General features: G+C 44.8%; 2 protein-coding genes across 2 annotated transcripts in view; one reads left to right on the top strand and one right to left on the bottom strand.

Annotated features, from left to right (window-relative positions):
• kank4 (KN motif and ankyrin repeat domains 4) overlaps positions 1-7,506 on the top strand; it is an 80,336-nt gene extending 72,830 nt beyond the window's left edge. The window contains exons 10-12 of the mRNA XM_080011048.1: positions 1,742-1,884; positions 2,716-2,916; positions 3,815-7,506. Of these exons, the coding sequence (XP_079867174.1) occupies positions 1,742-1,884; positions 2,716-2,916; positions 3,815-3,946 (476 nt within the window). The 3' untranslated portion in view covers positions 3,947-7,506. The remainder of the gene's footprint in view (positions 1-1,741; positions 1,885-2,715; positions 2,917-3,814) is intronic.
• Positions 7,507-30,047: 22,541 nt separating this feature from the next.
• lrp8 (low density lipoprotein receptor-related protein 8, apolipoprotein e receptor) lies at positions 30,048-210,645 on the bottom strand (the record flags this gene model as incomplete). Its single annotated transcript, XM_080010925.1, has 19 exons — positions 30,048-30,086; positions 31,968-32,158; positions 34,397-34,465; positions 40,386-40,585; positions 42,572-42,767; positions 48,029-48,170; positions 53,173-53,312; positions 54,454-54,572; positions 55,050-55,277; positions 59,172-59,343; positions 65,404-65,529; positions 65,840-65,959; positions 69,417-69,539; positions 70,446-70,568; positions 75,429-75,806; positions 103,285-103,413; positions 125,004-125,126; positions 209,307-209,426; positions 210,579-210,645. 19 exons carry the CDS (start codon positions 210,643-210,645, stop codon positions 30,048-30,050), a joined length of 2,805 nt encoding a protein of 934 aa, XP_079867051.1.
• Positions 210,646-273,414: the final 62,769 nt, after the last annotated feature.

The raw sequence follows: 273,414 nt of genomic DNA, 5'->3' as shown, positions 1-273,414 counted from the left end.
TCATTCACGTTGGCACCTTCTCGCTCACATACTGTATACAAGGCAGCCCTGCCTTATGCTTGTCAGGTGATATGAGGTTGCCCTGGTCAACCACATTTGCCATGGTCAACCATCTCGTGCAGACTGGTTGTCCTACTGTCAACCACTTTTCATATCTAAAAATGAAAATAGAGATTGAATTGAAAACGTCATAATCAGGCATTCCAGAAAAGCTTTTTAACATAGCTCAAATTGAATAACCCCAAAATATATTTCTCTTTATAGGAGGTAGAGCTGGTCGTCTAGTAATCTAAAGGTTGCTGGTTCGATCCCAGGCTCCTCCTGCTAGCGTGCTGTAGTGTCCTTGAGCAAGACACTTAACCCCTAAGTGCTCCTGATGGCTGCGTCCGTCGGTGTTTGAATAATTGTCGCTTTGGATAAAAGCGTCTGCTAAATGAAATGTAATGTAATATATTATCTCTTGCCAACCAACAGCTGATGCGTGGTTGCCAAATAAATTGGCAACCACGCATCAGCTGTTGGTTGGCACTTTTGGTAACCACTTCTAAAAGTTAGTGTCAAAGTATCAAGTATTAAAGTATAAAACGGTCCTAAATTGAGTGTTTACACACTTATTAAGTATTTCAAAGCAATTTACAGTCATATTTTGAAATTTGATGTGATTTGATTTACATCCGATACAGTTCCTTGTGAAGGCGATATTCATTATCTGTGTTGACATACATTTGTACTGCCGACACGGCCGGATTTTCTATTAAGTGGCATTAAGTTGTCCTAAAGGTGTGGTGTTTTCTGCACACACACACACACACACACACACACACACACAAGCACACAGTTGAATTGGCAGCTTTTGCAATTTTTGTTTATTTTTATTGTGTTTTATTTGGACTAATATTACTCTCGTTCACTTAGCCGTCCTGGAAGTGGGATCCCTGTTATGTGGTCCTTCTCAAGGTGTCTTCCTTTTCCCACTGGGTTTTTGGGAGCGCTTCCAGGCCCGTTTGAAAGCTGAGGGTTGGGAGTTGCTGCCAAACTATCGTAGCTCCCTGAGATTGTAACTGTGATTGAAGTGACATTCAGCTTATCATCTAGGTCTTGTCTTGACGCTTTTCCCATACTATTTGAGGATAGGTTTTCTATTTTTTTAACCCATGTCTTGTTAAAATGTTGGTTGCTTATCATTTACAACTGTTCATAGCACAAACACTTTACTTTTAAGAAATTTACCACTCTGCCGCAGCTTCTCACTTGTGCGTAAAGTCAAATGAGGCAAAAAATAAAATCCTCTTCGTAACCTGGAAACTCAAATAATATTCACACGTTTAGTGTATTTTTTTGACCAGGATTTAATATGACATTTTAGTAAGAACATGTTTTTTTTAATACAGTAGGTTTCATTGGGAAGCGTAGCCACTTACTGTTTCTAGTCACTTACATCAGTGTGGATGTAGCCGAAAGAGCTGATTTGCAGAAGTCAGTCAATAAAAAGCTGATAAAATGCAGTTTTCATCCTCTTTCTTCGGCACTCTTTGTAATATATAAAGACTGTTTGATGCTGTGAATTAAGTGTTTTTGCGTAGTTTTTATGTTTGCCCCAATGGACCTCATTGGGGAATAATCGTGTACCTTTCGATTAACGGCATATTTATTTGTACCTTGTATTTATTCATTTGCAGCTTATATTTGTAACATTCATACTTTATTTATTCAAATATGTATGTTATGTTTGTGTGTTCAGGTCTGTGTGAGACTGACAACGTGAACAAGGCAGGGTACACCGCCGTGATGCTGGCTGCGCTGACGGCCGCAGAGAGCCCCGACGACCTGGAGGTGGCGCTGCAGCTGCTGAGGCAGGGCAATGTGGATGCACGCTCCAGCCAGGTATACACACACACACACACACACACACACACACACACACACACACACACACACACACACACACACACACACACACACATACACTCACACCAAATGGTCCCATATATACATACATTTACTCACACATAGGGTAGTTTATCAGGCACAAGGATAAAAATTACATTTGCTCAGGCGAATGCGAGTGCAAACAGATGTACACACTCCCACACACATATGTGCACGAATACAGAAAATGCATTTTCATGGACAAACCAACAAGAAATAAACAACAAACAAAAAATTCTTCTTTATACAGCCAGGAATTTTCACAAGACACCAAATGTTAAATTAGTTCAGATACAATTGCGTATAGTATATAATTCCAATATATATATATATATATATATATATATATATAAATATCTATATATATATATATATTTTTTTTTCCAGATTTTATTGAAAACTATATTGCCCATTTTTGCATTTTTTTATAAAAATCTATTTTTTACTGGAGATCTCGTTAATATGATGTTTTTACTGTAGTCTGCAAGTAGGATTAAGGTTTACAAGTTATACATCTGTGCATTATATTACTCTTTTCTGTTGTTACCCATTCTCTCCCCTCTCTCTCCCCTCACACGCACGCACGCACACACACATACATATACTGTATATATATATATTGCCGCTGTCATCTTTCTCTTTCTACCCTCATTTCCCCCCTTTTCCATATTCTTCCATTCCCTCCTTCAATTCCTCTCTCTCTGCCTATACCATCTCTTCTCCACCTCTGTAATATACATATGTATACACACCTACCTTGATCTACACCCCTCTCCCCCTACCCAGGCAGGGCAGACAGCGCTGATGTTGGCGGTGAGCCATGGCCGCGTTGCCATGGTGAAGCTGCTTCTGAGCTGCGGGGCGGACGTGGACGCCCAAGACAGGGATGGCTCCACGGCCCTGATGTGCGCCTGCGAGCATGGGCACACGCACGTCGTCCGTCTGCTGCTGGAGTCCGGACGCTGCCACGCCGGACTCACCGACAAGGTGAGCCTCTGCCTGCTGGCCTTTAATATTATTAGTGTTTAATATTATTTCACCGTGCAGTCAAAACGTATTTCGTGTGGCACATACTCAGATATTAGTCACATTTGTTTAAAGCTTTGAACAATAATGAAAGCCTATTTGCTATTAATGCCCCTGGTGACATACTATATATATATATATATATATATATATATATATATATATATATATATATGTATATATATATATATATATATGTATATGTGTGTGTGTGCGTGTATATCAATAGTAAGCAATTTAGAGATAGATAGATAGATAGATAGATAGATAGATAGATATGGAGATAGATATGGAGATAGATAGACAGATAGATAGATAGATAGATAGACAGATAGATAGATAGATAGATAGATAGATAGGTAGATAGGTAGTTACTTTATTCATCCCCTGAGGAAAATTGCGGTGTTACAGCAGCACACAATAAAACAATAGCCAACTATAATAAAGTAATATGAATCAAAAAAAATGGAAAAAATGAACAAACTAAAAAAATCTGTTGCACATTCCTTTATATGTACAATGAATGTAAATATCATATACTGTACCATCCAATGATGCACCTCAAAACCCAGGCTCATGATCTCCCTCAGTTTGCAAATGACGGCGTTCAAATTCTAATTTTAGACTCTCAGGAAATCTTCCTCTTGAGAAGGTTCTGAGATCAGGAGGCAACTTTAGTGGTGAAAATGCTAAAGACTCCTTCCAAGATTCCGACGCTGCCGCTCTGGTGAGCGGCAGCGTCGTATCAGTGCAGCTGCTGCTGGTACGACGTACTGCTGCTGCCCTCTGGCTCAAACCTGAAACTGCAGATACGGTCATCTTTTATTTTCTGAAAATGTCTTGATTTGCTTCTCCTCAGGACGGTCAGACCGCCCTGTCAGTGGCCACAGGGGCGTCGCACCAGGACATCATGGACCTTCTGAAGGCCCACGCCGAAGCCAGACCCTCCTCCTCCTCCTCCTCCTCCTCCGCCACCGCATACCCCCACTGAATCAGCCCCCGCCTCGTCCAACACTCCGCCGCCCTCTTTTCCCCTCCTTCCTTCCCTCCCTTCTCGGTCACCACCACCTTTCGCTCCATCGCTCACGATGGTTGAAGAAGCGGGAGATGGACGGCGACCGAAACCAGACCAAACCAGTGGAACGTCCAGTCTTCTACTTGACCGAAACCCCCTTCTGGATGGAAATGGAAAATTTGAAAAGAGGGGCGAAGCATGTTCCGTACCACGTTGGACCCCAAAGACCATAACGCCCCATCCGTGCATCTCCGTATATCAGAAGGTGTTACCTTGGGGTGGATTGACATGTGGGAGAAAGAGAGGAATAATGGGGGCTTCAGGGACAAGGACATCAGCACAAGGACGAATACTAAATGCTGCTTCAAAAAAGTTGATAAGCTCTTTGGGCAAAATCTTAAGCACATGATCTACCTTCCAAAAATGATTATACAGAGAAAAAAATATATATGACGTCTTTGATATATATATATATATATCCGTATATCAGTGAATTCATTCTTTTTTTTTAAGGTATTTGGACATAAGCCATTATCGAAATCATAGAATATATAGAATGTTATACAAATACACATGCATACACCCATAAAAAGTGTTTCCTAGGTAACACTATGTTCTGCAGTGTTCGGTGTTTGTGTAAATTTAGCCGTGGGTTTACTTTTCTTTTTTTTTTTCCCCGATGAATATTTCCCATTTATTTTTCTCTTAACGGTGCCACAGTTTTTTTTTTTTTATACGTCCACAAAACAGGTCACGTGTCAGTTTCATTCGACAAAATGAAATACTTATTTGTAGGTAGAGTGTTACCTGGACACTAGAGAAGCAGGTTGTGAGCAGGGATCCAGAACGGAAGGTCGCACAGCTCCCCCTGCTGGCCGCTATGTGCTACTACACCACCGTTACAACACTGTACATCTTCCTCGCTCGCCCTCTCGCACGCTCTTTCTTTCTCCCATTCTCCAGAATTCACACGGGTTCTTAAATGTCACCTCATCACTCTGTGGGAAACAAACGTCCACCGTGAGCAGGTGGACGCATGGCATTTTGGAGGCCTTTGTGAATTCTCTCTCTTTCTCGGTTTCTGTCTCTCCTCCCGTCCAAACGGAATGTACGCTCCGTTGAAGTCCTCATTCTGAATCAGACGCATATTCAGCCGCTATGTAATGCACAATGAACACTAGCCGAGCTGTGATACATTCCAAGAGAAGTTGAGTAACACTAACTTCTGCCATGGACCATGGGCCATGGGCCTTGCCAGGAATTATGCGCATGCATGAGTAGGCACAAGATAAATAGTCTATTTTGCTCCAATTTATTAATTCCATGTTTGCCCTGAGATGTTCGTGAATACTAAATACTAGATTGAAATACTAAATATCATATGCACAATGACAGAAGGTGTACTGTATTATCTTGCAGAGAAACAAGGCGCAATCCATATCTTGTCAATCAGAAAATTAAGAGTTGATTGGCTGTACTTCCTGGTGCTGTGGGGGAGATTTATCCATAAAGAGGCCTCTAACTTATTACTCCCAGAGGCTTTATCTGATCCATAGAATATTCTACTTATAAAGTAGAAAAAAACAACACCAAGGCTGCGTTAACAGAGGGACAAACTGGGGAACATGTAAACACATGAGCTCCGTTTGCTGACGTGCAATCAAACAAAGCTATTCTTGGCAATAACGCTGTATTTACAAGGAATCCAAACTGTAATTGCACAATTTTTTGGCACATCCCCGCTTTTCACAACTGCCTTTATATGAAGCTGGGGAACAAAGATTCCGTGGAGGCTCTCCAACTTCAGAAAGTCATAAAACAGATCGGTGCCAATAGCAATTGATCCTCGGATTCTTGATTATTATTATTTATTTATTTTTTATCGCCACTGTATTTAACATGACTCAAAGGCGACTGAGTCTGGATCGTGAATTTGATTTATTTTTTTTGGGCTCAAGCTTAATGTGATTCCTTAACCTGATTTAGAGGTACAATCGGTAATTTGTCTTTTACACAATGACAAAATGCATCACAAAAGTCATCCCATATAAAATGTATTGGCACTTTCATTCATTCATAAAACTTCCACGTCCACGTCCACAAATCGTCCACATTTAGAGCTGAGTAGCTTCCAATCGTCCTCTCCAACTCTGTTTACAATATTTCATCCCCCCAGAGACACAGATGTAGCCGTCTTTCTGCGAAGCGTCCATTTGACCGCGCCCGCTTGCCGTAGAAAACATCCGACCGATTGCACCTTTAAACAACAAAAATAATGCATCAAATGTGGGTCACATAGTGTTATTTTTATTTTCTCCTGTAATTTCAGACAAATATACAGAGTTTATATACAGTATTGTGAAAAAGTATATATCCAATATTGTCTGACTGTTTGCTCTTAAGATATTTAGTATTTATTCTAAATGCTCTATTTTTTACCGTATATATATATATATATATACATGAAATACATACTGTGGGCTATATGTATGCATGGAATATTATTCCAATGAAGTATGTGGTGTGAGATAGGCGATTCAGGCCAACACCCCCCCACCAGCTAGAATCCTACCCCCCTTTGTGTGAACGTGCACGTAGTCTGGGCTGTGGCCGTATCTGTTGGGGAGGATGTTACTAGTTTATATAACTACGTTATAAATCTCAGTTTGTCACATAAAAAAAAATCTAAATAAAAGTCTAACGAAAGATTTCTATCTATCCATCCATCCATCCAACTCTCTATCCATCTATCTGTCTGTCCGTCTATCTGTCTGTCTGTCCGTCTATTTATATAGATACATAGAAAGACAGATCTGTCTATTAAAAATGCATAGTCTGTACACAAATATAGTGGGTAGTTTTCAAATCCAATTCAAAATATTTGTCAGTCATATCCTGACTGTAGAGGTCAGGAGTGTGACCACAGTGAATTTAATCTATCTCTGTGCTTGCCCCCCCCCCCCCAAAAAAAAATTTGAATGCAGGCACATAGAGACATCTAAATCACATTATAAATCACTGCGGTCACACTCCTGACCTCTACAGTCAGGATGTGTGAGGGGGGTGGGGGGTCTGTGATCTTATTAAAAAAATAGCTGTATACATTTCTTTGTATGCTTTATGCTGTATACTATATCTTACTTCTGAGAAGTCCTTTTTTTTGTTTTGTTTTTAAGTAATAGAGCACACCATTTTTATTTTAAATCTTTTGAACTTTTAGACCCAAAATAGCCCCGTGTCTGCGGTGTGTGACTGATTGTTGTTGGTTAAGTGATTTTTTAGTTTTAATGGGCAAATATATCTGTCTATCTATATAGACAGACAGACAGATAGATAGATAGATGGATAGACAGATAGATAGAAAGGTAGATAGATAGAAAGGTAGATAGGTAGATAGACAGACAGACAGACAGATAGATAGACAGACAGATTGATTGAGAGATATTTTTTTTGATGTGACAAACTGAGATTTTTAACTCAGTTTAACTAGTAACATCCTCCCCATCTGCTCCAGCCACAGCTCAGACTACGTGCACACTCACACGAAGGGGAGTAGGATTCTGGCTGGTGGGGGGGTGGGTGGGGTGGGTCGGTGGGGGCTGTTGCAACACCTGCAATCTGTCGATTGTTTGGGTTCATGTTTGTATGTGAGTGGACAAGGTTAGTGGATTGTGTTGTGTGCCCTTGAACCACGGATCATCTTCCTCAATAACCCCCCCCCCCCGCCATCACCACGGCGCCTACCCCCCAAAAAAATAAACATTTAAGCATTATTGGGGATTTTATGAAACACCCATTAACAATATGTGTTTGAATATCAGAGTCTATATAAATGAAAGTTAAATGCAACAATGATGTAACTGGCTGTAATATTCCTTGTACAATGGGCTTGTCTGTTACAAAACCAGAGAACTACTTCTAAATAAAAAAATATATATATACAGTATATATATATATATATATATATTAACATTTACAACCTGAGGAGTGCCTCATTTATTTTGAAATATTTTTTACAATAATGTTATTGATCAGTGAGAGGAAACCTCCTGTTGGAGGGCCAGATTGGTGATGCAGGACTCTAGAAAAGAGTTGACTCTGCAGGAACGCTTCTCACTTTTTCACTGAGTTAGAACCTGGATTGGCAGATGAAAACATGCATGAGCTGGCTCTCGTCCTCGCCATTCAACACCAACCGAATCAAACTGGAGTCGGAAAAATTGAACGAATCTTTTTACCGAGTGACTTGCAAGAACCGAATCTCAGAAAAGAGTTGAACCTTTCATCACTAGGCCAGAACGACAATTACAGTAAATACAGTATACAGTTAAGGGCCATCGATTACTATAAACAATTAAAGGATAAAAATAATGAAATTACTGTCAATATTAATTATGAAAGAAACAAAATAAAAATGTCCAAGGCAAGGTTCATTTTTTCTTGCAAATTGTTGTTGAATTAATGTCCATTCGGAGTTGTTTTGGTGAAAAATAATTTTCAAAGCTCTAAAATGGAAATGATATTAATGTTTTAAGACATCCATTGATATCGATATTGATATAGACATTTTATTCAGTATTTCATGTCAGTGTAAAGGAACATTTATTCGTGTCCCTCTTCGAAAAGAAGTGATCATCTTTGACTGATGGTTCGGTTTACCTTTAATGTGAATATGTGACAGGTGGGGAGAGCCAGCACTGGCAACCGGAAGGGGACGCAGCTGCAGGAGATTGAGGTAATTCACAGAGTCTTTGAAAGCTGCAGTGGTTTCACCTCATTCTCTCTCTCTCTCTCTCTCTCTCTCTCTCTCTCTCTCTCTCTCTCTCTCTCTCTCTCTCTCTCTCTCTCTCTCTCTCTCTCTCTCTCTCTCTCTCTCCTGACAGCGAGGCCGGGCTTCCATTCCCGACTGCACGGAACGGTGATGAATTACACGTGTCTGAAAAGACAAACATCTTTATTTCTGTTGGAATAAACGCTCAGCTCAGGCTGCTTTTTTGTTCCGCCTGCCTGGGATCCATCTCCTACCCCATGAACGACGAGAGACTTACAATCTTAAATTAGAAAGGACAATTCCCACAAAGTAGAGAGGAATCCTGCCCGGAAGAAGATGGCCAGTAGATGGCAGTCCAAGTCAGAGTGAGGACACGGTCACATCAAGGGCCACTTTTTCTCAGGGGCTGGTGTGTGTGTGTGCGTGTATATGTGCATCAATTCACCTCTGATGAAACTCGATCCTGAGTTTATTACACACAAATTCATGTGAGCACAAGTTTATTGGAATGTGATGTCTTATGGTGTCTCTGTGTGCATTTCTCCTGTCTCCCATAAAACCTTAACTGAGCTTGTAAAAGATTTCCATCCTGTTTCCTTTAAACTCCAGAACAAAAACTATACACACAGGCGGTCTTTCCACGGCATAGTTAGGCATCGCACTGCGCATCACTCACATCCCATAAGTATCTCAATAATTACCATTATTACAATTCCGGGAACGATGGTGCGAGAGGGTTTTCCGAGAGGACGCCGTGTGCGGTGCCATGCCATTGTTCTGATGGCCCATTATTCCGAAACCCCAATGGCCTGAAAAATGTCAAACTACACCGAAAGCCCATTTTTCCGACAGCCCGTTATCCCTGAAACCAAAGCCCATTGCTCCGCAATCCTAACCCTAACCCACCTAATCCATATTCTAACCCAGAAAAAGTAAATGAATAATAAGGAAATATCCTAAACAAATAACATTTATTAAATGACATCCTTTGTCCTCAGATCATTATTATGTGAACCAAGTTATTATTATTATTATTATTATTATTATTATTATTATTATTATTATTATGAAATGTATCCATGAAGAAAGATAAATTACTACTAAATCTACTCTGAGACAAATTTAATACACCTCAGAGTAGATTTAGTAGTAATTTATCTTTCTTCATCTGTCCATTGTTAACACTGAATCTTCCATGTTTCAGAAGCACATGGATAGTTACTATGCAGAATGGACCTTCCTGGCTGCAGCGGTGTGAAGCTGTCGAGAGTGTGACAACGGGCTGTCAGACAAATGGGATTTCGGTCCAATGGGACGTTTTTCAGGCTACTGGGGTTTCGGAATAATTGGCAGTCCCCCCGTGTGCCGCTGAAGTTTTGAAACAGCACAAATGACTGTCGTACAAATAAAGATGTTACAGTTTTACTGAAAGCACCGGAGCAACTCCTATAATCTTCCACTGTTGATGGCATATGGCTTAGTTCTAAGAAAAATTGTTGACAACAACAGTAAATTGTTCCACTCTCTCACTGCTGCTCTTGCTGAAGACAACTGTTGCAGTGCCGAATCGATGACTTGTTTTGAACAGTGCTGACTGTGAGACAATGTGAGATGATTATTTGAAATTCAAAACAATATTGTTAAACACACTGATCACATGGCTTTCACACAGAAACCCACCACCCCTATGACATCTTCTAGGTGCGCAATTACAACACCATCACTCCAGGGGGTCGCCTTCATGCTGAGCCCTGGTCTCCCGACGCTTTAAACACGCACTTGTGTTACCGGCTTTCAAAAGCTCACCTGGGATGGAATCCTCAAGACCTTTAACCCTGAGGTTCTCATCCAACGCCTTATCTCTCTGAGCCGCTGGGTCTTACTAACGTCTCCTCCAATCATTTGATTCAAGGAACGACTTGGATGGAAAAATCAGCACTTGAACCTGTGACTGATTCAGACTTTAGTCTAAAACGCATTTGGGGTCTTGTGTGTATCTGTGTGTGTCTGTTTTAGGACTAGATTTGGAGAATTATGGAGAGCCGTTATACGTAATTTTTTTTATACAATATCAATTAAAATATTTAATAATATCGGATAAAAAAAAAATCGCACATATTAAGTGGTATAATAACGTAAGGCTTTGAAAAAGCCCTTCAAAAGCTCTCTCAGCTCTCAACCCCCAAGTTCTCTTACAGCAACTTATCTCTTTGAGCCACAGAGACTTGCTGGCTGACGTTGTCTCCTCCAGTCATCTGATTTACAGAACAACGGCGTTGATGGCAAAACGTGGATTTGAGCCTGTGACGTAAAACACTGACACGAGGCATCTCAACCCATCAGACCACAGAGTCCTTCTGGAGCCCAGCCAAATCAGTAAGAAAACGGTCCATGAAAGATACAATAACAATATATGCACAATAACATATATAAAAATAAACAACAAACAAGAAGGATAAAAGACTTCAGGGTTTCCTAACTATCCTCAATAAGTGATCACAATTTACATATGATTGAGTTGACAGGAGTGTACAATCTTGAACAAAAAGTCCTCAAAGGGGACCTATTATGCTCCCTTTCAACAAGTTAATATAGCTCTCTGAGGTCCCAACCTTTTTACTGGAAATACCACTCAGATTCTGCATTCTAGCCATTCTAACATGTCTCCAAACCATCCAGTTCCAGGATGCTCTGTGAGCCAATAGGGTTTGAACATGAGTTCCGGGTTTTGTTGTAGATAGTACGTAAATTGTCACTGACTTTACCTTATTGGTCCACCAAATCTGTTTCTGAACAAATTTGAGGCGGGAAAAAGGCAATCCAGTTGCTGAATCTTCACTCATATTAGATCTACGGCCTCATTTAAAAGTTTGTTCCAACTTTCGTGCCGTGTTCCAAGCTTGTGGAGGACAACGCAGGTGGGGATTTTTTGTTTCATTCAATTTGTAAATGTTGGAAAATAAAATAAATAAAATAAAATAAATACATACGTACAGTAAAAACACACTATTTTTATTGTTTTTTTTGGACAAGCGCACAGCGGATCACAGGCTGCAGCCCACAGTCCATCTACTGGACAACACACAACAGAATTATCTTTTAAATACTTACATTTCCATGGTCCCCCGTTTCTTCACCCACAGTTGGTATTAATTCCTCTTTCTTTCAAAAGATTTTTGCTGGTCTGTGAGCACAACAGAGCACTTCCCAGCGGAGCTTGTTATTCTCCAGCTGCGGGTGGAGTGCAGTGACGGATTGGGATTAAAAAACGCCCTGGTATTTGGGACAGAGAGGTCCTATTTTCAAATCCAACACCAGATTTACCAGATAAAACTGCGAGTGCCGAGCACCAGTGTTAAAGTAAAGACTAATCGTTAGGGGAGGAAATCGGATACAAATACTTTAGGTTAATAAAGTATTTCATCTTGTACAAGAGGAGCAGTTTCAGAGTAACAACACAACAGGATGTCACAGAGGAAATGCCAATTCTCACTGGAGAGCTGAGCTTTTTACACAGTCTTCTTGGAGTGGCGAAACTGAGGAGCCGCTGGGATGAAGGTCAACAGATGTCGCCACGCCCCTGCATAGATCATTGATGGGGCAGTTTCGTTGGGCAGTTTCATTGAGAGCGACTATCTATTGAAGTTCCCACATACATCGTACAAGGTTTCACATGAAAGGCACAGCAATAAAATGTCAGCTCTACCTAGTCTTTAGAAGGATAAGCAGAAACATACGTTGTACAAGAGTTCACGTGAAAGGCACAGCAATATATATACATATAAAATTCTTATAACATTCCCCCCTGTTTATGCTTATTCTAAGCATAAACACTAACCACTCAGACCACTCTTTTAAAACATTAATAATACAATTCTTAATCTCTGTGTAATGAGAGGGAAGATGGTGAAAAAATAAAAATCAAAAGTGTCCAACACAGACTGGTCATCCCATCCGGTCCTACATCTGGACCTTTCCCTGCCTAGGTTAGACTTTCCCTAGTGCGATAAACAAAATATAAAACATCAACCCATTTCCCGGATAACATGTAAGTTCATCGTTGAGATAAACAATCTTAATTGGCTGCATACATTATGCCATCAGAGACTTATAACTTACTTTGGAGATTTTCTATAAACTCTTCATAATGCCTAAAACTTGTTATCTAATTAAACTTTGGTGTCACTGTCAGAATTTCCGTGGGTGTGGTTTGTATCAACTTTAGTTTTTGGCCATCAGACTTCCAGTGTCATCATAGAGTCCGGCGATGTTGAGATCGACATCTGAACCTGCAATCTTGAGCGTATCCTTAACAGGGGTTAGATCATTAAAATCCTCCTGATCGGGGTTGATCAGAAATTCATAATTGGCATTTTTACCGTCATTGTTGTCATTATTAGGAACTTGTGTGTACAGCATAGTTTTAGTCATGGCGTTCTCTATGAGTTTTTGATTGTTCCATTAGTCCTTTCTACCAGACCTGCCGATTGTGGATGGTAGCTACAATGATATTTTAATTGTATGCCAAATATTTCTGATAATTTTGATATTACTTGATTTCTAAAATATGGACCGTTGCCGCAATATATAGTTTCTGGAAACCCGAATCTTGGTACTATTATGGTAGCCAGAGCCTTGGCCACCGTGATAGCATTATTAGTTACTGTTGGTATTATTTCTACCCATTTAGAAACCATGTCTATTATTACTAAACAGTACTTCCTACCTTCTGCTATATTTAGTTCTATAAAATCCATGCATATTGTTTGAAACGGATAGGTAGCTGGTGGGAATGCACCTCTCTTTGGTCGTAATCTACCCTGTGCGTTTTGTTTGGAGCATATTAGACATGATGCACAACATTTTTTAGAGTAATTAGGAAATCTGTATGTTTTGAACTGACATTCAACCATACTGACATCCCTCCTGTTGAGACATAGGTATTTTTGAGCCATGGGTATACCCATGGCTCAAAATAGCCGCAAATCTAAAAAGTGATTGGTCTTTCTTTATTTCCAGATTAATTGTCAGTTAGCGTATTTTGCAATTTATTCTAACTTCTTGATGATTTCTTGGCATATTCAACAGTTAATTTGTTAATTCTTTAGACTTACACTTATTATCTAACAGTATGTTGTTGTAATACCCATTTTTATTGTTAATCTCATGTTAAAATTTAGTTTTTTGTTGTTATTCTACATTTTATCTAATGTATTATATTCACTCGGAGGTCAGGTGACGTTTCACCAAAATTGAGCGCAATAGAGATAGAGAGTTTTTCATAATGTTTGCTTATAGCAGAATAATCCAGGCACTTACAGTATATCATGATGAATTCTCCAAATTTACAGAATGTATAGTAGTCTACACAGAGAGGAAAATATTAACTGTTAATTTAAATTCAGTGCAATTCTTTGTTAGACTTAGGCACGTTGCATTATTTTTCCTGGCCTACTGTAATCATAATTTGTTCGGGGTAATAGATTTTCTTTTTGTCTCAAAAATATTAATTTGATGCGCTGAGGCAGACAAATATCCTGATCCTGCAGCCAATAGATATGTACGGGGGTTCACACTTAAAATATATATGTCCTAAATGATCCCCGTGGTGTAATTTTAAACCGTCTGCATTTTCTTCCCGTACAATTGCTTGCTTACAATTGCATGCTCCTTAATCGCAGAGATCTCTCTATCTCCCACTATCAAAGACACACAGGGTTTCTGCTCATACAGGTCTAATCATCATGTCCGTGTTTTCTAGGTTGAGAATTTCTTCTGAATTGCCTTCATCCAAGTCTGCGTCTGTGGGGTGTGCGTGACCCGTTTTTCTCTCTGGCATTCACGGCAGATGCGAGTCATCGTTCGGTCTGGTTCCCCTTTCTACACCTCCTCCTCCACCTCCACCTCCACCTTCACCTCTTCCACCTCACCTCAGATAGGTACTGCCCTGGAGGAGCTGTGGCCTGTGGGCTGAGTCGTGGTGGTTCGGAGGAGGTTGCAGGAACTGGAGTGTAGAGCTTTGGATGAGGAATGAGGAGGGGGAGTGAGGAGGAGGTTCAGGATAGGGAGGAGGATCGGGTCGGGGACCCAGAGGAACGGACTCGTCATCATCCTCGCGTCTCTGTTTTGCTCGGTGGGAGTAAAGAACAGGGTACATGTCAGATACCTTTAGTTTGTCTTTTTGTTGGGCTTGTTTTCTTTCTCTTCCGTTGCCTTTCTTTCCCTTTCTTTCTCCCTCTGTCCTTCCAAAAGAAGTCTTTCCAAGTCTTGCTCTTTAGTTTTATTACCTTCTCTCAATACTTTTTTCTTTTTACCTTCTAGTTGTATTACCTTAACTTTACCTTTAGGCGTTTTCTGTTCAGTGTCCTATACACTTAAAATACGTCTCCGACGTATGTTAAGGTGTCTTGTTTTCTCCGTAGTCCTGGCTCCGTCACTGCTCCACTATCCAGAGGAGCCTGGCTCTGTTGATCAAAACAAACCTTTAACGGTCCGCGGCTGTCTTTAGGAGTCCCAGACTCCCCCCTGCAGGGTTTCAGATCTGATGCACTGGAGAGAAGATGGAGGTATTGGAGCCCCACATTGAGTCCAAATTAACGTTAAAGTTGAACAGCTATAAACTTTGTTCGTGGACGGACTAATTGTTACAGAGGAAATCGGAGACAAATACTTTAGGTAAATAAAGTATTTTATCTTGTACAAGGGGAGCAGTTCCAGTGTAGCAACACAACAGAATGTCACAGAGGAAATGCTCAGTTCTCACTAGAGAGCTAAGCTTTTTATACAGTCTTCTTGGAATGGCGAAACTGAGGAGCCGCTGGGATGAGGGCAACCAGCTATCCTGAGGGAAAGTTCGGAGGGAACCAGTTACTACAAGGTTTGATTAGTCTTAGTATAGCATTGCCCCTATGCCCAGGTTGGATGACCGATTTGTACATCAGCAGTGGCGTAGGTTTAAATTTAAAGTGTGAATCACTTCATTTCCTACAATCTGGTGAATTTTTATGCACTGATGTCTGCCTTTTCTGCATCCATTTATGGTGGAAATGTCTTTATTTATGTAAATTCTATCAAAATGTGTGCCTGCTTGCACAGCACACATCGTGCACGACAGCGCACACACACAGCACCACTGACAGGCTGTGATCGCTGTCACAGCAATCATGTCATTTTGGAACCCACTTCGAATAAGGAGCATCATGGGCAGGTAGGGGCAGGGGCATACATACTGTAAATTATCAATAGCTAGAATGTTTAGAACAATTTGCACAGCAGCCATTGCTGCTGCCATAGCCTTGAGCGCCACAAAGTAATCTACAATGTCATCCACAATGCGCCCTATGTCCTAACTTCTTCGCTTCGTCATTTTCAATTGATAACGTGGACAATCCACTCAGTCTATCCTGTCCCATTGTGCTCCTCAGATAGTTTTTAATTTGTTTTAGTTTGGAGAAGTAGCGCTAGGCTGTTGGGACGGTGACGGGAAGAGTCAGAAACTGTTGAAAAGTAAGTGATGATGACATACAGACCTTTTTGGCAGTTGTTGACAAGGCAGCATGTATTAGACAGCATACATTTGGAGACGATTCACTCGTACCTCTGCATGTTGTAACGTCAACTGTGAGTGTGCAAATAAAACAACCACGCATGCAACACAACATTTAATTAAATTAAATTAATGGTTTTAATTGAGTCATGACGTAAATTGTTGTCAATTTACTACTTACTGTGACCGAAATTCCTATGTGGCATACTGTAGGTATATATACAATTGAGTGCACTGACTGAAGGTATGGTTATGTTTTAAAGGTGACATCGTATCAGTGCTCAAACCAATTATTATGTTAACACATGTTATGGGCCCGCCCCCCATGCCAAGGGGCCGTGCAGTCTACTCGGCCGGGAATTTGGCAGCCCATAGTAGGGCAGCCCTTCTAGCATATGTCCAATTGCCAAATGACCAATCAGTTAATGGCGGAGTTACTCAGATGGGTTTCAAATTCCACTGAGGCCCAATGTGGTAGAAGGGTGGACAAATCTGAACGGCTTGTTGGATCATGTTTTATGGCAGAAAAAAAAACTGACAAGCTTTACTTATTTCAAAGTTTGTGTTTTAGTTGGCCCATCAGAGAGCCAAATGTATGTGCACAAGCACTGAAAAAGTGAGTTATTCATAATCAGTTATATTTGGAATTATATATTTATGAAAAAGAAAAAGTGTTCCAATGTTTTCTATTAAAATAAATATATTTGTATTTACGAACAGGATCAATACAATTTCTAATAGAAGAGTTTGAACACTTTCTGTCCAGTATAGGGATCCCATCAGTGGATCTCGATTCGTGTGTCATGGCGTCTGTTTGGACTCTCTGCTCTCTGCTCTTTTCCTTCCAGACTGGAGTTTCAGTTCAGCCTGCGAGTCACTGCAGCTAGAGTCGCGAACAAAAAGAGCAAATGACTGTTGCTGGAGTGACAGCAAACGACTCCTGCGTCATTTCATATCGTTTTTAAAATAGTATCTAATATATTCATAATATCTTTGTGGTGTGGGGATAGTGTCATTTGAGCAGCCACATCTGTCCTGGGTCTAGGTAATTGGGGACCAAGATCAGTGTGGCTGTAAACCCGTTGCTGGTTGATCGGTTTGACGAGCAACAGGTAAAACCCCCATCCTCACACACACTCAGGAGAGGAGCTCTTGTCATGACATGTGTCCATCTGCTCTGCGGCTTGTTCCACCTAGCCCACCCCCTACAAATAAACTTGTGTGTCTGCAACCCCATCGTCTGTGTCTCTGCCGGAGGGCCCTGAAACTTGGGGTGGTGCGTGGCAGGCCAGACTGCGACAATCTTGTCCCATTGTCTTCTTCTAACTGAGTGAAGAGCGTTTAATTGGTTCAGTTACAATTCTCCTTTCGCTTTGTTCCCTGCCAAGAGCTCTCTCAAAATATTTTTTTGTTTACTAGCCATGGTTACATGGAGAGAGGTGGAGAAGGGCCTCACATTGGTCCTGCCTGGGGCCTCCAAATCACTACGACCGCCCCTGACTACAGAGGATTGTTTGTACTCTATTTAATACCTAATCCTTCATGAGTTAAATGTATTCATGTTGTTTCAATTAAAAATCACCTGTGATCACTCACAGAAGGGATTGTTCAGATGTGTCCTGTCCTCTATATTGAAATGTCATAGATTCTCCCATGTACAGCATATGGGTGGCTGAGGATTATCAAGCCAAAACTTTGATGACATTATGTTTTCGCATGTACATGTTGTTGTGTGGTCCTTTGTTCATTTGTCTCATCCGTGGCGATTTTCTCCCTCTTGGAGTAGTGATGAGTTGTTTAAAGACCAAAACATGGTAAGGGTTGAAACATGGACAAGATAGTTCTCCAAAGAGGGGGGTTGGTGGTGGTTCTGTAGAACAAAAACCTGTGCTCTTGTCATCCTACAGGTCGTCCACAGGACAGAGTTGTTGCAGCAGTTCTTGATGTTTTAAGAATGAATAAAGAGCTGCATTGGTGGTTGAGAACTTGAACTCCCCTTGCAGACGAATGCTGAACTAGATGCAATGGCGCAAATACTCAGTGTTGTATGCCCAGCAGGCTGACAGCACAGGTTTAAAAAAAAAATTATATATATATATTTTCATATGTTCTGAAGCCAAAGTTATATTACTATATATTTATCTCATTCTGTATCACAAAAAATGTAGTTTTCACAACCAACGGTATGATAAAACATAATGTCATCAATTAAATTTTGTGTAAGAGAGCATGCAAATATGATGAATTAGGCAGACAAGGCAATGTGTCAAGGCAATGAAAAATTTGTATTTCTCTGTGGAACATACTGCATGCAATTTCATTATCTACAACACACGCACACACAGCAGATACTGACGCTGCTTAACTGCAGCATAAATGCAAGCTCCCATCTCTCTGTCATGTCGTCTGTGGGCTAATGAGCAACACACACACACACACACACACACACACACACACACACACACACACACACACACACACACACACACACACACAGAACAGGGCCCTGACTTCTCTTCCTAACAAAAACAGGAGTTGCATATAATAAGTCAAAATAATGATTGCTCTCCCCGTCATTGCCCATTTGTAAGCCAGGCTTTCTAGAGATCATGGCAGCAGGAGAGAGGGACGATGGTGTGGCTTAAAAAGTCTAATTCTTACCCTTTCATTGTTCAAAAATCGAACTCCATGCGATCCATTTTTACACGGAAATATTGCTTTCCACATGAGAATAAAAAGAAGTACATTTCTTTACATTTCTTGTAATAGTATCCCATGAAGCTGACAGATTCCTGGATCCATGTACCACAAGCAATAATAATAATGGAGGATGGAATTAGCCAATAGGAGCCCAGCATGTAGTGTGTGTATGCGCCCTCAGATTGAACCCTGAGTGCGATAACGTGCCAGCCCATCATACTTATACCCAGCGTGCACGGTCATATGTGCTGTATATGTGCACAAATAGTAAACACACACACACACACACACACACACACACACACACACACACACACACTCATGCACGCACACACTCATTCCAGCATCTTAAATTGCAAAGCTGTATTTCTAATTCAGGACTGTGAATCTTTGTGTGTGTAACAGTAATCCCAGCAACAAATAGTACACACACACACACACACACACACACACACACACACACACACACACACACACACACACACACACACACACACACACACACACACACACACACACACACACACACACAAATCTGAATTGCAGATTTTTGGGTGGCCTGTCTATGCCTCCCTGTCTGACAGCTCGGTGACAGTGATTACCCGTTCTTGTTACCGTGGAAACTTTTAGCTGTAATTATCTGGTAATGGCAGTCAGCCCCTCGAGTCCTCCTCCCGCCACGTGCCCAAAAACGAGCGCGCGCACACACACACACACACACACACACACACACACACACAAACACACACAGGTATGCAGAGGGTTTGCAGAGTGTCAGTGGTACACGGTAAAACAGAGCAATGTGGCCATGTTGCTCATTCCTCGGGGAGCACCAGGTGCACCAGGTGCTCCCCGTAAGCAGGTGAAGGCAACATTGTTCATAGAAAAGAGTGATGGTTATTCAGTCAATAGAGAGGATAAGGAATGGAGTTGATTATATTTAGTGGGTTCTTTTTCAGACTGTTTGAGATACTTTCGGAAGGGGCCGTTCCTGACAGGAAGAGAGGTGAGATTCTGATCCTCATTCAAGTCAATGGAAAGAATGAGTCTGTACTCACCTTTGGTATTCGGACATCAAGTATGATAAATATCTATTGTCCTCCTATATTTTGTTAATGCAAAGCTATTAAAAACCCATGAGTCAAAAATTCTCGGAATGCTATAAGGCTGACATAAATATAATCAAAAGGTCAACCAAACACGGCGGCATGGAACATTTCCCCATAGCATCAAAAGACCTGGCTCTTTTAGGTGAATATACTGTATGTTTAAATGATTTAACATCCTTATAAATAATAAGAATATTAACCAGTCATGTTTGATTTTCTGAGTAGTTACACAACCGTGTTTTTAGCACTTCAATCGTGACGTGGCCACGACGACACCACAAACGTCAAACTAATGTGACAACCCTCAACATCCCCGTGTCTTTACGGTTTATCCTCTCCTGAACGAAAGTCACTTTTCTGCGCCCATGCAGTGGTTCGACAACAACTTCACCTTATTTTCCCATGAATAAAACGCAGATGACGGTGATCACAGGCAGAATGAAAGGTGTGAAGTTCAGTCTAAGGGGTTTTTAACATCCACTTCTATGGTGTCACCCCTCCGCCTAAACCCTCCCCCTCTCCGCGGCCCTATCCAAAAGTATCTCTCCTCGTGGACTACAAGTTTGGATCGTGGACAACTGATTGGGAGTGATCCTCCGTGCGTCACTCCCTGAGTGGATCCCACCGGTGGGGAGAGGCCAAGAAATGAAGGACGAGCGAGAAGAAGAAGAGAGGGAGAGGAGACAGCGGGAGAGCAAGGGTTGAGAGATGGAATATACTGCGCCCACTCCCCACGCCCCAATTCCAACGCCGCGTTGTGAAACAACAACAAAAAAAAAACAAAAAAAAAAACGATTGGTAATGTTTCCAAATGTTGTTCTCACCCCACGAGCAGCATAATAAACCAAATTCTTTGGACACCGTTGGGCGCAACAGCAGGGACGTGGGGAAAAAAAGCGACAGGAATGACAAACGACTGGCGGAAGTGGGTGAGACGGCCAGAGCGAGGGAGGGGAGAGCCTCCGCTTCTGGAAAGCGGCGCGTGCTCGGCTGTTCACCTCGCCGTGTGCTGACGAGCACCGCGGCTTGGGTGGGGGGGGGAAAAAAAATCATCTTTCATGGACCAAAGAGCCGAGCTGATTAACAGGCCGTTTGACTTTCTCTCCGTTGCTTTACTTACCATTTTGAACAAGATTAGCGCCGCCGGGGGCCTCGGGGCAGCCGGGGACGGAGATACGGTGACCTGGCAGCTCAGGGTTTCGGAAAAGAACGACTTTACGTGGCTCACTTAACTTAAAGAGCGTCTGTTTCCGCCGGCTCCTCTTCTTTTGAGGGGGGAAAAAAAAAACGCCTTGAGAGGGGGCGGGGTTCTGTTCACCGGCCGTGGTCGACCCGACGCCAACACTTGAAATGCTCTCTCTTCCGTCTCACGTCTCATCAACCCACACAGCGTGAATTGCCGTTTCATCCGTTTAAGTCGTTGAGTGGACATGTCTCTGGGCCTAAGAAATTCAACCGATTGGGATTTCTGCATTATGAATTTAAAGGATCAAGACTAGATCCAGGTATTGGTGGCATTTGGAAATGGCTACTATAAACCATGATTTCAGATTTCAGTTCACAGGTATTTGTAGTTTTTGTTTAATAATATTGCTTAAAATAGATAATGAACAACTATAAATTGTGAAATGTGATTTTGAGTGAAGGCCCTCTTTTAGATCAGGCTTTTCTCTCCCTAGGGTGGGACACTGAGTGAGTTGGTTTTTTTTATTTTAATGCAGAAGTGGCAGCTCTAGCCGCAAATATTTTATTAATTTGTTGACAGCTTTAGAGAAGAGATGTGTGACGGCCAGCCCGGCATCCTGATCTCTCAACAAACATTACATACAGCCCATGGAAAACTGAGGGAAACGCAGCGGGAGTACGAGTAGAAAAGGTCAAAAAGTTCTGATGGTGGGAGGGGTTGCAATCAGAAAGTGAGGAAATTAGACTAGAGTTTTGCTCCGCCTCATCCATTCATTGCCTACGACGGAAGACCACGGCATGCATTAATATTCCCGTTGATTTTTTTTTTTTTATGCATTTCATGGACAAAATAATAGTCAGGGAGCTACACATTGTTCTTCTGCAAAAGCAGTAATTCTGTGTGTTTCTATGCACATATGCCCCATTTATTTTAACACATATTTTCATATTTAACAGGTGACCGGGAGATTAATGGCGACCCATCTTCTAATGGCTATGGTACTGGACAATACTGGTAAGCATAATGGTAGAAACAGTTTATTTTAGGGAAAGAAGACTGCACGAAACAACTACCTAAATAACCTGTAACTGCCTACAATTGGTAATACACTGCAGTTTATTTGTATATTAGGCAATAATACTGCATAACGTGTAGTGTGTTTAAATATACTGTGCATGCAGAGTGCAGATTACCTTGTTATGTTATGCCCCCATGCCTATTAGTTTTATCTTCCACTCATTTCAAACAAATTGTGTGATCTGTCTGATCTCGCACCCGTAATGACACCACCTCAACATGAATGTTACGCAGCACATCCACCCCCTCATTCCAGCACGCTGCCCCCCGTCATCAAATCTGCAAAGACACGGATAAGCCATCGGGAAGCTCCGGCTTTATCTCAATCTCGCCAGTGTGACCGCACTGGGGCGTAGGCTTGAATACCCGATGAAGTGCCAACAGGAAAACCTGGAAGAGACGGGCGGTCACGAAACACCCACATCCACAGGAACCTCTACCTGACGTCTCATCAATCCAGTCCCCCCGCTCCAGTCCCCCGCCGGCTGTCAGTCCGTCACTGTCACTGCCCTGGGGATACACCCGTGCACTCACCACCTAAATTTTTCGTTTTTCATCGCTTCCTTTTCCTTTTCTGTGCTTCTTTAATGATCCCTCATTAGGTTCACGGCACCTTTACCAAAAAAAAAAAAAGGTGGGAGGGTTGACGGGGGGCGTGGATGCATACTGAGCAGTAGAGGTGAAACTAGGCGGCAAAAAAACAAAAACATGGGACCCCCTCCTCCAGTTTTTATAAATTTAATATATCAATATATAGAGATATTTATCAACAGTTTGATTTCATAGAAACATGAGTGAGACCATTTGGCATACAGTACAGATAATCCATGTAAGTACAGAAGTGGCTACGTTTATTTTTTTTTGTTTTGTTTATTGTTTTTTTTTTTTAACTCCATTCCCCAACCTACACTTTATTAATCACCAACCCTCCGACTAGCCCTCCCTCCCTCCTGCAGACACACGAAACACACAAAAAAAGAAAAACATATAAGGAGCACAAAACAAGGCACCAATAAATTAAAACCCCTCTTGAGGAAAAAAAAAAAAAAAAAAAAAAAAAAAAAGTGACTACCCGACAGAATTAAATATAGAATAAACACTCTGAATGATCTGTAATGTTCCACTGTTAAGAAGCAAATCAAATGGAAGGACGCGAGCGGGGAAAAAAAATAAAGAAAGAAATAACACTTTGGCAGAGTATTAATTTTTAGTTACAATCAAGTAGTAAATAAATCCAGTGCTCTTGTGTACAAATAAATTCATATATATGGTCGACACTCTTTTTTTTTTTTTCTACCCCCCCCCCCCCCCCCCCAAGGTGTATGTACATCTGTTGCTTGTTTTTTTTTTTTTTTTCTTTTACAGATACGTTTAAAACATTATCAAAAAGGTTTGTCGTATGAAAACGTATTTACAGGTCATGATTCAAAACCATTGGACTGTACCATTGGACCATCACCCCGCTGTCCTCTCCTTAGTACGTACCTCTTTACACAGTGCAGAAGGCTTCTCGAACAGTTTTTTTTTTTTTTTTTTTTGTGCAACTAACAGCGTAAAAATGCCTATGCCATGGCTGTGGAATGCACAGAACCCAGAATGATCTTTTGCAGTCTTTTTGATGTCTAAAAAAGCAACATTTTGAGGAAACGCAGACAGACAACTAAAATTAGTAGTTTTTAGTAGTTTTCTGCTTGTTAATGTACAGCCCCGCTACGACATATTATATTCAGTTCACAAATCCCAGTCCCATATGTCAATATTCAGACCAGCGTGTCCCACATTGGCTATCGCTGAATCATATGCTCTCCACTGCGGCGCTGCAACGTCCTCAAAATGTTCACCCGTTATAAACGTGTTATTACAACCCCCCCCCCCCCCCCACCCCCCAAAAGAAGTTACACTAGATTTGCCCCCCCCGCTCCCTCGTCACAGCATTCATTTGTACAACGACTGTTAGAAGAGGACTGTTGGAGCTCCGACGCCGCCGCGTTTGCTCTTGGGGGTCGGCTCCGAGACGAAGGTGGGGGCAGTTCGGAGAGGAGAGGAGGGAGCGACCACGACAACTCACACAACTGACGGTCTGGAGAACAACCACGCGGTCGCCAAAGGAAAGTCACTGGGTTGGACGAGAGTCTGTGCCTGTGTGTGTGTTTGTGCGGAGGGGTCCTCCACCTGTCCCAAAAATATAGCCATCCAGCCCACGGGCTTTTCTTTCCTGGAAGCGTTTATTGTTTATTTGCTGGTTCTCAGTGGGGATGGGGGTCATAACACTCGGGGTTCTGCGAGTTTCCTCCGGTCTTCCAGTGTTTTTCCGACAGTCTACCCATTCCAAAAGAAGGGATAGCCCTTGCAAAAGCCAACATGCCAATGGCCGAGATGAAGAGAATGAGGTGAAAGAGTGAACGAAGGATCGACGGAACAAATGAAAGCGCACAGACACCAAAGCAATGCCAGCCATAAGACGATAACTTTTACTCCGTACGAAAAAGGAAATCATTTTCATTAGAACCCTAAAGGTAGGTATTGGCGTGTACGCTACGCAACATGCTGCATAAGACCAGCACAAAAAACACAACGGAACAGAACGTACGTGGGAGCTGGCATCGCTTTAGCGCAGTGCAGCGCGCGCGGGACAGGAGGAGCGAGATGTTAATGGAATTAGAAATGACCGAGCGTACGGTTCAAGCAGCGCGGGGCGGATACCCTGGTCGGAAATGACTGAATCGAGGAAAAAAAATAACCGTTTCATAAATGCATAGAGAGAAAACAGAATGAGCAAAAGAATGATTAACAAGAACAGGGAGCACAAAAGAACACTTGATCTAAGGCATGCTGGGTAATTAGGAGCTTTGTGTAAATTACGAGGGATTGGAATAGAATATGGCGGCAAGCTCACGACATGTGACGTCTCCGTGAATCAAAAGGAGAAACCGCTGCAGAATCCGCTGTTAAGCAAAGAAGCGTTAAAGCTAGATGCGTGAATACCCACCTTAGTGATTCATTAGTATCAAAAAGTAAGAGTCTTATATTTTACAAATATATTAAGTGGAGGGTAACGCATCTATGGTATTCACTACGGAGACATTTCCATTGCATATATGTAATGTATAATACCTGATGAAGGTTACTTCATGAATTTTACTTCAAAATGTGATCAGATGCCATCCTGAGCCTATTCCAACGCTTTTAAGGAAATTGAACATGGCTGCCACCCACCTTTGTAATTTCAGTGCCAAATACATAACACAAAACACAATACACAATGTTATATTTGAATTGCCTCAGTTGTACATTGACAACTACATTTCCTTGAAATACATTGAGATTGACATTGTTTCTGTCTTTACAGTGCGGAGCAACTAGTGAATTACACTAAAATGGATAGCGTAAGATAATTAGCAAAATAAAAAACGCAGACCTGGTGCTTTTAATATATCACTCATACACCTATGCACTGAAAAAAGGGCAATCAAACACATGTACGCAAGAAGCCTAATTTCCACGATTACTCCGAGGCCAAAGTGCGACCGAGTGGATTCGCACCGATCGGTCCAGTTGTTCTCGGTTACGGTTTGTGTTTCCATCAGCGGCGGAGCTGGACTCAGCATCAGGAAGTCCCCAAGAAAAACCACAGTGACCACAACAAATGACACGATGTCCCTCCGACACATATATGAGGACCTGCCGTCTTGGCCAGGCACTCTTTCCCAACGGAGGATTTATATTGGTTTGAGTTTCTCGGATATTTTCTTGCTGCCGTGTTCATTTATGTACGTAAGCAGCCGTTACCGCTACGTAGGGAGTATCGTTTTCATTATCAGCTACCCACTATTTGTTTGTTGACGTATCAATAAACAAGTTTCTTTGGAAAAAAAAAAGTTTTCTTTTTTTTTTTCTTTTCAATATTCACAACACGACTGGTGAAAATGGGTGGAAAAAGGGAAAATGCTGTCAAGCTTGTCTCGTAGGAAGTGAGGGGCGAATTCACAAAGAAATGGATTGCGGCCACTAATAGCAACATTATAAGCACGGCCATAAAGTTTTGCTGCTGAGTGCGATTTGCCCTTGTTTTACGTATGATCGCAATTATCCATGTGGCAAAGTAAATAATCTGTGCGTCAGCGGGGAGGTATTAATAGGACTTCCAGAAACGTTTTTTCAGTGTTTGTAATGCCTTTTTTGTACAATAAATTATTTAAAAAATATATATTTTTGGTCCAGCAATTACCACCGGCTCTCTGCAGACTGTAATAATCACTGTGTGTGGCTAGCGTCGCTGTTTTGGACACTTTTTGCAACAAGGCTCATTTGCATAGAAAGGGCCCAATTTTGCACCAAATCTATGCATACAGTACAGTAATACCTCATTTAAACACGTGCAAATAGCAGCGGCGTACAGAGAGGCTATTTGCGTGGCAACGGTGTTAGCGGCGAATTTGACCGTTTGCATTTGACTGGTGCTTTGTGAATTAGACGCTTGCTTTTTCCGTTATTTGCAGCGGTTTAGCGGCCGGAAAAGCCGTGCAATGACTTTGTGAATTCGCCCCTGCGTATTTTGGGGTGTGTACACAAATTGGATCTGATTTCTGTGGACGTGATGACAAACCATCATCGAACACTTCCAGCCTCTGCGCAGAGTGTTTAGTCCCCATCCAGTACCGATACTACACCGAAAATACAGGAACAGGAACGGTTCACAACCGTTCCATGCCAAACTGTGGGACTTGCAGTCGCAGTTCCACTACCAACTGTTGCCAACTGGGCTGAGAACCGCTCGGCCTGACCCTGGAAAAAAGGGCTACAAGGTGAAAACCAAGTAAACCTGGTGGTGGCTGACTGAACAGCAGTGCCTCTGACACGTTCCTTGAAAACGTTTGGAAATAGTGGAGCAGCCAAGCCCTCAAATATGTTCTGAAAGTGCAATGTATGACATACTCTAATGGAGGCAGAGCATCTTTTCAGCCTCTGCCCTCTGTGTTTTGAGAGTCCTTCGGTGGTTACAACCGCTCCTAATGTCGCACAGTGAATTAAGCGAATGATGCCGAAGATATACGAGTTAGTAACTGCAGTCGAGTTTAGAAAGGATGGGATGGTGTTTGCTAATCAACATAGAGTACCGGGTTTCAAGCCAAGTCCTCATAAATCTGCAATGCACTTCATGAGATCATTAGCGCTATTCCACTTGTGTGGTCACCGTGCAAGAATTAGATCTCTTTTAAGAGGTGCATGTTTTTAAAATTCTGAGGGAATTATTCATGTGTCCTTCATGTCCCCGTTTATTGTTGAGCAAATGACTTCGCAATTGGGTGATAATATAACCCAAATTATATCGCTTTTCTCTGTGATGTATCGTATATTACGCCACGTTAAAAAAAATCCTAGATATGTCGGGGTTGAACGGTGAATGACGCCTTAACCAACCTAACAGCCGTAAAAGGAACTCGGCAAGCACCTAATCACTCGTCCGCCACACTTCTGGTAAAACAAAGTTCCAAAGTGAGATTTCGGCAGCTGAAGGGACAGGGCACCATCTCTTGTTGGCCATTATTGATTTCTGCCGCTAATCGCGTTGTCACCTGCATAGACGCGAGACGGCGTGGAAAGGAAACACTACAGGGGAAACATATCGGAAACAATGGCGGGAGGAGCCGCAATTTACCCGTCTGCGGCGCCACTTTCCAAATGGCAACAAATGGTTCGCTGCACAGGCCTACGTTTCGGGCTCCTAGCGGAATAGGAATAGCGCTGCGTCACTGAGCGTGCCGGGGGAAGATTGTGTCACGTTATTGGGACACGAGCGTCAGTGAAAGTCTGTGGGGATAAATGACCCCACATTCATCTTCCGCATTCAGGTTTTCCTGTTCCCATTTCCTGCCTGCCACGTCTCCGTCTCTTTATCTCCCTCTACCTACCGCGGAGTGTGTGCATGTGTGTGTGTGTGCGCGCGTGTGTGTGTGTGTGTGTGTGTGTGTGTGTGTGTGTGTGTGTGTGTGTGTGTGTGTGTGTGTGTGTGTGTGTGTGTGTGTGCGTGTGTGAGCTTCACTCTCTGCCTGAATAGAAAGCTAAACCTCCCTCTATCAATTCTTCTTCTCTGTGGCCGCTGGTTATCCCAGCTGCTCCAACCGAGTGAGATGTTCCCACAGAGAAAAATGGGGAACCGTGATGAATACCTGTCATTAATCAGACATGATGGTTTGTTTGCGTGGACTTGTGCTCAACTTCCCAGGCACCGCCGTGGTTTTCGTATGAATATATGGATAGAGTATATTGTTCGGTGTTCATGCTACACGGGTAGAGTTTCCTGCTTGGCTCTATGTTGTACGGAAGCTCCCTATTTTCTGCCGCTGACTCCCATGGATAGTACAGCATCGGCAAGTAACGTTACTTCTCAGGCTCGATCAGCCAAAACTCGGCCCGCGTCAGATTTGTTCTTCTGAAGAACGGAAGACCCACGCTGCATGTACAGTATAGTTGAAAGAAAAAAAGTCTTCATATAAAACATTTCAAGTATGGTTAAGTGCTTCGATGTTCGTACTCCAAATGAGGACAAAGGACTAATCCAAGTATTAAAACAAAACGTTATTGCTATCCATTAGTATCCATTAAGAAATGAATGAAATGCGAAAGCCAAACATTTTTACTTGTCTGACTACGGAACAAGCGTATGAATGCTAATGTCCTCACGCGCGTTCAACCAGCAGCTCATGAGAAGACCACAGCGTACCTCCGATGCCAGTAGAGAGGATTACTGTCCTAATGCTTTTCGCCCTGTCACACCATCCTCCTCTGTCGCAGTTCTCCACCCACCCAGCCCCACCCGATTCCTATCGCAAATCCCCCTCCAAATATATGTCTACATCCCGAAGGCTTTGATAACTCCATTGCTCTCGGCTGTATTTTTGCTGGCGTCACCTACACATAATCCACAGGGATATAGAAGGCGATGGCCCTTATTTATTTACGAGGGAAAATGCAGTATTTTTCAACCTAAACCTTATTTCTTAATCATTGGGAGTCCACCCGAGTGGACTCCAGATGATTAAACCCACCCGAAAAAAATCCACCCGAGTGGATTTTGACGGCAATCAGTTGATTGATCCCGACTCCCCACGATCAAAAACATATGCTTCAGGTTAAAAAATATAGCTTGTGGTCCTTTAAAATTTGAGGGAGAACATAATGTAACATAACATAAAAAAAAAACACCCACGGGCGTATGGTACCTTAATTAAACCGCGTGTTGCATTCAGTGGGATTGTTCCTTTATGTACAACGGAAAAAAAAAACAACATGCAAATAAATTAAACAACCAACAAACTGTGCTGCTCTGTATTTACAGTGTGTTGACGGCTGTGTGAGGTTAGTTCTCCCAAAAAAGCAGTATGTTATGCACGACCAGCTCTACGGCCGACAGGAAAGTAATAGCAGAGGTGGGGACCGCTACTTCTAACTCGTTCTACAGAGTAGTAGTAGTAGTTAGTGAGTAGTGCTAGTACCCTCAGGAGACATGGGGGGGGGGGGGGGGTAAAAGAGATATAATACATCCCTGTTCCTTGAATAGGAAGAGGCTGTAGTCGCAGGTGGGGTTGGGGGTGAGGTGGGGGTGGATGGGTGGAGGGTGTCCCTCTCCGTGGGCTGGAGGCCGCTGTGAGAATGGGGGTGTGGGGTGGAGGGGTGGAAGTTCCCCCTCAGGGGTAGCCGTCGTCCTCCAGACTGAGCGCCACACGCTGCAAACAGCAGATAAACACAGTTACCACAGAGACCAGCACAGGAAGAGAAGGGAAAAAAAAAAAAATGAAATAAAGGAGAGAGAAAGGAAAGCGCAGAAGACAAAGCAAAGGAAGAGGAGTATAAATAAGGAGAAGGCAGGGAATGAGAGAGAGAAAGGAGCGGGTAGAGGTGCCTGTGACACCCATTCCTCTTTGGTCTCCCTCTCGCGGTCCTTATCTCCCCTCCTCACCTTTACCTTCATCATCCTCCCCCCTTTCCTTTCCGCCACCTGTCTCCCTCTCCTCCATCCCTCCCTCCCTCGTTGGGGATGAAGCGTCTCTGGCCCCGCTGTGAGCGCACCTGATTTCACTCAAGAGAAGAAGACAAAGGGACAGAAAATGGAAGAAGGAAAAAGGAGAGAGAGAGAGAGAGAGAGAGAGAGAGAGAGAGAGAGAGAGAGAGAGAGCGCTTGTAGAGGACAGCGGGAGGAGGAGGGGGTGGTGTGGGAGAACGGAGAGAGGAGGAAGACTACGCCAGAGAAAGAAAGGCATCAGCCAAAAAAAAAAAAAAAAAAAGGAGAGATAACAGCGTAAGGTTTATAAAAGCCTCGCGCTCAACCGGACCCGCTCCCCTGGAGATGGACGCCGCCGTGACCTTGAGTCTTTTCTCATCCGAGCGCGCGCGCGAGCGAGTGTGTGCGTGCGTGCGCTTGCATTTACTGGCTGTCACCGCGCCAAAGTTACCCAGAAGTCTTTGTTTTCATGCTTTCTCCCGGACGCACAAAGAAATCTATGTTGCCATGCCAACGGAAGCAAAGCACTATCCCTACCCCCCGCCAAAACTCATACATGCACACACACACAGAAACACACACACCCCATTGTCTACCCGCTCTCCGCCTGTATCTAAAACAAATAGACTGAAATAATGTTGGCAGGTTACCTCTTACTTTTGCCATTTTGCTGCTTTTTTGCGCAAAGAAAACAGCACCAGGTCAAACCATTGAAAAAAAAAAAAAAACCAAAGGATTTTCTCAATATTATACCCAAAAATTGGAGATATACTGCATATCCAATTTCTTAAGATAAAGGACAGGATTGCCTTTCCTTGAATTGATGCTGTCAATTGGTCAACCCCCAATTTGCTCTCTGGAAAGGCTCCCGTACTTTAAAGTTGGAAACCATCACAGAGATTCCCAGAATGCATCTGTCCCACCTCCGCGGTGTATTGACATCTCAATGAAAGTTATGGAGCTGTACTGAGCGGACGTGCTTTGGCCGGCACCGCTTCTCTGAAACCTCTATACGAGAAGAGGAAGCTCCAGACGAAGGAGATAAATGGGTGATAAACACTGAGGTGACGGCATTAAGAAAAACACGACTGTGTTCTCTTTCTCCACTTTGCCGCTTTTTTAAGCGGAAAGCGATCCTGCCTTTGGCTTGGCCTTAGAAGTTTTGTGCGAAAAGTAAACGATTCTGTCAAAGGCAAAAAAAAAAAAAAAAAAACGTGTCTCCCGGGAACAAAACAAAAGACGAGGAAAAAACACAGAGTACAAAATCGAGGCGATGGAGAATGGGATCATGAGTGGAAGTGGACTTTGATGTGAACGTGGTGGGCCGGCGGTGGACTCGCACGTGGTATGACGTGATATGTGTGAATGGGTTTGTGCGTGCGGTTGTACGCCCGTCTCCGGGCCTGACACGTAGATTGACAAGCTCACGCTTCCTGCACCTCCCCCAAAAAAAGCAATAAGTTCTCCTTCTCCCTCCCTCCCTTCCCTCCTCTCATTTGCTGGCGCTGGAAAGCATGGGCGCCCCCGAGTACCAGTGGGAGTTGCTGTCTGTGATGCCGCCCCCTAGTGGCAGCGCTATGAACGGCTGGGTGTGGCCACCACTCACGGCTGGGTAGACGTGGCCGATGTTGTCGCTGTGGCGGCCGATGTGGATCTCATCCTCGTCGTCTTCCGTGGTCTTGCGGTAGACGGGGTTGTCGAAGTTCATGCTCTTGGTGTTGCGGCGCCGCCAGTTGCGCCACACCAGGTAGCCGCCGGTGCAGAGCAGGCCGATGACCACTGTGGCAAGGATAGGGACTGCATGTGTTTAACACACACACAACGACACACACGGCGGGAGCGTTATAAACACAGCCCAGGGGGACGCGGAGCGGCGCTTTAAGCACACAACACACACACACACACACACACACACACACACGGACGGACACACACGCACGGACGGACACACACACAGAGACACAGACAGAGACACACACGCAAAGACACACTCTCTTTCCAATCTTGCCCACAAACACAATGTCGCTAACAGACACACACACACACACACACACACACACACACACACACACACACACACACACACACACACACACTCACATGTTCTGTTACTAATTCTAACTTGCAGAATATGATCGAAACACGAGCGCACATGCACGCTTCACATGCATCCACGTGCAGAGGAACTCTTGCATGCACACAACCCCCCCGGTACATTAAACACACACACTTCTAGAAGGCAAGGGTTATTTAAGACCAGGAACAGTGAAGAAAAGTATTATTCACAGACGAGTGATAAGTTCCGTTATCCTCTGCGGTACGTGAGGATGACGGGGAGGATGGACAAGGGGAGGAGGGGGGGAGGGAAGGGGGTGAGGGCGGTAGAGATAAGCCTTGTCTGGATCCTCAGGTCCACCCAGGTCTCCCACAGAGCATTACCACATCAGCATGGCTGGCTGGCTGGCTGGCTGGCTGACTGGCTGACTGGCTGGCTGACTGGCTGGCTGACTGGCTGGCTGACTGGCTGGCGTGTGTGTGTGTGTGCGTGTGCGTGTGCTCATTTGTTTGAATGGGTTCGTGAAAAAGGACGAAAGCGAGATAAATAGTCTAACTGATTACGACTTTCTTGGGTGTGTATCAAAGTAAGAGTAAGTGATGTGCATTTACAGTGTGTGTGTGCGTGTGCGTGCGTGCGTGCGTGTGTGTGTGTGATTCTTGCGTCCCACCGCGGGAGCCCCGTCTAATTGCTTTTTTGTTGAATGGCCACTTGAGACCCCTGCGTGACTGGGCCAGAAACCGCAGATCTCCAGAGTGCTCCACTGGTAAAAAATGCAGCTTTTGTCTCGATGAGAGAGGAAAAAAAAAAACCTCCCTCAAATGAAGGAGCAGCGTAACGGCTCAGATTGGGCTAGGTACGGTAAATAGTTGTTTTATTATTTACCGTTTACCGTTTATTCATTTTATTATTATGAGTGTGGCGATGTTGGCACAAATGGGTTTTGGGGTTCGTGGTAAAAACTGTGGTGCATAGATCGGGCATGCGGGGACGCCTGGCTGTAATTAAGGTTCCAGGGCTGCTGCCAGAAGTGACATATCGGGGACTTTGTTGCTGTGATGAATGGAAAAAGGGAAAGAAAGAGGGGAATAGGGAAAGCCTTAATAGTCCCACAGGCCTTTTTAATGAACTGATGTTTCGGTTATCTCCATTCCAAAGCTCCTGTGACTTATCAAAGCCATGAAGGAAATGTAAATTCGCCAGTTAGCAAGGTCATTTGCGGATCAGGTGACAATATGGACCATCTGGCTTCACTTATATTATCCATAAGGTCGATAAATTCACTGTAGTTGTTGAACTGTATTATGAGAGTCCCACATGTGAAGTGTAATTCCTGTAATGACAGGAGTTAAAAGCACAACTATTCACAGAGAGGCTGATGTATTTACATTATAATGTTATTCTACAAACATTTGCTTGCTAATCTACCAGACTTAGCCCCAGTAGGCAATGCACTGGAACATTTCTGTTGTACCCGGAGTTCTACTACGTTGTAAATATGCAAATATCAAGTTAAGGCTTCCGAAAAATCTACGGATCACCTCCTGAAAACAGTCTGTTGAGCTAGAAGGGAGAAACAGCCTGTGTACTATCGAAAACAAAATTGTAGTTTAGGTAGATATCCATAGTCTATAGTCTACTAAAACGGGGAATCATATAAAGTTGGTGAAATTTAGAAGACATGGGACCTTTAAAGTACTAAGGGTTAGGGTAAATGTTAATGCTAAAACTATGTGAGAGAGAGACACACACACACACACACACACACACACACACACACACACACACACACACACACACACACACACACACACACACACACACACACACACACACACACACACACACACACACACACACACACACACACACACACACACCATGCCAGGAGTGCAGGACTGAAGCGGACGGAAGCGGTGGAGGGCGGTGGGAAGCGAGGGGCAGGAAAGGAGATAAGCCAGACAGTTCAGAGTACTCACCGATAGGAATGACGATCCCCAAAACCGCCACCGTGATGTTATTACCCAAGAGGTAGTGCTCGCTCCCCGCTGAGAGAGAGAGAGAGAGAGAGAGAGAGAGAGAGAGAGAGAGAGAGAGAGAGAGAGAGAGAGAGAGAGAGAGAGAGAGAGAAAAAGAGAGATAGAAATTGGGAAGAGGGATTCATCATAGCGTCCAGACACTTATCCATTTATTATTATTATTTTTTGACGCCCGGCGTTAATAAAATGCGGATCCACCCTCCTCAGAACGCCATCTGGACGCAACGCAGTGCATTTTTATATTTATTTATTCGAAGGCAGCCATGATGGCAATCCATCAGAATTTGGACACCGCCGCCTCAAGCAACCGCACATTTTACAGTTCTGGAGTTTTTGTGTCCTTTCTGTTGAGTCAAGATGGCCGTGAGCGCTGAGAGCCAACCTGTGTCATGAGTGATTATCCCTGCAGCTCATCCAACAGTCACTGTGGTTTAGTCGTAGAAACAAAGAATAGGACCAAGAAACACTTTTTTTTTTTTTTTTAATCCCCAACCCCCCTCGTTCTTTTTCGTCCGCCCACCACTCTCCTTCGCCTTTCACCCCCGACATGTCGATGCAGAGCTGCAGATATTACTCCTGCCCTCCCTCCCCCATTAGATGCTGGCTGGCCATTAGCCACAGTGTAATCATCGGGTTATAATGAAGTCTGCTGAGGGAGATTAACACCAGAGATCGCACCACAGGCTCTGCATACTGATAGACACACACACACACACACACACACACACACACACACACACACACACACACACGCGCACAGGCACACTAAAGCTGGTCCAATTTTCTTAACTTAATGGAACTGAACCATTGGGTTGTACAGGTAGTCCTCACTTAACAACCTACCTGTTTAACCACCGTTCACACTTACAACCAGCTCTCTGACCAGTCTGTATTGTACACTGTGTACAATACTGCAGCGTCTCAGTGTCATCAAGCATTTAATGTCATCACCCTTTATATACTATATATATACACTATATACACTATGTATACTATATACACTATACATACTTTATATACTATATACACTATATTCACGATACATACTTTATATACTATATACACTATATTCACTATATATATTATATACACTATATATACTTTATATACTATATACACTGTATACATCTCATCTCATCACCATTCTCAGTACCTGCAGTCCGTCAGTATTCACTACACTAGCGTTCGCAATGGCCACGCCCCCTTACGGTGAAATAACACGGGTCCTCACTTATCAACCAATTCACTTAACAACCTGGTTCCAGGAACGGAGCTCGGTTGTTAAGTGAGGAGTACCTGTATATAAACAGTAGAACCCCACACAGACCCATGCAAATAGTGTGTGTGTGTGTGTGTGTGCGTGCGTGCATGCATGCATGTGGGGGTCTCTGCCTCGAACGCAGCACAAGGGGAGTGAACGTGGTTCTGGTTCCTAAAGCATGAGTGACGTTCCAACGGGCTCCAAGACTCTGAAAGGAGGATTAATAGAATGTCATTAAAGCGGCAGTTTAAGAAAGAGGCCGCCACTAGAAAAAACCCAAGGCAGACGATAGCGGAGCGGCAGAGAGAGAGAGAGAGCGAGAGAGAGGGAGAGAGAGAGAAAGAGAGAGAGAGAGAGAGAGAGAGGGCGATAAAGAGAGGAGAAGAAGGAAGTAATAATGGTGGAACAAAGAGGTAGAAAATACGGAGAAGCGCTGAAAAGGGGTTTCACTTTCAATAAGGCTCTTATTGTTGGGAGGCCACTTCAAAAGAGTTTAAATAATTGGCTGTTTCGCTGACAGACCGAACCACGTGTAGGTGTTTAGAAACAAAGATTGAGAGGAAACAGTTATACACTATATTAAAATATGTGTATATATATATATATATATATATATATATATATATATATATATATATATATATATATATAATACGGATATAAACTGTATATACTCATGTGTAGGGCTGCAAAGTTTTTCATTGGAACAGTGCTGCCTGTGGTGATTGGACGTTGCAGAATTGTTATCAAAATGATTAAAATGATGTCAAATGTCCTATGATTATGATAATATATTCTTCCATGTCATCCCAGTCTTATCTCCTTCCTGGCCGCTCATGGCCTCCTCATATTCCCCTCCTCCACTGGAATGGCGACCTGTGATCATCGGGGAGGGGGGCAACACAGAGCTGGGTGCGGTGGGGTCGTTAAACGGATCCGGACCTGGAAAGGCTTTCGGTCGTCGCACTCTAAACTCAGACTAAACTTTGCGGTCAGCCTTGAACCCGCTGGAGAAACACGAGGAAAAAATGCAGCAGGACAGCCTCTTCACGCCAGGCTGCCAGCCCGTGAAGCCGTGTGCACACCCCGGCTGTTTAGCTTTTCATCGTAGTTCTTCCTTCCCGCGCAACTCCGACGCGCCGGAGCACAGCTCCGCGCACGTGCAGCAGCTGACGCCGGCGGAACCGACAGTCGACAATGATCGCGCCGCTGCGTTTGGGCAAACATTCCCTTCCTCCTGGCCCATTTTCCACACCTGAGAGTGGAGGTAGTTAGCGTGGTGGTTTTCCGACTCCCCTCGTCCCTGTTGAGGCGCCGAGGCTGCCGCGTTCTTCTCCCTCCTCTGCTCCTCTCGGTTCATTCATGACCTCTTTATAGTCTCTCTCACTCTTCCCCCTCCCTCCTCATCTGCCCCTGTCAAAGTTATTTATCTTCACCCCCCCCGCCCCCCCGCCCTCCCTCTCCCTCATCCATCCCCTCCCCAGCTCTTTGCGGGAGCTCTTTCTGCTCCTCTCCTCCCTGAAACCACACTTGCTCTCTCCTGTTTTCAACGATCTCTCCGTTCCTCTCAATGCAAACGAAGAAGAGCATCCGGGGGAAACTTAAACTTATATCGTTGCTATAACAAATGTTTTTGTTTAGGAAAAGAAATATGGAAGAGGAAGATCTGGCTGAGGACAGAACATTAAATAATAAAAAAATAATAATAAAAATTATATATATATATAATAAAATGGTTTATATATATATATATATAAATGGTTTATATATATATATATATATATATATATTAGGGGTGGGACAAAATATCAATACTGGAATACATATGGATACTTCCTCTTGTGATATGTTATCGATATGTTGCCGCCAAATATCAATATTTTCATTACAAAATGGTGCCGCTCTAAACCAGTGGTGTAGCAGGACGTAGTTGAAAAGTGATCCGTACGGATAGCCTCCACGGTTCGACTCGCTTGTGAACCGCGGATTAATTGCTTAATTGCACCATCATAGCGAAAGACAGTTTTACTGCCGCTGTTGCTTTTTAAAGCAATAATTCCATAAATCTCGATGCAGAGCTGCAGGGAAAAGCGGATAGGCACGACAGACGCGTGCAGGGTTCTACTCTGAAGCGCAGTGATTGCTTCACGCTATGTTGCTGCTACTTTCACTACTGACCGGGAATGAGCTGTATATACAGTACAGCCAATGTGGCCTCTATTCGTCCGCCATATTGAAGCGGTCAAGAGCCGCGAGTAAACAGATACAATGTGTATTGGGAGATGCAGACTTCTCTACAAAATCGACTGTAACTGGCCAAACACCACACTACACCAAACGACTTTTCAAGCGACTTCACTGACACATGCAAATTTCCAATGTGAGAATAAAATCACGAGAGTTTTACCTCAGTTGGTGCCTACCTCCTTAAACCCGGTCGTTTGGTGTAAAGTGGTCATGAAACTCGAAGTGCGAGCTGTCTTAAGTCAGTCTTTTTCTCGTCCTGATGTTCTGATAGAATCAAACATGTTTAATTTTATGGGAAGTTTTGAGTCTTGGCTCATGCAAATAGTGAAGTTCAATAACGTGAACATTGTCGACAATCAATAAGCGCGCTCGCTCAAGCACCAAACAGGAAGCAGCAAACCGGATAGAGAGTAAACATGGTGGGGACTCCGGAGAGGCGCAAAAACGACGCTGAGTCCGCAGGTCATGCAATCTGTACCTATTAAAACCTCAAAACTTGAAAGCATTACATAAAAATTAATAAAAATAAAACGTATTATAAACAAATATAGTTAATAAGCGTAATAATTATTGGATCATTATTTAAAAAATACTGACATGCCCTGAATCGAGAAGCCATTTATTACTATTATTATTATTATTATTATTATTATTATCATCACAAAAATATACAAATAATATTAATGGTTTGGCTGTTTTTTCAGAACATGCCACTGCACACACAAAGGCAGCTGTGGCCAAAAGCAGCTTCTGTTTCTGCTCCATTGTTCAGGTTTTCTTCTTGTATTATTAGTATAATTTCCACCAGGAGCAGGATGGGAAATCATCTCAAAATGAATCCAACTCTTGCAAATATTAACCCCTGCAAGATCCCCAGTCTTTGCAAAATCTTATAGCCTGTTACTAAAAACGAATAAAAGGACTTTCCAAAGTCTTCTCAAAGTCTTCTAGTGTATGGTAGGCATAATTATGAATCAATTTTCATGAAATTTGGTTTGTTATTAATGTGATGAATTGAACATGATGCTGGTTACTTATTGGAATTAAATTCAGTTACTGGGCGCGGATCTAATCATATTTTTCATCCACTACCGTGTTTAAAGGAAGAAGGTATCATGCGCGCCTCATATTGCTTTAAGCTTTCATTTAATTGTTTGAATATTTGATATAAAGACGTTATTTAAACATTAAATAAACAAACATGTTTCACCTCAGTTGTCAAACTCTGTGAAACTGCAGGGAATAAATACATTATTCCAGCTTTTTGCCTTTTTGGGGGTATTTTTTTCTTCTTCAGTTACACAGATATCGTGATATATTCGTAGATGAATTTTGTTGCAATGTATGGAGTGTCGCTGTATCGTGATACCATCGTTATCGTGGGTAACGTATCGTTATAGTATCGTGTCCTGAGTTCTCTGCGATTCCCACCAAACCAAAAATAAATTAGTTAATTAAATAAATGACCAAAAATCCTCTAGCGGGCCTCAAACTGAAGTCAGGGAACCCCTGATCTAGATGACCCAAACAGATTTGAATGTCTACAGCTCCCAAAATAGCATTAATTAATCTGTGTTTTGTGTAGATTGCAGTTTCTTTTGCTTTGGTTTGTAAAAGCTATTGATATTGTGGAAATAATAATGACACATAAAGACTATGGAGGTTTATCTTTACATTTATGTCTTGCCTGATAATTTGACAGTATCTACTGTCTGTCATTATCTTCTTTTGTCCAGCGGGAGTTGCAATAATCCAGAAGAAAATCTCATTGCCTGAAAAACGCAGATCCAAATAGTGGGAGGATCGATTCCTTTGTGTTGGACCACTCGGAATTGAGTTCCTGTGTGTGTGTTCTATAGATGCCGTATTGCTTTGGTGACCTTATCTGGTTTTGTAAAGCGCTGCCACCCTCAGATGAGAGAAGGACGGAAACACAGTGTGAACTGCCAGGAGCTGGTTATGTCACAAAGTAAGAAAGAAAGGGAGGCTGTCAGAAAGTGTGGATGTGGTAGAGCGGAGGGTGGAGCAGAATTGTGGTTTGTTAATGTTGACACCGTCACATCCCACTCATGATGGACAGAACCACTGTGTGTGTTTGCGTGTATGTGCAAGAGAGAAAAATGGAATGGAAAAATAATAGAAGCAGCTCCCACTGCTTTAAGGTCATTTGCAATAGTGATTGAATACAACCCAGGCACACAAACGTATATACACACACTCGCACACGCACACACACACACACACACACACACACACACACACACACACACACACACACACACACACACACACACCCCCAGTACCTCTGTGGGACAGGTTGCCGTTGCTCTCTCTCTGGATGGTGTTGGGACCCACAGGGCGGAGCAGGGTCGTGTGTGTGGATGTGGATCTCGCGCCGGCCCCGCTAGTCCGGGTGGAGGCCGTGCTGGTGGAGGGTGGAGTCCGGTGCCACTGGGGCGGAGCGGTGGTGGTGGAGGTAGAGGACGGGGTCGTCGATGTCCGCCTCGTGGTGGGCTCCGCCGTGGAGGTAGAAGTGGAAGGAGTTGTAGTACCGATGGTGGTGGTAGTGGTGGAGGGCGGAGTCGTCGAGGTGGTAGTGGTTGTACTGGTTGAGGTTGGAGCTGTGGTGGTGGTGGTGGTGGGTGATGTTGTTGTGGTGGGTGGTACTGTGGTGGTGGTGGGAGCAGTGGCCATAGTTGTTCTGGTCCTCACTGCTTGGTAAACAGAAAGAAAAACAGGATATCAAAATAAAAAAATAAAACACTTTTTCCCCCCAGAGTTTTTCCAACAAAAAACAAAAACATTTAAAATGTGTTATTTATATAAAACAAAATAAAACAAAACATTTTTTATGAATTATATACTGTATTCAATTTCTTTTTTTTATGTCAAATTTTTTATATTTTCTTATAATTATATTTATACCTGTAAATATAATTATTTATATTTATATTTTATAAATATATATTATTTCTATATTATATTGTAATGGATAGTTCAAGTTTATTTGAATCTTCACATTGAGTATATTTTCAGGATGTGTCAATTAAAAAAAAAAAAAAAAAAAAAAAGGAAATTAATTTTAAACTTTAATAATGGAGTCCTTTGTAAAATATGACGCATACAAGTTTGCAATTTACCGTAGTTATTTCACATGGTTTGTTTGTTTATTTTTTTACTTTTAAAGACTGGAAGTGAGGGTTGTTGTACGTAAAAGTACAGCCAGGCTTCAGACGAGTGTTAAAAACCCTCCAGTCCACAATCACGCAAATACATCGACTCAAATGTCAGGTGTCACGGGGTGCATTTTAGTATGTTCAAACTCAATATATTGCTGTTATTGACGGCTGGAGGCTTCACAGTGCACTTTTATTGCACCAAATGCCAACAGACTGGCCTGTGTGGCATTAACGAGGCTGGAAATAGCATTGAGTAGCACATAACATCTCTCTTTAATGTGTGGAGATAGAAGAGAACACCTTTCCAAACAGCTATTACAACAACTGTGTTTTCTAACTGTGTGTGTGTGTGTGTGTGTGTGTGTGTGTGTGTGTGTGCGCGCGTGAGCGTGTGTCTGTTTTTCCTCTGCCCTCCAGACCCCAAACACATATTTATCTCCTCTTAGTGTGACCAAGTATAACTGTGCAGAGGGGGTTGAAAGTCTGAGTGGCGTTCTAAATCCAGTGAAATCATAAAGATCTGCAGGGATCACTGCTAAGTCTCAAATGCCTCGACCCGCAAGCCCCAGAATAAATAGGTCCAATGGCGGGAGCAGAAGAAGAGCAGTCTTTTGTGTGTCTACTACAGGGAGAGATCCCTCCTATGTCTATAGAAAACCACAACTAGGAACTCGAGGAGGTTTGTTAGTACAGGTAGTCCTCACTTAACAACCTACCTGTTTAACCACCGCTCAGACTTACAACCAGCTCTCTGACCAGTCTGTATTGTACACTGTGTACAATACTGCAGCGTCTCAGTGTCATCAAGCATTTAATCTCATCACCCTTTATATACTATATACACTATAAACACTAGGTATACTATACACACTATATATACTAGGTACACAATATATACTATATATACTATATATATTTGACATTTCACTATTTCACATTTCACAGCATATATGTATGAAAGTATGTATATGTACTGTATGTGACGAATAAACCTCTTGAATATACACACACCATATACACTATATACACTATATATATTATATACACTATGTATACTATATAGACAATATATACTATAGACAATTAACTTAACGGCCTGGTCCTAGGAATGGAACTCGGTTGTTAAGTGAGGAGTACCTGTATTTCTTCTTTGTAGCTAAATTCTTCTATCCAAACAGAAACTCTCTAAATAGAAGGACATACATTATATATGCAGTCAGCCCCTGGCGGCAGTGAATTCCTAATGGCGTGTGTGGATAAAGCTGCACACCGCAAAGCTGAATAGTTTATTGTGAAAAAATGTATGAATAGTTAATAATCTTCTTGTAGAGATGGTTGAAAGGCCAGACTGGGTGCACATCATTTTTGGGCGTGTCGTCCCTTTCCGGGGACCTTCCCTTGGGTGTAAATCTATCCTATCCTACACACTGTTCCATTGTAGTGTGAAAGTCGGGGGGTGGGGGGGACTTGCCTGCGACGCAGCGCCTCATGTCGGGTCCCAGCTCCATGCTGTCGGGACAGGCGCAGGTGTATTTCGGGGAGTGGTTTGTGATCTGGGGGGCTTTCAGGCACAAGTACTCGCAGCCTCCGTTGGGGAGGCCTCCCACGTTGCAGCTGTCTGGTGCTGGAGAGAGAAAGAGAGATACCAAAAAGTTATTATAAATGGATGAATAGGGTATCTATCTATTTATCTACCCATCCATCCTGTTACACAACCCCGCAGACGTACTCGGGAAAACATATTTCGGCAGCGCCAGATTTAGATCAGGTCGCAACCTGTTTGGAGTCCCCCGCTTACAGCTGGGAGGAAAAAAAGAAGAAAAAAAAAAAGTACAAGATGATGTTATCAGAGGAATTTGGGAGATCACTGGCTGCACACGCTCTGTTATAAAAACTTTAATAAGTTTGGGAACGCGTTGGTAAGGGGGGGGAGCACGCAGAAACAGCAACTACTAAAAAGACACAACAAGACACGACAAAAATTCTATAGTTATTGTTATCGCAGTCCTTCATGGAGCTGAACCAGTCCAACTCAGTGGAGTCTGAATCAGATGGAGATAGAATGCGCGCGCTCTCGATATTTAAAGCACCGACCCACCAGTGGAAGGCAGTTCGTACTTCAACAGCCTAAAGGCCTTCATTCCAAAGAAACAACTGCCCGTCGGTGCTGAGGATAGGCCGCTAACTCAAAAGTCTCGAGAGGAGCTTTTGAAGGAGCTGGTTGAGAAGGGAAGGCTGGCAAACAAACTGGCTGCACCCCCTCCCACACCGCCCCCAAAGGGAAGTGCATTCCCAAGTACCTGGGGCCGGATGCGTGGTGCCAAGTGCCTGGCGGAAAATACCAGAATGAAAATCCCCATCATCTGTAGCAGTGCAACATTCGTCTTTTGGCTAAATTATGCCAGGAAATTATTTTTTCTTCTGAAAGGTATGCAGGAGTTATGCACATCTTTCTGTTGTTTTCTTTTACCCTCACCCAGGACTGGCTGACAGAAACAGTTTGCACTTTCTATGATAAATCTGCTCTGTTTGGAGACAAAGATATAAATTTTTATTAAGTCGAAAAATCAAATAAAATAGATAAAGTTTAAATAAACTTGGAAAATTAAATTGAGGTTATGGCCGCACGGGTGACGACAAAGTTCCTTAGCTCTCAGGGAAGTGAGTTCTTATACATTCAGAAATTCCAACACAATATACCAGATAAATGCATGATTACTTAACAATGAATGTTTATTTAAAATAAGAGAGTTCCATAATATGGTAAACAGGTTGAGCTGGAGAAATGAAGTTAAAGTGAGTTAAAACACAAGCACACATCAGGGGGATTAAAAAGTGTCTGCTAGGAAAAGAGCGAGAGATTGACTGCGAGGGATTGTATGTAAATGCACTCTAAGGTGCAACTACTGTACGTATTGTAAAACTGAATAGTAAAACGAAGAGATTATTGCCGCGCCACGCTGACATCACTTCGCCATGCTGTACCGGAGTTCCGGCCTCGCCTTCCGGATCACCGTATCGGCCCCGATCAGTCGTTCGCCTTTGTTGCCCGATCGGCTCGGGATTCCCTGCGGGCCGTCTCGTCCAGAACGGCGGGGAGGGTCACGGACCTTTCCGTATTTTCGGGTCCTGGTACGGTGAGGCGCGGCGAGCGTGCTCAGCAGGAGTTCTCCCAGGCTTGGCATGTAGTGGTTTGGCGGCGTGTCATAGGCTTTTGGGGATCCGGTGCGTTTGTTCAACGCAGGAAAAGTGACTCGGTCCAAAGCGGTTATTCGAGAGGGACAGATCTGTGATTCTTCAACCAGATTTGTACGGGGGTAAAAAGGAGGACAGGCTTTAAATGTACGATGCGTACCTGAGGGGCTCGGAAAACATGGTTTCAAAAGAAACAAAGAGGAAGACGGGCGGCGTGCCATCCTGCCAGGTAGATGGAAGGGAGGTCCCTTCAGGTAACAGTCATGGTCCTGAGAGGGCGAGATCCTTGGGAACAAGCGAACTGACGCGCGGTGGTGTTCCAGGGTTTTCATGCAGTCCGAGGGAACGACTTCCAGAGATGACTTCATTTGACAGCCATTGGTCGGCGTAGTGGTTCTGAGACTTTCTGTAGATCCGCCGCAGAGAAAGGCTGTTCCCCTTTCTTCTTCCTATCGCGTTCTTATTTTCTCCCGCAATTCTACTTCGTATTCTTTCAATCCTTCAACCTTTAATATCAGTATTCATTTTGTGTTTGTCAGACAAATCTTCAAAATAAAAGAATACAAAACCGCATAGATCTCTGAATCGCATAGATCTCTGAAATGCAAGAAGGTAACATTAACATAACACTACATAGGCAAGTAAATCTTTGGAATGCAAAAACAAACAATAGCAAATGCAAGAGGATGAATGGTTTGTGTAAGGTTGAAATGTTGGCTTGGGGTAGCACCAACAATGGCCGCTAGAGGGCGTCCAAGCAAATATAAGGTTAGTTTAATACACATTTATCATACTTTGTTATTATACATTTTCCAAAGTCAGGAGTGGTATCGTTCTTTGCACAATCACTGAATGAAAAATATTATAGTGGTTACACATAACTTGGGACATTTATTCCAGCCCAATCCCACTGTTAGGGAAACAGAGTTCAGGTCATGTAAATCCAACGAACCCTAATCTAACCCTAACCCTAACCCTGACCTAGAGATCCCTGACTCAGTCCCTCCTGCTGTGCCTCTTGCTGTTCACTACAGGGGAAAGTCCACAGACAAAGACAGAGATGGCTGTGTCTGCTTTTCTAATCCGTCTCAACTGTTAATTGGCATGATCTTGCCAAAATCATTGTCTTACTCTGGGTGTCAGAGGGAGTGGAGCATAATTTAATAATAATTATCCCTCAAAGTCCAGGCGGCCTCTCGTTACAGTAAATAAGTGTCCTTTTTGCAAAGGCCTACAACAACTACACCAAACTATACTAAAACCTCTCTAGAATAGTGTGTTGATAGATGATATGATGATATCAGCTGACAGCCCGGATATTTGGGCTTTTGTTTACTTTCTGAAAGGAAGTTTTGGTTGGGCAGAGATTGAAAAAAGCCTTTTCTGATGTAGTTTATATCCTGTTAATCTGGTTCTGTAGTACCTACATGGTTCCTGACACTTGGACCACAATCTCACAACTGCTAAACAGCTCCCTCAAGGCATAACAGGTTGAGCCCAATGTGCAGAGAATCCTCAAAAGGTGGCGCCACACAAAACTAGTTTGTAATTTAAAACGTGGAACTCATGATGCAACAGGAGATGAGGAGGCGATAGAGAGAGAGAGAGAGAGAGAGAGAGAGAGAGAGACCACATTACAAGTGTACTGTATGTGCACAGATGTGTGTGTTCCCACATAGGTGTGTGTGTGCACATAGATATGTATGTGTATGTAGGTATTTAGATAAGTGTGTGTGCATAGATGTGTGTGTTACATTTTTGCATGACTTGAAAGCAAACTCACATTCTCTCACATGCTCTCTCGCTCGCTCGCTGGCACGCACGCACGCACGCACGCACGCGCACACGCACACGCACACGCACACACACACACACACACACACACACACACCAAGCTCCCCATTTTGAGAGAGAAGGGAGAAGGGAGAACACTGTGTTCCGAGGATCTTTCAAAGAGCTGTAATCCGCACGGAGCCCATGCTCCCCTCCAGTCCACCTCCCTTTGGGCTGGGAGCGATTAAAAAAAGGAAAATCAGAGGCGTGTGACGCCCCAAAACCCAGGCGTCGAAAGCAGAGCCGGATGAGTCAAAAAAAAGAAAGCGAGATTAAAATATTAAATAAATGAAAGCTGCAAGCAGCGATGACCGGGTCCTCGAAGTGCAAGTATCGATGGGACCCGAAATATGGGCTAGGAGGTGTCCGTTAAAGTACAGAGCATGAAAATGACTAGGTCTCTTGTAGACACTCTCCAAGTTTAAAGACTTTCTGTTGGGTTTCGTTCATGGCGGCAATATAATTATTGACTTCCTGACCGACTTCCTTCCACTGCTGTTCCTTTAGAGCTTGTCCAACATATCCTCACTTAACCCGGCGACGGGATGTTGGTTGTTTTGCTGGCAATTTAGAGAGAACAGGTTCACTTCTGCAATTCCCTGTGTATTTTTTTTAATGAGAGAAGTCAATTATCATTATCATTATTTTATCATCTGCTGGAGCCAACACCAGACTCAAGGCCTTTCTCAATCTGCGTTCTTGTCTGTACTTGTGTTCTGGTGGACTTGTTAAACGTCATCAGTCGCAGCCCAAGTACTGTTCCAATTCAAAGTATGCAGCAAGCCAAGTCCAGTCCAAATGCCCGGATGTGGACTTGCTCCGCCCATTTTATGGAGGATGCATCGGTGGTGACTTGTGTGGACTTGGGACAGCCAAGTATCCCACAATGCATATCGCACCAAGCGGTGGTAATGGCAATGGTCCCCGGGAGTCTGTACTCCCGAGTCGAACTTGCCAAGTCTGAACTTCCAAGTCCGCACTTCGTGTATTTGGTATTGAGAAACGACCATAGACAAGTACAAGCTCTGGCGCAGGAAACAAAATACACCCACACACACACCCACACACACCCACACACACATACACACGCGGTTGGTATATGGATGTTGTTACACACGCTGGGAATTTACATATAACTTTACATACACAAACTTATAACATAATACTTCAACGCAGCCATCAATAACGATTTGATTTAAAAGCTCAGTGTAATAACTGATATAGACAGTGAAGCAGCTTGCCACCCAATAATAATAATAATTATGCGCAATGCTGAAATTGTCATTCAGCACTGAGTCTGCCCGGCAGCACGATTTTACACCACATTACAATGATGTCTGTGTTAAGATTGCTAAGATTTTGAAAAAAATATACACCTTGTATTTGATTTGTATTTGACTATTTTATATATGGGATTATTATCCATTGATAGCAGAATAGCACGTTTCTGGACATTGCCTGGAATTTCTATACGTTCTGTAACGCTGTCTTTCTGTAGTATTCCATTAATCCAAGGCATGCCCTGTCTTGGCATAACCGGGCAGTGACATGAAGGCTTCCTCCGCCTGCAGTACCTCACCTGCCCATCAGGCGTCCTCAGCATACCCTCCTGGCTTCCTGTTTCCTATTAACCAAATGTTCCTCATGAGTTTTATTCCCTTCCTGCAGGGACTTGTTGCTAGTTTGTCAGCCTTGTACTATACCACACTGTGTAGGTCCTGCCTCTTAATAAGCCAAAATAATAAGTAAAGTAAATAAGTGAAGTCTACTTGTTTGCACATCACCGCTTTGGACACTCCCCTTGCCTCCTACTTTTGAGTCTTCCCAGTAACACCTGGCGTAACCCTGCAGATGTACCTTTGGGCTGCCTCTGCTCGTGGAACACCACCAGGTCCAGGGGGTTGTTGAGGTGTTCGGCCACCTTGGCCACGTCGTGCCCAGTCAGGCGGTTGGCGCTGTATATGGCCCCGTCCTCCAAGTCCGTCCAGTACACGCGGTCCTGGCAAAGGAAGAGAAATGGGAGCGAGAAGGAGAGTACATCGAAAAATATGAGTCAATGCCAAGTCATGTGGGAAAATCCAAAAACACAAAATAACTGTAATGCACTTGACATTGAACCTTCTTGAAACAGGAGGTTGATGCCAGGGAGGACATTTTATTTGAAAAAAAGTCTCCCTAAAAGATACAGTTTCAGGTTTGATTAAAGCAAAGCTATTATGTAAAACTCACTTTTTCAGTGCTTGTGCACCTACATTTGGGTCTCCTATGGGCCTACTAACACACAAACTGTGAAATAAGACAACCCAGTCATTTTTTTTGTGGCCAACCTTTGATAGAAAACATGTCCTGAAACATGCCATTCAGAGTTTTGATCCCTTCGTACATCACATTAATACCAACTGTCTGTGAAAAAATTGCAGATGATGGAAATGTAAGAATTAAAAAAAATAAATAATAAAGTAAAAATAAAAAAGTATACGGTAGTTAGACTGTGGGCTGGGGTGCGCGATCCGCTGTGCGTTTCTCCAAACAAAACTAATAAAAATAGTGTGTATTTATTGCAGATGTATTTATTTATTTTACTTTATTTTATTTTCTGACGTTAACATGAAACAAGAAATCCCTGCATCCGAGAGACCCGGTGCAGCGTCCCCAACAAGCTTGGAGCACGGCAACGAAAGTCGGAAAACAAACTTTTAAATGAGGCCTTGTAGATCTAATAGGAGTGACGATTGAGCAACTGGATTGCTTATTTCTCGCCTCGAAACTTTTCAGAAAAACATTTTAGCGGACTGACAAGATGAAATCAGTGAACGCTTACGTGCTTCACGGCTACAACGGAACCTGGAACTCATGCTCAAATCCCATTGGCTCACGGAACTAGGGGCCTCAGGAGGGTGGCTCCACCCATAAAGAACACCCCGTTCGAAACAGGATGCTATCGAACCATATTAGAATGCATAATCTCAGTGGCATTTTAAGAAAAAAAGTTGGGACCTCGGAGACCTCTATTAACTTGTTGAAACGGAGCATAACAGGTCCCCTTTAAATAATATAATAAGCATTGCCTTATGGCCACAAGAAAGTTTAAATCAATTTAATTATACCCGCTTCCTTGCATTTTTAGCACCTAGTCAACACATTCAAGCTGCTACCTAACATCCTGGGGCGGCTAAACTACGAAGAGTTCATTATTCATGTTATTGTAACCGAACAGCTAAGCCAATAGGTTAATTTGAAACTATAATGGTACAGTGGAAATCATCAATCTGTTAAAGGCCAACGCTTTCTACAGAATAAGTTGGGCCACCAATTTCAATCTTCTTGCAACCCCCGTCCTAATCAGAAAGCCTAAAGTAATGAGCCGCAACGGTCACCGGAGGTAGCTGCATAGACTCACAACTTACAAATTCTCTTCCATCAGGAAGTCTATTTAAACAATGAATATCCATTTTGAAGGCCTGTGGGAGTGACCTCTAACGTCGAAATCCTGGACAATCTAAATTGGCTTTTTATTGTGTCGGGAAATAACACCCGTTTAGCATTTGGCATTGATGCATGAGCAAAGCCTTTGCAATGACGTCTGTAGAAACAAAACCTTGGAGGTGACACTCGCTGAGCCCACGTGTCCAACTTGTGTAACTGTGTTTGTGCAAATGCGAAGAATTATGAGGTGCGATGCACTGAAGAAATGCCCATCTTTCATTCCCCCTTCTTTTCCATCATCATTGCGGTTCACACTGACTGGGTGGCTATTGTGTTTCCGCGGCGACCTCAGAGCCATCCACTATCCACAGGCAGACGCAAACTCATACTGACTTATGTATTTTATACATTCGACAGAAATGCAACATTGTTTACAGTTTTCCGAGGTTCCTAAAGGTCAGAAAACTGGGAACCAATATTCGGTTGGAATATGCAAGTTCCTTTGTGGTCGCATCCGCATCGTCTTATCAGTGGAACCGCCATCTCTCCATCTCGCCGGCCCCCGTTACTCAAACTCAGACAACCTTTACCCCTGTGACAAGTGCGAAATCATAAAAGACAAATGGCAGACACGGTGATTAAACACAAAAAAAAAAAAAAAATCCAATCTCTCTTCCTGCCTTTGTGTCAGTCTCTCTCTGGGTGTGTCACCATTTCTCACTCCATCTCTCTCTCTCATCCTGCCATCTCCCCACGTTTCTCTCCACTGTCAAGATCTGCCACTCACTTTTTTTTTCTTTTCTATCCCTCAGTTCCTTTGAAAGGCTTTGTCGCGCTGCCGGTCAGAGCTCCTCGATCTAACTTTCAAGGTGAGGCTTTCATGTGTGGAGCTCCAGACGCGCACGCACGCACGCACGCACGCACGCACGCACGCACGCACGCACGCACGCACGCACGCACGCACGCACGCACGCACGCACGCACGCACGCACGCACGCACGCACGCACGCACGCACACGCACACACACACACACACACACACACACACACACACACACACACACACACACACACCGTTGCCTCAGAGGTCTCAATGGGAGAATTCTCTCGGGCTTTGCAACTCATATCTGTCTGTGCTTGTCAATCGGACGACAGCTCTCTGAAAGGATGCAAAGCGCTTTCAAGATGAAGGAAAATGGCCACTTGAACTTGTCCAGAGCTGTGCCACCAGACACTCTTAACAGTAACAGCAACATTAAAGTGTTTTGTCTGTGAGTGATTTTCAGCAGTAATATTTTTATCTACATGTATTTGCTGTGAAAGGAACTCGAGCTGTTGTTTATCCTGCAGTTGTGCCGTCATGGTGAAAATGGCTGAAAGCAGAATGCAACATCTACTAAGTGGTCTCTAAACAAGTGGTTCTCAACGTATGGTCCGGGACATTTTCGGGGGCCCCATCAAAATGATTTACAGTTAAAATGCATCATTATTTACCCATTTGAGAATGAAGAATAAAATCACCTAACTGTAGTATAGACAGGTGTGGAAGTCTGGACTAAATCATATCTTACAATACGAAATGAGGTCCCATGCCTCAGATTGATCCCAGAGACAAAATCTGATCAAATGGTGTCTGTGGCCGACTGCACATCAAATTGAGGGCCCTTGATAAGAATAAAAAAAAGGTCATTGCTCTAAACGTTGACGTTGTGTTCTCCTTCCCTCTTGTCTTTGCTCTCATTGTCATTCCAGTATCATCTCGGAATATTTATTCTCCTTTTGTGCCGGCCGTTTTCTCTTCTTTCGCTCTTTATTTCACTTTTATCCGCCCTGCGTCCCAGCGCGGTATTCCCTCCAGTAAAATAGTGCGAGAAAAACAGATTGTTATCCGTGTGACGCTATCATCCACCCTTCCTGAGAGCTCGCTGTACCAGCAGGGGGCTGGACAGAGCTGAAAATCTAGTTCAGAGATAAGAAAAGAAAACAACCCCTAACTTAAAAGCTACTGTATTTAACACCAGTCAACATTTACCAACCTCCGCTGGACAATTAAATTGTTTCTTTTTTTAATATTATTATTATTATTTTATTTTGAGATTTTCTTTCTTCGTGCAAAAATCGACTTTAGGGCAAACTGTTTAACATGCTCGCCAACAGACTTGGAATTACACTTATCTGCGCAGCAAAAGTAACTGTTGGGATGTGCCCAAAGGTTCACAGCAGAGAATAACAAGGAAGCGTCTAACATTTCTCACTCCCGCATCCGACACAAGTATAAAAAAATAAACAATTGCAGTGCACATTGAGCTTGGATGCCTTAACTCGTTGCCAGTTTTAATGACGCGTAGCTCGTGGAGCTCGTTCTGGTAGGCGACGCCGGCTCATCACTCCCATATTTCAAAGCTCCCGAAGTACGTCTATATTTGCACAAACATTGCACGGGAGTGATGAGAAGAATCGCCCAGACGCCAAGACGCGGTCATTCTAAGAGTTGCCTGCCAGAAATAATATTTCTGTAGCACGTGACCGCTAGTACAGAAAGAGTCAAACCAACACTTACTCAATACTTCAGTCATTTCTGCTGAGTAAACCGTGGTGAATCTTCAATAATTAATTAGCATAAGCCCTTTTTTTTTTTTTTCATTACTGTCCTTAAAAAGTATTTTTTGGATAGCTACCAGAACTACTGACTCTGACTTTCTGACTCTCTCACACACACACACACACACACACACACACACACACACACACACACACACACACACACACACACACACACACACACACACACACACACACACACACACACACACACACACAGAGTTGGACATGATGGATTTCCTCTGAAAGTTTCCTCTTGCTTCCCTCAGTGCGTGTGCGTGTGTGCGTGTGTGTGTGTGTGTGTGTGTGTGTGTGTGTGTGTGTGCTCGCGCGCAAGTCTGGTAGATGAATGGACAAAGTGCTCCCTACTGATCACCACCAACCCCCCCCCCCCCAGCCTCTCTCCTCTCTTTCTCTCTATAATTCTCTCCGTTGTTCCAGTGTCACCTGCCGCCTGCACCCTCTTTCACCACATCACCCCCCTTTTAGAGTTCCATGCATTTCATTACATGAAATTCGATAATATGAATCATTATTTCACTTAAAGACTGTTTGCCTCGGGGAAAAAAAAATCCAATCCCGTCCTCCCTCTTTGTTTTTCCATACCTCTACCCTCATCATTTCACTTCAATTTGTTTCTCCCTCCTGGAAATACGAGCCAGAATTATAGTCAGTAGACCACCGGGTTTAAGATAGAACAAGATATGGTGTAAATTATGATTTTTCCTTTTTAAAGTTTTCGTCTTTTTGTTTTCTTTGAAATTTGCCAGAAATAGGCCGTGCCATGACTTACACTTGTGTAACGGAAGCCAATTCCTGATTTTCACATTCACCGGACCAGATGACCTCGAGACACCTACCCCACCCCTTGCCATTTTTTTTCCGTTCCCTCCCTCATTTCCCTCCTTCATCCCGCAACACACCTCCATCCACAAAATACCCATATTTCCGGAATATCACCCTTCTCCACCTACCTCGAAGACAGTGAGGGCGAAGGGGTGTCCCAGGTGGTGCTCGGAGGACAGCAGCACCCTGCGGTTGTCCCCGTTCAGGTCCACGCTGGACAGCAGGTGCAGCTTGGAGTCCACCCAGTACAGACGCCTGTTGGACAGATCTGAGAGAGAGAGAGAGAGAGCGAGAGAGTGAGAGAGCGAGAGAGAGAGAGCGAGAGAGAGAGAGAGAGAGAGAGAGAGAGAGAATAGGGAGAAAGAAAAGAGGGATGGGAGGATCGAGGGAGTTTTTTTGAGAAGCCGGTGAGCGGCAGTGAGAGCGGTGGGTGGTGTGTGATATGGGGGGGGCAAGGGAGAGAATGAAAGTGAGAGTGAAAGAGAGAGAGAGAGAGAATGCGTAAGGGACGGAGGGAAAGAGAGAGGTCATTTGAAGAGGCGAAGGTCCCAGGGTGACAGGGGTATGAGTGTAATGGGCCAGCATTTACGGCATCAATCTTCTGCGACACGACAGCTGAGGCTCACAAGTCTAAAAAAAGCAAACCGTAAATGCGACAGAAGCGGCCGACGAAAATAAGTAAGAGAAAAAAAAACAAGAAAGAAAAAACCCCTGTCGACATGCCCTTGAACAAGTTGATTAGCATGGCTAAGCGAATTTCCATAAGGGCAGATTGTAATTCGAAAAATGCCCAAAAATATCTGGTTCAAAGGCGAGAGGTTGATTGTGCAACAGTAGGAAGGTGAGCGAAGCAATCAAATCTCAACGTGCCAATTGATGAAGGTGCCGCAAAGTCGTTCATTTTATTCACAACTTCACCTCTGCGGGCCACGACAATCAGCGCTGTGACTGTCGGCGCACTGAGTGACACTTTAATGAAAAATGACCCCCCCTGTCTCACTTGCACACGCCCTCCATCCCCACTCTCCCAAAGAGCTAGAAATGTGGCTCGGCCAGTTACTTTTATTTCCTCAGCTTGGAAAAATAAAAACAAAACAATTATGAAATTATAAAAAAAAATAATAATAATGAAAGTAGGCTAGAAACCTCAATTCCATATATTTTTTTGTCTATCTTACCCTGTACCTGTTATATCTTCAAAACAACATAGACCTTGTTTTTATGTTGATAGTTTTACTTTTCATAACGCATGGAGCTAGGCTAGTTGATCCCCTCTGCAACCTTGCATTGACCTAACACAGATAGCATTTAGACCCTTGGTGTCTCGATACTGGACCCCACAAGGGTGAAATTGGTATCGATCTTCTATTATTCGTCGTCGAATTTCCCCAAAGACAGGCATTTCTTACCCAAAGTGATCCCGTTGGGCCACTCGATGCGTTCCGAGACCAGAACTTGCCGATCCACTCCGTTCATGCCGGCCTTTTCTATCTTGGCCCGATCCCCCCAGTCTGACCAGTACATGAACCTGGGGAAGAAAGTGCAGACCAGTTTATCCTACAGGTTGAGTGTTTGGTCGTACCGTACCACAGTATTCAATGTACTGTCACGTATACCCCCCAAGAGAAAATCATACTGTCTATCTTTCTCCTTCCTCTTTCTAATATACCTTCTTTTTCAATTTTCATTCAATCATCTTTCTATTATTTCTCCAAATATTGCCACTTCTTAAGCAAGCCCCGCAGACTTTACTGATGGAGAGGTGTGCCTTTGTGGTTATCGGTTGTGTGTGTGTGTGTGTGTGTCGGTGTGTATGTGTGTCAGAGAGATGGCTAGATTACATTTACATAGATTTCATGCTAATGTAGATTTGCAATATTGCAGAAATGATTTCTCGAGGGGGAGTAAACACAGACAGAGAGAGACCACTATCCGGAGAAAAAAATGATTGCAGTTGTTAAAATAGGGTTGGGGTAAAGTGAGCGGTGCACCACCCTCCGCTCACCCGAGGCGTGGGTCCACAGCTATGGCCCGCGGCTCGCTCAGCTCCGTGGTCACCAGCACCTTCCTTTTCCTGCCGTCTCCCGTGGCGACAGAGATGCTCTTATTGCCTGAGTCCGTCCAGTAAATGTTCTTGTGGACCCAGTCGACAGCCAGACCCTCGGGGGAGCGCAGCGCCGAGTCGATCAGGGTCACCTGCTGCGTCGAGTCGTTGGCCTTGTTGATGTACGCGCTGCGGGGGGGGGGGGGGGGTTGTATTAGCCTTTTCACCCTATGCGCTGATGGTCCTATTTTTCCAAGTTCCTATGCTCCCAAGGTTCTATGCTCCCCAAGGCCCTCTGCCCCAAAGGTCCTATGTTCCCAAGGTCCTATGTTCCCAAGGTCTTAAGTTCCAGAGGTCCTATGTTCCAGAGGTCCTATGTTCCAGAGGTCCTATGTTCCCAAAGTCTGATGTTCCCAAGGTCCTATGCTCCCAAGGTCCTATGTTCCCAAGGTCCTATGTTCCCAAGGTCCTATGCTCCCAAGGTCCTATGCTCCCAAGGTCCTATGCTCCCAAGGTCCTACGTTCCCAAGGTCCTATGTTCCCAAGGTCCTATGTTCCCAAGGTCCTATGTTCCCAAAGTCCTATGCTCCCAAAGTCCTATGTTCCCACGGTCCTATGCTCCCACGGTCCTATGTTCCCACGGTCTTATATTCCCAAGGTCCTACGTTCCCAAGGTCCTATGTTCCCAAGGTCCTATGTTCCCAAGGTCCTATGCTCCCACGGTCCTATGTTCCCACGGTCTTATATTCCCAAGGTCCTACGTTCCCAAGGTCCTATGTTCCCAAGGTCCTATGTTCCCAAGGTCCTATGTTCCCAAGGTCCTACGTTCCCAAAGTCCTATGTTTCCAAGGTCCTATGCTCCCAAGGTGCTATGTTCCCAAGGTTCTATGCTCCCAAGGTCCTATGTTCTCAAGGTCCTATGCTCCCAAAAGGCCCATGTTCCCTCAATACAATATTCCCTCAACATAAAATCCGAGTAGAACTGAAGCTGAGCCCGAATGGCTCCAGATGAGAAGCAACATCAACAACACACAGTTGTGGACCAAAAAAAACCCCCCAAACTTATTTAACACCTTCTGTTGTTAATGCTCCTCATGTCAAATGAAGAGGAGTGCACATCCACCAATGTCACCCGAGTTAGACCGTGTGTGTGTGTGTGTGTGTGTGTGTGTGTGTGTGTGTGTGTGTAGAGGGGTGTGTGTCGCCGTCAGGGTGACCCTAACCTGGCACATCTCTAACAGCCGCAGTCGCCACGTTTTAGGCGGCGCCCGCCGCCGAGGGAGAACGAGCCTCGCTCCTTTCATCAGCCTCCAAACAAAGCAGGCGGAACCCTCCGTTCTCCCTCTCCCTCTCTTTTTCTTTTTTCATCTGCGGCTCCCCCCTCTCTCTTTCACATTTCCCTTCATCTTCCCCGTCGCTCCTCGACGCACGCCTCTCCGCTCAACCCCCCCCCCCGATGTGCGTTCCCGTGCGAGGCCCGTCCCTGGCCCCGTCCCCCCATCTCCCCGGCCCGCCCCTCTCCCCCGCTTCCGGAAGCGTCCTGCGGGCGACGCCGCTTTCTCTGTGTTCCGCCCTCACTTGACACCCGCCTTGCGTCCGGCGAGGTGGCGGGAGGAGAGAAAGGCGGAGGGGCGGAGGGAGGGAGGCGGCGCTGTGAACGAGCGAGGCAATTGGCGAGGTTCAAAGGACGAGACGGAGACGGATGAGTGGAGCGCAATCCGCCAGCAGATTGTCTGGTTAATTGGCTGTGCAACTCCTTGCCATGGCAGATGATCATTGTGTATGTATATAATAAGTGTGTGTGTGTGTGTTTATCTGTGGTTTTAAAGCCTTTGCGCATCGAACACGGATTTTTCGGGCGGTGTATTTTTTCCCCCCACCAAAAACGGTGTTCTTTAAACGCCCGATCTTATTTCTCCCGGAATCCCACGTGAGGTCAACCTTTTATTTTGTGAAACATGCAGATGATCTATGGGCGCGTCATCCCCTCGCTACGTCATATTGACCGGTTTGCCACACAAAGATTTGCCGAATTAACTTGGCAACTCAGGATCGGCGTCCGTGGATTCGGCGCGTGAAATCCTCGCATCACATTTCACGTCGCACTCGGTTTGCGTCGGCGTCTAGTGTCGCAGCTCCTCCGCGCGCACATCAATTTCTTTAACCCTGCTTTGATATCTGGAGACACCTTTCCGCTTCAAGGTGAAACTTTGAATGTAGAATTTGACTCGATTTAATTTTAAGAATTTCATAAAAAGATTCATAATTTTCAAAAACATTTTGACGTATTATTGTTAATAAATTAATATAACATTAATCATTATTATTATTATTATTAATAATAATAATAATAATAATAATAATAATAATAATAATAATAATAATATATATATATATATACACAACATATATCATTATAATATACAGTCTATCACTTTTCTAATTCATTTTTTGTCAGCAGCCTGTGCATCCAATTAGATATAAATGATATTTAGTCACATATATTATGATGAATTATGTGTTACTCAGTTGAATTTTGTGAATTCTGTTCATCAAACAATGTTATCGAGAGTATTTGGTCGCGGGTCCGCACTGTGTATTTCTATTAATCCTTGATGTGCTTGTATAGACAGTTTCAGGACGCCGGTGTTCCAGACGTGGCTGGAAATAGGGAAGGAGACAGAGACGGATGAGCCCAAGACAAGCGAGCAGATTGTGCCATTAATTGGCCATGTTATTGTTTGCCACAAACATCTCCATTATGGGCTGAAGTTAGTGCGCCATCGACCCGTGCCGAGCTAATCACAATTAATTAGGCCACAAAACAACCACCGGCACAACCAGAGCGAGAGAAGAGAGTTTTGTAACGAGAAAGCTGAGAAACTTAATCAAAGTTGAGGAACCACTCTGCAGGGAAGTACGTTTGTTGGACGGCAGGAGGCGATACATTTACCGTGACGTAATGACGTTTTTGAAACAAGTGTGAGGGAGGGGCGGCGGAGCGAGCCGCCGCCTCTGAGTGAGGCCCCGGCGACAACGGAGACGGAGTCGAGTGGACCGGCGAAACGGTGGAGTGGAAAGGTGGATGGGGGCGGAGATGGAGCCCCCGATAAATAGAAATGAGAACAGTTTGGTGCTTGACGTCGAGTGGCGGCAGGAAGGGCGGGGCGGCTTGCGACGAGGCCCGAGGGTGCCACGGGAAAAGCAGACCCTCCATGGATGTCGGAATGTGCTGCACGAAACCGGGCACAGCACGCCAGATTGAAACCAATTTTGAGTAAGAAGCAAAATGAGATGTGGATCAGCCTCCTAGATTTAAATAGGTTGTGACGAGCGCAGGGATAATAACAAGTTATTTGTGAACAGAATGACCTTCCCATCATACAATGTAAACAGTAGAAATGCGAGAAAGCATATATGAGTGTCTGTGTCTGTGTGTGTGTCTGTCTTACTACATTTATGAGGACCGGTCTCCAAACTGACTAATTGACTAAATTCACCAGAAACATGGGACCTCATTTACCAGGTGTATTTACTTGTACCAGTACAAAAAAGTGTGTGTGTGTGTGTGGTGTGTGTGTGCGCATGAGAGCATGTGTGTGTCTGGCGGTGTTTTTCTCTTCCAAAGAAAACTTTGTCACTGAGACTGAATTTATTTGTCCTTCCTCTGCCCGGAGCCCAAGTGTGTGTGTGTGTGTGTGTGTGTGTGTGTGTGTGTGTGTGTGTGTGTGTGTGTGCGCGCGTGTTTGTGGGTGTGTGTGTGTGTGTGTGTATTCACCTGTGCACATATTTGTGTGTGTGTGCATGTGTCAATGAGTGATGGCGGTGATTACCGAGGCAGTGAAATTAGGGAACATATGGCTAAACCGCAGCAATAGACCGCCCCTCCCACTACCTGCCACCAGGGGGACGCACACACAGATACCGAACGTGTGTGTGTTTGTGTGTGTGAAGGACGAACACCTTGTCCTTCCGTCAGACAGATGACTGCATCCCACAACCATAAGGAGAGGGCGACAGACGGACAGACAGTGTGTGTGTGTGTGTGTGTGTGTGTGTGTGTGTGTGTGTGTGTGCTCCTACCTGTAGATCTTGCGGTGGAACAGGTCGCACCAGAACATCTTGTTGGTGGCCACGTCCACGTCCAGCGCCACGGCATTCTTCAGCGTGGGTACCACCTGCGAGTACTCGCTCTTCAGCAGGTCGATGCGGCGGATCTCGTGGCGGTTGGTGAACAACAGGTACGGACTCTTCCCTGGAGGGGCGGGGCGGGGGGAGGGGGGGAAGGTTTTGTTCGGCGAGATTTTATTTTCGAGAAAAGTTTCATTTCCCGCGTTCCGCTCACCAAATCTATTCACACGCTTCTCCACCAGACTCACAAGAGTGAACAGGTCTCCATCGGACACATTTGTAGATACTGAGATGGCAATTTAAAGTTTAATGATTGTCAAATTACGGTCCGACTCCCGTGCAGCCACTATCATCGCAATGCTTCATAATTGGGAAGGAATATGAGACGTATTCTCAAACATTGTCACATGACGCACATAGAATTACGCCGGCTACACTCTGATGGGTCTGATCGCCTGACAAACTCGTCAAAAACAGATGGTGTGTAGTGAAATACCTCGTACATATATGAAGGTAAAACTTGTTCTACGCAAATACTGTATAGTTTAATATATTTTTTACTATCTATTTTACTAAGAAGGCCTTACAAACGCCCCTCGCCTCCCCACCATTCCTGTCTGCGGGGGAATGCATTTTTGATGCTGTTTACATGAATTAATAATCCTCACGGAGCCTTTAATTTAAAAGGGGAACGTGTCGCTCCCGACGCGTCCCGGTGTTCCACTCGGCGTAACAGCTGTTCCTTGTTTCTTTCCCGTTCGTCTGGCGTCACGCCACACACGTGCGCCCCGTACGCATCGCCGTGCGTCTCTAGCCAGGGACGCCGCTGCGGAGGGCGAGGCACGGCTTTTGTGAAGGAATAAAAAATTGATCGAGACGCAGTGGTCTGGACGGCGCGGCTGCCTGCAGATTCACAGTGCACAGGTAAACACACGGCTCCGGCTGCCATGTTGGTCTATTTATAGCGTAGCCGACAGGTGATGAACTCGGTGTTGTATCACTCTGAAGGGGGTTCACTACACGGCTTCTTACCAAATAAATGAATACGTCGACGCGGAATATTGATTTGAAATGGTTTTATGACTAGAATGCCTCGTTTAAGAGCTTCCTCTAAGAAAAATACTATTAATAACCAACGTAGTCCCCTAAATATGAAATATATGGGGAGCGCAGCGCTATATAGATATAATATATAATATATATTCTATATATATTATATATTATATGTATATATATATATTCATGTTTAATTGGACATTTACATCAATCATGAAATGAGATGTACAGCACGGAACGTTGGGGATGTTGTAGTCCACCATGTACAGTATACATCTGTACAAATGTTGAGTTTATATCACGTAACTTGCGTTTGACGGAAAGTTTGTTCGAGACCTATAGCGCCCCCTCCTATAGCGTCCCTCTGCTTGTTTCCAAATCTGAACGACGATCTGAAGGAGGCAAAGCTGTGGCCGGAGTCAAAGTCAGAGTCACGACACGCACGCATGCACGCACGCACGCTTGACGCACACACAGACACACACACACACACACACACACACACACACACACACGCACACACACACACACACACACACACACTCTCACAGGACCATGCCTGGATGGGTTTTCTCAGCCCTGGGTGCTACTACGAAAAATATTATATTTGAGGAAGCTTTTGGGATCCAATCATTCCCCACTGACTACCGGGCTCGTAACCATCAATTTCACCCGCAGAGAGAGAGCGAGAGACCACAGAATGACAGACAGGAGGCAAATAATTCAGAGGTTTATGCAGCGACCGTATAAAATGAAAATAACACGGCGGAAATTAATAGAATAGAATAGATGGGGATGATATACTGTAGATGATTGACAGCGGAGGAAAGGAGGAAATTAAGAAAGAAAGAAAGGAGAAAGAAACCCAGAGAATGGCAGCGTTATCAAAATGTCATCGATGCCTCGTTGCTCTTTTGGAACACGCTGTATGCGAAGCGATGTGTCAGCACTGAGTTAACGTCCTGAAGGAAACTGGACGTAATCTCTCCCCGCTGGACGTCTCTGCAGCTAATAAGCAGAAAAAAAAACAAAAAAAACCCCACTTTACAGATATATGTTTTAATCTGAAGCCCTGTCGGCAATTAAGATAAAGCCCTGAGATGATAAGAGAAGGCACAGGGCAGGCGGGAGGAGCAGGGTTATTGATTTGAATTTCAAGCATTTGTTTTTCATCTTCCTGGGAACAAACCAGGGCAAGCAGAGCAAAGCAGTTGCACGTGTTTTTCCGTCTTTTTATATCACGTCTTTTACAATAACAGAGTCAACTCTCAATTATTTTGGTCGTGTTGCCGCGTGTGAAAGAAGCAGTAAATGCCGGGCCAAATAAATGATGCTGCTGGAGCGGGTCATTAAAAGCAAAGCGGCAACAGGAGAACAGAGAGAACTGATAGAAATAACGGTGACATGTCAGCGGTGAGATATGTCAGCGCTGTCATGCCCCGCCCCCCAAAAAAAGTAGAATAGGTAAAAAAATAAAAATAAAAAAAGACACAGGGAAGAAGTTTTGTGGCCACTGTTTTAAACCAGGTTGAAATGCGTGTGCTCAAACTGTCAAGCGCTTGGCACGTGGTGGTGGTGGTGGTGGTGGGGTCTGATGAAGGAGGGCAGGAACCACGGAGCAGGAGGTGGAGGATGGCAAAAAAAAAAAAAAAAAAGGTGGTGAAGAGAGTAGAGGCGAGAGGTTGATGGGCGGGTGCTTTAACAAAAAAAGCGGTGTCATTGTCACAGTGGGAAGGAACAGCTAATGTGCACGATACCTGCGCTGTTTTCTACATGAGGGCAGGCCATAAAAAAAAAAAAAAAAAAAAAAGATAAGACTTTATTATTCCCTGGGGGGAAATTGAGGTGTCGCAGTTGACAGAACGGTGTCATTCAAAAAATAAATAAATATAAAAGAGCTTATCCTGCAGGAAGGAGGTGATTATCGACGGTTCACGTGGGATGAGACTTTTCCAGTTGAGCTGTGACTCCGGGGTGTTTGTGTCTTCATCACATAACACAATTGTATTACCCACAATGCACCAAGAAAATCTGTTGCATGGGGTTTTTATTAGAACATTTTAATGACAGTCAACGCTCTTTATGGAAGTGTGAAGTCTAACGGTAATGCTTGCATCGTATTAACCCAAAACAAAATGCTGTGTCCTCAGTTGAAGTAAAAACGCGTGCATTTCGCCCGGACTTTGAATGAGCGTGCATGTTCATTAAACTATCTTTTTTTTTTTTTTTTTTGGTCAAAATCAGAATGAAATACAATGAAAATCAATCATGATAAACATAAATGAATACAAATATATACATTTATATTTGTATATTTATATAGTTATACATATATAAATTATTTATTAATCTTATTATTGTTATAATTATTATATATATATATATATATATATATATATATATATATATATATATATATATATATATATATATATAATAACAGCTATTAATGTAAACATATATATAATAATAACAACATAAAAAAAGTCCTGCATTTGCCTTTCAGCCTTTGTTTGTATTGGAGTCAGAGTCACACACACACACACACACACACACACACACACACACACACACACACACACACACACACACACACACACACACACACACACACACACACACACACACACACACACACACTTTTGTACTGGTATCCAAGTGAGGTCCAAGTAAATACACCTGGCAAGCGAGGACCCATGTTTCTGGTGAACTTAGTCAATTAGTCAGTTTGGAGACCGGTCCTCATAAATACACACACACACACACACACACACACACACACACACACACACACACACACACACACACACACACACACACACACACACACACACACACACACACACACACACACACACACACACTTGGTGAGCGCCATAAAAAGGCCTAAACAATGGAGGCAAATCATTCATCAGGTCAATCACTCAGGTTTGTTACGTTGGTACAAAGCACCAACGTAACAAATCGAAAGCACATATTGAAAAAATAAACAAAACCCATATGCACAAACCGACCACTTACGATAACAGCGACTTAAAAGTACAAACCCGGCGCTACTCGCTTCTCCGAGGGGAAGCAGGACTTGGTTTTAACAAGCGACTCCGGATTGCGGCTGGCGGGAACGAGGCTCCGTGGGAGGGGCGGCAGGGCGTGCCAACACCGGGCTTTCCGCTGAGCCTCGGGTTCCTCGCTCCCCGGCTTCAAACAAAGCGGACCATGTTTCCTGGCGGCGCGGCGCTAACAAGTGGAAAGCTCGGCGCTCGAACGCACAATTACTGGGACTCGCTAATACAGATGAAGAGCAAATCAGTCGCATCGTGGGTTTTTTGGGGAGCTTGTTTGTTTTTCTTTTCCCTATTGTGTCCGCCCGTGAAGCCGCGCTTCCAGGAATAGCAACGCTACAGTATTTAAAGCCTGGCTGCATCAACGTTGTTACTTTGTCACCCTATGATCAGTCATCGGGCAGTTGTGCGGTGTGAGAGTAAGTTTAGCTTCATTAAATCCACATTACCTAAGCCTGGCCAAGCCTCGCGTCCTGGTATTTATGGCTCCGTCCCGTTCCCCCGACACGCCATGAATAAGACCCGACATGAATAATAATCTGTGTCTTCACCGGCCGCTGGACTGTCACAAACACCACTGACGTAGCCATGCATCACATCTCCAACACTTCAGCAGGCCATTCTTTAAAGTGCATCCAGCTATCTATCCATCTATCCATCTACCTATCTGCCTATCTGTCTATCCATCCATCCATCCTCTACTTCCACCCCTCTAATAAACAAAGCTTATGACGAGCACTCTTTGGCCGCCTCTAGCTAATAATGATTTCCACGGCGAGATGCGAAGCAATCAATGAGGTTTTTTTCCACACCACTTAGCTTAAGAGTGAGTGGCCACCGCTCGGTTTAACCTCTGTCATTACCGCGCAAGCTAACCCCGTAATGACTCAATGACTGAATCTAACACAAATCACGGTCATAAAAAAAAAAATAATAATACCTTTACAGCTTTCCACCTGGCAGAAAACACAAGTGAAAGAGCCCATTACGGGGTTCTTTCTTTGGAAAAATGTGAGGCCAAGTAGTTCCATTACCTCTAGAACCACTCTGTGGAGCCAGTAGTTCAAAATACCTTTTTGTTCAGTGTAGTCGATGCCTTGAGGTCTTTGAGAAGGCTCCGCGATTCAATAGGTCTTCTATAATGTTCAGTAATGTGTGAACTACAATCATTTAGTGAGGCCACGCTCCACCCAGCTTTCATCTATCTCCCTGTTTAGTATTACAAGCTCACAAAGACGGGGTGCAAAATCATTTTGAGGGTCCTCCTTTACCCACGCAGTTTCTGTAGCAACCCCCGAGGTATGCAGCACTCGTTGGTTCAGACCCAATGTCCTTGATGAATTAACCAAAATGAAATATTTTTCTCAGATGTCTGCAGCCCTCGCTTGGGGAGCAGGAGCTTGATTTCCATTCATACACATGCGTGTAGCTCCAGCGCCGTGGCAACAGGTAGCAAGGACCCCGGCTTTGTCCTGCGGTGACCCGACACATCTCTCTCTCTCTCTCTCTCTCTCTCTCTCTCTCGCTTTCTATCGTTCCCTCTTTTCCACCAAGTTCCCTTCCGCTAACTCTCTGGGGAGCTGACTGCTAACTTTTCATTAGCGGGGGCTGCGAGTAGAGATGGCAAATATTTACTTTTACACAGATTGCTACAGCAGGTCTGCATACAAAGCATGCAGCGCTGCTCTCAGGGCTACGGTGCATGTTTGTGCACGTATGTGTGTGTGTGTGTGTGTGTGTGTGAGCGTGTATGCATGTATGTGTGTGTGCATGTGTGTGTAGGTGTGTGTGCGTGTGTGTGCATGTGTGTGTACATGGATGTGTGTGTGTGTGCATGTGTGTGTATGTGTGCATGTGCATGTATGTGAGTGTGTGTGGCATGACATTTGTTCTTTCTGCCTTTGACCACATATGTAAACGTCAGTCTATGAGAATGTGATTAGCTTTTGTCTACTTTCCAGACGTGCATTCACGAATGTGTGTGTGTGTGTGTGTGTGTGTGTGTGTGTGTGTGTGTGTGTGTGTGTGTGTCTGTGTGTGTGTGTGTGTACGTGGACGCTCCTCACCGACAGCCTTGCAGGTCTTGGAGGCGGGGTCCATCTCAAAGCCCTCGTAGCATTCACACTTGAAGTCACCTTTGTAGTTGATACAGATCTGACTGCAGGCGTCTGGGTTCTCACATTCGTCTATGTCTGAGGACGGACAAAGAGAGGGATGAAGGGAGGGAGAGAGAGAGAGAGAGAGAGAGAGAGAGAGAGATAGAGGGAGGGAGAACAAAGGTATAGATTACCGTGAATAAGCTATGGAGACACAAGGTCATACATTGAGCGACACACACACTATTTAAGTGATAACATAACAACACACACACACACACACACACACACATTGTTTTCAGCCAATTTACCTCAATAACTGCATGCACGCGCTCACACACACATTTGGTGGAATATCTGACGTTTGGTGTTAAAAACAAAATCCCTGAGGGAGGACTTTCTTTACCTCCGCATGTCCTTTTGTTCAGCAGTTTAAAGCCGGAGGGACAGTCGCACTCGTAGCTGATTCTCTGGTCCCTGCAGATGTGGGAGCAGCCACCATTGTTGTCGGTGCACTCATTCACACCTGTGAATGAAGGAGGATGGAGGTAAAGAGGAAGGGGGTGGAAGAGAAGGATGTAAAAGAGGAGAAGAGAGAGAGAGAGAGAGAGAGAGAGCGGAGTTGAATATTGATGAAAACAACGAGGCAGAGATCAAGCGAGGCGAGGGTGTATTTCTGCTTCTGAAATCTCAAATTTCAGGATTGGCCCCACAGTGAGCACTCAGAAGTAATCTCGGGGCCCAACGTTGACGTTTGCCCAGTTGCCCTGGGGAAACCAGATTTGTCAACAGTCTTGTGCAATCCGGTTGCCCCGTTGATGACCACGTTTCATATCTGGGGAAAAAATAATAAGCATGCAACCACTTAGTCCGTCTTGGCAACCAACAGCCAATGCATGGTTGCCAAGTTGGCTGCCACTTCTGAAAGTTAGTATCGGGCCCTGAATTCCGTTACTACTTTTATTCTACCACTTGTTTATAGTCTTGTGAGGGTGTGTGTGTGTGTGTGTGTGTGTGTGTGTGTGTGTGTGTGTGTGTGTGCGTGTATATATACATGTGTGTCTGTATTTTTGTTCTACCCAGTGTGTGTCTGTTGGTGCGTGTACGTATGTGTACATGCACAGGCTTAGTAAGTGAGTGATGGAGTGAGAGTGAGGCTGACACTTGTGCACGGTGCACCTGTGTGTGTGTGTGTGCGTGTGTGTATGTGTGTGTGTACATGCGACGAACCCCACAGGCAGAGTTTCAGCTAAGTCCACTTGGAACCGATCTATTATACACAGCAGGAGGCCGACCATATGTGCCAGGTGCCACTCTCCTCTCCTCTCCCATCCCTTCCTCTGCTCCTCTCTTCCCTTGTCTGTCCTCTCCTCTCTTCTTCATTGTTACTGAGAAGCCCCTTTCCTTGCTCATCCCCTGCTAATCCCCCCCATTTATTCTCCAGATTTTTTTCCCCTTTTATCGTCACCACTCTCGCTCTCTTTCGACCCATCTCTATCTCTCTCTCTCTCTCTCTCTCTCGCTCGCTATCTCTCTTTTATTCTTGCCCTTCCTTTCTTTATCCCTCTGTCTTTCAGCTCTCCCCGGGGGGGGTTGGGAGAGAGATTGACGCAGAAAGCTAAAGCTGGCACTTCATTACCGGTTTACATTAAAGATTTAAGCCTGCAGGGCTACAGGTACTGCTGTGACAGAAGGAGAGAGATTAAGAAATCTAAAGAACAATACAGAGAGAGAGAGAGAGAGAGAGAGAGAGAGAGAGAGAGAGAGAGATTGATTTGGAGACTACAAGCATATTAAAAGGGTTTTCCTTTGTACTTTTGAGGTAGCGGGCATATTCTAAATAAACAACAGTTTATTCAGATTCCAACAGAACAAGTAGTATTATAAAATCAACTTGATGTGCTGGAGTAAAGAACTTCAGCAAATGAATACCACTGGAATATGGAAGAATAGAAATAGCAGCCCAATTATTATTAATACAGCCATTTATCTGATCATTTTGCACAAGCTTTATCAATACTTCAGGCTCAAATCACCAACTGTACAGTTTACAGGTAGCACCGCCAGTTGTAAATAAATAAGCAAATCAAACACATTGAAATAAATGATCAAAGTAAATACAAATTGATGTTTTAATCACAGTGACTCTCCAGGATAGTAACAGGTTTGACCCTAATGGAACATAATAATAATAATAATAACAACAATAACAATAATAATAATAATGAATAAATAAATAAAACAAACATAAACCATTATATGTATATTGTAGTTATATAATAATAATAATAATAACAATTGTAATAATAATAATAATAATAACTGTAATAATAATAATAATAATACATACATAATGGAGTATTTTCTTAGGAGTCATTTTGAGCTAAAACCTTCTGGAGTGTTCTGGAGCTGAGCGATGGCCATATTGTAAAGTTCCCGTCACCCTGGATGAAATACTCTTTCCTCTCCTGCGACGATTTAGGCATACCCGTAGCAAACAGCCATGGCCTTTAAGACCCCCTTGTCCTAGGCACCATGTGCTACCGTGTTAGTAGTAAATGGACACAGCTTAGTGTTAACGGGTCAAAGAAGAACATTTGGAATGGTCCACCGCCTCGTTTTTTGCTCCTTGTGAGTCCTTTATATAACATGTATATGAATGTGCCTTGCGAGCCGAAATGACTAGCCCACTTGCGATTGTGGAACGCTTCCACAAATTATTTAATACGGCTCATAGTTTATTACCCCGCCTAGAAGATGTCATTACACGACTATGACAGTTATAACAATAGTTAACAATTTACAGTAAAACCCTTCACTAGATTTATTTCAAATAGCCAGTGCCGATCACCCAATGCTGATGACACTTGATCATTTTACCGAGAGTGTCGGATTGGAAGGATTTCATTTGGATATTGCGTACATCTGTTCTCCACTTTCAATCAAAGTATCGTGAAATGCCTCCACCACGCCTCCCAACTGCAGACTGTATTACTGTTCCGCTCTGAGATCCGTGACTGAGTGGTAATTAACCGGAGCATTGCAAGGTAATGTGTGAGGTGCCTTGTGGGTAATGTAGTCCCCTCACGTCTCTCTGGCTAAGAGAGAGAGAGCGAGAGAGAGAGAGAAGAAGAAGAAGAAGAAGAAGAAGAAGAAGAAGAAGAAGAAGAAGAAGAAGAAGAAGAAGAAGAGCACCAGAGGGCAGAGCCGCTCGGCTCTTTGATCCTTACGAGACGGATGAGAATCCCACTGATTTAGGAAGCCTTGATCAAATGAAGCTGCTTTTTTATTACTAAGTGGACTGACCACAGCTGACAAGTGTGTGTGTGTGTGTGTGTGTGTGTGTGTGTGTGTGTGTGTTGTACGAGTTTCTGTTTTTGTGTGATTACCACATGAAAGGGAATGTGTGTATATCAGTGGTACTCATACTGTGTGTGTGTGTGTGTGTGTGTGTGTGTGTGTGTGTGTGTGTACGCAGATCTGTGTTTGCCCGAGGTACTGAAAGACCTCATCTGCGTATATAAACTGTATATGTTCTAATATTGAAGATGCAGTGTGTGTGTGTGTGTGTGTGTGTGTGTGTGTGTGTCTGTGTGTGTGTGTGTGTGTGTCTCTGTATGTGCATGTTATGCATAATTCAACAAGTTATGTTTTGACTGTTGGTATGCGAAAGACAGAGTGTGTGTGTGTGTGTGTGTGTGTGTGTGTGTGTGTGTGTATGTGTGTGTGTGTGTGTTAGAGAGAGAGAGAGAGAGAGAGTGCGAGAGCGGTCCTCTGCGTATATAAACTGTATATGTTTTAGTATTCTAATAAGAATTAGTGTGTGTGTGTGTGTGTGTGTGTGTGTGTGTGTGTGTGTGTGTGTGTGTGTGCGCGTATAATGCATAATTCAATGAGTTATGTTTTGACTGTTGGAATGAGAAAGACAGAGTGTATGTGTGTGTGTGTGTGTGTTAGAGAGAGAGAGCGAGAGCGGTCCTCACCGCACTCCTTCATGGGTTCATCAGACCCGTCGCTGCAGTCCTTCACGATGTTGCACACCTTGCCGCTGTCTATACACTCGCCGTTCTTACAGCGGAACTTTCGGGGGCCGTCGCACTTGGTGGCTGTAACATCATCATAACACACACAGACACACAGACACAGACACACACACACACACACTGAATTTAAGTGATAACATAGCAACACACACACAGACAGATTGTTTTCAGCCAATTTCCCTCAATAACAGGGAACAATTAACTTCCCCCCCACAGCGCATCACAGAAAGCGGGATGAAGCGCCGCCGGCACGGTCCATTAGCCACAGCACATGCACACAGAGAAGTGGAGCGTCCAAAATGGCCGCATCTAAAGATTGGTTCGGCTCCCGAGCTCGGTGGCGAGGGGCGAGGAACTCATTTAGCGCAACAGCTGGTGTGCCCAAACCGGGTTGGACCGACAGCATTTTGGCCGCGCCCGCCCACACAGACACGCACGCACGCACGCACGCACGCACAGACATACACACACACGCACACACACGCACACACACACAGATAGAGAAGAAACTTAAATACTGAAATAGAACATACAGTCATCCTCCCTTTCATTGGTCTTTTCCCCTCTTCCTTTTCTTTTCTCTTTGGTGTACTTCCTTCATTTCTCCCTTGCAACCTTCCTTCCTCCTTTCCCACCTGACTTTCTCCCGCCCTGACTTCCGTCCTCCCTTCCTTGTTTCCTTCCTACTTTGTGCCCCACCCCCATCCTTTCCTCTTCGCTTCCTCTTTGATTCCTTCCACCATTCCCGCCATACTCCCCCCCTTCCTTTATGTCCTTCATTCAACATTTCCTTCCTTTGTAAATTGATCCTCCCTTCCTTGGTTCCTACGTTGTATACTTCTGTTCTCCCTGCCGTCCTGCCCTCACTTGTCCATTTCTATCTTGCTCCATTCCTTCCTTCTTTCATTATTTCCTTCTTCCTCCCTCCCTCTATACATTAAAGTGTCCATCCCTCCTTTGCTCTCTTACTGTTGACGCAGCCGGCTTCGTCGCTGTAGTCGGGGCATTCGTGGACCTTGTTGCACTGCTTGGTACCGTGGATGCAGGAGCCGTCGCCGCACTGGAACTCGTCCGGCCGACAGGTCAGCAAGGCTGGAGGACAGACACGCACGCGCACACGCACGTGCACACACACACACACACACACACACGCGCACACGCACACACAAATTTTTCAATTGACTGGTTTGTCAGTTGATCTTCAATACCTGCATAGATGAAGGCACTTTAAACTGCAAAGACTACAACATTGCATTACAAAGGTAAAATGCACGCTCCAAACCGTCCAATATTACATTTCATAGAAAAGAAAAACTCTTTCAAACCCACACACACGTACACCTTTTTCACAGGGGTTTTTCAAAGTAATTTTCAGAGTAATTTTTTCTGCTGTGGCAGAATCGCAGTTGGAATCTCCGGAGATAGAGGAAGTGAAATTATGTGCTGAACATCTTTCTGTGTGTGTGTGTGTGTGTGTGTGTGTCTGTGTGTGTGTGTGTGTGTGTGTGTGTGTCTGTGAAAAAGACTTGTGTGACTACAAAAGAGCCTATGTAAATCTGACATTCACGCTAAATACTCGCCGCGCAATGTTCTTGTTGTTTCTACCGATCATAACCCCTCTTTTTTGTGGTCACGAGTGTGTGTGGGTGTTTCTGCTTGGGCGTTTCACTTGGAGTGTGTGTGTGTGTGTGTGTGTGTGTGTGTGTGTGTGTGTGTGTGTTCCAATCCAACAGTAATTCGTCATACACAAGTGTGGCCGGCTTTGAAAAGTCCCCTCTGGAAATGAAAAACCGGACGGCATTCACTCAATGTCGGAGGAAAGCGCACGTCCAGAACCCAGTGTGTGTTGAAGTGAGTTCCAACATAGTTCTGGGTGTGTAAATGTGTGTGCGTGTGTGTGACTCCAGATTTCCATTCCACCACCTCAACACGTGTACATTACATCTGTCTGTGGATGGGTGGGCGTGTGTTTACGTGCGTGTTGCCCTAACAGAGCAGGGCAGCTTTATTTTAGTCATTTGTCTTTTTAACTGGCTGTTTAATAATTCATGATTCGCGTTTGGAGCCAAGAGCGGAGAGAGACAGCGACATGATCAATGGCTACCGGGCGCACGCACACTGGTGCACGGTATCAGGGGAGGTGGCCTTTGAAAACATAACAACATAACAACACAAATACACACACACACACACACACACACACACACACACACACACACACACACACACACACACACACACACACACACACACACACACACACACACACACACACACACACACACACACACACACAATATTTTTGCAGTATGGAAATACCGCCCCGTCCCTCCGTACACGGGACCACGGGGAGCGACGGCCAGAGCAGCAGAGCGCACGGACAATGCTCATTCACTACGCGGATGGTCTGATGATTAAGTTGCGGCTCCAGGTTATTACTTGCATGACTAACAGGCTTGGGCGATATCCCAAATTTAATATTGCGATGCAGTCCCAGCCAAATATCGCAATACACAATAATATCGTCACTGCACGTTTTTGGTTTCATTCAATTACAATGAATACATCTCCAATGAAAAACACTATTCGTTTTCTTTGGCGAAACGGTGAGCCTTGGATGCCGGATCACAGAGAACGGATCATTTTTCATGCCACTCCAACTAGGAAGTTGCACGTGGGTGTCCAGGTAACGTGCGTTCGGAAAGGATCTCCCGTTCACCAGGTGAACAGTGACGGGCACCAAGCAACGCGCGAGTGAGGAAATGTATGCGTAGAATAAAAAATATATATAATAATTACTTATTTTGGGATTCTCAGCGAGAGAAATACGACATGTGGCGTGTGAGCGTGTGAACTGGTTGATATGTGTGAGTCTCACGGTCAAAGTGTGACACGTCGCAACAGTTATTACAAAAAGATCTACATTTTTTATAATATAATTTTGGTAATGTAAGTCATAACCTGGAGGCGCAACTTAATCACCGGACCACGCCACGCGCGCCACCACGTCCAAATCCTCCATCTGCTTCCTCGCTGCTGCAGCGCAAACGTCCACATACTTCCTCTGCGTGCGCGCAATGAATGAGCTTTGTCCGTGCGCTCTGCTGCTCACAGTATCAAATATCACCCTCCATAGAGCATAAAGTTTCCGTCTCTGTCCCCCCATCACGATATTCTGGCGGGACTGCATCACAATATAAAATTTAAGCCTAACACACACACACACACGCACACGTACGTACACACACACACACACACACACACACACACACACACACACACACACACACACACACACACACACACACACACACACACACACACACACACACACACACACACACACACACAATGCATCCTCAATAATAGAATCAGTCGGTGGATGAAGACATAATCCTGTACCATCAGAGAATGTGCTGATTGTATCAGCTGAATGATTGGAATCTGAGCTCAGCTAATTATGATAAATCCAAAGGATGAAAAGCAATACCGCCTCACTGCCATCTGCAGTGTGTGTGTGTGCGTGCGTGCGTGCGTGCGTGCGTGCGTGCGTGCCAGCATGGATATGATTTGACCATTTCTCATTTACATTAAGCTCCTGTCATCTCACCTCCCCTTGATCATTTGTCTCTGCATATCTGTGGAAGAGCCTGCATGGGCTTTATTGAGACAGATGTCTCAAATTGAGATGAGTGGGATAATAATCAGTGACGTGCACGCCCAGTGTGTGTGTGTATGCATTTTACTATGCTTGTGAGTACTGGTCTCCGAAATACGCAAATACGAAGTGTGATATTCCAGAGAAAACGGCCTCTACCGGCTCCGTGATGATGTGGTGTCGTTCGCACACGATTCCAATCTTTTGGGTGAAAAGGGGGATTTGTTCGCTCGCAACTGAGTGAGAGCTCAACTGAACTAAAGGATGAAGTGACCGTTTCAGGAAGTCATTTAGTTCAGTTTGTTTGCCCAAAGAATTCTTATCGCCGGTAGATGCCGTTTTTCTCTGGAATATCATAATTAAATTGCTTCAATAAAAACCGTGGATTGGTGTAAAAGTTGTTTTTTCGATTAATTAATTGCATATATTTATATTGTAATATATTTCAGATAAATCGGTACATCCAAGGGGGCTCACTTCCCCAATGCGGCTTTCACTTTGGGTTTTTCGTTAATGCCGTGTTCGTATTTGCAAGTAAATTTGAAATGTGTGCTTGCCATGATGTAGGAGGAGAGAACAAAATGAAAGGCATAGAATGAGTGGTTGTTTGACACCACCCACCAACACAAACACTTACACACAACACACACATAAAAACAAACACACACACACAAACAAACGCACAAACAGATACAGAAACACTCTCTCACACACACACACACACACACACACACACACACACACACACACACACACACACACACACACACACACACACACACACACACACACACACACACACACACACACACACAGAGAAAAACAAAAAAACATATACAGAAACACCAACACATGCACACAACCAGAAACACACACACACAAACATAGAAACACACACACACGCAAAGAGGCACAAACACAGATACACACGTACAGAAAAACCCCAACACAGATACAGAAACAGCAACACACACACAAAAAGAAGCACAAACACCAACACACATACAGAAACACACACACACACACACAAACAGAAAGGCTGAATAAACGTGTTAATAATAAACGCTGCACAGTAACACAGGGCTCTGGTGTCACTTGCAGAATCATGGAGAAAGATCACCACAAGGTGGAGGTGGAGGTGGAGACACATTCAGTGGTTTGAGGAGGAAACGTTAGTCTGTGGAAGGACCTGCCGTGGTGACACTGTCGCTTCCACCCCACTTTTTACAGGAGGGAATGGGGGGCGGGTTTGCTTTTTTCCTGTTACCTCAACCATCTAGGACTGCGATGACTCCAGACACGTGTTGCTATTGTGCTGTCCTGTGCATGGACGTGAAGTACAGTTGTTTTGTGTCTTTCTTTGCGTCGTGGCGCTTTCATTTTTGCATGTTCGCACATCAGACACACTCTTGCACATGGTGCCTGCTGTCATCTCCCCGAGTGCTATGTGGGAGTGCAAAGGAGAGAACAGATTGGGGTCTCGCTCGACAAGGACCCCCACACACACACGCACACGCACACACACACACACACACACAGACACAAACTCCTAGCACACACTTGGGCTTGGAGGGCTCTCCACCTGCTTCTAGAGATCGCACTGTCGCATGGCAAAACACTTCTGCGCTACACTAGTTGATTACCATGGCAACAACAGCACGTACGGATCTTCCTTCACTCATCAGCGGAGAGTCTAGTCTTTTATGTACATGCTTTAGCAGCATAAACTCATATCCTTATCCACTGGCAAATTGTATTTAAAATAAAAAAAACCTGATATATTCAAGCACGTGAATTAAGAGCTGAGCTCAGCGCCTTGAAGGCATTCCACTAATATGCAGAAAAACAGGGCGGAGTTGGAAAAGAGTCTGGTTTGGCACACAAACAATTAACTGATTCATGCAACTTTGCATTTAAAACTCAGTTTCTGATTCCGATCCAACAACAGCTTTCAACACCACCACAACGCAGCCGCACGTCCAAACATATTTGCATACCGTTCGGTCACTTCATTTGTAATTCAAACACACTTGGGTTGACCCCATCCAGCCGTCCATTACCTGATTATCCATGAACCCATCAATCGACTCAGCGATCCATTCACCCATCCATCCATCAACCCACTAACTCAACCATCCATCAATCAATCAACTCACCAAGCCATCCATCCATCCATCCCTTCCTCCCTCCTTCCCTTGTTCCATCCACCCACCAATTCACCCATCTATCCATCCATCCTCCTCCCACCCCATTTCACCCCTCACTCCACACACATCCAAGCAGTTGGAACTCACGGCAGTTGGCCTCGTCCGACTTGTCAGCGCAGTCTGCCTCTCCATCACACTTCCAGTTGAGATGGATGCAGTTGCCGTTGCCGCACTGGAACTCGCCCAAGGAGCAGCGCGGCTTCTGGGGCTCGGTGTGGCGGCTGCAGCGCTCCATGGACTCGTCGGACTTGTCCTTGCAGTCCGGCTCGCCGTCGCAGCTCCACAGCGCCGGGATGCAATCGGAGTTGTTGCAGCGGAACTCGTGCTGGCCACAGGTGACGAGCGGCGCGCACTTCTCCTCGTCGCTGCCGTCGCCGCAGTCGTCGTCGCCGTCGCACATGAAGACGGGCGCCACGCACTTGCCGTTGCGGCACTGGAAGTCCTTGGCGGGGCAAGCCTTGGCGTCTGCGGAGACAGGAGGTCGAGAGGTGAGCAAATAAATGAAGAAAAGAGGAGGGTTTGGGTCGGTAGGGTTTAAATGTTCAATTGGAACAGGTTTTATAGGGTAAAAGTGGCATTTGTGAATGCCTAGTTATGATGCTGGGCCCACGTAGAAAAATTGGAAATAAGTCAACAGTTAACTTAGGGTTGATTAAGCATGCATCATTCGAAGGGTGGGAGTTCATGTAGGTGGGCGTAGATGAGAGAGAGTTTGAGTCTAGGGTGGAGACAGTTAAACCCACAGCTGCAGCTATAGAAAGTTCTTGAGGGAAACTGCCATCGGAGATGAATCGAACTACACAGAGAGAGCGGAAGCAAAGAGAGTGCCAAACCACACAGCTCATGAACACAACATTATCTCCCGCTATACGACTCTAAGGTGAAAAACTTTGAAGGCCCGGAAACTGGAAAGGGTGCGAGAGACAGAGAATTCGACGTAAATTCCCTTTACGCTGAGTTTCAGCGCTGGTAGTTACACATTCAATTCTTGACAGTGTGTGTTCTCACTCTGGCAAAGAACTTTGACAACATTGACATTTGCGTTACTTTTCTCTTTAGCGCCAGAAATTGCAGAGACAACTCTGGCATGTGGAGGAAAATGGTATATAAAAAAACAAAAACAAAATGGTGCACAGTAAATATTAAAGCAGGGAATAGATAGACAGAGAACAGCAATACTTGTCAGGCGTGCACACACCGCGTTCATTCACTTATGTAAGCTACACATACCATCTTCATATCATTGGCAAAGTTCCCTTCAGACTGTAATGCATTTGTATATTTGCTCAATGGACAAGGATGGGGGACATGATTTGCAGGCCATGCAATATTAATCATGAGTTTGAGTGTATCCGCTCAGCGGAAGAGTTGTGTGTCAGGGCAGGCATCCAAAGAGCAGGTGTCCCCCTCTGGGCATGAAGCCCACGGGTCTGACGCTCAAGCCACCTGACAGTGTTGGAGACAGTTGCAACTGTGTGTGTGTACGTTAAACCGTCATTGATTTCTCCATCTCGCAGAGCAGATTGGCCGGGGTGGGGGTGGGGGTTTCTGTCTGGATGTAGCTTCTCCTCAAAAGGTTAACCGCTTTATCTACAGTTGGCTGGCCATTCGTCTTTAACAGGGTTAGTTCTGCGTAATGGATGACAGCCCGGACAGAGATGGTTGAGATGCTCGAAAACGGATTGGCTCCCGATGAAAAAATTGGCCACTTCGATGGATTCAAAATCTGCGCCACCAAAACCACACCTGAGTAGGGGTTTTCAGGCGGAAACCAAGATGGCGGAAAAATGATCACAAAACACCTCGAACTCACTTGATTTCCATTGGAATGTCTATGTGAGAGATGAGGAAAGGGCTCGTTGATGTTTGTTTCTTTCTTTTTTTATCATTGTCCCAAGTGAAACGTTTTTCAAATCCAATCGGGTGTATAATTACACTCATTTGTGCATTCCGTTTTTGAAAAAGACACGTTTTTTTTTTGTTCATCCCTCTGCTCTGAGCTGTCTAACCCCTCCACCTCTTCTCTTTTTAAACACCCACACGCCGCACCAACAGGACTCATTATGATAATAGCCATTTGGGCTTCCCGGTAGCTATTACTGCTCACAGGCTGATCATCCCCACTCAGATCTTCTAATTTAATTAGCCTGAACATATAAACAACATAAACTCTACCAGGCTCAGGTGGTTTGCAGGGTATGCTGGGTGAGCAGACAGCAGTGAATGGAAAAAAGAATCACTGCAAATAGAGAAAATGTGTTGTGAAATAATAAAAGTATTTTTTGTTTTACTAGTGGGTGATAATAATGCCTTGTTAGTATAGAATAACTGGCTGTGATTGTTTTCCCTCTCCACTCTGTCTAGCCAAGCACACTGTGGGTATTACACTTTCAATCATTAGGTACAAGCCAAAGAAAGTCAGTAAAGCCTCTAACTGGAGATCAGTCTTTGGTCGTTTCAAATTACAATGATATTTCCTCGGCTAAACCCTTTTTGTGGGTTATCCTGCATTATGAAAATAGACTAAACCGATGAACGAGGGATGTAGGGTAATTTTCTTTTGGTCGATTTTGTTGGCCTTCTTGCCGAGAATAAAGGAAATATCCAGCTTTAGGGACCCATTATCCAATGCACAACCCTCATTTTCTCTGTTCCCCGAGCTGCCAGCAACTTGCTCGTGTCAAAGGTGTCTGATGATGTAACTGAGTCAGACTTTTAATTTAAATCATTAATCCACAGGATAGTGTTACTAATTACAATATTAAACAGGTAATCTATATCTGATTACACCTCACCTTGTCCTTGCCCACCTTGCGGATGGGCTTGTTTAACCCGGGGGTCAATGCGTTCTATCGACACAGCGCCAGACTTTCCCCCAGGCAGCTAATAGATGGAGCGGGGAGCGTTGTCCTTGTCTTGGAGAAGGACGATTCAACTCCCAGACGCAGTTCAAAGAGTCTGGCACGCGGCAGCAGTACTACGTAGGTTTTCAATCACAGAGAATACGAGGGACATGGACTAAATTACAACAAAATTCTGGTAATTAGCAGGGTTGCACGGGTCCCATTATATTCAGACCCAGTGGGAGTACTGAGTACTCGCTCTTGGGTACTTAACAATACTGTGTGCTGAGTAAGATAATAACACTAAGACAGCTTTGAAGACCCTGTGTTTATCATTATCAGTAATTGATTTGTTTACCACAAATATACCAGATATACCATGGAATTGTTGAGTGTGACAAATAAAGTATGAAACTCAATGCGATGAAATCACGGTACATTGGCTACATCTGATTGACATGTCTGACCAGAGAATGTCGTCAATAGAAATGCATTCACAGGATTTCGGTCGGCGTAAAAAGATCACTGGTGGGCCAAACCTAGTTTTTGTTGAGTATTCATGAAGTTATGCACACTCATATGCTGCTATGAGTGTGTTTCACTCACTGTAGGTCAGAAAAGCAGATAACTGGAAGACTGCAAGACGGGAAGATTTGTTTCCTTTCCTACATACTCATGGACACAGGAAGGCCACGTTTGCATTTGTACTGGTCTAGTTAGCAAAACTTTGAAAGGAAATACCTTTGCACACACCGTTTTACCGTGTTCAAAAGTAAAACAATGCAATAAGATTACTAGTTAGAATATTTAGAGGGTAAGCAGGAATCTATAACCGATTTTCCCCAACCTGTAATATAAGATATGGAGCTCTACTTGCTCTACAGAGAAGCAGAGGAGACTGAGGAGGTGGACATGCACTTGTGCACACAGCAGTCTAACCCCTCTCCAACGTTCAGTCAGGCTTAATGTTTCTGGAGCGTGGAATCCAATCAGGATCTGGTCATGTCATCCAGTCAGCCATGCGCACGCGCACACACACACACACACACACACACACACAAACATTGCGTGGAGGTGACATTTCAGCTCCAACAGCATCAAATGGAAGTCATACTATACCCTCTACACAGCATTGGGTGTAAAATGATACATGAATGTACTGACATACAGCGCTCTCTAAAATGTCTTCTCTAAAACGTGACATTTAGCAGACACAGACAGCAACAGACACCTGAAGGCATTTTAAACACAGAATTTGGTTAATGGCCCTTACAACAGACAAACAATTGGCTCATCTACTCTACAGAATATCAATATGTACACATCGTGGTGCACGCAGGGGCGTAGGGAAACGCCTGCATTAAGCAGAATGTTTTGTGTTGTCAGACATCCATGGCTAATCGCATAACAAATCACCATCTATATTCATGATAATTGAAAAAGTGGATAAACAACATTTATATTTTCCAGAGGAGAGGCAGATATGCAGATAAAAAAAAAGACCAACAAAAATCCATTACAGATCCAGTACGAGTCACATGTTTTTTGAGAGTGTTTTAAACACGGGTGTGCTACAAGAAAAAAACATACATTAAGAAATTATTATTTATTATTATTTATTACTGTGTATTAGATAAGGTTAGATAAGGTATTAGGTATAAGGTAATATATTTCTGGAAAAGCTGGAGGTCTGACTTACGGCTCAGCTTACACCCTAAACTATTAAAAGGGGACCTATTATGGAAAACTGACTTTTTCGGTACTTGTGCACATACATTTGGGTCTCCGATGGGCCTGATAACACACAAACTGTGAAATAAGACAACCCAGTCAGCTTCTTTTGTTTGCTTTTTTCAGTTTTTCTGCATCGGTCATTTGTGACCCCGTCCTACATCACATCACATGGGGCCTCAGTAGAATCAGTACCTCTACTGTAGAAAACTCTCCGAGTGACGCCACCGCCGGCTGGAGAATAACAAGTGTTGCCGGGAACTGTTGGCTTACAGACCAGCACAAATAGGTTAATAGAAAGAGGAATGAATACTAAGTGTCCGTGAAAAAAACTGAAGGCGAGGGAAATGTATTATAAAAAAAGCAATGTTTCTGAATAAATAAATAAATAAAAAATAACAAAAGGTTGACTGTAGGCTGTGCCGCGCGATCCGCTGTGCATTCCTCCAAACAAAACCAATAAAAACGGTGTGTTTTCGTCGTAGATGTATTTATTTGATTTTATTTTCCGACGTTGACGAATTGAATGAAACTAAAAATCCTGGCGCGGGGTGTCTCCCACAAGCTTGGAGCACAGCAACGAAAGTCAAAACAAACTTTTAAATGAGGCTTTGCAGATCCAATATGAGTGAAGATTTGACAACTGGTTTGCTTATTTTTTATCTCAAATGTATAAGATAAGGTGAAATCGGTGACGTTCACAGACAAAGCACGACAAAACCAAGAGTAAAGCTCAAACCCCATTGGCACACAGAACCCAGAACCACCCACCGAGACGGAGCGTCCTGGAACAGGATGGTTTAGAGGCATGTCAGAATGGCAAGAATGCATAATCTCACCATCGTTTCAGCAGAAACCTTCAAATACATGTTTTGGGGACCTCAGAGACCTACAGTAACTTCTTGAGAAGGAGCTTGATAGATCCCCTTTAACTTTCAACCCACCAGGGTGCTCTGCACTCTGGATTCTGATCAAGCCAGAAACTTGCAACGCCATTTGAATCTATTTTTTTCTTGTAGTCCTACACAGGTGAAACCAGGTGACCGAGGAAATCACATTCTCCAATATTATGTCCGATGCCGCACACTTCAACAAAACAAACAAAAGAAAGCGACAAAATGTCTCCTGCAGGTACAGCATTGCATGTACAGAGTCTCCCCTTAAACGATTTTAATCCCGTGTACCAATTTGCCGTTGCGTGAGGCACCATTAGCCATCAACGTCGTTAAAAAAACAGTTATGTGTCATCGGCGAAGAGCGAGCGTGCCAGAGGGGGCGCCGTTTGTGCGGCCGCAAACGAGGCAGATCTTTGAGGTGCGGGCGAAGGAATGTCAGCGAAAAGAGAGAGGGGAGAGAGCGAGAGAGAGAGCGAGAGAGAGAGCGTGAGAGAGAGAGAGAGAGGAAGAAAGAAAGAAAGAAAGAGGGGAAGGGAAAAGCGGGTTGTGGAGAGAAAGACGCTTTCAGATACGAGTGTGCACATTGTGAACTTCTGACAGGCGGACCAGTGGGGCTCCAGTGTGTGTGTGTCTGTGTGTGTGTGTGTAGACAACCTGACAGACAGACGGTCTCTCTCCAGATGCCTCACAGAGTGTTTATCACTGCTTTGGATACATTAGGCTTTTGAAGGCTAGATACCATGAGAGCTGGAGACTAGATACCATGAAGGCGGGCACACACACACACACACACACACACACACACACACACACACACACACACACACACACACACACACACACACACACACACACACACACACACACACACACACACACACACACACACACACACACACACAGGCTGGCCATGAGCTGCCAGTTCTTGGATGTGCAAACGGAGAGAAGCGTGAGGATGCAGAATAGATTCATCACAACCCGACAACACACAGGCTGCTCTGAAGCAGCCGAGCCCACGCAATCAACAGCATCTGTTTCAATTTCAAATACTCTCTCTTGGGTTGAGAAAATAAATTTAATATACAAATATATTTACTATATATAAATACACACACAGTATATACATAGATAGATAGATAGATGGATATGGAGATATGGAGATAGATAGATAGATAGATAGATAGATAACATTTCTCAGTGCTAACAAGATTATTTTACTTTATTATATATTCATAGAAATCGCTGCAAAAATACCTATAATGCAAATAATGGTTTAGAGTGAAGAACAAAGTGAAGAAATGCTTTTGGCTGGTGGTGGAGCGCGGCATAATGAGATCTAGGTGCATTAGAGAGCTTTCCTTTCAACACTGAAACACATCTGTGTGTAAATCCCACACATTGTCGCTTTAGTATCACTTTAAAAGCTTCCAACCCTCCCGCCCCAAACCCTTCCTTCTCCTCCTACGGCGAAGTGTATGAACTGCGATTAATTGAACAAAATCCCCGGACTCCAACTGCATGACAATGATGTGGTGGAGCAGCTCTGCTCTGTCCTGTCACGTTCCACCTGAGAGCTCCTACGGCCGATAAGTGGTTTTTAACGCGATGATGAGTGCTAAGTAGGTAGGCTCATGCACATATACAGTGCTAGATTAAAATAAATGTGTGTTCCCTTTCTGCAATGCAGTGGTTCTCCGATATTTAAGGGAGTTATAGAGACAGAAACAAAGACGTCATCATCTAAATGTGGGCTATCATCAGGAAAATGGGTCAGGTGATGTGTGTGCTGAATCACTAACGGGCTACAACTGGATTTTATACCAGTACGGTCCTTTAAGGAATGTAATTGGTAAAGTTATTACCATTTAATGTCATTTCAAAACTGCCTTAAAGCAGCTGAAGCAGTCAAAGGCAGGCTTTTGGGGGATTGACACATACACAAACTTAGTACCAATTCTAGATTCCATAACTGAAACCGTAACTTGTCAAAAAAGACCTCCCATCCGAAATTTCCATGGGCGCCGCTCATTATCTGCAACAGATTTCTAACTGGACGAAATGTTTTTTATCTGAAGAAACAGAGAGATAATGATTGAAATGAGGGTGAAATACAATCAAATGTCAAATGAGTATGAAAACAATGGCGCAAAATGAGACTCCAGTTGGTGCCGGTGCAGCGGAGCCTCGGGGACGCCTCGGTGGAGTGGCAGTGCAGATAATCCCCATCCCCAATACGGACTTTGCTGCCTAGTATAGTATCAGTAAATTAAAAGGAAATCTAAGGCAGCGGTTCCCAACGTGGGGTCCAGGGACTCTTGAGGGCCCTTCAAGAGGTTCCAGGGGGTCCCAGACAAGATGATTAATACTTGAACTTCACTATTATTCCATTTACAAGTTATGGAAATTTGGACTAAAGCATTCCTAACAATAACAATGTTCTCAGATTGGGGTTCCAGAGAATCTTATCAAATGGGGTCCGTGTCCTAGTGCGTATGAATGGTTGAGAATTTAGTTTGAGAATTAATATACTATGAGTCTGATAGACTGTTGATGTGTACATTTATATGTGCTGTGGCTTTGTTTGTCTTTCTCCATGCAAACCGCGTGTTTGTCAACAGCATCTATCTCGTTGACGGCTTTAATTGATGCAGTGAAATGAAGGTTTGACCCGTTAGATGCGGACGGGAGCAGGAGAGGAACAAGAAAGCGCTCTGGGAAAGTCCCATCAATATTCCCTTTGTCTACTTTTGCTCATGCCCACCAGGAAAATAAAAAAAATATTGTGTTTCTTTTTGTTACGCTCACTGACTCAGAATAGATGTGAACCCATAAGCGCAACACAAAAACAATAAGTTTAGAAGTCAAAGTCCACAAGGTTTACTCCAAAAAACAGGCAGGGGTCAAAACCAGGAGATCAGTCAGAGAACGCAAACTTATCCGTCAGGGAACAGGCAGAGAATCAGAGTCCAGGGAAACAGGGAGACGGGACGGAAGGTACAGAAAACAGGTAGTAGTGCGGGAAAACGCAGCGTAATGCAAGAGACAATCTGGCAGAGAACAAAGGGAAGTGGACTGGTATTTATACTGAGGGGCCAACAAGGAAATGAGCTGCAGACGGGGGAAACCAGGTGAAGGGAAGGCAGTGACAGCAAAGCAAAAGGGAGTGGGCGGATCTGAAATGACATGGCATGAGGAAATGACCAGATGAAAATAAAACATGAAGACAAATATAAATAAATACTGGGAAATCAGGGAGGATTCATGACACTTTTAATAAATGACAAGGACTGCCTTGTAATTTAGGATCTCCACAATAAATGGTGAACCCCCACCCAGTATCAAATCATATATCTCGTATCATTTTACACGGCTCAATCAGGATGGCATCCCCATATGTATGTATTGGTGTGCTCAAGCTCACAAATCAGTGATTGCAGCTTCTCCGCCCAGCTAAAGGCTGTATTCCTTCCCTTCGGTATAAACACATTTCTGTAAGTATTACCATGGGATTTAGTCCTTAGTCTGTATTATTCAGGGCCCTGGGGGGTAAACTGCTTTCCATATAGCCATGAAATTGTGGGATTTTACCTCATTTACACCTGGTAAGGACGTGGGATCTGAGTTTAGGTGTCATCTCGGCAATGAAAAATAAATGTCAATTAGCGCACATCATGAACACACAGAGTGCGGTTTGAAAGTAAGTGGATCCGATCGACCATCTCCAGAGGGAGACAGCCATCACCAATTAGAAGTAATTACCATCCAGTTTGTTTTCATATGTGATTAGGCATCCAAACGGCAGTCATTTGGCACTTGCTTCTCTTTGAAATTTCTAAAGTTGCCTTTAACAGAAAAAAAACTGATCCTTCACCTATCTAGCCCTATCTAGACTGACGGGTACTTAGGAGAAGATCTGGAAGTCCGCAAAAGAGACTCTCACACACTGTCTGATCAGGCAATTAAAATGTGTTAACCAGATGAAGCAACGTTTCAGTAAAAGGACTTTCATCAGCCAAAAATATATATTCAAAATGTGGCCCATGAAGGTCCTTTGACCGAAACATCGCTTCAGCAAACAAACACATTTTAAATGCAAGTTTACACAGTGTTCAGGAGTCTCTTCTTTCAAGTTTGCCCTTGCCAAAAAAACGTGGCTTATGGCAGCACCCAGTCTAGACCCAGCCAAAATGTCCATTCTTGATTGATGTCGATCTCGTTTCAGGTTCCACGTCAAAATAAATGCTCCTTGAAAGAACACATTTTTCCATCTCTTTAAAAGTAATTGTTACTGCGAGTGATGAATGAAAAAAACGGGCGGTCAATCGGAATATTTACTCACGAAAACTTTAAGAGTGTAAAAATTGTAATTTTATTATAGTCTTGTTTGTGTGGTGAGGACATTGGTATTTACTGAGCAATTTACAGTTACAGTCACACGTTGGTCTTTAACAATATGTATTGTATAGGATCTATCGATATAGAACAAGTGATAGTACCATAATTACGCCAATAGTCGTGCAATACAGCGATACGTTTGGCCGCTGACTCCCGTGGGAGTTCTATGGGATACCTTTTGGAAGGCCAACACAGAAAAATACGTCTACCTCCTTTTTAGGTTATAATTTAGGTTCGGCTTTTAGGTTTTAGGTGAGGTCCTTTTTAGGTTCCTGACTGCATTGCTGTTTATTAGACATACAGGATTTATATATAGAATATATATCAAATAAATCCATTTAAAAGGAGCGTGCCTGTCTCCCTCTCCTCTCCATTTTGCACTGTAGTCTTTTTTTTGTTGCGAGTGATTTTGTTTTCCCTTTTAGATACGATTCTGGGTCCCCTCCACGTGATTTTGTGTGGGAGGCCGGGGAAAGGGGGGGTGGAAGGAGGGAGGAGAGGAGCGAAAAGGAGAGTACAAAGTAGATAATGAGAGAGGGGAGCGGAACACGAGACAATGTTCTCCACCGCCACCGTTAGTGGGTTGCGCAGGGCGGAGGGGGGTGGGTGGGAAGCGGTCCACCGACATTTCTAAAAAAACGAGCGCCAACGCCTCCGGAGAAACAGGGGGAAAGTGTTTGTGTACGTCGGTGCTCCATTACCTTCCGCCCACACACAGACACGAAGGATGCTGGGAAGGGATTAGAAATGACGACGGGAGCTAATGGAGGGAGGTGGAATGATGAACACTGTGTCTTCACTCTGTGTTTGTGTGAGTGTATGTGTGTGTGCATGTGTGTGTGTGTGTGTGTGTGAGTGTATATGTGTGTGTGTGTGTGTGGGGGGGGGGGTGTTGGAAGGCTGTCCATAAGAGCTTCCAAGGTGCCACTGATCAGTCATCCAATCTGTCTTTGGTGTTGCTTTTCCTGACGGCGTTTCTTTGCGCACCAGAACCGAGCGAGCGTTCCGTCAGGTGACGCGTCTGGCACGCTGAGATGTAGGTCTCCACGCTCCAGGACTGCACGCCGCCGGCATGAGCTGCAAGAGGGAACTGAAAGGCTGGGAGAGAAAGCTTCGACAAGTGCAGGGGGGATGCTCCAAAATAATGTTTTCATGCTTTTAGATCGAGGCTTTTACCTGCGTGCCTACGTGGGAAACCCTGTGTCCAGGACCTCCCTAAAAAAAATAGAAAGGTCTGAAAAAGCTATGAAAGGTCCACTTATCATTGCTTTACGCGCAACGGCAATCCAACTCAAGTCCGGTCACTCAAGTCGGTAAACTCCATAGTTGGACATGGACAACGGACACTGGGAGTCTCTCTGGGAAACCCGGTGTGCTCTACACCGAGGCGGACGAGATCTCCAGGGTGGACACGTCCAGGTCCGACAAGTGCAGGCCAGGGCAGATGAGCTTGTGAGGAACAGGGGTACAAACGTGTATTTAAGTTCCGTCTTTCTTTCTTTATTTGTTACCTCAAGGCAGAAACTGAGCAAGGGCTCCCACCGGCAGATGTTTTTTTCTAGCGACCAGCGGCCGCCAGAAGGTGGTGCCCTAGGCGCCCGCCTATATGGCCTTTGCCTTTAGCCAGCCCCGAAACACAGAGATTCAGGGATGGATTCACAAAAGGATTGTGCGGCTTTTGCAGCCACCAAACCGGCACATAACAGACGTTAGGCAGAGATCTTGGTGCATTAGACATAGATTTGGTGCAAAATGCAAATGAGAGTTGTTGTAAATGGCATCCAATTCACAAACGCCGGCACTAATGGACACACGCAATTAGAGCGATGCTATTACCGTCTGTAGAGGCTTTGGTGGAAATTGCGGACAAAAACAAAGGCAGCGGTGCTGATCTGCTCCCTGCGTGATCAGAGCATATATATTTGTCAAGGTAAACATTGGGATATGTTAATTGCGTGACACGCAATTGAGATTTTGCGATTAGACGTGCGGGGAGAACCCCAACAGGGTCTGACTGCAAAATCCCTGTTGTTAGGTGTTCCCCATCGGTGATCTCCCCGTGCATTCCTCCTGCTTACGCGGGTCATCTTAGTGATCATAACCTCATGTGACCACACCGAAATTAAACAAGTGCTCTCTCTCTCTCTCTCTCTCTCTCTCTCTCTCTCTCTCTCTCTCTCTCTCTCTCTCTCTCTCTCTCTCTCTCTCTCTCTCTCTCTCTCTCTCTCTCTCTCTCTCTCTCTCTCTCTCTCTCTCTCTCTCTCTCTCTCTCTCTCTCTCTCTCTCTCTCTCTCTCTCTCTCTCTCTCTCTAAATGTAGGTGGACTCCTATTTACTTATTTTAGTAAATTTACTTACTTTATTATTATTTCTTATTTACTGTACCCCACCTGACAAGAAAAATTATGTGTCTGTGTATTTGTGTGTTTGTGTGTGTGTATAATGAAAGGGACATGTGGATTTGTGTGTTTACAGTACATGTACAAGTATATATATTTTATGTGACAGCTTATGTTTAAAGTACACTGTACAATCGTTTCTCTTTGAACGGGCAAAGGAGTATTAATACCAAGATAAAGTATATTAATATTCACCTCTGAAACTAACAGTTTAGAACCAGAGCAGACATGATTGCATGAATTCTATTGCTGTACATTACATCGAGGTATGGTTTGGTTGTGGATTAAAGTGGCTCGACACTGACTGGTGTACTTTGATTTGAGACTTTCAAAAACTTTTGACGACTTTAGTTCCAGTACTCGTGTTCACCAGTAATCGTATCCAAATGTCTCTTTCCAGTACCACCCAGGGAGTTGAACCCTGGCTTTAAGCGCCCTTAAATTTCAATGTATGGTGACATAACGTACAAACTATAGGCACAAAGAGATTGTTTTGCCATTGCCTGCATCTATGACTAGATATATGGAAACGTCTGGGAGGATCGGTTCAGACTCAAAACACACTTGAACTTTTACCCACACCAACACACCGACTAACAGACAGGACACAATGTTTAGTGAACCTCCGATCTTCCGACTGTGAAAAAATAAAACAACAGACAGTGTTTCAACACACAGAGGCAACGCCCTGCGCCTCCTCTGCCCCGCTACAAAACACCCACCAACACATCCCCAGTGGGGTATCGATCCAACGGGCCGACCGCTGTAATGCAACCCTGCACGGCCGACTGATCTGGAAAGGGCAACAGGTCCCCGGGGTCTCTCTCTCTCTCTGTCTCTCTCTCTCTCTTTCTTAACCCAGTTTTCAGCCAGACACAGTGGACTCTCAATGCTATATGCTCTATACCAGGGGTCTCAAACTCAACTTACCCGGGGGCCGCTGGAGGCAGAGTCTGGGTGAGGCTGGGCCGCATCAAGTATTCCACAAAAAAAGGGTTTCAAGTATTCCAAAAAAATGTACAACTGATCCAGTCTTTTCAATCTTTATTCATAACAGTTCAGAACATGTAGGTTCTTCAGAACGTGGGCTTCTCTTACCTACTCCTTGCTGCCAGAGACCTGGCACCGCTTCCTCTTAAACAGCTGAGCCACATTTGGCTTGAGGGAGGAAGCAGTTGAGACCCTCAGTACGGCTTGAAGATGCTCGTCAGTAAGTTTGGACGTGTACTTTGACTTATTAAAGTTCATGGTGGAGAAGAGCTTTTAACACAGATATGTCCATGTTACTCCACCTGTCTTGATCCTTAACATCCAGTGCATCGTCTCATGTTTTATATCTTTTAATTTCTTGCTCTTTTTGATTCAATTGTTCTTGGTAAATTATTTTTCTTTTGCGATCACACATATCTGTCCTTTATCCTTCTCTTTATTTCTCTTGCAATAATAATCTATAACTTCTTCTTCATAATATTAAGGTTCTAACCACCATTTGGCTTTTGTTCTTGCTGCCCATCTCATGCTATTTGCTATCCATGTAACTCTTTTCCCTTTCCTATTGCAACACTCTGCTGTCTTTATTAGGTCACTGATTACCCTTGTTGAGTCCGCTCACTTCCTATGTCCTCTGTACCTTGCACTGGGTGACAGGATGTATTTTCCTTCCACTTGGTGTCACACCGGAATCACGTTTCAACCAAGTGACTAACGTTGCTAATTCGCATTGGCTAACTTGTCAACAAACACCACCGGAAGCTCTTACGAGCCTGAGCCCATAAGTGAAAAAATATGAAACGCCCGGGGCAACGACTCGTGCAACGACTCGGCAAAAAGGTGCGTGTGAGAAAAACACTAAACTTTGATGTCAAGTAGGGGGCCACAAAATATCGTCCCGCGGGCCTCAATTGGCCCGCGGGCCGCGAGTTTGAGGCCCATGCTCTATACCGACTAAAATATTGGCACTTATTATTTTTATTGCTCTTGTGAAAGTGGTTCATTTTAAATCCTACCTTTCCTTTAGAGCGCTAAACATGTTCAGCACCATTATCATTGGTGCATATAAAAGGGAAATTAACATGTTATATAGGTTGTATATACTGTAGACCAGGGGTCGGGAACCTATGGCTCGCGAGCCAATTATGGCTCTTTCGATGATGGCAAATGGCTCGGCTGACATTTTTTAAACACGATCATTTCAAAGTAAACCTTAAAACAGAAATTAGTTTTTATCCAAATTTCATTGGATAAAGCGGAGCGACACGGGTCGTTGTAAGGTCAAGAAATAAACTCCTCCTTTTCGTCAGGTAGCCATTAGCCAGCTCATTGATCTGATTCTAACCCTTGGGACGGAAAAGATGGCGGAAAGAATAAAAGATGAGGACTATCGTCGCCGAGTGGACAGGTGAATTTGCCTTTGGGGAAAGAGCAGGATCTGCGGTATGTTTAATATGCAATGATAAAATTGCATCGATGAAACGTTCAAATGTAAAGCGGCACTTCGATACCCACCATGCTTCATTTGCATCCAAATATCCAGCAGGGGACAGCAGGGCAAAGGCTGGCGAAGAGCTAAAGCGGAGAGTACAAACCAGTCAGCAGCAACTTTGTGGATGGACCAAGCAAGGTGACGGGAATTCGGCTAGCTTTGCTGGTGCTTTGGCAATAGTCAAGAATGGAAAGCCGTCCACAGGTGGCGAGTATGCCAAAATATTCATGCTTGATGTGGCCAATGAACTGTTTGATGACTTCTCCAATAAAGACAAGATAATCAAACGAATAAAAGACATGCCTCTGTCAGCAAGAGCTGTTCACGCTCGTGGAGGAAATGCAAATTAAGGACATAAAAGCAGGGACATGCTTTTCTCTCGCTTTAGATGAGTCAACAGACGTGAGCCATGTATCTCAGTTTAGTATAATTGCGAGGTACGCTGCAGGTGACACACTGCGTTTGTCACCTGCGCTTTGTGTTGCTGTCTTGCCAATGAAGGGATCAACAAGAGGAGAGGATTTCATCTTTCATGGAGTTTGCTGAAGAAAAGAAATCCAGCAATGGATAAACTTATTTCTGTGTGTCCTGATGGTGCACCCTGCATGTTGGGGAAGAACAAAGGGTTTGTAGCGCTTCTTCGTGAACATGGAAAGAGAGCGATCCTAGGTTTCGCTTGCATTCTGCACCAGGAGGCGCTTTGTGCGCCAACGTGTGGCGAGCAGCTTGGTGAGGTGATGTTGCTGGTCATTCGAGTGGTCAACTTCATTGTTGCCCGAGCTTTAAATGGTCGCCAGTTCAATGCAAGGTATTGGAAATACAGTCTTATCCCTTCAACAAGCAGCGTTTGCATTTGAAAGCAAGCTGGAACTCTCGATCAGGGACATTGAAACAGGTTGTCTTCTGCACTTTGAAACACTGCGACAATTTAGAGATGCGTGCGTAGCAAGTGACCCCACTCAGCATTTTGATCTCCAGCAGCTAGCTGGCTTTACGTCCAATCTCCTGGAGCCATTCAAACGGCGTTTTTGGAGAATTTCGCGAGCGCGATGGTCTTTTTAAATTCATCACTCCTCCACACGAGTGTGCGGCGGACAATGCCGACCTGACACGCATCCCCTGGGTCTGCATCAGAGACTTTGAGCTGGAAGTTGCTGAGCTGAAGGCGTCAGACATGGGGGTGAGCGGGTTCAAGTCACTGAATGGAGAGCTGGAAAGACTTGCGCGACAGCGATCAGAGCTGTCAAGTGAACACAAGTGGACAGAAATGAAAAAACTTCAACCTGAAGACCAGGTGATTCTTAAAACTTGGAACGAGCTTACCGTCACATAGCACACAATGCGGCGTGTGAGTATTGCCGTATTGAGCATGTTTGGCGCTACATACGCATGTGAGCAGTCTTTCTGGCATCTGAGAAACATTAAGAGCAACCTACGCTCACGCTGAACTGATGGAAGCCTCAACGCAGCATGAAGCTGAAGCTCACTACGTATGAAGCAGACTACAAGGCCACCAGCAAAACCATGCAGCACCACAAGTCACAATAATGGTAAGACGTATTTCATTTATTATTGCTTATCTACAGTATAACAACAAAATTATTATGAAGAATAAAGATATTTATTATATATAACGCTTTTAGTGCTCAGAGACGTGTTATACTTAAAAAAATGCATGTCTGACCTAAAAAATGCACGCACAAAGTTGCATTCAATTTAATTAAATATTATATAGCTCACAAGGAAATACATTTAGAAATATTTGGCTTTTATAGCTCTCCCAACCAAAAAGGTTCCCAACCCCTGCTGTAAACCTTTGTAGCTATATGTTATGCTGATATCATCTGAGTACGGTTGACCTTTACTGTTAAGTTTGTATTTTTAAACTTGAGTTATATATTGTATAGAGGAATTAACTATTGTATTAATATGATTTATTTCTGCACGACAAAAGAATTGTAAAGATTGGAGGTTTTCCAGCGCGGGGGAAATCGTTTTACCTGATTAGGTGAGAGCTTGACCTCACCAGGGATCCTCACTGAGCCACACAAATAGGCTCCACTACCTTACTGTACTATTATGTAGTATACTGTACCGCATACTGTGTCACTGTTCAGGGTTGTTCGTGATGCCGTATTGCTGCGCCGAACTGTTGTATACTGTGCTGTATTATCCCACAAAAACAACCTCACTTTATTCACATGCCACTTTAATTCACATGCCACTTTAATGCACATATCTGTATATACATAATTGCATATTCCATATACATAAGCATATTCCCTCTATCTATTCCATTTTATTTCATTTTATTTTATTCTATTGTATTTTATTTTATTCTATATATTTTTATTTTATTCTATAAGTATTCGACTTACTGTATTACGTTTCAGGAGTCAGTTAGTTGGTCTTTTCGAAAGAAATTTTTTCCTAGGACATATTGTGTGTTATCACCGGGTGCGTTGCATTACATTTCACTGCATATATGTATGAAAGTAAGTATATGTAAGTGACGAATAAACCTCTTGAATCTTGAGCTTGAAGGAATGCATCCTTATCAAGCCAGCCGAAGCCGAAGCCGTGCCATTCTTCCAAAATGACAATCCAAAATGGCATCAAATTGGATCATTTTCATGCCAATGTGATTTAGAATATATATTTAAATGACAAATCTCTCCATTTAAAGAAGAGGTGTTTAAGTAATAGGCGTGTATGGCACGAGGACCACTTCTTGGTTCTGGTGAACCGATGAAAAAATAAATCCGCCCAATTCTGTTGACAAAAAATATTCTTAATTTCTGTGACATCTAAATACTTAGAATTATCATATAACGCAAAATACAATTTCAAATTCATTTCATCACACGCAGATCTCAATGACTCCTAATATTGCATTCCAGCGTGCAGGGGGGTGGAAAGAAGAGACAGTGCATTATGAGTCATTTTTGTTTTTCTATAGTGGTGGAAGCTCTGACTGTTTTTCAAAGTGCGGGGAAGAGCCGTTCCCTCCGGACCTCCCTCTGGGAGGGAATGCATCAAAGGAGGGAATGCAGAGAAACAGGAAGAAGCAACAGGAGATGAGGAAGTGATGGGAGGAGAAGAGAGAGAGAGAGACAGAGAGAGAGAGAGAGAGAGAGAGAGAGCGAGAGAGAGAGAGAGAGAGAGAGAGAGAGAGAGAGAGAAATATAAAGGGGTTTTACTGGCCGGTCAGTTTAACACAGAAGTTTGGGAGAAAGTGAAACAGAGAATTAAAGAAGTAAAAGAAGGAGGGAAAATCTCTTCTTTCTATCACTTAACAATGATAATCACTTGATTGATATCCTAATGCAGCTTTGATACACACACATACACACACACACGCACGCATGCACGCACACACACACACAGGCACAGATCTACATACACAAATACAATTTTAGGAAAGAAGAAAACAGAACTTCAGAGCTCTGCATTTGCCAATGTGTGTGTGTGAGTAAATATGTGTGTGTATAAGCAAACAAGCAGTCATGTGTGCGTGTGCTTACACACACACACACACACACACACACACACACACGTAAACAAAGTACCTTGTTTACAGAAATCGTTTTTGTATTGATAGGAGAGGCTCAAATACAAAGGATGGTGTTTTCCTGGAAAGCTGTACACAACCACACAAACAAAGACGGTTTCCTACTTAAAAATGCAAGTCTGAGTTAACACTCTTTGACTCTTAATAGGAACGTCTCTGCAGACAAACAACAAAACACGCACACACGCGCAGACATCCGCACATCCACACACACACACACACACACACACACACACACACACACACACACACACACACACACACACACACACACACACACACACACACACACACACACACACACACACACACACACACACACACACACACACACACACAGGCATTTGTTATCAGAAGCACAAAATGCCAGTGGGCGGGGGGGGGGGGATAAACGACTCTGTGTTCCTCATTATCATGAATTAAAGACAGATAAACTTTCTTCCCCTGTTTTAAGCATAATAAAGAGCCCGTCCTTCCTGACTCCATGTTTAATTCAACATATGGATATGCTCAATTAGCAGCCTAATTAATGTGAGCGCCACTCTGATTTGGGGGCCTCCCGTGGGGGAGTGGGGAGCAGAGAGAGAGAGAGAGAGAGAGAGAGAGAGAGAGAGAGAGAGAGAGAGAGAGGGAGGGGTGGAGGTGGAGCACTGGGTGAAGGCACTGGGGAGACGGGTGGGATTAGGGGGGTTACAAAGAGGAAGGGAGGAGCAGATTTAAGAAGAGCTGTAGGTGGAAGGCCAGCATCTTAGAATCTGTGTCTGTGTCTGTGTGTGTGCGTGTGTGTGTGTGTGCGTGTGTGTGTGTGTGTGTGTGTATGTGTGTGTGCATGTGTTTTACTTTACTTATAAGGACCAGTTTCCGATTATTATTTTTTTTTTGGTTTACAAATGCACCAGGAGCAGGTCCACATTTACCAAGTGTATTTTCTCGGACCTCACTTTGATACCAGTGAAATACTTGTGCAAAAAGCCATCAAAGCACGCCGGACGAAAGCACACACATGTAACACGTGGTAGCCCACCTTTCCCAACTTATTGTGTATTTCTGTGCTGGTGTGTGCATTCATGTGCCAACGAATGTGTGTGTGAGTTTGTGCACATGTGAGCACCGGTGAGCGCGCACATGCTCGTGCTCATATACCATACATTCTGTGCAGAGCTGTTTTTTTCCCCCCGCCCATTCTTGATGGAAAAATTTGTCGGCGGAGCCTCTGGGTGTTGCATGAAATCATCTCATAAAATCTTTATCTTTTCTTTTTTTCGCCTCACACATATTCGGGTCCCAGAGCCTGTAAGCAGATTTCCCGCAGGTTTTTTTTCTGAGCAGGATATCGACGCGGGTGTAAATCGCATGCTCCTAATGTGGAAACGTCGGTTTAAACCAGCCAGGCTTCAGGGCGCTGACAGGCATATTGATGCTTGTCCTGTTATACCCCCCTGAGTGTGTGAGAGTGTGTGTGTGTGTGTGTGTGTGTGTGTGTGTGTGTGTGTAAGTGTGTGTGTGAGAGAGAGTAACTAAAACTCCAGGGGTGCTCAATACATAAAACAAGTTGAACAGAAACAGATTTGTATTGTTTTTACCGGTATTTTTTTTGTTTGCTTTGTTTCATGTTTTGAGTTTTTGTACAGTGATATATACTGTACGCTTTTACTGTGGAAAATACAACCTCTCATCTTAAGCCTCTATCACTGAGGAAGTCATTCACTATAGAACTTATGGAACTATATAGAACCTGTAAGTTCTATATAGTCCTTCAAGTGCTATACTTTTTAGAAAAAGTTCTATCTTACATAGAACCTTGTGTGTTCATACAGTATATTGTTCATACAAGGATGTAAAGCTAGACACCATCAATTTAGTACTTCTTGAGTTTATAATCAAATAAATTGAATTCATGTTTTGTCAGATAGAGACAAAATGATATACCATGTAATTCAAATGACTTCTATGTCGAACATGAACGCATATTGTTTCATGCTATTACTCTGCTAATCACAGACTATTGACTGGAGAGAAGAGGAACAAATGCTCTAATTTGGCACCAAACACAAATTCACACAATTGTGATTCAGAGCCAAATATTACACATTTGAGCATTTTCGTTTCGTAAATATTTTCTGAGGTAATTCTTTCTGGCTGAGGACATTTGCTACTAGAGACGTGTCTTTCTCTTTTTCATTGAATTTTTTGGAAATGACGTCTGCGGTTCTCCACGCCGGAAACAATATTGAGGGAGAGAGAATCCTTCAGCATTTAGAGGAAACCCCTCGCACGCACGCACGCACACACGCACGCACACACACACGCACACGCACACACACACATACACACACACACACACACACACTATGGCTATGCATACCATACAAACACTTTTTTCATTGACCGTGACACACACGCACACACACACACAACACTCATACATGCATAGCCGGGAATCAATTATCACCAAGATCACTGTGAAATGTTCCCCTGTGCTACGAAACGTCTTATCTTCCACTTCAATGAGGAATATGTGAAGACGAAAGGCCCGGCGGAGAACGCAGACGACGCAATTGCCCCCTCCGCCCCCAAAGTGTCAATACTGAGAAATTGAAAGAGAATGAAATGGCGGGTTCACGTTCCTGTGACGGACAGGTGAAATGCAGGATATGTGATGAGAGAAAAGGAGAGGAGCTGCGGCTGGGGGCTGAGAACGAGAGCGAGAGAGAGCGAGATGGAGATCAACGAGAGAAAAAGCCGACAGCGGAGCTAATGGAAGGACGCGAGGGAAGGGACGATCAAGTATTGCAGGTAAGTATGAGGGTGAGCAGCATGTGTTTGGCATGTGGCAGAGGTCCGCATTAGCTAGAGACAGGGCAGGTTATAAACTAGATGACTCTATAAAGTGTTATTTTAAACAGTTTCCTTTCCGTCAGATATCACGGTGTGGCAGCGTCCGACCAATCACGTTTGTCGATATAGAAAATAAGCCTCCCCCCCTCCCCCGAAGGACAGGGTGCGCTTGCGCTTTGAAATTGCTATATGCATAGTGTTTCTTTATTTACTTTTAAAACAGGACGGGACGGGACTAATGTTATTTTGAACATGCAATAAAAAGTATTATACGTCTACATGCCTTGATGATGTCATTCTCTACATCCACTGCTTACCAATTGTTTTTAAGCTCAATAAACACAGATAATATTTCCCGGACAAGTTGACCGGCACCAATTTGTTCTAACGGAAACTCTGGCTGGAATACATGTAGCCATTACGTTTTCCCACAGAATTTGGACGGGTGAGTACAAGCATCCTTTTGGACTTCTCTCTCCGGTTGGGTTCATCTACAACAGGTGCTGTATGTGTAGCAGCATGAAGTATGAAGGTAAGTGTTTGGCTCAACAGTAGGCTGGGCGTTATAAACCCCATAAATCCAGATTTAAGACTTTTTATTGATTTTTAAGGCCTAATAATAATTGTAAAACTGAATTTAAGACATTTAAGAGAGTCATCCCTCTGGTCAGTACCCAAAGAGATGGCAGAACTGTCTCAACATGAAATAACATTAAATCAATCCACAACAAGAAGCAGAAACCACAAAACCATAATCAACAACAGAATGATGATAAATGTCACTGCCGTGCCATTATTGTGTTGTGTTTTCTGTGTGAGTTGGCAGGAGCATAGCAATAAACCGGAAACGGACAGCAACACTATCGTGGCCATTCCCATCTTAGTATTTCCCATCTTAGCATTTCCAATCATAGCGTTCCCTGGCTTAGCATTTCCTAGCTTAGCATTTCCTAGCTTAGCATTTCCTTGCTGCGCGCTCTGTATGTGGCCAGTGCTGCTTCTGCCGCCGGTTTTACCCGGGGGTCAAAAATGGAGAAAGACAGAGGGGGACGGAGAGGAACAGGGAAAGAGAAGGAGAAACAGAGAGCGAGAGAGACAAGGCCGGGAGCCAGAGAAAGCGAAAGAAAATGGAGAGAGTTGTTTTTGGATCCATACCCATTAGAAAATGCTCGGTGGCCGCTGGGCTTACAGGACTATATCAGCGGCCGCACTTGTTGTCATTAGTGGCTGCGAACTGCCTAATGCGAGCACACGCCGTGCAACAATAACTCACGGCAGATAGAGATAAATGAGGGGTCATGAACAGACGGATGGAGAGAGAAAGCGAAGGAGAAGGGGGTGCGGAAAGGAGTGAGAAACGGAGTCAGAGGGAGTAAAGGGTAAGGATGAAGAAAAGTGGAGTGGAGGACTAAGTGACTGTGGACGCGACGAAGCACCTTTCAATTTGATCCTAGTCTCCACTAGGAATGACTGTAATTCTAAAAGTGGTCATGTAAACAACATTGTGCCATTTAAGTAAGTCATCGAACGAAGGTCAGAATCCCATTTTAAGGTTTCAGTTATTTTCTGATCTTTCTTTCCCTTGTGGGATTGTTCACTCTCTCACATAATCATTGCACATTGCGTCGCACAGACTTCAATTCAAACTGCGATCCTGTACGTCAAACATGTCTATATAACTCCACATTCTAACTAGCCTTAGGGTCAATTCAATACTAGAATGAGAGTAAAGACCAACAGTGTCAAAAAGGTGTCCAGACATTCAGGGGGGGGTTACAACTTATTCAAGGGTAAGAACGGGTATGACTTGTCAAGACCCGTAGGCATGATCCAAACATCCCGGACACAATTAAAAGGGGCCAAAAAGTTCATCAATGCTTTCAAATTTCAGGATTCCTGAGTACATACAGTTCCAAAGATAAATGTGCTTTCCACCTCTGACAAAGGGAAGTGCAAGATGACACAAACTCCTCACTTTTCACTTATGAGTCAAATTCAAAGTCCCTGTAAAGTGAATTCAGTGATCTGTTTCTAAACACACTATAGATGTTAGAAAGTAACTGCTGAAAACATGTGAAAAAACTGAACGATGTAGTACTGAATTGTGGCGTTAGACGCTGAAACTGTTTCTCACCGTTTTTGTGGTCCACTAAATCCTGACTCAATGACATAGAACGGTCATACTCAGCGTGGCCGCGCCCCTAAAACTATACAACAACAACAGTCAGTGGTGAAATAAGCTAAGCTCACAGCCCAGAGTTTGGGATAAAACGCTGTCTTGGGGATAAACACCTGGAGTAAAAGGCATCTTCAGGAAGACCGTGAACTCATGCCATGGATGCCCGGAAACCAAAAAGAACCGTCCCCCTGGTTTGACCGCACGGGGTTTGGTTACGTTAGCATTAGCTGCATGCTAGCAGGCCACAGAGCCCAAACCTGGCCTGCGAAGGAGCCAGCAGGGGCCAGTGGAGAGCGGGGAGCCCCGCAGTCAGATAGCCACGCTTTGAGGTGAGCAACCATACACACAACATTCAAACAGCACAACATTCAAACATGGACGTTATTCCAATGTAAAAAATGATATATTATTACACAGGTAACGTGATTGGGCGTGGTTTCAGCGTCTTCAGCGGACACGCCCCCCCCAGCTTTTCAGAGCAGAGGGAACTGCCTTTTTTTTCTCCATGATTTAGAAACCTAATTTGATATACTTGGCGATTTTTTGTAACCATTCAAATTTAGCTGAGTGGTTAATAACACATTTATTCTGTGCTGTAACAAGCTCAGCACAAACATTTCCTTTTGCGTTACAGGGACTTTAAAGCACATATGAACAGCTGGGTTCCTATGTTTCACCAATTTAAGTGCTGTGTTAAGTGATGTGAGGAATGTCGCATAGAGAAAGAGAGAAGTGGGCTTTGTGTGCCTGTCAAATCTTATTCAAATTCAAATTGCTGACTTCCGTCAAAGCTGTGCTGAAACAATTGGCCTTCCGCAATGGTTTGCAGAGCAAAAGGACAGCAGTCCACAGGTGTGAATTGGAGTGGAGTCGGATTTCGAGCAGTCAACGAGGCACATTTTCAATTGCACGTGTAAATGTACTGCAGTTAAAGCTTTTCCATATTCTGTCTGGATTGGAACCTCGTGGAAATGCCAGGTGTAGGTATTTACATACACATGCTCACACTCAGCTGAAACTCCTGCATCTCAGCTCCGCTTGATTTTCAATATTCTTAGTGCATAATGCTGTTAAAGGGCAAATGTTTGACCCATATTATTTTCTAAAATGCCTTGGTGTGTGTGTATTGAAATCATCAACATTATAGCCCACATGTCACCACATGAAAATAAGTTTAACTTTGAGGCAACTAAAAAAAAAAATGAAGCTGCAACACTTAGTCGTATTAGGTTGATGTTGACAGAAATAAAAGCGGTCTGACATATAACGCTCTCTCTATTTGAGTTTTTAAAACAACAACAGCCAACTAACAAAGTTCAAAAGAGTAGGTGTGCCATTCACAAAAACTGCACAATGATTATTATTGAATGTGTCACAAATGTTGACGGTATAGCACAGGGGTCGGCAACCTTTACTATCAAATGAGCCCTTTTTGGGTAAAAAAATAAAAAAATAAAAAAATAAAAATCTGTCTGGAGCCACAAAACAGCCTGTAGCCTTATAATGAAGGTAACACAGCCTATTAAGTCTAAATTAGACTATCAACATTAGAAAGCAGTCAAGTGCAAATGAGAGGCAGCACACTGAAGAGATGTCTCAGGTGATTTGGCTGGAAGCTCCTGCTGGCAGGAGCAGTGGCTGAGGTTTTGTTTGAACACTGGGGGGCACATTAAGCGGGGGGTCTGGGCTGCCTCCCTCGTAACATTTTGAGTGTGAAGCACTTCATTTCCTGCATTCTGTCCAATTGTTATCCACCAATGTGTGCCTTTGCTGCATCAATTTATGTTGCAAATGTCCTTATGTTCTTATAATTCCTAAAAGTACATTTGCCCTGCTTTCCGCAGCAGTTCCGAAATCGCTCTCCTTCCATCATCCCCGCCCGGATACTTTTCAGCAAATGCATTGTGTATGTTCTGGAAATGTCTTTCAATATGAACCTTTTTTGTTTGCCAATTTCTCGCCGCCTATCAACATAGCGGTAAGCCAGCGGTGTTGGCGGTGAAAGCAAACAAATCGGTCCGCGCACTTTTCAATTCTTTATTTTCCTCCGAGACATTTCTTTTTGGGGATTTGTAACGCATAGCTACTGTATTGCCCGCAAATGAGTTCCGAATATGAGGAGAGCTCGTTCCTGGAGAGTAAGTGCTGCTGCAATCCAGTATCTACTCCCAGCGGTCTGCTTTCCCATTGGCTGGAACGTCTGCACGTGCGCCAATAAGGGGACGAATACTCGATTTTGATTGGTTGCTCGACAGGAGGACCCGCCTCGTCACGTTCCTGTGGCGTGCTTACAAAGCAGCTGCATTCCATCAAAGCTGGAACTCGGAAAACTTAAACCTACTGATGCACAATTTAGTTCACTGAAATGTTTATTTTTTTTTTATAGGCTATGCTTTTTTACAGGCTACACATTTTTACAGTTGAAGAATGTAAGAATCACTTTGGGCCTAAAACAATGATACGTTTCAATTAAAATGTTGAAAAATTACCATTATTCATTTCCATATAATTTTTTGTCAAAGCCACAGGGAGCCACACGGGAGGGGCTAAAGAGCCACATGTGGCTCGGGAGCCGCAGGTTGCCGACCCCTGGTATAGGACAACATGGACAAACGTTACGGTGGCTCAGTGGTTGCAATTCGATGCTCACAGACAAGGATGTATGGACAGTGGATACATGTCACAAACACAGCCTCAAAAATGACCACAGACTGGAATCAGAGCCTCTGTGATGCAGCCTCAACAAAAACTACACATTGTGAACTTCACAAAGCTGCAACGTGTGGCAAGGAAACCATTCAGAAACTGATTGTATCGAGGGAATGAACTGACCCCTGAGCAGTGGAAAAGGTAATGTGGTCTGATGAGTCTTCTTTCAACCGAGACAGGTTTACTGTATGTTTGGGGAAAAACCAAGTCCCACCATGTTCCCCCACCATGTTTAAGAGTGGCCAACAGTTGTTGGTTGAAAGCATCAACCAACAACCAACCAACAAAATCTGTTGGCCACTCTTAAACATCATGGGGGATCCATCATGGTATAGCCAATGGTACAGCCAACAACATATAGGAGTCATTAGTCATTGGGTCCAATAATTACTCTGCATGGTCCTACAATGGCCAAGGGCTATGAGGCCATTTTACAAGACCAGGTGCACCCTGTGGTGCAAATTGTTCCCTTACGATGTTTCCCTATTCCAGGATGCCAATGCCCTCCCACACACTTCAGATTACTAGACGACTCGCTCTACCTCCTGAGCTACTGCCACACTAAAGATTATAATGGGAAGTTCTGGAGCTAAGAAAGTGTACAGCAGAATTCTAACCTCCGTCATCCTTCAAAGATCGGCTTCTCCTCTTGAAGAATGGTGCAATATCCACTACACTCAGTTCCGGATTGTACGACACCATTGCAAGAAGAATTGCATCCATTCTGAAGGCAAAACGTAGACCTTCTTGTTATTAGCTCCTTGATATTAGTATATTGCTCTGTGATTCTGTTATTTTATCCGCCCTCTGTAAGTAGTCATTGGTTCCATTAATAATTAACTACTTAATTTCAATTCATTAACAATATGTAGTTCTGGTCCAGCATGTACGAGACCTACGATACTGTAATTCACTGTGTATGAGTGTGTCTTTGGAAAGTCGTTCAGTAGAGCGACAGTTTGTGGGTTTGTGTAACTGTGTCTTGTGCAGGTTACTAGGGGCATGACTGTGCTGTTTCCTTGCATAGGAATATTGTACATCACACCTTAAAAGATAGTTTTCCCCACAACAAAAATAAGGCTGTCCCACTTCTCCCACTCTGCAAAGACTAGGTAGCTTTTTTTCACCCATCCCTTTTCTGACTCAACAGGCACCAGAAACTGATCAAGGATCATGCTTTTGGGTTGGGAAATCAGATCGATTCTGATGATGTTCTGTAGCAAAACCATAAACTGAAGAAGAAAAAAATAACAAAATGAAAACTTTTGCTTGTGCAGCTAAACATAGCCAGCCAGCTTCATCTTGGACCAGATCTTGGCTGAATCTCATAATGTGTTTCTGTGACAATCCCAAGGACAGGAAGTGAACCTCTCGCCCACAGCCAATGGTGTAACGATGGCCTATTTCCAGATTCATTTCACTGCTTTATTTCCACCACGGATCCCTCAAGCCATCTAGGAAAAGAAAAACAGCTGTTTTCATAAATAAAGTTTCCAATCTGTTTTAACATTTCACTTTTATTTCTTCACTACCTCAAAAGCTGTTGTGGTGTTTTGGGAAAGGTTTTGGGTTATTTCCCTTCCCTCTGCCTCCATCATAAAATCACAAAGCCACTTTCCCTCAAGAGGGTTCCTTCGTCTTTCTGGTGTTTCTACTCCATCTGCTTTGAAAAAAGTTGAATAACAAGCAACATATTCTACCAGTTGATACCTGACAATGCTGTTTTGTTTAAACTTTTCTTTTTTGGGGGGTGGGGGCAACACAGAGTACGGGTGGTGTGTGAAAGGGGAGATAACGGCATGGAGTGCTACAATCTCAAAAGCGCATTAACTATTCTTTCTTCCCCTCTATCACCTCCCGCCACTTCCCCCCCCCCCCATCCCTCGGGGAGGGCGACTCACCAGCGGCGCACTGGTCTTCGTCCGCCCCATTCTCGCAGTCCTTCTGGCCGTCGCATCGCCACGACAACGACAGGCACTTGCTGGTCGTCCCACCGCAGTCAAACTTCTCCGGCGGGCAGGTCTGACGGCCTGGTGATGGGGTGAAGAGTGGAGGGGTGTCGGGGAAAGACGTAAGAAAGAGGGATGTGGTAGAAACGGGAGGGGAGATATTCAAGAGCAACGGTGTAGGGAATAAGGGAAGCAGGGGGTTGGAGTTGAAAGAGGGGTGGTGGGGTGAGAGTGGGAGAAAAAAGAGGCAGAGAAAGGGGAATGACAAGGAAGAGACAGTCAGTCAATGAAGCAGTTTGATAACTCAGTTATCTTGTTGCTGGCATCGATTCTCCCTCAAAGGCCCGCAATTACACCAGACACACAGAGGAAGACGCACACACACACACACACACACACACACACACACACACACACACACACACACACACACACACACACACACACACACACACACACACACACACACACACACACACACACACACACACACACAGAACTGGATGTAAGCTTAAGCGTTAACATTACTGCGATAACATGGAATAAGGACTGAAATACACAGTACAGTAGTAGAAACAAATAAATTCAATCATTTATTTTCAAAACTATTTGTAGCCACATTGCATGCACCTCATGTTTTGCTTTTTTCCAGGAACACGAGTGAAAAACAATGACAATCTAAGGCTTACATACCCACACCCACACACACACACACACACACACACACAAACACCGGAAACACACACAAACACACACACACACACACACACACACCGGACACACTGGGGAATCTGATGTGCAGACGTCCATTAGTGCTGAGGATTCTGTTGCTGTATGTAGCGCCCGCAGGCTGTGTGTGTGTGTGTGTGTGTGTGTGTGTGTGTGTGTCAAGAAAAACCACAGTGGTACAAAACATCGCATGTGTTGGACCACAGTCACTTCCTTCTGCGAAACACAACACTCACATATGCACATGCACACACACACACACACACACACCCACCCACCACCGGGGACAATATTACCCAAGATTACATTACAGCGCTGTGTCAAACTCGACTCAATCAATTATACAGTACATATTTGACCACCAGCACTGCTGCTTGGCAACCAGCCCAAGTGTGTATGTGTGTGTATGTGTGTGTACGTGTGTGCGTGTGTGTGTGTATGTGTGTGTGTGTGCATATGTGAGTGCGCGTATGTTACAACCGCAGATCAATAGTACCTTAGGGATTCGCTCATTTCGCTTATTTTTTTTCTTGCTCCTTTTTCATTTCATTTTTAGCACTCCGGCATAAATCACGGCCATTTCCGAAGCTGCCCCCATCCTGTCAGGGGGCCTCGCTGGATGTGGTTGCCTGTTGTGGGGGCGAGTAAACCTTGGTGGCCAGGTTTTACTTTTGAAAAACCAAAAAACAAACACAGCTTTTTTAATTTGTCTATTTTGTCCTGGGGGTTTTGGCTCGTGATGGTGAGATTACTCTGCTGCCTTTAATAGACCTCTCCCCTCCTACCCTCCATCCAGCCACTCAACCAGGCTCCATCTTTTGGTTAATTGTCTCTCTCTCTCTCCCCCCCTCTCTCCCTCTCTCCCTCTCTCTCTCTCCCTCCCTCCCCCTCCCTCCCTTTCTTTCTATTTTCTGTGAGAGTTTCAGTCTCACGTGAGTCGATTTCCAATGGGCTCCCACCTTCAATGAGTTTTCTCCGGGCCTTTAAAAATCATAGAGAACGGGGCCCTCGCTTACTGTAAATCCCCTTCAGAGCCAGAGTGTTAGCACCGCATCAGCACAATCTGGATCTCACTGCGCCAGAGACGGAATGTGCTTTTCCCGGTCAATGCAATGATGCGCGTCTGCATCCAGATGGCAGGTGTGTGTGGGTGTGTGCTTGTGTTTCTGTGCTGCGAGAAGGTGGATTTGCCGTCTGATAGTGCGGCAGATCTGCTATTACTTTAATATGATTTTAAACATGAGCGCATGGGCCCTGTGTGAGTTGGTTTTTGATGCATGCGTGCGATACCCAGCCAACAGAACTTTGACTTATTACCACCACTATGGCAGCTCCCCTTCTCTGCATGTCAGTATGAATCTGAATGTACCGTATGTCTGGGCGCAGGAGAAGCTGCCCCGCTGCTCCAGTGCGCCAAGAGACTGAGTGACAGTTAGGCTAAAAGGACCTAATTGGTCTGACTGGCCATTTGGGACATTGTAGTGGGGAGGAATCATGGATCGTATGGAGATGTCTTGGACAGAAACGCATATAGTGTCTCCATAACCAAAATAACGCCCGTAGAGGACTATGATCAAATAATGCCAAGGTGGTCAAAAGCTTTGTGCTCCCTCCATGCGAACACTTCTACGTCCTGTTTTCCCATGTGACCCCATTCAGTAGTGAAAACCGGGATCACATTCCTCAAAATCAAATGCTTCCAAATGGGGATTTCCAAAATGAGAAATGGAACAACAGAGCAAAGTCTACTCTGTTCATAACGGGTAACGATGGCAGTAAATTAACAGGACATTGCTTGTGAATGATGAAACACGCAACGCTCAGTGAGGATTCCAATGATTTGACGAAGCCTGCAAAGTCCATCCAAGCTTTTCGGGTGGACATCAAACAAATCATTTCAGTACATCCAAAGACTCATTTTACTAACTACGATAAAAAATGTAACTCCAGAATGATTCTCATTAGTGGTCGAACGATATGGCAATTTTTCAACAGCTGATGACGATATTTAGAGATCAGGGCAGATGGCTGATATGTAATGAACTGGACAAACTTTAGCTCGTCTTTTATTATCACACACGCACACACACACACACACACACACACACACACACACACACCCCAACACATGCATTATGTGCAGCTACGGCCGACACACACACACGCAGATGGAGGGTGTGAAATGTATTTTCTGAATTTTTTCCATCAAGGCTTGTCCTTCCTCCAGGATGCAGGCCAGGAGCGGTGGGCAGCTCACAGTACAGCACCAACTTCAACATTTATCGCTGGTCAGAATATTTGTTGTGCATGTTTTTCATGGGGTTGCTTATGATGTTATATGGAGGAAACCCTGTGTGAGCACGGGGAGAACATGCAAACTCCAGAAATGCCCCCAATCAGGAGATAACCTCTGGAGTGCGTGGCCAACAGCGCCCCAGGCGGGAATCGAACCCAGGACCTCGTTGTTGTGAGGCAGCATTGCGATGCATTGTGCCACTGTTATATGAACATGTATTTAACACTAACGTTATTGTCTGCATTGTCTCTGCAGTTCACTTATTTAAAAAAAATAATGTGTCAGATAAATAAATGTCTACAGATAAACAAAAAACGAAAGTTGAAAAAATGTATGAATGAAAAATAAATATGAAATAATTATAAATGATAAAGAAACAAAATAATAATAAACTGCATCATACAGTATTAACATCTGGTCGGGAAATTGAGACAGGCTTCCCGTTACAGAAGTACGGGATTTATTAAGTATTTATTAAGTATTTACACAAAACAAAATTAATTCCCATAGCAACGGAAAGCAAGGGGAGACGGTGTGATGCGGCATGGGACAGACTGGAATGCACGCATGGCACATCGCTGTCTGGAGGAGGAAAAAAACAACTCCATTCCAATTCTCTGAGTTGGGTTTACGTTTTGCCTAAAGGGCAAAGTATTTCCAAACAGCACTCCTGCTGTTTTCTTTCAAAACCGGTCAACGAGGTTCTGCACCATAACAAACCGGAGCGAATGAGACTAGTGACCAGAAGAAGACGGGGGCGATGTGGCCGCTGCAGCGGTGTGTGTGACTCGTTGCTGGAGTGAAGAGAGAGCGAGGAAGCAACTGCTGCCGGTATATCGATAGTGTGGAAAATAAATATTGAATTTGTATCGGAAAAAAAACAATATTTTTGCACTCGTCACTAGTCTGCAGACATTTATTGTTTATCGACCTCGTGAGTGCTGACATCAGCTGATGCCAATTGTCTCGTGGTGGCCGACCGATTAATCGGTCGACCACCAGTCCTCGTATTTGCAGCATTGCAATGTGCTTATGGTCCTCCATATCTAAACGTGTGAGCCCTCCTCATCTTACTCACTGTGTGAATTAGATGGCCATTGAGGCATCGTAGAATATCCGAAACATCCACACATTTCGGATTTTTAAGTCCCCTGAGACTGGGCACATCGTCAGGCAGACGAATAAGGATGCTTTACAATTGAAAACAGCTTGTATTTTGTACTTGTAATTTACCCGGCGGATCATTGTATTTTGCCTTTGATTTTATTAGTTGTTCACCAGCACCAAAACGATGACTATACAGTCTCTTTCAGACTTTACTTTAAGTCTGTACTTTACTCTGTAGCGAGTTAGATAGCAGTCCCCCCCCCCTCTGTCCTCCCTCGGGAAGTGTTGGCAGGTTTGATGACGGGATAATCGGCGATATGTAGGAGACTTTGGCAGAAATCTTGCAGACATCCGGGGCCAAGAGCGATATTTGAGCCGCTACCCTTCAACTACCAGGTCAAAGAGAGGAAAACAGAAACACTTCAAAGTTTGCATCTCTAGAGAGTGCACGACATTCAACACAAGCAACACAGACTATTGGATGGATCACGGCGAGTCCTCTTCTCGGCTAGAAGGACCGAGGTTCACAGCAAAATTCACACTCCAGACCTTACTCTGTCTGAATAATTCATGAACCTCCAGGGGAAAAGGAGTTAAGCACCAGCCAGTTAGCAGCAGGCTGGCTTTGTCGCTGCCAGAGCTACCAGTAAAAAACCCGGGAATTGATGCGGAGCTGATAATTGGTCAGTTCTAAGAGAATGCGCTGCGGACGAGGCAGAAGCTAAATGGAAAGAACGTGTTCTCTGTGAATTGAGGTAAATCTAGCAACGCAGGTAGCCATTTTGTGCAGTAAAACACAAGCTGCTCCCCGTAACCATGGCGATAAGTGGCACACGGCCCTCCAGGCTTCATTAGATAGGGGGCCTTGTGCTCTCGTTGTTCACGCTATTCATTTCACACTGAACCTTGGTTTGCAGTAATCTGCACCTCCGCAGGTGAGGCTTTCTGCCCAGCGTGACTCCCTATTAACGAGGGGCGAGGGTTGGCGAACAGATGCATTCTGGGAGGCTTTGCTCTACCTTTAAAGGATGGGATCAAACACGAGAGACACAGAAACTCATCTACTTGGCCAGGATGTCTGGAGGTCATCGCCAGCATTGAGCTAGAATCAATATACATGCACGTACACATAACATCCACATAATCTACTCCATACCAGGGTTATTGTGCCTTTTTTCTTTTGTTTTGAGTTTTATATAATTTCCAATCCTCATTTGAAATTCAGTGTAGTTTTGTATGGTTTTCAATGTGGTTTTGTTTTTTTTGATTATTTTACAAATAGAGATATTTGTATATCAATTTATACTGTATATCGAATATCCAATTTCAGTTTCATGAATAAATTCAATGTGTTTGAGGGACACATTGAATGATAAGGGGCTGGATTTTCTTTGTGTGCGATCTTTGGAGAGGACTGAACAGTGAAAAGATCCTCGGAACGGTCAAAAGGAGGAAGGTACTTCGCCTGACTGGACGTGAGAGAGCAGGAACTAATTGGATTCATTGAATCGTTAAAGGAGGTCAATCCCACCGCAAAATTATATTGAGCAAAATTATGGAAAACATTTAAAATCAGATACATTTTTAAGTTCTCTGAGAATCTGAGAAATCTGAGCATCACAACGGGTATAACATTGTGTTGACGTCTCCTGAGTGTGTCTATTTGTTGAGAAGTACCAAGTAGGGTGGAGCGGCTGAGGGGTCTCATATGCTAATGAAATGACGATTAACGATTCCTAATTTTCCCTCCACAATGAGGGAGGAGAGGGGTGTGTTACAGCGCGGACTCCAGCTCCTCCTTCAGCGTTTTTGCCAGGCATCAACGCAAGCCTTCCAAACCATTGATTTGCATGGCTAATCACCCCGCAGGCAAATGCGAAGGCAATTTATTCATTAGGTACAACAGCTAGAGACTCTCACACGTCTTTAAGTTCCTGTCTGTCATGCTCTGACACAACATCATAACAATGGTAGGTGGGCGGGTGGGGGGACAGGCTCTCTGATTTATGGCTACATGACGAATCTGTGGCGGTGGTGGTAGGGGTTACATAAGAGTTATGCTTCTCCGACACGGATGGATCGAGGCGCAGGAATTCAAAAGTGCTCAAGGTATTATTGTGGCTCAGATGGCGCCGGCGCTCATTGACAATGCATCCCACGTTCACACCTATTATGCACAGCAGCTAGAAAACCTGTCTCGGCCATTATGAATTCCCAGATTGCTGTGCATTCCAATGGGCCATTAATGTACTCACAGGCCTCCAGCAGTATCCTCCTGTACACCGAGGTTTGTGGTATTCACAGTGGAAAGTGTAAATTAATGTCGAGGCACCTGTACTACAGACTTAGCACTTTGACGACGTAATAACTGAATAATAACTAATAACTGCCGGATTGGATTAGTCTTTGTAAAAGCACCGAAAACAGGGAGTTATGGAAAATTAATCAATTGTGAGAACGCTCAATTTGGTCCAACGAAGATTGCCAGCGACCAATCTTCAATCTTCAACCAGGAAACCTTATTTTCCTGAAGGCCGTGAGGCTAGGCGGGCGAAAAACAAGTAACGAAGGGTTTAGATGCGTCCTCTTTATGCTTTATCAGATCATCAATTAGGTCTCAAATAATAGGCGGTCCATAACTGGACGATGGCCTGTGAAATAGTGTGATTAAATTGAGATTTTCCGCCTGGAGGGCGTATCATAAACGTTCACGTCTACATACTAAAGTTGTTAAGTTTTATCGCAGGGCCAGTCCGCGTCATAAAAACGCGGCAACGGCCTCGTCTCAGTCAGTACGAAACCATGGCCCGAGATTTCCTGTTGGGTCAGTTTGCGGTTACGATGACCACTTAGACCCTTGGATTTAATAACCTGATATAAAGTTGGTTAGCAGTCGAATACTTCCCTTTTTGGCTTCTAAAGGCCTCAGATGGCCTCAGCTCCATATTAAGAGACTTCCACAAGTCAGACTAGATCATCATATCTTGACACGATCTGAACAAAAAATCTGACCTTGTCGATTTCACGTTGGGGCGTTGGGTAACTCTGGTTGTCGCTGGTTTCTTCCAGCATACAATATCACAATAGAGAGCATAATATATGACTCATCTTCAATGACTTCTGATTCCCGATTCCCCATATCTATTAGATTTGGTCTATGTCGGGCACATTTTGTGCACAGTATTCAGGGGAGACTAATGAGGTGATGAAACATTTTTATGCCGACTTACAAATACCTGCTGGCGCATGAGAAAATTTACAAATAGTTGAGGGAAAGAGAAAAGGGAGGACAATACAGAAAGGGATAGAGAAGGCAAAGGAAGAAAGAAGAGAGAGAACAAGGACAAAAAGGAGGCAGACGGGGAGCGAGAGGCGGGGGGAGGAGGGGAGGTCAGAGGAGGGTCAGAGAATGGAGAGTATCAATTAGGGGGGCCGGCCGGGTCAAAGACCATTAGAGGAAAGGTACTGTGAGCAAACTGAGACAAAATAGTCAGATAGGGAAAAAAGGGAAATAAAAAGATACACAATGGGTTGGAGACGGAGCAATTTAGGCTGCCTGTCACCTCGGGGCTGACTAACAGACACACAGAGGGGTACATGCGTACATGATTCATGGTTGAGTCGGACATACACACTGACGATTTGTCATACTTCTAACACACTGACCCACAGAGCTCTGGGCAAGGAGTCCACTTGCATCTCGTAGCTCTATGATGATCTAATGCGTTTTCCCCACTGACGGTCAGGAAGCGTGCACGTGCACGCATGCGTGCCGATGCAGGCGAGAAACTATACAGGTCAACAGGCTCACAGGCTGCATAAAATTGAACGAAATGCTCTCCTTGGCGCAACCCCGTGCGCAGAAACAGAAAATGCACCAAGAGCGGTGTGGGCTATGAATCCGAAGTCATGCCACAGTCCGTTCTGACACGGAGCCAGGGTTGGAGCTTTGTGTTGGCTGAGGCGTTTTGGAAGCGGTAGCCCGCCATGAATACATTCTGCCGATTTCAAAACCCGCAATTACCTCCAAATAGGTTGAAGGCTTGTAGTGAGTGCTCTGCTAATCTCTTTGGAGAATTGCGCCGCATGAAGTATGAATGAAATGCTTTTCTTTCAGACCAGATGTAACCATTAGAAAGAATAAGAATAGATGTGAGAAGACAAAAGACAAGAGTCCAGGGACCCCCAGGAAAGATAGCATATACATCAATGATTCATCCCAGAGCACGGACATACGAGTCAGCTAATTACCCGCCTTGTTAGCACTTTGCAAGTCTGATGGTCGATCAGGTTGGGTTATATCGCCATGGCGACAATAAACCTCCCTCCAAGTGGCGGTGTTATTTTGAAAGATTAGGTTCACAAATGCTATATGTGTGCGTGTGAGTTCTGGAAATGTACGCACCCTGGATTCATATTTCACCGACAGACATTTTGAAATCTATTCACCTCCTTGGACAGCGTCTGGAGGGTCTGCTTTATATATTTTTTCACCTCTCCATCATTGTGGTTTATTTTTTCTTGTTCTGCCCATTCAAATAAAGATAAAAAGGAAATCTACGCAATTTTTTTTTTGTTTCACATTTGAGTTAATCAAATTGTCAGACAAACGCTGCGCTCTGGGAAGTTTAAGGAAGTAAGCCAGCCCTTCATTGTCTGAACTTCTATTCGATGGTATCCAAGTAAATCCTCCAAATCTCGATTTGCAAATTAAGCTGTAGCGAAGTCGACCCATTCAGAGGAAACCATTTATGTTGTTTTCTCAAAAACAAGGCTATAGTTTAATATGCTTGAATTTTCACGCACACAATGAAGAGACATCCAGACATTCTACCCCAGTATGCTGTGTGAATGTTTTGGCAATATCGTACCTGTATGTCAGAATAAAAATAAGAATAAAGGAATAATTCTCCTTCTTCTTCCCCAAATCCGTGCAAATCAAAGAATAATTTAGGCTGAATGTTGATAGATACATATATATACGTCTTAATTTGTTTTGATTTTGCTTTTCTTGAGTGTTTAAAATGCATTATTTAAAAGGAAACTTGTATTGCATAAAGTGAATTTATGTTGAAAGATAATCTCTCTCAGTGATGCCAACAACCATATAGGCCCCTGTGTAATGTGTGTTTCGGTGCACAAGCATGTTTACGTGTGTGTGTGTGTGTGTGTGTCTGTGTGCGGTGGGGGGGTGTATCTGGGTATCCCCACATTATCATTTTCAGACTGGTGGTGCATGGCATTTCATGATCGCTGAATAAAGATTCACTTGAATAAATAAATGTTTAAAAAAATATGTCAAACGCCTGGAGGTGGCGTAGCGTTTAATAATTATTTCCAGTGATTTGATATTTCATTTGTCCCAGTAACCCTTAATGATGTCGCTGACATCACACGTCTGACATAACTTGGCCTCCCTTCGGCGGCCGTCTTGATCACACCAAAGCTTAAAGATGGCAGCGTCTTAACGAGCCCAGGCATCTTCATCATCCCGATTGCGATCTCGCAGCCCGTGGCACGGGAGGAAAAAAATATAAAATATCTGCGTCTGACGCCAGCTCGAGATTTCCCCTGAAATATGTGAGCAGATCCTGACATTTCCACTGCAGGGGTGGGTGGTAACAAAACCAGAAACCCGCCATCTGTCTCCCCAACGGGGAGGGAGCTCTGCTCGCGGAAGAGTCGGGCCTCGAGAAAATCCCGGGTCTGACGTAGGAAGCCTTGAGAATAATGCCGGTTTGTCCTTCCCTTTCCTGGATGCTGCGCGGCCTGTAAATGTAATGTAAATCCGCGGATGAATCTATGAATATCATACCCATATTTCAGTGACACGCCCGGTGCTTTATTTGGCCGCTTTGCAACATCACCGATCCTACCACACCGTCCAAAATGAATATTCATCCTCGACCACTCCTGCGGACCCAAAGGGTGCAGATTACAGTGTTCCTGCCTGGCGGTGCTTCAGGTGGGTATCGGGGCTTAGCAGGTTCGACCCCCTCGGCCGGCGCTGGCTGTCCGCTTAATGGAGTTTGGGGCTGAGGGGGGGAGGGGGTAAGATCTGCCAAGCCGATCTGCTTTGCATGTCGGGATAGCGCCTCCTCGTCCTTCAGATGTGAAATCCAATCGAAGGGAAAGGGCGTACGCGCCTTATATGAGATTACATTTTAAATGGAGGGTTAGTGTTGATTAGTGGCTTTTATTGGAACACTGATGTCCAATTAGTGAGGCCTTTCGAGGGAGGAAAGGGGAGGGAACAAAGTCGCGGGGAAGGAAAAAACAAAAAAACGGTGGATTTGCAAACAAAACAGGAAAAGAAAGGTGAGTCAGGGGGAAGGAGAACGGAGGAGAAAGAGAGAGAGAGAGAGAGAGGTTGGGGGAGGACTGTAGGAATATTAAATGAAGGCAGTGATATAAGGAAGAAGCAAGTCGATGTGGAAGGGAGCTCATCAGAGGATGGGACGGGAACAGGAAGATAAAGTCTGACTGAAGATAAACTCTGAGCTGGTACTTACAGTACCCACCAGCCCAGAAAATGTGCCGCTTATGTTTCAAATACAAACATATATTTTTTGGCTATTTTTCTGTTGATATAATGATGATTACCGTGGGAACCAATGATAGTCGACAATCACGTCAAAGATGAATATCTTTGACGTGATCTGTGGTTCCTCCAGAAGAGAGGGATGACCTCTACACGACCTCCGCTCTACCTCTACACTATTTTTGTCAATATGTTGAGGAAACACACCTCTTTATTTCAGAAAGAGGATACCAGTAAATGCTGACACAAAGTGCGAGACAAAATTGAAATTAGACTTCCCTTACTTTCCCTCTCACTCTCTGCCTACCTCACCAAACCACGCTTCCTCTGTCTCTGTCCCTCGCTCTCTCCGGGGGCTGTGTGGAGAGAGCGGGGGAATGTTAAATCCGGAGCCATTAGCCTGGTCAAGACCGTGGCTCTGTTAGTGCCACGGGGTGGGGAAGAAATACAGCGCGACACCAACACTTTCACAGGAAATCGCCACTTTCTCCAACAGCCTCCAGTTAATGCTTGTTTAGTGGACAATACGGCAGGCATTAAAATACTCTCACCAGCTTGTGGCACTTTCCAAATAATGGATGGCGAGTGGGGGAGAGAGAGAAAGTGAGAGAGAGGGGGAAGCAAGCCTCTTTTTTTGGTATCCTTGAAGAGTGACGCTATACTTGACAGGCTGATTCAGAGCACCCAGAGCCCTCATCCGCAGTGATGGGTTTTCAGCAGCTCTGTCAGAAAACAGGCACACTACACTGTTCAGCGACACTGTAAACATGGACATACATTTCCATGCAACAACCAACCTTTCAACAAATATGTCTGAGCTGTTGCACAGAAAGGTTGAGCTTGGAAGTAGTTAAGTAGTTAAATATTCATGCACACATTATGAGGTCATACTCCGCTGCTATGACTTTTTAAAGAACTCCCGAAGACACTACGAGCGAGTGTGAGACCGGTTCAAAATCACACCTCTGTGTTTTCCAGAGAGACATTTTCTGTCTCCAAATGTCCCATTTTTATGCATTTTGTGCACAAAGTGCTAAACGTGCGTCAACAAACGCGGACAGTGTCGGTATTGCAAATCAAGGGAGCTTAAATCATGCAAAAAGAAAGCGAGATGTCAGATCGAGGTAGCCCAAGGCGCTGCTCTGCAGATCTGAACGGGGACGTAGGAAAGACAGAAGCTGAAGGGACGAGGGAGGAAAACTGCAAAAGCCTGTTTCATCTGAGTTGGTTTATTATTATTTTTTACAAACTTTTGGAGGTGACATTTTACACTTCCTTTTCCATTTTTTTATAATTTATTAAGGCTGTCCTGAGGCGCACGCACACACGTCCTCACAAACACACACGCACACACACACACACACACACACACACACACACACACACACACACACACACACACACACACACACACACACACACACACACACACACACACACACACACACACACACACACACACACTACAACAGCAAGAAAGAGTTCACTGTTAGCCTGATCGGCAGAGAGGAGGGAGCAATGCGGAATGGTGAGGATGTCCGTGCATGTGTATGTGTGTGTGTGTTGTGTGTGTGTGTGTGTGTGTGTGTGTGTGTGTGTGTATGTGAGTGGGTGGATGAACACGGATATACTGTGACCTGTGACCTTACTCCATAGAACTAAAGATCACATTAGGCCGCTCTCCGTAAATAAGCATGGCTGAGCTTGGCATAACTTTGGCCTCTCCTATAGTATAAATATGTCTTAAATGTATTTGCACAGAAGATAAAGGATGCACAAACTCAACTCAATCGCAACTTAAGATAGAATTACACTCCCTCCTTAGCCTGTAGGTCGTCTCGTAGCTCTCACACATTATACAATAGGAATTGATAAGGGAATCGATGAAAATAATCGAAAATGCCTCGGAATCGGTTCAGTCAGATGACACCCAGCCCTAACAAAGGCAGCAGTTAAGAAGCTCAATGACGGTATTTCCCGAGAGGATCCCAGGGTCAGTGCTTCTACATAGGATTTCCATCTTTGACTCAGAGGAGACACCGCAGGAGTCATGACTCTCCATCGCCACGGTCCGACAGTGATTACGGAGGAGCGTGATGATCTCAAACAAGAATCAAGGATCAAAGAAATTGAAACGGAATGTGGAGTTGTTTCGTTGACGCAAGCTCCTTTGAGGTTTTTCTAATACGCCGCCACAACAAAGAGGGGCGGCGGGGCTGTCGTCGGAGAGGGGATACAGAGCGCCGGCTATCAGAGGTGCGTAGCTCTGCAATTAAATTTAGATCTCTGTTTCACAGCGTCTGCTGCGCTGCCACTCTGCATTGCGATCGTCGACATGAACAGCTTCACTCAAACCAAAACTCAGGAAGGAGCTCAGACGCCACAGCTGGTTGTGGTTCTGTACAGGAAGGAGCATGGAGCTCGCTTGCTTGTGTGCACAAGCACTTGTGCACTTTTTGAATTTCTTTGTATGTATATATGTATGATTGTGTGCATCGGACCGGACATGCGTGTGCCGTTGGCTGGCGGGGTCACTGACTTCCTAGCAAAGTACAAGAAAGAGAGAGTAACATAGAGAGAGGGAGAGAGAGTAAGGCCACATGGGAAATTACGCTCTCGCCGCCGCCGCCTGGAGCATGAAATTGAAGCCGTCCGATACCGCAACTCTGCAGATCCTTCCCCCACATATTCCAAAATAATTAACTAGAAGAACCTCTCCCGGCTCGGCGCTGAAACACGCCGGCCCGTCTATTGTCTCTGCTCACACGGACCTCGGCTGAAAAGCCAAAGCCAAAGTGAAAAAGCAGAGGGAAAACCGGGGGATAGGAAAGGAGGGATGAGGCCAGGGTGAAAGGATGAAGGGGAGAGAAAAAACACCCAAGAGTCAGTGTGCGAGTCTTTAGAACTCTGGTTGACTCTGGTTGACTCTGGTTGTCAGTGACTCCAAATTTTCGTCCAAAACAAACAGTAGGGTGGTAGAAGAAGAAAAAAAAAAATTGAGGCAAGTTTAAGAACAAGAATTATGCCAAGCAGGATTCTGGACTGAACAAATCCAAAACAGCGGCTGCATAAAAACTACGGTTTAAAGTAAAGAGTCGATTTTTCTTCTGAAGAGATGGGTTTTAGTATTTTTTCCATTTTTTATCATAATGTCCGCCAAAAAACATCGGCAGTTATCTCTTACGGCCGCGATACACTCGTGGACATAAAAACTTCCCTAAACGAACAACTTTGGGACTTTTTATCTGTGGAAGTAGAGTGGCCGACTGAAATTCTACGCGCGAACACGCTCAACAACAACAACAACAACAAAAATGGAGCCGCTGTTCTACGAGCGGGCCCACGGAGGAAGCACCGTGGTAAACAAGGCGGCATTCGGGTCAGAATGAGGACGCAACCTTACCGTCCACCTCTGCGAAGCATCCTTCTTGGCGAAGGTTCAGTCTCTGGAGAACAAGATGGATGAACTTCGAGCGGGGATTAAATTCCAATGAGACACGAGGAACTGTTGCGTCCTCTGCCTGACGGAGACATGGTTGAACCCATGGTTGTCCTTCTCCGTGTTCCATGGCGACGGATCGGGGGAGTCGGGTAAATCCAAAGGTGGAGACGTCTGCCTCATGGTAAACAAGCGCTGGTGTAACCCTAACAACACCAAGTCTCTCTCCTGCTCCTGCTCGCCAAACCTGAAACAGCTGACAATCTTATGCTGTCCATTTTATCTCCCCAGGGAATTCAACACGGTCATCATTACAGCCGTTTATATCCCACTGCAAGCGGACACCGACACAGCACTGTTGGACCTGTATGATGTGTTGTGCGGATTTCAAAACAAACATCCCGACGCGGCTGTGGTGGTGACTGGGGACTTTAACAAAGCGAACCTTAAAAAAGTTCTGCCTAATTTTCACCAACACATCACCTGTGCCACCAGGGGAGATAGAACTTTGGACCATTGTTACACAAGAACAGATACAAGACCGTCTCGCTCCCTGCTTTCGGGAAATCTGACCACGCCATGATCTCGCTGGTTCCCATTTACAGGCCTCTGAGAGCTTGTGGTGATGAGGGAAGTGAAGCGGTGGACGGACCAATCAGAGGCTGCGCTTCAGGACGCACTTGCTGACGCAGACTGGGACATGTTCCAATCAAGTTCAAGTGACGTCAGCGAGTTTACGGACGTGGCGGTGAGCTTTGTGGCTACGTTGGCGGACAGCATCGTTCCCACTTTGAAAGTTCAGATATTTCAAAACCAGAAACCGTGGGTTGAAAAATCCATCCGCTGCATTCTGAATGCTCGCACGGCCGCTTAGAACGACCGTCTTGTATCCGGTAATATGGACAATTACAAAGCGGCGTCTTACAATCTGCGGAGGGCGGTGAAGGACGCTAAACGGACGTACAGGGAGACAGTGGAGCTACAGATGGAGCAGGGGGACACAATACGCTTGTGGGAGGGGCTGCGGACGATAACAAACTACAAGAGCAGCTCCTCCCCAGCCACGAGTGTGGACGCCTCCCTAGCCAACGAACTGAACTCCTTTTATGCACGGTTTGAGTCTGGCAACAGCTGGGGGTGAAGGCGCACTCTCAGTGTCCGTGCATGACGTCAGGAAGGCTCTGATGCGGGTGAACACCAAAGCTGTGGGCCCAGATGGCATATCTCTGGGCGAGTACTGAAGACCTGTGCTAACTAGCTCCGGTGTTCACTACAATATTCAACATTCAACAATGACTACCGTCCGGTGGCCCTCACCTCGGTGGTCATGAAGTGTTTCGAGAGGCTGATTAAGGATTATATCTGCGCCTCCCTTCCCCACAACTTGGACCCGCTGCAGTTCGCGTACCGGCAGAATAGATCCACGGATGACGCGGTCTCCCAGGTACTGCACACCACGCTCACGCACCTGGATGACCGGAAGGGGGCCTATATGAGAATGCTGTTCATCGATTACAGTTCAGCTTTCAACACCATAGTCCCCACCAGACTGGCTGTCAAGCTGAAGGAGCTTGGACTGAGCACTCCGCTGTGTGCCTGGATCCTGGACCTCCTCACAGCCCGGCCCCAGGTGGTTAGGGTGGAGAACCACATGTCCAGCTCCCTCACCCTGAATACAGGATCCCCCCAGGGCTATATCCTCAGCCCCCTATTGTACTCCCTGTACACACATGACTGTGTGGCAAGGTCCAGCTCCAACACCATCATCAAGTTGGCTGACGACACCGTTGTCGTGGACCTGATCACTGACTGCGAGGAGGTGGCTGACCTGTCACTCTAGTGCCAGGACAATAGCCTACACCTGAACGACAGCAAAACTAAGGAGCTGATTGTGGACTTCAGGCAAGGATTACAATCGAGGTCGCACACGCCCTTGGTGATCCACATCACAGCGGATTTAACATGGTCTTTACAGACACTCTGGTGAGAAAGATGAGGCAGCCTCTTTACCACCTCAGGCAGCTGAGGAAATTCCGGGTCTTAGTGAGGATCCTCAAGTCCTTCTACTGTGGAGCAGTGGAGAGCATCCTGACAGGCAACATCACTGCCTGGTTTGGGAACTGTACTGCTCAGGACAGGCGGGCCCTGTAGAGGGTGGTGCGTTCAGCTGAACGTACCACTGGAACTACACTCCCCTCCCTGCAGGACTTATACACCAGGAGGTGTAGTAGCAGAGCCAGCAGGATCATAAAGGATCCTCACCACCCCAACAATGGACTGTTCCAGCTGCTGCGGTCGGGCAAGCGCCTCCACAGTCACACAGCGAGGACAGAGAGACTGAGACAGAGTTTTTTCCCGCAAGCCATAACAACTGTCAATGCTGACCTCACCAGGGGTCCTCACTGAGCCACACACATTGGCTCCACTACCTTCTGTACTGTATGTAGCATACTGTACCGCATACTGTGTCACTGTTCTGGGTTGTTCGGTGTTACCGTATTGCTGTGCTTTACTGTTGTATACTGTGCTGTATTATCCCACAAACACTACCTCACTTTATTCACATGCCACTTTAATGCACATATCTGTATTTACATAATTGCCTAATTGCATAATTGTCTATCCCATATACGTAAAGCCTATTCCCTTTATCTATTCCATTTTATTTTATTTTATGTTATTTCATTTTATTCTATATATATTTATTTTATTCTATAAGTATTCAACTTACTGTATTACGTTTTAGGAATCAGGTAGTTGGTCTAGTAGAAAGACATTTTCTTAGGTAGCTACTGTGTTCAGTCTAGAACATATTGTGTGTAATCACCGGGTGCGTTGCATTACATTTCACTGCATATACTGTATGTATGAAAGTATGTACTGTATATGTATGTGACGAATAAACCTCTTGAATCTTGATTCTTGAATCTAATAAAATAATGAAAGACCAGTGAGGAATCGAGGAAAAACACTCTTGGTTGTGTTTTATTTGACTATATTCACATTTCTCGGAGGCTTATATCTTCATGGCCTTTTCGACAGATTGAGATTTCCACTCCTCTTCTCTACCGTGTTGCTGTTCTTTTGTTGTTTTCTTATTATGTTACAGAATGAGTTGAGACTCCTTCACAGTCTCTACCTCTTGTCCTGTCCTTGCCCTCCCACTTGAGCGGGAGAATACTTTTTCAGACACTGATTACCTTACCTGTGTGAAGATGCCGCGTTATAAATATAAAATTACCGCCTGAATAATGCAAAACCCCCTAAGTACTCCAAATGGATTTGCGCTATTTTTCGAGTCTGGAAAGCATCGTTTGTGAGAGCCAGAGTGCTCGGATGTGCAGTGGGTCGGCTGCTCGGGGTTCGATATTCTCTGGGTGTGTGAGGAGGTGGAGGACGCCCTCGAAGAGGGTGCATCTTGAGCGTGGGTGTGTGTGCACATAGCGATGGAAGATGAGTAATACTTGGGAGAATCCGAGCACCTCCTGCTAATCAGCACTGATTAGCAATGTGCGCGGCCTGTGGTGCGTGACTGCGAACGGCGGACACGTGGCGTTGTAGCACATGGTACTTCAACAGAAAGCCAGGGTACTCCACCGTATGTCCGCCAATGTGCTCGTGAATAAACACTCTGCATTAAGAGTGTTCAGCGATGAAATATGCCTGAATAAACATCAGTGTAACAGCAGATACGCCATACGAATATGAATATTGAATTATTTCATGGGAAAGGCCCTCGCAGTTCACCGTCTCATAGATTACTTGGCTCAGCAACAAACAAGATATTTTTAGCCTGTATAATCCAATAGGCTAAAAATATTCAATTAATTGAATATTAAATGTGCAGTTAGAAATATCATGGAAAGGCCAAATTACATGTTAAAATAGGAGCCCTTCTTTGTTATCACCTTCACAATTCTTGTATCCATTGAACTTGTGAGTTTTTAGAGAGTTTCTGCTTGAATTTCGTTGCAGGATGTCAGAACAGCCTCCCAGCGCTGCTGATTTGATGCCAACTGCCTCCCACCCTCATAGATCTTTTGCTTGAGGATGCTCCAAAGGTTCTAAAACGGGTTGAGGTCAGGGGAGGATGGGGGCCACACCATGAGTTTCTCTCCTTTTATGCCCATAGCAGACAAGAACACAGAGGTATTCTTTGCAGCATGAGATGGTGCATTGTCAGGCATGAAGAGGATTTTGCTACGGAAGGCACCGTTCTTCTTTTGTACCATGGAAAAACGTGGTCAGTCACAAACTCTATATACTTTGCTGAGGTCATTTTCACACCTTCAGGGACCCTAAAGGGGCCTCCCAGCTCTCTCCCCATGATTCTGGCCCAAAACATGACTCCCCGCCACCTCCTTGCTGACGTCGCAGCATTGTTGGGACATGGTGGCCACCCACCAACTGGATGGTGCAGATGGATGGAGTAGTGGATGGGTTGCACAGCACTCATCAGTAAACAAGACTGTTTGAAAATGAGTCTTCATGTATTTCTGGGCCCACTGCAACCGTTTTTGCTTGTGAGCATTGGTTGGGGGGGGCCAATAGTAGGTTTATGCACAACTGCAAGGAACTGGAGGATCCTACACCTTGAGCTTCGCGGGACTCAAGAGGCACCAGCAGCTTCAAATACCTGTTTGCTGCTTTGTGATGGCATTTTAGCAGCTGCTCTCTAAATCAGATGAATTAGTCTGGCAGAAACCTTCCTCATTATGCCTTTATCTGCACCAACCCGTCTGTGCTCTGAATCAGCCACAAATCTCTTCACAGTACAGTGATCACGCTTACGTTTTTGTGAAAGATCTAATGTTTTCATACCCTGTCTGTCTGTCTGTCTGTCGGTCGGTCTGTCGGTCGATCTTTCTAACAGGATTTCAATATGTGCTTTCTGGCCACTGTTAAAATATCTCCAATCCCTGGCCTGGTGTTATCTGAATGGCATTCGAAATTCTAAAAAGTAAAGTGTAACAAATACAAAGGAAAGTTCCCTGTTGGTTATTTATAGAGGACCTGCCGACTGGCCATCTAAAGCATCAGGCGGGTCAAATGAAAATATTCGGCACAATTTAATTTTAATTAACTCATCCCTTATTTGTTTGTTTCGACTTTCACGATACAACTAGTGGTAAGCAGGAGTTTGGTGACACACACACACACACACACACACACACACACACACACACACACACACACACACACACACACACACACACACACACACACACACACACACACACACACACACACAAGTCTGATTGAGTGTTTTTTCCCAGAATCCCCTCTAGGCCCTGTTTCATTTTCAGATATGTAATTACAGGGATCTCCTGATGAGCTTGTGTGTGTGTGTGTGTGTGTGTGTGTGTGTGTGTGTGTGTGTGTGTGTGTGTGTGTGTGTGTGTGTGTGTGTGTGTGATTGTTGTGTGGGTGTGTACTCTATGTGTGTGAACGTGTTTGGTCAGAGACATCGGAGGGCCCAAAGTTAATCAGCCCTTGACCGGATGTGTCTGGGATCAACCCATTGATTCCTTCGCAGCTAAATCAATCCAATCCAACGCACATCTCAAACTGAACTGGGAAGGGGAGAACATCAGGCCCTAATGGGGGAATGGCAGGGGTAGATAGAGGGAGGGAGAGGACTATGGAGTGAAAAGGAACTAGTGAAGGGTGGGGAAGACATGAAGTAGAAACTGACGGCGAAACAATGGAGTAAGGTGTGATCGCCGGGCCATTCAAGGTGGAAATAGGTCAGTCATCAGCATCTTGTGATTTACTTTGTAGGCTAAATAAATGTTTATGAGGAGATACAAACCTACAGTAAGAGGTTTCAAATAATCTTAAAATAAAGCTAAGAATATAGTATATAGATATATATACTGTAAACACAGACTGGGCTCAAAAGGATTAATGCGTGGCTAACAAACCCGGGGAAGCTCTCTGGGCGTCTGATTTTTCTGACCTTGATTGGACATAATGAGATTTAGCCATGAGTCCCGTAATCTGAGAGGATGCCTCCAAGATTCACAAAGTGATGAATGCTAAAAACACAGATGCACCGTCCTAGCCTCACACACACACACACACACACACACACACACACACACACACACACACACACACACACACACACACACACACACACACACACACACTCTCACAGACGTATAAAAACCTCGTCCTCGGCCTACCCCAATCAGACATAGCACTTTCCCCCTCTTCAAAGGCTCCTTTGATCATTTCTTTGAGAACCGTCGTCGTGAAAATTGCCGATAGCTCTGTCCTGTCATGACAGCTATGTGGAAAGTTCTCGGCAACAAGACTGACCGCTTCGATTGCCACTCCCAGCGTCTCCCCTTCAGAGGCTTCATTGCAATGTTCGACACTGCATTTGATACGGTTTCAAAAGCCAATTAACGTAAGTGTTTTATTTTAATATTCCCCCGGCTTTGGGATTTCTAAAGAGGGCAGAAATAGCCCAGGTTGGTGAGATGGCAGCTGACAGCGGAGAGGTCACCTCATATTCTCCTGAGCCTGAGATGGTCATTGTTATAGTTACCATTAAATGTATGCATCATGACTCAATATCAGGATAAACTGAGATACCATTAATACAAACAAAACTGCAATTTCACTGCCATAAGGTGAGATTCTTCGAAAACCTGATCAGTATGCGTTATGTTACAATACAATGAGACAATATTACTGGATTATAATATATTACAATAGTGTAATACAACCTCACTGACAGGGGCTCGAACCCAAAAAACTCTTATTATGTGTAAGAAATAATCATACAACATAACAACGAATCAACACAGTATTGAAAGAATCGCAATTCTCAAGTTTTTCAAATATTTCCTCACACTCCCCGGAGAAATAATGACAGATTTTCGCGAACGCCAAGGTAAGTCGCATCAAAATCCAAAGCCGTTTCGTGCATCATGGGAAATCAATCGGCGGCCGTTTCCTAAAAACAAAGATTTGGTGTTTTGAGCTTTTCAGCTAAAACACCCCTTCCTCAATCAAGCCTACGTCTTTGCACACCTACCTGGATGTTTAACTAAGGGCGTAACATACCACCCCCTCAACCTCCCGTCGTGCCCTCTTCCTTTTCAAAATCTGCCTTTTGCCACGATCACAAAACCTCAACAAAACCTTTGAGCTGTTATCAACCGCTGCTCTGATGCCATGACGTAACCTTTCTTAAACACTTGTAAACAAAAATGTAATTTTTGAATCTTGACATAACCTGATTAAAATGATACTTAATTCCTTTTTATTATAAACCCCTTTTATTTTTTATATTCAACTATAAAAGTGTCATTTTATGAGTCATCCTTCAACATTCCCAAAGTTGTTCTGGATCTTTTGCCATTACAATCCTCTCTTGTCCATCCATGCCTTCAACTCTGACTTATCTACGGGTGAATTGTCTCTGTGTGTGTGTGTGTGTGTGTGTGTGTGTGTGTGTGTGTGTGTGTGTGTGTGTGTGTGTGTGTGTGTGTGTGTGTGTGTGTGTGTGTGTGTGTGTGTGTGTGTGTGCCAGTACGGCCACTTACTGCATGTGGCTTCGGCCTCGTCCGAACCGTCCGCGCACTCCAGTTCTCCGTCGCAGCGCCACCTGAAGGGCACGCACTGTCCGTTCTTACAGGTGAAGTCTGTGGTGGCGCAGGTTCTCTTTGCTGTTTTACCAAAGACAGAAAAAGAAACACGTCATAAATAAATGACCTTTAATATGCATCATAGGAAGTTAACACCTGCAGATTTCACATATATGTTATAAAAGCTGTCACTATAATATATAATGCAGGGCTGCAGATATTCCTCTATTACCCCGTTCTATTTGCTTTATTATTTTTAACATTCAAATATATTAAAATTTTCAATGCTAAAATGTAGAACTGGGGGGGCGTCACACACAGTTCTGCATCTCCGCAGCTCTGATCAGAGCAATCTTTTCTCCAAACAAAGCAAATCAAAATTCTAGATGTTTTTCATTTACTCCGTTTCCTGCTGTTGTTCTGCTGTGGAGCAGATCGCAGATAGCTCCTGAAAAAAAATCCCACCCACGTTCTCCCAACCACCGGTGGCCAGACCGACACAGTCCGCAAGCCAGTGGTTGGGAACCTCTGCGCTGGAGAACATGCCGTTGGTAAGGGTTGGACATTCTGGTCAAAGGTGCACTCTCCCTTGTCACAGTGAAACACTGGAGGATGGAGACTTATATGTTATATATATTGTATTGAACTGTATTGCTCATCAGATGTGAATTATTTTTCTGACATTAGCCAAAACATCGATAATCAATTATTTATTTATTAAAAAAGAAATGCACAATGGAATGGCAATTTCAGCATTCATGTTAATAAAAAAAAAATACTCTAATGCTATTTGAATTTTGTTCCTGCCACCCTATAATAAATTATTACTTTACATAATGCATTTAATTTTAGCAATTATAACACGATGCTATTATCCAATTTCCAGGGGAATTGTAAACCAACGGTAGAAATGCTGCAATGGTCTACCCCAAATGTTATGTTCCATGTCAATCAATGGCACTCCTTCATATGGGACATGTAGTATTACACCACCACACGCCTGTACTATGATAGTGGCATAAAATGAACAAAAAAGACGATAAAATCATCGCAATTAAGATTTATAGGACAATAACTAATCAACTAAAATGTAACCGTCAACTCTAGACGAGCTTTCTGGTCCGATCTGGCCTTGCTTTGTGGTGGTGCGATCCAATACATTGCAGAGAGTTTGGCCGGGCTTTGGACCAGGCGGCACAGTGAAGACGTAGATATACAAACATCCTATGGACCAAAATAATGTACGATGCATTTTAATCTTACAAAAAGCCTCTTTTGGAACCCACTCCACAGCGGAGCCGCTATCTTTATGCCGCCCAGCCCGTCCTCGTTTTTTGGGAGGCACGGTCAGGAAAATTCTAAGCTGCTGTGCTGAGTCAAACTCCAGGCAAGGGGAAAATTGAAGTACTTAAGTTTGTCATGGCGCAAATTAAAAAGGAGGGGGAACGGGAGTCCTCTCCTTGACAGCAAAACCAACCCAACAAGAAAAAGCACTTTGCTCGTACGTGAGCCATGCCTCGCCTCCCCATGATGGAGAGAGAGACAGGGTATGTGTGCGTGGATACTAGTCAGTTACTGACAACGCAACGTTCCATTTCCCTTCATTTGAACTCACTGCTGAAGCACCCGTCTGTCTGTTTGTTAGCGGCGGCTGGGAATGTAGGCTAGCGGGCTCAACGCCGTAGCCAGCCAGCACCGGGCCACTGTACGGCCCTAAATAAATGATTGCTGAAGTTTAGTGCTCAAGAAGTCACGCTTCTATTACTGTGCTATAACATCCAGAGTCAGGACTCGCTTTGAGGGTCTTGGCCGGGCTGTCGGGATGGATTGAATGCGGCAAGTCATCAATGAAGAAATGACAATTCAAGCCTTGAAAAATGACAGGACAAATCCTAAGGGTGGACTCTTCCGAGGCAAAAACAACCGTTGCCCATAATAAGAGGTTTAGCCACTGACCTCCGTTTTAATTCAAAGTCCTGGTTATGCTGGCGTTAAAAGTGGAAATCCATACGATCACGGTTGATCGTACACACGTACACACACATATATATGTGTGTGTACGTGTGTGTGTGGAAGATTTAGTATGGTAGGTGCAATCAACTAGGAACTCTGGGCACAGTTATGAACAATAAATCTTAATTAATCTTAATCATGACCAGCGAACAGAAAATAGATCATAAAAGGAATGGGATTGAAACAGGGTTTGCGCAAACCGCATTTATTCCGTTGATCACAGGCAGAGAGGAGGGAGATAAGAGTGGGACGAAGGTAAACAACCACAAAGAAAGGACGAAGAGAATATGGAATTGGAAAAGAAAGAGACGGCGATAAGTCTCGCGTAATGGAATTACCGCTCCGCGGGGAGCCGACAAATCCCCCTCGCTACAGCACCTACCGACGCCTTAGCGGCTCTCCTCCCTTTCTCTCCCTGCGTCTCCCCTTATCCTACCCTCCACCCTCCGTCCATCACCGACACCCAACCCGCACACGCACACACACACACACACACACACAGCGGTGTTCAACAAAGCAACCCTCTTCAGCAGCGCCCTGAGCTCCGTCAGACATACATATGTAAGAACCCAGACTCTCAGCTCCCAAAATTTCAGTCCCTGCGGTTGCTGTTAAAGTTGCTGTGTTAATATTAAACACCAGAAATTAAACCTTTATATTCGCAGATGGGACAGAACTAGTCTTTCTGCTTGACAAAACGTACCCCCACTAGTCTCTGCGTGGTTAGGGTAACAGCAGTCACTTTGCTCCTATTCAATGTTGCACGGCCAGGGCGCCGGGCGCTGGTCAATGCATTCCTCTTGGAGAGAATTTGACTTTAATTGAATTAGGGATGCAAAATAGCCTTCCATAGGCTTAGCGCTTATCACACTCCAAAAGGATTAATTACAACAGAAGAGCCGACAACAAGCCACAACCATTAAATTCCCACAACCTCTTCTTGCCCCCACTTTCTCCTCTCTCCGCTCCCCGTATCTCAAGGTCAAGGTTCCAATTTCTAGGGGTCAAACAGCGTCGTCCACTGCCCTCTGTCCATTGCGCATCCAAACAATATGTGTGTGTGCGCTTTTTTTAATTAGAGCCGGGATGATTGTGTCACACTTCATACCAAAGAAAGATCAACAATCTGTTCCTTTTTCATTTTCCACGAGAACGAAGGGATACCTAGGGAACCACAGGGCTTCCAACCATATCAAACTATCCAATCTAATCTATGAAGGAAGAAATCTCCCTGTCGGAAGTCTGTCTGACTGTCCGTCTATATGTATATTGATGTCGATTAACTCGTCAACCGTTCATCTTATCTACTTCACTATTATTATAGTATTTTATTTTTTATTTTTAAATTAAATTTTATTATTATAGTATTGCTGGGAACCCAAGGCCGTGCAGCGTCAAATTTGGTGTCATATATAAATATATTCATACAGTACATGATGAAATAAACATTTAAATTAGCCGTTATTATTCCAGCATTTCAGGTACGGGAAGCAGGAATAAGAACGGTTCTGGGAAAGGCAGGCGCTCCAAAACTCGCGCTGGAGTTTGGAGTCCCCTGTGAACGCCTCGCATCAAGGAGCAGCTGTCGTCCGCGGGAGCGGCGTGTTGGTTTATGTTTTACTTCCTTTCTAAGTTCCTCTGGAAGACGCCCAAAAAGAACACACGCACCACACACACACACGCACGCACGCACCACACACACGCACGCACGCACGCACGCACGCACGCACACACGCACACACGCACACACGCACACACACACACACACACACACACACACACACACACACACACACTAAGGTCCAGACTGAAAGAGCCAGAGAGATAGAGGAAAGAGAAGAAAGAAGGCACAATCTAGAAATACACAAGCATGCCCTTGGTGTTGGGGTGGGGCGAGCAGGGACGACGATGGCGACGACACACACATGTTTACACATCAGAAATTCAAAAATATGTTGGAACCCACACTCTCACACACACACACACACACACACACACACACACACACACTCATATATTGAATACATATCCACCCCCCCCCCCGCCGTCAAGATTTGCTGATGCACCCGAAAGCAGCCATTATTATCTGCATTCCGAGGCACCTGAAGCCTGTCAAATATGAGCTCCATCCATATGGAACAGCCTTAACCTGCTCTGGATGGGGTGAATATGGAAAAATAAACACACACACACACACACACACACACACACACACACACACACACACACACACACACACACACACACACACACACACACACACACACACACACACACACACACACACACACACACACGTAGAAGAGTAGTTCAGAATTTACCACACACAGAGCTACAGATCCAGGCTCCACCATCTCCAAGTGTGGATGGATGCTACAAATATTCATATGACTTGTGTCTTTGGCACTTCTAAGCTCATAGAAAACTAGCGTGCTAATTTATTTACCACATTCACATCGCGCGGTTACAAATTCAGCGGGCGCACTGAGAATTTGGTGCATTAATATGTCATATCCGTCACAGAAGTCAACGTTTTTCTTGAGCCTGTGTTGAAAAGATGGCGACGGAATGCGGATGATCAGCGCTGATAACGCCGTATGATTCCTGACAGCCTCTAACGGCCTCCTGATGTCATGCTCTTAAGGTCCCTATGATTACTGATTGACTTAGCTGACCTCCCTGTGTACACACACACACACACACCAACACACACCAACACACACACACACACACACACACACACACAGACACACACAGACAGAGCTCAGGGTAGACAACACCGAAGGTAGGGATGCCAGGGAGCGCCCAGAGAACAGGTGAAGGTCAGCGCACTTCCCTGAATCATTCAATTTCCACACTACATTATACGACATGCGCACATTCACGGACACAGCGCTGCCACACAGCCACACGACACACAAGCAAACAGCGTAAGGCATACGGGAATGAAATAACCCAGCGCTATGATACCAGCCACAGGAACACTGTCGCTCTGGTCACAATTGAAGTTGATTAGCTCCAAAAACGGTGCTTGAGTCTGATTATTTACACTGCTCTAATTAGAGACAGAGACACCTTTTACCCTCCAAATGAAGTAGTGTGTGCACTGTAGTTAGGGCTGGGAATCTCTACACCAGAATTCCATTTAATTTGCATTCAGGCCACAATGATGCGACAATGAGATGATTTGTATTGCATCCTGATTTTTGATTTCCGATGTAAGTCAACAGATACTTTTCACCTGTGCTCTGGTGACCTCGGTGTTGCGGGTGGGGAGGCTGTCTGCCGCCCTCTGTTCTGTGGTCTGGGGCCCTGGGGGTGGACGCTGGCTCACCTGCGGGGCCCCCACGCCGGTTCAGGTGGGGTGTCGTCGGTCGGCATGGGAACTGGCTCCAGGCCTGCGGTCTGTGCCTGGCACCCGCAGCCTGGGTTTTGTGCCTGCGGCTTTGTCTTGTGCCTGCATGTGGAGGTGGGTTGTATGTGTGCACCTCAGGGGTGCAGGGTCTCCTTATGCGCTCTGGGACTGGTTTGTGCTCTTCTGGGCCGGGCATGGGTGTTGCACCGCGGGCTTCCGGCTTCTCTGGGGGGGGGTCTTCTGTGGCTGCAGAGCAGGGCGCTTGGGGCTTTCCTGCGGCCGTGGAGTGTCTGTACGGTTGCGGACTGCTTCTTGGAGACACTACGATATAATACCGACCTTATACTCCAGAACCAATTGGACTAGTCCCGTACACTCACCGGTGGACACTTCACACAGACACACACACATAGAGGCGGTCTCATCACAGGCACACATACACCACCAGAACCTGCTTTGAACACACCCCCAACACCCTCCTGTTTACATCCCTCTCCTAGATGTGGAACTCGGATTTTCAACGGCGGCGTAGGGGTGCAAATATTTGGGAGAACTCAAAGACGCTAGAATTTGGCAAACCTTGTTTTCTTATGCCCCCAAGTTCTCTGGGATTCCCATCCTTGGTGAAGTTTATGAAGAGAGGGGGCCTCAGCCAGGTTAACGTATAGCAAACTCAGATATGACCATAAATTTAAATGTATTTCCAGTAGACAACCTAAGTGGAAAAGTTCAGAGATGACCACCACAGTATCAATGGACCAAAGAAAATACCAGAAGCAAGTTTTGTCGATTTCGCCATTAAAGTTAAAGCATTACACTTGTGAAAAAAACCTCAAAATATTGTCCTTCATAAATAAAGATCGAGTCCATCCTCAGTGAGAATAGTACTCATAACAGAAAGCCTGTCGAGTGTATGTATTTATGCGCGTGTCTGTGTGGGAAAGTGGAAGATTAGAATTGCAAGAAAGCATGGGAGGGAGGGAAATGAAAGAAAAGGGGGAGAGAGAACCAGTGAAGAGGAGTAGGGAAGGGGCGGTGGCGGCGGTGGTGAACGAGAGGAAGAGAGGAAATGGATGGTCCTCCATGCGGCGGTGCAGGGCCATAGGGCTGAAGAAGGCAACATGTCAGCGGAGCGCCAGAGGCCATTAATCAGAGCCAAGGCTCTCCGGTACAACCACCACCACCACCACCCAAGGAGTGGAGGGTAATCTAAAATCACTGTGAGTATGTGTGTGTGTGTGTGTGCGCGCGTGCGTACGTGTGTGTAAGATACAGTAGAGTAGCCCATTACAATATGGGTCTCCTGAGGATTAGAAGGGGGAGCACGGAGCATCCCTGTTAACTCCAACAGCAGCACAGCGCTGAGGACGCTCCAGGCAGCGACTCGGCGAGACGGACAGATCAAATGTCCCACGCTGCGCTACAACGAGCCACTGGATACATGCCTCTACTCCGCCCTCCCCACCTGGCGGAGGGTAACGCAGCGTCGGGGTGAGAGTAGCTATCAGTAGCTATTGCTCACGATCCCTCAAGAGGTTGTTGTATTTGAGGCAGTTTCGCCTGCCACACACCACCAGAGTGGCGTTTTCAGGGCCCTCCCACATGGAGACACAGGCGATGGGGTTGAAAAGTACCAGTTTTACTTGAGAATTGGCAGGAGGGAACAAGCCCAGAGCAGATGGAAAACATGCCATGACAGGGCTTCTCTCCCTTGTGTGTGTGGGTCTGGGGGTTTTACCTGTTGCTCGTTGATTGCTCTATCGAGCAACAGGCCTACAGCCACCCTGGTCCCGGGCCCAATTACCTAGACAAAAGACAGGTGTGGCTGCTTAAACCACACCACCCCCACACCACCGGGCCACCAAATGGATGGCATTTTGTTTCTCCAACAACCTGGGCAAAGGACTGGGCTAAAAAAAACTTAAATACTCCTATTCAATTTGATTCAGTTCCATTGTTTTCTTTCTTTTGTTTTCAAATCAAATCATACTTTGTGGTATCAAATCATGTATGAAATGTCAAAATTAGGATTCAGAATAGAATCGTGACCTTTGGTATCAAAATCAAAATAGAATCGTGACATCCTGGCCAATACTTAGCGCCAGAGGTTGTTATATTGTAGGAAAGGCAATCATGGATGGTGACTTGATTTTGTTGGGCGCACCGTCAGTCGGCTTGGTTGAAAAAAAAAAATCAATACTTGTATATGAATTCAGTTGTTTTCTTTTTTTGTTTCCAAATCAATTTGTGAATTGAATTGAAAATTGTATTATCGATACTTGGTGGTATACTGAGGTGATGCTATACTCAAGATGGAAGCAATTCTTCCTCATTACATAAAATTATATACTGATATACACCGATCAGCCACAACATTTAAACCACCACTACCCTCGTGCCGCCAAAACATCTCTGACCCATCCAGGCATGGACTCCACAAGACCTCTGAAGAAGACTTGGGCAGATTTACGATTAAATCGTCTATCAGCAATCGACTCCATTGATTGCGATTGACACTGATGACAGACAATTTTTTTGATCCGCCAGGAGAAATCCGAGCATTGAAATGGTGTAAGTGCAGTTTACCGTGTTCTGAAACTGCAGCAGACAGTGAGAGAGGGAGGGAGGGAGGGGGAGATAGGGAGAGGGAGGGAGGGGGAGGGAGGGGGCGAGAGGGAGAGAGAGGGAGAGAGAGGGAGGGAGGGGCGGAGGCTCAGGCCCTTTCCGCTCAGAGCTGTTAGTAACAACTGGTGATCCGATCTCCCTTCCCCGCTCTACAGTCCCGTGCAGAGACACTTTAAGAGGGGCAGGTGCTCAAAAGAAAGAAAAGGCACATGGACCCGCAGCTCCGGTTCTAGGCATTTTGCCGCTCTGGGCAAACGGAGAAGCACGGTGGAGCGCTGATCACGGGTGCGCTGAGGACACGTTCCTCATGAATATGCATATCTTGCCCAGACAATCCGCTGCCTCGATGCCCATTCACACAGAAAACGTGGCTGATAAAAAGCATGGGGTCGATGGAGCATCAAGGGGCAAAGGCCCCCCCCACACGTGCCTGCCACTCCATATGCAAATCTTGTGATTATAATATAGCAATACATAATATAACCACAAAGAAAAAGGTTGAGATTCATTTTGTTTCCTTAGTTTCTTACTCGAAAATGAAAAACATAAACCGAACTCAGAGAGTGGGAGCAGAGGTTAATTTTCGTTGTCCTCCAGGCAGCAGTGCATGCCAGCTCCCATGCCTGTGGATTTATTTTAGATCTTTGTATTTTCATTTGTTTCCTACATGTATGAAGCAAACTTTTTCAACACAACTGAGTTAAGGGACTGTTCCAAAAGAACCTGTTGCTTTCCTTTGCTCTGGTTTTTGTGTAAATACAACGTGTAAATAAGAAATCCTGCACTTCTGGAACGGGGAGACCACATTTGCTACATTAAAGTACGTCCACCTCCCCCTAGATCAAATTGTATGTTGGCGATATCCAATAAATCCCAGCGATCGGTGATTGGAATTTTGCACGATCGCCCAAGCCTACTCTGAAGGTGTCCTGTGGTATCTGGCACCAATACGTTAGCAGCAGTTATTTAAAGTCCAGTAAGTTGCCAGGTGGGGCCTCCGTGGATCGGGCTTGTTGTTACAGCACATCTCACAGATGCTCCAGCAGATTGGACCTATCCCTGGCCATCCACAGATGTAGAAGAAAATGTGAGTCATCAGACCAGGCTGACGAATCACTGATACTCTGATACTCATATTCCCATTTTGGGCGCTTTCACCGGTTGACAGGGGTCAGCATTGACACTCTGACGCGGCTACGCAGCCCCATACGCAGCAAGCTGTGATGCACTGTGCGTTCTGACACCCTTCTATCACAGCAGCATTAACTTTAGCAGCAATTTGTGCTACAGTAGTTTTTTTTGGGGGTTTGGATCCAGACAAGCTAGCCTGTCCCCACACGCATCAATCAGCCCACGGGCGCCCATGACCCTGTTGCCGGTTCACTGGTTGTGCTTCCTTGGACCACTTTTGGTCGGTACTAACCACTGCATACCGGGAACACCCCACAAGACCTGCCGTTTTGGAGATGCTCTGAATTTGTCTCTTGTCAAAGTCGCTCAGATCCTTACGCTTGCTCATTTTTCCTGCTTCCAACACATCAACTTCAAGAACTGACTGTTCACTTGCTGCATAATATATCCCACCCCTTGACAGGTTGCTTTGGAACAATATGCTTAATGTCATTCACTTCATCTGTCAGTGGTTTTAAAGTTGTGGCTGATCAGTGTATATAATATATTGATAGTATTTCACCAATATCGGACTGAATCGATATTGAATCGAATTGTGAGATCCTTTTCAATACCCAGAGGTTGCTATATTGTATTAGTAAAGGCAAAAAAAATAGGTGACATTTTGTTTAAAATAATGATTCATTCCCTGAGGAATGATCTTGATCATTGAAGGTCTAAACCGATGACCTAAACCTGAAATTGAGTTTAATATTTACTTATTTTTATTCAATTCATTTTACATGTTTGCTTATTTTTCTTATTACTATGTGATGGCCTTCTCAATCCAAATGAATTGAGTTGCATGTTTTGTATGAAAGGTGCTATACAAACAAAGGTTGTTTTTATTAGTAGTAGGTTGTTTTTAGTGAGACAGAAGGCAATGGGAATGACTGGATGAATAAGTGAGTGAGTCAGTCTGCTTCAGTTCTGTTTTCTCTTCCACTTTACATACGTAGAGGGAACAATTTTCAATGTGAAAGAGGAAACAAAGTATATTAGTAGTTCTTAATCCATTACTTTTTCAGTTATTTGAAATTTTTTTAGCGAGTAAGCCACCCGGTTCGCTTGTGGGAACACAAACACCTTCTATTTAATCTGGCGTACGAGGCGGAGTGGAGCAGAACAAAGCCGCACCTAAAAAAACAACAGCATAAAAAAGCCACATCAAGCAGCAGCCATATTTATCTCAGCGTGCCAAGAGCGTCTTCAAAAGAAGGTCGGCTGCAAAAAGCATTAACACTGCCAAGGTGCTTTGTGGGAGCTGCACTTGTCAGTGCCTACTCAAACAGCTACTTTGCATAGGTTAATCTGACGCTACTCCATTCCTTCAAAATATATTGAACTCAGTGACTCAGGGGCGAATTCCCAAGGAATGGACTGCGGCCACTAAAAGCACTATGAATCAATTGTGCCCACTAGAGCTGAACAATTTGGGAAAATAATATAATTTTACACCAATATTGCCATTGCGATTTAGTTGTGTTTCAGCAGAAATGCATATTTTTTATAAAAATGTTGCGTACATACATCCACATAATGTCCACATCTCTGCTCCGTGTGCTCGGGGACAGCTTTATGCTCATTAAATTAGACGCTTTTTGCGTGGCAGTGCAGTTAGTGGTGCCTATCACCGTTTGCGGGTGCTTTGAGAATTAGATGATGGCTTTTTGTCTTATTTGCACAGGTTTAGCAGCTGCAAAAGCTGCACAATGCTTTTGTGAATTGACACCTCAGTGTCCAATGACTCCTGTGGTTATTTGCCATTATTGAAAGTCACATTTAAAATGGCGCCAGCCGTCTTTTACATTGTTACCGTTGGGTATAAAGTGTATACGTACAGACTTTATTTCCGACTACAGTTCTTACTATGTCGAATGCACCACCTCCAAGAATTAGCACAGACTTTTAGTTTAGTTCTCGACCTGGGGTCCAGGGCCCCCTAGGGGGTCCTTCAAGAAGTTCCAGGAGGTCCTCAGCAAAATGATTAAGTTCAACTTCACTGTTATTTAATGTATAAGATGTCAGCACTGTTAGAGAATGTACAATAATGATTGTTTGGATCATTTCTTCACTGTTAACTCCTTAAACATAGTAATAGCTACTGTATGGCAGTTTGGATTAAATCATATCTAACGACAACAATCTTCTCAGATTGAGGTCGCAGAGACTAAACCGTGTCAAATTGGGTCGGTGGGCGTGATGCGAATCAGATTGATGGTCGTTGATGTGATGAGAATCACCGTTTTATGTGATAAGATCGAGGAAATTATTTGACATGAATGATTTGAATGGTACAATGATTGGCTGATATGGATAAGAACGGCTCCTTTGAAACAAAATGAAATATTACCGGCTCAAAACCACCGATTATAGTCGCAGGGAAGACACTCAAGGAGGACGTTTTTTGCCCCCCCCCCCATGTTTTTAACCATCGCAAATGAGCCCATCTGGCGGCTGAGCACCTCACTGCAGCAAGGAAAGGAGAGAGAGAAGAACTAAACCTCCGCAGTCGTGTCATCCATGGCTTTCCTCCACCAGAACCGTCCCGACGCCATCAGAGCCCGAGATCTTTCCCCCCCGACCATCACATGCCGGGCTCCCCATCCGCGCTGCGCCTCGTTTAAGTGGGACATTACAGCGCCGCAAAGGAGCTTAGCACCGGAAGGGAACAAACGCTCCGAGAAAAGGGTGAGAGAGCGAGAGAGAGAGAGAGAGAGAGAGCTTCTCGCGGTGAATCAGACACATGTCACATACTGCATAACCAGCCGGAACTACTCGTCTGCAGATCAATTATTTATCTTTGCGCCGTCGTTTTGTTTTGGCTCCTTCTTGCCGCCATCTTCCTCTCTCTCTCGCTGACACTGTCCGCTATCCTATCCGTCACTATATCGTTCTCTCTCTCTCTCTCTCTCTCTCTCCCTCCCCCCCGTTGCCTTCTCTTCTGATTTGACTACCGCGTTTGTCAATCACATGCTTGAGCGGCAGAGGTGGAAGCTGCGCCTTTCTATCGGCCGAAGATTGACGGGGCTGCCGCCGGACTCGTGATGCGGGGCCCGCAGTGAGCTGTGATCGTGTTAGGGGCCGCCCCAAAGCGACGCTTCGGTGGCTTTCAGCCGCTCACACACTCACTCTGTCACAGACACACACACATGAGATATCCACTCAGCCGCGCGCGCGCGCGCACACACACACACACACACACACACACACACACACACACACACACACACACACACACACACACACACACACACACACACACACACACACACACACACACACACACACACACACACACACACACACACGATTCTTTTTTTCCAAATTAAAATAACAAAGTGTATCCCCAACAATTGTCCCACCTCAGCACCAGCAGCACATCCCACTCCTCTCCACACCAACACGCTCTGCCCCTGCACTTCTTCCTCACTTTTCCTCCGGCTCTGGTACTCTCCTCCCTTTTTTCGCTTCTGTCTTGTTTGTTTTTTGTTTTTTTCCCCCTTTGGTTTTGTCTTGTTTTGTATTGTTGATGCTCCGCGCCTGGAGGCTTCACGTGGTGTGTGTGTGTGTGTGTGTGTGTGTGTGTGTGTGTGTGTGTGTGTGTGTGTGTGTGTGTGCGGCTGAGTGGATATCTCATCATCGAGAGATCAGAGAGCAGCGGCTTTGTACGCCACGTCACGTTAGCTTCAGAGCCGGTTAATTAACGAGGCCTGACACAAAGGGCCATCGTGAGAGCGTGGATTGGGGGGGGGGGTCTGGGGGGAAGGGGGCGGCAGAACTTTTTTTTTGTCGTCGTGGTTGTTTTTGTTGTTCTTGCTTTCTTTTCAGCTTATCTGTCCGTCCGTCGGATGAAGATGCGTTTAGGCAGCCGAGCGCTCGGTGAAGCCATGCGGTTCTGACAGCCGCACGCTTGTGAGCCCCTCTGTCACCCCACCCGGATCCTGGGCGCACACGGTTGCAAGACAAAAAAAAAAATGCTTGTTACAAAACGATTTCAACCGCACCGGGAGGATGGAGTGTGAGCGTGAAAAAAAGCTGACTAATCAGCTAAAAATAGGTGATTGATACCTTTCCCAATGCCAGGAGAAACGCAGTTTTTTTCTGGTGTGCCATGTTCGACGTCACAAACACGCTGGAAAAGGGGCGTGTCATGGTTCCAGTTTGATTGGGAACAACACAGTAGCAGACAGCAACTTTAAAACAAACAACGACATAAACGACGTAAAACTCGGTTTAAAAAAAAAAAAAAAAAAAAATATATATATATATATATTTTACACCGTTCAATAGAATCAGATCGTTCGTGAACCCAACACTACAATCGAAGCAGCATGGAGTATCCAGGCGGGATACTCCATGCTCGGCGCACACACCGATCCTTCGGCGGCGGGAGGGGGGGACGCTGCTCTGGTTGGGAACTGGCTGGTCGCTCAGAGCCCGGCGTGGAGCGTGGGGGTTCTCGCTGTGCGCCCACATTTCATGGTCCCCCATGTGGGAAAAATGTCAATAACTTCAGAATTGATTTTTATCAAAAAAAATCAGTAAATGGGATGTGAAATGATGAATGAATGACACACGGATATTCCTGTCTATTTACGCGCCAACGTCCGGAACTTCAACTCGCGTAGCATCGGGCCGGAAAAGGGGCCAAAATCAGCAGGTCGACCGGGGCGTCCTGTTCACATCAGGGCCGATCGGAGGTGGAGCCGATAAAAACCTGTGTCTTTTGCCGGGTCATTTGACCTGGGACTGAAACCCGGGTTTTTCCTTTCCCACTGATGACAAATGCCGGATGTTAGCAGGTGTTACTGGGCTTTTGGCGCAGTGGGAAATGGGTCTGAGGGTATATACAGTACGTCACAGCCAGTGAAGGTGGAACTCCAAAGAAGGGCATATTCAGTATGTCACAGCCAAGGTGAAGCTTCGCCTTTGCGCTATCTGTGGTGAGGAATAAGGTACGGAGAAAAAGTTGTGACGACAATAGATCTAGGTGGTTTATGACAGCATAGGATTATATCCTCTGTCGTTAAAAAAGACATAGAACTAGTGTTTGACATAGCTCATTTTCCAGGTGAAGCTCAAGCGTAGATGTCATCTTCAAGTCGCACTGTTTGAAATTAAAACCGAAATTGTCCATTCATCTCTGTGAGGCTCTCTAGGGGGCATGGCCAAAGAGTTTCGCCCCGTTCTCTGTTACAGAGAAGTGTAGGAATCGGCTTGATGGACCACATAACAGCTCGAGGGGTATCGTTTCTGGCAATTTAAATGCTGGTGAAAATGGGCGGTGTGCCCCTTTAAGGTGTGGGGGCGTTAAAGACAGGACTCAAAAAAGGCGACCAAATCTCAACACGGTTCACAAGACGAGCAATCATGCTTCCTTCAATACATCGATTCCACACTCACAGTCATCATTTATTTTTGAGGATTAATATATCCTCATATCTTATCGGAGCCGGCACTGCCAAATGTAACCGTGTCTTCACTCTCGTTCTGCCTCTTTGCAACTGACAGACTGCATTCTTTCTTCTTTTTTTTTCCCCACAACAAATCTTTTGAGTGAGCCCGCTCTCCATCATCATTCTCAAGTGAAAGGTGGAGGAAGAACTATTCGACTGGAAAGCTCTTCAGGCTGAGCGTTCCTTATATTCCATACATTGGCTCTCATTTATAGACGTTATCTCGCAGTGTGGAGCGGGCTTCTTTTGTCGCTTGTTGCCATAAAGTTGCTAATGCGTGAAATTCTATTACCGACCACACCCCTATTTTCAGTTTTCATTTTGGGAGAAAGGGAAGCTGTGAAATTGGCTGGAGATGGCCTTTCACTTACAATAAATAAATAAAGATCTCAGATTGGAGACTCGAGACAATAAGCCCAAATGAGAAAGTGCCCCAACACGAAACAAGACAGCCTCCACTCCAGGACTAATGAGGTTTGAGAGCCTGATGGCATTTTAACAGGTGTGTGTGTGTGTGTGTGTGTGTGTGTGTGTGTGTGTGTGTGTATGTGTGTCATGGTATTCTTATTATGAGAGTGCGCTCAGGGCATTTGAGTCTAGATGAGGTCATATCCCTCTGTTTCACCACCTCTCATTAGAAGTGACATATGCACAGAGAAGACTCTCTGCTCTCCCACTGCCAACTCCATCACACACACACACACACACACACACACACACACACACACACACACACACACACACACACACACACACACACACACACACACACACACACACACACACACACACACACACACACACACACACACACACACACACACACACACACACATTCAAAGTCCCCGTCAGACCATCTGGTTGACTGAACCACTCAGACTTGACCTGTATTGATTTATTAAACATTCAGAGACTGATACCAGCCAAGAGGCACATGTACACACACACACACACACACACACACACACACACACACACACACACACACACACACACACACACACACACACACACACACACACACACACACACACACACACACACACACACACACACACACTTCAGCCAACTCCCCATCCCCCACGATCTTAGAACCCCCGACCCCCCATCTCTCCAGACAACCAGAGACTGTCATCGTTTTAATGATATCATATCAATCTGCGGGTCAACCCCCCCCAACATGCACGCACTCACGCACGCACACACACCCCCCATAATCCCTCTGGGACCATGAGACCACGAAACCCTGGTCATCGTGTATGTGGGGGCGTGAGTAGAGCAGGGACCTCTGTTATACACTCATAACTAACGCACACATCCATTTACACAAACACACGCCCCAAATATAAAGCAGAATGGAGGGCTGTCCCCTCCATCAATCTGCATACAAAGGGTGGTTTTGTGTGTGTGTGCGTGTGTGTGTGTGTGTCTGTGGTATTATTGGTTCATATCTAATGAGTACATTTTTCGGCAGGGTGGTAGCTGCTCAATCCGATACACCAAGCCAACTAATGGAAGCGGGCAAGCCTTATAATGGCCTAACTATTCAGAGAAGATTAATTACATTAATCAGTTTCATTTTTTATCAAAACCGAATCGGCGGGTGATTAATAACCTGGATAATTACCTCCATTTAACATTTTTCGCCAGTCGGACACAGTCACACGATTCTCATCCCCAAAATTCGCCATGCGCGTGATGGCGGGGCTGAGCCGACACGCCACCGGAAAAAAAAAAAGATAAATAAATAAATTGGCCGACTCCCGTTCGGTAATTACTCTCTCAGTCAGCCTCTGACTGACTGACAGGGGCGAGGGGGGCGGGGGAGTTACCCTGACAAAGACAGGGAAAAAGAAAGGGGGAGCGGGGAAAAGAAAGACGCTTCCTACGAGCAAACAACGCTCCCGCTGGCTGCATAAATTGACGCTCGCTGTGCGCCTTGTGTTCCGACTCCCCCCGCGAGCCCCCGCTCCCACCGTCGCAATCCCAGCCCCTGGAGTCGCCCAGTTTGGCCAGTCCACATGACAAATTTACCGCTGGGTTTATTATTACCCCTCTGTCACCACCACCAACACCGGGGGGGAAAAAATAATAATAATAAAATAAAATAAAATAAAAATCTGCCCTCATGGAGGAAGCAGCGGTGTGAGGGAAAGGGGGGCGGTCTATCAAAGCCTGGCCCCGGCATCTCCAGACTAAAGAAGAGCACAAAATCCCGAATCCTTTTTTTTTTTTTTTTTTCCTGCCGCCGGAAAAGAAAAGAAAAAAAAATTCAATTACAAATGGCGGCCATTTGGGAAGCAAAGCGGAGCACAAAGGTCACCGATATGCGCTTGCACATGTGCACTTGATTCAATCTGCGTACTGCGCATGCGTGTGTCCTGTTCAGAGGAGAGAGAGAGTTGGGAGAAAACGAGGTTTGCCAAGGTTAAAAAAAGAAAAAAGAAAAAGAAAAAGAAAGGCAGAAAGAAAGAAACAGAGAGGGAAGAAATTTGAGCTTGCCGGTTTGCATTGCCGGGAGTTTTCAGAGGCGGCGGCTGCAGAATGTGATTATTTCTCGGTGACAGATTGACCCCGCCTCTGTTCGTGTTGCGCTGCGGCGTTGGCCACAAAAAAGAAGAAGAAAAAAAAAAAAAGAGGCGTCTTTTGTCTCCGCTGCCACGCTTATTCCTTTTTTACGCTCCTTATCCTCTCCTCTCCTCCGCCTTGCTGTCACACTCTGTGTCTCCAACGCACGCATGCTCGCCCACCCCCTTTTTTCCTTTGGGAAACAGTCAAGTGTCCCCATCCCTTTGTTTCCTTTGTTTGTCATAACTGATTAGAAAATGTAATAATATTAAAAAAAATCCACCTTTTGACAACAACTCTCAACTGGGGTGAGGCTGATGGTGCCGATGTGGGAAAAAAAAAAGCCTATAAATTCAAGGATGAACAGACAGGTACCTTCTATGTGTGTTTAATAGTGTGTGAGCATACTGTATACCAGTGTTTGTGCTGTATGTGTTCTGGAAAAAACAAATAAAAAACAACAAACAACCTACAGTCCTTGTTTGCTGTAGCCGCAGAGGCGAAGCGAGTTCCCCGGTCTTCAGAATGCCACAGAGCCCCGACTAGAATCTCCCTGGCACTCTGCATTAAAGGTTTTGTTTACCGCCAGTCTTGCCTTGGGGAAAAATAATTGGACACCGAACCTAAGACAGCCAATTTTGTTAAGTGCAGTTCAACCGCGCGCCAGAGGCAAATGTTCAAGGGATGAGAGATGCCTTTAGAGCGGCCCCTCCAAATCCAATCCAAATCCGTTGCTTAATTTTACAAGTTCATTGTCTTCCTCTTTTTTGTCCCCGTACATACCCAATTCGCACACTTGAAATACTTTTGGAGAGGCTGCCAACTTAACGTAACAGCCTTTCCAAAATTCTGGGCGAGGATTGCTTTATGTGGGGACCACTGTTGGTGGCGGCCGCCGCCGTCGCCACCGCCGCCGCCACCGCCGCCGCCACCGGGCTCTGCCACTCGTGGCCCAGGCAGCTTGAGCCCCTCTGTCAAAGCAATCATTTTTCCTCAGCTAATCCCTCTTAGGCCTGCTCGTCCCATCATCAGCCACTGTATGGATAAAATTACACAATTACTAAGCCCTTTTCATTGTCCCACAAAGCCTCTGATTTGGGGACATTAGGGAGCGAGGAGAAAGGAGGGAGAGAGGAGGCCAATTGACGCAGCTTTCACCCCCCCCCCCCCCTCCCCCCGCTTATGAATCATCAATCCACTGCACAGCAGACCAATGTCTGGCATGTCCGTCTGGGGGACCCTTCTGACATCTCAACCAGGGATCTCACGGTTTGAAATTTCACACTACGGTACGGTATCTCCCAAAATACTGCGGTATATGGTACTCCACGGTATTTATTTTTCCCCTTTCATTTCCTATATAATATACAGAAAAATACTTAAAAATAATAAAACTATCATTAACAAAAAAATAAAAATAAAAATAAATAAACACATGGTAATGAACGCGGCGCAGCACGGGATGCCGCTTGTCAGGGCTCTCAAGTTCAAGGCAAAATAAGCGGTAGAACTGCCTTACACAAATATTCTACGACACGGTTCTTCACGCTATTTGCGTGCGCATGGGAGCAAGTGTAAACAAAGATGGTGGAATATGGCGCTTGGGGAAATTACTCATTGAATGGATTATTACAACATTTGGCCATCTGCTACCCCGCAGCGGCAACATAAGGTGAGGTGAATTCAAGTTTACATCTTGAAATTTTGCAAAATACCTTATTTCCTAAAATAGTGACCAGGGCCTTTATTTACCTCAACTGCAGAGGGTACCAGGCCTTTATCGGATGCAGGCTTGTATTAGAGGCAGGCTTTTATATCTAATTCCCTCTGTTTAATAAGTATATTTGATCATATTTTTGTATGAATTTTAAATCAAACTTCTGTCTCGGTGCCGCGCCATGCGAACACATGGTGAAAAAAGAGAGAGCTAGTAGCTACACTAAAAGTCACACTTGCGGTGGTAGCTGACAGGAAATTACAGTTTTACGACTTTCCGCCTTGAATGCACCACTTCGTGCTTGGAGCGCTGGAGAGGGAGAGCGCTCAGAGCGGGGCATTTGCGGGGCACAGTAGGAAATGGAGTAAATTAAATACATCTACAATAAAATCACAATGTTTTTATTTGCTCCGTTTGGGAGCAGAGCCCCGCACCAGAACAGCGCCGCAGCTCCGATCGGGTTTTCCCCTCGGCCTGTATTTGAGGCAGTTTTTTTGTTTGTGTACTGTAGACCACTCCCCAGGCATTTATTCGAGGCCTGTTTTTTATTTAACTACCAGCTTATATTTGAGGAAATATGGTAAATTTATACCGTGGGTCATGGTATCACAGGTAAAGGCTTACGGTTCACAACCGTGGTTGTTTGATACCGCGGTACACCTTAAAACGGTATACCATTACATTCCCAAACTCAACTTTGAATTACAGTAAGTAAAAACCCGAGGACGCACCAACACCATTTTTTGCTCTGTGTGTGTGTTTGCCTGAATTACTTCGCTGAATGTCACAGAGTTGCACATACTCGCTGTGGGGGATTTGGCAGGACATTGAATCTTTTAATTTGATGGGGTATCGAGAGAATAGCTTTAGCCAACTGCCACTAAACCTTACCTAACCTTTCAGCAGGACGATATAGGGAGTTTTATTAATAAGGCACTGGCAAACGCCCTGTCCCCTGAACCCCTAAATCATCCGCAAAAACAGGTTGCAAAAGTGCCCAGCGAGGAACCAGGATCTAGATGAGTGTGTCTGTGTCTTCAATGACCCAGAGTTACCTCTCACCGTGCATTTTTTTTTTTTTTCCTCCTTTTTTCTTAAATCAGCGTGGGTATTGGAGGCAAGCTTGTGGAGTAACTGTGTTCCACTTCCTCCGCCCGCATGCTTCCCAGTCGCCGAGGTGTATCCAGGGATACCTCGGGCCCCTGGAATACAAATACAACATCTCCTTCCCCAATTACCCCGCCTCTCCCGTTCCCCGTCCAATCTGTCTTCTGTCCTCTCACACTGTCTCTGACCCACCCCCCTCAGCCCCCGCCCCCGCCCCCATCAACTTGTCTCCCAGTGTGTCAACAACCAGGGACGGAGGGAGGGACAGTGAAGCATTTTGTTCACTGTCTGGAGGTGGCGGACCAAATGAAAAGGAAAGCCCGCGCTTCGCCATTTTCTCCCAGAGCTCTAGCTTTTTAAGAGGAGGAAAGCCAGACGCCACCTAGACACCGCCGACACTGAGGTGGACAGCCGTGAAGCCGCAGCCTGGCGCTCTTAACAACATGCTTTTGACACGTGTACCGTCTTGATTTTGATGATGTTTGATGAACACGCCTGGCAACGTCTACGAACCAGAACCTGAATCCCTCCACTACGATGTGTTTGTGCATACCGGGTGGACCTCCGCTACCGTCTTCATGTCCCTCTGACTATCTGTATCTCCGTCCGCCTGTCATCTCCGTTGGCTCCGGGAGTGTTTTTGGAAGAGATCTGGAGGAGTTGGTGAGAGCACTCGCAGCAGGTTGCTTGCGGTCACAGGACACGCCGGTGTCCATAGCTGTCGGGCCAAAGCGACCGGGAAGACGTGCCAGGGGGAAGGGAAGGGGTGTCGGTGAGCTTGGCCTTTCTCGTGGCGGCGGACAAAGCTCACCTCTTCAGCGTCCTCCAGAGATGCAAATCCCTCCTCATCAAAGTTTCACACTCGGCTTCCAGCGAACAAAACGGAAGCGCTGGCCCCGAGCCATCAACAGCGGTCCGTCCTCCGTTCATCCTTTTTCTCCGATTTTGACCTTCAGTTCTCAAGGCACCAAGCAAGCTGAATACAACACATGTACAAAGAAAGCTGTGCGCACACACGCAAACCCACGCACATGCTCTTTTCTCTCTCTCTCTCTCCCTCGCTCTCTCTCTCTCTCTCTGTTTGATCCTATATTCCCCAGGGTCTGAGATCTGTGCCAAATTACACTGGGCAGCAGCCATCAAAGGCATCTCCAGCCACAGGGCTGTCTAGATCAGTCCTATGCCCAATACTCCTACAGGTTCAGCGTACAGAGTGCATGTGTGTCTTGGTGTGTTTGCTCTCCACCATTTATTTTTGCCACCAGCCAAAGGAGGTTATGAAGGCCTGAACTCTGTGGCTTATTGGATAAGAGCAGAGCTTTAGCCGTCCTGCCAGGAGTCTCCAACGCCTCTTTTCAGGATATTCAGATAGACACATTAACATTTTTGGAAAGTTCCACTGTAAGTGTGTATGCGCGTACACGCAGGGGGGCGGAGACCACCCAAAGCTCCTGGCTGGCTGTTGAGCTGGTCTTAGTTTTTTACTCACCCCTTTTCTTCCCTGGATGAAGGAGGGAAATAAGCACAAAAGGACACTTGCTTCACACTCTTTTAAGAAACCCTTCATTTTTGCTTATGAAAACTGCAATTTACCTGCAATTTACCTGTTGGTTAGGCCTGTGCAAATCACTCCCCTGCTGATTATCATAATCTCTCTCCCTCTGCGCCTGAATCAGCAGGCTCCATTGATGGCTACGCTGAAATCTGCCCACGCATACCTTACATGATTGGGGCTTTAGAGACTGTTGGATCCTGTGCGAGCGAGGAGGGTAATGGGAAGCGGCACCTACATGCTTCGACTTGGTTGCTGACTCCTACACACACAAATATTCAAGGCATCACAATTCCTGAAGTACTATAGCCACATGGTGAACGAGCCCAGGTAATGCCATTGTCACAACAGTGGAATAGTAAGTGAAATCAAACTGTAACTTTGTCCGATATTTTGTTTACAAAGAGCGGAAACGAATCAGGCTGACACACACACACGTCACACAAGTCACACAAGTCACACATGTCACACACACACGTGCGCAATACACATTAGAGACTATGTTGTCTGGCTAGGTGCTTCTTGTCTGGACCTTTTCGTTACAGCATTAACACAGGACCAGTCGGGGGTTATGACTTAAATCAAATGTGTCATAATAAACCTCTCATTCTCCTGTCAGTGATCTCAATTGATAATGGGCAGGAGCAACGCTGGAGCAACCATTTATCATATGCTGTCGGTCTATTCTCCCCCCACCCAGGATTTTTAATGGACATTCAAGCCCGGGTGTTTAGTATTCAGAGGACGCCGCGCGAGCAGAGGATGCGAGGAAGTTCTCTCTCTCGGGCAGAGGGGCAAGGGGGGAGGGACAACGGGGGCTTGTCTACCATGTAAACAAAGCTTTAAAGGTCCCATCTAAAAAAAAAAACCTGAAAAAAAAAAAGCCCATTCACAGTTAAAGCGCCGCGTCCAGGACATCCAGGAGCAAAAGGAAAAATTTCCCTTCTGATGTCTGAAAATATCTTGTCTTTTCACCCGTGAGATGTGTGTTTGAGCTGATGACGGTTCAACCCATTGCCAGCAGATGACTTAAGGCTTTGCACCTCATTTAGAAGGTGCTTTATCCGGTAACAACCGAAGGTGATCTCCGTGTGAGTGGAGGACAGAGATACTGCGAGATTCACATCAACTGAATTTGCTTTTGGAAAAGTCCACTTTAGTTGCTGCGAGACAATACGGCTGTTTTTTTGGGGTTTTTTTTCGGAAGCTAAACACACGTTTTCTTTCGAAACAAATCAGCCTGCTATGAAACTAATTGAATGGTTAAGTGTCTTGGAAGGTAGCTCCAAATGAACTATCGGAAATCAGAAGCCAGTACAGCTGAATCTGTATCGCTCCATTCTTTACTTTCTTGCAAATAAGGTTTTTTCGGACGCTTTATTCTCAGTCTCTGCATTTGTCTCCACCCTCCCCCTCCCTCCAGATGTCCATCCCGTCGCCTCCTCTTCCCCCAATACTGCGGGAGGAAATCTTGTTTCGCTGGACAATGTCACTTGTATTGCTTAGCTAGGGCCTTTCAGCCCTGACAGATAAGGGGGCCCATAGGAGGCGACTAGTGCAGACTGGAGCAAGAGTGTGAGCTCTGGCCCCTTTATCCCTCCCGAGGAATAATTTACAGCTGTGCCACAGCTGATTTCCCTCACTACAACCAAAGGCACTCAGAGAGCGGCCATAGCTCTTGCGCTCACGAGCAGAGAGAGCGACATACGATCACACACAAAGGAGTTTGGAGCGAGCTACCGTGAGGCGCGGAGAGGTCTGAATTATTGAACATTTGTTATAAAGGAAGGAGAGAATGTGGCCATACTGGAGGAACGGGGGGGCCAGTGATAAAGTCCTGACGTGCTTGGGCTTTTGCACACATTTGCGAAACAAATTTATTTGCATTTGTGTAATTCCAACGAAAAGGTCGTACGAAGTGCGAGTCGCCGTATCGTCATTGTCCGTGGTTGCCGCGATGCATTCGACACCCCACTGGCGAATTCTTTTTTTTTTGTGTGTTCTTCCCCCACGCCGAAAATGAGGAGCTGAATCAACGGAGGTGGAATACTGTATGCGTGCCTGCGTTTTCCCATTGCCTTCCCCGCTGGTTTTGGGGGAAAAGGGGAGATTGGCTTTGACATCTGCCCCGGCGTGCATTGTCCTCTGCTTCATTTGTGCGAGGCCTAATAATGCCTTGACCTTTCAGGCAGCCCACTGGCTCAATTGCATCAGAAAAAAAAAATGCTTTAGTGAAAAGGCAATTACCCTCTTGGTGGCATCGGCACCGCTGTTTAGGCGGTGCCCACAGCAGCGCTGCAAGCGCACAACAACCGACAACAGCGGCACTGAGGCATAAACCGAGCAGGGGAATTATACACAGAGGAGAAAGAGGGAATCCAATTGTCCGCCACTAATGACATCTATGTGTGGACGGGTTGAGCGGCTCGTGTCCCCTGCACCGTTCAAAAATGTTTTATTATTATGTTTCGAAGCCATCGATATGTGTTGGAAAGAACCTTTTCATAAAACCGTACCCCCGGGGGACCTTTCTCTCTGACTTTATTAAAGGAGCAGTGTGTAAGACTTAGCGGCATCTAGTGGTGAGGTTGCAGATTGCAACCGACTGAATACCCCCACCCTCCCCGTCCAAGCATGTACAACCTACCGTGGCCGCGAATCTCGTAAATACGGAGCGTTAGATGAGATGTAGGCCGCACTCGACACTGTGCACGCAAAATAGTCCCACCCTCAGGCAATCATACGGAGACGCTAATTAGAAAATATTTATAGCTCTGTTTGTTGTGGCGATGACGCCGCCAGTTTGGCAAAATGAATAAGCTCACGCTTTGTGTTGTAGACGGTGATGTCTATATATAAACTTTAAATCCTCTTTCTGTCTGTGGGGGACTTTAAGACCACCGCCATGTTCTTCACTTTTTTCTGACTACGGGGCTTTTGGACAACAAGCCCATCCAGTCAGCTGGATAAAAGACATCCACCAAGTCAAAAGTTGTGGTTGAGTCGTCGCTACATGTCTGTTACTGTCGCTTTCCATGAGCAAAGCTAGGGTAGCGTTGGGGAGAATACCGTTTATCTGTCGCTGATTGCCTGGGTGTCGTTGAGGCGTGTTTAAACACAAATTTAGAAAACACCTTACTTTGCGTGATGTAGATGAGGCGGAGAAGGAGGGGGAAGTGCTTCAACGCGGAAACCATGGCAACACCGTGATGTCAGACTGGGGGTGAATATTTGAGCGCGTGCACACGCACGCACGCACGCACGCACGCACTTAGCACGCACGCACGCACTTACACCTTTCCATGGAACAATCCCTCTTCCCTATTCCTGGGAAAAAGCTTATGGATCTTAATTGTATTACTGCTAGGGGGGCAGGGCCAGAGGGAGCTCTCAAACCCAGAGAAGGCAGAGAACAGAAATGGAATTTTGATTTAAAAGTGGAGGCTTAAACACCCTGGCTAGAACTCTCAAGGTGATGTCTCTCTTCCCTCCCTCCTTCACCTCCTCTCTTGCTCTTTTCCCTCGTGGTCTATTTTGCTTCCCCCCTTTCCGTCCCTCGCTCTCGATCGTTCTCTCTCTCTCCCGATGAAAGTGACATATCAGTTATAGGTTCTCAGTGGGGATGGAAGGGCGGCTGGTTTTTGTGAGGATATTCAATTCCATTCAATTGAGCTACATTGTCGATACAGAAAATAAGACAATAAATGATCAATTAAAAAATGATGATGACAAAGGTGAACCTTTTCCCACAGCACAGGGCCGCAGCATTATAGCAACTGGAGGCCTTTAAATGGGTCTCCCAGCACGCTGGGACGCTTTCCTCCCCACCCGACAATGGGTGGGAACTATAGGCTTGAACTCACAGATTAATGTGGACTTTCTGACTAATGCTGCCCCCACCCCCATGTCTCATTTTGTGCCCGGCATGGGCCCTAAACTCCGTAAAAGCCTCCTCCCCATCATTTTGATCAAGAGACAAACCCTGACCCACACGCACGCACACGCACACACACAACCTTAACACCAAGACGTAAGGGATGTAGCCTCAAATACAAGACCTTGCCATAAAGGGCCACTAATGGCCGGCTCCGAACAAAAAGTCAGCAGCCCAACTTATATCCCGCCCTTCCCCCAAAAGGCACCCACCCCCAGAGTCGTCTCTATTCTCTCCGGTCCAAAAGACTTTTTCTAGATCAGTGCTCCTCAGGGGGGTGAGGTCAGAAGCCAAAAGGATAATGGAATTAGGATTCTTTTAAGTCACATTTTGGGTCGCAGGCCTAAAGAGTTTAAGAACCTCTGCGTTCTTGGTTGATCTTGGCATTCCGCATTCATAAACTGACGCACTCCACGTTTATAAATCGACGCTAAAAGCTTTGAACCTCCCTCCCCCGCAAGCTTCCAGTTGTCACGTTTCGACACATTAATACAGCATGAAATGATCTTGCTGATCTTGGCACAGTTCATTGAGGCTGGATTATTGATGACAAAAGAGGGCGTTGTGGCTTGTTTTCAGCTTCTCTTACCTGTATAAGCGCTCTGACAGTATACCTTCCTGACTCGTACTTTCTACCTCCAAAATACGCCACAGAAGGACGTGACGTTGTTGTCGTAATTTATTTACATCCTATTCGTTATGCAAGACAAAACGCAACAAAAGAATAATGTGAAATATATGAAAGCGTATAGAACTCAACTCACCCCTTACCAGGTACAACAGGTGAAGACCCATTCTGTCAAATGAATATTTAAATAATAAAATAAATAGTATCCCTTCAAGTATGTCTAAAAATGTCTCTAAAAGAAGGTCTGTGAAAAGAAGAAGGGAACGGGAGGCACACGGGGCTGCACTTTGGCGATGCAGCGAGACAACACTAAAAAGTGTTTGTAATTGGGGTTCAATAGATCAGGAACTATCCAATTATCTACTGATCAGAGGAGAGCAGCGGAGGGCCAGGGGTATTTGCACAGCAGGAGAGAGGGGGAGATAATGAATCCCTCTATCTTTTTCTTCCCAATGATCTTAAATGATGATGATAACAACAAAAAATGGGCGCGGCATAGAGAAAGTGAAAAGGACAAGGGGAGGAAGCTAGAGTCCCTACTGGAGCTGGGAGACGCCCCCTCATGCTCCGACCTCCCGATGGATGGATGGATGGATGCGGTAACGTAGGACGGACTGCAGGACACGGAAGGGACGAGAAGACTAGAAGAGGACCCAAAAGGCACGAGCCGCGGCGCAGAACGGGACGACAGGCGGGAGAAAGCTATTTGAGAGAGCGAGCGAGACGTGAATTTGGGTGGTGAGAGTTTGAGAAACCACTTAAACCCAAAGAAAAGTATTTAAAAAAAAACATCCTGGAAAAAAGGAAAGCAGAGGAGAGATGGAGGATTTTGGATTCTGAACAACCAACAGTGAGGCTCTTATTTGGTTGTGGGAGAGGTATTAATGACCAAACACGGAGATAGGCAAGGTTCCTCCACAGTGCCGCGAGACAAATGATCTCATTACTCCGGATAGAAACTGGGCGAGTTAGTGCTGCTCATCCAAGGAAAGTGGCGAGTAATATAACGCCGCACGATGTAAAATCCCTTTTTAAGCCATTCAAACTTTTGATTGAAAGTGCTGGTCTAGGCATTATCAATATGGACGTTTTGACAACATTCAACCAAATCATCTAATTGTCCCCAAAATGTCAACAGTGTCCCTCCACTCAAGAACTGATGTATTGACATTTTGACACAGTTCATTCTTTCTGAATTGTGAATAGCTGCCATAGTTTGACTCCACCAAAGACAGCACTTTTATCATCAACGGACACGTTACCAAGAGGCTCGGCTTGGACGCAGGCCGCACTGAATAATTACTCAGGTAAGCCTCTGTCAAAGCAACTGTCAGCCAAACTGTAAAGCTGCCAGAGCTTGTCGCCATGTCCATCACGCTGTTGGATGGAGTGGCACAACTTTTATGAAAGTTTATCGGGGGTAAAAACAAAACTGCTAAACCGCTGAACGGATTTTGTGGTCCTGATTGTTTTTGGCGGGCCTAAATCAGGGATCTCCCCTCACACTATATAAGAGCAGAGCGCATTCGTCAGCGGTTCCCCCCGCTCCATCATCGGTCGCTACAGCCGACACTAGTTTGCTGTCCAGCTACTGCGTGGCGCCAGAATGTACACAACAGCTCGGTCTCCTTATTTACATTTCTGGTCCGTTCCAAGCGCGGTGGCTCCCCCAGCAATGTGGGCCCCCTGGGCACCCAGGGAGCGGGGCTCTGAGTGGGGCTCTCTCCGGGCGCACAGGGAGCCGGAACAGGTGTCGCTGTCTGGGAGCGCACGGGTCCGGGGGAGCCACCACGCTCCTCCGCAACAAAACAGGAATTGCCCCATTTTGTCATGTTCTATTTTTTTATCTCAGAACAAAATCAAAACACCAATTGTGTATTTGTATACGTATGGATTGGATTAGTGTTCTTTGACACTTGAGAGAGGCTGCACCTCTCCTGCATTTGGGCGTGGTTTCAGCTTCTTCAGAAGACACGCCCCCAGCGTCCCAGAGTAGAGAGTACCGTCCTTTTTTTCAGGATTTTGAAACTAAATTTAAAATACTTGCCGATTTTTTTTAATCATTCAAATTTGGCTGGGTGGTTAATAACACATTTTTCCTATGGTGTGACAAGAACAGAACTCAGAACACATTTATTTTTGCTTTACAGGGACTTAATGAAAAAGTTAAACTAAAAGTGTGTACCTCTAGAATGTGGGTTATATTTTCACAAATTACTAATTAATTCTCAGCATCATCATTACTTTCTCAATGGAAAATAATACAGATTTCCACCACTGGAGACGATTTAATTTCCTGTCCCAATCAAGCCCTGAGTTACTGTATATATTTAAAGGATTACTTGAAAATGACTTATAGCATACTCTTCAGAATTGGCATAAAACTAAGTTTCAGACAATATTTATGAAAATACGCTATGGAGTAGACTAAATGATATTGAGGTGACATCAGGACAAGTTTTGCCTCTGGAAGACCACTTTGCTGGTAATAAGATATTATTCACATGTGAACACAAATTGCATCATTCTCTGCAGCAAACCAAATAACTGAAATTGCTTTTGTGCACTTCCGTAAATAACATAATTTAAAAAACGCTAGCTTTCAAAAGCCTGTGGCATTTCAGATAACATACCAAACAAGCCACAGTACACCCAGCATCTAATTCTTAAGCTTTCTGGAGTTAAAAGACAGAGCTTTAGGCGAGAGGTGTCGATTTAGCAGCATCATAAGCTCTTTTTAACACCAACCCTTTGAGAGCTAGACACAAATAAGTCCCTTGAAGCCAAAATGAATCACCGCTCCGAACCTCCTGTTGATTATATAAAGTCACGAGCGCAGGCTTCATGGATGATCACCCTCAGGCCAAATGGAAGTTGAGACCAGGGAGGTTTACCAGGTCAAGGAAAAAGCACGACACCCCTGACATGGTGCCACAACTATGGCATTCTGCAAAGGCAACCCACACTGGCACCGGTACTGACAAGACCGACCTCTACGGCAACCCGGAAAGGACATGTGCAAGCTTGGAAAGCCAAACTATAGATAAACAATGTTAAATGTGAATTTGTTTAAGTTAATCTCAGTGTATCTCATTATAAGATCTTGTGTTTACCAGAAATAACATTTTCATCTCCCTCCATTTCGAGACAAATTCTTGGGATTTCTGAAACGCTGGAATAACCACTCAATAACAATAAGGTTGCCCCAACCTTTACAGACCTTGTCTGTTGAGAAAAGTGCCAAACGGTTTCCAACTGTTACAGTGATTCTTTGATCAGACCTTGGAAGTCATTCAACGCACAGTTGTCTGTCATTCCAACTAACCCTTCAAGGCTGACAGCTGGCCCTTTGATGCCGAAACATGGCCTCTGGCAAATATATAGGGATACGGGCACGCTACTAAATTATCCAAAATCGACTTTTTTTTTGTTATGCTCTTTCATCATCCACAAAAATAGACAAGCAAGGTGAGGAAGGGATGTTCAAAAGAGTTTTGAACCTCTGATATAATGTTCAATTGATTTAGAATTGGCTTCAAAAGGAATACCAGTAAGAAAAAAATGTGGGTCCCCCCCCCCCCCCGCCCACCCTTCCTTACTGTTTGGTTTTGAGGATCCAACAGAATCATTTATACTACTTCAGTGGGCAAACATAGAGCAAACAACACCCTTGATATCGCTTAAACGCCTCCTGGTCCACAATGGAATGGAAAAGCAACAAAAAGAAACGCAATATCCCTGAAAAGAAAGGAAAAACAGGTTGCACTCTGCAGAGTGTTTTAATGAAGAGGTGGAGAAGAAAGGAAGCAATTCATTTATTGAATTGCAGACCGTACACAATGGGATCCTTCTTATTTTTTAAATTTATATGACCTCTTTGCAGAGTGTGCAATCAGTGGCGCGGGAGATACATCTCCATAGAGGTTGGCTGTCGGAGCAGCAGAAATCCCATGGAGCCACGTTGGAAGACGGGGGAGATCCAGTCTCCCCAATGCCCTTTTCTCCCTCCCAGGCCTTTCAGAAGATCAAAGGATCCCTTGTTGCAAATTTATGCAAACAAAAGCCTTTTTAATAAGCTCATCACATCCCACCGCCGGTTAGTTAAAACCACCCTCTTTAGCTGCCTAATGTCCCCATCTCATTACCAACTGATACTTCCTGTATCGGCGGCAGGCGGCTTACGGAGATCACCTCCATTGATCCGTCTTAGCGGTGGTTTGCGGTCGGCACTTGAGAGGAGCAGGAGGGGAAGAGCAGCGAGGTGTAGATCAGAGAGATGGGACAGAGAGAGAGACAGAGAGAGAGAGAGAGAGAGAGAGAGAGAGAGAGAGAGAGAGAGAGAGAGAGAGAGAGGGAAAGAGATGTGCCTTTCGTTTGCGATGACAGCAGAGAAATCTCATTTCACGTCTCGCTGCAGTGTTTGCACAACCGGATCGGCAGGGCCGCGTCCCGGAGCAAAGGAGCCTCCCTCCGGTGCCAACAGGTCCAACTTTTCCAGGTCTGGGCACAACTGTTCAGGTGCCTCGAGATAAGAGAGGCTTTGGTTCACGGGGATGAGAATGCAGCAGGGACAAAGGATTATGGGACACATGCTCCTCGTACCCGCTTATTTGGTTGCTAATGGCTTATCGATTGCTGCAGCAACCCGGAAGTGTCTCCATCTATAGCGCTGGGGTACGCCGGATAGACCTGCTCACCAGAGCCTGGACAGCGTTGTTCTTTCCACTCAATCCTACTGGACCGGGAATCAATACAGCCATCCTAAACCATCTGTATTTCTTCATACATCTGTTCTTGGACTCTGAGTTCCTTTTTAATACCCTCCCACCCCTGCACGCACACGCACACACACACACACACACACACACACACACACACACACACACACACACACACACACACAGTGTACTGCCTACTAGGGCAGGCCTTTTAGAATGTCAGTCTCTGTCAAAGAGTGTCGAAGGGATGGTGCAGTAAAAAAGCACCAACAGGCCCAAACCATTAAGCTGCACTGGTTTGCTGTCCTGGTTGTCTTCAGTCAAAATAAGTAGTCATTGCACCAGACGGAGCCATACAAGTGACATCAAAGCGAAGCTTCGTCGTTGTTCAAAATGACACCTTGTCGTTATCGTTCCTGCTCTTTTATTATTTCATAAGGAGAACACGTCCACAAAGTGTGCAAGAGCGCAGAAAGGATACACACAAGAAAATGTGCCTGCTGGTTTGTACGCGTGGCACCATGACCAAACCATTACATCACCAACAAACCCTCAGGTGCCACTTATTATGCTCCTTTTCAACAAGTTAATATAGGTCTCTGAGGTCCCCAAAACATGTTTTTTGTAGTTTTCCGCTGAGAGTACCACGCAGGTTATGCGTTCTAGCCATTCTAACATGCCTCTAAACCATCCAGTACCAACACGGGCTGTTTCTGTGTGAGTCGCTTTAAACGTAAATGAGCGGCCAGGCCCCTAGTTCTGTGAGCCAATGGGGTTTGAGCTTTACTCCGGGTTCCGTTGTATTTAGTGCGTAAACTTTCACTGATTTCACCTCATCAGGCCAGCAAAATGCTTCTGAACAAATCGGAGGAGACTCATGTTAGATCTGCAAGGCCTCGTTTAAAAGTTTGTTACGACTTTCGTTGGCGATACCGCACCGGGGGATTTTTGGTTTGATGGAAGCGTCGTAAAACCAAATAAAATGAAAACATCGACAACAAATACACACTTTTTTTCTTGGGTCATTTTTGGAAGAACGCACAGCAGATTGCGCATGCTTTTTTTTGGAAGAAACAACCTGCACAGTTATTAATGAAATACTTACATTTTCCTCGCGTGCAGTTTTGTTACGGAAAGTTGGTATTAATTCATCTTTCTTTTAAAATATTTATGCTACTCTCTGCAGCCAACAGACTACTTCCCATGCTTAGCTCTTAGCTCAGAGTTACACCGATGGGGGACAGGTTCTAATTCTACTGGATGTTTTCCGAAACAGACAGCTCAGAACAAACTGACTGGGTTTGGAGACCCAAACGTATGTGCACAAGCACTGAAAAAGTGAGGTTTTTTTACAATAGGTCCCCTTTAAGACTAGATTTATCTTTAATACCAGATTTCAGCCAAAGTTTGCTCCTGATCTGATATTCAGATAATTTCACATCCCCTGTCGTGCGAAACAAATGTCTGGGTCCTCTCCTGGAATTGCCTGTTGGATGGCTTTATAAACGAATGGCTGTACATTTTGTGTCCGAATCCAAGCATTACAGGTAAACAATTGCCAATTAATCCGTAGGCTTATAATGCAGAGCCACAACCATTACAACCTAATGCTGCAAATACACAGGCAAACACAGTTCTTCAAACATGAGCCACTAGGATGTTCAAGCTGCTGTTTCAGTGGTGCTTCAGTGGCTTTAGTACCCTCTCATTGTGCTCATCTAGTGGGTGCTTTGAAGTGGTGGACCAATATGGGTTTTTCAATGGCTGATGCAGATGCCAATATTTAGAGAGCAGGGTGGCTGATGGCTGGTATACATCATGCCGATATCATGTTATTTTTTGCATCCGATAAAATACAACAATTTAACAATAATAACAAATGCGACACAAAATTGCTGAACTTAAATGAACATTGATTTAACACTAATGTTATTGTCTGCATTGTTGTGGGTATCTGTTTATATCGGCACACATAAAAAAATGTATCAACCAAATAAATGTCCAAGCAAGCTGCACAAAGGGAAAATAAAAACCAACTTCAAGTATTTGTTGTTATTTATTCCTCCTTTTGTGGCAGTTAAAACATGTTTATTTTTGCCATCCTCTGCGCTGGAATTCCAGCTGAACGTTATGTAGCTAGAAAGCGAGGGGCCGACTCTACTGCGCATGTCCGAGTTTTGCGCTGCAGTGACGGAGCCGGTAGATGCAGTTTTCTCTGGAATATCCCACTTAAATGGCTTAAATAAAAACAGTGGATTGAGATAAAAGTTTTTTCTATTTATTAATTGCTTGGAGGCTGTTCAGTGCTTGTAGTGAGGAAGCAGATGGAGGATTTGGACACGGTGGACTTGCATGGCACAGTTGGTCTGGTGATGAAGTTGCGGCGGCAGGTTATTACTTGTATAAATTCTTATATATAATAACAGACACTAAATAACTAAGTTTAATATATTTTATTGCAGTCAACATATTGTCAGGAGTGAGATTAGGGTGGAGACTTCTTTCCTGAGAAGTAGGCCTTTCCTGATGTCTGATCAAATCACACTTGATAGCAAGGGACTAAATCTGGACACACGCATTACCCTGGTACACGCCGACAACATGCAGAAACCACTTTCACTTTATTCAGAATCAGCAGTAAGGTATTTGCTTGAACAGCACCACAGAACGGCTCCTCTGCGTCCTTTGCATGCAAAACCACAGTATGCCCAGACTGTGGAAATTCGCTAGGGCGGCATAAAGTTCATCTTCCATGCCTTTATCAGACACAAGTTGTGTAGGCATCCACACACACACACACACACACACACGAACACACACACACACACACACACACACACACACACACACACACACACACACACACACACACACACACACACACACACACACACACACACACACACACACACACACACACACACACACACGTATAGACACACCATACATACACTTTATTTTCTAAGTGAGTTTGGCCAGTTACAATGGGATTCCTGAAGGCTTCAATTTGCACAGTGACTGGAGCCAGGAACCCAGCTAGAGAGCCCAATCTGTGTGTGAGCAGATTAATGTGTGTGTGTGTGTGTGTGTGTGTGTGTGGGGGGGGGGGTGTATTAGAAGGGGCTGTGTGTATGTGTGTGTGTGTGTGTGTGTGTGTGTGTGTGTGTGTAGATGCCTTCTGTTCTTGCTAATGCTAGGCAGGGGATGGATGGGAGCCCACCATAGCAGCTTCTCCTCCCAATGGGCGTGCGTGCACACACATACACACACATGCACTACACTCCACCGCCACTGCCTTTCCCCAACATGCTCCTGTAATGTTCTGTTCTCTCTCTCTCTCTCTCTCTCTCTCTCGCCATCTTTTCCATCTCCATTTAATAATGCCGCCTGAACGCCGCCTGAACGCCGCCTGTTCCCGACTAGAGCCCAGCGCTGATCTGAAGGCCATTTCCCACCCTATTCACAGCTGCAATTACAATCTACAACTGCACATCAAATATGCATGCATTTCAATTGGATCTTGGCAGGGTGACAAGACACTTATTTCATTGTCTTTTTTCACCCACCCCCAGTGGTGCAGCAGGGGTGACCACCTTTCACGTATCGGATACAATAGTCCAACCAATGTCTAGCTGCGTGTTGGGGCTTCTTCGAGAAAACCCTTTTCAAATGATTGGCCTTTTCACACAGGCGGTTTCACAGAGGTTTCTTTTGTTTATGTCAAAAGGGATTCAGTTAACACATTAACAAAAAGCATTTCCCATTTTTCCTGCCTTATTCCTGGAACAGTAACAGACAGACACAGAACAAATAAAAGGCCTGCCTCAAATACAGACCGGGGGAAGAACTCATCGTAGCTGGCTAGCTGTGGAGTGCTGCACCGGAACCGCTCCATCAGAACGAGCTTTTCTCCAGACAGAGCAAACAAAATTGTGTGTTTTCACTGTAGATGTAGATTTCACTTACTCTGTTTTCGACTGCTGCGTAGCAGATCACAGATCGATTGGTGCAAATGCCTCGCTCTGGGTACTCTCACTCTTCAGCACTCCAAAGTAGGAAGTGGTGCGTTCAAGGGAAACTTGTAAAATTGTAATTCCCTGTTGGCTACCACCACAAGCGTGACTTCTAGTGTAACTACTCGCGCTCTCCTTTTTTGCCATATATGTGTTCGCATGGCACGGCACCCAGACAGAAGTTTGATTTAAAATTCATACTAAAATATGATCAAATATACTTATTAAACAGAGGGAATTAAATATGACAGTCTGCCTCGAATATAAGCCTGCTTCCAATAAAGGCCTGGTACCTGGTGTTGAGGTAAATAAAGGACCCGATCACTATTTGAGGAAAAACAGTACTGTACAAAATGGTAATCTCAAACAATTGTGATCAGGTCCATTATGTAGTATCTCGGACGGCTCTACCAGGGGGGGTCAGGTTAGCGAAGGCATTCTATAGCATAACATAACGGAAGCCCTGTCTCCCATTTTAATGGGAAACTCCATCAATGAGAGGCAGAAGTGTTTAGGGGCTGCGCGCCGCCGAGAACTAATCTCACTCAGTCCCAGTGCCTCATTAAAGGATTTTTCACTGTTTCTCTCAATCCCTTGTTCATTCGTCATTCGCCAACCACAGAGAATGATAATCTCCCTACATCTGTAATAGGATGATCTGGAGGTGGTATGTCAATTATTTCAAAGGTGAAGAGATTAAATGTGTAATCCAAGGGCCCTGTTCCATTCGTTTGCCACAGTGCATTATGGGGTAATTTCACATTGGTGTGGTCTTGCACCCGATAGCCCAAGAACCAGCCGGTGAAATTGGAAAGCATGGTTCTACTGTCTGGTAATAGTCGCAACCGCATTCCCCACAGCCCGACTTTTGTACTTTGCTTTGACACCAATCGATGGTTTTAAAAGGTCTTCAGACTGAGACGGAAAAGGAGTTTGATTCATTTTTTTCTGTGGTGTGATTTCGCTAAATACCACGGCAACAACACGGATGAAATGCTTTCACAAAGATGGAAATGGCTGCATGCACGGCTGCATCAACCCCCGAACACACGCACATACATATGTAGGTAACATGAACAAGAAGAAAACACACACCTCGTGCCATTCCTATTAAAAGAAATAAGGCATCGCAACACATTTCGGCTAGCAGCCGCTCAGATTAAGGTCAACATATCGGTGTGTATTACAGTCGTAGTATGTTTGTGTGTGTGTGTGTGTGTGTGTGTGTGTGTGTGTGTGTGTGTGTGTGTGAGCCGTAGTTAGTAGGCCACTGGGTCCCTGGGGACAAGCAGGAGTCATTGGTATCGTCATAACTCATTTGACACAAATACACCTCGGTCCGGGCTCAGTCAAATCAACTTGGACACAATAGACCAGGCTGCACAGCTCCACAAAACCAGTCAGCGCTTCGTCATTTGCCACTCGTCCTCTTTTTGTTCCCAGTTGAGGCTCACGCGGGGCACGAGCTCAGTTTCTTCTATGACTTAGTCATAGTTTTGGGATTGCCCCGAAGAATTACTTCGATTGGGGGATGACTTCCGATAAATCTTTGTAAGGCAAGACGTGAAAACGACGAGAGGAAAAGGGGGGATGAGTAAAGACACACTGGGAGAAAGAGAGAGAGAGAGAGAGAGAGAGAGAGAGAGAGAGAAGCAGACAAACAGCAAAATACCAACCAACAGAAGGCACTGAACTCTCTATGCCCAGGAGGGCGGATGGCGGGAGAGCGAGCTGCTTCGACCTTGCCTCAGCAGCGGGGCGTCCATCAGCAGAGATCCCTCTCAGGTGTGTGTGTGTGTGTGTGTGTGTGTGTGTGTGTGTGTGTGTGTGTGTGTGTGTGTGTGTGTGTGGTTGTGTCTCAGCGTGCGTCAGCCTAGAGTCACAACAAACCCCCCTCTCAGTGATATTCCACGCAGAGGGGAGACGCCCGGCCAAGTGCCGGTGGCAAACTGAGCAGCTCTGCGCCTGGTATCCCAAGGTGCACCACTGCACTGCCAGTACACCAGCCAGCCCCAACCACCGGCCCTCCCCCACCCTCCCCCGACTAAACCCTCATTAGCTCTCCTAAATACCACCCTACGCCCCGAGGAGGGCTGCGCAACGCATGGTGTTTGAAGATACGCTGGTATGACTTTTGCAATACTGTCAGGTTTGTAGGATTCCACAGCTTTAACACCATAACACATGACCGGAATAAACCGAAGAATCGCATCTCGTACAGCTGTAGCGTCCGTAATCGTAACGTGCACACTTCTTCTTAAAAAGCCCTTAATTGAGGCTTCAGTTTAAGCTTTTATTTAAGCCTTCGTTTAACGGCAAATATTCAATCCCTATCTGTCTTCGCCGACTCAAAGCCGAGGCAGCGTGTTCCTCCTTTGGGTTTTGATATTTGAATAATAATAATAAATAAACAATTTTAAAGGTGAAATTCGCATTTGAAATCTAGATATTGCAGCATCCATTACATTGATAACATCAATACGAATATGTTATAACTTGATCCCATTGGGAACAGGCGGGAACCTTCGGTCTTTTACGATCTTTGTCTGTCCCATCCTAGACGTCTCCCTTTATCGCCCGCCGCCTATCTTTATTATTGCTGCGATGATTTTACTACCACCCTCATCTGGATATAGGAGATGATAAGCAGGAGGAGGGGGGCGAAGAAAAAAAGGCATAAAAAGAAAAAAAAAAAGAATACAGTAATATACACGTCTCCGTCGCAGGTAGAAATGAACAAAGACAATGTTATCTGTCAGGGAAAGGGATGAGGTGTCAGCAGCGCTTTACGGGCCACCAAGGGAACGAGCAGTGACAGCAATATATGCACTCTGTGTTTATGAGTGTCTGGGATAAGCGGGGGGGAGAGAGGAGGGAGGAGTAGAGGGGAAGAAGAGATGATTAGAGATACAATCAGCAAAGGCGGGAGATCTACAGGCGTGGCGTATTGCAGGTACGCTCACCAAATCCAATTTGTATCGTATCAAGTTCGGAAGACGATAAAGCTTCCTCATTTCCACCCCCTATTTTTTATTTTACTGTACGCCTCACCGACACCTCCGCTTGCAGTCAAAGCCTCCAGGTGGGGAACAAAGGGACGAACAGAGAGAGAGAGAGAGAGAGAGAGAGAGAGAGAGAGAGAGAGAGAGGGAAGGAGGGGGAGAGACAAAGTCGAGCGAGGCGGCTCTGATCTTTCCTGCTCTCGATTTGGCCGTGGAGATTACAGCTAATAACCCCCCCCCCCCCCCTCCCGAAAAACCCATCTCAGCTTGATAGGCAGGCGAAGAGAAGTGAACGGCGGAGCGGAGGAGAGATGCGGAATATGAAGCCCAAAAGACCTCCCCCTAAACTAGCGGCAAAGTTTCAGGAGGCAGACGTGGAAAGTTCTAGGAAACAATGGAACTTGTATTTTGTAAATTAAATTAAATAGGAAAAACTTTATTAATTACTTTTATTACTACATAGCTGAATTGAGATTTAAATGTAAATACATATTTTAATAAATTATGTAATGAATACAATAATCATTGTTAATCTGGTGACTAACCCGACAAAAATGTTGTCCACGACTAGTTGACTGCTGCCAACAGTGCCGACTAGTGGTTATAGTAGTCGGCTAGTCGACTAGTTGACTTGTTGGTGAAACCCCTAACACACACACACACACACACACACACACACACACACACACACACACACACACACACACACACACACACACACACACACACACACACACACACACACACACACACACACACACACACACACACACACACACACGGATGCAGGCAGGCGTGGCGGCATTTCCAAAGGAGCCTGCTCGGCGCGCCGCTCAGCCTAAGGGAAATCTTATCTTTACTCTAGTGGAAATGAAAGCTTGTATAAACATATTCCTCATTACGTCGCAGGGGCTTGCCGGCTAAAATATTCAGATATTATGCAAGAGAACGCTTTAGGCAGGCACAAGCCTTCCCCTTATGCTAATTCAATATCATTAAACATCATCAATAATGCAGTTACCTGCCGTTTGTATTACCGCAAATTTCATAATCGCCGTGAATGAAGGTGAATAATGCACTGGCCATGCATTGTGGAATGTTTATGTGTTTCATAAAAGACAAAAATACATCAAATTAAAACCTCGGGAAGAAAGTAACACAGGGATATACAGAAAGTTATTTTTGCAAATGACTTTGTTATGTTTCCAAACAAAAAACTGCAAAATTTTCGTTGGAAGATTCATGTTTTTTTTTTTGTTTTCTTCAATTGTTTGAATTAGTTCCCAAATCGGCAGCGAACACCATTTTATCTGTTCTACAAGGAACTAAGGAAAATGTCAAAATGGTGACTCAGCGCGGCGTATAATAAGTTTATTGCTTACAGCGTACAATTGGGTCTATGGTGTGCATGTGGAGGCGGGTTTATGTTTGTGAGCCCAACTCAAACGATGCACAGTAAATAAAGATAATTTAAAAGTAATACTAAGAGTCGTGACTCAGAAAATGGCTGTTCCGTAAAGAGGATATTAAGGCTAAAAAAACAATCTGAACCATGGTCATATTCTGCAACTCTGTGTCATTAAAAATGGAAAATTGTAAAAGCGGCCAGTAATGTGAAGTCACGTCCTGGCTGAATGCCACCGCTACCTTTGAGGAACCTTTCCCTTGAACCGGTGGCTTGTACGGAGAGTTGTAGGGATTAAGACCCGTTCGTCACTTGTCTGTGGCGCCTACGCACTAATCCTGTTTTTATTAAAGGGCGAATATAAAATGAAACCGTCTGATAAAGGTCTAAACCCTTGTGTTGGCACAGGGTTTCATGACTGTGATTTGTGTGTGTGTGTGTGTGTGTGTGTGTGTGTCTGTCTGTCTGTCTGTCTGTCTGTCTGCACGGTTGAGTGTGTTTTGATCCATAGACGTCACACTAGGTGTTTTGAGGATAGGAGCCACTTTTACGGGATTCTCACATGCATAAAATGGTCCCTCATAGGACTGCCAGGTGAGGTATAGAGACCAGACTGAATGATCTATTCAGCTTTGTGCCCATTTCCCGGGCCTTTGCTTTGCTACTGTCTGTCTACTGACTGACTGACTTAGTAGTATTGCTTTTCCTCGAGCCACAGTGTTACCCACACAACGTGCACTTTTAAAGCGATTTGAGTAGGAGTGCATTGGTGATTAAACAGTGTGCAATCACCAGCCAAACATGTAGGAGTGTGAGCTCCTGCTGTCTACTGAATTATACATGATGAAAACCTAACCAACCTTGAATCCATCGGACACATCCTGATGTAGGGGAACATGTAATAGGCTTCCTTCAGTCACCGTCGTAATATGGCATGTGTGTGTGTGTGTGTGTATGAGCTTCAGATGTGCACACACACACACACACACACACACACACACACACACACACACACACACACACACACACACACACACACACACACACACACACACACACACACACACACACACACACACACACACACACACACCAGCGTTTCCGTTATTCAGTTCTATCCGTTTTTTTGACCGTTGAAGTCAGACATATTTAAATCAGAGTTTCCGTTAGAAAAAAAATTGGTGGCGGTCAACGAGTCCTGGAAGATATCAATTTCCCGGACAGATGGGAGAGATTCTGGTCAAATGTTATCTGTGTTTATTGAGCTTCAAGGCATATAGATGTTCTATATTTTTTATTGTATATTAAAAATAAAAGTTCTGTCAGTAAATGCCATTTTAAAAAATAAATAAATAAAAAGGACAAATATTACTACTTGAAATCAAATAATTTCCTTTTTCTTTTTTTTTTTTTACCTGTGCTGTCGGCATGCTGGGCATACAACACAGAGTATTCGTGCCATTGCATCTGTGGACTTTGGCCGGCACCAATTTTAAAACGGAAACTCTGACACACACACACACACACACACGCACGCACGCATGTACGCACGCATGTACGCAAGCACACACACACTTTTACAAGAGCAGCACAGGTACGACTGTAGATGTGGCTTCGCATTGGCCACAAATTTCAAAATGTGTGTGCTGGATGCGCCTGTGTGTGGGAGGTGGAAGCACATGTGTGTGTGAATCTGTGTGTGTGTGTGTGTGTGTGTGTGTGTGTGGCCAGGGGAGGGCTTTGTGTTTTCCTTCAATAGCATTCACCTCTCAGCTCTGGTGAGTTGGTATTGGGGTCAGTGCCCTCGTAGGCCTCCGTCCTTGGCCAAAGTAATGGGGGGGTGGAGTTGTAGGAGAAAGGATAGCATAATGTAGAGACAGATATAATGCGAAAAACAAAAATGGGATCTGGGGAGAACTGGAGGGAGAGGCGAATAAGTGAGCAAAAAAGGGAGGGAGAGAAAGAGCGAGAGAAGAGAGCCTTCCATTACTGTGTGTGCCAGAGTCATTGAGGCCCGGCCATTGACCGGTGGGACTGCCCGCCTCTTCAGCCTTTGCAGTCCCTTGTCTCCTGAGCCCTGGGAAAAGCCACCAGCTTGGAAGAAGCTCTACTGCCGGATGAAAAACAAGACTCTGTATACGCAGAATTTTCAAATAAGTCGGACAAAAGCAAAAAGATGGGCGATTTCTTTTTGTTTCCCCAAATAACACACCTCAGATCTATTCATTTAGTCAGACTATCAGATGGGGTGGTATGGACGGGCAATTGCGAGCTCCCAGAGACGTGGAAAAATTTAATTAGAAATGGAGGATCATTGTGTGTGTATGTGTGTGTGTATATGTGTGTGTGGAGTAGGATGACAGCTGACGTTGCAGAGTAAAAAAAAATCTGCTCAATTTCAAACGGCTGGAAGAAGCACCTAAACAGGCCGCCGCAATAAAAGGGTGGAAAAAAAAAACAACAAAAAAAAAAATCCATGATGTACAAAGCAAAAGTAATGAAACTACGAAGCGATGACTCATCACTGTCAGGTCCAGAGTGTAAAAAAAAAAAACAAAAAAAAAAAGGTTGAGGTGTAGGTGGGAAGGAATGATAATTTTTTAAACGCTGAGTGGTGAAAGCAACAATCAGGCTGGAACACTGTGATGAGACTGTGGCAGTTTCTCCTACCACGCGCCACCCAGGAGGTGTTTTCGGGGCCCTCGGGCACAGAGACACAGAAGACGATGTTGTAGACACACCGGTTTATTGTAGAGAGTGGGCCGGCTGGAAATCAGCCGGGAGCAGATGGAACATGTCAAGACAGGGCTCCTACCCTGAAATGTGTGTGCGGGGATGGGGGTTTTACCTGCTGCTCATTAGACCAACCAGCGAGCTACAGGTATGCAGCCACTCTGATCCCAATCATCTAGATCCAGGTCAGGTGTAGCTGCTCAACCGGACCATCCCCGCACCACAGAGACGATAACCACGCCGGTATGAAAGGTCATGGAGAGGTTTGCGGTTACTACGCACCCAGAGTCTGGGGAGATCCTGAGTTGAGCTTGAGTTGACTTTGGCGAAATGTTATCAATGATTTAAGATAAATAAACTGCCAAACATACACACGCAGTTGAAGCGCAGGATGAAAGGATTGTTTTGAGCGATCTTGTTCTATTTAACCCTGCAGAAGAATAGAAAACGGACCTCAGCCAAGGAGTCAATTGCTGATGCCGTAGGGATAACGAAGGACTCATCGACAGTCATACTTTCCATTCCAAGTTCCAAGTTTCCATTCAAACTCAGTAAAAGAAATATTACTGTTACACCCCTAGTGCACACAATCCTTTTTTCTTTTTTTTTTTTTTAAACTAAGAAAATCACATCAACAACCACAAAAAAATAAGACAATAAGCTACTTTCAGGATCAGGTATTGATTGGGGATGCACCAATCATGCCTTTTCATGGCCGATTCGGATTGCCGATTTTTGCCATTATTATAATTTTTTTTTCAAACAACAGACAAGAAAGAAAGAATACATGAATAAGATGTTTATTTTTTCTCTAACTCAGGCCGAACCGGCCCGAAACAAACAAATATCTGTAACCATGTGAAATTAGAGGCAACAACTGCATATTAAAGCACAGCGAGCAAAACAAAGATGCCACGTACATGTAGCATCAGCAGTTGTTTTTGTTTTAAATTATATATTTTTTATATATCTTTTTTGTATACTTTATTTAACCCTCTGGGGGAAATTTGTTCACTGCATTTACCATTGCTAGTGTTTCCAATGCAGCTCGTGTGCATGGAGCGCAGTGGTGTCGGGGGGCGGTGTGGGTGGTACGGACCGACCAGATGACAGGGCAGCGATGCCAAAATGTCTGTCTTTAAAATATTGGTGCAGTGTTTCATCAGAAATGTATTATTTTGTATAAAAATGTTGCGCGCATTCTTCCACATACATCCTCTTTGTGCTCGCAAGTCAATGAGCCCTGTCCATGCGCCGCTCCGTACTTGGCTCCGTCCGTTGCTCCCCGCCAGTGTTTCGGCAGCCTGCTACTTTACATTCACTCACAATTTATTACAAATTTATTTACAAGTCGTAGGTTCAAAAATTAGTTCAACATACATTGGTTTTCAATTCAGCTTGAATCTACTTCTAAACTACTTGTTCATGTTTGGTGCTCCCGAGCGTGGGTTTGTGAAATGTGGGTTTGTGAAGTCCTTTGAGACTGTTGTGATTAAGGACCTGTGGCAGTTTTGCGTATCACACGCCACCCACGTGGCGTTTTCAGGGCCCTCCGGCACAGAAACACAGAAGACGGGGGTAGTAAATACCAGTTCATTGTAGAGAGAAGCTCGGTGGAATTAGCCCAGGAGCAGATAGACATGTGTCATCACAGGGCTCCTCTCCTGAGTGTGTGCGGGGATGGGGGTTTTACCTGCTGCGCTTGACCAACCAACGAGCGACAGGTATGCAGCCACTCTGATCCCAATCACCTAGATCCAGGTCAGGTGTGGCTGCTCAAACCAGACCATCCCCACACCACAGGGCCATATAAATCAACTTGACATGACTGATGGAGAAAAAAAAAAAGCCAAAATAAATCAAACAAACCAAAAAAAAAAAAACAGCCAAAATAAACAAATTACCGTCCATTGAGTGTTAGCAGAAAAAAATTAGCGGTTCCGATCGATGGCTGGTCAACCGTTGCATCTCTAGTAATCGATGCAAAAACTGTACTACTTCAATGATTTAAGAGCATTCAGAACTCGCTGGCTCAACACAAAAGTCTATTCCACGAGAGGTGTTGGTGCATTTTCTCTCCTCTCTATGTGCTGTACGTGGAGGGGGCGGGCGTCGGGAGCCTTCCTGTGGCAAACACTTGCACAAGGTGTTGAAGAAGCGCTCTCCTCCGGCACCTGTTATGTACGTGTGTGTGTGTGTGTGTGTGTGTGTGTGTGTTTTTGTGTGTGGGAAGTAGGGATGATATGGTATGCAGTATGTTATCAAACGGTTCAGTACGCCTCCCACGGTTCAATACGCACACGTGTACCGCGGGTATTACGATATTACGTCATTTTCCTTTAATTTCCAAAAGTTGCTTGTTGCGCTGCAGACTACCTGCACGTTGTACATTGAAATCCACAGAACATATCTGGAGCCAGAACCTATCAGAATTTCCATCGGAGCCCAGCGCTCTGTATTCCCTGGTACCTATCAATGTATCTCTGTATCATCTCTGTATGCAAATACGAGCTGGAGGAAGTAGAAAAAAAACTGCTCTGTGTCAATGGCAAGCGCTAGAGAGACAGAGAGAAGCAAATTTGAAGAGGCTCCGCCGTCTTTCGCAGGGCTAAGAAGACCGTAAACAAAGTACAGTCTGCAAGCATTGCTTTGAAACTGTCGGCTGCGCGAGTGGAAACACTTTGAACATGATGTGTCGTTTACATCGCCGTCACCTGACCGCATCCCTTGCAGGAGCAAGGAGAGTCCACGCATAAGAGGAAAAACAACCATCTCTCGCTGCTGCCTTCTCCAATTTGCGACAAATTCAGGAAAACATAAAGGAATAAAGAAAGCAGTGGAAGCCTGATGTTTTTTTTTACCGCGTTACATTTTCCCCTCCCGCACGTATTTTAGCAGCAACGCAATTCCCGAACTGTATAAAACATCACAGAGAGAAATTTAAAACCAATTGAAACAGACACCCTATCTGGCTCCGTCCGCTGATAGTTGGACCTCCAGAGCAACTCAGAACTACCTCACTAGGACCGCTCACTATGTACTGGATTGGGAGATGAAGAGCTATGTGTCGCGGACCCGTCCCCTGTATGAGAGTCAAACAAGCGCACAGTTAGGTCTAGAACCAATGAATGCTGTGACTGAGTGGAAGTTAGAGAGACCAAATATCACAATCCCAGTCACTACAGATAACGCACAAACCATTGTGATGCCATCCGTGAAGCTGACGGGTTTGGGCCACACATTGGATGCTTTGCACACACCCTGAACCTCGCAGCCAAGAGGGCAGTCTCTCTCAATACAGTGTCCTGCCTCCTGGGGAAGGTCAGAAGAGTGGTGGGGAGGTTCTTTTTTTCGCAGAAGCACCGCTCAGCAAGTTTTGACAGTCAAGCAAGAGATGCTAGACATACCAAAGCACAAATCATCCATGATGTCACAACCCGCTGGAATACCATACATGACATGCTGGGACGTTGGGTTGAACAGCAACTGGCCATCTACTCTGCTGTATTGGACAAGGCTGTGGAGAAGTCGGTCAAAGACGGTCAAAGCCATGCTGACTGACAGTGAACTGACACTGGCAGAAGAACTCATTCACTCAACCCCCTCAAAACAATGACAACTCTCCTGAGCAGTCAAACAAGTCCCACCTTATCAATGATTCTCCCTCTTAACACATTGATTCTCAAATCCATGGCACCAGGTACTGAGGACAGTGCAACCATCAGGGTGCAACAACCTATATAACTTGGATGATGTCATAAAGCTGCGGCTCCTAAAACAAATTAAATTACGACAGTGATCCAACTCGAACGACGAGAAGACTTCTGAAACATCCAAGTTCTAACGAGACCTCAACCATGTTTGTGCATACCGTACATATTCGGATTAGGGGTATTGCGCTGCAGGCTGGGCCTCTTATAAAAAAAATAATAACAACAACAACAACAACAACATGTTTGCCATTTTTCTTGCAGTCTCAATCAGTGCAAGCAGGGCCATCCATAGAGGAAGAAAGTACATCCTCATTATGCCCTCCTCAAAGCAGATTGCCTACATGTGGATGCTGATATTTTTGTGTGGTGAAAAAATAAACTGTCAAATTTCACCCATGTTGCAAAACGTGCACAACAGTGCCTCGCTGACCCGAAAATCTCTGTTGCAAGTGAAATTGTTCTTAACCGCTGTGGATATTGTAAATGCAAGCCATTATCGTCATGCTTCAGAGAGTGTTGAACTGCTTGTTTTTAGGGAAGCTCCTCAACATAAAGCAATAGATATCTCAAATAGGGAACCAATTTGATGTGGCAGTTGTACCCTTTGTTATTGTTACATTTAATATTGCCTAATGCCTATACAAGCATGTAAGCTAGGCACTTTTAATAAAATAAAATAGCCTTCATCTTAAATGAAAAAAAAACACAAATTTTTGTTATTTCAGGGAACGCACGCGTTTATAAGACGCACAGCAGAGCACAGTACACGATGGGCGGCCACTGGGCCTCGGTACAGGTTGCACCATTGGTAGTTAAGCCACTGCCACTTGCAAAAATACATGAAGCCATGCCTGAATAACCGAAGATCCTAAAAATTACCACATCAGATAGTGTGGGCTAAGCTCTGTTCTCCTGTGAAACAGGAAGATTACGTTGTCTGTGGTGCAGCAGAAAGGACAGAGAGGTCATTCCAGGTGTGTCATCTGCCATTACAGTATTACAGTGACAAAGAGTCCGGCTTGGTCTCAAACTGACAGCGCTCTTTAATGTGTCGATAAACAGCCAGTCGCCGAATTGTGATGTCCTACCACCACGCAACTATCTATTAAACAGCCAGGAGTACACTGTGTCAACGTCTATAAGCCCAAAGACATTAACTGGCCAATGTTCTCGCTCTGCCACCTCTGTAATGGCTGTCTGCTCAGCAAACCACACCAAGGCTTAAAGGTTCGGGAGTCATGTTTGTGTGATATAATACTTTGTTCACACTGGTGTAGTGTCGTTTAATGACAAGTTCAACGAGAGCAAGTTCACCAGAAGCTGGGCTGTACGCTGTCTTCACAAAGTCCTTCATACTTCCCATACCAGTTTGGACCGTTATAAGCCTTTTCTGGCTTTGTTTGGCCTACTTCACTGCCGATACTGAACAATGTGATTGATGGGAAATTGTTCAAATACCTCATAGTAGCCTTGCCAATGTATGCAAAGACATTCAAGGGACAATTCTATAGAACAATGTGAGAGGCAACAATATGGCTATGTGATGTCTACCGTACGCTTTCCCGTTCTGGGAGGCTTTATAAGTATAGCTGGTGTTTTGTCATTATTTGCGTCTCAATAAAGATGTACTTGGTCGGTATATGCAATGTGTTTGTATGTGCCCACAAACACACTTTGGCATATGTGTCTCTTGTGTGAATGGGAGCACTTCTAGATGCTGGCAAGCTTGCGTGCAAGCGTTTGTGTGCACGCCATTTGGCGGCCTGAAGGCTTCAGAGAATGACTCTTTGACCCAAGCAGACAGACATTATCGAGACATTATTTACACGCTAATAGCCCCCTGACCTGCACCCTCTCAGCTAATTTAACAGGCACATTACTGTTAAATGTTTTTTCCCTACTACAATTTGGAGGAAAGAATATATTTTGTCACTGATGCCTATTAAAGCTACGGTGTAGTATTCTACAGCTTTGTGGGGTATCCAAAACACCCAATAGGTGTAGAATTATCCACGCGTGGCGCAGCACAGGAAGCGTGGGGCTTTTTTTGTTTTGTTCAATTAGAAAAGGGAGTAAATCAAATACATCAACAGGAAAAACACACCATTTTCATTTGCTTTGTTCAGAGAAAAGATTGCTCTGATCGATCTGATTTCCACGGAGCTGTTACACTGCTCTGATCACGGTGGTTGGAAAACCTTTTCTCTAGTCCAATGATGTCCATGCACTCTGGGCTGTGTTAGGTGAGGGGGCATGCTTAGTATGGCTCCAGTGCGTCATCAAGCCACCATTTAAGACCCGCCCAAAAGACTTAAAAACTGTTTAACGGTCGAACTCCACAATTCTGTACTACATAGTTCACATGTTTTCAGCAATGATTTATAACATGTATAATATGATTAGAAACAAATCACTGAATTGAGAGTGTGTTTTTACACTCAGCTCGCTGCTGATATGACCTTTGATTCGCCAACATTAACTTTGTAATAACTGGCTTCACTATCATTGGCTCCCAGTTTTCCTGAGATTTTTTGACTAGTGAGTAACAAAATGTATTGGAGTAAAAGTATTGGTTTTTTTGGGGCTAAATGTAGCAAAGTTAAAGTAAAAGACGACAAAAATATGATAACTCGAGTAAAGATACTCCCAAAAAAAAGTACAGTAAGTTTTTTTACTTTGTTACTTTACAACACTGCCTATACTACAAACCAATTATGCTATTGAAAAAAAGTTTTGCAGAAAGGAGAGAAGGTTAGAGGTTGAACGAATAACTGAGTTATCCAAAAAAAAAAGGGACAATGAGAGAGCAAAAGGTAGAGGGGTGTGAATTGAGTCCATCGCTGAAGGAGCAAAAAGGAGATCAGACAATCAGACAAGGCAGGAAAGGGGACCAGAAGGTCAGCCCACCAATTAGATCCGCAGCGGCGGTGTTTGACGCTAACTCCAACACTTCATGGAGGCTCGGTCGGAGTCACTTTAAGAGCAGTGGGTTTGGGGGTAAGACTGTCTTCTGTAAAGCAGATCAAATATTAGATTAAAAAAAAATTATATTCTGACAGATTATCACTTTAATGCTTCTCCACGTCTTCTACAACAGAATGGCAACATTCAAGGCAAGTTCAAACTTGGATTTCCTTCATAATTTGATTGCAAAGTTTTTTGTAACTGGCTAGTTTTGCGCTGGTGGTGCCGCCGTCTTTAGCTTTGGAGCTTTTCCCATTAAAAAGCTGATTGCGTGCTCTGTCTTCCTTTGTAATAATGCTGTCTCTGACTGAGCCTCATGCTGCATGCGCTCTCTGTTCAGACAGGAAGGATAAGGCTAAAAGGGTCTGGATATAAGAGGCAGTGCACAGGAGCACAGAGGTGGAGGAGCACACAGATAGATAATTTACACTCTGCTTCGCTCTATCACTACAGCATAGCATCATACCCTCCCGCTCGGCTCGGCGATAAGTCATTATGGCAGACTGCACTCTTGTAATTAGGGCAGGGCGAGGAGAGGAAACCACCGCGATCTGGATTTTTCATGTTTTCTGGGGGGTAAAAAAGCGTGGGCTTAGCTCCATAGTGCTCTTCCATTTGTTTGAACTGTATATTTGATGAACACGGAAATGTTTGTACTCTACACTGCTCTGATCCTGCCAAGGCGGCATTAACGTGGCCTCCATATTCAGAGCCGCTGGGTCCTTTCCATGCCTAAATTGCAGATTTGCACGTTGTTATCAATCTCACATGTCAGCTGCACTGACCTGTCCCTACCGCTGGATAGAGGTTATGGTTATCGAACATTCTGACATAATCATCAGTGAGGTTAAGTTTGCTATTACGCTGCGGTTGTTATAACCTTAACCCTGCTTAATCTCATCCATTAGGCATATCAAGTGAACATAGTGGTTCTTGCAGACCAGAGGGATATAACAGCAGCAGATGTTGAGGTCGCCGACAAAAAAAAGAGAGAATACATTACATACTGTTATGACCCCACATACTGTCGAGAGCAGGGGATGTCCCCATAACATCTGTAATAGCAATCCTCCCGTATAGCACAGCTGTGAGCGGCGCTGGGTGTGTGTGTGTGTGTGTGTGTGTGTGTGTGTGTGTGTGTGTGTGTGTGTGTGAGAGAGTGAAAGACAGGCTCAGCGTGAGTCTCCTTGAGCCCCTCGAGTCAGTGGTGGTGTTGCGGGCACGGGGGCATGCGACAGCTGGTGCGATGACATTTTCACAGCGAGACGCAGAACAGCGTGTCATTTGGAAAAACAAGAGCAGGCACTCCTCCGATAAAATGAAGAAAAGAAAAAAAAAATATATATATACACAGTAGATATATACACATGCAGTATATCGTAATTCTCTATCAAATCTAAATTAGACAGGATGGAGAAAGACAGAAACAGAGAAGGAGAGAGAGATACAAAGTACTTTGCCATCTTGCAAGAGAGGCCATTTACAGTAATACTTGACAATGTGAGCGTTCGTAATGTGTGCGGAAAGAGTTGGTCTCATTTGGAGCAACAGTTGTGCCTTAGCCGGCACATTCCACCATATAAAATTGTCATTTCTGCAACAATTCAGCTTGTTTTATTCCAATGATATGCCGCTTTTGGGTAGGATTTTATTGGCGGCACTCTACATGGCCCACAGCGCACGTTACACAAAGTACACCGGAGAGTGACATTTCTATCCAGCCCCGCTCTAGACGGCGACGCAGTCCCTGTGATGTCGTTGCCATGGATGGGTGACCTGAGATTCGGCGGCCGCCCACACACCCTGACGTCAGGGTTTGTGTGTGTGTGTGCGTGCGTGTGCGTGTGCGTGTGTGTGGGTGTGGGTGTGCGTGTGCGTGTGCGTGTGCGGGCGGCGTTTTATTCCATCCGACCCCGCGCGAGAGGAGATGTACGAATGTGATATGAAACCGCCCGGCCAGATGACGGGACAAAAAGGAACGAAGCTCACAATAGGCCAGCTGTTATCTCTCCCGTTCTGTCGCTATCTTTCTGTCACTCTCATTTCCCTCGGCTGTAAGAGTGGATTTCGTGCCCAGTCTGGAGCATGACGACGAGCCAGGCGAATTAAAATATGATCAACAGTTGTGACCTTGGGAGGAGGAGAAGGAAGAAGCACACAATAAAAGAGCTTAAGAAGGCTTTCTATGAATTCTACGAAACAAACGTAACAAGAAACTGCGTACCGCTACGGAAACTATGAACATGTGTAAGAGCAGTGCCGGGAAAGATGAGAAAAGGTGACTCCAATTTAGATTGGTGTGGTTGGGTGACATCCTTCCATATATCCATCCATCTTCTAGAATCACTGCTCCAGGTCAGAGTCGCTAAGGACACACAGCAGAGTATCAGCACAACTCTGAGGTCCTTCTGGGTCACTGATCACCTCAGCCTAATAATGGACAGTGAGCCCAGCCACCATGTGGATCACATAATTACGGTCACTGCCCAAGCTGGTGGCCGTAAGAGAGGGCATGAACGTTTATTGAGTACTAAACGTAGTTATGCCTTCGGCTTAATTCCCTCTTTGCCACCACGGTGTGATACAACAGCCACACCATAGTAGCAGCTGCTCCAATCTGAAGGTCAATCTGAAGGTCTTGGCCTTTCCCTCACTCATGAATAAGGTACAGCACTTTCAGCACCTTCAGCTTCCCGAAGAGGCAAGATGAAAAATAGTTGTCTGGTGCAATAGCCGTCGGGCAAGTGGCTCTAGGCATTTTTGACAATCTCTCATTGGTTGGCTGTCATCATTTACTGATGTCATCATTCAGTCATCCATTCAGCGTTCCTCTGAGTCACTCCTTTGGTGAGAGAATGTCATTATAAGGCGTCATAGTCAAATTTGGGAATTATGAAAGAGAGAGCAAACAGCACACAAAACATGGACCAACATGAATCCAAGGATTTCACATAATTGGCCTCATTGTCTTCGTGAATGTCATTTGCATATAAATACTTCAATTTCCTTGTGTCCTTTCTTATGTATGGGATAGGCATACATTGTGATGTGTAACAATGTGCAACAGCCACATTGGGGGAATATTTGGAGAAGGGGTTTGAATTACACTGAATAACAGAAGGCTTGCTCAGGGAGGTGCTTACAAATGGTATTATAAGTCGAGATATTTTGGTGTGAACACAATGACTCTCTTTTTCTGTACACAAACCAGTTTTATGAATGACGGCCCAGGTGTGTGTGATGTTATGTGAGCCTGCCTGTGTCTCTCAAACTCTATGGCTGACCGTTCAACGAGTATAACTTTTGCTTGAGACCATTTTAATGGCAGATCTCACCGATTAAAGAGGACTCACAATATTGACTCAGGCGCTTCGTGATGGGTTTGTGGATCCTCTTTTTTTATACAGAGAAAGTGAAGTGATGTGATGGTGTGGTACATGAAGGTGACACTTCCAGAAGACAGTCTTGCAACCACCGTGAGATTTTTAAATACATCAATACAAAGCTATGCCCGCAACAGCAAGCCAGGGCTCGACAGTAAAGGTTGCCTACGGCAACCAGATTTAGGCAATTGGCAACCGGCTCCGTGGCTCCGACCTCATCTGGTGGAGAGCTACTTTTAAATGGAAAGATGCAAATTCAGATGCAGGACCTCAATTACTCAAAATATTAGCAAATGCCTGGTTACCAGCCTGGCAACCACTTTTAAAAGTTAGTGTTGAGTCCTGAAAGCTGCCATTTACATTAGTGTATTTGTTGACTTTTAATGTGTGCCACATCCAGGCAGGAGTACCACTGTGCATCTAGCCAGCGGGTTGTTAAGAATTAGAGTTCAAGCTTTAATGATCCATTTAATGACCCGAGGTCCTAAACGCACCATAAACTGGCTTTTCTCTCTCCATTTTCATCTTGGATGAGAACATTTGTTTTTTGGAACAGGCAGAGAGCCGATGGTGACCGACCAGAAGAGAGCGTCAGGCCTGTATGTTTAGCAACACAAGAGGAGAGCAGACTCCAACCTTGACCGATCTGCCCAGAGCAGAGAGCAGCAGAGAGACAGAGGAGGCTGTTCGACGGCAGGTGAGCCGAGATAATTACTGGTAATTTATCAGATGGTGCTTATATTGTGATTTCTTGTTCTACATTGAGATGGAGCTTCATGTGGTTTTGTCAAAGCCATGGAATATTGTTAACTGCCTTGTCCTTGAAGTGAAACACATCTTCACAGAAACAGCACGTTTCCGACACCAAGGAGCTGCATTTTGGCGCTGGTGGACAAAAAGTGGGGACGAAACAGTTCACTGTTCTGGAAAGACTATAATTGATTGAGTGTAAATTCAACTGCGCTTGGTGAAAGGGCCAAATCAGCGCCGACTTTCACTCCACAAACAATTGTTGGAAGCACAAACACGGGCAGAAGAAATACCGCGTCTGTCTTCATGCATCTGTCTTCATGGTGGTGTCTCCAACACCACCATGAAGACAGACGCGGGCACACAAAACCAAAACCAACACATGCAAAAATGCCAACACAGCCACAAATCTATAATCCTTGAACTCGGGTGTCCGAGGAACGACACCAAGACGTAACAAGCAGGAGTGACCTTTGTTCTAAGCCCTGGAGGCTAGAGAGTACGTGGTGTGTGGAGATGGAGCCATAAATCTAGTGTGCTATGGCACCATTTTATATTATCATTGCGGGAAGAAGGTGTGGAGAGGAGAGGCCGAGGAGTGCTCGGGGCAAGAGGAGAGAAACAAGTAAGAAAGAGGTTAAGACTTCTTGGGCGAGACGATAAAAAAGAAGTGAGTCAGGCATAATAAAAAGAGGTCAGAATCCATCCATGGAATCATCAAAATGTATGAGTGCGACAGGAAGGGATGGCTTGAGTCAAGGGCAGTGGGGGATGAAGGGTAGGAAGGAGAGCACACCTTTGAAGGACATTGTCAACAATATGCTTTACTCTACACTTTCATTAAGCATTGATTTTCTTGTTTTTGTTTGCTGTATTCATTGTGGACCTCAGACCTCTTTGACTCCAACCGAATCCCAACAAGGTGGGAATATCAGATCAAAAAAATGTATATATCACACAGATCTATCATTATGAGCATCATCATCAGCTTCATGTCCCCGCTCCCTACTTTAGAGATCAGCTCTCTGCAGTCCGCAGATGACTGGCCTGGTTGTTGTTTGATCAGCACTGAACCCTAATCCCGCCCTTAAGACGGGGCGAGAGAGTGAGAGTGAGAGAGAAGGAGAGAGAGCGCTAGACACCACACGGATACAAGTGTGTGAAAACCATAGGACACCCCATGATTAGTGGGTGAGTTTTAATCTTCACTGACTGATTCCCTGTGATTAAAGTTAAGGGTGTGTGTGTGTGTGTGTGTGTGTGTGTGTGTGTGTGTGTGTGTGTGTGTAGATTATAATAACCATGGTTAATCAGATTCATGCAGCCAACACGTCACTTAATCTGTCATCGTGGGACCCGTTATTGTAATGTTATAATCCCGTAAAAACCAACAGCCAGGAGCACATATCATACATGTATTGTAATATATTCTGCTATAGTTTGAGGGTTTATACGATCGACATCATCCATTTGAATAAACTCATTATCAATTGAGTTGATAACTGAGTTGAGAAACATAAAATGATCTTCTGTTCCCACTGATACAGACATTACCACATAAGTCACTCAATTTTTGCCCTATTTTGTATGTGTCCATTCAATTTGAAAAGGGCGGCACTATTACTATATTACTATAAGCTCCATCTGCATGATGCACTGTGCAACACGTTCTCCTCCACCACCCATCATGTTGTCTCAGAGCCTTGTCTCATTTCCCCTCATCTCCCCTTCGCTTGTCCTCACACACCACCCTCCCTCCGCCTCCCGCAGCCGTCTCCTGTGAGTTAACCAGGCGGAGGCCGCACGTGGGGGGGGAAGCGCCTACTTTTTGCTGACGCATGGAAAACACATTACTCGGAAGATTAGCTAGCTGGGGGGGGGGGGGGGGGGGGAGTGCTAGGTAGCTCACCGGTCCCAGTGGGGGTGTGTGCGCTAACCAAACATGACAAAGAGCGCAGAGGGCCCGAGGACGATCAAGGCTGGGGGCTAAACGCTGTTTAAAGCGAACCCTGCTCCCCAAGACTATCGCTGAGGGCGAAACGTCTGGAGACCTGCCCCTGACAGACAAGCAAGTACATGCATCTGTACATGCATATATACACACACCGGCAGGTAACCGTGTGCGCTACAACCGTCGAAAAAATATTTGAAGCGTCCACGGGTATTCCAAGATGTCATCAGCGATTTAAAACGTGTTACCAAGGTAACTCAAGGGCGGCGGGAGATGCCTTCGAGGTGCGCTGTGACATTTGACGATTTCACGAGGGGATGCTTCACAGAGAGACCGTACCATATTGCAACAAATCATTTTCCCAACCCCGGTTCACAGCCTCAAAAATGCGAGCGAGGACCATTCTTCCTCGGAACCAAAGTGAGCAGCGAGCCGTCAGAGCCATCAGAGCACAACCGTACGCACCCATTCATCATTGTGGGAGCAGGACTTGGGACGCGGAGCACAATGGCAATTGGGTCCCGGCTCGGCCTGTTTTAGCATGGAGAGGAGGGCAGGCGTCATTAGGGGGCTGGGGTTTGTCTGGGCCGATAAGGGTCGCGGCGGGGGACACGCGCCACATCGATCCTCCACAACGAGCATTGCCGGACGCACCGGAGCCCCAGTGCAGATTACGACTTAATGAAAACCGAATCAGACGAGAAACTGTTTGAGAGAGAGAGAGAGAGAGAACGAGTGAGAGTAGGAAGCAGTGAGTGAATGAGTGAGCAAGCGTGTGTGTGTGTGTGCGTGTGTGCGTGTGTGCGTGCGTGTGTGCGTGTGTGCGCATGTACCTACTAGAGACGAAAAATTTGGCTCCTCTTTGAGACTTGGTTCTTGACGATTCACTCGTCAGAAGATTTGTCAAACATGGCGAGCGAGGGAGGACGTCCGGTGAAAGGGTGGGTTCGGCTCTCGAATGCAAAGCATGTGAGGGAATGTCAGTCACATTCAGTATGAATTATGCCAAACGCCTCAACCTCTTTTTCCAAACCGAAACCTAAGGAGCTCGTCGGCGCAGTGCTGGGCTGCGTGAGGCGCGTGCGTGACTCGCGGCTTGCGGCTCCTCTCGTGCCGCTCGCAAAATTCAGATGCGGATTCGGTGAGAATCTGTGCGCCTCTCCTCTCTTTTGGCTGGTAACTGACTCCTTCAGCTGGAGTGATTCCCTGACTGCTGAGCCATTTAAAAGACGTGTTCGCTGCAAACGACTTGTTCGCTATGAGCAAGTTATTTGCATGTCTCGCCTCACTAGTGCCCACGCAAAACAGCCAGAGGAGATAAGAGGGATGGCATAGAGTCACAGGAGGAGTCACAGTGCGTACAGCGAGTACCACGGTGGCAGGACGAGGCGGGCTGGACGATTTCTGTTTGTTTGGGACAGAGAGCGCCTCCTTATGGGGAGCGGTTGGCGAGCGCTATGCGTGCGTTATCTCTCGCAGCTCGCAGACAGCGGCGGCCGACAGCGGCCAGGAGTCACAGAGCGGCGTCGCCGGCCAAACAGCTAATGGCCTTGTTGGCTGGATCTCCCTCAAACACGCAGAACGCAGCGTCCAACCTGGTGCCACTCACACCTCTGCCAGCCTGGCACCCAGAGAGAGCTGGTGTGGGGGAGAAGGGCGGAGGAGGTGGAGAGCGAGAGAGTGAGAGAGTTAACACTTTTGTTGTTATCGCATAATAAGTTGAGAGGCAGCTGTGTGTGTGTGCGCGCGTGTGTGTGTGTGTGTGTGTGTGTGCTCGTACGACACAAAATTTTGCAAACGAGGCCCCATATGCTGCATTTAGTTGTGCGTCGCTTTGTTCCGTCACTTTATCTCCTTTAGCCAAACTAACAAATATACCAACATGGCTTGATGCTGCGGCATGACCCTGTTTCTTCAAATTGCTTTACATTTGTTATTCTTATCATCATGATTGTTGTTTCTCGCCATTTCGGGCGGGGGGGGGGGGGGTTGGTGGATAGCCTAGACAACTAATTTATTTATCTATTTTAGGGATGAGAACGCACTCTAACACTGTTTTCTAATGAAAGGCATAATTTGGATTACGTTCACGGTCAATGGAGGTCACCGGTCATTAAATAACGGCTCGCACGGTCTGCTGGGTTCTGCGGTGGCAGATGGGTGTGAGAGAGAGAGGAGAGGGGTGGGGGGATACAAGGTTGAGGGGGTGAGTTAAAACCTCAGTGTCGGCTGATCATAATTGACAGGATTTTTGCCCACACACACACACACACACACACACACACACACACACACACACACACACACACACACACACACACACACACACACACACACACACACACACACACACACACACACACACACACACACACACACACGAAAGCTCAGCGAGATGCTGTCCGATGTGATACACGGACACAGCCAGGAACACGTGCACTGACAAACCCGATAGATTCACAAACAAAATGAGCAGAATGCAATGTGTGTGTGTGTGTGTGTGTGTGTGTGGTATACATGAATGCATTAAATCTGCTTAAGTTTGCATGTTCAGAGTGTGAACATTGCTACCTTTGCGTTTAAAATGTGTTTATGCATGCGAGTTGATGTGTTCTTTCACAGACATCTGTACTTCATCTGGAGCTGTGTGTGTGTGTGTGTGTGTGTGTGTGTGTGTGTGTGTGTGTGTGTGTCTCTCTCTCTCTCTCTGTGTGTACATGTGTGAACTCTGTTGCTACGCTACATTTCATTGATTCAGACAAAGCCAGGGACTCAGCTGCATGCTATGCCCCTGCATTGCTTTACTGTGTTCACACACACACACACACACACACACACTCACACACACAGCACACACACACACACACACACACACACACACACACACACACACACACACACACACACATAATCATCCATTTCCCCTACCTCAGCATGACGGCGTGTGTCAGTGTGTGTGTTAGTGTGTGTGTGTGCGCACGTGTTACTAGCACTCTCACCCCATGCGACAGATGGGCCTCAACAGTAGCAGGTCACATGGGGAGGAAAGCGGAAAGTTGCTTTTTGGACGCACTCACCTTCACACCTCCAAAAGAATGTTGGTGTTGGTGTGGTGGTGGTGGTGGTGGGGGACACGGGACACTAGTAGAACCCGTCCTTGTCCCCAAAAAGTGGGCTTTAAACTAAATCAAAGCAAATGAGGACGAGCAGCAGGGCTAGAGCGGCGAAGGAGGGCCTCGGCAAAACACACTTTAAATGAGATGTAAATTGCTTAGGCAAATATGGCTTTGAACGAAAGCACCAAGGCAATAAAGTGTTGAATTAGCGCTGAATCTGAATCATGAACTGAATTGTAAATTTGCACAGGGCCGGAGTAGTGAGGGGAAACAGATGGAGGCGCAGAAGGTACGATGGGGGACAAATGGACACCTAGCGTGTGTGTGTGTGTGTGTGTGTGTGTGTGTGTGTGTGTGTGTGCGTATTCACTGACTCCCCCGTGCTCCGGCAGTGATATCTTAGTCCTTGTGAACGCCAGTGCCGACTATCTGTCAGTGCAGTCGACTGGAATAACGGTGGCGACACATCTCTTTTGATAAAGTGTCAGGGCGGAGCTCACCGCGCAGCAGCGTGGGAGAGGAGTGCGGAAAAGTGAAAACAACGGGTGGAGACGGTAAAAAATATATAAATTAGCAAGTCGTTAAAGAATGGCAATAAAGGGATGTTTAGTGGGTGGAGCGGGTGGGTGCAAGAGCATCCCAGCCTCTCAGTTTAGCAGTTATTACATCTTATCACACTGTTATCACACAATGGAGCTCATTTGGCCCCACTCCACCTAGTTGCAGGATGACGTCACAGCTCTCCTGCACCTCCACCTCCCTCAGTTCTTCCATAAAGTGTATCTCACCTACAACACTGACACCGGAACTTCACGTCCGTCTCGCCGCGTCGCTACGCGCTCCTTCATCTCCGCACTCCTCCGCGCCTCCCTTGCTCCCTTTCCCCTCTGCTTTTTATTTAAGAAGCCCTGCTCTCCTCCAACCCTCTCCATGACTTACTGTAACTGTTCGTCACTTCACAACCTCTTTCTTCCTTCCTCCTTTTCTACCGCTCCCTCCCTAATAAGGAGGAGCAGAAGGAGAAAGGAGAAGTGAATCTGGGTCACAGGAGGCCGTGCATCCCAAGTACTTCCTTCTGTTTGGGATGGAACACACACACACACACACACACACACACACACACACACACACACACACACACACACACACACACACACACACACACACACACACACACACACACACACACACACACACACACACACACACAGCTGTGCTATGTGGGAGGATATCCATTACAGATGTTATGTAATGGACACGAACCATCGCTCATTTCTCTCCCAAAAAACACTCACCAAACACTATTGTTGAGACACGCACTCACTCGCTCACTCACTCACTCACTCACTCACTCACTCACTCACTCACTCACTCTGGTGTCGCTCATCTGGCTCTCTGATCTGCAGTTCTCGTTCAGAAAGCAGCAGGTGCGCCGTACACACTGCAACACACACTGCAACACACATCGGAGTGTCCTGCCCCACGCCTACGCACCATGTTTCGCTCTCCCTCTCCCCCCTTCCCTGTGATCCTCTCCATCTCTCTCTTGCTCGCTCCCTCGCTCTCCCCCCCCCCCCTCTCTCTCCCTCTCCCTCCTCATCACCCTCGCTCCCTTCCTCTCCCACAATTCAATTCAACGAGGCTTTAATGACATGAACAAATAAAATACTGCCAAATCAGGTGAACAACAGATCAGAAAGATAATAATAGTAATAATAATAATAATAATAATAATAATAAATTATTATTGCTAGTTAATAGTGTCCATTTTATTTTAGTCACAAAAGTTTAGTTGATGAAATGTCTCTAAATGACATGCAGTGTTTAATCCGTTGGAATGGAACAGTGATGTTGGGTATGTCTACACGGATTGATTTCCTTCCACAGACACCGTGAAGCAGGACTCTGTGGACTACAGGTAGGAGGCAGCCACCTGCTAAGATAAAGTCGTAGCATGAAACAACGGTATCGGCTTGTATTAGTTATTCTGCATGTCACCAGGACTCGGAAAACTCACATCACCGTGTCATTACGTGAGCTGATGCTGCGTTCAATTGAAACTCTGAAAATTGAGATGCGTTTTATTAGTAATGCTGATGTAAAGAGGAACGACAGCATGAACTGATGTTTCTGTTTCTATGGGAACAGAAAAATTTGTAATTGGTGCCTATACTAAATCCTGTGTACTTCTGCAGCTATACTGTATTTATTATTATAATTATTATTATTATTATATATAATTGGTAACATGGTAACAATATAATTGATTCATCCTATTCTATATTCTCATATGAAAGCAGAAGTTCTGGGAGACAAAATCATGTATTAAATTTAATCCCTTATTCAGAAGCTGAACTACATTTGTAAAATGAATGTCAATGATATGATAAGGGCATATTTCTCTGTCTCCGAACAGTTTGCTCCCATTTAAGGAAAACGCTTCTATTGTTCATCTGTTCTTTTTCTCACTCTTTCTCCTTCGTTCATCCTGCTTTCTCTCCTTCTCTCCCTCCCCCTTCAGCGGGCTCCCATGTTGGCGTTAAAAATAGCATCTCCCTTTTACACATGACATAATGAGTAAGCTCCAACCTGGGCTGACCACCCACGCACGCACGCACGCACACACACACGCACACACGCACACACGCACACACTTCTGGTTTAAATTTAAAATGTATAAAGCAAAGAAAAGGGAGGAAAAAGGAGCAGGGCCGGGGTTGGGGGGGTTAAGGAGGGGAAGAAAGAGAGATAACAGGTGTGAGCAGAAGAGGAAATGAGAGCAGGAGAGAAGGAGGAGTCTAGATAAAGCCTTCAAAGAGGGACAGAGAGCGGGAGAGAGAATTTTGAATAAAAAAAATACTTTTGTTGAAATTTGAATATTTTATTTTCATGTTTACAGAAACAAAGAACCCCAAAAAATGTTGCTTTAGCTGCATAAGCAAAGCACGCCACTTGAATATGAAAACGAAAATATTTCCATTTCTTCTTTTCCATTCCTTTCAAATAAATAAATAAATACTATATATATATATATATATATATATATATATATATATATATATATAAAATAAACAAAACATCTATAAATAATTACACATATACAGTACAATGGACAAATTATTATTATTATTATTATTATACTTTAAAAGTAAAAAAATCAAAATTATAATATAATATATGTATATAACATTGATAATAATAAATTAATAAATTAACAAATAAATATAAATAAATTAAATGAATAAGTAATCATGAGAGAAGTATGAATCAAATGATTTCCTCATTCCGTGTCGCTCTGATTTATGAGGAAGTATAAAAAACAAAAAATAGAGGCCTGATCTCCATCACCGTTTTCCCTCGTGCAAATCCTGAATATGGAAACACTTTACATTGTCCCGCTCGCATTCCACCGTGGGATTTAAACCACTTTAACCATGCGGGCAAAACATCTGGCGTAGTCGGCAATAAACAAAATAATAACAGTCACCACTCTGTGAGGGAAATAAATAATTAACACTTCATTAGCTGCTTTGTTCCGGGAAAGTGAAAATGAACACGCGACGTTTCATCAATACCAATGTTTCCTTGGAGACGTCGAAGGGCTGGGTTTTTCTCGGTCTTACCAAAATCAGGGTCACACACACACACACACACACACACACACCTTTCTACAATTACGAGCGTCATGAAAAACCATAAAAGTGTCCGATGTGTCGACACACCAAGAACAACCTCAATAACAAGCAACCACACACACGCACGCACACGCACGCTCACACACACGCACGCTCACACACACGCACACACCGTATATAAACCAATGCTCATTACCACCCATCTCTCCCTCCGTCTCTTTCTCCTCTCTCTCCCTCCCTTCCTCCCCATCCTTCCTTGTACGTCCTAGCCATGATTCCATTAGTCCGGACATCCGGGGTCGGCGAGGTGAGCGCTGAACGGCGGGGCCTCTTCCATTACTGGCTGTGGGGGTCACACACGCTACAGTCCTTCACAGAGAAAACTAATGACCACGTCTGGGGGCCCATGCTCTCAGCGCAAGCACGCACGCACGCACGCACACACACACACGCGCACACACACACACACACACACACACACACACACACACACACGGATTGGAAATTCCAAAATTACGCCATTCGGTGCACATTGTTGCATCAGTGTGCAATCAAGAAGTAGCATCCTGATTGTGTGTGTGTATGTGTGTGTGTGTGTGTGTGTGTGTGTGTGTGTGTGTGTGTGTGTGTGTGTGCGCGCGCGTGACGCTTACGGCACATGTACTCCTAAGTTGAGAAATTTAGGAGCGCATAAAGAACTTTAGGGGCGCAATGAAAATGAAACAAACAATGTGTTTTTCCTTGATAAAGGGATATGAGGAGATATTTACAAGCAAAATGGTTTTATTTATTTGAACGCAAAAAGTACACTAGGTTTTTAATTACTTCTGCTTCAAAAATTATTATGTAATATTTATAATTCAAACGAGCGGCCGGCCGATTAATCCCATGTTTGCGCAAAAAATGTCTGCAGACTAATGTTGGCAAAAATATAGATTTATTTCTACACATATTACACCTTATAGATATACTGGTGCAAGCTGCTTCCTCGCGCTCTCTTCTCACCCACAGCGAGTCACACATGCGCTGCTGCGATTCTGGTTTCCCTGTGTTTTTATTTTGAATCTATTTATTTTAGTGTGTTTCCTAACTTGTATGAAACAACATTTTTAAACACAACACGGTTCTCTTTAGTTTAGTTTAAAGAAGGGAACAGAGCAGCAGTGTGACACACAGCGGAGCACAGATCACGGGCACCATAATGCGCACCATGCCGGGCGCCCCGATCGGGATGGTGACGACGCTTATTTTATTTTTATCGTTCATAATTATTTATTTTTCATTCATACGTTTTTTTTCGAAGTTTTTTTCCGGATATTGGTTTAGTTGATACATTTTTTATGTAAAATAAGTGCACTGCAGACTGTACAATACAATTTGTGTGAAATAACTGGTCATTTAAGTTCTGCAATTTTGTGTCAAATTTATTATTATTATAATTAAATTCTTGTATTTTATCAGATTAAATAAAAAAATCACAACAACATGATTTCAGCATTATACGCTACTCACAAAAAGTTAGGGATATTCGTCTTTCGGGTGAAATTTCAGGATGAACCTAAAATGCACAATAACCTTTACAGATGAACTTAATTTGACCTCCTCTAAACTTTTGAATGCACATGTCCAACTGTTAAATGTTTCAGTACTTTTTGCACAACTTGCTGTTCTCTAACAAGGAGCTGAACGGCAAAATTCACAACAGGTATTTGATCCATGAATCGACCAATACATTTCCTGGTTCAATGAGAATTGGTATTTAAACAGTCCTCTTCATCATGCTGTTCACATTTTGACATCGTGAGACCAAGACGACACCTAACAGCTGATCAACAGGACCTCGTCATTGTGAGGCTTCAAACAGGATGTTCTCAGAGGGAAGTGGCCACTGAGCTTAGAGTTTCATAGAGTGTCATCAGCAACTTGCTACAGAGATACAGAGACTGGAAGGGTCACAGAAAGGCATAGAAGTGGACGTCCTTTGGCCACATCCACACTGATGAGCGCTTCATTGTGAACAGTGCCCTGCGGAACCGGATGACGATGCCACTCAACTCCAGGCACATTTAAGGGAGGTGAGAGGCACCCAAGTGTCACGTCAGACCATTCGAAACCGTTGACATCAGCGTGGTCTGCGTGCTAGACGACCTGCAAGGCTACCTGACCACACCACCAGGCACAGGCATCATCGTCCTGCATGAGCCAGGGAGCTTTTACGCTGGACGAGGGACCAGTGGCCTCAGTGCTGTTCTCTGATGAAAGTCGATTCACGTTGAGTAGAAATGATGACCGCCAACGATGTTGGAGACGTCAAGGAGAGCGCTATGCATCAGCCACTGTTGTCACCAGACGAGCCTTTGGTGGTGGTGGTGTTACAGTGTGGGCAGGTGTGTCTAGTCAATACAGAAGTGCCCTACACTTTGTGAATGGTACAGTGACAAGCCCATACTACCTGAATAACATCATTAATCCAGTCATTGTGCCCCTGCATGAACAACACAGGCCTAAGTTCATCTTCATGGACGACAATGCTCCAGCTCATGGAGGTGGCATCATTAGGGAACGGCTGCTGGAGACTGGGGCACCTCAAATGGAGTGGCCTGCACTTTCTCCAGACCTGAATCCCATAGAAAACCAATGGGAGTGGCCGTGTAGAGGCTCGTAACTCTGTGCCCCAGAACCTCAATGACGTGAGGGCCGCCCTTCAAGAAGAGTGGGGTTCCATGCCTCAGCAGACAATAAGTCGACTTGTGAACAGCAAGAAACATTGACATTTTTTGTTGTGGTAAACCCACCACTGTTGTTGGCTTTTATTTCAATAAATTATTTGAGATGAGGAAATCACCATTGCATGCTTCCACTTAAATGCCCTACTTTTATGATATAATATCACTGTAGCATGAACTTTTTACATTTTCCATAAATTCCACCCGAAAGCCAAATATCCCTAAGTTTTTGTGAGTAGTGTATATCGGCCATCAGACACCCTGCTCTCTAAAAATTGACATCGGCCATTGAAAAACCCATAAGTCGACCAACAGTTTTAACTGCTTTAAACTGTATGAACAGTATACTGTATAATAAAGTAGTTCTTCTTAGTTCTAAATGCCAAAAAAAAAAGTCTGCTCAGTCGGTTTAGACAGGATATCACAAAAACAGTCTTGCTTATTTTACTAATGAATTGATTTAATAATTAATACAATAAGAAGCAACCAGGCGGCTTTAAAACAATATAATAGATATAGAAATTCATAAAGCTTAAATTCTAAAGATTTGACAATTGATGTTGCCTATAAAAAAGATTGGAGCCTGCATGTCCCAGACGAGGGTGTGGCTATTCACAAGGTTCATTTTTGGCAAAGAGATGATTATCCGCCACCAGTAACTGGATTTAATTCCACCAAGAAACCAGTATCATGTTCAATTTCTCACGTTTATAACAAAACCAAATTTCATGAAAATCTGTTCAGAATAAATTGAGTTACAGTCGATTTTGCAGAAGTCTGCATCTCTCAATACACATTGTACTTTTTTACGAGTGCATCTCCCAATATGGTGGACGAGCAGACGCATAGTAGCGACATACAGCAGCAGCCAGTGAAGTATTTACTGTATGATTGCTGCTATTGGTTACCACGTGACTTGTCTTTACAGTATGTTGTACTGTGCTGCTGCTGCTTTACGAAATGTGGGGAATGAGCTGTGGATACGATGCAGCTGTATCAGGGGGAAACAGTATTCATCAGCTGATAAATATCCCATTGGTACATCCCTGCTGTAGTTGTGATTACCACTTTGTTGCAAAAATGGCTGCTTGGGCTGATTTTTGTCATACTTTTTATTCGCACATGTGCTCTGAAATACATTTTAGAGTTCACACACCTCTATTTTTGGTTGCAAATGTGAATGAAACGCTCACGCTGTGGAGCTGTTGTAGTCGGGCTAAATAAAAACCTCCATATGAGGATACAGTAAATGAAGCCCAGGTGTGTATGTGTTTGCATGTGTAATTGAAGAGCTCTCGACAACTAATCAACAACTAGAGGGTTCAGCCTGACTCTCTACACGCACACAAATGTATATATGGGGCGCACACACACACACACACACACACACACACACACACACACACACACACACACACACACACACACACACACACACACACACACACACACACACACACACACACACACACACACACACACACAAATGTAACATGCAGTGTGACACACATACAGTATGTAAACACACAAGCGCGATAAACAAGAAACTAGAGCACGCCATCAAAGTCAACAACCCTACTGACATGCACATCTACATTAGTGAGAGAGAGAGAGGGAGAGAGAGACATTCGCACACACACACACACTCACACACACTCGCAGATGCTAACAACAAAAGCTCAGTACAATTGTCGGCACATGTGACCTACATGTATCACTGATTTTAACATAAAACATGCATCATCACACTCCCACGGTTACACCATAGTCAAGCAGATGGACGCGCGCACACACACACACACACACACACACACACACACACACGCACGCACGCACGCACGCACGCGCACGCACACGCACGGTTGGGCGTCCAAGGCGTCCATTCCAATCGCAGATTGCCGGGGGCAGCGATCTGCGATATATGATTTTATCGGGGGCGCACACGCATGCATAGAACGTAATGTCACGTAGCAAATGTGGTCTCCCCGTTCCAGAAGTGCAGGATTAATTATTTATAAGTAAAGTATTTACACAAAAACATCCAGTTTTTAGTAATAGTATACAACGGGGAGACTTGTGGGGACGCACAGGTTATTTTGGAACACTACGGGGTAAGGTCTTAGACAGTCCCTTAACTCGGTTGTGTATAAAAATGTTTCATACATGTAGGAAACAAATCAAAATAAATAGATGTAAAATAAAAACACAGGTACAGGAGCTGGCGTGCACTGCTGTCTGGAGGAGAAACAAAAAAACCTCTTGCCCTTCTTATCATTTTTTTTTATTTCAAATGAATGGTGTCAAGGTAGCAGATTGTCTGGGCAGGATATATTCATGAGGACCTCCTCATGAACCTCACACCTTGTCGCACCTGCGATGTGCGCACAGCGGCACTGCTGTGCTGCTCCCTTTTCCCTAGAGCGGCAAATTTATCCTGGCTGATTGAAAAAAAACTAAAAACGGGCGTCATCACTGTCAATGCCGACAGAAGATTCAATCGTAAATCAGGCCAAGCCCAACACACACACAGACGCACACACCATCATGTGTTTCGCTGGCACAATAACATTAGCCTTTTTTTGTTGTTTTATGGATTTATAAAAACATTTTAAAGGGGACCTATTATAAAAAACTCACTTTTTCAGTGCTTGTGCACATACGTTTGGGTCTCTGATTGTCCTACAAACACACAAACTGTGAAATAAGAAAACCCAGTCAGTTTGTTGTGAGCTGTCTGTTTCAGAAAACATGTCCTAAAATGAGCCGTTCAGCTTTGTGTCTCAGTACAACGTAGGACTGAGACACATTAAAATTAGACCCGCCCCCCTCCCCCCCATCTGAGTAACACCACCCACGGCTGGAGCGCAACCCGACCCACGACCATCGAGGCTCAGAGCTAATCATGGGAAGCCCTCTGTTGGCTGCAGAGACCAGCACAAATCTTGTAAAAGAAAGAGGAATTAGAATTGTGCTCAAACCCCATTGGCGCACTGGGGAGGCTGGCTCCTCCCACTGAAACAGCCCGTTTCCAGACAGAGTGGACTGGACGCATGTGACAATGGCTCAAATGCATAATCTGAGTGGTATTTTCAGCCAAAGAAAACTTGGTGAAAAGGAGCATAATAGGTCCGCTTCAAAGATGTATTTGCCAAAGGTCCCTGCAGCAACCTCTGCAACAAAGGCACGCACACACACACACACACACACACACGCACACACACACACACACACACACAGACCTTATAAAGCAACTATCATCTGGGGTCTCAGAGAGAAAAGCATTAATCGCATTAAAAAATAAGAAATACACATAGACACAGACTCAGACACACACACACACACACACACACACACACAGAGAGAGACACACACACACACACACACACACACACACCCCCCTCGACTGTGTGTAGTATGTATTTGACTAAGTGGAGTATGATCTCGCTGTTCATTTGAATCAGCTGGACTGCTGGAGCTGTTCTACTGTTCGTCCTCTTGAGACGTGGTTCAAATTAGGGATGTTAAAATGTGTAGACTAATCGATTGACTGTCAACGGTTTCTCCATGTCGACAGTAAAATCAAAAATATATTTTTTAGTTTATTTCCTAACAGAGGTTCGCTTTCTCAGAATTCTTGATAACGAATTCCAAGGGGGGCCAATCAGAGATTTTCTTATTGTGAGCGCAATATCAGCTGTCTCCTGCCCCATAATTCACGCACATCGTACATACTGTATGAGCCGCGTAGCAAAATGAGGTTTCATTTCAGACGCCACTTTGTCATCATCCCGCTCTGTCAGACTGCCATCACGTGTGGGTAAAAGCATGTGGTTCTTTAGCGTTTTATAGCTGAATACCGAATTCTTCATGATTGATTAATTTATTTATTTTGGCCAACACTCCCAAATGCACGTGAAGTTAATTCGGCAAAATGGTTTCATTTTCAGACATCAACTAATTTAATTATTTCAATAATAACAGTTGATTGCTTTGAATGTTTGAACATCCATCTCCGCCCCGCGCAATTGTGGTGCTGAACACAGCGCAGACAAACAGTGCAAAAAGAAAATCCACATCTGATGGCATGGTTTGAATTACGAGGGAGATTGGGAGTGGTCTGACCCCCCCTTATTAAGACTTAACCGGTCGGGGGGGGGGCTATAATCCTAAACATTACAATATATTTCCCATATTCATGCCTGGAAGAATCTTGTAAATCTCCTAAGGTGGATCATACCATTACGCTAAGCATCGCGCTCCGCAGTGGAGGCCGCGATCCTGAGCTCAGATCAGAGCTTTTTCCGAATAAAGCAATTTCCAAAAGTGTGTTTTTATCATCGTTGATTTATTTATTTTCCTCCGTTTTCTAATTGAATGAAACAAAAGAGACCCCCCCCCCCCCCAACTCGCAAAAAGCCGCGTCCTTAACATCCCGAGTGATAATTTGATGCTTTAAGGCGAGAAAGACGCCAAAACACAAATCAACAGCGAGAACGGTATAAAAGTGACGGCTACCGCTTCGACGGCCGCCACCGCTCCCGCGTTTTGCCCCGTCTCAACCCGGACCGATCCTCCCCATTCGCTTGATTCCCTGCACGTTTTCTCTTCCCCCTCTCTCCCTGTTCAGCCATCGTTAAGGCAACAGGAAGGCCAGGGAGCAGATCCCCACGCGCCTCGTCTCATTCGCCCCAAGCCTCCCGCGCCTTTCGCTCTCCCTTTCTTCCCCTCTCCTCCCCGCCGCCCTCCTCTCTTCCCGACAAAAACTTTCCGCGCCGAGTGATTTCTCGGGTGGGAAAAGGGGGTGCGCTGGGCACGTTTGGTTTTTTTTTTTTCCCCCTCCTGTTATGGATTCCCCCAATAGGTCCGAGCGTCTCTTAATTAGGAACGGATCAATCTGCATCTCGGATGGAAAACGATCCGCGGGCCCTCTGAAGCTCGGGGAAATACACAGCAGCGCAAAAGAATTTTGGTGCACGGACACCCCCATCGCTCTCTTTACACTTCCCACATCCCGGGGTAGGGGAGAATCTTTTGCGCACCTAACAAATTGGATTATGGGTAAACGAGGTCCGGGGCCCTTCTTTTGACCGGGAGACGTCGTGCCATTTTCAGTATTCATGACTTTGAGAAGACACTGGAAGTGAATAGAATTAATCAAGCGAGCTGTGAGAAGTCTTAATTACAGGAGGGACCCCAGACTCTCTCGGAGCCTTGTCGAGCCCGCTCGCTGCTGCCAGAACAAAAAAGGCAAAACGCAATAAAAAACGAAAGTGACTCACTAACATTGGGCTTTAAACTTGTGTGGCATGATGGCAAACGGAGGGGTGAGGATTGGAATGCCATGTTTTAAGGGGTTTGTAGGGGGCTTAGTAATAATAAAGGGGGGGGTGGTTTCGTTGGGAATATGGTGGTAGTATCGTACCATAGACGTTATGGAGCCTGAGAGAGATGTGCTGGGAGACTTTGTCTTCCTGCCACTTCTCCCCTTTTTCTTCAGAAGGATCAATACCAGTCCACCATGAAGAAAGACCCTTACACCCAGTTTATATTGCTTCTTCTCTTTTAGATGCGTCATCCCTGTCTCGGTGCAAAGAACTGCTTCAAAAGCGATTTAACTCACATTGATAAAAAACATTGAAATATTTACTGTGGTTTGCCACTGAGGCACCGATCGTATGCGCTGTGTGAGGTTGGAGCGCTTTGAAGGCCTCTCACACTCCAAAATCAGAGGAACAAAGTCATTATGTCTCAGGTGACTGATGAAGGACTCGTCGATGCCGCTTTTTCAATGCCTATAACTCTCATGTCATACTGATCCCACGTGTTTGTTTAAATGCCATTTCACTGCCATCAGCCTCGCATCGAGCGGATATCCGATACGACTGTATCAGTATTGATACGTCCCCTATTCATCCATCCCATGGCTGGTCTTTCTGCCTGCTCTCTCTGAGATGGGATATAGAACGAGTAGATATGACCTAAAACTGAGCTAAATAAGAATAACGACAATCACTGGATCTCCAAAATGGAGTGTAAACCATGACTGCACAAGATGAATTACATTTTCTTTAACCTAGCAAAGGGAAATCCAAATCTTAAGGGGCACATTTACTTTCCCAAAACCCAACCGTCTCAATTGGACACTTTGAGTGTGAGTGAAACGTTGCCTTTTTTAACTAGCGTGGGGGGACAGCGGGAGCACCTGCGCCCGGTTCTCATCTAAGAGTAGAAACTTATGAGCAACGAGGCATTTAAGAAGCACAGCTGTGCCGTGGCAGATGGGCATTCCCTGACCCACTGGCCTTCTCCGCTAACTGGCATAACAGGGTTGGGAAATCCGTTTTGATCTAATCACAGAGCTACGCAGGGATGGCCTTTCTGAACGATACTAACCCCAAACCCGGGACAGGTTTGGGGTTAGTATCCAAAACAAACGATAACTCAATAGGTGTACGTTGCAATAACCACGTAGAGCCTTCTATTGGATAGAGTAGGAGAGTAGAAGAAGAAGAATCTTTAATTATCACGCAACAGACCACACTACAACACATGCACACACACACACACACACACACACACACACACACGCACATGCTTTTGGATGGTGGCCGGTGAAATGAGGCCTCTGCATTTTCCAAATCCTGGCTTGTCCGTCCTCCGGGGGCGCAGCCAGGAGCAGTGGGCAGCATTCGTCGACGATGATTGGTGCATGTTTTTGGTGGGGGTCCTTACTGATGTTAGGTGGAGGAAACCCCATGTGAGCACGGGGAGAACATGCAAACTCCACACAGAAGGGCTCCTATTTGGGAGATAACCCGCCGGAGCACGGTGCCAACAGCGCCCCAGGCGGGAATCGAACCCAGGACCTTCTTGCTGTGAGGCAGCAGTGCAATGCACTGGGAGGTGGAGGGTGCAGATAGGAAATAAAAAATAATAAAGCGCACGAGGAAGCGTCTGGACGATAGTGTCACCACTATCACTTAAAAGTTGCTATTACTCACGAGCGCATCCCCAGCCAACGTTAAGGAACTTAGTGTAGGAGAGGTAAATGCAATGAGTTCATATGGCTTGTGCACGTGATCATGGCTGCCTATGACGCTGTATTTGCTTTTCTAAATCACTGTTTGCTCGGATGCCTGGATGTGTTTGTGTGTGTGTGTGTGTGTGTGTATGTGTGTAGGATTCATTACTGAAACCAATCTGAAGTCGTTTAGTCCTCATTCAGCTGGGTAAACAGACATCCCTACAGTGAGGGCTTCCAAAGTTATTCTTTAGGCTCAGATTAACATAACGCTTCATTTCCCCTGAATACACCTCAGAGACTATACGATCCCCGAGTCTGCAGACAAACATGGGCTCTGGCGGTGAGGGAAATGGCCTCCGGTCCCCATTGTTGCTATGGAAACGGCATGCAAACTAATTAACAGAAAGGATAATGAAAAATAAACAAATACGTGTCGGGAAAACACAATCTAAACAGCAAAAAAAATAATAATTCAAATTCTTCCCACAAATTTAGAGTCAAACTAGGACTGCACCCGTTTCCAGGTGCATGCAGATAAAAGAAAGAAAGAGCGAGAGAGAGAGAGAGAGAGAGAGAGCGAGAGAGCGAGAAGATGAGGGGGCTCATGGAGTCCGTTGAGAAGCACAGACCTTCTCTAGCACGGCGTCTGATGCCACATAGGGGGCGAGAAACAAAGGTGACCGAGGGGGAGAGAGAGAGAGCCAGAGAGAGAGAGAAACTTCCAAGAAAAATTATTGCCAGGAGACGAGACTTCAAATAAAAGAGAGGGACATTACGCTCTGCTCTTTCTATCGCTAACCAAGCATCTGGTGAACGTCTGACTCATTAGACGGAGATAACCCTCGACCTCTTGAATTTCAACGTTTGCAAAAAATAATAATAATTAAAAAAGCCGGAAAGCTCATCAGATCAGTCAAATCAGTCGAATGTGACCTGGATGGATTGATGCTGCTCTGGCGACTGTTCCAAGAGGCTTTTTTTTGTCTGAACACAGTTCACATAATCCAGATTCTGCCCCAAACCGACAGTTTGGGGGGTTTCGGGTGTGATGTTTGGGTATGATGTGTTGAAAATGCATCCCTTTGGTTCAATTTCCTCCCTTTTCGACGTCTCAAACGTTGGGATTGTCGTTGCGGCCTGAACCAGAGTTTAAAGCGTAGTATTGGCGGTATTTCCACGAAGCATTAGCTCTAGTAGTGCATTGAAGAGTGTGTGTGTGTGTGTGTGTGTGTGTGTGTGTGTGTGTGTGTGTGTGTGTGTGTGTGTGTGTGTGATGTAACAAGTGCATACATAATGTGATGTGCTATTTTCTCTGGATACAGGTATTACTGAGCACTCATTACCCAAAGGGTGCCACTTTGTTGCCCTGGTGTCCTCCCCACCTCTTCTTCCACCACCGCATGGTTCCTCACTCACCACCCCCCGGGGGCGCAGAAAAAGCCTCGCTCCCGCACTCCGGAAGGGGATGGAGAGTGTGTTTATGTGTGAGGGAGAGATAGGGAGGGAGAGAGTGTAGGGAATCTACGTAAACAACTTCATTCAGTCGAAGGACAAAAACAGAGAGAGGCAGCGGGAGAGGGGCGGCAGAGAAAAGGAAATGGAATCAGCGAATTGGAGGCAGAGGAAGGGGAGCCCAGCAGAAAATCAAAACAGGGAGGGAGAACAGGTGATGGCAGAGACACACCAGAAGACTTTCAAAGGACAGCCTCGCACATTTAAAGACTCCCCCCCCATCCAAATAACGCACACACTAGAGGATTTAAGGATAGGTCAAACCAACAGACAGCCGACAGGACCACCCTCTTAAGAACCCTTAAGACAAGAGATTTCATAAGGATTCTCTGAAGATCCTTTTTAAATTTGAGACTGGAAATCCTAAAATCCTTTGGTGTATACGAGGCATAAGATGCATATTTTGATGCTGAAGAGGTTCATGTCTGGGACAAATTGGGACTTCATGGAACAATGTTACCTGCTCTTCTCAGTCCCTCCCTCTTTTTATCTGGACAGTGCATAATATATATATATATATATATATATATATATGTATATAATAGATCTTTTTTCAGCTTGTTAGCAGAAAATTCATTATTTTTGGAATACATATAAAATATATAATATAATATATATAAAATATTTTCAATAATAAATGTTTAAATTATGAACTTTTTTAAATAATGAACTCAAATAACAGTAACACAAGTGATAATTATCCTGAAAAACACTGGCACTCTGTCCAGTGTCCTTTATAGCATAGTACACACACGTTTATTGAACAAATCTAAAATGAAAATAGAAAAAACATAAAATAAATTTTAAATAAATGAATTTAAAGGGGACCTGGGTCCGGTGGATAGGAGCTAAGCTAAGAGCTAAGCATGGGAACTGCTCTGTTGTTAACTGCACAGACTGGCACAAATCTTTTCATGGAAAAAGGAATCAACGCCAACTGTCATCAAATAATTGTGTATTGTCCGTAACGTTGATCTGCTTCGCGGATCGCGCAATCTCTGAACTTATTTTAAATGAGGCCTTGCAGATCTGATAGGAGTGAAGACTAAGCAACTGCATTGCTTATTTCTCGCCTCAAATTTGTTCAGAGGCTGAATTTGGTGGACGGAAAATGTGAAATCAAGTACAGTTTGAATCAGATACAGTTTACAGACTAAATACAATGAAACCCAGAAGTGAAGCTCAAACCCCATTGGCTCACAGAACCCGGAAGTGGGGGGCAGACGGGGTAGCTTTAAGACATTGGATTGCGGGTAGTGTAGGATCCCTGTTGGCGCGCGGCTATAGGAGAATGACGGAGAGATGGCTGATGAGAGCTGGCACACTTGCTGCATGTTATTACTTTATCCTAAAAGTCAGAAGGTGGCTGTCTAGTATCAGTCCTCAAATGCAAGTCCAAAGAGCATTGCCTCACATTGTCTCTGTAGAAGGATATCACTAGTTGTTGGACGTTCCCAACAAAAAGGTTCCGTTCAAACGGACTAAACACTGCACGTGAAAGTCCTTGGGAACATTTCATCAACTTTATCAACCTTTGGGACTTAAATAAAGGCCGTTTCTCTGGAGCTGCAAGCAAACTCAATGTGTGAAGACACAAACACAGAATAATTTTTTAAATGACTTGGGGTTGAGTAAGGAATGTGAAAATTTTAATTTTAGGCTAAAACCCCGGCACAGATGAATATAATGTTGAAGAAGGCCGCAATCTCCGCTAGCTTTCAATCACCACTGACAATCCTTTAATGGATATTTAATACTCTCCAAGATTACATCTCCTCTAAAATTAAATGTCCACAGACAAATATTGACTAATGCTGGTATAACCATTGGAAGGATATAACCGCTATCGTAAATTTCAACCAAACCGCCTCAAATATCGGCCGATATTATCAGCCTACCAATATATCTGTCGGGCACTAGTTTTGACATGAATTCACTTTAGATTTGATCAGTTTGAGAAATGAAATTCATGACATCGTGATGTTATCCATTTCATTGTATTATCACTAGTTTATCCTTTTTACTCTGCTTCATAGTCAAAACTCACTCTTGTATATATAATAATAACAATAACAATAATAATAATGATAATAATAATAGACTTATGAACTAGTGGACTAGACATATGTTCCAAATTCAATAATTTGTTTATTAATTAACATTGAAATTTTTACATTCCGGCATACACAAGCCAAATACCGGATTTACAGCTTTGTCTATAAAATATGCAATTTCTAAAGTTAAGACAGAGCAATCTGTAGTGATGAGCATTCCCTGCTGGCAACTGATGTCGTTTTTGGAGTGAAAGATCTGAGTTTACACACATTCTAAGACCTTTCCTTTTTTTTTTTTTTTTTAACAACTTCAAGGCTTCCTTCCATCTGCTTTCTCACACCGAGTGCCATCCATGGAAAAACTAATTTCACCCTTTTTGAAAACACGCACGCCTTTGCAAAACAAAACACACACATACACACAGTTGGATTCATTAATGCAAAAACAGAGACATAAACACTTGTATCCACTTAGTCAGTATCATACGTGTGAGCACATGAATGAGACACACACACACACACACACAGGAATGCCTTTGCAAAACAAAAACACACACATTCACACAGATTGATGCATTAATGCAAAGCACACACACACACACTTGCATCTACTTAGTTTGTATCATACGTGCGAGCACATGAATGAGAGAGACACACACACACACACACACACACACACACGCACACACACGCACACACGTCCTCCAGCACCATGGCTGGGCTTATACGGCCACCCGCCATAACTCGCTTTGGGGGACACGCCATCAGAACTCTAACTTCTGCTTTCAGCAAACCGATTTCCCGCTTCGCTGTCAAGGTTGGTAGGGAAATTTCCGGTTTGATTTGACAAGGGAGTGAGAGAGAGAGAGATGGGCTCTGACGGAGGAGAGGAACCAACGCACCTCCGTCACAGACTGCCAAGCCGAGACAGAGACATAAGCTATATACAGCACAGACACTGGAAGAGAGAGAGTGACACATGATGGGAGGAGAGAAGTAGAAACAAGACATCCAAAAGTAGAGGTAGAGTAGAGAGGAGAACTTGTGGAAAGAGAGAGACAAGAGAGATAGAAAGAGAGATGTAGCAATAGGAGAGTATATGGAAACGCCTCAAAGTCTTCTACCACACTTTGTAAACTCCAGGAAAATAACAATTTTAAAAAATGAAATAAAATTTTCCGGCGCAACTTTTGAGGCGCAGCGCTGGAGGGCCCTATCTCTGCACGTCACCCACCCACGGCAGACAGGTATTAACGGCCATGTTTTATTCATCAGCGCCGGTCGTCAACGTTCGGCGCGGTACGCCCGCTCCGCATGTGTACAGGGCGACGGAGCGCGGTGGTGAAAAACAGGATTACAGCAAACGTAAATAACAAAATGGAGGCACATGAAGATATTCAGTTAATCTGAGGCTGAGGGTATCATGGCGTTAATCCTTACGCCATGATACCCTGTCTGACACAGAGAGGGGATCAAAGACAACAAATGAGGAACACACGCCCACGCACGCACACACACACACACACACACACGCAAACAGACACACACACACACACACACACACACACACACACACACACACACACACACACACACATCCATTGGGAAATAGGATTGCAGTGTTATTGGACTCTGACTTTGAACAATAAGTGACTTTTGCGGCGAATCAGGCTGGCCCAGCGCTGAGCTGCCATGACAGTAAACAAAAACCAGGTAATCTGCAGAAAAGGCATGGAGTTAACACGCCCTCTGTCGCTTGAGCAGCGGGATGCCAGAAAGGAGGAGAGATAAAGACATTCAAGCGAAAGGGAGTGGAGAGCAAGCACAGAGTAAGTTCATAGGAAAACAGGGATGCAAACTGCAGAAGACTCCCCAAACTTCTCATTCTAGAACAGGGGTGCCCACACTTTTTCGGCTTGCGAGCTACTTTTAAAATGACCAGGTCAAAATGATCTACCTGCATTAAAAGATGCAAAATATATTTATTTATATATATATACTGAGTATACTGTTGGGAGCAGCCAAAAGAAGAAGAAGATACTGAGTATACTTTATATATACAATATATGTTGGCGTACCTTGCATCACTGCATGAACCCTCACGGCACAAAACAATAAAATACATTTATGGTCACTGCCTTACTCTGATGACTTGCACTGAATGGAGTCGGCCGGGGTTGCATAGTCCGGACAGTAGCTGCTGGTAGCCAGCCTCAGGCAGGCTTCCAAATGATCCTCCGTCATGGTGGAATGGTATTCGGACTTAATAATCTTCGATTGGCTGGAGTAAAGCAAAGTCTTGAAATCGTTTGTCAAAGTCTGACAGACGGTTTTCAATCTGCTCTGTGTACCGCACACTGTCAAGTTGCGCACATGCCTTCCCTTGGGTCTCCAGCTCTGATGCGAGGTTTTGAAAGTTCCCCAAATCATGGCGCTGCAGCTTTGAGGACAGAAGTTGCATTTTTCGTTTTAAGGCATTAACTGAACTGATTATGCTGACCACGGTTTCAGATCAGTTAAAAATACCAAGTCCAGCAGCCACTGATCGTCATTAAGTTGCTTGTATTCTGCATTTTTTCTGAAAAGGAGAAACTCCTTTATCTCCGGATGCAAAATGCTCGCCAAATGGAGGATAGATGATAAAAAAAATAATAATAATCCCAATCTACCTGCACTACCTTGCTGTTTTCACCTCTCTGCCGCTCCTTATGAATATTGTTTTGTCTCTTATTGTCCCTCGTTGATGGATCCAGAGATCATCTATTATTTGAGTATTATTTCTATCTCTCTCTCTTTTGCCTTTCACCTTGATGGATTGTTTGCAATGTGTCCCTTATAGTCAAAATTTATTAATTTTCCTGCTCATGAGACGCCTCGCTGTCCCTGCAGCTCTCCCACCCCGTTGCTCTTCTTCACTCTTGCTCTGCTTACCCGTCGCTCTGCCTCCCCATGCCTCTCCCTCACCATTGCTCTGCCTCCCCATCCCTGCTCTTCCCCCTTTGCTCTACCTGCCACTGCACCTCCCCTGTCGCTCTGCCTCTCCATCACTAGACCTGCTTGCTGGTCTGCCTCCCCATTGCTCTGCCGGCCCGTCGCTCTGACTCCCTATTCCTCTGCTTTCCCGTCGCTCAACCCAACCATGGCTGCACCTCCTCGTCCCTCTACCTCCGCACACCTTTCCACCTAGAAGGATAGTTTGCAACGTGTCCCTTATAGTCAAAATAAATTAAATGTTCCTACTTGTGAGACCTCATTGTCACTCTACTTCCCTGCAGCTCTCCCACCATTGCTCTACCTGCCTGTCTCTCTGCCTCCCCATTGCTCTGCCTGCCCATCCCTCTCCTTCCCCATCCCTCTACCAAACCGCCACTGCATCACTCTACCTCCCTCGTACTATACCACATAACTCTACATCCCTCTCACACCCTTATTTCCCTGTTGCGCTACCCCCGTCACTCTGCCTCCATGTTGTGCCAAATACCCGTCGCTGTTATGCTCACTGACTCAGAACGGATGTGAACCGATAAGCACGACACAAAAACAGTCTGGTAAGAAGTCCAAGTCCACAAGGTTTATTCCAAAAAACAGGGGTCAAAACCAGGAGATCAGTTAGAGAAGGAAAAAGTATCCGGCATGGAACAGGCAGAGAATCAGAGTCCAGGGAATCAGGCAGAGAATCAGACTGCAGGGAATACGGCAGAGGTTGGGACGGAAGGTACAGGAAACAGTTAGTCGTGCGGGGCAGCTCAGCGTAATGCAAGAGACAATCTGGCAGAGAACAAAGGGAAGTGGACTGGTATTTATACTGAGGGGCCAACAAGGAAATGAGCTGCAGACGGGGGAAACCAGGTGAAGGGAAGGCAGTGACAGCAAAGCAAAAGGGAGTGGGCGGATCTGAAATGACATGGGGGTGAGTGACATGGCATGAGGAAATGACCAGCTGAAAATAAAACATGAAGACATATATAAATAAATACTGGGAAATCAGGGAGGATTCATGACAGTCACTCTACCTCCTTTGTCTGTCAAGACAACACTTTTCCAGTGCAGAGCAGGTGTGGTAGGCACCAAGGGATTAAAATGAAACAAAATAAAACAATGAAAACATTGCTAAGCAAACGGGCGGGCGATCCCAAAATCTTGATAAGACACAAGATAATTTTTTTTTATATAAACAAAATACCTGACCGTAGGGAATTGACACTTCTCACAGTTTGTCCACGTTTTCATTATTTTTGTACATCAAAACTCTTAATGCAGCTTGAAGTAAGCCGATGCTATTTTTCTCCAGTACCCTCATCCCCCACTGTTACTTTTCCCTGCATAGCTAACATTCTGCTCATTCTCTCGCTCTCTTCACACCCTCTGCATCCCTCTCTAGCGTTCTCTGCTTCCTCCACTTCTATACCGTTGCCCGACAGTAAAGTGTCCAACACTCAAACTCGAACATAACTCTACAGACGTTGGCACCTCATTATATACAATACCCCCGCCCCCTCCATCCTATACTACCTATTAAGGCAGAGGGAGAGACAGAGACAGAGCGAGAGGGAGGAGAGGTGGGGAGGGGAGGAAGGGCAAGAAGCACGAGAAGGTTTGTAGAAAGCATCATTCGTTTGATAAACAGGCGCTCGTTTTTAGAGGGAGCCGGATCCCCGGGGGATGGATGCAGGAGGGAAAGAGGGAGAGAGAGACTGCAGACACACAAACATACACACACACACACAGGAAGAGCATCCACGGGGAGACTCTCGTTCTTTCTCCCTCCGCCCTTGTCCCGACAAGCGCACCACACACACACACACACACACACACACACCTTGCAATGCAGATTTTTTTTTACCCGCTGCGCACGCATACAGTAATTGGATTAAAAGTATGCAGATGGACGGTGCAATCCCTTAGCCTATCTCCTTCTCTCTCCACACACACACACACACACACACACACACACACACACACACACACACACACACACACACACACACACACACACACACACACACACACACACACACACACACACACACACACACACACACACACACAGTCTGCAGTTCTTTTCAGTGGGATCCCTTGATTTCACAGTCAAAACAAGGTCATTGTTCTTGTGGCCCACATCCCCACAGCATAGTGAGAATGGAGGGAACCGGAGCAGTAGTAAGGCAAACAGGACAGACAGACTGCAAGGCTGGGAGAAAGAAAGACGGGCAGACATATGGACAGAAGTCAAAAGAAGGTGAGGAGAGAGAACAGAAAGTAAAAAATGAGATGAGAATAGAGAGAGAGAGAGAGAGAGAGACCGAGTAAAACAGAATGCCTCAAGGTAGCACTGACCTCAACTAAAATTACCTCATCGCCGCTTTGCACCACTACACCTATTACTCTCCACCTCTCCTGCATACATACTCAGGGCACATTTTAACTTTACCCACAAAACTGCTTATTATTCTTTTTAAGGTGAGGTGTCGAGGACCTTCCCATGCCTGGATGTGGCGCATGAAGATCTGCCCGGTCACACGCCGGTCGTAAGGATTGAGAACACAGCAAACGACATAATAACATCATTCAACAACTAGCAACTAGGGCTGTCACAATCATGATATTTTAGTTGATGATTACTTGTTCTACGAATAATTCTCGTCTTTTTTGTTCATTTTATGCTCTTACATGCTATTACTCTGACAGTGGCATTAATGAAACATAAAAATGCAATGTACCTATTGAAGAACAGCCATTTATTGGCATTGAAGATTGGAACATAGACCTTTGGGTAGGCAGTTAACTGTCCTCAACCTCGATGCAAACGCACCTAAGTTCACACATGTACGAGCATTGTTTTAAAATCCCCTTAAATTTGTATGGGAGATGTGATTGTGGAATCTCTTCTGGATTTTACAAAAAGACTGCGATCCACTCTCATAATTGCGATCTTGCAGTTACGTAGTAATTGTGATACAACACAGTGTCAGGTGTGAATACCATGCAGCTTGCTAGATGCACAATAATGACGGTTTCAACAAACCTTCTCGTGCTTCTTGCCCTCCCCTCCCTCTCTCTCTCTCTCCCCCTCTCACCCCAAATGTGAAACTCAAAGAAACGCGTGTGTGTGCTGGTCAGCAGGTGACCGTAATGTGTTTTTGTGAGCCTGATCCATTTGCCTGAGGCACCTCCCTGCAGTCTCTCATTACAGTCTGTGAGAGAAAGAGAGAGGGAGAGAGTGAGAAATACCCTGGCCTGAAGACACACACACACACACACACACACACACACACACACACACACACACACACACACACACACACACACACACACACACACAGAGTGGGGGCGTGAAATGTGTTGTGATATCTCCTCTTTGAGGAACCTTTCTCAGACGCTCCCGTTCTCAGAACTGCTTAGACCCATTGTCCACACACACCCACACACACCACCTTCAGAATTGGAGGGTACAGATTCGATCTTTGTTGCTCCTTTTAAAAGCACCACGTACGTCCTCACAAGTAATCACATTCTAAGATGACTGAGCTGATAGATACCACATGTTTGCATTTTAACAGGCCAGTGCAAATTCTGCAATTACGAGGAAAAAAGATCCTGAACGGAAAAGAAAGAAAGAAACCAACAGAAAGACCAATTGTAGTAGAGATAAGCAACAATGTGCCATGGAGTTTGAAAAGTATGCAGGCTTCCAATCCAACCGGTCGCTACACATTATTTCAGAAATTCGCTCAAAATGTCATGTACTGATCAGCTGGATTGAAGACCTCGGTATTGCACGGAGCATGGTTGCTGATCCTCGATTTAAACGGCCGTGCGCGATGTAGGAGACGTATGAGCCAGAGATATGAGATGATTTTTGCAGCTGCACTTTGGATTAGTCCTATTTAAATCCAGTTAAAGCTGCTGTACAAAATGATAAAGCTTTTATTATCGTTTCCACAACTGACAAAAATAATATATATAGGTCAGGCAGGGAAGGGGAGAGCCGCCACGCTGCCCGCACATGCACTCGTGCGCGTCAGCAAATATACGCGTTCGCTACATATAAATCACACACGCGCAGACACACATACGCTCTTCCGTCTCCCGGGGCAACGGGAGAGGTATCCACGGCGAGGCTCGTTTGTGAATGAACGTGGACGAAGGAGAGGTGGAGTGAAGCAGGAGAAGAGGAGTAGAAGAGGAGGAGGAGGAGGAGGAGGAGGGAGAAGAGACGGAGAACAAAAGACAAACCAATCCCGCAAGACTTATTCTAATATAGCTGCCCAAGCGAGGACACCATTTGGGTAATCCCTGTGCATCCATATGTGAGCGTGCATGTGCGTGTGCGTGTGTGTGTAAGAATAGGCTGTGCAACGGCAATGCAAAAATGACACAAAGGGGCACTGTGGCTAACTCACAACACAGGTAGCAGGTACCTTTGTTATATCCGTGTAAGACGATGCATTTAGTCGGACAACAGGGAATTCATATTACAGGCTAATCAAAATGTTTCTGTGATTCAATGTTGCCATCACCACACTGATTCAAGGTTGCTATCACCACGCTTGGTTCCAAGTTACGATGAACATGGTGTTGTGCTACCTCACGATGTGTTATCACGGGGCCGCGTCATTTTAAAAAGGGTCCCTTTTTCCTCATTATGTACTGAATCGTTTCTCTTTGTTTACGCTGATTTGGCTGGCGTTGCATCGCATTGATTTTGCGTTTCATCGAATGGGTCCAGAGCCCTTGGGATGCCTCCCCTCTCATCTTTTGTGTTGTCGAGTCCTGGGCTTTCCTCAACCTCTCTCTGACTCCCTTTTATGACCCTCCGTTGGCCCCTCTGTTCTCCTGCCACAACCTCTCCTTCCGTCGGTTCCTTCTGCTCCCTCTGCCTCCCCCCTTCACCTCCTCCTCCCTCCTGCTCCTCTCTGAAGAGCTAAGCTATACAAGGCTTTTGGGAGGGGGCACGGTAGCAGTGTTGGCATCTGCTCGAAAGAGGTTGGCGCGCTGCCAACCAGTGGGCATCACACCGGCATCTGCAGCAGAGTCATGCCGTTGGATTTATCTCCAACCAACCTGTCAGCTGATGCCCCTTGTGGGGGCAGAAGACGAGTGGGCAAATGCCTTTTTTTTGCCGTTCCTGCTGCCTGAGGATGAGGGGAGGGCTTTAAAAAGCGTGGGGAAATAAAGGTCCCTCTCTGGGAGCTCCAATGGTAAATCCGACCAAATGACCCATCTCGCACAAACAGGGACCGAAGCTGAGGTTTCCAGGAAAGAATAGAGCGAGGTCAGGTGTGATGCCAGGCTAGGAGGGCAGAAGGCATATGAGGAGCAAATAAAAGATTTGACGAAGCATAGAGTGGGAGCAGGGAGGAGAGGGCGAGAGAGAGCGAGACTATGGAGTGTGTATGTGTAAGAAAAACAAAGGAGGAATGCATAATCCAGTCAAGAAGAACCGGAGATCTTGACAAATCACACAAGGTCGGGTAAGGAATCAGCAGGGGTTTTTTTAGGTGTCACTGTCACCTCATAGCATGGACTTTTTCCACAGACGCAAAAAGAAAGTCGGAAAATGAACCTCACCCGTCAGGATGGATGTTTCCTCGAAGGAACAATGCCTTCTAGACCAAATCATCGACAATAGGTCCAAAATTACCAATCAGTTCCTCCAGTCAAAGAAACACACTCGAAGACTCCCGAGACATCCGGGGCCCCCAGTGCAGAGGTATTATAAGTCAAGAATACCATGACAGTGGCTGAATCAATTGCCCACTAATGTAGCCGTTCAAGCAATTAGCACTGTGACAAATTCATAAGTGATCCTTGCTTGGTTGTTTTATTCACACTGATTTAACATGGATGGATTTAATAGCTGTTCAAGTCTGCAGCGGTGGTCTTTCCCATTCAGTTACAAAGGACTAAATCAAATTACCACTGCACTTGCCTACATTATTGGTATGATTGAAACAATACAAACATTGTGTTTCAAATCATTAACTCTCTATATATAAGTGAGATAGTTATTGGGAACAACTGGTCAAGTCAACCCTTGATCCACCAGAGATTCCAAAAAGTAACTCTACCTACGCAAAGCGAGGGCATGCTGTCGTCTTTCATCGGGCTGCACACTTCCAGCAATTTCATGACAATATCTTGTTCAAAGCCTCATAAGCTCATGATAAATTCAAATCAAAGAGGAGGCACGATACTTTTAGCCATGACGCGAAAAAGGTACTAATTGGGTGTCAAATGAACTGAAAATGTATTTTCTGAAGGACTCAGCCACAAGCTCTGAGCTGCTCCAGAAGGAAATATTAAGAAGGAAAGAGGGAAATTCTTCTGGCCATGTGACCTGAGCAATGATCTCATAAGATGCAGTGGAGCTCCACGTGCTGCCCCGTTTTGCCACCGAAAACAAAAGGCGGCTCTGGATCGCAGGTACTTACGGCAGTTGTCCTCGTCGCTGTTATCTGAGCAATCGTCGTCATCGTCGCATCTCCACAGGGTCGGGATGCACCGCCCGTTGCTGCACTGAAACTGTCCGGTTTCACACTCCGTGTCAGTGCCTGCGTGTGCAAGAAAAGAAAATTGTCAGCTTGAAAGTCTCGTGTGAACGTAACATATTGCCGGATTCTTTTGTGTCTTCTCGGTGTTCTGCAGGGGAAATGGCCATTAAAAGTAACCTGAAGCATGTTAGACGGCAAGTTGTTACCACATGGACAAATGTTACTACATTCGTAGAAAACGTTTGTTACGTGTATTTATTGTACCATTATATAACAGATCATAGTTCATCATCAGATCATAATTGTTGCAGTGGGGTATGGTTGGAGCCACACGGTGACCATTCATGGATTAGGGGATTTGTAAAAATCAAATAAGAAGGAGCTGATCCAGCTCTTTAAAAACACATTAAAACTGTGACGTTCCCGAGAAAATAAAAGTGTCCTCTCTCTTTTTGCAAGATAACCTAACACACTGCACGTTTAATTTGCATCTTCTGTGTTCTGCAGGGCAGACGGTCGTTAAGAGCAATACAGTAGCGTGTTTGGACTGCAAGTCGTTACTTCATAGACACATGGATGTTGCTTCATTGTTACTACATCTTTGTTTTATGATCACATGATTTCGTGATTCCATCAATGAATCATCAATCCGTGTCTTTGTTTTTCACCGATCAATTGCTGTGATGCATGGGGTACGGGCAGAGCCACAGGAGGGACCGTTCTGTCCCAACTTCCAAGTAGGTTGATAAAGGGCTGTGAGATCAAAATGAGAGGAAAATACTGCCACTATAAATAAATGAAAGCATGCCACCTTTGTCTCTGGGATGAACTGTCTCGGAGTCCGAGTCTGTCCATCCACCTGCTCCCGCTGCCCTCGGTTTATTGCAGCGGTTGGAATGAAAAACACTGGGATCTGCTAAAGTGTCACCACTACGATCGAACAGCCGAGAGGGGAAACCCAAACACGTTAAAACGCCAAGGCGCGGTATTCCAAGCAGCTCAGCTGGTTTAAAGCACTTGTCAGACGGTGCGCTCCATTCCTTATCCTGCGTTTTGTCGTTTTCACGGGGAGTGAGCGCTGCGACCGTGATATGAGCCACAGACTTGTGGGTGACGTGACGACATCGTCATTTTTGGGGGGCATTTATTGAGGCAGCACGACTTTTTCTCTTTTGTATGTGTGTGCGCGTGCGTGTCCGTATCGTGTCCTACCTTGGGCGGCGTGGAGCTCCGTCACCAACAAATGCAACAGCACAATCTTCCCGACGTCCGTCCACATGTTTAGATCCCGCCGTGTTCACCGCGCTCAGGCGACTGAGAGGAAACCGAGCCGGACGGCGGCTGCCTCCGTTCCGTGTGCGAGCGTGTGTGCGCGTCTGGCGGCGTGTGCGAGTGTGTGACGAAGCCGGCCCCCACAGCTCGGCAGGCGGCGGCGGTTTGAATCGCGCTGACGCTTCATTGGCGGGATGAAGCCTGCGGTGCTGTCGTCTTTAAACTGAAAAAAAATAAATAATTTTATATATATATATATATATATATATATATATATATGTATATATATATATATGTTTGTTTGTTTGTTTGTTTATCTATTTATTTATTTGTTTTTATATATAATAAAAAATATAATATTTCCATGCGGTGAAAATGAAAAAATATATGTAATGAATATTCAATAAAAGACTTGAAAAAAAAACATACATTATATTTAATATTTCATTTGTAGCGTGATAACATTCTTTCAATAAATAATAACATCATAATGCTGTCGTCAGAATATAAATATGATTAATGAATCCTATTAAATATTTCATCATGTGTATTATTTTTTTTTTTTTGTTCACTCGTATTGGGGGAGACAAAAAAAAATAACTGCGGTATATAAGCGTTGCTCTCCGAGGCCCCGCCCACTTTGCGCCGAGGAGTCCCAACGGCTCCGTCTTCAACTTCCGGTTGCCGGCTGCTCGTGGAGCTGGTCTCGCTGATGTCAGTGAACTGTGAACGGCTGTCGTGAGAACGGAACACGACCGCCCGGCTCACTTCCCCTTGTGGCCTCCCAGCGGGCACCCGCCAACCAACGGGCGTCAGCCCTGAGTTACAGTCGAAAGCCGGGGCGATGTTGGGCCTGGAACGTCGAGGACCTTGTTGCGCCCTCTCAACCAGCTGCAATGCGGCGACGGCGTCTGTTGAATCATCTTGGCCCTCTGTTCAGTTGTTGGTTGAAGGAGAGACGATATCGATTCGTTTCTCAAAAAGTCACATTTTACCGGGACGCAAAATGTCATCTACAATGCCATTTCATGTTTCATAAATGTCCTAAATATGGAACGATATAGGCTGTGTGCTGCCAACAGAAGCTCCAGGAAAGCATCATGGGAGCAGTTCTTTACGTGAATGTAAAATTAGAAATTGCGCCTGAACGCACATGCCCGAGTACCCGGGCGCACGGCTTCGACTACCCCGAAGGCACAACGTGCACCGGGACTTGCGGTGCCCGAGGTGAACGAGCTGACAAAATAAATGCGAGGCTTCACGCAAACTACATACTGTGTAAGTACTTGTATTACCGTATCTCAATAAAGCGAAACCAGAAATTGGCACCGTTAGTTTAGCCAAAACATTTTGGGAAGCCTGACCCATCAGACCAGGCACCTTCCTCCATTGCTCCATGGTCCGATTCTGATACTCAGATGCCCATTGTAGACGCTTTTGGCGCTGGACAGGGGTCGGAATGGACTCTCTGACCGGTCTGCGGCTACGCAGCAGTTTTCCTCCTTCCAGCACATCAACCTCAAGAACGGACGGTTCACTTGCGGCCCGCGCCTCGGCAGGTGCCATTGGAACCAGATGAGCAATGTTATTCACTTCGCCTGTCAGTGGTTTTAATGTTGTGGCTGAGCTGTGTATATCAAACCCTTGTTGGATTTTCACCCTTTCCTAAGTGATGATAACTATCTTTCTTTTTAATACTTGTTTTATTAACAGGGGTCCACCATATGGAACCTCTTCCTACAACCAGAGAGGAAAAGTGAACAGGTAAGTTTACTACATAAACCACTAATGTGATTTGTTAATGTTTATCGTTAATTTAAATCAAATCTCAATACAAGCTGCATGTAAATCAACTTAATTTTACATTGCAGTAATTTAACGAGTACTTAAACCACCATGGATTCCGATTATTAGCCAAAATGGAGCGTAACAAAGGCAAAAATGTATGCTTTAGCGACATCCGACTCAAATGATGGTGGACGGGAGGGATCTCTTGCACATGAGGGTTCCAACACTTTGGTACGCGAGGGATCTGACATGTCTGCACTCAAGGGGTGTTCTACACACATCGTCTTACACGAGTGTTTTGCTGCTTCGGAGGACAGACTGAAGAATGCTGAACAGAGGGCGTGAAAATAAATAAATAATAAAAAACATATATATTTTTTAGTCTAATCTGTTTCATGTAAACAATATATCTATATACATTTATTATTGAATCGGAGACCACAAAGTAATACAATTACTGCTCTCAAAAACTTGGTAGGTAGACTTAGTTACTTAGTTGTTATTGTTTGTCAGCTTAAGTGTAATGCCTGTGTAAGTCATATCTGCAGACACAGCTGTCAGACTGACGCGCCATATTCAAGGTTTTCGGAGAAGAAAATTATATTCATTCAATTCAATAAGCGGCCGTTCGCCCATGGGATGGTACGGGTCAGTGTTGAAGGGCTCTAGGGCGCTATATCATGCATTCGGTGAAATAACTTTCGAACATGGATCGAGGCATGAATAATGACTGTGTCTCGCTGTATAAATTGAGAAAACAAACAACAATCTTGCCCCTGTTGTGCATTATTCATTCAAGAGACTGTGAGTCAAACATCAAAGGCAGACACAGGTGCACGAGGAAGGACAAGGCCACGCTTCTCGTCCACGTGACCGGCTGCACACTTTTGTTCTAGATTTTTCCCCGGAACAGGAAATTAATCTGATATATATTCAGATTACTACTTAATTTACAATTTACACGCACATTCAGGGCTGGGTGATATTTACAAAATCAAATAACACAAGATTTTCAGAGAAATCCCTTGATATTGGTCATTTGACAATATTATGGGGATGACGACTGGTGCTTTCAAGATATTTACACACAAGAAACAATCATTAATAATGCAAGTAGGGAGAGGCATTGATGAGAACAGCTAGAACATTTATGAAGTTCAGAAAATTGCATTATTTTATTGTAGTGCAGCCTTAAAGACAACATTTAACTGTATCGTGACAAAACAATAACCAAGATCCCAGACAATATCTAGTCTCATGTCATGATGTTGATATTATGACAGTATATCACCCAGCTATACTATACTTCACAATGATGAGTACTTCTCTAGAGCAGGCATCTGTTTTTTGCACCATAGAGTTGCACCATATCAAATATGGTGCTTAAAAAACAGTTCATAAATATGTCAAGAATGTTTGTTTAGTATGTAAGAATAACACAAGAACATCCAGTCCTCTCCATAATTCAACACCTATGTATATCTATTGTTTGTTCAGCGACACAGTTTTAACTTTTATGACTTGGCCATGTGTGGTGCACCCACTAGCCTTCTATTAGCTCAAGGCTGGGTATGAATTGGAGCAGAAGGACAAGACTGCAGTTTTACATATACATCCCCGGTGGAGAGGTGCCAGCAGCAGTCAACTGGAAAATAAATCGCAAAACTATGTCAATGGAAAAAAAAAAGACTAAATGGTCTGGGTGCATATAAATCTTGGCATCTCTAAATCACATGCGTTAGTGTTGCTTGGACTCTTCCCAGGTTTTAACGGCAGCCAAGTTGCCTATTTGCAACGGGGGGAAACATCAACCAATGAGTGTGAGGTTTAGAGGCAGCCATCTTTAAACACTACGTTCTTTACTATCCTAGTCGTATATTGTTTTCGTTTTCGTCTACAGAACAGTATGGCGATTTAAATTACGTGTCACATTTTTATATTTTCTTATTTACGTGTGCTTTTACAAAATTATTTTACCATTATTTTATCCTTTCAGTCATCAGTAGGTAGAGAAAAAAAGCCAGACTTTTCATTCTTAAAGGATAAGTATTTGCTGGCATTTCTTTCAGTGCAGGAAATGGAATATATGAAGCACGCTGGTGTTAGTTTAGAATTTGATCTAAATTTTTCTTTTTTGCCTTAAAGGAGAAATATTATCAAAAAACACACTTTTTCAGTGCTTGAGGATTCATATTAGGGCTCATAGCAGGCCAATTAGTCCAATGTTTTGTTTTTATCCATTCTTAAGTGCTTTTAGCTGTGTGTTTTTGGTCATTATCCTGTTGGAGGACCAACGACCTAGGACTTAAACAGACCTTTCTGACACTTGGCAGTACGTTTCGCTCCAGAATGCCTTGATAGTCTTGAGATTTCTTTGTGCCCTGCACAGATTCAAGGCGCCTCGTGCCAGATGCAGCAAAGCAGCCTCAAAACATAACCAAGCCTCCTCCATGTTTCACTGTAGGTATGGTGTTCTTTTCTTTGAAAGCTTCATTTTTTCATCTGTGATCCGTGAGCTGATGTGACTTGCCAAAAAGCTCCAGTGTTGACTCATCTGTCCAAAGGACATTCTCCCAGAAGCATTGTGGCTTGTCAATATGCATTTTAGCATATTCCAGTCTGGCTTTTTTATGTATTTCTTTCAAAAGTGGAGTCCTCCTGGGTCTTCTTCCATGGAGCCCACTATCACTAAAAAAGCGACGGATGGTGCGATCAGACACTGATGTACCTTGATATTGTAGTTCAGCTTGTACTCCTTTTGAAGTTGTCCCTGGCTCTTTTTCTATCATTCTTACTATCCTTCTGTTCAATCTGGGGTCGATTTTCCTCTTGCAGCAGTGTCCAAGGATGTTGGCTACAGCCCCATGGACCTTAAACTTCTAAATAATATTTTCAACTGTAGTCACAGGAACATCAAGCTGCTTGGAGATGGTCTTATAGCCTTTACCTTTAACATGCTCGTCTATAATTTTCTTTCTGATCTCCTTTGCTTTCTTTGGTCCATGTTCAGCGTGGTGCAGACAATAATACCAAACAGCAGAGTGACTACTTTTCTCCATTTAAATAGGCTGAATGAGTGATTATAAGATTAAAGACATGTGATACCAATTAAAGAAAACAGTTAGTTTGAAATATCACTATAATCCAATTATTTCTAATCTTTTTAGAAATATAATTGATTTAAGAATATAATTGATCTCTTTAGCAATAATTTATCTCTTTTCACAGTTTCTTTGCTTCACTATGACATACAAAAGGTATGCAGGTGTACATGAGAGAACTGCTTTTAATTTCATCACTTTTCAGGAGGAACTGATGGGCCTACTGAACACTCAAACTGTGAAGTCTGACAACCCAGTCAGTTTTTTGTGAACAGCCTTTGTCAGAAAACATGTGATTCAACAAGCCGTTCAGATTTGCAATCGCTTCCTACGTCACTCGACCCACATTTGAATTAGAACCACCCCTATCTGAGTAACTCCACCCACGGCTGAAGAAGAACGAGATTACTGTAGCTTTGTTACTACAGTTCTGTGAAGGAACAGTGGAGGAACAGTTCCCTTAGGGGCTACACTCCTAATGGTTAACATCCAACCGCGTAAGCGGATTGCTGATAATTTATTCATACACTCGCTTCAGCTAATCAGGATGGAGCAGCATCGCTATATGAGCCAAGCTAATCGTCTCCAGAAACCAATTCAGCAAGACATATGAGGGTCCAGTGAACTCTCATTATATATCAGGAGACCCCGCCCCTTAGATGTTATGCTCCTAATAGTATACCAGGGGTGGAGACCCCCGATACTACGCCTCAAGTGTATAACGGTCCAGGGCGAAGGCTGAAGCAGCCAAAGCCGACAGTGAACGCAATCCACGCACCTAGGCATCTGACCTCGAGACTCGACCTAGACACACGCCCTGTGTGGGAAACTCTCCAGTAAGCTAGATCTCTGTTCGGAGATTGTGGCACAACTAGCAACATAGTCCATTGCGCACCAGGTTTAACCAGAGCCCTCCAAACCGTTATTGGGTCCTGTGCATGTGCAGGAGGCCCATTAGCACTACCGCGTGGGTTGCGGCCAGCAGCTCCATGATGTTCAGTGCTGTCACTAAGTGGCCCATCCAAACACGCCCGAGGACAGACATGATGTCAGTCGGGCCCTTATTTGCATGGTTTCTAACTGCAATCCCAGAAAGGTCCCCTGCTGGCTTAGTATGGTAGTGCTCTTCTCCCAGTTCATCGGAAACCTGTGAGATGAGCGGTCACGAGCCTGATGTGAGTGACTGCTAGTTCCATGGAGGGAGCTAGGATGAGGGGGTTGTTGAGATATGTCAGGATCCTGACACCTTGACGACGCAGTGGGAAAACACACACGAAGTGAGCTTGTAGCCTGTAACTCTGCTGTACTCTACCCGCTGAAAGGTGAAATGGAGGAATCTCCTGTGTTTCAGTGCTATCGGGACCTGGAAGTAGGCATCCTTTAGGTCAATTCTTCCACAGAAATCTCCCTTGTGGACTGCCCGCAGCAACACCTTCATGGTGAGCATGCGAAATGGGCAAGTCGCTATGTGGCAGTTCAGTGTGCATAGATTCAGGATTGCAAGCACACCCTCTCATATGCTTCAGAACAAGGAAGTAGTTAGAGTAAAACCCTCTGTTCCAAAATTCCGTGGGCACCACTGTCATGGCTCCCTTGCTGAGGAGAACTGCTATTTCTGCGTTCATAGCTGCAGCTTTCTCTGGTGACGTCATCACCGTCCACACCACGCCCTGGAAGGGCTACCGGGTGCGTGCGCATCTCTGTGGAGTGCAATGCAGCCGCAGCCATGGTGTGTAACCACGCCCAGGCCCCAGCCAGATTCTGCCTCTGTCCCAATTCGCGCCGCAGCATGTCTTGTGAGGTGACGTGCGTGAACAGCCCCCACTACTATCGCCTCCTTGTGTGATACTGTAATTGTTTTGGATCAAGGAGTTCTGGGGACTTCCTGACGGGAACTGGTAACTGGGGAGCTCCCCCAAGAACCAAACCTTAAAGGGCTTTTTTTCTCTTTGCATTCACACTGCCAGTTGTAAACTCTGAAGTGACGTCAGCCAATAGGGTTTCAGCATGGGTTCTGGGTTCAGTGTTGTATTTAATCCGTAAACTTCACTTATTTTACCTTTGCGGTCCACCAAAATCTGTTTCGGAACAAATTTGATGCAAGAAATAAGTAATCCAGTTGCTGAATCTTCACTCATATTAGATCTATAAGGCCTAATTTAAAAGTTGTTTGTTCCGGCTTATGTAAGGCAAGGGCACTCCAACACTGCCGGAGTAACAGTCACTATATAAAATAAATACATTGACAATAAAACCACAATTTTTATTGGTTTTTATTTTTATTGGTTATTTTTTTATTACCGCCCAGTGTACGTGGGCTGGTCCCCGCCCGGAGCGATGTGACTCAACCGGGCTGCACTGAGGACAGTCTGCCCCGGTTGAGGGTTACGTGGGGGGCGAGGATCTGGATGGGAAAAGTGACACGCAGTAAGTAGTCCACTGCCCCAGGAAGTGGCGAGGTCGGGCGTAGGGGGGCTGTTTTTTTTTTTTTAATGAAAGTGTTAATGTTTTTGAAAATAAACTGAGTGTAAATAAAAACAGCTGTACACATGTTTTTAAATATGGTGGTTGCGGTTGCTGCATTGGCTCATGTGTTCCACCAATTAACGTACACTGACGTTTGGACCAATAGCCTTGCAATTACGTCGCTGAAGGTTCGTCTTGTGCCAGTTAGTACTTGCCCTGAAGTAGGAGCTAAAAAAGTCCCTCAAAACAGTGTTTTAAGATCTACAATTGGTCCTAGTTCCTGCAAATGTCCACTACAAATGTATATGGGATAGGCTATTTATATATACAGATATGTGCAGTGTTGAGCATAATACGTCCCCTGTAAGGTTCTCCAGCTTCTGAAATGGTGTTCATTCTTCATTCATTGCCCAGAACAAACACATACACCCAAGCAAGGCATTCATCTTTGCCTTCAGGCCTAACAGACGATTACTTCTCACCTCTTTAGTGCTCATTCTCTTCCACCACACTCTCACTTGTGTATCGCGCCCCTTTGCTCATTTTCTTTGGTCTTCTCTTTCTTTCTTATTTTTTTCTCGCAACTCTTCCATTTTAACCTTTCCCTCGATTGGCTCGCTTTCATTTTATATCTTAATCTGTTTCATTCCTACTCTCTCCCACTCTGGCCGATGTTGCCGAGTCGAGATAAATAGTGCTGTCTGAAGAAGACAGCAGAGCCTCTGGTCAGCAAATCGTGTGTGTGTGTGTGTGTGTGTGTGTGTGTGTGTGTGCACATGCTCTCTTTTTGGAGTGGCAGTGCAGACGGTGGAGGCAGAGGAGTCATCTGCCTGCTGCTGGCCCCGAAAAAGCATAGGCAAAGTGTGGCCGGTGGCTGGCCCCTTGCCCGTCATCCACCTGGCCCGCTGTGGGGACCAACGACGGATGAGATCACAACATTGCTGCATCATCGCTGACATCGCAGCATAGGCAGGTCATGGCTCAGAGGGGGGTTCTTTTAATATCCATTTTTTATGCTGATTATTTGCTGATGACCCCTTAGCATCTTAAAATTGTGCACCTGTGCTGCATTACTGACTGTGTGTGATGCAGTCACATTCGCAGCTTCGTCCAAACGGGCCCAAAATCGAATTAAAAGATGAAATACCATTTTTGCATAAACCTTTCTTAGCATGCGGTACATAAGATGAATGATTGGCCGTCAACGACAAAAAGACTGATTGTTCAGATTACACACAATCAAATGCAATCTAACCTGTTATCGCTCAAACCCAGATTGGATTGAGAGCATTAGTAAATTTGCATTCCAAATTCTCCAAATATGTATGAGCCAGGCAGGACAAACATGTGACAGCCGAGGCATTTGTGGCAATTTGAAAAATACCATTTGAAGTTTATCCCCTCCATTCGTTCGTGTCCAGGCTACAGAATGACATGCTGCTGTGAGGCGACATGCGCCTGAGCCACACACAATCCCCGAGGCTGTTTGTATGTCAACTATTTAAACTCAAATGATGACTATCAAGTGCACTGTTTTTAATCATTAACTAATCAACCCTAGGAAATCATTTATTTAATATTGTTGATCATTTATTAGGAGCTACGAACATGCGCCATTATGCTACCAATATTTTACCATAAAAGGCATGAGAGGTAGCCTTACCAAGCCAACTAATCTATTAATATCGACATAAAAGGGAAAATATTTTAAACCAATATTTGGTCACCTATCACATACATAGGAATGTAGGGTTATCACATACATAGAGATGTACATATATGTTACAACGCTACATCTTTCCACTGATGCAGTGAACAAAAGGGGGTAACTATTTAACATACTCTAATAATAATAACATACATAAGATAGTTGGCACATAGTAATAATTCATGTTATAATTTATAATTTCTTCCTCATGAAAAGCAAACAAATAAGAACAGAAACAATCTCATTTTGCAAGGTGGTGGCAGTGACCACAGACCACAGGCCTATTTCATGGGGGGGGTTGCATAACAAATTTTTGTAATATAACCAACATTTGTAAGTTGCCAGTAATGCCAGGATACTCAAAACAGCAGCTAAATGTTATCTATGTGAACCCTCTTCCTACTGTATATTCTGTAATTGTCTCTTTTTTCCATCTTACCATTTCTCTATTGCTTTTTGGTGATGCTGACTGTCACTTTTCAGCTCCGCTAAGCAGACTGCACAGGGATTGGAGTTAGTTATGTTTTATGCAGTGTTTTGGGATATTGCCTTACCCCAGACAACCTGCAGTTGAATATGGGGCATCCAGCATCCATGCAGATTGGAATTTGATTAGATCATCATGATGGAAAAGCGACTTCAGTGGTGATATCATTATACGTGTATACATACACACAGTGCACAACCCATTATTTCTCTCTGTAGAGTTTGACATCATCTGTGGGTATTCCTTATTACAGCACAAACCACTGGCATTGGTGGAGACCAAAAAAAAACAACCAACAACCTCAGCATTACCACACTGACACTGGGAGCCACATCTTATCACATAAACCCTTTGCATAATTCAAAGGCAGAAATATTTCTCATGCCCTAGTAATCTGGTTAAATATTTTGGGATTACATTGCCTCAACTCCACACTAGTAAGGGGATCAGCAGCCTACCAGTGAAATGCCCTCTGTTGTGTGGTACAAAGGGTATCTCAGTGGTCCATGTATTAACTGTGCGGATTATCTCCCGTTGGCTTTAGCACCCGACGCAGTCAATGGCACAGGCGGACAGCCCGTGGGGAGCACTGGGACGTTTCCCGGTGGCCTGAGGGTCGTTCTGGCCTGCTGTGAACAGTCTACATTTTTTTCTCCTTTATTTGACAGGGAAGTGGGGAGAGAGATGGGATGACATGTAGCTCGGATTTAAACCTGTTGCCAACTGCGGGCGGGGACACTGCGGCGTGACTCTCACCGTCTACCTGCTAACCGAACATTTTAGACAAGTCGCCCGGTGAAATGGACGGTCGGAGGAAAAGGAAAGGTGGGGCTGAGAGGGAGAGAAGGGCTGAGAGGGCTAGTTGGAATAAGCCCAGGAGAAGATGGACATGTGTCATGACAAGGCTCCTCTCCTGAGTGGGTGTGTGGATGGGGGTTTTACCTGCTGCTCATTCGACAAACCAACGAGCATTAGCCACTCTAATCCTGGGCCACAATTTCCTAGACCAAGGACAGGTGTGGCTTCTCAAACCACACCATCCCCACACCACAGCTTGATCCTATGAAGATAATCATTTGAACATTTGAGCTAATTCTGTATCTCATTCTCTTTTTAAAAAGTGTAAGCTAATTGTTTTCTGTGTATATCCTTGTTGAGCTACACAGCCACAACATTAAAACCACTGACAGGTGAAGTGAATAACATTGCTCATCTCCTTCTAATGGCACCCGTCAAGGGGTGGGATATATTAGGCAGCAAGTTAACAGTCAGTTCTTGAAGTTGATGTGTTGAAAGCAGGAAAAATGGGCAAGCGTAAGGATCTGAGCTAAGGTTGCCGTGGATACCGGTGTAACACAATGAAATCGGGCATACACCGATAACATTACTTGCCCACCACCCACCATGGTTATGCTTTATTTTAATAGAAATACAACCGAAATAAAAACATCGGGGTTTTTTTTTGTTAATTTTCACGTATCAGTGATGACGTTCATCAATGAAAAATTTATTTTGATGTGTAAAACACTAAGCGTGTTATCAATACTTAGTGGGACACTACAAAAGTGAAAGTGAAAGCGTCTGCTTGTGTAAAGCTGTAGCCATTTTTACCGGCTCCTCTGCCCCGTGGACTCCAGTCTATTCAGTCAGGGGCCAAGTATTCAAAGCATTGTAAGACAAGAAATATGGTAGTTAGAAGGGATGCGACTGAATGAAATTTTCATGGTATGATAATTTTACTACTCAATATCATGATTTTCGGTATATCATGGTATCAGCTTTTATGTCTCTCTCTCTCTCTCTCTCTCTCTCTCTCTATTCAATAAAGTCAGTGAGCCAATGTCATGTAGTAGGTGCATATCATTTATTGAATATAATCAGGAAAAAAAGAAAAAATTTATATTTATTTCCCTATTTGTATCTATATTGTTGTCTTAAGGACCAGTATGATATGTAATGGCAGTTATATCTTGTTAAAGAGTAAAAGAAAGTGTGTGTGTGTGTGTGTGTGTGTGTGTGTGTGTGTGTGTGTGTGTGTGTGTGTGTGTGTGTGTGTGTGTGTGTGTGTGTGTGTGTGTGTGTGTGTGTGTGTGTGTGTGTGCGCGCGTGTTAGTGTTTTAGGTATATAATAAAATCACTTTGGTTCACTTGGTATAATTTACAATAACAAAAGAAAACGCCCAAAAATAAGAACGTATGTTTTCCACCATTTTGCCCTTCCTGCTCTCGTAGCGGCGTTCCGCCAACTCAGCTGACTGACGTGCTACATGCTAAGCTAGCAGCTGGAGCCGGACACACACCTCAACAACAGCGGCCCGCTGCCCAGCTCCTGTCGGCCGAACAAAGCTCGGACTGCGGGTGTAGTTTTATTCCGGTGCTCTTTTCATTTTTTTTCATGGTTGAAAAAAAAATTCCCCACATGAAAATAGCTTTTGTCACATTATTTACTACCATGGTATTACACTATGTTTATGATAGTACCATTTCATTTTTGAATATCACGGTATGCTGTAGTAGTTAGCCACGTAGAATCCCATTCAATTGTTAGCGTTTAACTGTTGATATAGAGATAGTAAATCCCCATCCCACACCACTTCAAATGCATAGATTGAACAAACAAACAAACGGCTCTTTCCCCTTGGTGCCGTTTCCTATCTTGTGCCTGAGACAATTTCAGGTTCTAGGCTCTTTGATTCAAATGCCTTCCTTCCCCCAGCTGTCTGTCTGCCTTTGACCGCAGTTTTGCTCCCTCGCCCTCTCCGCCATCAGCATTCCAACAATATAAGCTGCTCCACCGGGCCCCAACTTACACATTAGGGCGAAGAAGTGGCGGCGGCATTGCTTATTCAGAGTGGCCCCTCTCTGTTGGATGGAGATAGAGCAGAGCAGGGCAGGAAGGAGCGTAGAGGGAAAGGCACCGGAGGGGGAGAAAGAGCGAGAAACTGTAATAAAATAAGGAATGAGCGAGTGGGGGAGAGAAGGGAGGGAGGGCGGGGGGGGCACTAAGGGGAGAAGAGAGGTAGAGGCGAAAGGTGGACGAGGCATCTCGTTAAAGAGACGACAACCTTCTGCACCCTCTCTTTCAACAGCTCAATCACTTGCTTCTTTGGGGGAAAGGGAGAGAGGAAGAAACACAGCGATGGAGAGGGAGGTACAGAGAGAGGTCAGATCATCAGGCTTTCTGGGATTGGAGGGCCGCAGCAGGGGGGGTTAACCGGGAAGATCTGACCCCAAGACGGGAACTAGGTGGTCGCAGTGCTGAAAGAGCGAGAAAGGATAGGGGAGAAAAGGTGGAATGGATTGGGAGGAAGCAGAGGTGGAGAGAGGAGAGCTGAGCAGAGCAAGGGAAAAGATTAACAAAGATTGATTCTAACATCCCCCAACATGTCAAACACATCTTTATTAAGTCTTAATCTTGGAAGTACAACAGCCTGATCCGGAGACCCGTGTTCAGGGGAAGCAAGCCGCATTATAACCAGACCAGTTATTTTTCCCAACTCGGGAGAATCACGTTTGGAAACACGAACAACTCACTAACAGGATGTTTTCTTAGTTATGCATTTTATCTTTTACCAAATTGTTGATAAAGCACAGGCACTACATACTGGATTGTACCCCCGCCCCAAATTGTATTTTTTAACATAGAGCAGCTAGGTAAAAACTTTATATACTATAGTTTGTCTTGCACAGAAGCATAGTGTTTTCTTATAAGGTGAGCAGTTGTACAAGACCCTAGTGCGACCTTCCTTGCTTCAGGATTCAGAAGGAATTCTATAGACCTGCACTTGTTCTTAAAGGTTGCTGTTGTGTTCTTCTAGAGGCTGTCCCACCCCTCAATCCTATGCAAAACCCTCCATCAACAGCAACATTACCACCTAAGCCTCTTTGCAAGCAAACTCTTAACAGCTTTACATGGAACTGCCGCTCTAGAGTGCGAGTCACAGTTACTTTAAAGGGGAGTAATTATGCTCCTTTTTGCGTTAATAAGTTAATATAGGCCTCTGAAGGTCCCCAAAACATGTTTTCATATTGTTTTCTGAAAATACCACTCAGATTATGCATTCAAGCCATTCTAACATGCGTCTAATCCACCCTGTCTGAAAATGGGTTGTTCAGTGGGTGGAGCTATCCTCATGAGGCCCCTAGTCCTGTGAGCCAATGGGATTTGAGCATGGCTTCCGAGTTTTGTTCTATTTATTCCATAACTTTCACTTATTTCACCTTATCATTCCACCAAAATCTGTTTCTGGTGGGGGGCGGCTGTTGGCCTTTTGCTTCTGCTGCACAGCTTGTCTGCGGCGGGCGCCCTGGGTGCTGGGGGTGGTAAGGTCCTGTATATCTGCCAGCCTGCCTGCATCGGGGGGGTAAAATCGAGGTGCCCCCTGCTGAGCACACGCTGCTACGTGTATGGGCACTTGGCGCTCACGCTGGGTGGGGCGTCTAGTTGGCTGTGGTGGGGCGGGCCTCCCGCTTGCACGGGGGCGTCGGTCTGTCGCCGTGGGGCCAGGATCCGGACCTGTTGTCCGTGCCTTGCACCTGCGGCCCGGGTTCTGTGCCTGTGGCTGCGTCTTGTGCAGGCACCTGGGGATTGGTTGTGTGCACCCCTGGGGTGTGGGGTGTCCTCATGCTCCCTGGGACAGCATAATGCTTCTCGGGGCTGGGCGTGGGGGTTGCTCCAAGGCCCTCTGGCTCTCTGGGGTCTGGGGGTCTTCTACCACTTCTACCTCCACACCTGCTTCGAGTGCACCCCAGCACCCTCCTGGTTGCATCTCTCTCCTTTCCTCCTTCATTACTGCCATAACTATGACAGGAAGAAGCCATGTGACCAGTTGTCCAGTTTTCCTTTTCCTAAAGAATGACACACACTGACTAATTTTCATGTGTACAAGTGCAGCACTGTTGCTCTCCATTTTTGAAATAGGATGCCTTGACTTATTATGCTCCAGTTTTCTGTTTAATCCTGTTAATTGTGTTCACAGAATACTTTTTACATAATGAAAACCTGTTTTCCTTAATGGCTTTTTGGAATCTTGAGATTGTTTTTAATTTCTGCTGTGACAATGGTGGGATATTTGAGATCATCTGTATACTTGAGAGCCCATGACCCCACCTGTTATTCCCCTCTGTGGACGACTTTGCCACTGATAATGAACAACAGAATGAAGATTGCATTTATATCCCCACTGCCAGCATCAGTATGATGAGTGACAAAAAAGAAACTGATGATGAGAGGCTTGAGAGACTGCTGGTGGACATGGATCCCATTAGCAAGGACTGTGGACCAAGGACTGTTTATACCATGAGAGCTACAGGCTAAACCATCCTTTCCTGCTTGTAGGAGGTTAGCAGGATGAACTGCTCACCTGGATGAACCCAGGGGTGCCTGTATTAGGACCTGGGTGAGAAAAGAGATCCGAACAAGGCACACTCAAGAAATAGCGGTCAGAGGGACGATTTCTGAGCTTTCACCAAGAGCCAGGGGTTGTTGTCCAATGGTGAGTCCATCTATTTACTTTACCTCTGTATTCCTGTTCAGAGTCACCAGGGAAATCAGAGAACCTGCCTGAAACATATGTGGGAGAACTGGGAGGACACAAACAGGGCCTATGAAAACATCTGGGCCTCATCTCTGGTGCTTCAGTGGTTAGGCCAGCGTAGCCACCCTATCACTGGGCCACAGACAACGACTTCACTTAACTTAGATATAAGAACATTGATTACATGAATATTAGAGCTAGGATTACCTTACTAAACCAACAGATTTCTGTCAAACCTTTTTTTCATGAAAATGTAGTTTGAGTCAAAGACAAATGATTTACTGATGTTCTTCACTCTTATAATGAAATTAATAGAATTTAGAGATTTCAACAGGCATCATGCTTGTAAATAACGTTATTCAATGCATTATAGTGCAGAGCAGATGGAGGTGGGGAGAGCGTTTCTACCCTTTTTATTGTCTACACATCCATACATGTCCGTACCAGATGTAGAAGTAGAATTATGTTATTAGCTTACATATGGTTAAGGTTTTGCTGTTTTAAGTTTTTAAAGATTTATGTACAAATATCGGGTACACAATGAGGACCTAAAATAGCAGTCTCAAGTCTCAGTGAGGGGATGAAAAGAATGACACCATGGGGTATACTGGCACTGGAACCCAAATGCAGACACGGGAGGCAGACAGAGGTTTTAACAGAGTTTACTACAAGCTGGGCAATAGTACAGGTGAATCCAGGAAGAATCGGCAGACAGGCAGGCAGAGAAAGCTAGTGGTAAACAAACGGGAGCTGGACAGACTGGTAACACAGGAATACCTGATCAGGAACCAGGGGATCCGGTAACAAGGGATCATGTAACACAGGCTCAGGACGCGGTTCAGGAAACACAAGATCAGGAAACACAAGATCAGGAAACTGATAGCAACCAGAACAGGGAGGCTAGAAGCGTGGTCAGTAGTCAAAGGCGATCTGGTATGGGGACCCAGCATCGCTCCTCCAGACCATATACCTCCCAGTCCACCAAATACTGCAGGCTATGGCCTCCGTGGGGGACATCCAGGAGGTGATGAAAGGTATAGGCAGGATGGTCATGAAACAGAGGCGGCTATGTAGCCATAGAGGCATTGAAAAGGGGACATACCAGTGGCCACGCTGGGCTGGATATTGTCAGCGTATTCAACCCAGGGGAGTTGTGTGGACCAGAAAGATGTGTTGTTGGAAGCCAGGCAGCGCATTGTACCCTCAAGCTCCTGTTCGGCCCTCTCCACTTGGCCTTTAGTCTGGAGGTGGTACTCAGACGACAGACTGACAGTGGCCCCAATAGCGGAACAGAATGCCCTCCAAACAGCTGAGGTGAACTGGTGAACCCGGTCGGAAACCAGGTCACGGGGGACGCCATGGATCCAGAAGACCTCATTCACCAAGAGGTTGGCTTTCTGCATGGCAGAGGGTAATTTGGGCAATGGCAGAAAATAGGAGAATTTACTGAATCAGTCTATTACAGTAAGAATGACCGTTACCATTGGAAGGTGGTAGATCGGTGACAAAATCCAGTCCCAGGTGGGACCAGAGACACAGAGGGATGGAGGAGACCAGAGCTTGGTTTGGTGGAAGTCTTGTTCTGGCCACAGACAGTACGGGCAGAAACAAGGGTTTGTGTCCTCCTCCATAAATGGCCACCAGAACTGTCTATGGAGAAATACCAATGTGGGAGATGGGAAGGAGACAGGTAAGTCTAGAGCAGCAATTCCCAACCTATGGGCCGCAGCCCACAGGGCGTGTGGTAGGGAAACTGTCACAAGGATGTTGTAATTGAACTATAATTTATGTGAAATACTGTAGAAGCCAGTAGCCACATGTGTTATGTGCCTTCATCCACTGGAAAAAAGAGGTAGTAATGTTGGTGAGTTCAGATGAAGTGTAGGCTCTGGGGATGACCTGGTAGTGTCTATACAGACATCTTAGTGCAATCAAGTCTCAGTGAGGGGATGAAAAGAATGACACTGCCATGAGGTATACTTGCACTGGAACCCAAATGCAGACATGGGAGGCAGACAGTAGTTTTAACAGAGTTTACTACAGGCTGGGGAATTGTACAGGTGAATCCATGAAGAACCGGCAGACAGGCAGGCAGAAAGAAGCTGGTGGCAAACATGATGGAGCTGTACCGATTGGTAGATCCAGAATAAGTAACACAGGAACACATGATCAGGAAACAGAGGATCAGGTAACACAGGATCATGTAACACGGGCCCAGAACGCGGTATCAGAAAACACGAGATCCGGAAACACAAGATGGTGGCAGGTTGGTACAGTGATTCCCAACCTATGAGCCTATGATGGTATTGCAAGTAGGCCACAAAAACATGGGCAAAAGACATCAGTTTTATATTTAAAAAAAAAAAATATATATATATATATATATATATTAATTACAAAAACGTTTTTCAATGTAAAAAAAAATAATTTCATGGTTATTTTTTCTTTAAAACCTTCAAAAATGCATCATAACTGATAGATAGGAACTTATGGTAGGGCCTACTACGTTCGTTGATCGATCTACCAAGCGGGACTACGATCAACATGCATCTGTACATTTTTGAACTTGAGGTGATAATTAAAATGGATAGCATCAGGCACACTGAAAAGGAAAGAACCCATTGGTACATCATCCACAAGCAATGTCCCACCTGTCAAACAAAAATGAAAGGTTAGGGAGAAAGTATGACACTGAATATTTAGCATTGGGATTTTTTTGGACAGGCATGGAAGACGAACCGTTACCTCTGTGCGTGGTGTTTTCCAAGATTTTATCAAACGAAGCTTTGAAGCCATGTAAACTGCATCATCACCTTGAGACAAAACACCAACAATACATGTCTAAGCCGCTTGAATTTTTGATAATAAACTCAAGGAGAATCAGGGCAAGAAGAAAGTAATTAAGACGTCATGTATGGGCACCGAGAATGCAAAGGCAGCAGAAGCATCCTATCGGGTCGCCCGACTCATAGCCAAGGCTGGTATGCCGCATACATTCGGGGAGCATTTAATTTTTCCTGCCACAAAAGAGATAGTGGGGGTGATGTTGGGAGAGAAAGCATTCAAGCCAATCAACCTCATCTCATTGTCTGATAACTCAGTCAAACGCAGGATTGACGATATGGCAGAGAATGTGTCAGAACAGCTGATAACAAGCGTACGAGAGAATGGTTTTTATGCCCTTTGATGAATGGACAGACATCACAAATCTGTCAAACCTGCTTGACTATGTAAGGTATGAAAACAATGGAGAGATAAAAGAAGAGTTCCTGTTTTACAAATCTTTACCGGCACATTAAACTGCTGAGGCCATTTTTGACATTCTGAATGTGGTCATAGTTTCAAACAGGATCGATGGGATGCTGGGCCAGCACAGTGCAGTCATCACCTGGGTGAAAGCTATGGCTCCACTAGCAGCATCTGTCCACTGCATTATAAACAGAGAAGCGCTGGCTATAAAAAAATGCCTGCAGATCTAAAGGCTGTTCTAGGTGAGACGGTCCAAGCAGTCAACTTCATCAAAAGCTGCCCACTGCAATCTTGTTTATTTTGTGTTTTATGTGACGCCGTCCAGTGGCTCTCAAGGGGGGAAAGTACTGATGCAACTTTTTGAATTGGGTGAGGGTGATGAGGGTGAGGTGAGGTGAGGGTGTTATTTCTCGACACAAAGTTTGAACTCGCACATCGCTTCAGTGATTTTGAGCGGCTGGTTAAATTGGGATGTATGTGGGCCAGGCGAGTTGACCAGTCAAACTTTGACTCGTTTGAGAATCTGTCTGATTTTTCGACAATGTAAGAAATGCAGCTTCCCGTCCTCAAACGTGCATCGCTTGAATCAGAATCAGAATCAGAATAGTCTTTATTGCCAAGTAAGTTTACACAAACAAGGAATTTGTATTGGTGTTCGGTGCATACATGAAGCATAAATGTAAAAGATAAAAAATACATAAGCATATGTAAAATAAGGCTGTCTTTTATTTTATTTTTTTATTTCTTTTAAATAAACTGTACAGTTGTGCAGGACTATGCAAATGTTCAGTATAACGTGTAACAGTATGTGCAATGTTCACGGATAAAGTCCAGAGAATGAGGAATGTGCGTTAATGTAACGCATAGACATACTCATTCAGTTTAAGGCGTAGTGGGGGGGGGGCTTGTTGATGAGGCCAGTTGCAGAGGGGAACAAACTGTTCTTGTGGCGAGAGGTTTTGTCCTTGTTGGACCCCAGCCTCCTGCCAGAGGAAAGTGATTCAAACAGTTTGTGTCCGGGATGGAAGGGGTAAGCCACAATCTTACTTGCACACCTCAGGGTCCTTGAGGCATACAGGCCCTGGAGAGATGGCAGATTGCAGCCAATCACCTTCTCAGCAGAACGAATGACACGCTGCAGACTCCACAGAGTCAACTGGGGAGTCACACAGGGTGATGGGGGTGAGTGGGGCAGCGTTCTTCTTGAAGTCCACAACAATCTCCACTGTCTTTACAGCATGAGCTCCAGGTTGTTCTGGCTGCACCAAGTCACCAGATGGTCAAGCTCCCCCCTGTAGGCAGACTCATCCGCACCAGTGATGAGGCCAATGAGGGTGGTGTCATATGCAAATTTCAAGAGCTTGACAGACTGGTGGCTGGAAGTGCAGCTATTGGTGTACAGGGAGAAGAGCAGAGACGAAAATAACGCAGCCTTGAGGGGAACCGGTGCTGATGGTCCGGGAGTCAGATAAGTATTTTCCCAGCTTCATGTGCTGCTTCCTGTCAGACAGGAAGTCCTTGATCCACCTGCAGGTGGAGTCAGGCACGCTCAACTGGGAGAGCTTGTCCTGCAGAAGAGGCAGGATGGTTGTGTTAAAGGCAGAGCTGAAATCCACAAACAGAATCCTGGCATAGGTTCCTGAGGAGTCCAGGTACTGGAGGATGAAGTGGAGAGCCAAGTTTACTGCATCGTCTACAGACTTGTTGGCTCTGTAGGCGAACTGCAGGGGGTCCAGGAGAGGGTCTGTGATGGATTTGAGGTGGGAAAGCACAAGGCGTTCAAAAGACTTCATCACCACAGAGGTTAGGGCGACAGGTCTGTAATCATTAAGTCCTGTAGTCCTTGGCTTCTTTGGGACTGGGATTATGGTGGTGCATTTAAAATAGGCTGATACATGGCATGTCTCCAGTAAGGTGTTGAAAATGTCTGTGAACACCGGAGACAGCCGATCAGCACAGTGCTTCAGGGTGGATGGAGAGACAGAGTCTGGTCCGGCTACTTTGCGGGGGTTCTGCCTCTTGAAGAGCCTGTTTACGTCCCTCTCCAGGATCAAAAGAGTCGTCACTGTGTTGAGGGGTGGGCGGGGTCGCTCTGAGTTGAGTAGGTGTGAAGAGGGCCAGTCTTCTGCTGTGGTGGGGTAGGTGGAGCTGGAAGGCTGGGGCTGGTTGAAGGTGTCACAGGGGATGGTGTCAGGACTGTCCTATTTCTTTTCAAAGTGACAGAAGTTTAGGTCGTTGGCCAGGCGTGACTTGTTCAAGGAGTGAGGTGTTTTTGGTTTGAGATTCGTGATTTGTCTGAACCCTTTCTAGACGGAGGCAGTGTCATTGGCCGAAACCTGGTGTTGGAGTCTCTTTGAGTACAGTCATTTAGCTACTCGCACCTATTTGTTAAACCTGTACTTAGCCACTTTAAACATGTCTCTGTCCCCACTCCTAAACACCTCTTTCTTCTCTTACCTTAGCTTTTACATTTACATTTACATTTAGTTATTTAGCAGACGCTTTTATCCAAAGCGACTTACAAGGGAGAATAACATTCAGCTACATTGCGACAGAGATTAGTGTAATAACAACATTGGTATAACAATAAATACTGCAAGGTGGTGCTAAGTAATTGTAGATTAGGACAGGAGGTACTCACTGAAGAGCTGGGTCTTCAGGTGCTTCTTAAAGACAGAGAGGGAGGTCCCCGCTCTGGTCAGTTTTGGCAGCTCGTTCCACCAACGTGGAACTACAAATGAGAATAGCCTGGATTGCCGTGGCTGTATGGCCGGCAGAGCCAGGCGACGCTCATTTGACGAGCGCAGCATCCGGGGGGCAACATGTGCTCTTACAAGAGCACTTAAGTAGGTGGGAGCATTCCCAGCAATCACTCTGTAGGCCAGCATAAGAGACTTGAACTTGATGCGGGCGGCTACAGGTAACCAGTGGAGCTCGATGAGCAGCGGAGTGACATGTGCCCTCTTTGGCTGGTTGAACACCAGTCGCGCCGCCGCATTCTGTATCATCTGAAGTGGCTTCACCGCACAGGCCGGCAAGCCTGTTAAGAGGGCGTTGCAGTAGTCGAGACGGGACATCACCAAGGTTTGTACCAGCAGTTGAGTGGCATATTGGGTCAGGTACGGCCTGACTTTTCGGATGTTGAGTAGTGCGAAGCGGCAGGACCGGGAGACGGCGGCAACATGGTCCGAGAATGTCAGTTGGTCATCAATAATGACACCAAGATTCCTTGCAGCCTTGGTAGGAACAGAGATAGAGAGTCGATTTTAATATCAATGTTGTGATAAATACCTTGTTTGGCCGGGAAGACCAGCAGTTCCGTTTTCGCCAGATTTAGTTGAAGATGATAATCCTTCATCCATGTGGATATGTCAGCGAGACAATCCGAGATCCGCGTCGAGACAGTAGGGTCGTCGGGCGGGAAGGACAGATAGAGTTGAGTATCATCCGCATAGCAGTGATATGAAAAGCCATGTGAGCGGATGATCGGGCCCAGTGAGGTGGTGTATATGGCAAAGAGGAGGGGTCCTAGCACCGAGCCTTGGGGCACCCCTGTGGTGAGGTTGTGAGGCACAGACAGCTGGCCTCGCCATGTCACACTGAACGAGCGCCCAGTAAGGTAAGATTCGATTCTTAGCTGTCTGAGTTTAGCTGTGAACCAGAGCTTGTCATTGTTATAACTCACCCTTGTACGTGATGGTACACATTTCTCCTCACAGAAGCTGATGTATGATGTCACAGCCTCTGTGTACTCATCCACACTTTTGGGAGGAGTCCTGAAGATCCTCCACAACTTCACTGGTCTACTTCTTAGATGTCCTCACCACGTCCTCACCAGGTTTACACAGCTTTAATTTCTGCCTGTATGCAGGAATCAGGTGGACCATGACATGGTCAGAGTGTACCAAAGCAGCTCGGGGGACGGCGTGATAGGCACTGCTCTATCTGGTCCAAAGTATTCTCTTCTCTGGTGGGACATTTAATAAACTGTTTATATTTGGGGAGTTCATGGCTGAGGTTTCCTTTGTTAAAGTCGCCTAGAACCCGCGGGTTTGTCCGTTCCACATACCATATCTGGTTGGCCAATGTACAGGACGCACAGCGCATGCTGTGCGTCCTGCACGTTGGCCTGCACATTGGCCTGCACATTGTCCTGCACATTGGCTTGCAGTGGTATGTGAACACCGACCAGTATGAATGAAACAAACTCACGGGGAGAATAGAAGGGTTTGCAGTTAATGAACGAAGATTCCAGGTCAGGAGAACAGTGCTGTAGGATCACTGTCACGTCATTACACCAGCTACTGGACATGATCAGACTGGGAGCAGGAGAAAATCAGGATGTTGTCAGACAAAGACAAACCGATACAGCATGTCCCGCAGGACATCACTAACAAGGGCCTGGAAGACAGCCAGGGCGTTGGTGAAGCCAGAGGGCATAACAACATACTCTTAGTGGCCAAGGGATGTGTTGAAAGCTGTCTTCTATTCATCTTCCTTATGCATCTGGACCAGGTGATGGGTGTTACAGAGGTTGAGCGTGGTGAAGATGGAGGCCCCCTGGATATAGTCAAAAGCTGAGTTTAAGAGCGGCAGAGGATACTTGTTTCTTACTGTGAGATTTAATCCGTGGTACTCGATGCGGGGGCGGAGAATCTTGTACTTCTTAGTCACAAAGAAGAATCCAGCTCCAAGCGGCGAGGCGAGGCACTCCTTGATATACCTCTCCATTGCCTCCCGCTCAGGCCTGGGAACGTTGCAGAGGGCAGAGGTGATCCAGGAAGCAGCTTGATGGCACAGTCATTTGGCCTATGCGGAGGCAGAAACAGTGCTTGCTGCTTTTTAAACACCTCCTGCAGGCGGGGCTTCAGGGCTGGGAACAGAGCTTGAAACAGAGGGGGGCAAAGCAGACTCTAGGCAATTGGCATGGCAAAAGGAACTCAAGCTTGTGATGGTTCCCGTAGTTCAGTCAATGTGTGGGTTGTGGATCTCAAGCCATGGGTGACCCAGAATGATAGACACTGTATGTGAGGTGACTCTAGAACATTGAAACTTATCTCCTTCTGGTGGTTGCTCGACAGGAGCAGGCGGACGAGCATGGCCCGGACGCCGACAAGGGTCAAGAGCTGACTGTCCAAGGCATTGGCTTGGCCTCCCCAATGGAATGGTGCCCAAGCCCAGCTGCTCAACAAAAGCAAAATCCAAAAAACGTTTTTTATGCCCCAGAATCAATAACAGCACAAAGTGCAACACTGACCTTTCCAGGAAAGCATGTCATGCAGCTGGGTATGGGTTCTGGGAGCCAGGGGGACAACGGCACTGCTCCAGGACAGGAAGTGCACGATCACGTCAGGGTGGAGAGCCGGGGGTGATGGGCTAGATAACTGGAGTGAAGAAGAATGTGGCTCGCCTTAATGTCTATCTCCTCTCCCTTCTACGCTCTAACCGGTTGTCTATGCGGACGGCTAAAGTGACGAGGGAGTCCAAGTGAGGATGCAGCTCCCGAGAAGCAAACTCCTCCTTAATGGGGTCTGACAGAGGAAGGCGTCAAACAGGGCATCTGAGTTCTACCCGCTCTCCGCGGCGAGTGTGCTGGACTCAATGTAGTCTGCAACCCTCAATTGACCCTGTCAGATGTGGAGGAGTTGGTCTTCATCATAGCTGATGCAGGTACAGGTGGGGAAGCATCACCTGGAGGAGGCTGTTGCTGTTGCTCTCCAACACGCTCCTCTAGTTGTGTTTCTCTGGGAAACATGCCTGTGCTTGTTCAGTAGCAACGCCCTACAGTAATATTATATCATGAAAGTAGGGCATTTAAGTAGAAGCATGCAATGGTGATTTCCTCATCTCAAACAATTTATTGAAACAAAAGCCAACCACAGTGGTGGGTTTACCACAACAAAAAAATGTCAATGTCTCAATAACTTGCCATGCGCCCTTGAGCATCAATTACAGCTTTACAACGACGTCTCATGCTGTTCACAAGTCAACTTACGGTCTGCTAAGGCATGGCCCCCCACTCTTCTTGAAGGGCGGCCCTCAGGTCAATGAGGTTCTGGGGTACAGAGTTACGTGGCCTACACGGCCACTCCCATAGGTTTTCTATGGGATTCAGGTCTGGAGAAAGTGCAGGCAACTCCATTTGAGGTGCCCCAGTCTCCAGCAGCCGTTCCCTAATGATGCCACCTCCATGAGCTGGAGCATTGTCGTCCATGAAGATGAAATTAGGCCTGTGTTGTTCATGCAGGGGCACAATGACTGGATTAATGATGTTATTCAGGTAGTATGGGCTTGTCACTGTACCATTTACAAAGTGTAGGGCAGTTCTGTATTGACTAGACAAACCTGCCCACACTGTAACACCACTACCACCAAAGGCTCGTCTGGTGACAACAGTGGCTGATGCATAGCGCTCTCCTTGACGTCTCCAACATCATTGGCGGCCATCATTTCTGCTCAACGTGAATCGACTTTCATCAGAGAACAGCACTGAGGCCACTGGTCCCTCATCCAGCGTAAATTCTCCGTGGCCCATGCAAGAGGATGATGCCTGTGCCTGGTGGTGTGGTCAGGTACCCTTGCAGGTCGTCTTGCACGCAGACCATGCTGATGTCAACGGTTTCGAATGGTCTGACGTGACACTTGGGTGCCTCTCACCTCCCTTAAATGTGCCTGGAGTTGAGTGGCATTCATCATCTGGTTCAGCAGGGCACTGTTCACAATGAAGCGGGCATCAGTGTGGGATGTGGCCAAGGCACGTCCACTTCTAAGCCTTTCTGTGACTCTTCCAGTCTCTGTATCTCTGTTGCAAGCTGCTGATGACACTCTGTGACACTATAAGCTCAGTGGCCACTTCCCTCTGACAACATCCTGTTTGAAGCCTCACAATGGCGAGGTCCTGTTGATCAGTTGTTAGGTGTCGTCTTGGTCTCATGATGTCAAAATGTGAAAAGCATGATGAAGAGGAATGTTTAAATACCAATTCTAATTGAACCAGGAAATGTATTGGTCGATTCATGGATCAAACACCTGTTGTGAATTTTGCCGTTCAGCTCCTTGTTAGAGAACAGCAAGTTGTGCAAAAAGTACTGAAACATTGAACAGTTGGACATGTGCATTCAAAAGGTCAAATTAAGTTCACCTGTTAAGGTTATTGTGCATTTTATCTTCATCCTGAAATTTCAGCCGAAAGCCGAATATCCCCAACTTTTTGTGAGTAGTATATATATATGAGGGCTACAGATATTCCTTTTTTATCCCTTTCGGAATTTGCATGCTTTTTATTTTAAATATTCAAATGTATTCAAATTTTGAATGCTCAAATTAGTGGGGGGGGGGGCGGGGCTTAGGCACTGTTCGGCAGCTCCTATCAGAGCCATCCATTCTTCAAACAAAGCAAATAAAAACTATAAACTATAAAAACTATATAAAATAAAAATAGGTAAAACTAGATGTATTTTATTTACTGCTGCGGAGCCGATTGCAGGCGGGCGGTGGTTGGGAACCTCTGCACTAAAGGACATTCCATCGGAGATGGTCGGGTTTATTTCCCACTTTCACCACCACATAAGTGAAATAACTGGACATTCTGCTCAAAGACGCACTCTCCCTTGTACACACAGTGCAACGCTGGAGGAGGGAGACGCGTCGGTGCGTCGTGCGTCTCTGCCGGCGCGGACTTCACACTGTTACCACGAATAATTCTCTCTATCGCGTGTTCACTGTGCAACAAACTGAATAAACTTATATTGAACTTTTGCTCATCACATGTGGATTGATTCGCTAACGTAAGCCAATTTATATTTATAATTTACAATGAATTATTTATTTATAAAAAAATACACAATGGTTAGAATAGTTATAGTTAATCGTTTTTTAAATTTTCAAATTATATTCAAATTTCGTTACTACAGCACTAAAATATATATTTAAACATCATTGTCGTCTGTGAACAGTCTGACAAGTTCCAAAATCTGAGCTCTTTGATTATGTGCAGGGACGTGTGGAGCGGACCTAGAGACTCTTTCTGACCATGTCAGACCAGATGTCACTGAAAATCGCAGATTCTTTCTGTAATCGCTCTCCTATTGCAGGAGCCGGCTCGGTTTGGGAAGAGGGTGAGTTCAAGTTGTAGTGGTTGTTTGAGGAAGACCTGCCTCATCAGCTCTGGGGGGCCCGTCCTCGCTGCGTGCTGCCGACCGGAGATTGAAGGAAGCGCAGGCACTCCTGCTGTATGATTGGCTGTTCGTGTCACGTGGTTGTTTCTCTGCTCTGTACGATTGGCTGTTCGTGTCACATGGTTTTTTTTCCGCTGCTGTACGATTGGCTGTTCATGTCGTGTCTTTGTAGGACTCTGTATCGAAAAATAAATATCATATATTCATCATCATTATCGTGGAAGATTTTATCGTGAAAATGATCAGGATCGTTTTTTCGACCAGCCTAACTCTCTCCCTTTCCAGATTTATAGTTAGAATGTGCCGTTTACGTAGCAAAATGAATTTCCTCTCGAAAAAATTACGTAAATAATCCTGCCATCCATCCCTTAAAATAAAGAACTGTCCTTGTTGGAGAAACATAAAATGACATGTTTCTTATTTTATCAGTAGTTTACGGGACGTGTTTCTTTTAAAAATAGCCTAATCATGAACAACACCCAGTGGTCCCGGTGTCAATTTTCTAAGGACCAGCGCCATTGAAAGCGTATCTTCCCGTTGTGACCGTACCATGAGGCTCGGGGCCGATGTCGAGGTTCACGTTGATCTGTGCAGCCAACAACGAGTATTTCCCCGTGCTTAGCTCTTAGCTTCGAAATATTGCTAGCGGTTCCGACGCCTGCGAGGGAAAAAAATGGCGCACCTTCGCAAAGGCAGTTCTCAAGCCGTGGGTGTAAATGGTTGTTCTCATTCTACTGAGCCCCCCCCTTGACGTATAGTAGGAGGGGGAGGCAGAGCTGAACGGCTTGTTAAAACCCATGTTTTCTGAACTAAGCAGCCCACAAAATAAAACTGACTGGATTGTCTTATTTCACAGCTTGTGTATAAGTGCACGAGCACTGAAAAATTTAGTTTTTCATAATATTGGACCTTTAAATGCAGGTCGTCTGTAATTGCTGGCAGCCCCCGTGTGCAGTGAGCCTGGTTGCTGACGGTCATCAGCTGTGGAAGGAGGACACAGCACACAGGTCACGGGGGAGCAGGCTGGGCAGGTGTGACAGACACCAGGTTGGCCCTAATCCTTCAAGCAGAAAACAGCAGTGGGAAAGATTATTTTAGGATTTATTTATTCATTTTTACCCGGCATTACAGAATGAGCGGCCTGATGCGACATGTAAAGGGTTAATTGCATTTTGAAACAGGTAAGCGTCAGTGACTGATGGTTAACCTTTGCATACCCGATAGAGAGGAGTGCGTTGCCCTCGCAATGGTTGGGTTGAACAATAATACAGTGGCTGGGTCAGACCTCGAAAGCTTAATGGAAAGAGGGATGATTAATTACTGGGAGAGAAAATCCCTGCTGGTCTCTGGGGGGGGGGGGGTAGAGAGAGAGAGAGAGAGAGAGAGAGAGAGAGAGAGAGCGCGAGCGAGCTGCTGATTCAGCTACTGTAGCTATATAAAATTGAACAATGACGCTTACCATGGTATATCGGCTGTGTGTATCTGTGTGTGTGTGTGTGTGTGTGTATGTGTGTGTGTGTGTTCGGTCTAGCGAGGAATGATTGAACCGAGAAGTGGACCAAGGATCGTAACCAAGATTGATACATGGGGCCAATTGTGCAGAATTGTGTTGCAGTTTGTATACATGTGTGTTCGTGTCTCTCCACGGACCCATGATGGAGATGTGGAGGGCAATGTATTTGGATGATGGAGAAGGACAGAAGGTTGGATGGAAGAAATTTGGTCTCCGGTTCACTGACCTGTGGAGATAGAGGGGAAAAATGGTGAGACAGAGTTGTATGAAATTTAAAAAAAAAACAGAGGAGAGCGAAAGAAAGTGTGGAAAAATCGAAAGATAGAGAGCGCATGAAAACATAAAGAGAGGTTTAAGGGAGAGACAGAGCGGTACGGAGAGGCAGAACATATTGTGTTTGGTTTTCTCGGCGGGGGGTGATGTATTATACTTTTAGAGTGATACCACTCTAAAACAGCCTCCCCGGGGGATTAAGTCCAAAGCAAGTAAGTAAGGACTTGTGTCCTTCCCTGGCGCCGAATCTCCCCTATGCTCCATGATAAGGTCAGCATTAGACCGCCACATGGCATCATGGGGCCTAAGCCCAACAAGAGGCGATTAAAATAGGTCAAGTGAGGCTTTGGCAAGACGGCCTTTGTCAACCCCTTAAACCCTTGGATGAATACCTTGAAGAGGGGCTGATCGGTGGGAAAAGAACGCAGCACAGATCGTGCTTGTTCACTGCGGCCAAAATGGGTATGGTGGGTGTTTCTTTTCAACATTCCGCATACATACTTTGTCCTGAGTAAGGACAGCACAGCGCTGCACTGATGAAACCCATGTGAAACCATCCAATCAGCCCTGCAGGAAAATCCTGGGCTTTTATTTGAATTTATTGTGAAATAAGAATTATATCTTTCCTATTTTGTTCTCCTGGCAGAAGCCTCCATTGAACGGTGCTTTTTGGGGGCCTGCTGATTTGGAGCACTCTATCCCAATGTACACAGCAGTGAGCATGTGCAGAGTCCTGCGGCAAACTGCAACACTCATCTACAAACAAACTTTTACTTTTACTTTCGATGAAACACCAAACCCAAAACATCAACCACAGTCTGGCCACATTACACTTCCCGCTTTCAAAAATTAATGGTCTGTCTCTAAGACTCTGAGGCTCACTGCTGTGACGGGCTCCCCACATCACAGGCTCTTATCTGACTTTCAATGAGTGACTTGATTCTTTTTGGGACTTAAAGGAACTTAAACTCAAGCCCTTTTTGCCAGCGCTCAGTTACTTTGAGCTGAGAGGAACAGAACACCCTGCATGGGAACATCGATACTGGTTCATTCAAATGTCAGTTCATATGGTCAGCTGTTGAAAAATTGCTGGTTTGACTTGGTTTTGGAAGAAGGGCACATGAGCTATCCGTGCATCTATTCTACCAATCAATAGTAAGGTAGCTTGTTGAAAAGGATAAAAGAAGAAATATTCTGAGATAAATGCTTTAAAGTCCCCAAGTACTAGTTTGTAAAAGAAAGCCTACTGTTTCATACCACTTTTCTTCTCTGGCACACTCTAATTTCATTTTAAGGACAAATTTCCATAAAGAATCCCCAAAATAATAAGCTATAACAAGTTACTTTATACTGTAGGAATTACAACTTTGGGTGAAATGATTTGACCTAATTCAGTGCAATTTCACTATTTGTAAGAAATATGGCTGCAACTGAATCTGCCTCAAAAAAATGTTAATCCGGATTGTTTCCGAGGGCCACTCACAAAGCTCTAAGAGTTTGGCCGTTAATCAGCCATAATAATATTTCAGCAATTACATGCAGACAAGAATTTTGTAATTTTCATCAACACTCAAAATTAAAGTTTTCTTTTATATTTAAGAGAAACTGCCATCTAGCTTTATATACTGTATGTAGTTTTGTATTCATACAACCATACAAGTAGTAGCTAACAAATACCTAGTGACCAGGGTAAACCATACTGAACTGTACCATTGAAGTAACCATTAAACAAAACACAGTATTAAATATTAATTCATATGAATAAATAGTAATAATTCATAATAATAATAAATAATAGTATAGTGTAAAATAAATAACATATATTTGTAACACAGGTTTTCTTGATAAACCAACCCCTCGAAGGTTTTCTGATTTGTATATAATTATAGAATTATGTTTGATTATTAAATTATATTGTTGTCGCATGTACAGGTACTCCTCACTTAACGACCGAGTTCTATTCCTAGGACCAGGTCGTTAAGTGAATTGATCGATAAGTGAACGCTAGTGTAGTGAATACAAGTGTATAAAGTATATATTGTTTATAGTGTCTATAGTGTATATAGCATATATAGTGTATATAGTATTTAAAGGGTTATGCGTAATGAAATGCTAATGAAGACGCTGAGACGCTGCGGTATTGTACACAGTGTACAATACAGACTGGTCAGAGAGCTGGTCGTAAGTCTAAACGGTCGTTAAACAGGTAGGTTGTTATGTGAGGACTACCTGTATTGAGGAATTCTTAACCCTCCCGCTCCTGTGAAGAGGATTAAACAGGGATGAGTATTGTCAGAAAGTCCTAGAAGTCCAAGTTGTAAGAAAATTTAATCTCATGTTTTGGTAACATTTCTTTTTCAAAAGAGAAAAATAGGGTCAGAGTGCAATGGCAGGAGGCAGAAAAATCCGGGGTCGTTTTTCACAGGTCAGAGATTCAAAATAAGCAGAGCTGAATCATATCAGCCAGGGGTGGACAGAAGGTCCTCCAAGGATGGATTGCATTCCGGATTCTTGTCCAGACATGACCGCAGCAAATCCCGACAATTATTTTATAGCTCACTTTAGAGATAAGGCTCATCAGTTCATGCATCAGGAGGGATGCACCGGGCGGTGTTGTAGAGCCTTGTGTAGGGTGGATCTTCCAGGCAGCACGCCCACATTAAGAGGTTTAAGGTCCCGGTGGAACGCCCCTTTGGAGTGGACCTTGATTACTGCATTCACCATCTGCCTCAGGATCACCTGACCTTCACACTCCCGCAGTCAGCCAGCGTTCAGCTCCAAGTATTCAAACAGGTCAACGGTTGGAGCCGGTCTAATCTGCACCAGGGCCAGTTGCTCGTCCATCGGGAACTGCTGGACATTTTGGCCCATTGACCGTGTTTTCCCAAGTGAAGAAAAAGAAGAATTACTTTATTAATGCTCCTGGGGAACTTTGTCCTATACGTACATATAACCCATCCTAACTATTTAGGATTGGTAGGCAGCCACAGCATGGTGCCCTGGACAACTCCAGCTCTTGACCAATGCCATGATAAAAGGCATTGCTCTGAAGAAACCGGAGCACACTCACAAGAACAAGGGGAGAACACGGCAAAACCACACATACCTGTAATGGCCCCAGTTAAGTTTGATCCCAGAACCTTACTAACTTACTGTGAGGCAACAGTGCAAACCACTGAGCCATCATCCAACATCTCCACCTCCACAGTAAAATCACGCACCTTCCCATGGTGAATCACTTCAATATAGGTCATTTGTCCTTGGTCGTGTGTTTTATGGCCACAGTCGTGTTGTGTTCTGCAGGTTTATTTACCTCCGGATGAGATGAAGATCCATCAATAAACCAATTGTAGTCACAAGATTTATCATGAAAGGAAGATGAATTTGCTTAGCTACGTGATGAGATCGTCCTTTTAGTAGGTTCACTCTCCGATCCAGTCCGTCTCCTGGTTTCTGGCTGGCTGATGGTGCTGCCTATATAGTATAGAAACTGGCCATGAAAGTATTGTGTGTCATTTTTTTTCACTTAAATATAAATATGTATTTTTTGTGTAATTAATCAAAATGAAAATCTAAGGCGTATGTGGCAGATCCTCCTGCCACACGCCACCCGAGTGGTGTTTTCAGGAGACACAGGCGATGGAGTTGCAGACACGCAACTTTATCGTAGCAAGTGGGCTAGGTGGAACAAGCCCAGGAGCTGATGGACAACATGTCATGACAAGGGCTCCTCGCCTGTTAGACCAATCAACAAGCAACAGAAGTACAGCCACAATGATCCTGGGCCCCAATTATCTACACCCAGGACAGGTTTGGCTGCTAAAACCACACCATCCCAACACCACAGAGTAAAACTGCACTCAAAAATAGGCCACAAAATATAAAAATAGACTCCAAAATATTACTACAAGGAGAATTTGGTTGGATAAGAAAAGCGATGGAAAAAGTAAGAACAGGAAGAACATTTTAGAGTCCCATTTTGACAGAAATTGGTCCAAACTAATTCAAGACAAGTGAAAAAGCAACAAATTATTTTGAATGGGTTGTTTTTTGGTTACAAACCGAAAAACATTTTTTCTGTAGTCCAAAAAATTTCTGTGGGTTAACACACTCTGGGGTGAGACGGAAGGATGAGACCTAAATGCCTGCTGTGTGTCGAAATATAATGGGAAAAAACAACCCAACGAGATGATCTTTGAAATTAAACTTTGTCAACCTAATTCATTAAAATTAACATTTTTTTTTTCGCCTCCAGTTTGCCACTCTCTTGATCAATGGTTGTTTTCCAGGGAACACTCACAGATTGTGAGCAGTCCATAATTTGGTGCTCAGCCGTGTTATTGTGCTGGTGTTGCAGATTTCAACCATCTGCAGATGGAGCAGCGGGTCCTGTAGCCGAGGTTGCAGATGAGCCAGTGGTCATTCATGTGACTCATATGCAGTATATTTTAGCCTTTAGACTCCAGCTCGGTTTCAGCTTAACAGATAGGAACGTCGATTGAAGCAGCCCAATTCCTGCATTATAGGAGTAAACTTAATCTACAAACACCAACAAAGCCTCCTATGGGAAGTGTAATGAGAAATGCAAACATACAGTGTTTGTTTTAATGGAAGTTGTCCCTTCAGGCAGAAACACCACAGGGATTGAAAGACTGCGTTCCAAGACTGTATTGGCCAAGAAGCTACTTTCATGGGGGAACAAATCACGCAAAGTACCAGATAACTTGTTATCGCATTGAGCTGTTTGCGGTTCCAGGAAATTTACCTCTATGCATATTGACTGAATTCCTGCAGCACTGGCATGTGTTGATTTTGCCACCAGTCAGCAAGGCTCATCTGGTATCAAATAGTATTTGCTTAGACGGATACGAAGCACCAAGCCACTTTTTGACCTGACGAGCAGAGGCCCTGTTGTGTAAGTCTTTTCTGTCTCCTTATAAAAGGAAATATCTGTGCCAATATAGAATATAGGCACTTGAACTTCAACTTAAATTAAACTGCTACCAATGAAGAAATAGTCATGGATCCAACTCCTTTGATAATAACCCTATCTGAATATCAGAACAACTGGAAATATGTTTGGTATTCATGTTTTTTTATTTTCTAAACATCAAGAACCATGGGCTCAATGTTACAAAAACAAAAGTACTGGTCTTTTGCTTGAGTTTCAGTTATCTGTATTGTATGTATGTACTGTATATACATTTATATGTACAATTGCAGTTTTTGTAGCAAATATTGATGCAACTGAATCTGAAACAAACAAAACAATTTTTGAATCAGGTTGTTTTTACGGGCCGCTCAGAAAGCTCCTAAAATGTCAGAAGTGGTCCTTAATTAGCTATAATGTAAAATATTATTCAGTACACTAACAGACACACATTAATAACAATAGTAACCAGAAATATAGCTGCAGGCAGCAATACAAGGGATCCAGTTTAGTCATGTTAGGTACGTATTATAGGTTTCAGAGCTTCCGTAAATTGACAAAATAGAAAGGGATAGTTCCTCCAAACGTTCTAAGAACTTCCTGCGGGGTGAAAATACCTTCGGTGACCCATTATAGTTTTCAGGGTTTTGTGAAATGCAGCACAGGTTGTAGTTTTCAGAGTTTCCATTAAACTCAGAATCGGCCTGGGTTGTCTGTCTACACATAGCAAACGCTATGTAGTCCACAAGGCTTCTTTTCCCCGCTGGTCTGTCTCACCACTCGGTTGGTGCTCCATCCAGTGATTCTCCAGGTTTGTGGTGCTGCCTGTGAGTATAGAAAATGGTCATGAAAGAATCGTGTGCCTTATTTTTTTGTATGTAGAGTTAACCAAAATCAATATCTAAGGCCTAAAACACATCACATAGAAGTGGCAATGAAATTGTTTTAAATTAATGAAAATTGAAATTTAATATTTAAATATAAAACAGATGTTCAACCTAGAGTTGCAGTGGGGTACTTAATACGCTTGATACATTTTAAAGACTGATATATTGATCTTGAATTGAATTTTTGATATAAAATGTAGTGGGGAAAAATATATACACACTATATAGATACACACACTATATATATACACAGTATATATATATATTTATTTATATGGTGTGTGTGTGTGTATGTGTAAAAATAAACTGAAGGGATATGTGAAATGGTAATTGAAAGAAATGGACTCGTATAAAGGAATAGTATGCCAAAATGTTAAATAAAGGCTTGCATATTTAGTGGCAATACATATGTGTACTCTGTGGGGCACGTATGAGTCTATTGACTCTATTTCAAGAACCAGAAGACAAGTTTAAATAGGTTTGTTGTTTTAGCTATTTAATTGCGTTTTTGTGGAAGGACTGGTATATGGACTATATCTGCTGACTGTAAAAACACAACTGCCAGAAGACTGGCAACTACATCCATCAGGCTCAACCCGAAGATCAACACCACATACAGACAGGAAGGACACCTTTAACTATCTCGTCCAAAGCTTGTAGGAGAGACACTATAGAACTCGAAGTCGAAACTGACGAAATACCCAATGTACTTCTGAGTTCACTCCTCATTCATACACACAAAGGAACCAGACCAAGAGCAATTCAAAGGACCCTAATGCAACGACAATCAAGGCAACATGGTACCTCGCCCGGAATAGGGAAACCGGGGCCCCCTCCTGGAGCCAGACCTGGGGGGGGGGGTTTGCAGGCAAAGGCGGGGGCCTGGGCCTGCTGATCCTCGGCATCGTAGACTAGTTCTAGGGACGTGGAATGTCACCTCTCTGGTGGGGAAGGAGCCGGAGCTGGTGCGGGAGGTGGAGCAGTACCAACTAGATTTAGTTGCGCTCACCTCTACGCACAGCACTGGCTCTGGAACCAAACTCCTGGAGAGGGGCTGGACTCTCTCCTTTTCCGGAGTTGCCCAGGGTGAGAGGCGCCGGGCGGGTGTGGGGATACTCACGAGCCCCCGGCTGAGTGCCGCTGTGTTGGAGTTCTCCCCAGTGAACGAGAGGGTCGCCTCTATGCGACTACAAGTGGCTAGGGGGAAAGCTCTGACTGTTGTGTGTGCTTATACACCGAACACCAGTTCAGAGTATTCGGCCTTCTTGGAGTCTCTGGGTGGTGTCCCGGAAGGGGCTCCGCCCAAGGACTCTATAGTTCTACTGGGAGACTTCAGCACTCACATGGGCAACGATGGAGAAGCCTGGATTTGAGTGATTGGGAGGACAGCCTGCCTGATCTGAATCCGAGTGGTGCTTTGTTATTGGACTTCTGTGCTAGTCATGGATGGCCATAACGAACACCATGTTCAAACATAGGGTGGCTCATAAGTGTACGTGGTACCAAACTACCTTAGGTCAAAGATCGATGATCGACTTTGTGGTCGTGTCATCAGATCTGCGGCCGTATGTCTTGGAAACTCGGGTGAAGAGAGGAGCAGAGCTGTCAACTGATCACCCCCTGGTGGTGAGTTGGATCACATGGCGGAGGAGGCTGGTGGATGCCCCTGTCCGCGAGGTCTTCAACCCACTTGGAGGAGAACTGCTGACCCGGACTGGGGATATTGTCGGGCAGTGGAAAGAGCACTTTGAGGAATTCCTGAACCCGATCAATACGTCCTCAGGGGAAGAGGCAGAGTCTGAAGACTCGGGGGAAGTCTCATCCATATGCCTGGCAGAGGTTGCTGAGGCAGTCAAAAAGCTCCTCGGTGGAAAGGCGCCAGTGTCGGACGAGATTTGCCCTGAGATGCTGAAGTCTCTGGTCATTGTTGGGCTGTCTTGGCTGACACGCCTCTTCAGTGTCGCATGGATGTCGGGTACAGTACCTGTGGAGTGGCAACCGGGGTGGTGGTTCCCATTTTTAAAAAGGGGGAAGATTCTGTCCTGGACGTGGAACAGTGGACCAGCTCTTTACCTTTGCAGGATTGCTGGGGGATCGTGGGAGTTTGCCCATCCAGTCTACATGTGTTTTGTGGACCTCGAGAAGGCTTTCGACCATGTCCCTCGGGGGATCCTGTGGGGGGTACTGAGGGAGTATGGGGTACCGGGGAGGTGGTATGAGCCATCAGGGCCTTGTACAACCGAAGTAAAAGCTGTGTTTGCATTCTCGGCACAAAGTCAAACACGTTCTCAGTGGGTGTTGGACTCCGACAAGTTTGTCCCATGTCCCAGATTCTGTTTGTGATATTCATGGACAGGATCTCAAGGCACAGCCGAGGTGAGGAGAGTGTCTGGCTTGGGAACCTGAGAATTGCATCTCTGCTTTTTGCAGATGATGTGGTTTTGTTGGCTTCGTCAGACCGTGACATCCAGCACACACTGGGGCAGTTTGCAGCCGAGTGTGAAGCGGTCAGGATGAGAGTCAGCAACTCCAAGTCTGAGGCCATGGTTCTCTGCCGGAAAATGGTGGATTGCTCCCTCCGGGTCGGGAGCGAGTTGCTGCCCCAAGTGAAGGAGTTCAAGTATCTCGGGATCTTGTTCACGAGTGAGGGGAAAATGGAAAATCAGCTGTCTCGCCTATTTCTAAAGGCCAGGAGCAGCCAAGAATGTGTGGCCGGGCCTTTTTTGTTTCATTCAATTAAAAAATGTAGGAAAATAAGTAAATCTACAATAAAAGCACTCTGTTTTTACACAGTGGCCGTGAAGCATATTATGCTTCACGGCCACTGTGTTAAAAGAAAACCCACATTTTCGCGCATTTCTAAAATTATCAGGAGCAGCCAAATAAGTTAAAAGAAAAACCTTTCTTGAAGGAAAATTACATTTTTCCAGATTTTTCCAGTTCCTTTGTGTTTTTTCTTTTATCTCTCAAAGTATTTTCAAAACTGAGTTTGATCTATAAATACGTAGTAGAAAAATGTTAAACTGTGGAGTTAAATATTCCCATTAGATTACATGGGGAAACACAGTTCACTTACCGAGACGCTGAACAGCACTGAACCACACCGATCGATCGTTTCCTTTAAAGCGATCGTCCAGGTGAAGATAATTCATCAATATTCCATGTGTTGTGGAGTCACAATGTGAAACCGTTTTGATAGAGTTTAACCTTTAAATCGTACCACTTTGATACACACACACAGACATTATTGTGGAGGGGGCGTGTACCAACCTGTACCATTGAAGAAGAAATGCCGACGTCACTTCCGTAAACAAGACGAGGCTCCCTCAGTTTCACTTGTCTATGGATTACGAGAAGCGGGTGGACGAAGATCTAAATCATATCAGCTTAATCTGACCAGTGCAATAGATCCAAGTCAGTGTAAGTAGCGCGTACCGGACTTAATTTTCCGCGATGATAGTCAGTTCTCCGACAGCGACGCTGACTCTGATGTGATCCCGGACTTGGAGAACATTTCAAACAGCGTATTTCAACCTGAATGTGACGATGAAACAGAATATTTTCAAGAAACCACCGGAGGAGACCGACAATACGCCTGTTGTTGTGACAACGGAAGAAGTTGATGATGTGATGAAGTCCGTTGAGGTTGGTGATTGACAGATTTTCAGATTTCAGATTTTCCGAGATTCATATTATTGATAGACTCTACATTTTGTTGTGTCAGAGTGTCCGCACTTTCAAACTCCTAAATAATCCCACTTTTATAAAACTTTTATAAAATGTATATTCTTACTGTTAAATAAAAGCTTTTTTAAAAGCAAAATTGTTGATGACGCTGTTCAACATTCACTCAAAACACAAGAACAGAGCAGTGATTGCCCCATTCAGCAGGGTGTCAAGTCCCCATTCAGCAGGGTGTTAAGTAGCCATATGACAACTAGCTAGACTACGTTGGTCCTCCAACATTTGCATTCTGGGAGCTGGCTGAATGAACCAAGTGTCGGGTAAAACTTTAGTGATTATCTCAGAATCACAGTTTGCCACACCCTTGTCATTAACAAGTCATAGCTTTAAAAATATTTGCTTCATTTGCACAAGTGGCACCTTGTTTGGAAATCCTGATTCTCCACTTTCAAAGATGCGGAAAAAAAGTCGAAAGCCGCCAAATGAACCTAAAGTATGCGGTAGGTCACATTTTGTCATTTACTCGAATTGTGCTTATTGTAGCTCCAAGACAAACCTTCCCATCCTGCTTTATAATGCGGGTATGCATCCTGATCCTGTGCAGGAAGGCCTCGAAGATTCGTTCACCAATTCGCAAACGATTTATGGTGAGTCTCACGTTCGCTGTCTAACAGATGACTCGGTCGAACGACTAATCAGTTTATTAGTTGAGTGAGTGCTCCCTGCAGCCGACATCTGTGCAGGATGTCTGCCAGCATATAACTACTTTGAAACAAGTTTGACACTCCACTTCATTGCACCCCACCCCCAAACCGGACTGTGACCGAGGAAACACGGACACTTAATATCTTTATTTTATGTTCCCAGTTATTGCCAGCGAGCCTTTTTGCTTTGCAAACTTTGATAAACTCTCGCCATGTCGGCGCCCCACTGCCAGAAAGACTCCTACAAGGCTACATTGTTTAAGAAATACAATTGGCCATTGTTCAATTTCATTGGTTTGTGCCTGACTGCAATATACTACAGCACATGACACTTCTAACCCGCACTAGTGTTGGTGTCACCTGGTGCGGTAACTCATAGGTGCGCCCCTTAATTACTTGTTGGCATCGGGGTAAGAGATTGTCTGAAGAACTATCCCTGTACCCACGGTTGTTCTGTCTGATCGCACAGCCACTTTTGATTGGATGGCCAAGACGCATGTTTCACCGGCCATGGTGTCACCCGGAGGGTGTGGACTGCACCGGCTGACACCATAGCTGGCATGACCCCCCTGGTGATCCACTGCACCTAGCCTTACATAAATCCCTTAAGCTTAAAGAACTGGAGGAAACAGCTCTGAACTATTTCCGCCAATTTCTTTAGGTTCGTTCACCGATTAATTTGCGAACGACTTCTAGCAGTAGTTTTTGGCAGAAGGTGGAGACTCAAACAAATGTATAATTTTGGTGGAGGATTCAGTTAATTTTGTTCAAAAATAACGAAATCATTCACGAAATGACCCAACACTACGGCTGAGTCAGTGAGAAAAACACCAAAGGATTTCCCATAGTCCCTATGTGGATGATAACACTTTGTTTAATCCGTCACTGTCACATTTTTGTTTTGGCTCTAGCTCAGCTGAACTGAGCCAAATAAATCAGCTTTAACAGATACATGTCCCAGATAGAAGTCCAGCTCCATTTTACATCCCACTCTGGCCAAACCGTCTCTGAGCCTCTGTTTTACTCGACCTGAATTGAAATTTAAACAATTGATAGTTCACGCATCTCCTCGGAGTGGAGTGTTAGAACACAATCCTTTACTAACCATCCAAACCGGCTGTGTTTGAGAAGGATGATCTGCACGGTATGTGCTATGATTGCACTCATTCAGCAAAGGCACTTAAAATACAAACAAATAATGTGACATTTTGTGTAAAGAAATTTTTCAGGCAATGTGGACTAAAGAAGCTTGTAAATAAGGCCTCTCCCACATATAGTAAAAGTAGTTAAAGTTGCAAGCAGCCTCAAAGGATATTCACAGCGCACACCCGGCAAATATGGCCTCCACCAAATATAACGTCCAGGAATATGTAGGGGCGCTCACAAGGTGTTAAGAGGCAAAATTTCCTAGCTTCACGTCAATCACCTAAAATGACCCAATGCCATTTAGCGTCCTTTAGAGGCGTAGCATGGCCGTCTTTGAACGCAGCGACTTCACATCCAAACACACTAGATACCACTTTATGGACTCTTCAAATACATTTTAATTTAAATTAGAGTTAGAGTTCATGACAAGAATATTTTTCATATTAGCACAGGATTCAGATACGTGATTCAGATACTGGTGTCTCCACAAACAGTTTGGAGTGAATCATTGTTTGTGAGGACACTGTTTAAATATGATTTCCAGCATTATGTTGGCATAGCACAAATTGAAACTCATCCCGGGTTTTTTTTTGTTGTTATTTCTTTTTATTTTTTCCATCCATGTCAAACTTGGTACGGTCCCCGAGAGCGCTCTCCTTGGCGGGCCCGCCAAGTTTCATGGTCCTGAAAGGTTAGATGTTGCAACAAGGGCTGAAACTAGAAGGGTTGAAGTTGGAATCAAAAAGGACTTCTCCTGTTTGCTACAATGAGGCTACGGTCATGCTCACTGGAGTGGTCAGAAATTAAACATTGTAACAACTAAAAAGGTCTAATCTAGAAAGAGGGAGACGGGCTCAAATCTTTTCCAGTGACTAATTGTTACAAGACCTCTTGCGCTTAGCCAGTTAAATTACAGCCAATTACTGTAACTCTCTAAGAGGCTGCCGTGAATGTATAACAGAAATGCAGTGCCATTGTCATTCCACAGGTCATCCAAAGGATTTGTTGTGTGCGCTTCTTGGTGATTATTTAAGGTTGGGCTTGCAGGTTGAGAATTTGAACCCCACTCGCGGATTAACTCTGTCTTGGATGCGATAGCATGCAAGCACCCCGTGTCGTATATTCAGCATCATATAGTCGGACAGGGATGCCCTTGCGTGGGCAGGCCCATTTACAAGTTGCACTTTCTCCTCCAATGAGCGTGACCTGTGGGCACGAAAGAACATCCAAGATGTTGTTGCTTTCTCCTTCGCCAACGAGAAGCCAGGAAGAACGAGGTCAGCTCCTCAACGTGACAACATAAGGCGACGATAAGGCGACGACGGCCAGGTAGGTAGGAAGGAAGGAGCGCAGAAGGGTCCAGCGAATAAATAAGGAATAAGGAAACTGAAAAAATATTTCCACTTCCTGTGCCACCCAAGCACCCCCCGCTGCACCCCGATTGGACGCCTGCTGAGCTGCAGGGGCGCAGGACCACAGGAGGTCTCGGGGGGGATGCATAACGGAAGATAACGAATAAAGATAACTCAAAAGAAAGCAGGGGTTAGCCTTACAAAAGAAAGGTTGCAAGTCACACGTATCACATATTACATTTAATGCATCCTAAACTTTTCAGAAACCCAGAGACTGAAGTTTTGGCATTAGAAAATCCAAGGGGAATGGAGGGAGGCGGGCAGAGGAAAGGCAGAAAACTCCCCTTAAAGCAGAGCTATCCATTAAGAACCCAAATTTAAATTGAATTGCTGAAAGCAATTGAAAGCCGTCGTTACCAAACAGCAGCAGCTAAAAAGAAAAAGAACAAAAGCCGCTTGACTGAGCAGTTGGCGACCACGTCGATGTTCCGATTCAGACAGAGCGCGGAGGTGTTGTAGCCGCCGTCCCTGACTCAAAATGGATTTGAAAGAGTTTCCATCCGCTATCTCCCTCCCTCTCTTCTGTTTTCCGGGTTAAAGATCATCTGTCCCGCACCGACGGGGGATAAGTGATGGGATTTAGCAGCGGTGCAGCGGTTCTGATCCAAACGGCCCCGGCGCGCGCTAATCCCACCGCTACGCCCACCGGGACGGCAGACCGCGAATTAGAGTTTAATAACGTGACGTTGAATCCAATCTATTTTGAGTCTCTGTTTCTTTTGGCAACGATATCTCTTCTGGGTTGTTAAGGGGATATTTTCAAGAGGGATGAGGGAGGGCCACTGACCTCCACGGCGGCGAGCTTATAATACCGGGCCCTGCCTGAAGGCGGTGATTCCCACAGCTGGTTGTTTCACAATGATACCCTCGATTTGTGGACGAAATGAATTGGAGGGTGCAACTCAACCTACCCGCTGTTTGGAGAATGAGACAAGAAGACAATAGTAGTAGAATCAAACATCCAAACACGAGATGCAAGCAGGAAACCAATGGAATACTTATTAGCAGCCAATAAAAACACGTAAATTAGATACAGAAAAACCCATTGTTTTTCATATGTGTCGTGAGTTTGCCTCGTTTGCTACCATTACCTCTGTATTTGCAGGAGATGAATAATGCTTTTATATTATTTCCCAAGATACATAGCTGTAAGGAAGGAACTGCTTTTGAGGGCTCCTTAAGATCCCGCCTAGGGCCCCAAACGAGCCAGGGCCACCAATACTGCAGCTTGTGCAATGGCTGCCTACCTTGCACAGGCGCCACCTGTCACATGATATTGACGCGATTGAAGAAATGAAATGATCTGGATGATGCTGAGACCATTAAGCCGTCTGGATGCGGGGTTGGGCACGCTGTGTGGGGGAAGACTCGGTGGGGTGGGTGGAGCCGCAGTGATTAATTTCTCACAGCCCATGTCCTTGGGTTACACTGATTGGATTGACAAATAGACTGGAAACGTTCTTTTCTTTCCTCTCGCGCAGAGGGAATCTGACTTTGCCAGGGCTGCTGCACTGGCGAGGCAGCGGATTTAAGCTAAATTGGTAAAGATATGTTCATTTTTTTTTTTTCCGCTGTCGTTGTTTGTACACAATGAAAACAAACCCCCCCCCCCCCCACACACACACACACACACACTGTAGGAAGCACAGATCTCTTTGAAACTAGATGGAAAATATCCACCTTTTCTTTTTTTCTGCAGAAAAATAACCCGCCTGAGTTGAAGCAGCTCGGAGGAGATGATACAATCATGCCGGGAACGTCGTCATCGCACGGGCGAGAGGACGGATGAGAGAAAGGAGAAGAAGGTATGAGGACAGAAGAAAGAGAAACAATAGTGGATCAAAGAGAGAGAGAGAGAGAGAGAGAGAGAGAGAAAGGTCGGGAGTGATGGTGTGTGTCATTACCGTGGCCAATATGGTGTAAAGATGCCAATTATATCTTAACCTTTTTAGATAAAGGAGAGGGAGGATGTGTGAGGACGCGGATGGAGTGTCGGCGTCGGAATACTGAAAGAGAGAGCGAGCGAGAGAGAGAAACGGAGGAAGGCAGACACAGCGAAAGGAAAGGGAGGGAGCGCAGGATTGTCTCAGCAGCGACAAAGTTTTTTTTTTTTCTTCTTCTTTCGAGGAAACAATTACCGCGCGAGTAGCGCTGCGGTTTAAAGGTTATCTCCGCCGTAATGATTCAGCTTCTCTCTCCCCGTTCCCGCCTCAGAATCTCCGTAAAGGAACCGCAAATCAGCAATTCTTTTCCGCCCGTGCCACGTGGTGGAGGTAGCCAACGATCGTGCCAACGGTCCAAGAACCGGACTGAAATTTGACCGAACGGATGCAACGGTAACTAGAGTACCTAGTTACTAGAATGTCATGAAGGGATTTTGTTGACTGAAACGACTCAGCGAGGCATGCGTGATGAGCATTTAGACAATCAAACATCACTCACCCATCATTCTACTTTTTATCCCGAGTCTCGAGCGTCTTTGGTGGAGGACTTGTCTCATTAACCTTGGGTATTTTTAGCTGAACCTGCCTCCGCCTTGAACCCCCGATCGTCGGTCGTACCGCTGTTGTTGATGTAGGGCGTGGGCGGGGGACATATACGGATCAGTTGCTTTTAATCCTCTAATATCGCGATTAAGCGTTCCTTCTGTTGTTGTACGGAGCCAGAAGGGTCTCGGAGGCAGGTTGCCCGACCTGGATCCTGCATGTGTTAGTTTGATTAGTGCGCCTGTCGTCCATCACGCGGGATGAAAGAAGGGTTGTGAGGGACGCGGAGAAACTGGGTCATCTCCCAAGGAATCCATGTTTGTCGTGCTCGATAACATCTGGTATTTAATTCTCCGTCGTTTCTCTCGTAATGTGTTGGTTTACAACATCAACAGTGGAGCGCACATTCTTTGCTGAATGGTCACAACATATATTTTGTGTTTGTTTTTTGTTTTATTTATTTGCAATTGAATCTTAATTCAACCTGTAATTCTAATGTTTGGAGTGAATGTCATGAACAACAGTGTTTTTTTTTTTTTTGCATCACCTCTTGTTTGTCAATGAATTTTGGGCAGGAATGTCCTGCCCAACACCAACATTTCAGGATACGAAATAAAATAAGCCTATTGGAAGCAAATCATCTTTTAAATAATTTGTAAATAACTTACATTTATTATACATTTATATTATACTTTGTTAATATTTTTAAATGTATTATTACATCCTTATTATTACTATATTAACAATAAGAATTATTATTATTATTATTATTATTATTATTATTGTTATTGTTATTATTATTATTATTATTATTATTATGAATACTATTATATTAGAATTACAATTATTACTTATTTTTGGGATAATTACACATAACTTTTGATATGTTGACAATGAAGTGATGCAACCTTAATAGGAGTACACACACACACACACACACACACACACACACACACACACACCAACACACACACACACACACACACACACACACACACACAATTTATATTTCTTTCTTTTTCTTTTAAGGGCTAATTCTTATTTTTACCAGGAAGCAAAAGAAGGAAAAGATGAGAAGAATCCATCAACAAAAGATTTTATAAATCGAATATAAAGATAGAAGCGCACATTCGAATTGTAAGTGAAACAAGACAGGGAGCGATAGATAGATAGAGAGAGATGGGTGAAAATTGGGAGTGAGAGTGAGAGAGTGAGAGAAGAGGAGCATTGAGTGTGACCTGAAGAAGATTAAAGGTGAGCGGGGAACAAAAGGTGGATCCAGAACAGAGGAAAATGACACAGCGGAGGGAATTGAAAAGGGGAGGCTTAGCGGAGACAAGGCTGGGAGACGCTGTAATTGGATGAAGTGCACGTCGCGGAAAAGGGGAACAGGGAAAGACAGAGACTGACATGACACGCCGACACGTAGGAACGCTGGCGCGCACACGTGCACGCACACGTACACACACACACACACACACACACACACACACACACACACACACACACACACACGCACACACACGGTTGAAACTCCACCAGAGCCACAAACTCCTTCACACAGAGTAGATGAGTTTGTTTGAAACTCCCACAGCGATCTGCATTGCAGAGCTTTATACACACCACACTGGAATTTATTGTTAGGTGTGGCCTTTGAAAATCTCGGGAAAATTCATTTTTATATTGATCCTTTGTGAACCTTCTTTGAATCTTCTGTTCAGCCTGTAGACATAAACTTCATATTCTGTTGGAGCCGGCTTTTCTTTGTGTTTTGTTTATGGATGTACTGTACCTCTGCTTCCTCTTCAACATTTGCAGACTTTCAGCAAAGTCTCCACACAAGGCTCCACACAAAACAGGTGAAATTGCTCTGAGAGCCGTGGACCTCAAACCCCATTCCTCACTCTGCACTTGTGCCTGTCATGCAATCTGCGCCTGCAATCTCTGTGAAGTTAGCGTCTGATTTACCTAAGTGGCGGCTAATTACACAGTCAGTGAATTAGCCGCAGAGCTTAAAAGGCGTGGGCGAACGCCTTTGTGCCTTGGACCGTGGAGCCTTGAACCAGCTCTGTAATTGAAAGGAAAGCTTCAGTGTAATTTAAAAGAGTCAAGATTCAGTGATGCAGAAAAATAAATATTGATTAGGGAAGTAGCAGAACGGCCAAAAGAAAAGTTGACCTTGACTTCACCCTATTTCTCTCAGTTGGACTCTATGCAACGGCAACCAAGACAAATAGAAATCTGGAGATTATTGGTTATGAAATGAATACATTAGGAGTGACAAAGCAATGTCCTTATGATTGAAATTAGAGATGGCAGGACATAAAATGAAAATGCTAGCCAATGGCAACTGGTGGTGGACCAATGCAGGGGAAGGACCTATGAATGAATTTGATGCGCATTAGGATATTGACCCCATTTGATAAGATTTTGTCTCTGGGACCCCAATCTGTGAAGATTTCATTATTCTTAAATCCGATTAAGTCCAAACCTTAACAACAAACAAATAACGAAGCTTAAATGTATCTGCATAATGGACAGATCTACACCTTGAGGTGACGCACAAAGTGCACACAAGATGACGAGCCAGCTGGGTGCTTCCTGTTTGATAAACACACACCAGCCTGAAACAAGGCACAGAGGGTGGAGTAAACCTAACGCTCTGTGCTGCACGCCGAACAGCGCAGCACCACCTGACGGTGAGTGAATAGCGTCTTGAAAGCCTTCTGCTGAACCTCCGGCGCCTCAGCTTGCGGAAGAGTCTTTGACCGGCGAGACGCAGGGTGCTCCGCCGTCCGACATTAACATACGGTACAGGTCATCATGGGGAGATGCATCAGCCCCGAAAACCTTCCTGCCAGAGTTGGAGAGCCGCGGTTGCCGCCGCGGTTGCCGCCGCGGTGTTTATCTCGCTGTCGGCACAGGGCGGGTGGGTTTCCTCTCACGAAATGATGATTAATCATAAACTTTCATCGGCATTAGTCATTATGACATTGCATGTAACATGTTACATTATTCAATAGGTATCGAGCATCTTTGCATATTGGTACAGGGACTTGGATTTGTTCTCAAAACCTGTGTTCTGTAGGGTTTTGAGAAATGAGTCTTCGTGCGTAGGCGATGGGGGAAAATGTGTAACTACCGTTTGTGAGAATAGTCCGTGCTTATCTTTCAGTGTACTGGCCCTGAAATCTTCACTGGGCTAGCGGTTCACCAGTTTGGAGCCATTCCTCACAAGCCCCGACCGGGTCAGATTCCAGCCTCAGCTGTGATATCACACCTAATATGAGTCTTAATGCCGGCGGGGCCTCTTTTATTGGCTGTGGCCTTCAAAATGTTCAAATTTTAACTGGGTCTCGAGCATTTTCCAGCAGACTGTGGAACATCCTCACTGGGTGGAGAGAAGGACACACACACACACACACACGCACGCACGCACGCACGCACGCACGCACGCACGCGCGCGCACACACACACACACACACACACACACACACACACACACACACACACACACACACACACACACACACACACGACTGAAACCCCACCTGTGACCCAATGACTCCCAAGTCCCATTCATGCTACTGTAGTCGCATTGCTTAGCGGCTTATTATCAGAGCAAAAACATTATTGACGAGGGATTCCAAAAATACATGTTTACAGCCTTGGTGGTGAGAAGCAATTATTTTCCTTGTAACCGGCGAACGTGTCAACAAAAGAGTATTTCAGACAGAGTACTGTCCTCGAAGGTCCCCCCCTCCTACATACCCTGGTCACCATTGTGCTTTGGGGATTTATTTTCCTTAAACTGAATGAGGAAGCAATTTCCATTAAGCCCTTACACAAAATTCAGACTGTGACTCAAATAGGACTTCAAGTCCTTTGGGTGCTGATACTCTGGAGCGCCAGGGGCAACTGATATATGCTCAAACACACAGGCATAAGAGGAGCACACACACACACGCACGCACGCGCGTGCACACACACACACACACACACACACACACACACACACACACACACACACACACACACACACACACACGATTCCCTTTGAGGGATCTTGTTTTTTGACCCATTATGTTTTCTCATGGCAGCAATAGCTGGAGCTTCCTTGTGTCCTCTGGGAAGTCTCCCCTGGTTGACGCACACACGCACGCACACACAAACACACACACACACACACACACACACACACACACACACACACACACACACACACAGGCAAAGAACCCTACACACAAATATCTACACATCCCCATACACACATGAACAAACACATGAACACATTATGCACAAAGATTCATGAGCATACAATGCTACTGATGCATACACATTGTAATACACTGTACACTACACATTTTAATACAGACACACACACACACACACGTGCGCGCAGGAGATCTCATTAGCAGTATCGTCACTCTGTAAACCAGCTCCTGCGTCTCCTCCATTAATAGCCCTCTGTGTGTCTGCCCACCATGCCTAGAAACCTGAGGTGGAAGGAGTCAATCCCATCATATGGGAAAAATACACATCTACCAGGAAAATACACAACCAAAGCTAAAAATAACTTTTTACTCCTGCAGATGTCATTACAGGACAAAACCTCAAATTAATAGCTTTAACTAGTAACCAGAATCTTCCAAGAGCTCATGGGACATTTTTGCGTTTCTGTCCAAATTAGGCCACTGTGGCTTAAAAAAAAAAAAAACGGTCCTCCCGTCATTGCGAGTCCACATGCATTCTGGCCAGTGTGAGTCTTGTCTGGAGAGATGTGCTAATGATGGGAATTCTTAAACAGGCGGCGTAATAATGAATGTCGATGTTCCCTAAATTAGATGTCAGACTTTCCAAATGGACAGACTAGGACTACTGCTCGCTCCCCTGGCTCATGTGAAATATCGCCCCCTGGGCGGATCGTGTAGAGCCGCCTTTCCAGACCTTTTTTCTGCCACAGCACACCACTACCCTGTTAACCACCTTATTATTATGGACTATACAAGACTCACAAACGATTTGGTTGTGGTGAACAAATCTTTTGAATGACTCCGAAGTCAGGAGTCACCCCGGCAAAAAAGTGAGCGAGTGAGTGAATATTTGTCTTGCAATTTTGATATTGCAACGCCAGAGCTAGTTTCCATTATTTACGTATTTTAAAGGCGAGCTCTTATGAAAAACTCACTTTTTTCAGTGCTTGTGCACATCGTTTGGGTCTCTGATGGGTCTACTAACACACAAACTGTGTAAACAGACAACCCATCCAGTTCTTTGTGAGCTGTCTGTTTCAGAAAACATGTGAATCAACAAGCCGTTCAGATTTGCAGCCCCTTCCTACATCAAGTGGGGCTTCAGTAGAATTAGAACCGCCACCCACCCCCCCCCCCAATCTGAGTAACTCAAACGAACAATTATTTTGAAAGAAGGAATTAATACCAACTGTCCATGAAGAAACTGCAGACTATGGAAATGTAAGTATTTAAAAATAAATAAAATAATTCTGCTGTGTTTCTTTAAAAAAAAAATCTAATAAAATAAGTATGTGGTAGATAGACTGTAGGCCGGGGCGCACGATCCGCTGTGCGTCTCTCCAAACAAAACCAGTAAAAGATCGATTTTTTATTATAGATGTTTTCGTTTTATTTGATTTTCCAAAGTTTACAGGAAACAGAAAATCCCTGCGGTGTCTGTGTCTCCCACAAGCTTGGAGCACGGCAACGCACGTTGGAACAAACTTTTAAATGAGGCCTGGTCGATCTAATAGGAGTGAAGATTCAGCAACTGGATTGATTATTTCTCACCTCAAATTTGTTGAGAAACAGATTTTAGTGGACTGATGAGGTGAAATCAGTGAAAGTTTCCAGACTAAATACAACCCTAACCCAGATCAAACCCCATTGGCTCACAGAACTAGGGGCCTCAGGAGAGTGGCTCCCCCACAGAAAAACAGCCATTTCGGAACAGTGTCTGAGTGGTGTTTTCAGCAAAACACTTCAAAAACATGTTTTGGTGACCTCAAAGACCTATATTAACTTGTTGAAAAGGAGCGTAATAGGTCCCCTTTAGAGTGGAATTTGAAACATTTTGACAGCACACCTCCCAAGCTCTCCCAGTGGCACAGTAGGGCCAAAACACCGGTGTAGAATACGTTTTTTGAGATGGTATGAATTGCATGAATAGTGATACTGGCAAAGGATAAAAATGTTCTTGAAGGAGAAGGAATGGAAAGGATATAACAAACAAACTCTTCACAGCGTGCCGACCCTCTTCAAGCTCAGACACATCCAAAGGACTGATCAGCACATATATCTGAATGTAGAAACAAAGGGAAAGATTTTTTATTTTATTTTTGCTGCCAATACAAGAGTACAGTTCGCAAAAGAAGTCACTCTCTGCGGCTGGCTAGTGGTTGGACAGTCAGACGTGGGGCACGAGTCAGAGAACTGCGAACGGGAGAGGTACCCCTTTATAGACCCCTTCACCTTGAGAATACACAGATGAACGGTTCCACCAAGCAACTTTTAGAAATGTCAACCCAATTGATTACCGATACCCACCAGAACTGATTTAACAGATGAACCCAATAAAAGACAAATGTGCATCACGCCCCCAATACTGTGGCACGTACTATATATGAACCACTCTACGGCCATCACTGAAATTGAAATTCGAAGGCGCACCAGCTAGCACCATGCGTGGGAGGCACAGGTGCAACACATGCGCTCGACATGCAATTTGGTCCAAAAACGCCTATTTTTGCACGCAATGCTGTAAAAAAAGAAAAAAGAAAAAGAAAAGAATGCGGCATACAAATGCATGTGATATTTCGTAAAATTAGAACACACAGAACATATTGGACATACAGTATACTGTATGTCTACGGCACCAGTGCGTCATTCCAGTGCTTCCACAGAGGTCCTTTAGTAAGAAAGTCAACTCGCGTAAACCGAAGAAAAACACATAAACACAGACTGCTGTCGTCGTGTTTATACGCGGGCGCGCGGGGCTGCAGCGGGACTAAATCTGCCACTCCAGGTGATTACACTCTCCTACACCACTTCACGGACGTAAACAGAAACCTCGTATTTGCACATCGACTTGAGAGGACGACGTGACTCCTGACGGCGGAAATCCATTTTAATTAGGCCTTAACCAGATTTACCCTCATTTCCTTCCTAAAGTGGAATCTTGGAACAAACGAGATTTCCTGCAGGACGACGATTTGCATTTTGATTTTGTTGTGCCCTCACCCCCACCAGTTCTGTCACACAACTTGACGGCGCCACAGACGAGGCCTGGGTGATTGGACGAATACATCAGCGATAGGCGATTGTTTTTTTGGGACGATTTTTTTTTGCATGACTTTTGTCCTTTTATTTTTCAAATTTGATGGTCCCCTCGAGAATTCAACTCGGCAAATAATCAGCCTGTCGTTTAAAACCTAGTGTGTCGCGGCCGACAATGTCACGTGTCGCCTCTCTGTGTTATTTACTTCCCGATGACATCACATGCTCTGTTTATTTGAAAATGAAAATTTGGAAATGATTTTTGCCGGTTGTTGGGCTGACCGTGGCCGGGAGGAAAATGTTGACAAATCGCCCAACCCTACCACATGCTTCCACGTTTCCTGTGCACCTCATCGAGTGATGAGCGGCAGAGCCCAGACGCCAAACTCAAACGACGCAAAATAAATACACATCATTTTTAAAGTTAATCCAACAGTTGTCTCTGAGAAATGTAACTTGCACAGTAGTTTTTCAGTCTTTTATTTGAACAGCCTCCAGTGAATGAGCTCCTCTTGCGGCTCCTTTTCAATAAGGTTTTGCACAGTAATTCACAGCAGAGCAATATTCTCTACTTACATTTTACAGTTCAGACAGTTCAGAGGAATAACACCCACAATGATAACGAGAAAGAGGAGAAAGGCAGAGGGAGGAATTTGTGGGCGTTGCTGCGCTCTGGCTCCCTGACGAAGGTGAAGTTGAACAAATGCGGGAGACTTGCTTGAGGCACAGCGAAGACAGGCGGTGGGCTTCGTCCATGGACTCCATGTGGGAGAAATGAAATGAAAGGAAAACAGGTTTTTTTCTTTTTTTAAATAACTGAAAAATAATTGAGGGAAACCTGTGATGACCGAGTGCCTCGATGAAACAAGTGCTGTAGCTGAACCCTCTCCCACACACACACACACACACACACACACACACACACACACACACACACACACACACACACACACACACACACATCATCATCAGTTGTGGACATCCCTTCAACTTCCATCTTCAGGCGGCTTGAGTGACTGAGGGTTCCAAGGCTCTATCAATGACTGGTCCAACGGGGGGGGGTTGGAGTTTGGAGGGCGTGCGTGTGTGTGTGTGTGTGTGTGTGTGTGAAGGGTTTAGGAGGAGCTGGAGTTTAGGTGAATAAAGGATGAGTGCTCTCGCGTTTTGACACTGCCACAACATAAAGAAGGTGTGTGAAAAGCCCAATGTGAAGGAATAACAGCTAGCGTGCGGACAAAGAAGACCCCCAGCACACACGCACACACCCACACACAGACACACACACTTTATACATACGCACACACACAAGTCAACATACATCAGGGCCTTTGGCAAATGTACAACAACAATAATGCACACAAGGTGAAACCCCTTCCAAGAGGAATGAGCCACTTACTACATGGAGGGGATAGAAAGAAAGAGAGAGAGAGAGAGAGAGAGAGAGGCATGGATTAAAGGAAATAGAAAGAGAGTGATTTAGACATCTCCAAGCCATCAGCTATGCACACACACACACACACACACACACACACACACACACACACACACACACAATGTGGTTGTGTTTTTAATATTTGCAAAGTGGTTTTGCTACGCAGTTCATTCGACACGTCTGGATTTGCAGCGCGTTTTGTAAATGCCGCACATGCTGTTTCCTTAATTTGCTTGTGTTTTATCTATGTGCATGTGTCTTCCTAAGTTGCAGTGCGTTCGGCTCCCAGCGCCACCGGAGCAGGAGGAGACGGTGTTAAACTCACGTTCCCTCCTGTCGCTCGGCGGAGACACACAAAAAAAAAAAAAAAAAAAAAAAGAGTAAACAACTGCCAGAGCGTTTTGACGCTTCATTCACCACTGTTACCACTGTACCACAGTTTAAAGCAATGAGGGGGGGAATATTCATGATTTCTACTCTGAATGAGCCGGCGCGGCGCTCTGTGTGCAAACAGGAAAAAACAGTTTGAGTGACTTGCGAGAAGAATACTAAGAAACCGTGAAGACTTTGTGAAAGGAAAAAGCAGAGAGATCGTTCTATTAAGTTTGATTTATTTCCATTCTATCTTATCTTCACACCCCTGTATATACTTTGAACAGAAATGTTTACATTTTCCGTTTAAAGTTGAGGTTTTCTTTACTTAGTTCTGTGTGTGTGTGTGTATATATATATATATTAAAAAAAAAACTTTTTTTAAAGCCTATCATGAAAAATCATACATTTGGGTCTCTGATGGGCCAAAAGTACTAACACAAAAACTGTGAAATAAGACAGCCCTATTGGTCCCTGTTTAAAAAAAAATGTGATTCAACAAGCCATTCAGATTTGCCTCGCCCTTGTACGACTAGTGGGGACTCACTAGATTTAGAACTTAACTAAGACCTAAGCATGGGAACTGCTCTGTTGTCTGTCTTTTCAAAGAAAGAGGAAATAATACCAACTGTCTCTGACAAAACTGCAGATGAGGGAAATCGTAGTTAATTCTGCCGTGTGTTTTGTGTGCATTTTTCCAAGATAAAACAAAATCACCTATAGAAAGTGTTTTTATTGTAGACGTTTCCTTATTGAATGAAACTAAACTGCATCTACTGGCATTATATTTGTCACCTTTAGTTTTTTATTTGCCTTGGGAATGAAAACGTAGCTTTCCCATGTTAATAAAGCTCTTTGAAATGAATAGAAAATCGAGAGAGCGAGATCGAGAGAAAGAGTGGAATAGTGATTATTTCAGTGTGTGCTTGGGAGCAGCAGAGCAGTGATTCATATTTTTCGGGTCCTTCGGCCAAAGCGTCGGACCAGTCACAATAGGTGAGTGTCAGCAGAAACCCCTCCAGCTTACCCACCCATCCATCCATTCGGGACAAATCCTTTCTTTTTTTTCTTCCCTTCCAGGCCCCGAAGAGGAGTGGAAGAGGGACTGGTGGAAAAGGGCCGCGACCCTGTGACTGGGTCGCTCGCTGCTGAAGGAGTTGCAAGTCCCTGACAATTGATTTTCCTTTTTTCATGTAGGAAATAGGTCACTCCCACACAGACACCCACCCACACACCCACCCATACATACTATACAGACATCAGCAACAATATTAAAACCACCACTCATAACCATTAATATAGTGTAGCTCTCCCTTGTGCCGCCAAAACAGCTCTGACCCATGTAGGCATGGGCGCCCATGACCCTGTTGTCAGTTCACCGGTTGTCCTTGCTTGGACCACTTTTGGTCGGTACTAATCACTGCATACTGGGAACACCCCACAAGACCTGTCGTGTTGGAGATGCTCTGACTCAGTCGTCTAGCCATCATAATCTTGGCCCTTGTCAAAGTCGCTCAAATCCTTACGCTTGTCCATTTTTTCTGCTTCCAACGCATCAACTTCAAGAAGTGACTGTTCACTGGCTGCCTAATATATCCCACCCCTTGACAGGTGTCATTGGAACGAGATGAGCAGTGTTATTCACTTCACCTGTCAGTGGTTTAATGTTGTGGCTGATTGGCGTATAGTTCAATTCTCTGCATTGAATGGATTTAGTCTGTTTTTGTCATAATATGAAACCTAATTCAAAAACATAGGAGTGGTGAGGAAATATGTCTCCATTTGAGACTGAAAATAATAATAGAATAGTCAAATAATAAAAAGAAACGTCAAATTTAGTTTTTGACCATTTAATAGTCAGCACATTCATTTTACATTACTTTTTGAAAAGGCTGAGGTGGCACCTTGCTTTAACTACCAAATGCAAAATACATCAAAAACTTTTTTTTTAATAAATGTGATAAAATAAATTAAATTTCCATATTCATTATTTAATATCAATAATGCTAATAATGCTCATAATAATAATTATAATAACAGATTAGTTTTGTTGGAGATTTGTCATTTGAATGAAATAAGGTTCTGAGCATTTTCAAGAAATACACAAGTCACTCCTTTCACGCCCATGCTCCGCTCTGCAGACTGAAATCAAAGGAAACAGAATCTAAGAAAGTGATTTCAGATCTGTAGACACAGTGGATTAACTCCTGGACTCCCCCCGCTCCCCTCTCTGCATCAATCTATCTATCTTCTATCGCTTAATCTGCACTCTCCCATGTCCAAACGAGAACAACTGTAAAGCATAACCTCCACACACACACACACACACACACACACACACACACACACACACACACACACACACACACCTCTAGTTTTTGTGGCGGTAGCCCTACATTTGTGTGTGTGATGCCCTTCAGGGGACTGCGCTGCGGTGCAGTTTGTTGCTTACAAGAATAATAATCCTCTGGAAGATTACCCTGCAGTTGGAATGATTATTTTACCGGTGCAGGGGATTAGACTTTGAAAGGAACCCCGCTTGTATTATTAAATGGACTTGGTCGACCCCTATCCAAGCTTAAACCTTCAGATCTAATTGTAAACCAGAGTTGCATATTAAAGAAAGAAGAAGAGGTTCAACAGTTATTTAGACCTTAGTGGAAGGCGAACTAGGGCAGAACACACATCTGTAGCAGTATGTCTGAGAAATGTGGACACACACACACATATGCATGCATGTATCCACATACATATATTAACTTGAGCCAGCCGGGGAACCCCCGGTGGAACTGAAAGCCGTGAGCCACAAAATGTTTAGCGACTGCCCCTTACTCAGACGCCTTTCCGTGTGATATGGCGGCTAATGCAATATAATTATGGCTTCTTCACGCGGAGACGTTTCCAGAGCCTGGCACACAGCCCCGGGGCAAAATAAATGCCCTAATCCAGAGCACAGGGCCAGATGAGGAGAGAATATTGATGGAGAGAAGCCAGGGAGATATATAGTTGTTCCGCTTTAGCATCCTAAGTAAGCTGGAGAGAGAGGGAGTGTGTGTGTGTGTGTGTGTGTGTGTGTGTGTGTGTGTGTGTGTGTGTGTGTGTGTGTGTGTGTGTGTGTGTGTGTGTCTGTTGGCATTGGTTAATGTGAAGAAGCCAAATATCCTGCTGCTTGCAAATTGTAGTTAAACGCATTCCTCTCCAAACCCAGCCCATGCACCTCCACCGATGTCTTTAAAGGGAAAAACCACCCATTTTCTGCATTAACATTGCCAAAACTATACCCCCAGGTTGTGAGGTGGTCCAGAAAAACAATACCTATACAGAGAGAGCGAGAGAGAGAGAGGTCTGCAGACATTCCCAAACAGCAGTGCTGCCATCATCACATCATACTCTGAGCCAGACGCCGCTGATAAATACCGGGATGCAAAGTGAGCTTGTTGAGGGCCTGATTAATTCAGATGTTTACACGTGCTTGAGCAAAATAGCTGGTAGTGCAGCGAGTTGCAAAAAAAATTAAAATAAAAAATATTTTTTTAATAAATAAATAAATAAATAAATAAAAACACAAAGAGGGAAAGCAAACTGTTCATCTCTTCTTTGCAGAACTGTTTCCATTTTTTGAGTTTGTGTAGTAGTGCCTGCTAAGATGAACCCAGCACACTCAAAGTGTACTCAGGTATCCTATGCTCAGCGCTGGTCTTCACCATCACTCCTAGTGTTGAGCTGAAGAAAGCGGAGGAGGAAGGACATTGCTATTTAGGATGACCTCTTATATAGCCAAAAATCTAAACACACGTATTTCATCATCAAAAAGAAAAAGGTGTTATATCTGATTTTATTATTTCATTTGTAAACAAACTGACTACGATCGCTTGCAATCATTGCTGACTGCAACTTTGGTCTGCCTCAATGGCTTTCAGACAACCTTGATGCGGTCAGAGCCATGTCCTCCCAAATACTTGAAATAGAACAGCAGGTTGTGATAAAAAAAAAAAAAGAACATTACATTTGAGAATTTGCCCAAAGTAATATGGGAGAATTTTGACCCCATGAGGACATGAAAATCGTGACTCCCCACAGAGAACCAGGGGGATGTCAAGTGTTTGTGGGTTGTATGTGCACTCCCCCTGATCAAGCAGAGGCCGCCTTCTTTTATCCCATCAATGAGGCTGCATGTCATATCTATGCACAAGTCCATCGGAAAGGAAATTGGGAAAACGAGGGAAAACATTAAAAGGTTTTCAGTCGAGGTGCCCGTGACGACATATTGAGGGTAAGGGTCGACTTCCCAGTTTGAAACTTATTTTATACTATTAATAAAGTGCAAAGCAGAATAGAATTTTGAAGTTCAGACATACTTTCCATAAGTTTTTTTTACTTTTCCGGGTCTCTAACTTTGGGGAGAGTGTTTTTAATTTTTTCTTTTCCTTTTTATTCATGAATATTAAGTTGACTGTCATGAACCGAAGGAATAACTCGTGCAAATTATAGAAATTGGCTTCAACCCCCTTTTAGGGTTCTTGAATATACAGTAGATATCTCCCATATCTAACAGCAAGAGTAAGGACGGAAAGATGTTAAACAGAAATACAGGAGGTCTTCGCCCTTCTTGATAAAGTTCACCTGCCTCTCTTTCTCCCCTCATCCATCCTGAAACCTTTCGTCCCGTCTCTCCTTTGCACTGGTATGACTTGTGCCTTATTCCACTCATCTCTTCACAATCTGTCTTTTCCCCTTCCTCTATAGATTTCTGCATCAATTCTCTATTTTTTCCACGCATCCATTCATCTATGTATCATTTATCCATCCATCCATCTACCATTTAGCCACAGATCGATCCGCCGATCCGTCCGTCCATCCATCCACCCCATCATCGTATCCTCCTTTGCCCCATCCCACCTGTCTCTCCCTTCCTCATCCACCCATCGGCATCCGCCTTTCAAATAAGGCTCCTCATGAACATTCAATTTGCCGGGGGAGCGGCTGGATCAACATGTGAGAGGATGCATCTGCAACTCAGATGTGTCCAGCTCGGAGCAGCGCATGATGGTCCCCAAAATGAGATCAAACACTCACCCTCGCTGGATCAACACCCGACGGTCGGTAAAGAAGAGGCGCGTTGCTTGTCAGACCCAAGGGGCGACCATAGCGGTTGAATGTTGAAGCCAGTGTGAAATTCCTTTGAAGGGAAGTTTGGCAAATGGTGGCTAGATGTTGGAAAATCTCGGACTTACCGTCAATAGAAAAAGAAGAAACTTCTAGAAATACAAGACGCTAGGTCCTAAAAAGCTAAAGTTACTTATTGTAATGGGCATCTGGGTTAAAAAAAAGTCCATAAAGAGAATATTAAAGCTTAAAGTGTTATATTTGGGTGTGAAGTTGCCTTGATTGGCATGTCTCCTTGTTCGCTTTCAAACAAGGTGGGCGCGTTTCTTCATTCCTCCGAAATCCCACTTGCCGGCCCGACGCCTCACCCAGCAGCAAGCCCCGAGCGCAGGACGCCTGGATGTCAGCCCCCCCACGCCGCCACCCGCAGACGGCCAGATATGCGGGCCCTCCACCATCCTTGGCACCCGCCGCAGAGAAGCCAGTGGGAGCAAAGGCCGACAGCCGCCTCCTGCACCCCAACCTATACCTGCGACAGAAAGCAGCCTCCAAGGACAACCCGGCCAGCAGGGCCAGGTGGCTTGTCACCTTCACCCGGTCGCCCCCTGGCCAACCACACCCCTGCACCAACCTACCAGCGCCCCGAAATGCAATTTGCCCCATTTGCTTTGCAGTAAGCTGGCGGCGGGTTGGCGGGGCTGCAAACAAACTGTGACCTATCATTTTGACAAAAAGTGATCAATCACATACAAATATATCAGAATCTTCCCAATCAGATTCATCATGCTTGTTGAAGGCAGCTGCCTCGTTTGACTGATCACTCCACTGTTATCCATGGTAATAAACGTTGAACTTCAAAACGTTGAACTTCAAAAAAGAACATTCCATGATGGATGGAGGAACAACCCTGGCGTAAGGTGTCGCGATCTATCTGGCAGTTTCCAAACACCAGCTATACGTTACTACCCGTGGACCCAAAAAAAAAAAAAAAATCTATTTCAATTTTTTGGTCCATCGGGTCATTTTTTGCCCAGTTTGAGTCCTTCATGGCTTCTGTCCAGCCTGAGGCTACCAGGGAGCTATGAACACCGCATGAAGTTATTAGGTATTGAAGCGAAACGCTTCTTGATATCGTTATTGACGAAGTTTCAAATAAACATAGCTTCATAAGAGGCATGATCATTGCGGTTACATCTTTTTCTTTCCATTCTGTTCCTGCCTTCATGCATTTTCTGAGACCAGAACTGGCCATGCATCATCCTGTAAAGGCTTTGTGTGAAATTGTGCATTTCAGTGACCGATAGCGAGTCCCCGATAGCGAGGCTTGGTGAATCAACCTGGCTTCTTAAGAGGCTGCATTTACTGTAGCTGTTGCTCTGCACTTGAGGACTATATATGCCCGTGTGTGTGAGGCATGCGTAGTGGATTCTCAGAATACAAAGCATTCACAACCTGCATCTGCAAGCACGATGCATTAGCCATAGTGCTAGGATTCATAATTGATCGCTAGATCACACACACACACACACACACACACACACACACACACACACACACACACACACACACACACACACACACACACACACACACACACACACACACACACACACACACACACACACACACACACACACACACACACGATGAGAGGTTGTCCATCTCCCTTGCCCTCTGCTCCCAGCAAGGGAGATGCTTCCTCCTCATGGTCATGGTGGATCTATTAATGTGGAAGCTGAAGGATAGACATGTACAACATACGACACACATACAAATGTCAGGTTGTTCCTACATGACGACATGCATTATACAACAAGCATACACACTCACACACATAACACACAGAGACAAGAGATCCACGCACACGCACATGCTAATACATTTGCATTTAAATTGTTGTTTGACACTATTTGTCGTGTGTGTGTGTGTGTGTGTGTGTGTGTGTGTGTGTGTGTGTGTGTGTGTGTGTGTGAGAGAGAAAGAGGGCATAGGAGTAGCGAATGCGGTTCTGCGTGTCCTAAGGTTAGCGCGATGACCTTGTCGCTCCTCCTTTTCCTCAGTTTACACCCCCACCCCCTGCCTCCCCCATCAGGATCCACACCCCCCCCCCCCCCCCCCCCCATTTTTCCAACCTCTTAGTCCGTGGCAGACACAAGAGTGTGGAACACACATACAAACACACTCTGGCGGGCAGCGCTTGAGGGGTGTGTCCTGTAGGTCGATGAGGGAACAGGCTGCGGTGTGTGTGTGTGTGTGTGTGTGTGTGTGTGTGTGTGTGTGTCACTCTGAAGTGACACACACGGAGGACAGGACGTCGGCGTGGATGCTTGTCACGGCCCCGGTGACATTTATCTGAGGTGGCCCCCACCCAACTTAACATTTACACACAACACAACAAACATACCCTGTGACACCCAACAGCATGTGTGGCGATGGATGCTGAGACCCACTCTCTCCATCCTTCTATCTGGAGTCGTTTTTTTTTTTTGAATCCGTCGTCTCTATCCACACACGCCCCACTCTTTTACTCGCCCCTCATAGAAATAGCGGCTTTTCTCCCTCTTTCCCCCCTCGCATCTCTTCTCTCTGTTGGAGCCTGCTCTCTCGGCCCTGGTGCCGCCGTTTGCCTCTGAAGTGTGACAGCGACTTCTGTCAGGCAGAAGGAACATTAGCATTACCTTGCACCCAAAGCTCTCTCTTTTTTTCTTTTCCTCAGTTCCGAGTTCGGTTTCACACAGGAGGGGCGTTTTCATCTCAGAAATACTCGAGGAGTGACAGCCTCGGGCTTGGAAGTAGAGAGACGTGGCAATAATACATTTTTTATATCAAAATTAGCACGTGTATGCAGGTTTCTTGAACGTGGGTAAACCTGCCAAAAATAGGCCCAGTAGACGAGTACGTCTTTGTTTTTTTTTCCCCCTGGTATGTCACGTTTGAGGTCACGAAAAGGGCCGTTTCATGTTTCCAGTGTGATTGTGGAAAAAGAAAAAATGGAAAGCATCATGGAGCACCCATGCCCGCAGGGCAATGCCCGATGCGATGTGTGTGGGGAGGGCTACTTAACAGGCTGGCTCTCCACACATCGGGCCCGGTCCTTCCACGGCGGGGAGCAGAGAAGCTCCTCCGGTTCAAGGGCCAGCTCGGGCCGGTGCCGGAGTGGCTTGGAGCCGGCCGGGGATCGTGTGGAGTGGTCCCCAGTGTCAAAAAATGTCATGGTCCCCCATGCGGGAATAAAAAAAAAAAAAAATCAGCAATGTCTGATTACGGTTTTGGATTCTAAATCGGATATGAAATGATCGAATGATACACGGATGTTCCTGTCTATTTATGTGCCAACGTCTGGAAACTGGGAGAAAATTTGCACCCGAGTGTCATGTCTCCATCACATCCACCCAGTCATTTGTCTCCGGAACGAATGCTGATTGTAACCTTTCCCACTAATGAGGAAAGCCAGATGTTAGCGGGTGCTAGCGGGTAGATGTGGCTGTCCGGAATACAGTCGGTAAGGAGGGCTACTGTTTAGCAAAAAAGACAAGCTCCCGTCAATGATTGCGTTGGGGAGTTGATGGATGTCTGCGCTGTGCCTTTGTGTGTGTCGATGTGGGTTTTTGTCCATGTAATTTATGTTCTTACCTGGCCATGTTGACAGTTTATCAGCGAGATCACTAATGCAGTTAAACAACTTCAATCAGCAAGACAAAATATGTCTCCAAAAGACGGAAGGCTTGCTATGTGAGAATGTGTTTTATTTGGTTTTATTTTATTAAATTGTATTTTCGATAAATTTCATTAACAGCTATAGCCCAGTTGAGGTCATGGATCTCATATGGGAAGGGAGAAACTACAGCAGCACAGAATCACTGAGTCATTGAATATGAGCAGATATTTTTGAGGCTTGAAATAAATCGGCACATGCGGTATATAATTTGCAACAATACAATAGTTAGCCTCCATCCTCTAAGACTTAGTAAAGCCGAGGAAGCTCCTTTTCTCTAAACATGAAGACAGAGACGGACAGACAGAGGATGCTGAAAGGAGAAACAGACAGAGGGAAGTACAGACAGAAACAGGAGGGAGGCTGGGCTCGGGGCAGAGTGATGGACCAACCTATGTGATCTTTATTTGAAATGGCATGGCCGCCACCAGCGTCTGATAGGATTGATTTTCTCTGTCTCATTTTATTCCTCCCATCTGCCGCGGTTCTGCCCTCCCAGAAATGAGCTGCGCCGTCGTGGGTCCATCTCCGACCGCAACGGGTCCTAAATCGGCTTACGCTTCGGCCAATCTCTCTCTGTCGGCCCATTGTATATATTTTTTTCTTTCCTTCTAGCCCCCATTAAACCCCTGTTTCTCCCTTCTCACTCTTGGATTCCTGTGATCATTTCCTTGTAGTTGTGATTTTTTCCCGGCTTCACTTCCACAGGTGTTCAGACGTCTTAAGGCCAGAGCAGGTAAAGTTTCGCCGGCTATGGACCAATTCGACGGTCGGCCATCTTGGGGTCCCAGTGAGGACCAAGTGACCAATCAGAACATTGAGTGACAACATGCTGGCAGACAAGCTGTCTGGAAAGACAGCATGCATTGGAAGAAGGGCAGACTTGTGAAGTAATAGCATGAACTAGCATCATAGTAAGAGGATTCTTTATCACACGCTTTCAAATGGTGGCCGGTGAAATGAATTCTCTGCTTTTATCCCATCCTGGCTTGTCCTTCCACCGGGGGTCAGCCAGGAGCAGAGGGCAGCATACAGCGACACGCCAGGGGCCAATTACAAGTGTCCATTGCTGGTCAGATGATGATGTTCTGCATGTTTTTGGTCGGGGTCCTTACTGATGTTATGTGGAGGAAACCCCATGTGAGCACAGGAAGAACATGCAAACGCCACACAGAAAGGCCCTGAATCAGGAGATAACCCACTGGAGCACAGTGCCCACAGCGCCCCAGGCGGGAATCAAACCCAGGACCTTCTTACGCTGAGGCAGCCAGGCAATGCACTGTGCCACCGTACCCTCACTGTGCCACAGTACCT

Source organism: Zeus faber (assembly GCF_960531495.2).
Source record: "Zeus faber genome assembly, chromosome: 1".
Lineage (NCBI taxonomy): Eukaryota > Metazoa > Chordata > Actinopteri > Zeiformes > Zeidae > Zeus > Zeus faber.
Note: the sequence above shows the minus strand (reverse complement) of the source record. Positions and strands in the feature narration are given on the sequence as shown.